Raw genomic sequence first — 288,358 nt, forward strand, 5'->3', positions numbered from 1 at the left:
ACAACTAAGCGACTTGCGATAGCGATCTAAAGGCCGACCCGATGGATTTTAGCGCAGAGTTAATGATATTTCAAGTCCGGAGAAAGGCGTTTTGGTAGATTTTCCCGTGTTTCTATGTATTTCTCTATGTAAACAAAGAACGACTATTTTGGGGATTTCAAAGGTGCCAATGGTCCCTTCCGTTGCAAAACAGGTGGCCACCATCCCTGAAGACGTTTAATAATGATTGTTTAACGCTCAGAGGGTATTTGAGCAGATAGAGGCCGGAAGCCAGAGAGCCCGAAAGGGAAAACGAACAGACCAGCGCCGATTGGCTTAAAAGCCACAGAATGACAGAGATAGGGGCAAGCAGTGCTGAGACAGAGTGAACACAGAGACAGAGAGTGAGAGGGAGAGTCTGCGTACTCAAAGAGACTTGAGGGATTCAAGTAAACTCCTGCTGTTTTGTATCTGTTGTGTTGAGACTCAATTTGAGCTCACATTTTGTAAAACTCTGCTCTTGAAGACATAATAGAGAGGTCACCACTGAAGGCTGGACCAGGAGACGTAGCCCAGGAGTTTTGGGTGAACTCCTTGATTATTTGGTTGTGTTATGTGTGTATGTCTATTATGTTTCTTTAATTGCTCATTTTCTATATTATTCGCAATCTTTTTGATTCGTTGCACTAAGTGATATAGGCAAATCCATGCACATGAGTCTGTAATACCTTAAAAGTAATCTAAGATCTCATTTTCAGATCAAGTGGTATCAGAGCTTTAGGTTTGCTAAGGTTAGAAAAGCTTGTGCTGGATTCTTGAATGCTAACTAGGTCAAAGCTCAAACTAGGAGAAGGAGAACTTGTTGAGACTAATCCAGAGATTGGAAGAGTCTATTCTCAGAGGAGAATGGCCAGAGAAGTTCCATTGGAATCAAAATCTCAATTCATGGACAGTTTTATGGCCATGCGAGCCATGGTGGAAGAGATGTATCGAGAATTCAAGAATGGTCGAGGTGAAAGTATTTCGATACCCAAACAAGACAAAGGAGCAGAGGAACCTTCCCTGGATGCCCATCCAGAGGGCAAAGGGAAAGGGGAAAAGCTTCCTCCATCATCTCCTCCACCATCACCTCCATCATCCTCATCTCCTAGCCCTAAAAAGAAAAAGAAGAAAACATATTTGATTAAATTAGATGTAAAGTTTGATTTGCCAATCTATGATGGAGAATTAAATGCAGAAAAGCTAGATAACTGGATTAGACAGATTGATGTATATTGCAGGGTGTAGAACATTGATTCAGAGAGGAGAAAAATTCAGCTGGCTAGCCTTTGCCTTGGAGGAACTGCACTAGTGTCGTGGGAAGGCAAGACACAAGCTGATTTGAAGAAGCATGGTAAAATTGTTTCTACCTGGAATGAATTTGTTTCTACCATTAAAAAACAATTCTATCCACTAGCTTATATGCAACAAGCAATGATGAGTTGGCAAAAGCTTCGCCAATTAAAGGGCTAAAGTGTACAAAGTTATACCCAGGAATTTAGAAAAAGAGCTTTAACTCTAGGCATTTCCCTAGACTCACATGAAACTTTGTTGAAGTATATAGGTGGTCTGCATAGCTATTTGAAGCACACCATTCTCATGTTTAATCCCACTAGCCTAGATGATGTATCAGTTCAGGCTACACATCTAGAGGCTAGAGGCAAGAATGTGAACCTAGAGATTGGGGGATCATCAAAACCCTCTGCAAGCAAGAACAAGGAAAAGAAGAAGCAGAAATGGAAGGAGAGGAAGAAAAACGTTGTACAGAAAGACAAACCTTCATGCACTCACTGCAAGAAGGATGGACACGATGATGAACATTGCTGGTCTTTGCATCCGAAGTTGAAACCTAAGAAGTTTGGTGGTAAGAAGAAGAAGACTGCTGCTGCTATTCAGAAAGACTTAGGGTCAGACTCAGGTGATGAAACAACAGTCACAGCCACAGGTATAAAAGGTAAAAATTCTAAAGCATCTACAAGTAATTCTGCACAATCTATTAATAATGAAGATAATGAGAGGAAAAGACTTGAGATTTTTCATATTAGATTTATTTCCAGGCAACCAAAGGTTGATACTTTATTTGATAGTGGATCACAAGTAAACATGATTTCTGAAACAATTGTAAAGAAGTTGGGTTTACTAACAACACCTCACAAGAAGCCATATCCATTAGGTTGGGTATGTGATAAAGCAAAGCTACAAGTGACTAGACAATGTAAACTTAGGTTTGCTACTGGGTCAACATTTGTAGATGAGGTTGAGTTAGATATAGTTCCCTTGGATATATGTGGTATTGTTTTAGAAAGTCCTTAGTTGTATGATAGAAAAACCATTTTCTATAGAGCTGAAAATAAGTATCAACTCACTAAATATGGAATGGAATATATTGTAAGAGATCATAAACTCAAAAATAACTACTCTCTCATAAACTAAGGGCAGATGAAAAGAATTGTAGATTCATGCAAGCAATTCTTAATAATGGTTGTAAAGGAAAAGAACCCTAATAAAACCAATGTATTTGAAGGCTGTGATGCTAAACAGAAAGCTGATTTAGATAAAGTTGTTTTAGAATATGATATCCTATTTCAAGAACCTAAAGGTCTGCCACCCAAAAGGGAAATAGTACATGATATTCATTTGCAGCAAGATGCTCCATTGCCTAACATCGGAATGTACAGGTTATCCGCTTTAGAGAATGCAGAGATCAAGAAGCAGGTACAGGCGCTGCTCGATAAAGGGTTCATAAGACCAAGCACATCACCATGTGGATCTACAATTGTGTTGGTGAGAAAGAAAGATGGTTTGTGGAGGATGTGCATTGATTACAGAGCACTGAATAAAATAACGATCAAGAATCATTATCCTCTTCCTCGCATTAATGATCTATTAGATCAATGGAAAGAAGTAGTTTACTTTTCCAAGTTGGATTTGCGTAGTGGCTATCATCAGGGCAGAGTTGCAGAACAAGATGCATGGAAGATTGCTTTCAAGACAAAACAAGGGCTGTATGAATGGTTGGTTATGCCTTTTGGCTTAACTAATGCTCCTGCCACTTTCATGAGAGTTATGAATGATGTACTTCAACCTTTTATTGATGATTTTGTAATTGTATATTTAGATGACATTCTTGTTTTCAGTAAAACATGGGAAGAACGTTTGAAGCATGTAAAGCAGACTTTAGGTGTTTTGAAAAGATAAAATCTCTATGTGAAGTTATCAAAATGTGAATTTGGCAAAACATCTTTAAATTATTTGGGTCATATTGTAGGGGATGGTGAATTGAAGATAGATCCCACTAAGGTCGAAGTCATTGTGAACTGGCCTAAACCCAAATCTGCTATAGATGTTAGGAGTTTCCTAGGAGCAGCACAATATTGGAGAAAGTTTATTGCTAACTTTTCCTTGATTGCAGCTCCCTTACATGCTTTGACAAGATTGAACAAGGTGTTTCAGTGGGGAGGCAAACAACAGAAAGCCTCAACACCTTGAAAGAAAAAATTAGTACAACACCGGTACTAGCACTGCCAGATCTTCAACGACCATTTGAGATTGAAACAGATGCCAATGACTATGCCATGGGAGCAGTGTTGATGCAACATGGTAAACCCATATGCTATCATCCTGAGACATATAATTTTGCAATAGTTAATTATCCCACATATGATAAAGAATTGTATGCATTAGTGCAGAGTGTGAAAAAGTGGAAACATTACCTAATGGGCAAAGAAACAATTATACATACAGATCATCAACCACTTCAATATTTGCACTCACAAATTATATTTCAACAATCAAGACATTATAGGTGGATGGGTTTCCTACAACAATTTCATCTTGTCATCAGATATAAGAAAGACATACACAATAAGGTTGCAGATATGTTATCCAGACCAATCATAAATGCATCTACTATACTTAAGCATAACTCAGTAATGCATGAAAGCTACATTGAACAATATGCTCAAGATGTAGATTTTAAAGATGTATATGCAACCTTAAGTCAGGGCAAACAAGTAGAAGAATTGGATTATTATGTTAAGGACCAACTCTTGTATCATTTGGGGAAGTTATGTATTTCACAAACTGAAAGAGTTAACATAATCCGAGAAGCACATACTTCTCTTATATCAGGTCATTTTGGTGTAAGTAAAACAGTTGCACAGCTGCAAAGGTTCTGTTATTGGCCAAGAATGCATGAAACAATTTCTATATATATTAAAGGGTGTACTATGTGTGCTAAAAGCAAGCCCAGTGATAGAAAACTAGGCTTGTACACTCCACTTCTAGTTCCTTCTCGTCCTTGGGAAAGTGTTTCTATGGACTTTGTTGGGGGATTGCCAAAATCTAGAAAAGGTCATGATCATTTATATGTTATTGTGGACAGGTTCAACTAAATGTGTATTTTAATACCTTGTAACAAGCAGATTACAGTTGAACAAACAACGAAGTTGTTCTTTCAGCATGTATGGGTTCATTTTGGGTTACCCACTTCCATTGTATCTGATCGAGATTTTCGATTTGTTGGGAAGTTTTGGTCAAGTCTGTGGGAATTGATGGACACCAGATTGAAAAAGAGCACACCATTTCATCCACAAACAGATGGCCAAACAAAAGTGGTCAACAGGACAATGATCCAGTTGCTCAGGGGCTATTGCAGCAAGCATCCCAAGCTTTGGGATGAACATTTGTGTTATGTGCAACATGCTTACAACCGTGCCAAACACTCTTCTACACAGAGGTCTCTTTTTGAGACTTGTTTTGGTTTTACACCAAAGTCTCCCTTGGATTTTATCTTTAGTAAAGACATAGTAGTTGATGGACATAGTGATATGGACAAAGCAACCAAGTTCATTGAACAGATCCAAGAAATTCACCAGGCAATGCAGGAACAGCTAGAAAGAAGCCAGGCCAAGTATAAGGCAAGGCATGACAAACATCGAATTGAGCATAGCTTCCAAGTTGGTGATCAAGTCTGGCTGTACATCAGCAAAGACAGAATGCAAGGTGAAGGTAAGAAGTTGAAACCAATAAGGTATGGGCCTTTCAAGATACTTGAGAAAATTGGTGAAAACGCTTTTCACCTTGATTTGCCAGCTTATATGCATATCTATTCAGTCGTTAATGCAGAGAACTTGAGACTATATGAACCTTCATTGATTGAAGATCCCGAAGAGCAAAGTCAGTTGCCTTCTATTGATGATCTGTTGCCTGAATATCTCAATGAGTTGTAGGAAGACACAGTTCTGGACAGGAAGGTGAGAACTACGCGTAGAGGGGATGTTGAGTACCTGAGAATTGGACTCAAAGGTTCAAAACCAAGTAGTGCACAATGGATAGAGATTGGACAAGTGAGGAAGTTGTATCCTCACTTGATCGATGCTTAAAAACCAACTTTTGGTGGTCCAAAATCTTTTTCAGTGGGAAGGCGTGATCCAAAATGGATCCTAAAAACCCTCTAAGTCTTTAAAAATCAAAACTATCGCATGAGAAAAACCTTTACAAAAGGCGGATTACACTATCGCAAAGGAAAAGACATGAAAAATGGCCAAAAAAAGAGTTTATCGGAGGCTTGAACAACCTTGCACAGGAGTTGTCGGATCTGGCCGATCAACGATACAAATCTGATCGGCATATCGCAATCGGTGGTGGTAGGCAGAGTCTATCAGAGGCGGCTTTATGGGAAGCGCGATTAAATGAGGACAGTCGATCAAGCGCGCAGATCAATGGTCCAAATTCAACCGCGCTATCGCATCGCCAGTATATATATATATATATATATATATATATATATATATATATATATATATATATATATCTGTGTGTGTGTGTGTGTGTGTGTGTGTAAGGACTTAACCGCAACCTGAAGGATCAGTGATATGCGATTGCAATATCGTAATATCGCATCGCAGCATTATAAGGGGTGATGCCAAAGAGGCCAGCGACCATGCGATGCATCGATAGCCGATAAGGCCGATCGATGCAATCGGCGATTGGAGGTCCAAAAGGGTATGTGATAACGATATATAGCCGGACCCGATAAGGTTATGAATGCGATATTATGACATTTCAAGTATGATATGGAGCGTTTTTGCGAGTTTTCTTTGTATTTGGGATTTTTCATAACAAACCCAAATACAAAGGAACCCATGACTAAGCGACTTGTGATAGCGATCTAAAGGCGGACCTGATGGATTTTAGGGCAGAGTTAATGATATTTCAAGTCCGGAGAAAGGCGTTTTGGCGGATTTTCCCGTGTTTCTATGTATTTCTCTGTGTAAACAGAGAACGACTATTTTGGGGATTTCAAAGGCATCGATGGTCCCTTCCGTTGCAAAACAGGTGGCTACCATTCCTGAAGACGTTTAACAATGATTGTTTAACGCTCAGAGGGGATTTGAGCGGACAGAGGTCAGAAGCCAGAGAGCTTGAAAGGGAAAACGAACAGACCAGCACCGATTGGCTTAAAAGCCACAAAATGACAGAGACAGGGGCAAGCAGTGCTGAGACAGAGTGAACACAGAGACAAAGAGCGAGAGGGAGAGTCTGCGTACTCAAAGAGACTTGAGGGATTCAAGTAAACTCCTGTTGTTTTGTATCTGTTGTGTTGAGACTCAATTTGAGCTCACATTTGTAAAACTCTGCTCTTGAAGACATAATAGAGAGGTCACCGCTGAAGGCTGGACCAGGAGACGTAGCCCAGGAGTTTTGGGTGAACTCCTTGATTATTTGGCTGTGTTATGTGTGTATGTCTATTATGTTTCTTTAACTGCTCATTTTCTATATTATTCACAATCTTTCGATCCGTTGCACTAAGTGATATAGGTAAATCCATGCACATGAGTCTGTAATACCTTAAAAGTAATCTAAGATCTCAATTTTAGATCACAAAGCCTGACCTTCGAAACCATCAAAAAAGGCTCACAAACGTTGTACGACAGTCAAACATGCCAAAAGACAACAATTAACCCAACATGCAAAAGGTACCAAAGAATTGCGAGAAAGCTCATAAAATGAGCTCAAGTGTATGCAACAACAATGGAAAAGACTAAGGAAGGCTCCAAATTTGAGTGTAAGCCAAAATTTTGGAGGGTGTTGCAGAAGTTACACTTTGCGACATAATGGTTGAACTCCAGCTTCTCTGTCTTGGTTAACTTCTTTTGTGTAGGGCCTTGGTTCTTCAGGGAGTATTGATTCATCGTGCAGATTACCTTGGCCTCCCCACTTATCCAATGAACAAACATGGACCCCTCTATACCTTCTCAGTGGAACACAACATAATATTCAACATAATCACAATGTTTCGAGTTGGGAAGGGTAGTGTAGCTCGTGTTGCGCAGTTGCCAGCAGGCCTGGACAGTAACCCTACAGAGTCACGTAGGAACACAAGCAATGCTCTGCTGCCAGCGAGCCTGGATAGTACCCAGACAAAGTTGCTTAATTCACCTCTCTGTGCAAGAAGCCTTTCTCTTCTTTCACCTTTATTTATTTATTTAAATAGGATTGTGCATTGGCACTTATTTATTTTGGGGCAGAAGAGGGATCCCGACTTATTGAGAGTAGAAGAGGTTGTTCTTTCAGAGAAGCATATAAAGACCTCTGATTTAGGTTTACTCGCTTAAATTTTCCCCTTCTTTGTTTCTACTAGTTGGATAAGTTTGAGAACATCAAAGTAGAAAAAACCAAGTATACGCATGAGGTTTCTAGACTAGAAGTGGGTTCAAGGTTGGACCAAAACTCTCCTTACAAACAGATCTTATTTTTCGTCGGAACTTCATCAACCAAAAGATGTAACCAACATAAGGAAGACGGACATAAGGTTAGCCAAATGCTGAAGTGTCACAAGACTCTTTATAGTTCGGCCACACACATACTAAGAAGCCAAAACAGGTCTAGGCACAACACTTATTCGCATGATAAAAACAAGAGGAAAAACTCAACAAGAAATAAAAAAAGACGTAAAGAGAGAAAACACACAATAAGGAAACAAAACTAGAAGAAAAGAGAACAAAATGGTTAAAGCAAACATGATGTAGAATCAGAATAAGAAAACAAGGAAAAACTATAGGGAATGAGTGCAGAATGAGTGCAAGAGAGGGAAAACTAGGATGCAACTAATCCTACTCCTAACCTAACAACTAGAAGGTCAGGGTCATGTATAATGAAATTTCCAGTGAAGCCACTGTAGTTGTTCCCGACCTACATTCACACAGATATGAACAGTTAAAATAGATATAAAGAAATGTGCAACATAAAAGATAAGAACTTGAATAACTTGCACAAGAAAAGGAAGGTCTTGCCTGTGGGTAGAAAGATGTGTCACAACCACTACTTTCATCCAATTTGCATTCTTACCTTTCCGATGAATACCATCTTTCAACAAACCTTGGAAGCTTCTCGCTGATGTGTCTCCATCTACACTAAACCCTTTAGCAAGTGCGAGGGAAGATCGAAACTTGTTGTTCGCGACAAAGCTTGCTAGGTAAGATTGTTCCAACCATTCAACGATTGGATCGTACAATTCATGACAACCCTCTTGAAATATTTGAAAATATGAGTTTTCAATTAGAAGCATGGGATTATGATGAGAATCTTGTAGGGGAAAATAGATCTAATCATTTTCAACAGTCATGTCAAGACAGTGAGGACCCAACATAACTATCAACGAAGGTTGAAGTGTTTCAACTACTCGGCACAAATCTGAACAATGAGATATTGAACGATGAAGGTCAAGAGATGTAAAACCACTGTCCTTGGATGTGTTGATGGGAAAATGATAAGCTGAATGACAATCATCAAGGACAAAAGAATGATCAGATGAGTTGATTGAAGCATCAGATTCCCAGTTTGTGATCAACAAAGATAAATCAATTTGAACAGTTTCACGAATGTTTTGAATAATAGAATCATCTTCTTCATGTGATGAATGTGACAATCCATTTATTTGTAACTGGTGACACACTGTACTAGCATCATAATCATCGAGAGAAGTGGGAAGGGAGGCTAGTACAACAGACACATGACACTAGTTAGGATGGAATGAACAGAAAGGAGATTGATTCACATAATAACTTTTGCATACATTCACACTTAAGAGGGTTTAAGGTGCAACGAAGGACAAGATTCAAGATATGATATTCACAAGGAAATATAGGAGCTTCTCATCATGAAATACATATGATAGATATGATTCCTTTGACCAAAGATGGTCTTTGGAATTTTTAACTTCATAATTCCATGGCTCCATGAGAGATACACATCCCAAACCCGAGTTTGATGCAAGAGATTTGCATGAAGATGAATGAACCGAACAAGATTCTTGAATCCAGTTAGACGTAAAATCTCGAAAGTTTAAAATATTACATCTGAAATACCAATTATCTGTGAGAAAGAGACTTACATCGACTGAGACCATGCAAAGAGAAGGATTGTGCGTGAGAAACCATATCTAACTTAGTCCAGGGTGCTTACGATAGTCGCGAGATCCTGACATAACTATCAATGGAAATTGAAGTGCCTCGATTCCCTAGGAGGTCCCGAAACTTCCCAGGATTGTAGAATCACAATTTGAAGCTTGAACTAGATCATGCATGGTTTGAGGATAACTATTGTTGTTGGTTTCAATACTTCTCACTTGGCAGCCATCTCTGTCACAGGTTTCACCAGATTTTCCAACTTCAATAATAAAATTACTCAAGTAGAAAGGCTCTTCTGATAACAAATTCAAAGATAAAAGAATCAGTGATATTTCATGAGCAAGATGGTTTGAAGAGTTGCCTTCATGCAAGAAAAAGAGATGATGAGGGTTGGGAAGAGTACTAAAAAAATTGATTGTTTTCATTTGTGTCATGGATAATCTCACCAACTTGTGCCAATTGGGAGGTTAACTCATCGAATGATGGACTTGAAGAACATGGAGTACCTCCGTCGTAAGTAGATGTATCGTGGATGGTAGAGCACAAGGGATAGTGAGATGAAGAGGAAGTTTCGATAAACACACCTTCTTTAACCGAATCAGATTTTGGATCAAAGGTAAGATCTTCATGAGAAACCGAAAGATCAGATGATGCACTTGGGCATTTGTTACTGCGTACACCAACAAAATTATCTTCATCAGAATGATTGTTGCCCAAGGCTACAGATTGATCGAAATAATTGATTACATTTGATTCACTATCAGGATTGGAAGATTGACAATCATCCAAGAATGGAAGCGCATCATATTGACATGAAGGATCTTGAAAAACATAAGAAAGATTGAAAGCACCTTCACCTTCCTGCTCCTCTACCTATGTAGAGTGGCTACCTTGTACCTGATCACAATTTGAACCAGCAACGCAAAAATCAAGATAGTGTGGAAGACTAGCTGGTGGAACCAATTGCTCAAGTGGATCATGGTACAAAGAGTCATGTCCTGTAGATGATAGAGGATAGCATAAATCCAGATCAGATTCGAGACTAGAGTTACGAATAGTGACATCATCTTGCGGAATGGAGGAGTTAGTCCTCGCCATAGGTCTCATAAGCCATTTTGGAATTTCCTCCATTGAATCTGAATCATGAAAAGTATAAGAAGAATGAGAAGATGGATTGGGAATTTGATTTGCAGACTTTTCAACATTGTTACCATTGCACGAAGGCACCCACATCGGGATTGGAAAAGGAGGAGGACAAGGCACAAAAGAAGTAGTAGGTTCCTCCTTTGAAATTAGAGGTGTCCCATGATTCACAAGAGTTCGGGAAGAAGAAAAACCAGGGGTTTAGGTTCACCGCGTGAAACGATAAGAACAAAGCGCTCAAACTCTTGTTTCAAGAATTCCCAAATAAAATATTATGTCAGAATTTCATAACAAATGTGAAGGAATCAATCGGAAAAATTTTTCGACTCATTCATTAGGCTCCATTCTTAAGAGATTGATTCTTTTACAAACATTTCGGTAACTATACCCACGAAGGCTTGATGAAGCTCCCTAAGAAAGTAACGAAGGGAATGAATGGAAGTGGGTGGCAAGGTATGGCACCACCAATTAACACGACCTTCAAGGGTGAGGAAGAAAAGCACATAAGCCAACTCTTCATCATCGATTTCATAATATTCACAAAATTTAAGAAAACCGGAAATGTGCTCGGTAATGGATGTTCCATTCTCACCATCAAACTTTAACTGGGACAAGTGATTGAGAGACTCATTTGGGACTGAAAATTGATAAAGGGAAAAATTAGAAAACACCCCGGGAGAAGGATTTGTGAATGAGCCATTTTAGATAAGAGATTCAAACCAGATGCAATGGGCTCAACTTGTCATATGACCCTCCTTCTAGTGCCATTTTGTTGACGGTGTTGGAAATCTGTCAACCAAGGGGTTCTCCCCGATGTGAAGTCCCAATTAGACCTCAAACCGTTTTTTGTAGGAGCCCCATCCATAATATCAGCCCGGTTGCCATATATCTCAAAGATATGCCTTGGATCTAACTGTCAGCATGAGAGAGGGATGGAATGGTATCTTTGAAAAGTAAGGGAGGTGTTCCTGGTGAGTGTGCAGTTGCGACTGTGTCAAGGTTCTTCTACTGCAAAGGGGGGAGAAAAGTGAGACTCTAAGTGAGAAGTAATAGTACCACCCAGGAAGAGACACACATGAACCAAAAGGATCCGTCTAACATCCAACAAAATAGTCCAAAATGGGTGCAACAATCATTACAACCAACAAACAAGGAAAGATCTGTCTAGTATCCCGCAGAATAGTCCACAAGGACGGGACATCAATATCAACCATTACAACACATTCTCAATAAGATAAGCACTAAAACAACTGAAATAATTCAACGATCTTAGTACATGTGAAAACAAATATGAAATACAAACGTCCACATAATAGTCTTACAAACATTCATAGTCCATGCGTGAAGAACGTGCTAGTATTAAAAGGCTTTTGTTATAAAGTAAAATTTCTAAGACACATGTTTACAATGTACATCACTAGCCCCAATAGTGGGACATTGGAGCCACTCCTTGCTCCTCAAAGAACTAGCTGATCTCTCTAATGCCTCGCGGGAGGAGCCAAGGTGAAAAAGCCCTTTTATCATACAATGAGAGGGTATATATAACCAAGGGGTGATGCTCCCCCTTTGTCACGCTTTGACTACCCTCATGACTATTCAACTAACTATGACTTTTCAACTTACATGACTCTCCATATTCATCTGTGTCCTTTGGACTTCCACTTTACAATATATTTGAATATAATGTACATGGTCCACAATAGTGATGTGGCATATGACCGCTCATGACATGACACTGCGGACATGCACTGCTTGGTGATGTGGCAATGTCAAGCCACTTCGACTGTTGAGTGTTGGATGTCTTCTTTGATATGCTTTGTTTTCTCCTCCACATGGCTTGGTGATGGATAGTCTTCAATGATCTTGTCTTGGATGGTAGTTGCAAACTTGTGTCCCTTTGCTTTGTTTTGATAGATAAGCTTGCATGTTTTAGCTGCAAATATGTCTTTCTGCATGCTCCTATTTTGCATCTCATTCTTCATCATCCTGTCATGGTGTAAGAGAGTACCTGCATTTGCAACTCACTCGTGGCGAGACGACATCAGTCTGAAAACCCCTAGCCTAAGATAAAGAATTTGGATTCATGAATTGGGTCGGGACTATGTGACAGGTCAGGAGAGAAGGCCTAGTGACTACAAACTTGCACAGTTCAAGTAGCCAAGGGTCAAACTTGATCGCTGAGATTGTGTAGTGTGCAACTTAGTCCAGACTATGGGAATTTTTTGCATAGTCCTCACAGAGGGAAAAATTTGCGCAGTGGGCACTGAGGGGAAAATTTGCGTAGTGACCATTGAGAGAAAAAATTGCACAGTGCCCACTGAGGGAAAAATTTGCGTAGTGCCCATAATTTGCGCAGTGCCGAATGAGGGAAAAATTTACGCAGTGTGCACTGAGGGAAATTTTTTGCGCAATGCTCACAGAGGGAAAAACTTGTGCAGTGCCCACTGAGGGAAAAATTGCGCAGTTCAAGCAAGTAGTGGACGCTGTGAGATGGGGCCCTGGGAGGAAAAATTGCGCATTTTCAAGAGGCAAGGGGGACTGGGCAACTGAGACTGCGCAATGCGTAGCTTAGGGAGGCTTGAAGGACATAACTGCGCAGTTTCTGGAGTCAGTGAGGTTTGACTGAGGGAAAGGACATTGGGAGAAGCATCTGCATTGTTTTCGGTGCCAAGGGAGGCTAGGCTTATGTGCATTGCGCAGTTCCAACAAACAAGTGAAAATCTTGACAGTTGAAGATGCGAAGTGTGTAGTTCAAGGCAGAATGGGAGACACAACTACGCAATTCTGGAGGTCAAGATTAGGAGTTGGGCTCAGGAATTGTGTAGAGCAACAGCCTTGGAGGACAGGGACTATGCATTGCGCAGTTCCAAGCAGCAAGGTCACAACTTAGAGGGCTAAGACTATGCAGTGCGCAGTTCAGTCGGGGCTTGGCGAAGCTAAGTTGCTTGGTCAGGAAGATTATCTGAAAATGGCTAAGTGTGGGATGGGTGATGAACTGTGATGAACCTTGACTGTGATCACACACTTAACATACTTTGATGACACGACAACATATATCATCGGAACATGTAAACAAAGCATTTCCCTCTGTGCGACTACCTCATGACAAAATACAACAAGTGCGACACTTAAGATAGGCTTTAGGATGACCGTGGCGACACTTGTGCGACAGTTCTCAAGAATTTGTGTATGGATGTGACAAATGTTTACATGGTTAGGACAACTCATATACACAAAGACTGACCTTTGAAACCATCAGAGAAGGCTCGCAAATGTTGTACGACAGTTAATCCAACATGCAAAAGGGGCCAAAGAATTGCGAGAAAGCTCATGAAATGAGCTCTAGTGTTTGCAACAACAATGGAAAGACTAATGAAGGCTCCGAAATTTGAGTGTAAGCCAAAATTTTGGAGGGTGTTGCAGCAATTACAAAAATATGGAACCAAACTTACATAATATACAATAAAACCCCTTTTAGATTGGAAAAGCACAATATTCTTGTTTGCATGTAAGAAATATGAAGTTTTCGTACCAAGATAGAAATACTCAAAAGGGTAGCAGGTTCTCAAAGCCTGGTTATGCAATTGACAAACGAGGTTAGGTTTGAGATCTCCAGGGTGCCAGGTTATGCTCTTGCTGTTTCTTTAAAATTTTCTAACTTATAAAATTACTTTTTCTTATTTATTAAAGGGAACCTTCATTCCTATAACAAAAGTTTAATTTATAAATTTATTTCTACAAGGTTCCAAATTCTACTTTCTTGTTTCTCAACATTCATATTTTTTCTTTAACTTCAAATTCAATCTAATTGAGTTTTGTTTTAAACTTCAAAATATCAACACCTGCAAAGTTGAGGCCCCTATATATAGGTTTATGTGCACTAGAGGAAAGATGAACATGTTCGAACACATATTTGAATGACATTGAACCTACAAATACTTGGAAGCAAGTGCATATCAATATGGTCCATAAGGCAATAAGATTTTGAGCCAAACCAATTGTTTCCTGTCTCTAGATATTGCTAGGATAGCAGAATGCCAAGCACCAAATGGGAGTAAAATGTAGAGAGCATAGAAATCATGAAAAAGTGTATGGTGCACAAGAAATTAATAGTACCATTAAATTTATAAAGCATTAATAACTCACTAGATAATTTAATATGTTAACAAGTGAGTATCTCCTTATTTTATTCATGATAAAATGAAAGTTGACCATAATCAATTTAATGTTGGGTACTTTATACTTGTGCTTTTGAAAATACATTGGTACACGACAATTATATCTTACTCCACGATAAAATGAAAGTCAACCATAATCAATTTAATGTTTGGTACTTTATACATGTGCTTTTGAAAAGTCATTGGTAGTGGACAAATATATCTTACTAAAAAAGGGTTAAATTCTTAAGATCTGCATAAGCTATGAAAGTTGAGAGGCAATCATGCAATTGTCCAAATAGGGAATATAATCACATTTTAATTTTAAATTAAAGGAACTTCTAATTCCAAGATTTAAACAATAAATTAAATTGATATTATACTTTTAGGAAATATGATAAATCTTAAGATAAATGTGAAATTATGAAGAACAAATGTAAATTATTTTTCAAAATTAAGAAGGAACTATAGTTTCAATTTTGCAAAAAAAGATCATTACGCTATTCATGCAATAAATTAAAAATTAATAAACATATTATCAAATCATCCGATTCAACCATGTTAAAAAAGCATAGTAACTAATTATTTTAATACATAGCACATAGTTTTACTATTCTTTTACTAAGCGTCAAGGACAAGCTACCATGTAGAACTTGTTATGTCATTGCCTTTAGGCATATGACATATAGTAATCGTGTTCCATCGTACAAAAAATGTAGGCTAAAATTTTATGGTTTTTATAATGTTGACTTTAGGTTTAAAAGCTTTCGTACCAAATTTTTGGTCTTACATATGGCCGTCGCTACCACCAGGGCTACGGTGGCCAAGGCCATACGTCGGCTGTCCTTGCATGCCTTTTCCAACCGTCCTCGCACGCGTGTTCTGTCCTTCGATTACTTTCGAGATGACTGTTCTGGTATAGTGCCTTCTCACAACTTACTTCCAATCATCATTTTGGCATAAGTAGACATGAATGGACACTTTAGTAAACGCCCACGTCAGAGAGGGGAAAACAAAAACCTTCAAGTGCAGTGATCGGTTGGATACTCTCAAGACCTCTAAGGAGAGTTTCAGGTTCCCTTCCCAAGTTCTTGAAAAATCCACAATTAATTAAATAATATATCTAAACTAATTCCCAATTAAATATATTTTATTAACAAATAAAATATTTAATTTCAATTATTTCATAATTGAATAATACTTCAATTCATAACTTACACATATCAATCGCTTAATCTAATCTCATGTTGTGTTTACGTACAATAATATAATTTTTATGTATATATTATTCTTTTTGTATGGTGAATTGGACTTTTAATGACCCATACATAGTACATCCTCCCATTGCCATCAACTGAGTGAAGTTATGCCATCATTTGTTAAGGCAAGCAGGCTACAATTACTTTCGACCAAATGTCCAAAAGACTAGACTTTATATCATTATTTTTTTTTTCCTTTTTAAAGCAGAGCTACTACGCACTGAACAAATATTATATTTCATGTCTATTATTATCAGCATGAAATGATGCTTCCGTAATACTCTTCAAATTTTCTACAATTACTTTCGACCAAATGTCCAAAATAATGTTTACTGTCTTGGGCATTGTTCCTTACCAAAAGACTAGACTTTATATCATTATTATTTTTTTTCCTTTTTAAAGCAGAGCTACTACGCACTGAACAAATATTATATTTCATGTCTATTATTATCAGCATGAAATGATGCTTCCGTAATACTCTTCAAATTTTCCATCGAAAAGACAATAAATTCATAATAAGAGCATTTGACTAATTATTTTTTTATATTATAAGTTAACGCCACTTGTGTCTATGTTTGTGAGGTGTGATATTTATTAAAATAGTAATAAAATATAATAGTTAAAAACAAACATTTTACAAAATTTAAAGTTATATAACTTCTTAATTTTTATTTTTGAAACATATTCTTTTTATTTTTGAAACATTATTTAATTTAAGAATAGCTTTTAAAAAGAGGAATGGTCCAAGTTCACTTTTTCTAGGGTGTTTTGTTATATATATTACATAATCATCTTATCTTATTTAGTTTAATTTTATATTGGTTAATTGTTTAAAAAAATAAACATGTCATTGTAAATTTTTATATTTGATTTTTCTTTTAAAATACATTTTTAGTATTTTGTTTTTTATATATATAATTTTCACTTTTGTTAATTGTTTTAGAAAAAATTCGGAAAGATGTGTTGTTTATTTTTATATTTCTCTAAAAGAGAGGCTTGTAATTTTGGAAAAATAATATTTTTGAATATACGGTGTTTTGTTTAATAACCATGTTAATAATTAAAAAATACTTTTTATAATATAACTTTTAAATTGATTTAAAATTTTATGTTTTAATAATATTTTATTTACAAAGCATTTATTAAAAGAAATATTACACAAATTGAAGCATATATGAACCAAAGAAGGAATTAAACTTATGTCTTAATTTAGTTGTTAGTTATCACTATTGGTGGCAATGAATCAATTTGATCAATATTGAAATTTTTGCTTCTAACATATTTTATTATATATTTTTTTCATATTTTTTATTAAACATATTATAACAAGAGCCAACTGGTAGCAATGTGTAAAAAAGCAAGAGTAGTGACATTGCCACCATATAGCTCTCATTACATATAAATATCAAACTTAAATGATAAACACAAAAATAATATACACCTATGACAATACATAATGTTTTATATGTAATGATATATATATGCTACCATATATATGTATATATGTTTTTTGTTCCTCCGGAAAAGTGGAAAAAAAAAAAAAATCATTTTAGAATGTGAGGTCTTCAAAGGCAATAAGGAAAGTTATGCAGATATGCACATTTCATTTTAGAATGTGAGACCTTCAAAAACAACAATAAAAGTTATGCAGACAACTAGCTCTTGGGATAATCTATTTAGCGAGAGATTTGTTGAGAAGCTGTGAGCATTTATTGTGAAGCTTCACATAAAAATGGGTAAATACTTCAAGGAGATGAAAAAGCAATCTGTCCCATAAACTATCTTTAACCAAAAAAATTAAAATATTTTCTTTCCTTTTTCTATCTAAACATTAAAAATTAAAAATAGAACCTAGTCAGCTTGCTCGCCAGCCCCATCGTTTAAGTTGGTGGCTAACCATATATTATAATAACATAATAATAAAATAAAAAAGTCAAACACCAAGGATGCATGATGAGTTCGTAGGATTGCCAAAACCCATTCCATCTCAAAGCCTTATAGTTCCGCAGCGTGCATACAAGCTCATGTTGGGTTTCTCTCGTCCTCGATGTTTGCCGTAGCAGACCTCCGACTCTGAGTGTTAATGCGTGAGAATCCACAACCCTCGACGCGCCCTTGAGTGGTTTCTTGTCAGCACATAAACACAAGAAACGAAAAGAAACCTCGTATACAAAACCAGTGAAATAGGAAGAAATGGGGTCAGTCAAATTGCCATTGGAGCTCTTCGACGCCCATTGCCACCTGCAAGACGGAAGAATAGGTCGGGTGGCCTCTCAATTGATCCAAACCGCCGCCAATGTTGGGGTTCGCCGGTTTGTTGTCAATGGGACCAGCGAGGTATGCATCTCATTTCTTCTGCCATTTCAATTCATTTCAGTTCAAGATAAACATTTCGTGTGCCAATTCAGTTCATTCAGTTCAAGATAAACGGGTCACCTGCCAATTCAATTCATTCAGTTCAAGATAAACAGGGTATACAGTGAAATAGCATAGCAAGAAACAATACAGATGTCTTTTGGTTTGTTTTTTCAATTGGCCTCAGTATGGCACACCTTGTGAAGGATTGGGGGTACTCCGAGAGCCCGTCTAGGTGTAATGGCATAACAATGCAGCTTGTATTTAAGTGTAGCCGACAACAAACATTTTGCAATTGTTTGCTTGTTACATCATACTACTATTAAGCAGAAGCAGACATAAGATTTAACAGCGATGGAGTCATAACAGGATTACTAGACATTTCACAAGCAATCTTAGAACCCGTGTGATTTGTGAGTCCAAGGCAATTGAACTCGTTTCCTGAGGTCAGTTTGACCGAGTTCTCTGAGGCTTTGACTGAATCTGTTATGGGCAGTTTGACTAAGTTGCTGACCAAGGTTTGACTTATGGAATCTTGCAGTCTGTTTGACCTAATTTGACTTATGAATATCAGATTGTAAATTTGCTGAACTGAAGAATTTCTCCTAGAAAAGTTTGCTGGGTTTTCTCCCGAGTTTGGGTTTCCCAGGTGAAAATTTGTGTCTCTTTGTGTGCTTGGCTGTCTCTTCATGATCCTACTATTATTATTGTTTTACTTTTGAGATTTTTGATGTATAATTGCTTAACGATGCATGTGACACAAGAAGGATTAATTAAGTAATCATTGGAAAGTAATTATCAGATCATGGAAAATCAACATGGTATCATAGCCTAGGTTAAAGAGCAGCCATGAAAGAGATTTGAAGAAGCCAAGTTTGGGAAAGTGTCTTCATAATGTAAAATGACTTGTTGACATTAGCATTTGTATAGAAGCCAAGTGTAGTAGCTCATATGTTGGTAGAGGCTGAGTTTAGAAGAGTTTTGTTGAAAGAAACCTAAAAGTCTGTGAGTTTTGGCCTGATGTGAGGCTGAATAAGAGTAAAAAGACCTGAACGAGTTCACTATAAGATAGGCTGAAGCTATCAGAAGAAGGTTGAGGGTATGTTTATATGAGAAGGTGCTGACCGCAGTAATTTAGGGCTATTATGAGGTTTGGTCGTAGCCCTAGGAGAGGGTCGAGGGCCTCAGTGACCAGCCTAGGCAGGGCGAAAGGCCTCAGGAATAAAATAGATCAGGCCAAGGAAGGTTAAAGACTGCAATGTGACTGCAATAAGGCCGAGAAACCTCAGAAGGTGGCCAGAAGGGGTCTGAAGTGCCTCAGATAGTGGGAAGGCCAGCAAGATCATCTTGAGGCCAATCCTAAGTTATTTAAGGCCTGTTTGGAGGATGAATTCAAACTTGTCTAGACTTGGTTGAAGACTTGTTTTGGCTACAGTTTTGAAGGACTGATTAAAGGTTAGTTTCATGACATGAACATGGTGCCATGTGTCACTCGACAAAGTGCCACTTGGACATCCGAAAGTGTCAAATCTGCATGCCACATGTCACCTTCCTTGTTATGCCATCTATCACCTATCATGTCATGTGTCCTTGGCCATGTCACTGCGCTGACCTGTCCTGCCAATTGGTTGCCACATCATCTGTATCCTCCAATCATCTTTTGCCACCTGTCACTATGCCACTTCATCTTGTATGGAGAAAAAGTCAGAGGTTTGGTTGTTTTGCAACATTTTCCTTTGTTAATTTTTAATGGCCTAGAAGTTGAATTCACAACACTTGCAGCAACATATTCTTTCTTTGTCCTATGCCTCCTTTAACTGCACCAATGCACCCATCACCAAAACTTAGTAATTGCTTAACTTAAACTTGGCACAGTGTGACGTCCATCAATTAACAAGAGATTCCCTGTCTTGTGGAATTTGTTAATTGCGGCTCCCATCTTGCACCTCCATAGACTTCTCCGACCAAAACCTCCGTACGACATCAAATTGTAAGTCAGATAACGGGAAAATACCAGTCTCGCACCTTATGTCAGCCTATGGAACCATGCAACTCTGGAACCATGCCAAAATTTGAATGAGGATAACTTTTGATCTCTTAGGAGTTTTTCAAAGTGCCATACACCGTTGAAAATGTTTTTGAGAGGACTACACAATGAAATACTTAGTTTTCTCATTTTTAGCTAGGGCATTAAGGCAAAAATGCCTTCAAAGATTCAAAGCAATAATCTCCATTCTTGACTCACCAAGCTCCCTTTGAATTTAACACAACCAACTGCAATTGCCACCTTTGACATCAATGACAATGCTTCGCTCAATAGGGACAAATCACTTGCCCATCCCACACACTTTTATATCATTTATTGCCCAAAAATGGCATGATGTCATGCTCTTGGAGGATATTGACCCACATGTGTGGGATTTTATGGCATTATTTTGTTGCTTTGAGGTATGGGATTGGGTTGTAACCCCTTGTCTTGTCAAACACTCAAAATTAAACTTGTTTGAGGGCTTGTAGGCTAATATTATTTTGTAAAAGTGAGGGATAGACCTCATATAAATAGAGGATCCCTCACTTGCTATCATTCATCATCACACTTGAGATTTCGGCCCTCTCTTCTAGTGCATGGATTACCCTTGTCTTTTTTGCTACTTGTGGAGATGTGATTTTTATAGAAAATTTGTATTGGAGATGTCTTTTTGGGATTGAAAGGAGGTCTTTTCTTGGAAGAAATTGTAAGTTGTCGCTGATTTTTATTTCATTTTGCATGTAAATGAAATAATGCTAGGGTTTCTTTATGATCCATGACTAAAAGCATATTATTTGTTGGAAATCTTGGTTAAATTGTGCATGTTAAAAATATTTTCTTCCACAAAATCAATAGAAGAATTCCTAGTGTGCATCTTCTTTTTAATTTCTCCTTGTTAGTTTTTGGTAGCATCGAAAGTGCTCTAGCCTTGAAAATTGGTGGAGAGGCTAAGGCACATGAGGTCTAAAGAATCCAAAAACCGTTTGGTGAAATTCCACCCAGATTGTATTTTATTAAAATAATTAATATTTTTAATGGGATCCCTAAGTCTAAACTTAGGGAAATTAAAATATTAATGGGTATTAATCAAAATATGGGTGAGAATGATCTAGAAGGCGGATCAAATCATGTTTTAATCTTAGTCGTTGATCTCGGCCGTTGAAGACTCAACAGGAAAAATATAAAATGGAGGCTTGGGGTTCATTTGGAAACACACACGGAGAGAACGAATTGATCTAGAGTTTGATTTCTGGGGCTATGAAGCTGAGAAAGTCGAACGAAGTGATCATTCAGCAACAGAGGGGCAGTGAGAATCTGGGAGAAGGACTTTTCGGAGAATACTGACAGAGAGAGATTGCAGAGAGGCAGCGCAATAGCCGAGAGAGCTGACACTGGGCTAGTCTTGGCCCACGCAGCCTTGAGGCAGGGCCAGAAGGGCCAACGTAGAGTAGAAAAACACAGAAGCCGGAACTGCCAGGAACAGCCGGAACAACCGAGATAGCTGACGCAGTAGGCAGAAGAGGTGACGGAGGGTTGATGCAGAGCCTGAAAGGTTGACGTAGGGCCTACGCAGGGCCAACGCAGAAATAACCGGGGTTAGCCAGTCTTGTGTTGGATTAGCCGGAATTCTGTCGGGTGAAGTGAGGTAAAACTCACTCGGATTTTCTGCCAGTATTTTCTCTGTAAAGGATTGCTAGCTAAGCATCTTGGATTTGGATTCAGATATTTCTCCTGCATAATAATAAAACCCTCAGAATTGCTGCATCGGTTTTCCCGCGTTGGGTTTTTTCGGGGACTATTGTGTCAAAAAATAAGTGTGTCTTATGTATCTTGTTCTTTGCTCTGTTTTTTGTTTCATGAGATCAAATATTTAATTAGTGTAGGCTGCAGAAGTAATTTGCTTCAATATTCAGAAGAATAACTTGATGAATGTAATTTAAAAAATCAAGTAGGTGAAGTAGATTCAGATTTGCTGTAGTAGGGGTTCCTTCAGAGTGTAGGAATTTTCACATGGTATCGAAGCGTTGATTTTGAAACAGGAAGAGCAAATCAGGTGTTGAGCAGTGAGGCCGAAAGCTGCACTTGGCAGTGATTCGAATCCCCTTGAAGGGATTGTGCAATCCTTGCTGGGTAGCTGATCCAAGGAAATCTCTCTCTGATTGAGACGACAAAGAGGTACAATTTCCAATTCTTGAGTTTGCAGAGGCAAAGGGAGTGACGCAAAGCCTCAGCGCAGTGCTTGAAGGGCGCAGTTTCTGCTGGGGTTGAAATCCGCTAAAAAAGAATGAAGACACGTAGAAGGGGATTTTTATCCTCAGAGAAGTTCCGCTAGAAAGTTCGAATTTCTCACTTGTTGAGTAGCTGAGCAGTGCTAAGCAGTGACTAGAGGAGTCAGTTCGACAGTTGGGTGAGATGGCATCGCATGGGCTCAAAGATCAGGACAGGTTGGAAGGAGCTTTGAACTATGTCATATGGAAAACCAGAATCTTAGCTGTTATGGAGGAATATGATCTCGAGGCCTACATCAAAAGTGTTGTAGCTGTTCCTGCTGACAACGATCAAAAGAAGAAGTACAAGTCCGAGCAGGGGAAGGCAAAGAGGCTCATTCTCGATGGAGTTCGAGATCATGTGGTCTCCCACTTACAGGGCAAGGATACAGCCCGAGAGATGTGGGAAGCCTTGTCTTCTCTGTATGAAGTCTCTTTCGAACAACGAAAGATATATTTGGAGCATAAGTTGCAGCGAAATTTGATGCAGAAAGGAGAAGGGGTTAACCTCTATCTTCAACGTCTTCAAGACACTAGAGACCAGCTTGTTGCAGTGGGGTCCACTCCTCAGCCAACCGCGATGGTGAGGATAGCCCTGAATGGAGTCTCGGATGAATGGCAAGTTTTCGTCCAAAGCGTATTGGGCAGAGAAAGACTACCTTCATGGGAGGAGATGTGGGCAACTCTTCAACAGGGGGAGTTAAGGAGGGACCTAGTGAAGGTCAACCTCAGTGGCAGCAGTGGGAGTGGCACAAAGACGAAGGAGGAGGAGGAGAATGTAGTTCTGGCATCGAAGGGACAACAGAAGCAAAAGCGGAAGGACATTTCGAAGGTGAAATGTTTCAGTTGTGGCGAGATGGGCCATTATGCATCCCAGTGTCCTTTGAAGAAAAGGGACAATGATGAGAAACATGATCCTAAGGCTGCTTCAACAAAGATTGATGAGGATGAGTTTGCCATGAGTGCCCACGCATCTCTAGGTAGGAGATGGGGCGATATTGAGCTATATTCGGGAGGACTACATCTGGGCAGGATCCTTGAGGACTCCACCTCTTGGATCAATTCCTTGCTACGGGAGCCCAAGATTCAGCAGTAGCGAGATGGACTTAGTGTGAGATGATGCAGTGGCTTGGGACCAGAGACTGATCAGCATAGAGCAAGGTTGGCAGCAGTGTAGGAGTCAGCAGCAACGCAAAAGATTCAGAGGGTCAGAATCAACAACAATCAGATTCCAACATTCATTGTATTATGTTGAACACAGTTAAGTTCAACTAATTTTGGATGTTTTTCAGTTGCTTCTCTTAGCAACTGAGTTGCAATACGGATGCAGTGTTAGCAGTGGCAGTGCTGGCAGCATAGCAAATGTAACGTTTGAGAGGGAGTTGTAGTACAAATGCAACAATGGCAGTGGTAGTGTCATGGGCAACAGTACAATAGTAGCAACAACACATTGTTGGTGGCAGCAATAGTGCAGAAAGGAGGTGCTTCAGAAACAGAGCAACGTGCAGGTGGACATTGTTGCTAGAACACTTTCCTCGCTAAGAGGGAGTGTTAGTTTTTGGTAGCATTGGAAGTGCTCTAGGCTTGAAAATTGGTGGGAGAGGCTAAGGCACATGAGTTCTAAAGAACCCAGAAACCATTTGGTGAAATTCCACTCAGATTGTATTTTATTAAAATAATTACTATTTTTAATGGGGTCATTAAGTCTAAACTTAGGGAAATTAAAATATTAATGGGTATTAATCAAATATGGGTGAGAATGATCTAGAAGGCGGATCAAGTTATGTTTTAATATTAGCAGTTGATCTCGGCCGTTAAAGACTCAATAGGAAAAGTATAAAATGGAGGCTTGGGGTTCATTTGGAAACACACACGGAGAGAAGAATTGATCTAGAGTTCGATTTCTGGGGCTAGGAAGCTGAGAAATTCGAATTAAGTGATTATTCAGTAGTAGAGGGGCAATGAGAATCCGAGAGAAGGACTTTCCGGAGAATACTGACAAAGAGGCGGAGAGAGCTTGCAGAGAGGCAGCGCAGTAGCCGGGAGAGCTGACGCTGGGCCAGTCTGGGCCCACACAGCCTTGACGCAGAGCCAGAAGGGCTAGCGCAGAAAAGTTGCCTGTCACGCAGAAGCTGGAACTGCCGAGAACAGTCGAAACAGCCGGGATAGCTGACACAGTGGGCAGAAGAGGTGATGGAGGGCCAACGTAGAAATAGCCAGGGTTAGCTAGTCTTGTGCTGGATCAACCGGAGTTCTGCTCGGTGAAGTGAGGTAAAACTCACTCAGATTTTCCGTTAGTATTTTCTCTATAAAGGATTGCTAGCTGAGCATCCTAGATTTGTATTCAGATATTTCTCCTGCATAATAATAAAACCCTCAGAATTGCTGCACCGATTTTCCCGCATTGGGTTTTTTTGGGGACTATTGTGTCCAAAAATAAGTGTGTCCTATGTATCTTGTTCTTTGCTCTGTTTTCTGTTTCATGAGATCAAATATTTAATTAGTGTAGGTTGCAAAAGTAATTTGCTTTTGTATTCAGAGGAATAACTTGATGAATGTAATTTAAAAAATCAAGTAGGTGAAGTAGATTCATATTTGCTGTAGTAGGGGTTCCTTCAGAGTGTAGGAATCTTCACACTCCCCTCACAAAAAGATAGTGTTTACAAAGTGGAAAGTTTCTTTATGATTCATGACTAAAATCATATTATTTGTTGGAAATCTTGGTTAAATTTTGCATAAATATTTTCTTCCATGAAATCGATAGAAGAACTCCTAGTGCGCATCTTCTTTTTAATTTCTTCCCTCACAAAAAATATAGTTAGTGTTTACAAAATGGAAACATATTCCCCCCCGCACCCTCCTTACTCCAAGCAATTGTCCCTTTCTTCAAAAATTTGCCTAAGAATCCATCACTCAAGTAGGATTAGGCACTAGTAAAATTTGTGTTAGTTAAAAATCTTAAAAAAAAAACATTTTCTCTGTTTTCATATCTCCTAGGTTTTTTATGGCAAGCTGCTAGGGTTTTTTCTAACGCTGAATTGTCTATTGTGTTGTGGTGGATGCACGCTTGTGGATGGGAACCTAGGGCTTACCAATGCAAAATCTAGCTTTCGTTGTGGTGAACCTTCCCTTAAGAGGGCTGACGTCATCCTTGATCAATTTGTGCCTTGGAATTGTAAAACCTAGCCAAGCTCCAACTTGAAGCCTATTTGAGGGTTTACATCATTGTTTTGTTGATCCCCACTCTCTTTGTAAACTCTTTCCTTGAATTCTATGTGTCTAGGCATTCCATTATCGTTGCATATTGAGAAACTCTAGAATTCTTTATCTAGTCTAGGTATATGATACATTTCTTCGTCATCAAGAAGAGTTGAGCCTTGTCCAACATAGGTTATTTTTGCCTTTTCTAATTCCCTCTCCTGGAGCCTTGTAACCAATGTTATCAAAATTGGATCAGAACCAGTGGAACTAGCTAGTCCGATAGTTTTTGGCCCAAAACCTGTCCTGCAATATCCCCAATTTTGTGAGCATGGGAATTTTGCCCAATTTTGGTAATATTAATTCAAAGGGGCTTCTAATATTTTGGAGAAAGGTGGCAAGTATTATTTTATTGCAGATTGGCGCCAAATTATTATTTTATTAAAATGGTGGAAAAAGTAACTAAGTGGAGAATGGCCCCCACGAATAAAATAATATTAAAAGGAGTTTAGAAGGATGGAGAGAAAATATAAAAGGAGGAGGCACTCATTTTGTGGATCATCTTTTGTCTATTACACTTAACACTTCATCTTTCCTTGGAGTTGTTTAGCGTAAGGGTAGAGTGTTGTTTAGCACAGGAATTCCAGGCGGGATTCCACCCCATTTTCGGAGGGCTTCGAGTGCCTCCCTAGTTGGGAATTCAGAGAGTCCATTGCTGGGCTTTCATAGAGCTTCATTGACAACAATATTCCCAGCTCTGCGTATTTCCTAGGCGTAGAGGCAATTCGAGTTATTCATTGTGGTCCAACATACAGCGAGTTGGAGTTTGGGTTATTTGCAGGAGGATTTTCCTAGTTGGAGCCGAGAATTTTGTGGTGATTTTGCAAGGATAGAGAGCAACAAATCTATGGGACGAAATTCTCTTCATTTGGAAGTGCATAGGGGTTTTTGGCTTAGCCTGCGCAAGGGAAGAAGGGAGAAGAATTGTGGAGAGATAAGGGCTGGAGATTGGAGGTAAACCTCAAGGGAGAATTTAGCCAGTGGTAGATTTGGGCATAATTTCGTAATATCAAACTGTGGGGCGTTTTCTGGCCAAATTGGGTGATTTGCACTTGTTGGGGGTCACTGGGGGTCGGTGGATTCAACCCAAACCCTTTCTGGGTTTTTGTGGGTTTGGTGAAAGGAGCATGGTATTAATTTTGAAAAATTTTCCGGGCAATATTTCTAGCCGAAATCAATGTTCTAGTCAGGTGACAGTAGCAGAAATCACTAGAGGAGGGCGCAATTCACTTCGGGAACATTGCCACCACTTGGGTCCTTGCGAATTTTCCGGGTTATTCTGGGTTCCTTATGAGGAGGCTCCGATTAATTTCCTGGAATTTTCTGAGCAGTTTAGAAGCCCAAAACACTAACTCCTTTCTAGCCAACAATAACAGAATTTATTAGGCCAGCGCAGAGATTTGGGGAGAGCAGTTTTTGACACTAGGGTAACTCCATTTTCACCTAGGACTTGACTAGCTTGTTGTAGCAAGCCCAGGATCCTCTTCTTCATTGATATGTACCTTGTTTTCTCAGTTAATAAAATGGCTCAGCTCTTGGTACAATTTCTGGTGCAATTGTCATTATGCAGGTGTGTTAGTTTTATGGTTACATGTTTATGCTTTATTTGCTGTTATCACTTAATATTTCCTGTTAGGAATATTACAGTGGTATCAAAGCCATGATCTTGTTCAGCTGTGGGCCTTAAGCCAAGTGATGACAAGACCAAAATAAAAACCTAAGAAATCATGGGATCCAAAGAAGTGCTAAAATCAAACAACATGGCAATAACATTGAATGAGGTGATTAGGATGAAACAAATGATGATTGATGTGGGGGAGAAGCTGATTCATACCACAATTGGGAATCAAGACCATTCTCAATTATACAACAAATCCATTGTGCCCAAAGTTATGGATAATGCATCAAGATGGCAAGACATGATTTCAACTGATGTGGAGTTATTGGCAGCAAATTGGAGGGCATACTAATCATTGGGACATGACATTTAGATGTCCCTCTCCTTTTGGGAGTTCGGTGAACTAAGAGACATGCACAAATCAGTGGAAATTTAGTGGAATTATGCGGGATGATGAGGAGGATCAAGGCAGAAGATGAAAAAGTAGTTGAAGGGGCCATGGTTGGCAAGGAGACAGTTGAGCATACACCTGTTGATGAGATGCCGACAGTTGATGAGGTACCCAGTGTTGTGACCGAGTTTTTAGGTGATAGCAGCGCACCACAGGTTGATGAGGTGCTAGGAGACATCTCCACCATTGATGAGGAGCCGATAGGTACAAAGGCATCTAGATCTATGACAGAGTTGTCGGACGACAGTCACCTACAACTGACCGATGAGGATGTTTTATATGATGGGTTGTCGGTGGAGGAGCAGTTGGAGGCTCAAGTTGAGGCCGTGATGGAGGAGGATGCCAGCCGTCCTTGGGGCTAGACATTGACGAGGGGCAATGCGAAGAGAACACATTGGGATTTCAACACAGTTCGCTTTAGAGGCACGTTGACGGGGTCCACAATGTTATTATCTCACCCTTATGCATTGGATTGAGAGAGGCAGAGTTGTTGAGACAGATCATAGGGGATGACCGGGTCAGCAGGGGCCAACAACTTGAGTTGAGTATGGCACAGTGTTAGCATGGAGGGCTTGTCCCGTACACAGGAGATTGTACATTCAATCCCTCCTTTGGGATTGGATGGCAAGAGGTACTGAGTTGGTACTCGATGGAGCAGGCTAGGCAGTTGGGTATGTTGACCACTGGAGTGGCACCTGAAGATTATCTGAAGACTCCATGCCCAAGGATGTATCAAAGGATGCTTGTACCATCAAAGATCATCATACTACTAGAGTTTTTCAACTCTTCTTCTTCTTCTTATCATTTTCTGTTATACCCAGATTCCACAAGCCCTACGGGGATGATGTAAAGTGATGCTAGTATGATGAGTTTGAGTCATGTAACAGACTTAGGTAGCTTGGAACCTTGTCATCAAGTGAGTATTACTTTGGGAGGTTTTTTTCACTTGGTTAATTATCATCTACCTACCAGGACTTAATAATTAATTGAGTTTTTTCCTCCAAATATACCCTAAGCCGGAGTACAGCTTGATGGTGAGTCCTAGTGTTTAGAGTCATTTTATATTACCATACTAAATCACTCATAAAGTTTCGTGGAATTTAGTTAGATCTAGGGGGTCATTTTTTATTTTTTTAAAATTTCCCTCGGGGCGGAAATTGGAATAAAATTGTATATGAAATGTAATAAGTGATGTCTAGGGAAGTTGTATGGGGTATGAGTAATAAAATTTGCACCTCTCACCCTCAACTTTCTACCAATACACACTTTGAGGGGTTAAAAATGTGTTTTGGACCTTCTAAGTTTAGTGGAAAAAATGGCAATAAATTAAGCCAATAGTAAAATAAATGGAGAAAAATAAATATCCACAGATGCTAAATGATGTGGAAATGAGGTGGAAAATCATGGAGGAGTGAAAGTGAAGTCCCAAGGTGATGTGGACTCCTCAAATCAAGGAAAAAAATGTGCTCCAAGAAAATCAATATTTTTGGAGGGAACCACATAGGAAAAACACATTTAATGAAGGAAATTCGATTTGCCTTGGGGAGTCAACTTTTTGGTGGGCTTTGGCTTGGATTTTGATTGGAAATGAGTGGAGAGTGGTCTCCTACCACTCCACTCCCATTTACACTTGTTCCTCCTCAACAACGAGTTAACTCTTCTCATGAACTACGTGGGCCTCTATGGGGAATTCGAATTGCATGGTTGAGCTTTGGGATTGTCATCATCACACTTGGCATTTGGTTCTTCATTGGGATCTCCACCCATTCTCCTATATAATTGAGCTTTGGGCTCTCATATTGTATCCTTGCAATGAGCTATTGTGCTTGGGGTAGCTCTGCTTCTATGTACTTGTGTTCTTCATATGAATAAAAAGACTTTGGGGTTCATTCATGATTGTTATTCCATTGGAGCATTGCTTGGATCATTGATGGTATATCTCTACTTGTGCCTTTGATTTATATTTCATTTTGCTCATATGCTTTGTTGAATTGTAGATGTATAACTATCTTACATTTGCAATTGGTTATTTGATATGCTCTAGGCTAGACAACTCTATCTATTTTCATACAAATTCTAGAGTTCTCTTGCCATTGTTTATTGATTTAATCCATATGAGCTAATGTTTGTTGGAAATTTTGTAGAGGACCATTGTTGAACTAAATAGCAAGCGTGAGGGGACGTCTTCAAGAGACCAACCCACTCTTGGCATTGTTTTCAAGGAGTTGTCATTGTTATTTGGATTTCATAGATCTAATTTTTTTTGAAAGTACTTGTTCTTGCAAGGTTCTCTTTCACATAGTTTATGCATAAGACAAAATATTAAAGAAATCATTTACATCTTTGAATTTGTGTTTTCATTTCATTATCTAGCTATTCAAGAGCTTCTCATAAGCTAGACAAGTTATGGGGTTTTTTCCCATCACTTGATTTAGTTTTGTATATTATTTGTAGCATTATCACATATTTACATGCTCTCTTTTTCACACTAACTTTGGTTTTAGTTTTGCAGCCCTAACATTTTTGTTGTAGGTTCTCTCAAGCTCCAAGTTCCATTTTCAAGGAAGGCTGTGGGCATTAGGAGGGCTTGCGAAAGAGGCTAGGCCGTGTATCACTTTGGGAGCTTGTGTTTTCTAATTGTAGCACCTTCTTCATCTCTCTTGAGGCTCCATACTTGAAGGAATTTCCTTGTGGTTTCAAAACCTCATATTGTACTTCCATCAGTTCCTTGGGTAGCTCTCAAAGAGCCATTAACTTCATTGTAACATCATAATAATAAAATTTCTGTTTTTGTTGTGGGAGCGTGGGCCTATCCATTGGCATCCCTATCTCTCCATTTTAGGGAGAAAATCTTGGGTGGATTGACTTGTTGGTTTTAACTTTTCCATTTTGCTCTCACATCACATATGCATGCTTTAATTGGAAAGTAACATAAATCGCATTTCTCTATTTTCAAGTTTGCTAAAGTTCTTTAAAATTGCACCATTTACAATTACAATTGTTGCTACAAGTCTCAAATTTACATTTTACTTTGCAAAGCATTTTCGTTATTTTAGCAAACTTTGACATACTTGGCTTGGTTATTGTCTAAATCAATGTTGCACGACTCGTACTCATATAAAACTTGTCACGCTATTGACTCGTCGACTCGTATAAGACTCGGGAACTAAATTTTAAGCACAAAAAAGAAACTAATGACAATTCCAATCCTTATATGTTATAAAAACCACAATATATGCAATAATTCATCACATCATCTCATATCTATAAAAGTACAACATAAAATATTCGATTTTTGTAAGCAAAACATTTAGATACTAAATAAGAAAAGGACTCATGATTCCATAATTAAAATAAAAAATGTCAGCAAGTTCAAAATTCAAATACATATGTCATAAATGATAAATGATTGTCTCATAACAATCTTGAGTCTCATCACTCATGGATGACTACGCCTACAATAAGCCCTTGTGGAGCTAGTGCTAACATCAGAAGGCTGAAGCCATTGTGAGGCAGGTGTATTTGGAGTCTCCATTTGAGATGGCAAACTAGAGAGATTCTCAGGCTCTTCATCAAGCCAACTCAAATCAGGGGACTCCTCCTCCACAACCCAATCAAACTCTAAATCAATATTATCCACTAAAATTGGATATGTATCCTTTGGTTGCACTTGTTTTGTGAGCATTCGAAGGTTGTAGTAGATGAAAACCAACTTCTCCAACCTCTCATGCTCCAACCTGTTTCTCTTTTTGCTGTGGATGTGCTCAAACACTGACCAATTGCACTCACAAGAAGAAGCACTGCAGGGTTGACTCAGAACTCTGATGGCGAATTCTTGTAATTGTGGCGCCTCAGTGCCACAATCTATCCACCAATGAGCTGTAAAAAATAACAACAAAGATCATCAGTTTGCAATGCCAAACATATGAAAGAGAACTAACAAAATTACAAGCTAAGTTCTAACAATTTGTACTTACAAGGCATTTTCTTGTCTTGAGATGTTGGCTTGAGCTGAATCCAAACATGCTAGATGCTTCCTTGTACATATCTCGTTGTATGTTGATTTTGTCTTGAATATCTTGATTTGGGAACATCTTCTCAATGCATATCATGACACCTCTCATCACCTCGGGATCTCTTTGAATGCTAGACCCCTCATTATAGAATAAGCTCGGATTGAGATAAACTCCTGCTGCATGCAATGGTGAATGTAGTTGCCTGTTCCACCTGGAATCAATAATTTGCCATATAGGGAGATTTTTAGATTCATTTCCCTTATAGAAAGTCTTGATGGCCTCTTTGGCCCTGTCCATGCCCTCATAAATATATCTCATTGCAGGTTTCTCTCCATCCATCAATCTCAAGACTTTCACAAGGGGCTCTGTGAAGCTGACAATCGCAGTGACTTTGTCCTAGAAACTATTACCAAAGACAGATGCTTTCATAGACAATGCTTATGGTTTTGTGCTATCTTTCGAAAATACCTATTGCTGGCTACAAAACGTTTTTTCAAAGCTTGGTACTCATACAAAAGGCTTTGGAGGGAAAAAAAGTTTGTAGCAAACAATGTGAAACCTGGGCAATTAAGCTCACCCTGTGTGAATTCCCTCATAAGGTTCAACACCCAAGCATTATTATAAATATACTTGGTAATTTGCTTGCATTCTTGCACAACATATTGCACCCACTCCAACTTCCCAATGTCCTCTAGCATCAAGTCTATGCAATGGGCAGCGCATGGAGTCCAAAAAATGGTGGGATATTTGGTACAAAGCAACTTTCCAGCTGCCACATAATTTGCTGCATTCTCTGTGATTACTTGGACAACATTTGCAACCCCAACTTCCTCCACCACATCAACCAACAATGTAAAAATAAAATGTGCATCTTTTACATTTGCAGATGCATCAATCGATTAGGAACATGGTTTCTTTAGGGCAAGCTATAACAAAATTTATTATTGTCCTACCCCTCTGATTTGTCCACTCATCAGACATAATTGTACAACTTGTAAATTTCCATGAGCTTTTAATTCTCTCCAATTGTTCCTTGACACACTCAAGCTCCTCATCTAGCTCTTCCCCCCTAAGTGCATTATAAGATGGGACTTTGTATCTAGAGCCAACACTTGTAATGGCATCCACCATGGGCTGATAAAAATAAGACTTTGCATAGTTGAATGAAATACTGTTATGGTACCAAAACCTCCTCATTGCCATATCTGCCTCCTTCCTCTTATTTTCATTAAAACTATCCAAGGTTGGTTGAGACCTTGGAGTTGTACAAGGACTGAAGAAAGAAGAGGTTATACTCATGTTTGCCACCACACTTGAAGAGTAGTTACCAATACCTAGACTTTGAATCTGTGTTTCACTCTGAGATGAAGATCTACCTATCACAACAATCTCATCCTTCCTTTTTGCCCTCTTAGAACTTTCTTCTTTAATGGCTTCCAAAGTAGCTGCCATTTCAGTAGTGACTTCATTAGGGCAATTTTGACAACATCCCACACCATTCCCAGGAATTCTAGCTAGGTGGTATTTTAGCCTGTTTATGCCTGCATGCATTGTGGCATTGCAATAATTGCACTTGACATGGTGGTCATTACCAACAATGATTCGTTGACCATGTGCCCATGCCGGATCATGAGACTTTCTAGAACCCTTTGGTGGCATGGTGACAAAATCTGGAAGAAAAAAAATATTTAAAATTTAATTGATATTTTTTTGGTTTTGAATTTTTTTTAGTTGGCAAATTTTTTTGGGCCTATGGCTGAGTTTCTCAGCCACACAACGGCTCTATGTGGCTGAGAAACAACGGCTCTATGTGGTTGAGAAACTCAACCACAGGGCCAAAAAAATTTGCAAACTTAAAAAAAATTTGAAAACAAAAAAAAACTAAATTGAATACAAAAAATTAAAAAAAAATTACATGGAAAACATTCAAACAAGGTTCATGAAGCCTACCTAAAGCTGGGTCTGATTTGATGAAGCCTCCTTTAGCCTCCTCCAAGAGCTCCTTCACTGTGCAATGGAGTCACTCAACACTCATATAAATTAGTCAAACACTCAAATGACAAGTGGATGACAAATGGAAGGGAGTGCTTATAAAGCATTTTCTTCCCTCCAATTTCCCTTTCCCTCCACCTCATTTCTAAAAAAGAAAAGAAAAATAAAAGACAATTTAAAAAAAAAATTGTCTTTTGAGGGTCGACGGATTTTATAAGGGTCTGATGCGGGTCTTATGGCAAACCCGCAGGTCTTATATGGGTAGCCGGGTTTAATAAAATACCTGCCAAGTCCGGGTCTTAAGCGTGGGTTCTATGCGAGTGACCCGACTCACTATAGAACCCGCCAAGACCCGCAGGTACTCGCGGGTCTTATACGGGTAGTGCTTCACTAGTCTAAATCATTCATGCTTTTTTGTGTCCATTTTGAATATATTTGGAGCATTTTGTAATGGGAAAATTGATCTTTCAAAACAATCATTTATTTTCATGTCAAGCAAGTTGTCTTTCATTTTCTCAAGTTAAGAGTTTCTTTTGCAAAGCTATCGTGGGCATAAATCTTATTTTATTTTCAAAGTATTTGCAATTTACATTGAGAAAGTTTACAAGCTTCATTTGCTTTAGTTTGTTCATCATCTATCTTTAGCAACTCACAATTCTTATGAAGCTTATGCATCTTGTGTTTACTTGAGCAATAATCTTGTGGAGCATACTTAATTGAAGCAATCTTTTACATAGCACTTACAATCTCACTTGCATATCACAGTAGGCATTTTAATTTAGTTGCATTTTAAAATTAATCTCCAAGCATAAGCTTGGTTGATAGAAATCATAGGAAAAAGACTTTTTTGGAAAGTTCTTCCAATTGGTACGAAGTAAGGTAAATGCATGTGACCTTGCAATTATGAAGGTGGCTTGCCCCCTTGTAGGAACGAAGGCACATGCCGATTGGTAAGCCTCAGGGGACGAGTATCGTTAATGACACCACTATGTCCTTGCCCCCTCTTTCTTACGGTCACCCCAATTTTTACCTTTTGGTAAGAGCTCAAAAGGAGGATCTCTCACCTAGATTAGGCATTTAAATTAAAAGCAACCAAAATAATTGCATCCAATTTTAGTTTAGGTGCATTTCATATTAACTCATCTTATTGTTTTACTTGCAAATAACCATTATACTTGTCATTTATGAATATGTTTTGAATTGAATACTTTGTTTTGGAAAATATCATCTCATTCTATATTTTGCAAGTAGAATTCTAATTGGTTTCCTTTGCAAGATATTCTTTCCTTGTATGCTTTGGATTAACATGTGATCATATATCTTGAAAGCATCTTTATATCTTGTATTGATTATTTTATTGTGCTAACATCTTTTGTTTCATTTTCAGGATTGCTTGTGCTTCCATTTGAAAGCATTTCATTTATTTTGAGCAAGTATCTTTCATTTTTGAGCAATATTTTGAAGGCACTGGTTTTACATATGCTTATTGCTATCTCATGTGTTGATGGTTATTAAAGTTGATTTTGGTTCACATTGCTCATATTATATTTTCTTGTAATCTCAAAAGTAATCCATTTCACTTTAACATCTCCTAGAAACCTCACATCTTTTAACTTAGTTTTCCATTTAGGGACCACCCCCCTTAGCTAACCTAGGAGATAGCTTAAACGGAGAGAGTAGGGAACATAATTTTAAAAACCAGGCAGCTTGAACTGGAAACCGGTCAAACCAGGCGGTTCATTGGCCGACTGGGTCAAACCGGCGCAAAAACTCAGTTCATTCCTCCTCTTCACTCAAAAACCAGAAAAACCGGGCTTAACCGATTGGTTTAGGACGGAATCGACTGGTTTATGGTCAAACTGGCCGGTTCATTGCCAAGGCCGCGGTGGACCCACATGACGCGGTTTATGAAGGTTCCAAGGTGTTTTGGAGGGAAAATAAGGTTGTTTCCCTCCAAAAACACCATCTCCAAGCCTTTAAAAGGAGCTTACCCCTCTCATTTGTCTCACACATCTCATTTGGAGTTTTTGTGAGTTTGATTGGGAGCTTGGAGAGTGTTGAGTTTTGCTAGAGTAGTCATCTTGGAGGCTTGGAGTTGGAGTTGGAGCTATTTTGGAGATAGTTTGGAGCTGTCAGTAGAGTTGGCATCTTCAAGAGGAGGCTAAGGAAGCTAGTTTGCATTTCCAGGTAAGGATTTTCACTTGAAAAATTCCTCATTTCACTGTTGTCCATGTATTAATTTTTTTTATGTGTTCTATGCTATCAAATCTCTAGTTCTATGCTATCAAATTTTGTAGGCTACAATGTGCATTTTTTTTCCCTAAATTTAGCTTTGGTTTTCCATTTTTCTTAGCTGCAATTTTTTTTTTAAATGGCAGATTTCTTTGCAAATTTTAATTATTTCAAGCCAACATGGCTCCAAAATCCAAGGATAATGCATGGGCTCATTGTGATTTGATTGATGGAAAAATGATATGCAAATTTTGCCATAAATCTATTGGAGGTGGGGGTATTCTCAGATTGAAACAACACTTGGCTGGGATAAGAGGCCAAGTAAAGCCATGTGAAGCACCAAATGAAGTGTTAGGTCCTGTTAGGGCAAAATACCTTTCCAAGTTTGAAAAGTTTGAGGAGAATAAGGCTAGGGAGAAGGCCATCCAAGATGAAATTGCAAGGAAGAGGGAATTATTAGAAGCCATGAAAGAGAGTGGGTATGATGATTATGAGATTCAAGACTCCTCTTCTATCCCTTCCACCAATGACCCCTTTCACTATGTTCCTCCTCTTGGCCAACAATCAAAAGGAACAAAGAGAACAAACATCCAAAGTTATTTCTCATCCTCTGCCACCATTGCCTCTGCTAATCCCACTTCCTCCCAGCCAAGTCGTCAACCCACTTTGGATCAACATTGGAAAAAACAATGCAAAGAAACTTCTTATCAATACATTGCTAGATGGTGGTATGATGCAGATATCCCATTTAATGTTGCTCGCTCACCTTATTACCAAGCTATGTGGGACTCTATTATAGCTACAGGAAAGGGCTCGCTGAAGAGCTTTCGCAACCAGACTGCCTCACACGAGGTTATGCTAGCAACAAAATATCCTGCTTCGGCGGTGCTCAAAGCTACCGACTTCTGCTTCCTGCTTATCTAGGATATCGAAGAAGATCCCAAGGTGAAACAGTACCCGGAAGTGCTCTTACGGTCCACCACACTGCCTGCCCAATCAACATCAGTATATCCAAGTAGTCTCACATCTTCGGTAGTGTATCTTAATCCATGAGAGATTGTGTCCTGAAGACATCTCAGAAGATTCCTGGCATCAATCCAGTGAGGCTCAACCAAATATGAGCTCACAATGTTAACTGCAAAACATATGTTCGGACGGAGGTTCACGAAGAACATCAATGCGAATGAGTTTTTGAAACTCAGAGGCATTTCCCAAGACTGGTCCGACATCACTACCATATAACTTCTAAAAATTAAGATTCTCGAGGTAGTCACAGGCTTGCAGTCCATCATACCAAATCTTTCCAATATATTTACCACATATTTTCCTTGAGATAGGAAAATTTCCCTTGGCTTTTGCCACACTTCAAGTCCTTGGTCCTTCATTTCAAATTCAAAAGCCATCTCCCTCTAACATTTGTGAATGAGAGGGTTTGCACCTGTTAGAAATAGGTCATCCTCATACAACACCAGTATGAGAGGCTTGTCATCTTCAACCTTAAAGTAAAGGTTAGGATCGGCTTCACTCCTAGTGAATCCCAACTTCATCAAGTAGCTATCGATCCTCTCATACCATGCTCGGGGTGCTTGCTTCAGCCCATAGAGAGCTTTCTTCAACCTGCATACATGAGATTTTCGATCATAAATCTCAAATCCTTCGGGTTGCTCCACGTAGACCTCTTTTTTGATCGAGCCATGCAAGAACGTAGTCTTGACATCCATCTGATGTAGGTTCCATCCTTGTGAAGCGGCAAGGGCTATGATCGAGCGGATGGTCGTATATCTGGCAACAGGTGCAAATATCTCATCATAGTCTATACCTTCCTTTTGGGAGAAACCTCGAGCAACAAAACGAGCCTTATACTTTTCTGTGCTTCCATCTGCTGCATATCTTGTAAAGCCATTTGGAAGTAACAACAGTCTTGTCCTGGGGTCTGGGAACTACTTCCCAAACATCATTCTTTATGATAGACTCATATTCTTCGGTCATAGCATCCTTCCATAGGTAATGCTTGATGACATCTGAGAATGATGAAAGTTCATTTTGTATGATCGTGCTCATGATGGTCAGGTATCCTTGATACCTATTAAGTTTCTTTTTTTGATGGAAGGTTCCTCAGGGTGCAGCATGTCCTTCAGCATCATCAAGTAACCCCTTAAGCCATGAAGGCCTCTTCCTAGAAGAGGAAGGCTCATATGGAGGAGGATCAATCGGATCCATGGGTTCTTCTACATCAGGCATTGATTCATCATCCTTTTCTTTCGGTTCCCTGGTGTCGGCTTCTTGAGAGCTCCTCAAAGTCGGAAGATTGATCACCTTGCTGAGAGCCATATCTTCGTCAAAGGTAACATCATGACTAATTATGACTTCCCTTTGACCGGCTACATAGATTCTATAGCCTTTAGTATTTTCACCATAGCCCATGAAAATTCCCTTCTTTCCAGATGCTCCCAATTTATTTCTTTTCTCTTTCGGCACATGAAAGTATTCAGGGCTTCCAAAAATTTTAAAATGAGAAACATCAGGTTTCTTACCGGTGAATTTTTCTTCAGGAGTCTTGGAACCCAATGCTTGATGAGGGCATCGATTTTGTACATATACGACAGTGTTTGCAGCTTCAGCCCATAGAAACTTTGGAAGTCTTTGATCATGTAGCATGGCCCGGACAACTTACATCATCGTGTGGTTCTTCCTTCCCACCACACCATTCTGCTCAGGAGTATGTGGTGTAGTAGTCTCCCTCTTAATGCTAGCCTCAGATGTGCCTAAGTGAACCAACTGTAATATATCAGAGGTCTTGCTTTGGCTTGAGGGGAATGGTCCCCTTTTGAGCTTTCCTTCAGCACATCCTGGACATACACCTTCTTTCTCTACTTGGAATTCGGGCATCCCTGTTACCATTTGTCTTACATCGAGTATAGCTTTATAATGAAGGTGGGCAAACCTCCGATGCCAAAGTTCGGACTGAAGAGTTGTGTCACAAGACATGACACCTAGCGGACTTCCATCGACCTAATATAATGAATCAACACTAAACCCAAGAGTAAAGGCATCTTTAACATTATTTTTCCATATACATACCTTGCCATTGCTGAAGGTTACCTTGTAGCCTCTGTCTTCCATTGCCAAGATGGACACTAGGTTCCTTTTGAGGTCAGGTGCATTTAATACATCCTAGAATTTCTAGCCTTCTTGAATGCTTGTTCTCTTCCTTGATTCCCAGCTCTCCTCTTACCTTTGCTGTTGAATTTGTCATTCCTTTGATTGTCATTAGAGGGATTTCGAGTTGCACCACTGCATACTATACCATGCTTCTCTAATCATGATTATCATCATGCTGCCCATGTCCATGATTTTATCCATCATAATGCTGCTCAAACTAGTGTGCATCATCATCATGCTATCCTATATGTCCATGATCTCATGTTGCCCTTTATGTCCATGATCTCATGTTGCCCTTTATGTCCATGATCTCATCCATAGTTTTCCCATTGTGAGTGCCATTTCTCTGTCAGTAATAGTTTCCCCAATAGATAGGAGATCGTTCTTGATCTCGGTGATTCTTAAGAAGTATGCTTGCATACTTTCATCTTTACCTTTCTTGATTTACCTTAACTTATTTCTAAGAAACAAAACTTGATTTGCATCATTAACTTTAAATAAACTCACGAGTCTGTCGTAGATTTCCTTGGAGGTGTCTAGATTAGAGATGTAGGCCACCAAGCGCTTGTTGATAGAGTCCCTAATGATCTTCTATTGTTTTGACTTCTCCATCTTTTCATTTGTTCCAGGCAGCAGCGGATGCATTTGATGGAGGCTCAACAATATTGCCTCTCACATGATCCAACACTCCTTGATTCTCAAGGGTTAGATCGATAGACATCTTCCATCCGTGATAGTTAGCTTTCTCACGGAGCTTGTCTTCAGCAGGAAAGAGTGTTGAGGACCCCATAGTTCTTTTAGGATAGCCTTGCCAATATTCTCTTCGATGATTGCTCTTGCTCTTGCTCGGGCTTTGTCTTCACCTCAGCTCCGATACCATGTTAAGTTATGGTATGTTCTATGCTTATAACAGTTTACTTCTTTTTCTTATTATATTTCACCGATTAGCAATCACATGTACATAAAGTAAAGTGCAGATAGAACATTAAACGATCGACATAAAACAAGCCAAGACAAGAGACACAAGATGTGGCGGCTAGCCAGGGACAAACCCCACAATGTGTGGGGAAACCCTTTGATCAAATCTTCTTTTATCTTCAATAATTCAGCAGAGAGAAATAGTACAATAAATCTGATTCATATCAGCAGTAGCAAACCCTAGATCAACAGCATCAGCATTAGCGGCTTCATTATCAAACTAGGGCAGACGATATCTCACAAACCGACCGTCGGATTGACTTCATTCCACCACCAAAAGTTTCGGCTTCTAGAGGAGGTTCAGATGAACCTACAACGCAGTTCAGATGAGGAGATCTTCTAGGCCACGCAAGTCAATCTTTACTTCTGCAGTTGCAGCTTCAGTTTCAGCAGTTTCCGGCTTCAAACTAGGGCAGTCGATATCTTGCAAACCGTTCGTCGGATTGACTTCATTCCACCACCAAAAGTTGCGGCTTTCAAAGGAGGTTCAGATGAACCTACAGCGCAGTTCCAAAGAGGAGATCTTCTAGGCCACGCAAGTCAATCTTTACTTCTGCAGTTGCAGCTTCAGTTTTAGCAGTTTCCGGCTTCAAACTAGGGCAGTCGATATCTTGCAAACTGTTCGTCGGATCGACTTCATTCCACCACCAAAAGTTGCGGCTTTCAAAGGAGGTTCAGATGAACCTACAGCGCAGTTCCAAAGAGGAGATCTTCTAGGCCATGCAAGTCAATCTTTACTTCTACAGTTGCAGCTTCAAATTCAACAGCTTCCGGCTTCACGTGTGAGAGAGAGAGACCCATTTCAGCGCAGTAGAGAAGAGACTCATATCTGCGCAGTAGAGAGAGAGAGATGTGATGAGATGAGTGAGTCCAAATGAGGAAAAGTCCTCTTATATTTATACACAACGTTGGTGGGTGAATAGATGCGACTGTTGGGCTTCTGAGCCTACATGAGTTGTAGGTCGGCTTGATAATAATTCCATAATCAAAATAAATTCATATCTCCATGAATACTTATCGGAATCGGATGATCTTTATATCAATCCTACACCTCTCGACGAGAGGAATGTAATAAAAATATTATCAGCCATGAATAAGATGACCCACATGAAGTTTTGCCCTGGTTGCCAATTTTAACAATATATGGCGGCGAGCACAGCTTCGTGTGAGGCCATATGGCTCAGAAAACTATTTGTGAACCTATTCCGAAGAAAAATGGAGGCGATCAGGATCATGTGCGATAATCAGAGTTGCATCAAGCTCTCTGAGAATCCAGTGTTTCATGATCGTTCAAAGCATATTGATATCTGATGTCACTTTGTCATACAATGTGTCCAACGAAGAGCTATATAGTTGAGCTACACTCCTATAGGAGAACAAGTGGCAAACATCCTCACCAAGGCCCTTGGAAGAACAAAGTTTGATTATTTCAGGGAAAAGATGGGGATGATAACGAATCCATTTCAGTAGCAGAAATGAGGGTGATGTTGCAGTGCAATAGCAGTAGCACGGTGCAACGTGGCAGAGGCAGAGGGAGTTGCAGTGCAGATTTAGTGTTGGAAGAAAGGACCAGCAGCAGCATGGATGCAAAGGGAGCTGCCGTATAGATGCAGCAGTGGCAGTGGTAGGACCATGGGCAACAATATAGGATGCAATAGTGCAGAGGATGTTGGGCAGGGAGGCCTAGCATCAGCACAGGGACCGGTGTTGGATGATCAGGGTGATACTCAGTGAGGAGCATTACTAGAGCATAGTCCTCTCTAAGAGGGAGTGTTGATTTGGTGTAGCATCGAATGTGCTCTAGCCATGAAAATTGGTGGAGAGGCTAAAGCACATGAGATCTCCAAGACCCAGAAATGGTTTGTGCAGATTCTAACCAGTTTGGGAGATATTAAAATAATTAATATTTTTAATGGAGTTTCTAAGTCTAAATTTAGGAAAAATAAAATATTAATGAGTATTAATATAAAACTGGGTTAGAAGGGTCCAAAAGTCATGGATCAAGCCAAATCTAATCTTAACCGTTGATTAAAGATTTAATCTCAACCGTTGATGGACCAACGAGAAAAGTATAAGAAGAGGCTTGAGGGTTAGTTGGAGGACACACTGAGGGAGACCAGTCAGTTTGATTTTTGGAGCGGGGTTAGTTGAGAAATTCGAACTAGTGGTCTGGAGAGCAGTAGGAGGCAGCAAGTACGGAACAGAGAGTCGGGAGCAGCACCAGAAGATCAACGCAGAGGTTGGAGAGGCAGACGCAGAGGCAGCAACAGACTGCGCAGTCACTGGAGGGCCTGCGTGGGTGATACAGAGAGGCCAGTGCTGACGCAGAGAGGCAGGGGCTGACGCAGAGTGTTTGGGAGCTACGCAGAGGTCAGCTAGGCTGACGCTGAGACTGGGAGAAGTTTTGGAGAATTTTTCTCTCTGTTGGGTAAGCCAGGTTGGCACCTCGTTGTACTGAAGATTTGTTGAATAATAAAATGCTCCCTTGCTGCATCGGTTTTCCGACATTAGGTTTTTCCGGGGACTGTTGTCCAAAATATCGATGTCCATGTGTTGATTCTTGTGCATGTGTTTGTTTCTGTATTATGGTGTGATATCTGCAGCATAAATTATTTCAATGTTTATTTAAGGAATTTCATAAATAACTTATTGGAAAATAAGTAGGTAAAGTAAATCAGTGGTTGCAGTGATAGAATTTTCACACCTTCTATTTGAGCTTTTGGATGACATTATTCAGGAAGTGGGGGAGCATACTGTTGTGTACGTCGTCACAGATAATGCCTCAAACTATGTTCTTGCTGGAAAGATGCTTGAGTCCAAATATATGACCATATTTTGGACTCCATATGCTGCACATTGCATGGACCTCATGCTTGAGGACATAGGCAAAGTGGAGTGGGTAAAAAAAACTGTAGAGCATGCCAAGTGCATTACAAAATACATTTACAACCACTCATGGGTATGAAGCCCAATGAGGAAAAACACTGGGAGCAAAGAGCTTGTTAGGCCTACAATTACGAGATTTGCAATTCACTTCCTCACGTTGCAATGTCTCAATTCTCAACAGAAAAACCTGTAGAAAAGTATTTCTTCTGATGATTGGACTGAATCTTGGTGGGCTCGTAGACAAGATGGCAAAGACACCAAAAAGAAAGTTTTTGACAATTATTTTTGGAAAAGGTCTGCAGAGCTTGTGAAAATTACCAAGCCCCTTGTTAAGGTGCTAAGGATGGTGGATGGGGAAAAATTGGCCATGGGCTACATTTATGAGGCTATGGATCAGGCAAAGGAGCAGATACGGGCAACTTACAAGGATAGGTTAGCTAAATATGGTCGTATATGGGAGATCATTGATAACAGATGGAACAATCAACTCCATCGTCCTATACATGCAACTGGGTATTTTTTGAACCCAAAGTATCATTATAATGCTTGACTAGGAGATCTACAGGATGGGGAGGTTAAAGATAGATTGATTGATTGCTTGGAGTGCATGGTCCCTATCCATGCAGACCAGTTGGAAATACATAAACAACTTACTCTTTTCAGTATGGTAGCTGGTACCTTTGGAAAAAACTTGGCAAAGATGGCAAGAGATGTGGATCTACCAGGTAAGCGATTCCCATTTGTTTTTCTTTTCAAGTTAAATTGTTTACAAATTTACAATTCAAATTATCTATAAATACTTGTAGTCTGTAAATAAGTAATGAAATGAACTAAGTTACAATTAATGTCTTTTTCTTTGCAGCACATTGTTCGGAGTCATTTTTGCGGCCAATGTCCTCAATTGCAAAAGTTTGCAATTAGAGTCGCCAGCCAAACTTGCTGTGCTTCAGGTTGTGAGCGCAATTGGTCTGTTTTTGAGCGCATACACACGAAGAAGAGAAATCGTTTGGAATAAAAACGGTTAAATGATCTTGCCTTCGTGCAATACAACCTTTGACTAAGGCAAAACCAAATTATGAACAAAACCCCTAATCTAGATCTCATTGTGTTGCACGATATTGATCCAACATCAAAATGGGTGGAGGAGACTGAAGATCTTGTGTTTGATGCTGATTTTGATATTGACATGGCATTAGCGGGGGATGCAGCAGATTTGCGGGCGCCATCAAAACCAGTGTTAGTAGCCGCATCAAGGAAAGGCAAACAACCAATGGAAGGCACTAGTCATGCAACTCGACCAACTCGTGCTTCCATTAGGTCCACTTCTATTGTTATTGGTGGCAGTGCTACTGAGGTTGCAGATGAGGCTGAGGCATCCTCAGACTCTGAACCAGATGATGTCTATGTAGCTCCTGATGATGATCCTGTGTCTAGTAGTGGTGATGAATTTGATGATTGATCATGTGTAGATTCTAGACTTGTAGTCTTGTAGTAGGCCAATGGCCTCATAGGTTGTAGCATTGTTTTTGGATTTTATAGGTCATTTAGAGCCTCATTGCTTATGTATTTTGTCGATGATATGTATTGCACTCGGTGCCATTTTAATATATTCACCTTTACATGGTATATAAATGAGCAAACTTTGCATATTTTTTCTCTATTGGCTTGGAATCATGGTTTTAAATCTTAAAAATGTTGGAAAATCAAAGATATTATATTAGGGTTTGATTCTGCTTTCTTGATAATGACTTGTGAGTGTATTGGCTTATTTTACTTCTTTATTATCTTATCTTTCATCAAGCAACTATACATACATGAAGATCACAAAACAAGAGACACAAGATATAGGCACATGCCAGGGCAAAACCCCCCTCGAGGGGAAAACCCAGTCAAAGTAATTCTTCCTTTCAATAGTATTCTTTGAGACTCTTCACCCTAGACTAAGACCAAACTTTCCCTCCACACCATGTCAGCCTCCAAGATCTTCGACCCCTTCCAGCAACTTCAACTAGGCAGCATTTTCCAGCAACATGCAGCTTACGACATCAACAAAACCCTAGGAGACTTCGATCTCCTAAACCAGGCCACATAACAGAGAGAGAGGCACCAAAAGTTTGATTTTCATCTTCTCTAGAGACTCCCCCAAACTCGCACTTCGTTCCTCCTTCCGGCAGTAGACTTTGCACTTCCCAACTCTTCTAGAGTTATCGAATTGCTTGAGGAAGTGAGTGCTTCAAATGACTTCAACCTCCTTCAATATATAGGCTTCTTGTGGGTCGAATGGGGGTCTTTAGGCCGACTTGATCTTCCTTAGGCCGACATGATGTGGAGGACACATAATTCATATTTGACTTGATACAAAACCTTTTTACATGATCCAAAAGCCCAAGAAGGGTCTCTTTGAATGTACAATGACTCTATAAACTCAATATTAATCCTAAGAGTCCACAATGGGGACTTTGACTAATATAATGATGACCCAAGCATGAAACCCATGCTTTAATAAGTCATTGTTACAATAATAAAAATTCTTTTCTTTATTCTTTTGACAAGTACATTACATAATGACTCAAGTACATTATTGAAGACCGAACATAGTTACTTTTTCCAACACTCCCTCTTAACTAGGGAGGTATTCATAATGTACAAATATAATGGAAGATCTCAAACTATATGAAAACATGAAGAACCTTTAGGCACCGCAATGCCATGGACTAGATTCCTGACTAGGGCAATCTATTCAACCAGTCACTCAACAATCCAAGCACCGCAATGCCATGGACTAGATTCCTGACTAGGGAAATCGATCCAATCAGTCACTCAACAATTTAAGCACCACAATGCCATGGACTAGATTCTTGGCCAGGGCAATCTATCTAGGTGGGACTAAGGTGGACTCAAGCTTTTAGCCCCTCTAGGTACCATCAGGGTTACTTGCTAACCACCAACCCAAACATATAGGTGTGTATCCAAAACTGAGCTCAATAAACAACACCACCTTTTCAATTCTGGGATTCCTGACATCAACACATAGTGCCGACCTGATGTCTCCCCAGGCAATGCTTCACTCACAAAGCCTCAACAAATCTCTTCCATTCCTTTATCATCAATACAATCACCAATATCTACCAAACCCAACAGGTTCCTTAGATATTCGAACTTCTTATTAGGAAGAGCCTTTGTTAGAATGTTTGCTACCTGTTCATTTGTCAGAACATATTCTAGCTTCACGATCCCATCCTGCACCAAGTTCCTAATAAAGTGGAACTTATTATTTATATGTTTCGTCCTCGAATTAAAGACGGGATCTTCAAACATCTTGATGCAACTTTGATTATCACAATTAATCACAGTAAGACCTAGAGACCTTTCAAACAAATCTGTCAGAAGCTTCCTTAACCAAACAACCTCTTTTCCTACTTCACATGCAACCACACATTCTGCCTCGACACTACTCAATGCAACCGGATCTTGCGTCTTACTCATCCATGAGATCATAGCAGCTTCGAGATTAAAGCATCCTTCGATAGTGCTCCTTCCATCGGTCTCACTGCCACCCCAATCAGAGTCTGTGAAGCCAATTAGCTTGACTTCCTTACTATCATACTTTAGGCAGTGATGTATAGTGCCACGAAGATACCTCAATATATGTTTGGCAGCTATCCAGTGATCATGACGAGGCTCGAATTGAAATTGACTAAGAATGTTCACCGCAAAACATATATATGGCCTAGTATTTACCAGATATATCAAGGAATCCCCCAACTGACGATATGAGGTAGGATCCACGAGACTCGAGTTGGAGCTTCTCAACTTCTTGAGGTTGGTGATCATAGGAGTAACCATCGGCTTGGATTCCATCATCCCAAATTTTTGCAATAACTTGATGATGTACTTTCCTTGCCCCAAATATATCTCCCTAGGTCTTTGCCATACTTCTAGACCTAGGTAATAATGCATCAGTCCTAGATCCTTCATCTCAAATTCAGCTGCCAACATTTTCTTGCATTCTTGAATCCTTTGTTCTACACCGGTGATGAATAGATCATCCACATATAGTAGAATAATGACTGGCTCATTATTCACGACCTTGATATATAGATTTAGATCAACAGTACTCTTCACGAACCCAATCCTGAGAAGGTATGCATCCATTCTTGCATACCATGCCCTTGGTGCTTGCTTCAAGCCATATAGAGCCTTCTTGAGTCTGCAAACATGAGAGTCCCTACTATTCACTTCAAATCCTTCAGGTTGTTCGATGTACACTTTTTCATCAATGGTCCCATTCAGAAATACGGTCTTAACATCCATTTGATGGATATTCCACCCCATTGTAGCAGCCAGTGAAACCAATGATCTAATGGTAGTGTACCTTGCAGTAGGTGCAAATGTTTCTTCATAGTCAATGCCTTCCTTTTGAGAGAAACCCCTTGCAACGAACCTTGCTTTGTACTTGTCTATACTTCCATCAACAACATGTTTGATCTTATAGATCCACTTCGATGTGACAACTGATTTGTCACTAGGTCTAGGAACGATTTCCCAAACCCCATTCTTCATGATGGATTGATATTCTTCCTGCATAGCTTTCTTCCAAACCTCTTCATTCTCAGCTTCCTGGAATGTAGATGGCTCGACTTCAATCAACTTTGTCATATATGCAGCGTAACCAGAATACCTTTTTGGTTTCTTACTTTCCCTGGAGGACCCTTTCACAACTTCATGTCCTTCAACATCTTCTAATGTAGCTCTCAACCAATATGGCCTCTTCCTTGTGGTTGGGATAACCACTGATTGAATAGGCTCACTTGGTCCTTCTTCTTCATCATTTGCAGTAGAGTTGTCATGAACTTCATCTTCTTCAAATACAGGAACTTCTTTATCATCAGAATCAATAGGAATATCCTTGGATTTCTTGTAAGCTTGATTCTCGTCAATTATGACATCCCTGCTTAGTTTAATGTATCTTCCCTCCTTTATGTAGATTCTATAAGCTTTTGAGGAAAGGCTATAACCAACAAATATTCCCTTGATGCTTTTCGAGTCTAACTTCTTTCGCTTGTCCTTCGGAACATGGACATATGCTGGACTTTCAAATATGGGGAAATGATCCACACTCGGTTTCTTTCTTGTGAATACTTCTTCGTGTGTAGTATTATCAAGACTCTTATGAGGACTTCTATTTTGAATGTACACGACAGTCATCGCTGTTTCAGCCCATAAGAACTTCAGTAGATCTTGGTCAAGGAGCATAGTTCTAATGCCTTCTTCAATTGACCTATTCTTTCTTTCGGCCAATCCATTTTGTTCGGGATAGTAGGGAACAATGAGCACCCTCAATACTTGCATCCTTACAATATGCAATTAACTCTTTAGAGGTGTATTCCCCACCATTGTCAGACCTTAGAGGCTTTATCTTCTTTTCTGGTCGGGTTTCCACCTCAGCCCTAAACTCCTTGAACTTATCAAATACTTCATCTTTAGTTTTGTGTAGTTAGAGCCATGTCTTCCTTGAATGGTCATCAATGAATGTTACATAGTAAAGACGACCTCCAAGTGTCTTGTCAGACATGGGCCCACACACATCGAAATGGATGAGATCTAATATTTGTTTAGATCTAGATTTGCTATGATGAAATGGCTTTCTAGTATTTTTCCCCAAAGAACATCCCTTGCACACACCTTCATGGTCTAGCTTCATATCAGGAATACCATTAACCAATTGACTAAGAGTAAGGATGACCCTATAATGAAGATGACCATACCTTCAATGCCATAGTTCAATGGGACTTATTTCCATATGAACAAGAGCTTGAGGAGATGGAGTGATAACCTGGTAAAGACTTCCTTCACGAACTCCAATAACCCTAGCTTTGTCAACACTAGAGTTCTTTCCCCAAACCAATACTTTTCCATCAACAAAAGCAATCCTTCCGTCTTTATCTTCTAAACAAGAAATAGAAAATAATTTTTTTTTGAAACCTGGAACATAGAGAATGTTGTTGAGATGCAGCTTCGATCCATTGTCCAAATTTAATGATGTAGATCCCAGGCCTCTAACAGTGTAGGTTTTGTTGTCACCCAATTCCATTGCATGGGAGGATGGCTCCTTTGATAGTATGCGTTGTTGTCTACTTTCACCTTTCATATGTCTCGATGCTCCACTATCAATGATCCATGCATTATCATCAGTAAGAGATCCTGTAAAGGTAACCAAGAATCCATGACTCTTGACATTGTTGAATAGGTAGTAGATGATCTTCTTGATCCATCTTCCAGCTGAGTTGAAACCCAATCTTATGTAGTTCACTATAGAGGGAGAATCCATGCCAACAAAGTGATCTTCGACTTCTCTTGACCTTAGCTTTGATACCATGTTGGAAAATCAAAGGTATTATATTAGGGTTTGATTCTCCTTTCTTGATAATTACTTGTGAGTGTGTTGGCTTCTTTTACTTCTTTATTATATTATCTTTCATCAAGCAATTATACATACATGAAGATCACAAAACAAGAGACACAAGATATAGGCACATGCCAGGGAAAAACCCCCCTTGAGGGGAAAACCCAGTCAAAGTAATTCTTCCTTTCAATAGTATTCTTTGAGACTCTTCACCCTAGACCAAGACCAAACTTTCCCTCCACACCATGTCAGCCTCCAAGATCTTCGACCCCTTCCAGCAACTTCGACTAGGCAGCAGTTCCCAGCAACATGCAGCTTCTGACAACAACAAAACCCTAGGAGACTTCGATCTCCTAAACCAGACCACGAAACAGAGAGAGAGAGAGGCACCAAAAGTTTGATTTTCCTCTTCTCTAGAGACTCCCCCAAACTCGCACTTCTTTCCTCCTTCCGGCAGCAGACTTCGCACTTCCCAGCTCTTCTAGAGATATCAAATTGCTTGAGAGAGTGAGTGCTTCAAATGACTTCGACCTCCTTCAATATATAGGCTTCTTGTGGGTCGAATGGGGGTCTTTAGGCCGACTTGATATTCCTTAGGCTGACATGATGTGGAGGACACATAATTCATATTTGAATTGATACAAAACCTTTTTACATGATCCGAAAGCCCAAGAAGGGTCTCTTCGAATGTACAATGACTCTATAAACTCAATATTAATCCTAGGAGTCCACAATGGGGACTTTGACTAATATAATGATGATCCAAGCATGAAACCCATGCTTTAATAAGTCATTGTTACAATAATAAAAATTCTTTTCTTTACTCTTTTGACAAGTACATTACATAATGACTCAAGTACATTATTGAAGACTGAACATAGTTACTTTTTCCAGCACTCCCTCTTAACTAGGGAGGTATTCATGATGTACAAATATAATGGAAGATCTCAAACTATATGAAAACATGAATAACCTTTAGGCATCACAATGCCATGGACTAGATTCCTGACCAAGGCAATCTATCCAACTAGTCACTCAACAATTTAGGCATCGCAATGCCATGGACTAGATTCTTGACCAAGGAAATCTATCCAATCAGTGACTCAACAATTTAGGCACCGCAATGCCATGGACTAGATCCCTGACCAGGGCAATCTATCCAGGTGGGACTAAGGTGGACTCAAGCTTTCAGCCCCTCTAGGTACCATCAGGGTTACTTGCTAACCACCAACCCAAACATACAGGTGTGTATCCAAAACTGAGCTCAATAAACAACACCACCTTTTCAATTCTGGGATTCCTGACATCAACACATAGTGGGAACCTGATGTCTCCCCAGGCAATGCTTCACTCGCAAAGCCTCAACAAATCTCTTCCATTCCTTTATCATCAATACAATCACCAATATCTACCAAACCCAACAGGTTCCTTAGATATTTGAACTTCTTATTAGGAAGAGCCTTTGTTAGAATGTCTGCTACTTGTTTGTCTGTCGGAACATATTCTAGCTTCACGATCCCATCCTGCACCAAGTTCCTAATAAAGTGGAACTTATTATTTATATGTTTCGTCCTCGAATTAAAGACGGGATCTCCAAACATCTTGATACAACTTTGATTATCACAGTTAATCACAGTAGGACCCAGAGATCTTTCGAACAAATATATCAGAAGCTTCCTTAACCAAACAACTTCTTTTCTTACTTCACATGCATCCACATATTCTGCCTCGACGCTACTCAATGCAACGGGATCTTGCTTCCTACTCATCCATGAGATCATAGTAGCTCCGAGACTAAAGCATCCTCTGGTAGTAAATTCTTCTAAACAAGAAATAGAAAGTAAATTCTTTTTCAAACCTAGAACATAGAGAATGTTGTTGAGATGTAGCTTCAATCCATTGTCCAACTTTAATGATGTAGATCCCAAGCCTCTAACAACATAGCTTTTGTTGTCACCCAATTCCACTGCATGGGAGGATGACTCCTTTGATAGTGTGTGTAGTTGCCTACTTTCACCTATCATATGTCTCGATGCTCCATTATCAATGATCCATGCATTATCATCAGTAAGAGATCCTGTAAAGGCAACCAAGAATACATGACTGTTGACTTTGTTGAATGGGTAGTAGATGATCTTCTTGATCCATCTTCCAGCAGAGTTGAAACCCAATCTTATGTAGTTCACTATAAAGGGAGAATCCATGCCAACAAAGTGATCTTCGACTTCTCTTGACCTTAGCTCTAATACCATGTTGGAAAATCAAAGATATTATATTAGGGTTTGATTCTCTTTTCTTGATAATTACTTGTGAGTGTGTTGGCTTCTTTTATTTCTTTATTATATTATATTTCATCAAGCAATTATATATACATGAAGATCACAAAACAAGAGACACAAGATATAGGCACATGCCAGGGCAAAAACCCCCCTCGAGGGGAAAACCCAGTCAAAGTAATTCTTCCTTTCAATAGTATTCTTTTAGACTCTTCACCCTAGACGAAGACCAAACCTTCCCTCCACACCATGTCAGACTCCAAGATCTTTGACCCCTTCCAACAACTTCGACTAGGCAACAGTTCCCAGCAACATGCAACTTCCAGCAGCAACAAAACCCTAGGAGACTTCGATCTCCTAAACCAGACCACGAAACAGAGAGAGAGAGGCACCAAAAGTTTGATTGTCCTCTTCTCAAGAGACTCCCCCAAAATCGCACTTCTTTCCTCCTTCCGGCAGCAGACTTCACACTTCCCAACTCTTCTAGAGATATCAAATTGCTTGAGAGAGCGAGTGCTTCAAATGACTTCGACCTCCTTCAATATATAGGCTTCTTGTGGGTCGAATGGGGGTCTTTAGGCCGAATTGATATTCCTTAGGCCGACATGAGGTGGAGGACACATAATTCATATTTGACTTGATACAAAACCTTTTTACATGATCCAAAATCCCAAGAAGGGTCTCTTTGAATGTACAATGACTCTATAAACTCACTATTAATCTTAGGAGTCCACAATGGGGACTTTGACTAATATAATGATGACCCAAGCATGAAACCCATGCTTTAATAAGTCATTGTTGCAATAATAAAAATTCTTTTCTTTATTCTTTTGACATGTACATTACATAATGACTCAAGTACATTATTGAAGACCGAACATAGTTACTTTTTCCAACAAAAAATAGTTTTTTTTCAATAAAAATTAATTATTTAATGTATTTTTTAAAAAACCGGTTCATTGAGATCTGATGAGTCCCGTTTTGATCAGTTTCGGTTTGAAACCCGGTTTATTAGGTGCATCGGTCCGGTCACCGGTTTCAGTTTCTAAAACTATGGTAGGGAATAGGTGACAACCCCTTCTCTTTAATTTTCCACCAACCACACCTTGTGGGGTTAAGGGCTTTTCTCACTAACTGGTAGGTGTGTGTGATGGGCGGCAACAGGGTACATCCATGGCCGCATTTCAACAGAGGCCATGGATTACTAGAGGAGTACGAGGGCCAAATTGTTGTTGGGATCCAGGTGGGATTCCTCGTCACAACATGGGCTTGGTTAGTGATGGTATTAGCAGTGTGATGGATCCGGTGACCGAGCACCCACACACTTTCAACTCTCCATCAACACTAGTGTTGGGTTGGATTGATAGGGGGGTAGGCAGACTTCGCGGGTTGTCCGGGGATGTTGGGCGTACATGGGACTGTAGGATGTTCAACATACTCTGGCAGGGGTTGGTTGGAGGAGGTGGCATCAACAGGCTATCAGACAAGGCATTGTATGGAGACAATGCTCTCTTATTGAAATATTGGAAGTAGAAGCTAGTGAGGCTAGACACAGTGGTATCATTCCCATTAGCATGTGATAAGCTAGGCTGCTTAGGTCTACAAGGGCAGATGAGGAGGTGTAACCCACATCATGGTGGATACATTAGCAGAGTAGTGGATGCATTGACGCATGTGGGATGGTTGAGGATGTAGGGTGGTCTGGCCATTGGCGTAGGTGTTCAGTGGTGCACAAAGTCGTGCCACAGAGTTTGGTGTTCTGCAGAGGAGCATATAGATGCATGGAGGAGCATTGTGTTGTGCAGGCTTACATTGTGGAGTAGGAGGAGCGATTCACACGACCTTGAGGTTTCACATGGAGTGACAGATATTTTGTCACAAGAGGGATATCAGATGATTCAGGTAGGATGATATGGCGACTGGTAGTGGTGATCAACAATGCACAAAGGTGTGCAACTGGGTGTAGTCGTGTGCCAAGGGGCACAAAGATACATGTTCTTATGCAGGGGAGCACATGTCTGCTTGGTCGTATGTAGTGATGTGTGATGCTTCCCACTGGGTTTTCTAAGCATTACCACCAGGGAGACTGCCTGATAGAGACGACAGTGATGCCATTGGGTATAGTTCACCTAGGATCAATGAGGACAAAGCTGAGCATCATTTGATGATATCCATGGGGACTTGCGCACCTCTCTCACTTCTACATTATTTGCAGGCACAAAGGAGTTGGATGTTGTCCCTTGATACCTTTATGACAAACAAGAGGACATGAGAGGCTCGCTCGAGACAGTTAGTTGGGACACAGAGTATCCAGGGAGAGGCTTCTCGGTGGTGGCATTTAGTCAGGGCACGAGCTGACGGGTGCAGGCTTAGGGAGATGACCGTGAGTGGGCTGCAAGGTGCACTATCGATAGGACAACCGAGGTGTTATGTGAGCACGAGGTATAGGGGATGGTAGTCCTCATTGGCAGGAGGATGCCTAGGCTCTAAGCAGTATCCAGGTACATCATCAGGAGCTGGGATAACAAATTTCGCTATGTGGTTTGGTAGGAGTAGAGTAGTTTGTCATACGCGAGACAAATTCTTGATGCTTGGTGCCCACATATTAGATACATATAGGGGTCAGAGACGAAGCACAAAGGAGTACCAATAGCTAGTTGCATGTCACCGCAACAGTAAGTGAGGATTGGGAATTGTGGACCTCTAGTTTTGCTATGGTATCTAGGGATCTAGTTGATTGGTGGGATACTCCATTTCGTAGTGAGTATGGTCAGGATAACAGGGGATCTAGTTCATTGTTAGGTTGATACATGGGGGATCACGGAGGTCTTCATCATATGGCAAGACAGGTTGTTGCTCAGGATTGGGGCCAACCATGGAGCAATAGGATTTGGCATTGCTGAGTCGCTTGGGTAGGTTGGGCATAATCTCGATCATCACACATATTATGGCCGAGAGTTACAAGATAGGAGGCTCTAGTACGAGCATGTTGGGCAGTCAGTGATGACCAGAATGTCGCATGGTAAGCCAAACAGTTTCTTCCTGTAATGGGCATGGGACCTTGGCATCACAGTACTTGACAGTTCAACTACCCTTAGGGATGAGTTGGTTTCGATAGGGGTAGATCATCTTGATCTTCCGTTGGATTTTAGTGATTCGCTGTTGGCATGGGGGATTTCACCAACATGGAGGGATGATGAACAAGAGGAGATCAAGGGAAGCTCATGCGGGCAAAGATTCATCTCCACCGGGGTTGGATTGTATTTTCAGGAGTCCACCCTTGGAGTGCATGAGATGGATGACTCAGTAGAGCAGCTGCACGATGAGTTGATTAGGACTTTATATTATCATGATGCTCTACTTACTGACAGTATGCAGAGGGCTTCGGGTGCTTGTACCAAGTTGGACAATGAGTGGAGCAAGGGGTGCTTCATGTTGATCAAGATGGCTTGGGACCCTGGTATCGAGGGACTCCTTCATGATAAGATAGTTAATGGCAGAAGTGTCCTCAGACATACAATTTTATTAATCAGAAAAGAAATTACATAATAATTTTGCAAGAGTTTACACACACACTCCAACACTCTTGCAATCAGGGGAATGAACTATATATAAGTTTAATTTCCTAACCTATTCTAGTTATGGACTACTTATTAAATTAACAAGTGTCCATTTACAATAAATGCAATTCTAACCAATCTACTAACTCTACTCCTAAATTGGAGCCTAAGATACGACATTATTCTAGATGTCATATCTTTTACAACAATATTCTATTTCTAAGTGTCTCCAATATTTAATTAAATATTCTAAATAAATAAATATTCTATCCTAACTTTGTGAACTATGAATTTTGTATTTTGGATCATCTAACATTCCCCCCTATGATCCAAAGATACATTACAACAGATACCAAGTTCATCTCTGAACTTAGTAAATTTGATCCTGCCAAGTGGTTTTGTGAAAATATCGGAGACCTGATCTTCTGAAGGACAATAAACTGGCTTGATGACGTCCTTGGCAATGAGCGATCTAATGTGATGATACTTGGTGTCCACATGTTTTGTTTTGGAATGAAAAACTGGATTCTTGGCAAGCTTTATGGCTGACTGGCTGTCGATGAATAATGATGTAGCTTCTGCTTGAGGAATGCCCAAATCCTGCAAAACTCTACGCAACCAAACAATTTCACATGCTGCTTCCCATGTTGATATGTATTCTGCTTCGGCTGAAGAAGTGGCCACTGTAGCTTGTTTCTTGCAACTCCAAGATACTGCAGCTGACCCCATGTTCATTAAATAACCGGAGGTTGATGCTCGATCATCAATACTGCCAGCAAATTCGGCATCTGAAAATCCGCCAAGTACAAAGTTTTTAGTCTTTTTGTAAAGAAGACCAAAATCTTTTGTTCCTTGGATATATCGTAGAACCCTTTTGGTTGCATTCCAGTGGCTGTCTCGTGGTTCCTGCATAAAGCGTGAAAGAATACTAACTGCATAAGATAGATCTGGTCGAGTCGTTGTCAGATAAATCAAGCTGCCAATCAACTGTCTATAAGTAGTGCTGTCTACCTTCCCCCCCTCAAATTTTGAAAGTTTCAAGTTTTGTTCCATGGGGGTAAGAACGGGCTTGCAATCCTGCATTCCAAATCGCTGAAGAACTTCTGCTGCATACTTACTCTGAGAAATGAAAATATGATGTGGACGTTGGAATACTTCAACTCCAAGATAGTAGTGAAGTAGTCCCAAATCTGTCATCTTAAATCCTGCATGTAACTCCTTTTTCACCTGTACAATATGATCATCATTGTTTCTAGTAATGATCAAATCATCTACATACATAACAAGAATCACCAGATTTTTACCCTGTTGACGTACATACAAAGTATCATCAGATTCACTTCGTTGAAAGCCAACTTTCCGAAGGTATTCATCCATTTTGGCATACCAAGCTCGTGGAGCTTGTTTTAACCCATATAAAGCCTTAATCAGTTTATAGACTTTATGTTCTTGCCCTTCAATTTCAAAACCTGGCGGTTGTGTCATATATACATCTTCCTGTAAATCTCTGTTGAGGAAAGCACTCTTTACATCCATCTGATGCACTTTCCATCCTTTTTGTGCTGCTAATGCGAGTGTTAAGCGGATGGTGTTCCATTTTGCTGTAGGAGCAAAAGTTTCCTCATAATCAATGCCTTCCTGTTGTGCAAAACCCTTAGCCACAAGTCTAGCTTTGTACTTGTCGATTTCTCCATTTTGGTTGTACTTAATTCTGTAAACCCATTTGCATCCGATGGGTTTAACACTTTGAGGACAATCAACAAGTTTCCAAGTGTTGTTGTCTTGAACTACCTTATATTCTTCAACCATAGCTTGTTGCCATTCTTTATATTTTACTACCTCTTTGTACGTGGAGGGTTCAGTAAAATCATTCGTGATCAAGGCAAAATTTCCTTCATTCTTGGTTGACCCCCTTGTTCCTGTTTTATTTTTCTCATCGGGCCTTACATCTTTCAAAAGTTGAACAACCCATTTTGGAAATTGATGTTCACTTGTTTGAGATTCTGAAAAGTCACCATCATTATAAAGAGGATTAATGTAAACAGAGGTATGTTGATCAACTGCAGATTTTGTGGGCGGAGAATCATTGTCAGAAGAACCTCTGCTACTAGGAGATTTTGATGAACTGCCAGAAGACCCAGACTGTGTTGGTGAAGTAGATGGATGAATCATCTTCAGAGGAAGGAAAATCAAGTTCATACCAATTTTGTGAATTTGGTTGACTTTGAATATTTCCTTTCCTTTTATCTCCTTTTGTTTCCAATTTTTGAAGAAGATGTTCTATTTCTTCAGCACTCTTATGCTCAGTTTCATAAAAAATTACATCTCTGCTGACAATAAATTTCCCATTACAAAAGCCTATACCCTTTATTCTCATCCGAATATCCAATCATTGTGCATTTGAAACTTCGTGAGTCAAGCTTATTTCGTTTTTCTTTTGGAACTAAGGCATAACACACGAAACCAAAAACTCTAAAGTGTTTAACTTTAGGTGTGAAACCAAACCATGCTTCATAAGGTGTGATTCCATCCAAAGAAGCAGTGGGAGACTTGTTCCTTAAGTAAACAGCTGTATGGATTGCTTCTGCCCAATAAATAGGACTTAACTTTTTAAAAGTTAACATAGATCTTGCCATTCCTAACAAAGTGCGATTCATTCTTTTTACTACTCCATTTTGCTGTGGAGTGTAGACATTTGTAAGATGTCGTTTGATCCCATTGTCTCTGCAATAACTTTGGAATTCATTTGAAGTGAATTCTCCTCCATTGTCAGTTCTAAGAGTGCCAATCTTTTCTTTGACTTCATTTTCAACAAGTTGATGAAAAGTTTTAAACTTTTCAAATGCATTTGACTTATGCTTCAAGAAGTAAACCCATGTCATTTTGCTGAAATCATCAATAAAGAGTAAGAAATATTTGCAACCTCCTAGAGAAGCTTGCAAGGGTCCACAAATGTCACTGTGTACTAATTGCAAATGCCTGTTTGCTCGCCATGAACTTGTTGGGAAAGTCTCTCGACTTTGTTTTCCATAAATGCAAGCTTCACATCTTGCATTTTCTTTCTTGAAGGTAGGAAGTCCCTTAACCATTCCTTGTTTTTGTAGTTGAGAGAGACTGTCAAAGTTTAGATGTCCATATCTCACATGCCATAATCTAATAGGTGAAATGTTTGTGCTTGCTGCCCCTGCAAAGTCAGAATTCCTTGGAATAACTATTCCTTTCATTCGTAACAGTTTTCCATCTTCATATCCTGTCATCACTGTTTTCATGTTCTGTTTGATTGAATTAATTTTAACTAGGCCATCCTCCAAAACCACCTAATGTCCAGCTTGTCGGATCGAGACTAAAGACAACAAATTCTTTTTAAAGGTGGGTACATACCATACATTTGAAATCAATCTTTCTCCAATGTCAGGAAGATAAACTTTAACGACACCTTTTCCATAAGGAGTATGTTTTGTATCATCAGCAAGAAAGATTGAACTAAGGTGGCATGGTTGGAAGTTCCAAAAGAAGTCTTGTCGAAAAGTCATGTGTTGAGTTGCCCCTGTATCTAAAATCCATGCATCTTCATAATCACTTTTAAGAAAAGTGGAAACTAATGCTGCTGATTCTAAGCTTTGACTTGATGTGAAGACATATTCTGAACCATCATTGTCTTGATCAGTGGCAAATTGAGCTGTGTTTTGATGGAACTTTGGAATTTTATCAATGGAAGTTCTACAATCTTCTGCAAAATGGCCCACTCTGTTACATCTTCTGCAGACAATTTGATTCAAGTCTTTGCCTCTTCCTTGATACTGTCCTCTGCCTCTGCTTTGAGTTTGCCCTCTGCCTTGACTTTGACCTCTTCCTTGATTGTTTCCTCTGCCTTGAAAGTTGCCTCTGTTTTGAAAGTTTCCTCTATTTTGGCTTCTTCCACGACCTTGTCCACTATGTGCTGTTGGATGTTGATTGAAATGTCCTCTTCCTCTAGAATTGTCAGTTGATGATTTACTTGTGCTGGCCTCTGTGAAGAAGACATCTTCCCCTTGTTTCTTCTTCCCAAAAGTTTTGTCATGTTGAGCCAACATCTCACTTAGCTCATCAAACTTTAATTTATCTAACTTTCAGTCACTTGTAGAGTTTCCAGAAAATGCGTGTAGGAAGAAGGCAATCCAACAATTAGAATTGTGGTCATGAAACTATCATCTACTGTTGGAAATCCAACTTTTACTATTTCTTGCTTAATATTTTTAAGCCTGGAGATATACTCAAGGACATCTCCTCCTTCAGTTAGTTTTTGTTGAAGCAACTTAAGTTGTAGATCAACCTTTTTTGATTCAGGTTGTGTATCAAATAGATCTTTGAAAGTACGCAAAGAAAACCATGCATCTGAGGCGTTTTCAATATGAATATACATCTCATCATTAACTGAAGACTTTATAAGAGCTAGTGCCTTGACATTTTTAACTTCCCATTTTTCAAGTGAAGTTACATTTGTGGGTTTATTAGGCTTAATGTCTCCATCACATATGTCTTGCCACAATTCATTATATATTAGAGTGTTTTCAATGAGACGCTTCCATGTCTTGTATGATTTCACCCCTTCAAGCTTAACAAAATTAGAGAACAGATTAATTAACTTCGACATTGTAGGTTTGAAGCTTTACACCAAAAATAATCAAGCACAGGAAAGAGATGAGCAACACGTCACACGAAACACGCCACGCAAAAACGATCTATTAGGGCTTGGCCTTGACCCTCGTATAGTCGTTGGAGGAGAAAAATAACTGAGCTTTGCACTTGGCTGTAGTCAATTTCTCTTAAGAATTTTACAATTGAAATCTTTCAAAATTTCACTGATTTACAATCCTTGCAATGTTTTATGCAAAATGTACTCTAACCCCCCCTCAAAGTAAAAAAATTACCTTGAGTTACAATGTCTCACTTATCTCTCCAAATAAAAAATTACAGATAGAATCTCCTTATTACTCCAAAAATTACAAAATTTTTAATTTTCAATACCCTCTGAGTTTCGATTTTTGTTGGACACCTAATCCTAAGTGGGTTAGTGTGGAAGTCAAATGGACAAAGAAGTCCAAGAGACCTTGGGATCTGAAACCCAAGAGTCACATAATGTACTATAAATGTAAATCTCTTGTTAATAAAAAAATGTACTGCATGATTTATCTTTCATATTCTCTTTCGCTGTCCATGTGTGTTTAACATGGTATCAGAGCAGGCGTATTCCTGCCCTGCATAATTAATGTGAGCCATTTGTCTTATGGCCTTTCTGTGCAGTCATTTCTGCCATCAATTCTGCATCTCAGGAATATTTTCTCATGAATATTACTTCAGCTAAATTTTAGCTGCTCCTGACACTGCCAGCGCTGTCCAAGCGGTTCTGAGATGTCTGTCTGCCACACCTGCGCTGCCCTGACATATTCTATTTATAATTCCTGCGCCCTGTTCAGTTAAATACGCTCAGACTTCAAAACCGTTTCATATTCTCTGCAAATTGGGCTCTGTCCATAATTAACGCCTCTGTCCAGAGCGCTACTCTGCCTCTGCCTCTGTCGCTCTCTGAGCAGTCAGACCATGCCATAATTTCTTCCTCGCCCTCTCTGGTTAAGGTGGCACTACCTAACGCTGAGGCCGTTATACCTGTGCGTTGATTTCTCTGCCCACATGAACGGATTCTTGTAGCTCGCCTGCAATACTGAATGTGCTTGAATAAGCCATTAAACTTGACTCCCTCTGTCCTGAGACTGCGCACTGCCTGGTTTGAACGCCTGCGCTATTTGATATTTTTCTTGAATCCCATCTCTTTCAAAAGGTGGCGTTCTGTTCGGTTCAAGTCCATCTTCATCTCTGCATATTTTTTGGAATGAGGTTCTAAAGGTTCAAGAGGCAAATTCTCTCGCCTGCATTCCATTCGATGAAACACATTCAAAACCTGCGGAATCCTCCGAGGGCTTTCTTCAAGCTTCGCCGCAAGCCAAACACAACTTGCCGCAACCCGCTTGACGTTAAAGCGTGCAAATGATTTTTTGAAATAGAATCGATGAAAAAGAACCTGGCCTGTTGCCATAACTGCTTGTGGTGATCTAAGCAGAATTCTGCTTTCTTGAATCAATTCGCAACCGAATAAACGGAGAGTCATCTCCGTCTGTTCGTCGATTCCATCTTTCCGCGAGGGGGAATTGGCAATCTGCTCGTCCGTCACATAGAACGTGTCGATTGCTGTGTAAATCATGGTGACTATGTGTATAGGCCCTTTCTGTTGCAGCAAGATGTTCCTGAGGCTCGTGAGGGTTGTTTACTGAGGACGTCGGGCTAAACTCATCAAAGTGGAGGCAGTGGACCATCTCTGAGGCCTTAACTGAGGCAGCAGTCTATCTCTAAGACATTAAACTACCTCGGAGGAATTAACAATGGCAGTAGCCAATATTTAAGCCAGTTCATTCTAAAGCCTTCTCTGAGCCAGTGAATTGACCTTAGCACATTAATTGTGGCAGTGAGTCCATTCTGAGGCCTTATTTGAGGGTTTGGACGATATTGCTTTGCTTATCCGAGGTGAATATTCTGTTGAGCACTTGTTCGGATTCGAACTCGGATTGTTACCTGGATTGTTTGCCTTGAAGGGGTTTTAGGAATCGCCCTCTGGAGCAGTGGAAGGTTACAGAGCTGAAAGACGAACTCAAGAGGCGAAGCATAACATCTAACGGCATCTCCAACTTCATATCCTTATGCAGTGGGGTATTTTCTGAAGCAGCATTGTGTTCAAATGCTCCATAATTGGACGCTGATGTATCAATAACCATGTCTCCAGGATGAATAGTTCGATTCTGACCAAAGTGCTTTTCCATTGCATAAAATATTTCCTTTGTGAAATTTGCTGGTAATTTCTTATCTATGCGCATTGTGTTCAAATTTGCTGGTACTTTCCAAACTGATCAAATTTGCGCCCCTGAAAGAGCAAGGCATTGAAGTGTTTGTAAGGGTGGCAAATGAGTTCCTGAATATCTCGTGTGGAAAATGTCCATGCTAAGAACGCTTTTCTAGCTACAGGAGGAACATGACCAGAGATATGTGCTCCACAATCTGAGTGTTTCCCTTGAGGGGTTGGTTTCGCTTCAAGTAAGAGAGAATTGAACTTACCAGCATTTCATTCGAATGAAGGCACTAGATATCGAATTTGAACTGTTTTGAAGTGATATATATACGGTGATATATATTGGTAGCATGATATATATTGAATGCGCTGTTTTAATTTTGAATGTGCTTTTTATATATGTAAAGCCGTTGGCTGGGCTATCGATTTGATGTAACAAGAGCGCTATCTGAAGTATGTCCATCAAAACGTTTTGGTTTTGAGCTTGAATCTGTTCTTTTTATATATGTAAAGCCGTTGGTTCAGGACTTGCCTCTCGGGACGACTTGCCTCTGCGTTAAACATTTTTGCTGACAGTATGATGCCTCTGTGTTAAATATTTTTTGAAGACTCTGTTTATAATTGTGGTAGCGTTTTACAATAGGAGCAGAGGTATATTATTTGACATCAGATCTTAATAGGGCGAGAACCATTCATTCTTGATAGGGAAAGAGCCATTCATTCTTGCAGGCCGAAAGCATTTCCTTATTTGAATCCAAGGGCATATATTATGTAGGAGTTCCGGATGCCTGGAAGACCGAATTCTTCATCATTTTAGGAGGCTGAGATTCATTGGGGATCATTTGTACCACTGCTAAAAGATCAAGGGCGCATTGAGTAAGGACAAGTCCAAGCCTTTCATTGATTAAAATAATGGGCACATTGTTTCATTGAATTTTGGTCATATATGAATGATGTTTATTGGGTTGATGAGCATTTGAATGATTTGAGTCAGTGGGTTTAAGAAGTTATGAATTTGCCTGCTGATGAGTAGATATTGGAATTGAGATAATTCCATATATGATGACTTTTAATGAAAGTATGAAATCAATGGTGAATGATTTTGAACCACATGAAAGATAAGCTTCCGCATGCAAATGGTACACTTGTGAAATTGCCAGCTATTGAGGTTTTTGATTTGGGTAAAAAAAAAGGTTGAGATGCATATTACTAGTCCGTTTTAAAGAACCTGGATTCTGGGAACTTTTTGCTGATGCTGATTTGAAAGTGAAGGAGTACTTGAAGGATCCAAGCAAGTTTGCAGTTGCTGCTGCCCCAATTGTGGCATTGTACTTAAAACTCACTATAGTGCATTGTTTCCTTGATTCAACTGCTTCATAAAGAGTTTGATGAGCTGATTGTAATCTTTTATGTTGCACTCTGATCCTTTGCTGACATTTATAAAGGATATTGCAGTGACATTGAATTGTGAATGATTGTTGCTTCTTCTTCACTAGTTGATAGTTGTGATCTGTTTCTTTAACTTATAAGATAATGAAGAAAATGACTAGACTTGATAATGCATTAGAGTTGTTAAATACTCTGATACATTCCACTGTTGATGAGATGGTTAAGATCAACAAAACCTCTCTATTCAATATTAAAATATGTCTACAAAATGCACAGGAGAATATTGAGTTTTTGCAGCTTGAATCACAACTGCAGCAGGAAGAATTACAGCAGTGGAGTCATCATTCTGAACTTGTTTCTGTTCAGAACAATGAAACAGACTCCCATAAACAGCAAAACAATATTGCTGAAGTTCATTCAGATCCAGTGCCCAATGAAGCAGCAATTGTACATGCTGATCCAGAAATTCAGTCTGCACTTCCCAAGCCCATCATTAGACCTTGGGAACAGCTTGTCCACAACAAGCACAGAACTGGTCTTGGATATGACAAGGACTTGTCCTTTCATATTCCAGACTATGCCAAACCCATTCAGTTTCGGAGTGCTGGATTCATTCATGATAGTTCACCTGCTCTTCATGACAGTTCACCTCCAGCTGTTCCAGATTCTGCCCCTCTTCCACAGCAACAACAACAACAACAAAAACAACAGATCGTGAAATGCCAACACTGTGATCGAGTTGGCCATCTGAAAGATCACTGTTTTGATCTTCATCCATGTAAGCACTGTCATAAAACCAGTCATTCTTCAAACAGATGCTTCAAAAACAAACATCCTGCAAGAACAAAGATTCATCTTGGATGGATCGCTTCTTGGCAATGGGCATCAACAGCCAAGAAGATATTCCAAACACATGTCAGAACTTGTTCCAGAGTATTGAACAGTCTTGCAGTTGAGTTTTCTCCATCTTCTCACCTTGTATCTGACAGGGGGGGAAATGATGGTCATCTACAAGCTTCAAAGTCACATCAAGCGAGCCTGAGCCACAACCTGCCACACCAGTTTCAAAGTTGCAGCCAGAGACAAAGATGCCCGTGAATAGATTGAGAACACTTCCTCTACCAGAAGACACCAGCTTCTTGCCAGTTTTGGAAGAGTTCCAGGAATTGCATTAAGCATTCCAGAGTTGTTGGTCATCCTTAAACCATCACAGATTGAGAACACTTCCTCTAGCAGAAGACACCAGCTTCTTGCCAGTTTTGGAAGAGTTCCAGGAATTGTATTAAGCATTCTAGAGTTGTTGGTTATCCTTAAACCATCACAGGTTGAGACTTCCCTTTTCAGGTTGAAGTTTTACCTTTTATGCGGGGTGAGACCTCCCTTTTATGGTTGAAGGTTTCCCTCTTTAAAACAACAGGATCACTTCCTCTAGCAGAAAACTTCAGTTTCTTGCCAGTTTTGGAAGAGTTCCGGGAATTGCACTAAGCGTTCCAGTGTTGGTGGTCATCCTTAAACCACCGCCCTTTATACCAACATTTCAGAGAGCACATTCAGCCTAGTGCTGCCATGCATTTTTTGCACATTTTGTATTACAGCTCTCTTCTTGGACTTATACATAACCCTTCGGATTAAGGGGGGGGAATGTTGGACACCTAATCCTAAGTGGGTTAGTGTGGAAGTCGAATGGACAAAGAAGTCCAAGAGACCTTGGGATCTGAAACCCAAGAGTCACATAATGTACTATAAATGTAAATCTCTTGTTAATAAAAAAATGTACTGCATGATTTATCTTTCATATTCTCTTTCGCTGTCCATGTGTGTTTAACAATTTTTTTTATATATAATTTTTGACAGAATAATATGGTAAACACAATATTTAAAAATAAATCAAGCTTTGACTTTCAACTGAGACTGTTATCGACTTTGTTTACCATAATCATAAACTGGCATCAACATTTGAATGATACCAATCCTTACCACACTATTCTGCAATCACAAGTCAAACTATTTGAAAACTAATCAACCCAGTACGCAATTCTCAGACAATCATCGCTGTAATGGATGCCTTCTTGTGGCAACCTGAGAACATCGATCAACACTTCTGCAACGCCGATGGACGAAACTGTAAAAACAAAATTATGCTAAGATTGTAATTGTTCCACACAATCACTCGTTGTTCGTGGAATCATCTCCGACATACGGAACAAAGGAATCAAATCTCAATAAACTGCACGTTGAATCATGGAGGCATCCCTCAATGCCGAATTGCACTTTGGATCATCAGATTTGAATAGAGCCATCATTGTAATTAAATTTCCAAATGCCAGCAACCACCCCTAAGTTTACTCGATCTTGGATAACGTTACTTCCAAGCATTCTTTTCTCCGTGGCTTTCAAAGCTTGACCTCTGTGAGACAATACTGATTCCGAAGGCATTTTTTTTCTGAATAACACCCATCACTTGCTTTGTATTTATATGTCTGGTCATTGCTCGTTTTGCTACTGAGCACAATTTGGCCCTTCACAAGAACAGAGCCCTTTGCAATTTGAGAATTTTGCAAAGAGCCGAATGAATTGCTGCCTTGGGCGACATTGCCTACAACCTTATTGAAAGCATGAGAAATGTTCTTATCATGGCCAAGCAGCGTGTTGAAGCGGAGCAGATAACAGAAATTCAAGACACAGGAGCAAATTTTGATAATAATAAAAAATTGATTTTCAGATTTAAAAATCTAAAATCAATAAAATAATAAAATTTCTTTTCCTTTTGAACAAAAACTGGACAATTTTCATACCAATCATTTGCTGATCAATTCAATGGAGTTTTCCAAAAACTTGTAGAGCTGGAATCTCCTCCTCACATCAGCTACATTATTGAAGCTCTGATACCACAATAATGGCAGAAGTGTCCTCAGACACACAATTTTATTAATCAGAAAAGAAATTACATAATAATTTTGCAAGAGTTTACACACACACTCCAACACTCTTGCAATCAGGAGAATGAACTATATATAAGCTTAATTTCCTAACCTATTCTAGTTATGGACTACTTATTAAATTAACAAGTGTCCATTTACAATAAATGCAATTCTAACCAATCTACTAACTCTACTCCTAAATTGGAGCCTAAGATACGACATTATTCTAGATGTCATATCTTTTACAACAATATTCTATTTCTAAGTGTCTCCAATATTTAATTAAATATTCTAAATAAATAAATATTCTATCCTAACTTTGTGAACTATGAATTTTGTATTTTGGATCATCTAACAATAGTGTTGGGGATAGGGATGACTCAGTGGCACATTTGGGACCTCGATATCATTTGCAGTAGCCATTTGGGTTAGTTGATAGAGAGAGTGCTTGTTCGGGCATTGCTTGAGGACAAGCAATTTTTGGTGGGGAGGACTGTAATATCCCCAATTTTGTGATCATGGGAATTTTGTCCAATTTTGTTTTCATGGGAATTTTTCCCAATTTGGGTAATATTAATTAAAAGGGGCAAATAGTATTTTGGATAAAGGTGGCAAGTATTATTTTATTGCAGATTGACGACAAATTATTATTTCATTAGAATGGTGGAAAAAGTAACTAAGTGGAAAATGGCCCCCACCAATAAAATAATATTAAAAGGAGTCTAGAAGGATGGAGAGAAAATATAAAAGGAGGAGGGACTCATTTTGTGGATCATCTTTTGACTATTACACTTAACACTTCATCTTCTCTTGGAGTTGTTTAGCGCAAGGGTAGAGTGCTGTTTAACATAGGAATTCTAGGCAGGATTCCACCCCATCTTCGGAGGACTTCGAGTGCCTCCCTAGTTGGGAATTCAAGGAGTCCATTGTTGGGCTTTCATAAAGCTTCATTAACAACAGTATTCTCAGCTCTACGTATTTCCTGGGTGTAAAGGCAATTCAAGTTATTCATCGTGGTCCAGCATACAACGAGTTGGAGTTTGGATTATTTGTAGGAGGATTTTCTTATTTGGAACAGGGATTTGTGTGGTGATTTTGTAGGGATAGAGAGCAACAAATCTGTGGGATGAAATTCTCTTCATTTGGAAGTGCATAGGGGTTTGTGGCTTAGCTTGCACAGGGGAAGAAGGGAGAAGAATTGTGGAGAGATAAGGGTCGGAGATTGGAGGTAAACCTCAAGGGACAATTTAGCGAGTAGTAGATTTGGGCATAATTCCATAATATCAAGCTGTGGTGCATTTTCTAGCCAGATTGGGCGATTTGTAGTTGCACTTGTTGGGGGTCACTGGGGGTCAGTGGATTCAGCGCAAACCCTTTCTGGGTTTTCGTGGGTTTGGTGAAAGGAACCCAAGGTTAATTTCACAGAATTTTCTGGGCAGTGTTTCTGGCCGAAATCAATGTTCCAATCATTAGACAATAGCAGAAATCACTAGAGGAGGGCGTAGTTCAGTTTGGGAACATTTCCACCACTTGGATCCGTGAGATTTTTCTGGGTTGTTCTAGGTTCCTTGTGTTGAAGAATGTAACTAGTGTCGGTCTTCATAATTGTATTTGAGTCATGATGTATTGTATTTGTCAAAAGAAAGGAAAATAAATTTTATTATTAAAGAATTTGACTTATTAAAGCATGGGTTTCATGCTTAGGTCAAAGCCTCCATTGAAGGCTTCTAGGGTTTATGTCAAGTGTCATTGTCCATGTCATAATGTAACAGACCCTTCTTGGGTTTTATTCGTCAAGAAAGTTTTTTGTTTGTTTGTAAAATAGGTAAATTAGGCTTCCTCCACCAAGTCGACCTCAAGTTGGACAAGTTGGCCTAAACAGAGGGGCATAAACTCCTATATAAAGGCAACAATGCGACCTCATTTGTCTCACACACTCGACAAGTTCGATCTGCAACTTCTGGTGCCAAAAAAAGTGCGAATTTCTAAGGAAGAATAGGAAAGGGCTAGTGAAGGAGAACCTTATCAAACAAGAGAAGTCGAGTTTTTCTCTCTCTTATCCCACACATGCGAAGTTCTGGAGTATTGCAGGGGGCCAAAATTTTGCAGTAGATGGGGAGGCCGAAATTCTGAAGCTGGGGCCGAAATTTCTGGGTTGTTGCTGGGCTGAAGCTATTGGACAAGAAGAGGCTAGTGAAAATTGCTAAATCATCTTGAAAGGCTGACTTGGTGGAGGAGGAAGGTCTGTTGGTTTAGGGTCTTGGTCTATCACATTTTGAATCTACTGAAGGAAGAGTTCTTTAACTGGGTTTTCCCCTATATAGGGGTTTTAGCCCTGGCTGAGTGCCTACATCTGGTGTCCATGATTGTCATGTTTTTGCTTTGAGGATTGCTTGATGAAAAGAAGATAAAGAAGCTAATAAGAGCATAATAATATCACAAGTAATTAGCAACATAAGAAAATCTTTCTGCCTTTCCGGTTTTCTAACACTTTTTGAGGAGGCTCCAGCTAATTTCCTAGAATTTTTTGAGCAATTTAGACTTTAGAGGCCCGAAACACCAACTCCTTTCCAGCCGGCAATAGTAGAGTTTACTGGGCCAATGCAGAGATTTGGGGAGAGCAGTTTCCAACACTTGGGCAACTCCATTTTCACCTAGGACTTGACTAGCTTGTTTTAGTAAACCCAAGTTCCTCTTCTTCATTTATATGTACCTTGTTTTCTTAGTTAATAAAATGGCTCAGCTCTTGGTACAATTTTTGGTGCAATTTGTCATTATGTTGGTGTGTTAGTTTTATGGTTACATTTTTATGCTTTATTTGCTGATATCACTTAATATTTCCCATTAGGAACATTGCAAGTACGAACTAGGCCTCCGACCTATTCCACCAAACCGGCTGGTTTAGGACCGGTTTTGTGCAGTTTGTACCTTCCCAGGTCAGTGTAAAAAAATTGCTTTTTTTTTTTCTTTTTTGATATTTTCATTTGGTTGGCCCAGTTCTAATTCTCCCCTAGGCCAACCTAATATTGAAGCCTATGGTTCTCAGCGTAATATTCAAATCTATGGTCCTATTATTGCTATGCATTTCATGGTAATTTCATGGTAATATTTAAGAATAGTGGCATTCTCCTTAATCTTTTATTTCCATCCTTTTACTTAATTTTTTAACATTACCATGAAATGACTTAGGATGTTTGAGAGTGGTTCCAACCTCATTGGATTTCATATGGAGAAAGTAGAATTTTAGATTTCCCTCAAAATCCAACATACTTAACAATTTTTTAGGATATCAGAATTGCGGGGATTGCAACGTTTCCATTGGATTTTGTCATGTACAGGAGTAAGGAGCTAGTATTTAATGAAGACTACCAATCCCTCTATGTACTTTGATGTTAGTGGCAATGGTTGTCGAACTCCTCTATCATGACTCTACTAAAAATGTACCCATCATTCAAACAAAATCTTGACTTGACATTCTACGCTTTTTCTATCTTATTTTAATGCTTAGAGGGTTATATTGATGACAAAGATCCCAATATAGGCAATGATTGCAGACTTGGATGCTACTCATTCTTCAAATGAGGATGAGGAGAATGATGAGGATGATGATTCTGATGATGACATTGACAATTAGCACTTAGCACTTGTAGGTTGTAGCTATAGTCTTGTAGACTGTAGTATCATACTATCATGTTATTTCGAACTATGAGGGCCTGTTAGAGCCTGGTTCTTGATGTTTTTGGTTCAACGATGTTTTGCACTAAGTGTTATTTTGGTTATATGCACACTATTACTTGCTATATAAATGAGAACTTTTTCATATTTGTGTATAAATGGTTTGGATTCATATGGATGCACATGATTATATATGTTTTTCTTTAAAATATGAATATTTGTTTTTGTTAAACCAAATTTTATTTATTTATTTATTTTCCCGGTTTTTTACCGGTTCCCAGTCCACAAGGTTTTTCGGTTCAGTCACCGGTTCGGTTCTGATAACATTGCTTGTAACTAGAGTATCCTCAAAGGTTAGACCTAGGCCTTTAAAACAACCATAGGACCTTTTGAAATCAAATCTGGAAATTACTTATCTAAATCACCACAAAACCTAATTATTAATCCTCTTGAGTAGTGGTGATAGAAGTAGAAGCCTTAGGGGGCTCTTGACTTGGTTTGTCTAGATCATTTTATCCCGTAGATCTATTAGGGAAACCTCATTTGTGTTGGATTGCGTCCATTGCTACATTGAGGGAAGTAGTTTTTTGAGGTGATAGTGCCAACTCTCCCATGTTAGTGATTGTCTTAGTCTTCTTGTGACACTTTGCACTAGGGTGCAACATTTTCCTGTAAGTTGTAACACTTATCAAGGACACCAAATTGTTAGGTTCTGGTGCCTATTCAGATTTTATTTATGTTCTTGTAGCTTTAAGGAAGTGGTTGTAAATATTGTTGTATATATCCTTCCACCTTTTGTTTTCTTTAATGTGAATGTAAGAAGTAATCTACAATAAGTTGGGTGCAGTTCAAGTAGTTTGTGAGAAAAAGATGTTGCCCTCCTCACATAGGTTCAAAACAGGATTTGTGACATTTTATTTTTAGTGAGCCAGTTGTTGGTGAGCTATATATGATCTAGTCATGAATTGTTGACTTGGCCTTGTGCCTTGAAGAATCTTAGGGTTTACCCAGGGTGCCATTCTCAGAAGGAGGGGAAGTACTCGGGTGGTTTCCCATGGGTTATGTTACTTGGAAAAATAAGTATTTTTATAAAAAATGCATGCGTTTATTCTTTATTTGAGGGTGTGGACCATGTTAGCAATGCCACATGGCATTCTTCTGGAAAGGGCTCTCCTCCAAACATTTAGAAAATGCCTTGAACAAAGTACCCTGACCCCAACTACCTCAATAGTGAAATATAGTGTATACCTTCAAATATGTGAAATATGCCTCGAATAATGTGTAATGCCCCAAGGAGCCTTGTAGAATGCCTTAAATCGCTTGTTAAATAGGGTGATCTTCATTAGGACATCTCCCATGGTAGGGCATTCACATTCTAAGTCTCCCCTCAAGCTGACATCATGCTCAGATGATGCATCCATGTGCTCTCAAGACTCTAGGTACAATCCGTGTAATGTGATCACTGAGTAATGCTCAGGCTAAATAGAGCAAGGTGTGTAGCCTCCAAGTTTCTCTGCACAAGCAGTAATTGTCAGTGAACACAAGGATTTTGTGGTGAGCTTGGTGAGTCAAGAAAGCTCATGAAAATGTGAAAGAAGCCATCCATTTTTGTGTGGTGACAGAAAACATTAAGATATTAAAGAGTGATAAACGAGGGAAGTATGAGTCCAAGGGATTTCGTGATTTTGGCTGTCAACATGGTATTAAAAGGCAAAGCTGCAATAAAATGATGTAGCAGAAATCAATAATGGAAATGGCTAAATGTATGATTAAAGGACATAGTCGCAGTGATCAGTTTGGGCTGAAGCAGTCTAGACAACAGCATTTTTGTTGAATCAAAGTTCCAGCACAACTAATCAAAGGGAGATGGAACTCCTAGCCACTTTTCACTCATACTTGAAATATCAATCCAATTGCTGATCTGGATCCGACATCGTAGTTATTTTTTATTTCATGACAGAACACAAATCAAAGTCTCAGGATTTCAAAATTTTGTCCATATCAAACTTTCCTTTCTTCCCATTAATTGTGGTAGTTCTCTGTGCAGTTAGTGGACTATTGTAGCCTGTTGCCACTGGTTATAAATTTCTTGTGGCACATCTTCATCCTCTCAATTTTAGCAAAGATGTAACTGCATTGTGAGTGTTTTATATTTGGATAAGTTCATGACATTTAAATGTATCTGAAATTACCTAAAATGCATGACAATGGATATGGGCAAGGGACCATTTTCTGCTATTCTCTTAGTTATGGACAGCAATGTTAGTTATCTTTGCTCTTTTATAGGAGATCAAATCTTTCGGCAAGGCATTGTTGTAATTGATATACACATCAAGACCACCTTGACACAGCCACCAGATTTGTTACCCTGCGAACACTACTATCATTTCTCCTGCCATATTTTTGTGATCTTGTCCATTGGGAACTGGTCTTGTATCTCACATGGACTAGTGTTTTAATAACCATTGCCACAGTTGCACACTTAGGGTTCTATCTGGTAAACCATTATCTCTTTTTAATCATTGTCTGATTACTGAGGTTAGGCAAGTGCTGTTTTTCTGTACTTCGTTGTATCTCTTATGAGCCGCTCATTATGCTGTTTAAATTGTTATTTATTTTTATCATAAAAATATCTTTAGGCCCTGCATGGCTGATTTTGATGGATGGGCTTTTTTCCTTGCAGGTGTAGCTTGTAAAATGCATGCATATCTTCAATTTTTTATTAGAATATGAAACTTTCTATCAATTTTTTTGTTTGTTTGTTTGTTTGTTTGTTGTTTATTTATTTCTTCTTCGGTTATATTGAGGAATTGTGATTAGCGTTAATGTTCCTAGTCCGAGTCGGAGTTTGCATCACTAGCCATTCAAATTTCATATGTCCTTGCAGAATGTTACCTTTTTTCATTCTAGCTGTCTTGTGAACAGGAAGATTGGGAATTGGTGAAGCAGATGGGTGAAACACATTCATCAGTTATTCCATGCTTTGGTCTCCATCCCTGGTATATTTCTAGTCTTGAGGCAATTGTTGGACCTTTATGTCTTGATTTCATCTGGATTTAACATTTTGATGGCATCTGTGCATGTACACGATCATTAGCTCTCTCATAAGTTTTGTTTAAATATTAAGGTTCCCAAGATGCTGGCCTAATAGACAGCTGAAACTCATTTGTTCAAACATATTGGTTATGATCCGTGTGCACTTGCTGTATATCTCATAGGTTTGTTGGTAAATGCTCCTCCAACTGGTTGACTGTATTGAAGAGCTTTTTCGAGACAGTGCCTTCTGCTGCAGTAGGAGAAGTAAGTACCTTTATCAGTATATGGTACCTTTTACCTTTCCATCTCTGCACCTTTACTCTTGAATTAAAATAATCTGTATGATTGCACATATTATTCTTCTCTATAAAAGGAAATTTTTTTTTCATATATGCATCATCATGAACCTTACTATATTACCCCAATTTTGTCCAGGACAAAATTTTGGGTAATAGTATCCCAGTTCCATGGGGATGCATTTCTAGGGTGGGGGGCACACTCCCCATGTTTCTCATGCTGTGGGATGGGGTGATGCCCGAGGAAACATTTCCCCGTGTCCCCCAAGGGAAAATATTTCTGCAATTTGGGGGATGCATTTCCTCAAAAGGTGTTGAAATATGTAATTAGGTTCAGTCTTCATAATGACATATGTAATCATGATTTTATGTATTTATTGTAAAGAGAAAAATAAATTTATTATTGTCATTCCTGAGGCATGGGTTTCATGTTCAAGGGAAATTTATTTTTAGGTCAAGCACCTGTTGTGTGTTTCTAGGGTTTGTCATTGAGTCTAAAAGTCAATTGAGTCATTGTCATGTATGGAAGACCCTTTTTGGGCATGTTACATATTGTAAAAAAAATTTATTTGAGTCAAAAGTAGAGTCAAAGACCCTCCAAGACCTTGTCAAAGTGCAAGCAACAAATCGGCCTTCACAAGAGACGGGTCAGCCTAAGGATAGTGACAAGTCGACCTACAAGATGCAACAAGAAGACTATATATAGGACTTGACCTCATTTGCAAAAGGACATCAATCAAGTTTGTGGAAGCACAAGAAGGAAAGACTACCTAGCGAAGAGAAGGAGAATCTAAGGAAGAGAAACACAAAGTTTTTAATGATTGTTTTTGGGCTATTCACCTCACACATGCGAGATATTTAGGGCTACCTTCTGCTGCAGAAGTACCGATTCACCGAATTACAGCCATACAAAGAAGCCAAGATTTGTCTGTCAAGAAGTCTCCATTGCAAGTCGAGTTTCCTAGGAGAAGAAGCCATCCCAAGCGAAGGAGAAAAAGAGGGTAAAAGCACCTTATTCTTCCAAACGTGCAAAAACTAGGGTTTCTGCAGTAGCTGAAAATTGCAGTCCCAATTGCAAGTCTGAAGTTGAGGTCAAAGAAGAGAGTTGCAATAGTTGTGAAGCTGGATTGACTTATGTTGACTTTGCTAGAAGAAAGTTCTTCAAAGGAGAAGTTTGACTTGGCCTTGGAGGGGTTTTGGTCAAGGGTCATAGGTCTTGGAATTCGTCAATTGAAGTTCTAAAAGAAGAGAAGAATTCTTGTGGGGTTTTCCTCGCAAGAGGAGAGGTTTTGGCCCTGGCTGATTGTCTATATCTTGTGTCCTCTTGTCTCATTGATCTTTATGATTTGGTAGTTGTTTGATGATAAGAACACTAAATATAATCAAGTGAATGAAGAAGCTAATTAAGTTAAGTAAAATACATCACAAGCAGTTATCAAAGTAAGAGAAATCACTTAACCTAGCTGCCCTAGATTTCTAAACATGGTATTGGAGCTAAGGTGACAAGACAAGGAAAGGCAGCTTGTAGAAGGACTATCAAAAGGAATATCAAGAAAGGTCAAGGCATCAAAGAGGACATCGATCCATCAAGAAGGGATTCATAAGGACAAAAGGAGTATCAAGGAAGGAAGTAATAAATATCATAAAAGACCTCAAAACCCTAGCTCATCCAAAGAAGGGTTCTACACTTGAAGCATTCTTGGGAAGCTCACACATTTTACAATCACCATCTCAAGGAAAGGAAAGACCTCAAGGACCCTACCTCCACTCAAAGAAGTGTTAATTTGGCTGCTTAGTGACAAATTCCAACCATGGGACGAGATTCCTCTTTTCGAGATGACCAATTTGGACTGTTGAAGCGCTCAATTTGGACAAGGGAAAGTGTAATTTTGAATTAAGCCCCACATGTGCATATTTGATCAAGTCAGCCCAAAAGATAAATTGGACACCCATGGATGGCTATAAATACAAGTCAAGTGACCCTCATTTGGACATCATCATGAAGCATTATTCTATTGTTCTTTCTTTGATTTGGCTTGCACAGGTCTGAGATAGTTCATGGAAGTTCGCTTTCACAGGTCCGAGATTGGCGGGTCGGAAGCTCGCACTTGTTTAGGGTTTTTGGATCACAACCGCAGGCTTGTAATTGGCAATTTTCGATTGTAACCACAGGCACGCAGGCTCATGCGTGCGGTTCGAGGGTTTCATCCGCACGCACATCTGATCGTCCGTGCGGTTGGGACCTAGGATTTGGTTTTATCAGTTGACTGCAAATTTCGCTCGTTGACAGTAGGTTTCTGCAGTGGACCGCAGATAGTGACAGTTGATTGCAGGCTTTTGAAGCAGGGTTTTGAGTATTAAAATTGTTGGGTTCATCTCATGGATATTGTTTAGTTGATTTTGCTGGATAGGTTTATGGTTGCTGATATGGATGAATTGTACTCTCTCTTGCCGAATCATTCAATGACAATTTAATAAGAAGAATTTGAAAGGTTTTCCCTGTAGTGGTTTTTTCCTTGGTCTCTCACCAATCCCGATGTCTCTATGTGTGAATGCTTTTCTTCTATTGTTCCTTTATGTTCTGTTGCATTGATGATAATATTGTTCTTTCTATATAGTTGCATATGTTGTTGAATAAAGATGTAAATCTAAATAATGTTGTGGGGTGAATTTAATATGGAAATGATGAAATGTAATTATCAAAGCAAAAAACAATATAGGCCTAAGAAAAATTAACATGGTATCAGTACTGGGCTAAAGAAAAGTCATTGAAGATCACCCCTATGAAGACACTTTTATTGGAAGCAAGACAAGATGGTTGTAATGACCCACCTCGAGTTATAGGGAACATAGAAATATTAGCATGCTTACAAGACATGCATATGATAGCTACATATGCATGTATCACATGTACTGCACTAGTACACATACTGGCTAACATTGGAAAATGTCTAAGTTTAAGGTAATAAAATGATTATCGAAGTAAATTCCTAACTCACCAGAATATAATGAATATATCAAGTAGGGTATTTGATAGGTATGCCACCATTATATATATATAATGCAATGGATTATAAATTAAATGTAATTAATTTATAATTTAACCTAACTAAAGTAAATAAAGTAATTTATTAACTTTTAATTAAAGTGATTTAATTAACACATAAGTAAAGTAATTTAAATCAAAACAAGATAATGATAAATTATAAATTAGATAAATAAATGACTATACCCAAACGAATAATTAAAAGAGTATACCCAAACACTCCATTTAATAAAATTCCATCGTCTCTAAACAAAGGAAGAGACCGATATCAGAGGATGGAAGGCGGTGATTAATTTGGAGGCGATGGACATCGAAGGAATATAAAAGAGACTGAACGGGGGCCATGAAGGGGGATTCAAAATTTCTAGTTTCATGGATGCAGGAGGAATGGTGGAGAGAGTCACAAATAGAGAGTGAATACTGAGTCTTAATTGTTCTTGGGGTTTTGGGCATGGGGGCCAGAGTGCTTCAATTGTGAAGTATTCTGGAACTGGGTACCGAGGTTGTGCTCAGTTTGGTAGGGAGGATTTGGTCATTTTGGTAACGGGGGAAAAATTGGATCTATGACAGCTTAGGATCGACTTCAAACGTGGAAGCTAGGTACTTATCTGTATATTAAACTGGTAAACTCTGCTTTAAATATCATTGTTTGGATTTTGAGCATTGAATTTGTTAAACTTAGTTAATTTTCAAAAATCTGGGCTTCACATCTGTAGAATCAGCAAGATCTAACGCAAGTCAGTGGAACTCTTGAGGAACTACTAATAGAGGAAGAAGTGTGAGAGGAAGTAGCCCAAGATGATGGAGCTCCCTTTCTAGAAATTTGCAATTTGACTCAAAGGGATCACCCTAGGTTAATTGTTGAAGATGTGGAGGACTACATTTGCAACGTGATTGTCCAGAAGCCTCATCAAGTATAATGCATAGAACAAGAAAAGAGCCATCATCAAATACCTAAGGCAATCATAGAATCCATGCAATAGTCAACAACAATCAGGCAAAACATCAGTCCATTGTAGTAGAGTCCTCAGGTACTATTAACGACATAAAACTAAAAATCTTATTTGATACTAGGGCTACTGATAGTTTCATTTCTTCAAATGCATTAGACAAATGTGGGTTGGCAGCCCGCAAGCAAAACGATTTCAGACAAGTAGAAATGGCTCCAGGAGAACTTTAGTCCGTAAATTTAAGTGTTGAGCAATGCAAAGTTGATCTAGGGGTATGTTCGACTAAGTTAAAAGTGTATGTCACAGACTTAGGAACTTATGATCTCGTCATAGGGATGGATTGGTTAGAAGTTCATCAAGCTTGGGTAGATTGTTACAAAAAAGGAATTCTCCGCATAAATGATGGAGGAGAGGCAATCCAAACCCATAGCATTAAGAGAAATATATCTTTACGCTTCGTTTTGGCAATGCAAACGAAACATTGCCTAAGAAAAGGCTATCAGGTATATGCAGTTAAGGAAGTAAGCAAAGAAAAAGGGCCATCCCTAGAACAATATCCGATGTTATCTGACTTTCCGGATGTTCTATTTTTTATTTTTTAAAAGAACTACTAGGATTACCTCCTCAAAGGGAGCTGGATCTCACAATAGAATTAAAACCTGGTACAAAACCAATCTCTAAAATACCCTATAGAATGACGACTTCGAAACTTTAAGAGTTACAAATCCAGCTGAAGAAACTACTGGATATAGGACACATCTGACCCAGTGTTTCACCTTGGGGTGCTCCTGTAAATTTTGTCAAGAAGAAAGATGGTTCCTTGCGGCTATGCATAGATTATCGAGACTTAAACTGATCTACAATAAAGAATAGCTGCCCAATGCCCCGAATTAATGACCTCTTCGACCAATGAAAGGAGCTTTGGCCTTTTAAAAAATCGTTCTAAGGTCAGGTTATTACCAATTAAGAATTAAGGAAAGCGACATCTCCAAGACTGCATTCCGAACACGCTCTGGGCATTATGAGTTTACAGTGGTACCATTTGGGTTGACCAATGCACCAACAATATTCATGAACCTTATGAATAGTGTTTTCCACAAATATCTCTAATTTGTACAAGTCTTCTTTGATGATATTCTCATTTACTCCAAAAATAAAAACAAGCACGAAGAACATTTGTGGATAATATTATCTTGTCTTAGGAAACACCAGTTATATGGAAAGTTATCCATGTGTTCCTTCTTTCAAAAGAAGATTCATTGCTTGGGTCATATTATATCTGGTGAAGGGATCTCAATAGATCTTGAGAAGGTAAAAGCGATCATGGATTGGCTGATACTGAAAAATACTCATGAAGTGCGGAGTTTATGGGTTTAGTCGGATAACATTGAAGGTTTGCAGAAGGGTTCTCAAAAATTTCAAAGCCTATCACAACCCTCCAGCGTAAAGAAGTTAGATATGAATGGATTGAGGAATGTCACACGACATTCTCTGAACTTAAAAGATTGTTGACCAGTGCACCGATCTTGTGAGTAACCTGATATGGACAAAGACTTTACCATATGTACAAATGCATCAAAGAAAGGATTAGGTGCAATATTAATGTAAGGCAACTGAGTAATAGCATATGCCTTAAGGAAATTAAAGACTCGTGAAGAACTCTATGCCTCACACGATTTAGAGTTAGCCGCTATAGTGCTAGCTTTACAGATATGGAGACACTACCTGGTGGGATGAAGCTTTATGCTCAAAAGCGATCATCAAAGTCTACAATATTTGTTTACCTAAAGGGACTTGAATGCTAGACAAAGATGATGGAGTGAATTCCTAAGTGAGTATGACTTTGGAATTTCATACGTTAAAGGGAAAGAGAATGTAGTGGCAGATTCTCTAAGTAGAAGACCAAGGATCTTTTTCTTCACACCTATCAAGGTAGACTTGAGGATAAAGTACTAGAACATCTCTTGAGAGACAGTTGGTATTTAAAAGTGAGATCCGGGATTGATAGTAAAAATCCAAACGAACCTAAATTTGAGGGATATGAACTAGAAGATGATGGAATTTTACGATTCCATGGAAGGATGTACATACCTGATAGTGGGGATCTCCGAAACACCATCCTTAAGGAAGCCCACAGAGCATTGTATTATGCACATCCTGGTGTAAAGGAAATATATTATGATACAAAGAAACTCTTTTTTTAGGCAGGCATGAAGCGCGATATTGTCCAATTCGTTGTAAAATGTATTGAATGTCAGCAAGTGAAGGTTGACCATTGTCACCCAGCAAGTCTCCTGCAAACTCACGACATTCGTATGACTAAATGGGAGGTAATTTCTATGGATTTTATCGTTGGGCTACCTCTTACCCCACAAAGGCATAATGCCATTCTGGTTGTGGTGGATAAAGTAATGGAAAATGCCCATTTTATTCCCGTAAGAGATACTTATGAAGTTGTTGACATAGCTTGAGTATTTACAAACGAAATCATTAGATTTTGGCCCTCCTGCTTTATAATTTCGGTCCTACTGTAGTCCTGCAACTTCGACCCTCTTGCAGCAACCCAAAAACTCGCACATGTGGTAGAGAAAGAGAAAAATTGTCTTCAAATCCTTTGCTAGGGTTCCTACTCCTTTGTTTTAGGGTTTCTCCTTCTTTCCTTGGTATTTCACACTCTTTTCTTGCTCCTGCAACTGCAGATCGAAACTTGCATGATTGAATGTCCATATGATGTCGAGTAGCACTGGTTTTATTGTCATTTTGTGAGGTCAAATTCCTTCAATGAGGTCGACTTTACTGGAGGGTAGGATGACTTGGTGGAGGAGTGACAAATGACTCATTTTACATAAAAATGATTTTCTTCTTTGACAAAATGAGCCCAATAAGGGTCTAGGACAGAATGACATGGACAAGGACTTATGACATAAACCCTAGAAGCTTTCAATGGGTGCTCTGACCTAGAAATTAAAGCATGAAACCCATGCTTATAAATAATTTTTCTTTTACAATAATTTTTCTTTTCTTTCTTTTTCACAAATACATTACATATTGAATCAAATACAATTATGAAGAGTAATACTAGTTACATTTGTCAACACTCCCTCTTAAACAGGGAAGTATTCATAATTGTTCAACCGGTACAAGGTTGACCTCAATTTGAAATGTTCTTAAGAAGAGAATAACAACATATGCAATGCTTGGGATACCCTCACTGCCAAGGTATCCTCTCAACAGATACTAAGGTGTCATCTAGGCAATTGCCACCATAGGTACCATCAAGCTACAACCTTGGTATCCATCCGACAATATATAGATAACATCTAGGCATCCATGCCTTGACACCAACCCTTACATGGATCCAGATATCAACACTATACCAAAGCTCCACAAGATACCCTCCCTCTGGGATCTAGACATCAACTGAGATCTCAATATTAACCAGGACAAGTTGTCCTCCCAAGTACCATCATACAGACAGTTTTATAGTACTTCATTTCTTCCTCTCAACCAAATCAGAGACATTTATCAACACACCAACTTTTTAGGAAGAGATCAACACATCCACCAATCCGAGCATGCTCCTAAAACTAACTTTGGGAAGTGATTTCGTCAATACATCAACTACTTGTTCATTTGTTGCCATGTACTATAGCTTCATGACCCCAACCAATTTTCAAACTTCCAATATGCTAGCACAATCTTCTGTTAAATTGGTAACTATGGCCAAACTTCATGTGGGTCATCTTATTCATGGCTAATAATATTTTTATTAGATTCCTCTTGTCGAGAGGTGTAGGATTGATCGAATGATCATCCAATTCCGATAAGTATTTATGGAGATATGAATTTATTTTGACTATGGAATTATTATCAAGCCGACCTACAACTCATGTAGGCTCAGAAGCCCAACAGTCGCATCTATTCAAACATCATCAGTTGTGTATAAATACAAGAGGACTTTTCATCATTTGCACTCGCTCATCTCATCACATCTCTCTCTCTCTCCTGCGCATAAAAGAGGGTCTTCTCTACTGCGCAGAAAAGAGTCTCTCTCTCACACATGTGGCTGCTGAACCTGACGTTGCAACTGCAGATCCAAACTTTGACCAGCGTGGACCATCAAACCTCCTCTTCTGAACTGCACTGTAGGTTCATCTGAACCTCCTCTGAAGGCTGCAACTTTTGGTGGTGGAATCAAGCCGATTTGACAGTCGGTTTGTGAGATATCGACTGCCCTAGTTTTGATGATGACGCCGCTAATGCTGATGTTGCTGATCTAGGGTTTGCTACTGCTGATATAAATCAGATTTATTGTAGTATTTCTCTTTGTTGAATTATTGAAGATAAAAGAAGATTTGTTCAAAGGGTTTCCCACACATATTGGGGTTTGTCCCCGACTAGCCGCCACATCTTGTGTCTCTTGTCTTGGCTTGTTTTCTGTCGATCGTTTAATGTTCTATCTGCACTTTACTTTATTTACATGTGATTGCTAATCTGTGGAATATAATAAGAAAAAGAAGTAAATTGTTATAAGCATAGAACATACCATAATCTAACATGGTATCAGAGCTGAGGTGAAGACAAAGCCCAAGCAAGAGTGAAAGAGCAATCACCGACAACAGTTGGGACAAGACAAAAGGATCAATGGGTTCAAATTCACCGAGGGTGAAGTGGAAGCAGAGAATATTATCAGAATGGCGCGACGGAAGTTTCTGATGGCCTACTTAAAGATCACTTCATTGGGAAGTTCTGATCTAAGGGTGTAGGGAATCTTACCCCTCAATTGAATGAAGGTAACTTGATTCATTTACATAATCTATTTTATGTACCTGATCGCAAGAAGAACTCGGTGTCCATTTCAGCAATGGAAGTCAAAGGTTACAGGGTGGCACTCATCGATGGAACGGTACATGTTTGAAAATAGATTTTTTCAAAGATGCTTTTGAGTTCAGGGTTGTATTAAGTTGCAGGAAGTCCACTAGGGACCATGTCCATTGACACAACACCGGAGGTCTATGAGTCAGATGGTGACTAGGATGCCTGAATTCAAAAAGAGCATGAAGGTACATGTCTGAGATGTACCGAAGGAAAATCCTACAAGGGGACCATTCCCCTCATTTAGCAGGTCCACAAGTTTGGAACAACCCGTGGAGTTTGAGATTCATGAATGGGAATCTCATGTATATAGGTGGAAGAAAGCCCTCTATGGCTTGAAGCAAAACACCCCGGGCGTAGTATGAGAGGATTGATAGTTGTTTGATGAAGCTGAGATTCACTAGGAGTGAAACCGATCCAAACCATTACCCAAAGGTTGTGGATGATAGACCTCTCATACTGGCACCTCATAAGGATGACCTATTTCTGACAAGTGTAGACCCTCTCATTTGCAGAAGTAAGAGGGAGTTGGATTCCGAATGTGGAATGATAAACTGCAAGCCTATGACTACCTCAAGGATATTAACTTTCAGAAGTTATATGGTAGTGATGTCGGACCAGATTTGGGAAATGCCTCTGAGTTTCATAAACTCAATCACGTTGATGTTCTTGGTGAACTTCCGTCCGGACATATGTTTTGCAGTTAGCATGGTGAGCTCATATTTGGTTGAGCCTCACTGGATTGGTGCCAAGAATCCTCTGAGATATCTTCGGGGCACAATCTCTCATGGATTGAGATACACTGCCAGAAATATGAAAACTGCATGATTATTCGAATGCTGACTAGGCAGGCATTGTGGAGGATCACTAGAGCACTTCTCAATGCTAGTTCTCTTTGGATTCTGCTTCGATATCATGGATGAGCAGGAAGCAGAAATCGGTTGTTATAAGTACCACCGAGACTGGATACATAACTACGAGTATGACCTCGTATGAAGTTGCCTGGTTGTGGAAACTCTTTAGTGAGTACACATGATGAATACCACTGTGATTCTCTGCGACAACCAGAGGTGGGATTCGATTATTGAGGAATCCCGTATTCAATGATTGCTCCAACAGATAGACATCAGATACTGCGTTATCTGGGATATGGTAAGTCGATGAGCAAGGAGGCTCCATCGCACTGAGATGATGTACAGATCAGAGCCCCAGGGAAAGATCAAATTTGTGATTTTCCCGAACGACTTGGAGTCGTCGAGAGGCCCATGTAAAAGGGTCTTGCATGTTGCATACATTGAACTCTGGGAGCTCTGGGGGCTTGCGGTTCTTACTGGAGCAACATACGACCACAGGGTGACTCACCCTCCCCTGGTGGTGCGCACTGTGAACAAGATGATTTGCTCTCTTGTGGAACAAGATGATTCGCTCTCTTGTGGGACAGGATGATTCGCTCTCTTGTGTAGCAAGATGATTAGTTCTCCTGTGAGGTCTGGATTGATGTGTTCTCCATGGCGATTGTAGCAGGATTGATGTGTTCTCCTGTGAGGCCTGGATTGATGTGTTCTCCATGGCGATTGTAGCAAGATTGATTTGTTCTCCTGTGAGGCCTGGATTGATGTGTTCTCCATGGCGATTGTAGCAGGATTGATGTGTTCTCCTGTGAGGCTTGGATTGATGTGTTTTCCATGGTGATTGTAGCAGGATTGATGTGTTCTTCTGCGAGGACAAGATTGATTAAGTTCTCCTGTCGACGCAATCCTACTCATGCAGTCTGGGACTTATGGGAAGTACCTCTCATCTGATCAATGAGCAGGGAAATGAAGTTAGGGACCATAGTAGTACGGATGGACGCATCGCTGTATCTACCGTACTCCCTACGCTAGGATGACCTTCATTAATCTGGGATCAATGATATTGGTCTGAGACCAGTGGTAGGAGTGGTACATTCTATGACACTGACTTCGGGATAGGTTATTACTGGTCTGGGACCAGTGGTACGCACTCTGAGACTGACTTTGAGTTAGTGGAGGATGTTACTGGACTGGGACCAATGGTAGGAGTTGTACATACTATAAGACTGGTCTGGGACCGGTGGTACATACTCTGAGACTAACTTTGAGTCAGTATGATACATCCTCGACCATTTCTTCTTTTTCATAATTCAGACAAAAGTAGAGCAGAGCAGAACAGAGCAGAGCAGTACAGATTAGTACAAGGCAGAACAAGACAAAAGCAAAGCAGAGCAGAATAGAGCAAAGTAGGGCAGGGGTTGGGCTGTACACGACAGTGCATTTGATGGATGAATAGTAGCGACCGACAGACAGATTGCAGATGAAGTTCTCCCTAGTTGAGAGCATTGTTTTAAAAAACGGCCATTTCGATACCGAAACGGCCAAGTTGATCCGAACCGATACCCTCAGCCATGACTCGGCCTTTGAAACAGTACGTTTGGCCGAGTCAGCCATGACTCGGCTAAGTCATTCAATGACTCGGCCGAGTCATGGCTGACTCGGCCAACTCGGCCGTTTCTGTTATGACTCGGCCGAGTCACAAAAAGCCGGCCCAGAACGCGTTAAACAACAATTTAATATTTTTTTAATGGATTTTTAAGGTGATTTCTGATTGGTTTGGACTCCAAGGTGTTATATGAATTTGCTAAATGTCATTTGGGGTCCATTCCCCCTCCCAAACCCTATTTAACACATTCAAATGCTCTCTACTATTGATATGCTATTCAAATTTCATGGTAATGTTAAATTCTTAAAGTAAAAGTGACATTCTCCTTAATCTTCATTTTCATCCTTTTACTTAAATTTTTAACATTACCATGAAATGACTCAGGATGTTTGAGAGTGGTTTCGGCCTCATTGGATTTCATATGGAGAAAGTAGAATTTTAGATTTCATTCAAAATCCAGCAGACTTATCAATTTTTCAGGATTTCAGGATTGGAGGATTGCAATGTTTCCATTGAATTTTGTCATGTATTAGGGTATGGAACTCGTATTTAATCAAGAGCACCAATCCCTCTATGTACCTTGATGTTAGTGACATTGGTTGTCGAACTCCTCTGGGATTCGCTCCCAAACCAAGAGCTTCTGAAAATGTCGCTCCCGCTCCCATTTTCGCTCCTGCTCCCAAGTAACACAAAGAAGAGAAACCGTTTGGATAAAAAACGGTTAAATGATCTAGTTTATGTGCAATACAACCTCCGGCTCAGACGAAACCATTCGCTGAACAAAAGACCTGATTCAGATCCCATTGTGTTGGAAGACATTGATCCAACATCAGATTGGGTAGTGGAAAGTCGTCCAGCAGAGTTTGATCTTGATGAGGATCTTGATTTAGATTTAGATATCGAGACATCAATTGAACTTGAACATGCTGTTCGGTTGAATGCAAATCCCAATCCACCATCCTCAGTCTCACAGCCAGCAAGGACTCCAGTTGTAGGTGCTTCCTCTGCTCAGCCACGACAGAAGCGCAACCGCATATCTACTCTATCTCAGCTTGCATTTGCTGCAGTTGCACAGCCTGCTAGTGGTACCACTTCTACAGCTGCAGTTGGAGATGATGATGATGAGGAGGAGCCATGGACCCCCTGTCTAACTCTGATGATGATCCAGAGATTGATCGACATGATCTTGACTCCTCTGGCAGTAGCTACTAGCCAGTAGCTGTAGTACTAGTACTGGAGTCTGGTCACAGTTTACTTTTGTTGTAGAGGCCATTTCTAGCCTCCTTGGTTATGTGTTTTTTGTTTTGAGTCTTTGATCATGTATGACAGTTGACTATGTTTTGCCATTGGGTACCATTTTGATATAATGGATTGGTTCATGAGCCTACTTTGATCATATGTTGTCTTCCATCTATATTATAATGTTGTGTGTTTGGAAACATGAATGAAAATCTCTAAAATTATGTTTAAAATCTTTAAAATTATGTTTTATTATAAAAAAAATAAATATTTAATGTATTTTTTACAACGACCGAGTCATTGAAATCGAGCCGGCCGAGTCATTACCGTTTCGGAGTTGGAGTCGGAGTCGATCCTCGGCCGAGTCGGAGTCGGAGTTGGAGTTTTAAAACTATGGTTGAGAGGGAGTGTTAAATTGGCAACTAGGGCCAAACTTCATGTGGGTCATCTTATTCATGGCTAATAATATTTTTATTAGATTCCTCTTGTCGAGAGGTGTAGGATTGATCTAAAGATCATCCGATTCCGATAAGTATTTATGGAGATATGAATTTATTTTGATTATGGAATTATTATCAAGCTGACCTACAACTCATGTAGGCTCAGAAGCCCAACAGTCACATCTATTCAAACATCATCAGTTGTGTATAAATACAAGAGGACTTTTCCTCATTTGCACTCACTCATCTCATCACATCTCTCTCTCTCTCCTGTGCAGAAAAGAGGGTCTTCTCTACTGCGCAGAAAAGAGTCTCTCTCTCACACATGTGGAAGGAAGCTGCTGAAACTGAAGCTGCAACTGCAGATCCAAACTTTGACCAGCGTGGACCATCAAACCTCCTCTTCTAAACTGCGCTGTAGGTTCATCTGAACCTCCTCTGAAGGTTGCAACTTTTGGTGGTGGAATCAAGCCGATCCGATGGTCGGTTTGTGAGATATCGACTGCCCTAGTTTTGATGATGAAGCCGCTAATGCTGATGCTGCTGATCTAGGGTTTGCTACTGCTGATATAAATCAGATTTATTGTACTATTTCTCTCTGTTGAATTATTGAAGATAAAAGAAGATTTGTTCAAAGGGTTTCCCAAACATATTGGCGTTTGTCCCTGGCTAGCCGCCACATCTTGTGTCTCTTGTCTTGGCTTGTTTTCTATCAATCGTTTAATGTTCTATCTGCACTTTACTTTATGTACATGTGATTGCTAATCTATGGAAATAATAAGAAAAAGAAGTAAACTGTTATAAGCATAGAACATACCATAAATTAACATCTTCGGGTCTTCAACTACTCTGATGCTGCTTAGGTTATCACAATATCCAAACACATCTTGACGAAAGCTTCCTTCAACTTTTACAGCAACACCAAACTTATCCTCAACGCTTTCCAAAACATCCAATTCTTGTTCACAACTTCATTAATCATGAATAATCATCTGTAGTGCTTTAGCCTTTCTTCGATCTTACTCTTTCTTTAAGATCTTACTCTTTCTTTAAGGTCTTTACTATATGCTCTCCATCTTAACTGGGGAGATATATACTTTCTTTATCCAAGCTTCTTCTTTACTATGGGACAAATCCGTCAATGACATAGCCACACAGGCTCTTTTCTTTCACATTATCATATCATTAGAGAACTTCAATCTTTGAAACATCATTCCTTCTATCTTTACATGGCAACAAGGTCATCTATTAATCTACAATGCCATCAAGATTCTTACATCTCCCTTTCCATCACGCTCAACATCATCATCAAGACATCAACAAGTATGAGGTAAGTATCTTCAACATCTTGAGACTATGTACTTTTAAATTTTTGAGAACAAGTACAACCAAGCACAAATATACAAGATCATGAAGTTAAATTTATCAATATAGGGTTAGCATGTCATCACAATGGGAGAATCTAGGGTTATCAGAAATCTTGAACTCTAAGTATTAATATTCTAAAACTAAATGAGATATCAATTGACTAGGGTTACATTTTTCATGTCTTAGACTTCTCACAACAACCTTTGCTAGGGTTTTTGTTACAAACCCTAGATTTCACATCAAAACTAAACTTTAGATATCGACAATTTATTTCAATCATAGCAAAAACATTATTACACCTAGGGTTTCATTATCATGTCCTAGAAACTTATATCAATCTCTTAGGGTTTTGTTGTAAACTGTTAAAATTGGAAACTAGGGCCAAACTCCACATGGGTCATCTTATTGATGACAACTGATATTTTTCTTGGATTCCTATCTCCGAGAGGTGTAGGATTGATCTAAAGATCATCCGATTCTGACATGTACAAATGAAGTTATGAATTTATTTTGATTATGGTCAAATTATCAAGGTCGGCCAACAAACTTATGTAGGCTCAGAAGCCCAACAGTCACGTCTATTCATCCTCAATGTTGCATATAAATAGAAGGTGACTTAGCCTCATTTGGACACACTCATCTTCACACTTCTCTCTCTCTCCCCTCATTTATTAGGTACGGATTTCTAGGCCTCTCTCTCTCTAGACGTTCGAAATTTCAGGAGGCCGAAATTTCAGGAGACCGAATTTCTGGACAGTTTGACCAAGCGTTGACCAACATGCATTGACCTCCTTTGACTGCATTTTTGTGAGGGCTATCTCTGTTTGGGCAGGCCACATTTTTGGGCATAAAAATCGAGGCTAAACGTTGACTGCAGCTAGGGCTGACCGCAGGTGCGTTGTTTGACCAGACTTTGACTGGGCTGAATTTGATTGTTTTGAGGGTTGTTTTATCTTGCTGTTTGGAGGCCGAAGTTGATTAAAGTTGACCGATTTGCTGAGGGTCAAATCTGCCCTGTTGACCAACGTTGACTTTTCTGGTTAGGGCTCTTTTGCTACTGTTATAAATTATCAGATTTGTAAATTGTACTATCTCTCTCTGCTGAACTATTGAAGACTAAAAGAAGATTTGATCAAGGTTTTCCCCACATTGGGGTTTGTCCTTGGCTGGTGCCACATCTTGTGTCCTCTTGTCTTGGCTTGTCTTTTACCGTTTATGTCTATGTTCTATCTGCATTTTACTATCATGTTGATGTGATTTCTAATCTGAATATTGATACTGGGCTAATAAAGAAATTGAAGTAAAATTTCTCTAAAGCATAGAACATACCATTGTTGCCTAAAATTAACATGGTATTAGAGCTGAGGTGAAGACAAAGCCCAAGCAAGAGTGAAAGAGAAATCACCAAAGACAGTTGGAAAAGGACAAAAGGTTCAATGGGTTCCTCATCTTACTTCCTTGTTGAAGACAAACTCCATGATAAATCTGACTATCATGGATGGAAGATGTCTCTTGGTTTGACCTTGGAAGAAAAAGAAGTGATCGACTATGTGCTGGGTAAATTCCCTGAACCTCCTTCAAATGCACCGGCTGCTGCGAAGACCAAGTACAATAGGGTTGAAGTCAAAGCAAAGAAGATTATTAGGGATTCCATTGACAAGCATTTGGTGGCCTACATCTCCGAATTGAAGACCTCCAAGGAGATCTACGACAGGTCGGTCGGCATGTTCAAGGTTAGTAATGCTAATAAAATTCTATTTCTCAAGAATAAGTTGAAGGATATTAAGAAGGGCAAGGATGAGGATATTCAATCCTATTTCTTGAGGATCACTGAGATCAAGAATGATCTACTCTTGATTGGAGAAGTCATTCATGACAAGGAACTTACTCTCACCACCCTTGGAGGACTCCCACCTGAGTGGTATTTATTTAGAACCACCGTTCTCAATAATGATCGAATTCCAGGGTTTGAAGAATTGGTTTCGAGATGCATTCAAGAAGAAACAAGAATGGTGGAGCAAGAAATGCCTTCTAATAGAAGCAACCCCACTGCATTCTCCGCTCATGCCAAAAGGAGAAATAATGTAGGGTTTAAAGGTCATTTCCACAGAAACCTTGGATCTAAGGGAGGAAGGAAGGGCAGGTGTTTTGTTTGCAATAAGTTTGGCCACTATGCAAGGGAGTGTCCAAATAGAAGGGACACATCGCATGATGATGATCACAATCATTCCAAGGGAAACTTCAAGAACAACGATCAAAAGAATGGTAGGTCCAACGGCAAAGGAAAAAGGAATGCAGGACATCAAGGAAGTTCGACCCTCCAAGAAATAAAGGAACTCCATGTATGAAGAATCAAATGTTGTTAACAATAAGCAAAAAGAGTACTATATTATATCGACCCTCTCCACTGCCTCTCTTCCAGACACTTTGGAAAATTGGCTGATTGATAGTGGTGCCTCAAGGAACTTCACTGGATACAAGGAAGCCCTCTCTAATTTGATAGAAAATGAGACAAACTTGGAGATCATCCTTGGAGATGATGCCACCTATCCCGTGAAGGGAGTAGGGAATGTTACCCTTCAATTGAATCAAGGTAACACTATTCATTCGCAAGAAGTACTATATGTATCTGATCTCAAGAAGAACCCGGTGTCCATTCAGCCATGGAGGACAAAGGATTCAAGGTGGCATTCATCGATGGAAAGGTACGTGTTTGGAAAAGAAATTTTAAAGATGCTTTTACTCTTGGGTTCAAGGTTAACACTTTGTATCAAGTTGGAGGAAGTCCATCGGGAGCCATGTCTTGTGACACATCTCTACAATCTGAACTATGGCACCGGAGGTTTGCCCATCTTCATTATAAGGCCCTACCCAATGTGAGATAGATGGTGACAGGTATGCCCGAGTTCAAAGTAGAGCATGAAGGTGTATGTCCGAGATGTGCTGAAGGAAAAATTATAAGGCGACCATTCCCATAAAGTAATAGCAAGACCACAAATATATTGCAATTGATCCACTCCGACATATCTGGTATGATGCCCGTAAACTCTTTCGTCGGATACTTATATTATCTCACCTTTACGAATGATTATTCTTGCAAGACCTAGATCTACTTCTTGAAGAAGAAGGATGAAGTGTTCACCTGGTTCTGACACTTCAGAGACTTGATCGAAAACCAATCCGAGAAGAAAATCAAGATATTGAGGACTGATAATGGGACCGAGTACGAATCCAATGAATTCCAAGATTATTGCAGAGAAGCTGGCTACAACGCCATACACTCCTGAGCAGAATGGTATCGCTGAAAGGAAGAATTGCTCTATTGTAGAAGCAGTTCGTGCCATGTTTCATGATCAAGGCCTTTCGAAGTTCCTATGGGCTGAAGCTGCAAATACTGCCGTGGATGTTCAGAACCGATGCTCTCATCAAGCATTGGACTCCAAGACTCCCGAAGAAATGTTCACTGGTAAGAAACCTGATGTCTCTCATTTTAGAATTTTTGGAAGTCCTGTATATTTTCATGTGCGGAAAGAGAAAAGAACCAAATTGGGTGCATCTGGGAAGAAAGGAATCATTGTGGGCTATAGTGAAAATTCTAAGGGATATAGAATTTATGTGGGGGTCAAAGGGAAGTTGAGATAAGTCATGATGTCACCTTCGACGAAGATATGGCCCTCAAGAAGATCAACAACCTTCCTATCCTAAGGAAGGACAAAGAAGCTGACATCGGAAATCAGGGTGCAAAAGAAGACGAAACGATGCTTGATGTTGTTAAACCTATGGATCCTATTGATCCCCCTCCTCATGAGCCACCTCCTCCAAAAGGAGACCCTCATGGCTTAGGGAGACTCTCGAAGATGCCGAGAGACACATTGCACCAAGGGGGACTTTCCGTGAAAGCAAGAAGCCGAACATGTATCAAGGATATTTGACCGCCATGAGCACTATCATTCAAAATGAGCCTTCATCATTCGAAGAAGCTGTGAAGCATCAAGTATGAAAGGATGCTATGAATGAAGAATACGAGTCAATTATGAAGAATGATGTCTGGGATGTGGTTCCTAGACCCCAGGACAAATCGGTTGTCACCTTTAAGTGGCTCTACAAAATCAAGCATTGAGCTGATGGAAGTGTAGACCCTCTCATTCATAAATGTAAGAGGGAGTTGGCTTCTTTTGAGATGAAGGACTTAGGACCGATGCACTATTTCCTAGGGTTGGAGGTCTGGCAAAATCTAGGTGAAATTTTCCTCTCAAGGAAAATATGTTGTGAAGATATTGGAAAGATTTGGGATGGTGGATTGCAAGCCTGTGACTACTTCGATGGAACTTAACTTTAAGAAGTTATGTGGTAGTGTCGCTGGACCTGAATTGGGAAATGCTTCTGAGTATCGTCAACTCATAGGAGCACTGATGTTCTTGGTGAACGCCCGTCTGGACATATGTTTTGCAGTTAGCACATTGAGCCAATATATGGTTGAACCTCATCATATACATTGGATTGGTGCCAAGAATCCTCTGAGATATCTTCGGGGCACAATCACTCATGGGCTAAGATACACTGCCAGAGATGTGAGGCTGCATGGTTATTCTGATGCTGATTGGGCTAGCAGTGTCGTGGATCGCAAGAGCACTTATGGATATTGTTTTTCTTTGGGTTCTGCTTCGATATCCTAGTTTTAGCAGGAAGCAGAAATCGGTTGCCTTGAGCACTGCCGACACCGAATACATAGCTGCTAGTATGGCCTCTTGTGAAGCTGTATGGTGTAGGAAGCTCTTCAGTGAGTTGTTTGGACATGTGCTAGATACCACTGTGATCCTCTGCGGCAACCATAGTGGTATCCGATTATGAGAGAATCATGTGTTTCATGATCGCTCCAAGCATATAGATATCAGGTACCACTTTATCCGGGATATGGTACAACGAGGAGCAATAAGGCTCTATCACATTAGGACTGAAGTGCAGGTCGCCGATATTTTGTCAAAGCCCCTGGGGAAGGTCAAGTTCTCAGCCTTCCGAGAACGACTTGGAGTTGTGGAGAGACCCTTTTATGAGGATTCTGTATGAGATGGACATTGAGCTTTGGGAGCTCCGGGGGGCTTGGGGTACTTCTTGGAGCGATGAGCAACCATAGGGTGAGTGGTTCAACCTTCCCCTAGTGGTTTGTTGTGTACAGGGTGAGTGGTTCAGCCTTCCCCTGCGATACCCCTTGGCGACATGTAGGCAGGATGAGTGGTTCATCCTTCTCCTGCTGAGACATCCTACCCATGCAGTCTGGGACTCATGGGAAGTACCTCTCATCTGGCCAATGAGTAGGGAAATGAGGATAGGGACCATAGTACTACCGATGGATGCATTGTGTACTATTGTACTCCCTATGCTAGGATGACCGATATTGATTTGGGATCAATTGGAACTGACTTCGGGTCAATAAGAGTGGTATGAGACACTCTCTTTTGATTGGAATTGACTTCGGGTCAGTAAGAGTGGTATGAGACACTCTCTTTTGATTGGAACTGACTTTGGGTCAGTAAGAGTGGTATGACACACTCTCCTTTGATTGGGACTGACTTCGGGTCAGTAGAGAATGGTATGATACATTCTCGATCACTTCTTCTTCTTCATAGTTCAACAAAGCAAAGCAGTGCATTGATGGCAGAGATAGTACAGATTGGCAGATGGATTAGTAGATGGAGTTCTCCCTAGTTGAGAGGGAGTGTTAAAATTGGCAACTAGGGCCAAACTCCACATGGGTCATCTTATTTATGACAACTGATATTTTTCTTGGATTCCTCTCTCCGAGAGGTGTAGGATTGATCTAAAGATCATCCGATTCTGACATGTACAAATGAAGTTATGAATTTATTTTGATTATGGTCAAATTGTCAAGGTCGGCCAACAAACTTATGTAGGCTTAGAAGCCCAACAGTCACGTTTATTCATCCTCAACGTTGCATATAAATAGAAGGTGACTTAGCCTCATTTGGACACACTCATCTTCACACTTCTCTCTCTCTCTCCTCATTGATTGGGTACGAATTTCTGGGCCTCTCTCTCCACACGTCCGAGATTTTAGGAGGGTGAAATTTCAGGAGAGCAAAATTTCAGAAGGGCAAAATTTCAGGAGGCCAAAATTTCAAGAAATTGAATTCTGGACAGTTTGACCAAGCGTTGACCAGCATGCATTGACCTCCTTTGACCGCGTTTTTGTGAGGGCTTTATCTGTTTGGGCAGACCGCATTTCTAGGCACAAAAATCGAGGCTAAACGTTGATTGTTGACCAGCATTGACTACAACTAGGGCTAACTGCAGTTGGGTTGTTTGACCAGACTTTGACTGGGCTGAATTTCACTGTTTTGAGGGTTGTTTTATCTTGCTGTTTGGAGGTCAAAGTTGACTAAAGTTGACCGATTTGCGGAGGGTCAAATCTACCCTGTTGACCAGCGTTGACTTTTCTGGTTAGGGCTCTTTTGTTGCTGTTATAAATGATCAGATTTGTAAATTGTATTATCTCTCTCTGTTGAACTATTGAAGACTAAAAGAAGATTTGATCAAGGGTTTCCCCACATTGGGGTTTGTCCTTGACTGGTGTCACATCTTGTGTGCTCTTGTCTTCTACTGTTTATGTTTGTGTTCTATCTGCATTTTACTATCATGTTGATGTGATTGCTAATGTGAATATTGATACTGGGCTAATAAAGAAATTGAAGTAAAATTGCTCTAAAGCATAAAGCATACCATTGTTGCCTAAAATTAACATAAACCTTAGACACAAACATTAAAATTTTAATGTTGGATATACAGCAACTCGACCAAGCTAGGGTTTCAATCAAACAAAAGCATATTCACCTAGGGTTTCATTTCTAGGATCTTACATTAACTTTTGCAAGGTTTTTTTCATAAAAATCTAATTCATCAAACCTTAAAAGTCTAAGGTTTCATCATATAAGTTAGACATCAACAACAAACCCTAAAAGGCTAGGATTTCTTCTACAAACCCTAAAAATAAAAAAGGCTAGGGTTTTTACAGTGAACCCTAAAGGTTAGGGTTTGATCAAACTAAACAAAAGATAGATAGTATGATAAGGGTTGATCTATGGCACAAGGTTTGTCGAGCTTCAACCTTGAGGTTCGAATTTTGGCGAACCTTAATTTTTTTTTAAGGTTCGACGAACCTCAGCGAACCCCATAGCCATTGACCAAGTCTCTAGATCAAAACTCATGACGTCTTGTCACAACTCAAGCTTGTAATCTATCCTTGCAGTTTCCCTCTCCATGATAGCACTTTTTACATTTATTGATGTCGATTTCTTACTATTATATCCTATATTTAGTTTTAAAGTAAATATATGCATATATATAAAATGCATATAGGCGAACTTAATGGCGAACCTCATCAAAAAATTTGAACTCGATCCGAACCTAATCATCGCTGAATCCAAACTCCAACCCGAACCATGTGACTTAGGGGTTGATCAATTCAAAGATTAATCACCTTGAATAAGAATCTTGATGATTCAAAACCTTAGACATGAGAGAGTTAGTTATATATTGCAAATTTGAAAATGATTGTACCTTTTTATATGAAAATGATTAGCTAAAGGTCATGTGGTCTTAAACATACCTTGAGTTGCTTCCTTTTTCAAACCTTGTAGGGTTTTTTATTGAAGGACTCCCTCTGCAACAAAGCTTCTTACTTCTTTTAGAGTCTTCCTCTAAATCTAGCCATAATCCTTATTGCAAGCAATTTTTAGAGTATACCTACAAACTTTCCTTTAAAGTAAAACACAAAAGAAATGATTATAAATAAGCACAAATGAAATTGGACAAATAGAGGAAGTCAACAAAGAAAAAGAAATAAAGAACACGATACTTATCTTTTGTGAAAAAGGTGGGGAAGCTCCCTCTTGATCTTACATCAAACTAGACTTGTGAGGGATTCCTTTAATTCATCAAAACAACTCAAGAACAAAACATATTAAATCTATAAACCCTAGAAATCAAAAGATTGATCCTAGAGACAAACATAAGAGAAATTCTACAAGAACTAAAAACAATAGCCTAAACTATAAGTGAAGGATATATGAGACTTAATAGAATAAGTCTTTGACTTTAGGGTCCTCAGATTTAGACTTCTTTTGAGGATTATCATCGGTAGCAATTGTAGCCTGGTCCCTTTCTCTCTTCTTGTTCTTAGGATTATCGGGACATTGATTCTTATAATGTCCCATCTTGTGACAATGATAACATTCTATTTTAGATAGATCAATCTTTCCATGATTTTTCTTTGGCCCCTTAAACTTCTTATTTCCTCCTTTCTTCTTGACATGAGCAGAGTAGGCATTTGGAACATTTTCTTCATTTTCTTGTTTACCTTCTACCAAGGAGAGATGAGCTTCTTCTTGTATACATGCAAACCACATTTCTTCGAATGATGGAGAGTTCTTCCAACTACTAATTCCAGCTACAAAGGAATTCCAGGATTTTGGTAGTCCTAGAAGGGTAGCTAATCACAAGTTCCTTTTCGGGGAATCTCCCATCAATTGCTTGGAGTTCATATATACGAGTAATTCTTACAAAATAGGAAGATACTGTATCATCCTTTGTCATCTTAACAGTTCGAATCTCATTCTTTAGACTTGCCACTTGTCCAATATTCTTGATTGTAAACAACTTCGGGAGAGCATCATACATTTTTATTGAGGAATCTAGAGTGGATATGCAGGGAATCAAGTTGTCTTTGACTCCATGCACAATTAAGTTCATGGCAAGAATATCAGTTTCTTTGTACTTCTCTTTTCTTGCATCATCTGAGGGTTCCTTGACCTTTCCTAGTACAAAATCTAACACCTTATTCTTTGCAAGGATGAGGTCCATCCTTGTCTTCTATGCTCTATAAAAAGAGGCTCCTTAAAGCTTGTTTGCAGATTTCATTGATGAGGCCATAGTTGTACTTACTTGATGAAAACTATATATCTTCAATTACCTTTCAAGACTTCCTTCCTTCTATCAAATGGGATTCTTTTTTCCTTATGATCTTCCTTGATGACTTCCTTTTAAGATTATGAGAGCTTGTTGTTCTACCAGTTGCCTTTTTCCTTTTTCTTCACCTTAGCTCTGATACCATGTTAGAAAATCAGAAAGGCTGAAATATTTTCTTATCTTGATAGTTACTTGTGATTTCTATGAATTCTTATTATTTTCTTTTATATATTATTTTATCTTCTTATCATCAAGTAGCTACCAAAACATAAGTACATGAAGATCAACACAACAAGAACACAAGATATAGGCTCTTAGCCAGGGCTATAATCCCTCTTCTAGGGGAAAACCCAAAAATTCTCTTGTCTTCCTTTAGAACCAAATCAAATGAGATAACCAAGACCTTTGACCAGACCAAAAGATCTCCAATCCACCAAGTCAGCCTCCCAAGATGATTAGTCAAACTTCAATAGTCAACTCTAGCCAAACCGCTTCAATCCTGCAACAAACATAGATTTCGGTCCTCCTACTTCAGTTTCAGCCCTACTATAGTCTTGCAATTTCGGCCCTTTTGTAGTAGCCCAGAAACTCGCACGTGTGGCAGAAAAAAGAGAAAAACTGTCGTCAAATACTTTGCGAGGGTTCCTCCTTTCCTCGGTATTTCACACTCCTTTCTTGCTTGCAACTGCTAATCGAAACTTGCATGATTGAATGTTCAAATGAGGTCGAGTAGCACTGCTTTTATAGTCATTCTGTGAGGTTGAACTCCTTCAATGAGGCAGACTTTCCTGGAGGGCAGGCCGACTTGGTGGAGGAGTGACAAATGACTCTTTTTACATCAAGATAATTTTCTTCTTTGAAATAATGAGCCCAATAAAGGGCAGGCCGACTTGGTGGAGGAGTGACAAATGACTCTTTTTACATAAAAATAATTTTTTCCTTTGACATAATGAGCCCAATAAGGGTCTAGGACACAATGACACGGACAATGGCTTATGACATAGACCCTAGAAGCACTCAATGGGTGCTTTGACCTATAAATAAAATAAATAGAGCATGAAACTTATGCTTATAAATAATTTTTATTTTACAATAAATTTTCTTTTCTTTCTTTTTGACAAATACATTACATTATGACTTAAATACAATTATGAAGACTGATACTAGTTACATTTCTCAACAATCAAATAAGTGCCCTTTTGACCAAGGTGTTGGAAAATGGATAATGACAACATTTAATCTTATTTTCTTTAACCTTGATATTTGCTTTTGAATCTTATTTATCTTTTTTATGTTCTTTAATTAGATCTTTTCATCAAACAATATCAAGAAGAGTAACAATAACAGTAGAGGACACAGATATAGGCTCTCAGCCAGGGGAAAACCTAGAAACGCTTCTTTTCTTAGAATCTACTTCAAATGGGATACAAAGACCCAAACCCTAGACCATGTCCTTCTCCAAGTACCAAGTCGACCCTCTAACAAGTCATTTTCTGATTATGATCTAACCAGCTTCAAACTGCAACTTTGACGTGCCAGCTTCAATACTGCAACTCGTCCAACAACTTCGACCTTTCAACTTCGTCTTTGCAGCTTCTCTGGAAACCTTAATCCAGCCTCCTCCTGAGACCTTCCTAGAGCAAAACAACTCTCCCAAGGTCAACGATGTTAATATAGGGTTTTCTCTCTTCTAGCTACAACATTTTGCACTTCATCCTACTGCAACTCAAACCTGCAATTTTGGCCTCCTTCTGCAACACCAGAAACCCTAGATCTTCGCACGTGTGAGAGAGGTAGAGACCCAAAGCAAGATATTTCGACCTCCCATAACTTGACGTTGACTCCTTTGATTCGAGACAATATATCCTAAGACCTAACAAACCCTAGAAGCATGAAAAACATGCTTTTACCTAGAGGACCATCAATAATGAGCATGAAACCCATGCTTTAATAATAATAATTTTTTCTTTTCATTTTTTGTTTGTTACATAGGATACATATTGAAATAAGTACAACAATTATGTAGACTGAAACTAGTTACATTTTCAACACTCCTTTACTAGGGAGGTTTTCATAATTGTACAACCAGTACAATATCATATCTCAAACTGAAGAGTTCTCACATGAAGATTTAGATTGATAAGCCATACTGTAAGCGTCATCGTTATGACCAACACTGTCTCTGAGGCCTAACTAGACAAGCTCTTCTTTAATCAAGAGAATTATGCTGGGAGGGTTTACGTGTGATTCCGCACTACCTCTACAAGGTACATACCCCATTCAGATGTCTACAAGGTATGTCCTTTTAGGACTATTCTTATCTTGGATCTCCAATCCTGAGTCCTCAAAGAATATTAGTCCTCTTCGACCACTCTTTTCTTGGATACCTGTCACATCTTCAATGAGTGTCGGTACCTTCCCTTTGTTGGATGTTTTATCCTCAAGGAAACTACAAATGCTTATCCAATACTCTATCATTCTCTCTTCATCACCCGAAGAGGAGAATGCACACATGATGTCCAACACCACTCCCTCTCAACCAACGAGGACATCTCTATTCTCCTTTAATCTTGAGAATAGAATCTTGCTCCTATATAAGGAGACTCCTTTACTCCCTTTCAAAATCAGAGATGTAGACTTCCTTTCTATTTGGGAAGTCATCATCACAAGCCTTACAAGTTGTATTCATAAGAGTATCAACTACCAGTTCCTCTTTCCTTTGCATTATCGAGTTTTCATTCTTTCAAGGTATAATGGAGCCATCTTCTCTCTTCAATCTTGTGACAGGTTCCAGGATAATCTTTTTGCTCAACACTTTCTTCTTTGAGATGAAGGCATTACATTACGCCTTCCCAAACTTCAAGCTGATCACAACTTCTTGAAAGTGATCTTCCTTTGACCTCTAGGTTATCTTCTCGCACCACGACCTTTTAATCCCAAGATGTCCATATCTAGACTTCACAATTGCCAGGTACCAGATGTTGAACTTTCCTCAACATTCTTCATACATTCTTATTCTCACAGTTGAACTTGCCTCAACTGTCATCATGTATTCCTGCAACATTCTTCCAGGTAGCAAAATAATATGTTAATCAGATAACCAAATCATAAACAAATTAGACTTACCTCACCATGATGACCTTCTCATCAACATCCTCATCGACCATCTCCACTTGAAACTTCCTTCATGCATTAGAGTGCCCAAAAATCGAACTTGATTACCAAGTTACAACTTACAGCTTTTCTTCCAAAGACTATACTAGATGTTAATCATAACTATATATATTCTAGATAAATTTTTAATCTTTTATACATCTTAAAGTAAGTCAAATCTTATTCTTTTCAAGCATCATATATCTATATACCTAAGCATATTTTATGACCAACTTTCTTTCACAAGATTCGATACACATGAATCTTGTCCAAAGTTTTATATCCAACATGCATTCCTATGCTTTCATCCAATCATCTAGCTATTCATATATCTCCTTTTCTGCGGCTTCCCAGCCTACATCCTGACCCATTGCATTCTTTTATCCCTTTACTAGTATTGATTCCACATTACATGAAATGTCTACTAACCTTCGCTCTCCTTTTCTGCTCCTCCCAGCCTGCATCCTAACCCATTGCATTGTTTCATCCCTTTACTAGTATTGATTCCACATTACATGGAATGTCTACTAACCTTTGTCATAGTGCTTCTTCCAAGAACCTTTCATAATTATGGTTCTTCCAGGATCATGATGATCCACCTAAGCAAGATGACTTCCTCTAACATAATGTTAGATAATGCTTGGATGATCAATATGCAAAATGGTCTATCTATTTATCTATCTAGATGATCTACAAAGCAACTTAATCATGTAAATTCTAGACATGCCACTATCATATGCAAAACATACTATCCTAAAAAAAGGTTTAATCTTCACAGAGAACTTGACAGTTAGTGAATTTTCTTTAGTAGTAAAGATCCTTCACTTCTTCCTTCTTTGCCTTCTTCTCAGATTCTCCCATTGCCTTGATTACATGAGATTCACTCCTTTCCTTTCTCTTGTTCTATAGGCTTGGACAATCCCTCTTAAACTGTCCAAACTCATTCATTGCACTTAAAGCATTGAACCTTGGACATATCTTTCTTCTTGGAATTTCCAAACTTTCCCTTCTTTAGCTTCTTGACTCGGGCTAGAAAGGCTTGAGATTGCTCATCTGATCTAGTATCATCCTTGACCTTGATCCTTGATTCTTCCAATATGCATTGTGCCCATAATTCTTCAAAGGGAGTTGACTCCTTCTTGGAGTAGATGCTTGTTGCAAAGCTGCTCCATTCCAGTGGCAATGCATTTACTACACAAATGGTTACTTCAGAATCAATAATTGGTTCCCCAAGTCCTTGTAGATGGTCTCTTAGTTGAGAGACTCTCATGAGAAAGGATGCCACATACTCATCCTTTGATTTCTTCATCCTATATAACTTGTTCCGCAAAGGAATCTTTTGTCTTGTTGTACTGGCAGAATACAAATTCACTAGCTTTTTGTATATGGCCTTGGAAGTCTTCATGTTTGCAACAAATGGAACAAGAGAATCCTTAATTGATTCAACTATGATCCTTTGAGCCCTCACTTCCCCTTTCTTGTACTTTGCTAGTTCTTGTGTCTTGTCTTTGCTTGGTTCAGTGATTTCCCCAGGAACATATTCCATTACTTCTTGTTTTGTGAGTATCAAGTCAATTCTTTTCTTCCATGGTAGATAGTTTGATGCCCCAATGAGCTTATTGCTCTCCTTGTAGAAAGAAACCATATGACTTGAAGATTTAGACATGATGTAATAATATGATACTTACTTGATGACTAAGATCTTCCTTGATGATTCTTCAACCTTCTTGACGCCTTCAAGATCCTTGAACAGTCTTCAATAATGTCATTGAAACAACTTCCAAGATCCTTGATGCCTTCCTTCAAAGATGCCTTTCATATCGAGCTTCTTCCAGAGAGAGATTAGCACTTTTCTTGAAGTCTTCTTCTCAGATCTTTCTTTGATGCGAGCTTGATGTAGACTCCCTCTTTTTCAATGTAAAAACCCTCCTTCCTTGAGTCTTTTCTCAAGAGCTTCCTTTTTCCTTCCCCTTTACAAGTAACTTCTTCTAGTGTGCTTCCGACTACCTTCCTTTTTCACCTTAGCTCTGAAACCATGTTGGAAAATGGATAATGACAACAATTAATCTTATTTCCTTTAACCTTGATATTTGCTTGTGAATCTTATTTATCTTCTTTATGTTCTTTAGTTAGATATTTTCATCAAACAATATCAAGAACAATAACATTAACAATAGAGGACACAAATATAGGCTCTTAGCTAGGGCAAAACCCCTCCAAGGGGAAAACTCGTAAACTCTTCTTTTCTTAGAATTTGCTTCAAATGAGATACAAAGACCCAAACCCTAGATCAAATCCTCCTCCAAGTACCAAGTCGAACCTCTAACAAGTCCTTTTGCGATTCTGCTCTAACCAGCTTCAAACTGCAACTTCGACTTGCCAGCGTCAATAATGCAACTTGTCCAGCAACTTCGACCCTGTAACTTCGTCGTTACAACGTCCCTGGAAACCCTAATCCAGCATCCTCCTGAGAACTTCCTAGAGCAAGACAACTCTCCCAAGGTTAATGAGGTCAATATGGAGTTTTCTCTCTTCTAGCTATAAGATTCTACACTTCGTCCTACTGCAACTCAGACCTGCAATTTCAGCCTTCTTCTACAGCACCAAAAACCCTATATCTTTGCACGTGTGTGAGAGATAGTGCCCCCAAAAAAGATATTTCGACCTCCCAGCGTCTTCTAGACCTTCGCTCTCATTTTCTGCTCTTCCCAACGACAAATAGAATTCTTTCTTAATAGATCGAACTTGTGTAGTGAGTGTGTCTCAAATGAGGTCGAACTACTCTATATAGGCTTCTCAAGGGGTCGAATTCCCCTCCTTTAGGCCGACATGTACTTTGGAGCTTCCAAGACTTTCTAGACTAAAAAAGTAATTCCTTTTACAAATATATTTTTGCCTGGAAGGGTCTTATAAACATGATGTTGATTCCATTGACTCAAGACAATAAATCCTACGACCTGACAAACCCTAGAAGCATAAAGAACATGCTTTTACCTAGAAGACCATCAATAATGAGCATGAAACCCATGCTTTAATAATAATAACAATTTCGTTTCTTTTCTTGTTTGTTACACATGATACATATTGAAATGTGTACAACAATTATGAAGACCGAAATTAGTAACATTTTCAAGTCAAGGGTCACCTCTAATGGTGGGGCCGACTTAGGCTTCTTGGAGCCTACATAAATTAGTCTAAAAATTGATTTTTCTTCTAATATTTATAATTTCTTTTTGCTGATTTAGATGGCTCCTAGGCATGCAGGAATACCTTCAGGCTTCTGATGCTACAAAAATCAACACTCCCTTTTAGCAAGGGAGGTATTCTCGTGCAATAGATTTTCCTTTTGCTGAGAATTTTTTTCATAAGAAAAGTTACATAAGATAATTATGTTGATGTCTATAGATTCAAATGGAGTAGACAATGGGAGTTATTCGTACGTGCACGATTTATTTAACTCACTCAATGTTAGAACATCTAGTGCTCTTTTGTCAAAGTCCTTTCTGACATTAATGGAAAATTATAGCTGAAGAACAATTTCTCCTTAGTAGAAAAGTTCATGAGCATGCTACATTGATACAGGTTTATAGATAACTCCATCGTGGAGTGGGCAATGTAACTCCTTATATAGCTAGGGTTGGTCAAAGTCCATTATGGCTCCTTAGGAAAATCTATCAATCTCCTCTTGGTCATGACCTAGCCTAAGCATCAAATTTTTCTAGTATCTTGGAGAGCATTTGCCTTTGGACCATTCACCTTTTAGGTCAAATTCCTTTATGACCGAGCGAAGTCCATCTGGCTTTTAAAGGTGAATTACATCTATCTCCTTTGGTTGACATAGGTAATTCCTTCTGGTAGCCATTTCCTTTTGGCTTCTAAGGAGAAGAGTTGCCCTATCTTATAATTTCCCTAGGACATTCATCTTTGGTCAACATAGCCAAGTCCTTTTGGCTTCAAAGGTGAATGCATTCTATAATTTTGCCTAGTAATCTTCTTCGGCCACTTACCTTTGTGGTCAATGGCTACTCTTTCACCTACCTCTGATACCATGTTGAATTTTCAGTACTAGAAATCTTGGCAAAGCATTAGTCATAATTACTTGAGGTATCATATAAATAGTCATAGTCTTCCCAGTCATACACTCAGGATGTGGACTCCCCATTAGCTGGTCCCTTTGCGAAGGGGTTTTGTTACAGCTCTAACCAGCAGGGGTCCTGGGAGGGGATCCTATAGCGCAACTACTAGGTCAAGGGCAACGATGGAGCGATAGCCTACTATCGCCTCAGCTAAGGCTCCTTGCTCTTTGCGGATTTTCACCGATGGGAGGAGACCTGGTATAAGTGGAATCACTAGATGAATAGATCAATAAGAGGATAAGGAGTGATTCCTAAGGCCTATTCACAAGCGAGACTCAATTGTATGGCTTTCTTGCTTTGAAAGCAAGGTGATATGCTCTCTAGGAAGGGATTCTCGAGGCTAGGGTTTAGGAATGTATTTTGTAGAGATGATTCCTTGGCCTAGAAATCCTTATGGAGACTTGGTCTTTATGTTATTTTTGTGGAATTAGAGTTGTAAGGTTGCGGGACCACATAAGACCAAGTGGAACCAAAATTAGGTCAAAGATGTGGAGTTGATCAACCGAGGAGGGGCTTGACCTAATTATGGAAGAGAAGAGGATCAAAGGACAAATTTTCTTTGGAGAAATGAATGCAATGATCCAAATGAGGACACTAGCCAAGGGAAACCTAGGGCAAGAAATGATCCCTAAGCTAGGGCTTGCTATATCTCAGGATCCCACTGCCAGAATTGCTTCAAATTCGGAGTGCCTCTAGACGAAACCCTAGCGCAATTATGGACCAAAAATCAAAGTGATTTAATGATTATAATGAGATTAATTCGATGCCCTAGGTGACCTATGGTGGCTAGGACTAGAAAGAGAGAGGAGGCAAAAAAAAAAGGCGTTTAGGTGACCACCAGTGGATGGATTATTGCGTTGCCTTTGGGAGAGATGGAGTCAAGATGAACTTGTGATTTGGAGAGACTATTCCCAATCAAAGAGACCTCTAGACAACTTCGCATTGCCATTAGGGCATGAGAGCAGTTGCCAGAGGATTTTATAGTTCGATATGCAATAATTAATGACTTATCAAGGTATTTTCAACAAAGATAACCTCTAGGAACATTCACCCTTTCATACGTGGCCCATGCAATGCTATAAAAGATCAAATTTTCCACAATTTTGCATAGGAAAGCAGTAACTTTCAGAGTTGTATAGCGAAAATCCCAACAACATTCATGCGACAAAAGTAAATAACAAAAAGAATCATGAAAATAACACTTACATGTACAATAGAGTATATCCAATCATCATATTATCCCAATAATGAAGCTCCAAGACAAGAAAGAGAACTCCAAACATCAAAATTCATCCATATCATCCAAACTCGTCCTCCAAAAGGGATAGCAAAAATCTCCCAAGAGCTAATAATCCAACCCAAGTGATGATGATGAAAATGAATCATCTCACTTCTATTTATACAATCCTCTGAGGGATTCGAATGGCCTAATTTGGACTAATAATGCCCCTAAAATAAAATAATGTGCATAATAACAATACTTTTGGTGACAAGCCCACCAAAATAGCTCAATAACATAAGAATAAGCCTCTCAAGAGGGAAGAATGATCAATATCGTGAGTCGTTGGGCCTTTGAGGAGACCTAATGAAGTCCAAGGGATGCCATGATGAAGAACTAGACTCCAAACATTGTTTTCCAAGAAAGAACCTGTGGTGCTTCCAAGTGGGTGTGGGGGCACAAGGACATCCTCATGGGTCTCGAAGTGGATTGAAAATGCCTGTAGACCATCTGTAAGGGCTAGGACGATGATATAAGCCCTCTCTTTGCAACAGGAGACATCCTCTAGACCCTGGAATATTTGCTAAGTGTATGGTGCAAGTGTGGAGTCGGTTGGGCATGGTGAACCAAGTGCATCATCCTCATCCAAAAGGTGGAATGTGAACAATCAATGAGCGCTACTGAGGATCCATGAAGTAATCTCTGTTATGGTGGAGGTCCATGATTGTCAACACTCACCTTACAAGCGCCAATGTGGCCCTCTGGAGGGTTAGGACCCTGTATAGGGAGACCAAGCCCCAAATGGAAACCCCCCTGCAATTATGCATAAGATCCAATGCGTCCCCTTGCCCTCCAATACAACAAATCATTAGAATAATCAAGTAAAAGAACTTACAAGTCATGGAACTAATGGGGCACTTCATGGTGGCATGCCCTTCCATAGTGGTCTTTGGCATGTACAAGTGTCTCCAAGCTCAATAAGGGGTTAATCAAGGACCCTATTAGGTGGTTTCAACCTTTAAAGGGGGTGACATGTCCATGGTACATCCTTCAAGTGGTAGGTGGAAAATGATATAGTAATGGAACAGAGTGGGGATTAGGGGAATCATCCAGACCACATGTCATGGTACAAGGGTAGCTATAATAAGGGAAGCCCACACCTGGGTATATGAGTGTAGGAGGGAGCAAATCATGGTACATGAGTTACCCCGACCTTTGTTTTTCCACCCTTCTTCATATGCCTTTTGCCTTTGATTGATTTTTCTTCATAACTGCTTGGGGCTCTAGGGGATGAGAGCATGTTGTGTAATACAATGGATGCCCCCAGTCCATCGCTCATTAGGGGTTGGGACAATCATGGGTTCCATAATGATGGAGGGGGCTCATCTAGGGCCCATAGGAACCAGGGTGATGGCCATGGATAAGGGGTAGTGCTCATGTTTCGCTTTTGCCCATGTGCTAAATTTGTATGTCCCGACCATCTGTTGCATTTTTTGTTACATTTCTTGTTGAGAGTGGCCAAATTATGCTTTTTCTTTTCTTTTTAGCTGCATCAATCTTCGGGCATCGTTCCAGGCTCGACCCAAGGTATGGACAAGGTGAGGGGGAGGATAACCCTATTGGAGCCAGTGGACACATGTGGACTCGACTGGGAAAAGAGATGAATGGGGCTAAAATGAGTGGAAGGGAGTGATGTATATGGTGGCAGGAAGCGGGACTGCGCAACCAAAATCAAGATTTCCCATGTAGTGCCAACCCTAAAGCTAAGGCCAATAAAGGGGATCCCACGGGGCTAGGATATAAGGCTAACGACGAAATCGGGCATTGGAGACAAGAGTACAAACCTAGCTCACTCTTTCTGCTGAATCCCCCCACCAATCCATGCCCTAAAGTGTTCATGACAAGTAAGGGAAATTACTCAATTACACGAATGAAGGCCATACCTTTGGGGTCGGGAGGCCCACCTTCAAACACATAATCATAACAAGTGGGCGAGGGACCACATGGCTGGCTTAGATGGCGGGGATAATGACACATTGAGCTATCTGGTGGCTACAAGGGGCTGCTGGCTGCTGATTGAGGACCATCTAGGAGAAATTTTTTCTCCTATGTGCACTACCCACAGGTGGTGGGTAACATGCTTCATTAATCATAAATTACTTGAGGTATCTGTAACGAACATGTTCATATACGTAGTGGAATATTCAAAATATCTGAGATATGTAGATATCCATTATAGGACAACATATATTTATATATAAAAATATTTGAATACAAGAGATATGAGATGATGAGATTATTACAAATGAGGGCCGACTTACATACCTAGGCAGGTGCCCCTTCATGAATGATCATGTCCCTGGAGACATGCCTCTTTCTATACTAATCATTATTTAATTAATCATTATTATATATATATGTATATATTACATTCATAACATTGCCTTTCTCATTAGAAAAGCTGCCCTCAAAGCTTATTGTTGACATGGTGTGTCATATGTTTCTTTATCTTGTAATTTATTCGTATCTTTTAGAGCTCTTCGAGTTGTCATCTTCGATGATACAATATGATAGGATCCTCCGAGTGGTAAACAAAATTGTTGAACTGAGAAGGGATCTAACCATCCTAAATCAATCTGCGATGTAACTTTGCAATTACTTGATAGATGGGATAAATTGTTATTGTAAGATTGGATTGTGTTGACATCAATATTCCTCGGAACATAAGTATGTTGTTTCTGTTTTGAGTGATACAGATAAGCAAACTAATTGAGATGCTTGCTTTTGTGATTCAGATGTCGATAAGGAGTTCTTGTGATTTGATTTTCCCTTATCATGCGTGTGGCAATTTCCTGATTTACTTCAGGTACTAATATTGTTGAGTTGGTTACATAATCTTCATTTGGATTTTTCATTGTTTGAACTGCAACACCTAAATATGTTTTTACTTCAACTGGCTTGTCATCTTCTTGAGTTTTTATATTGACTGGATCGATATGCGTTCATTTTTCTTCAACTTGGATTGTTACGTTTGAAGACTTCAATACTTCTTTCATGAAAAGTTCTAATTTGTTTTTCAATGATTTCTTATCATTTTTAAGTTTCTTAATTTAAGTGAGTAGACTTTGATTATGACTTCTGAGACGTAAGAATTCATTAGTGTCTGATTTATCAACCTTATTTTCAGTGTTTTGACATTCAAGCTTTTAATTTTTTAAATCTTTGATTTGTTCTAATAACCTTTGTTAAGGGTTTTTAAGCACATATTTTCCTCTTCTTTCCCTAATAGATTCCTTTTGAATATCTTCTTGAGATATTATTTTTCTTCTTGTAATTTTTTTCTTTGTAGCTTTGGACTTATTGACCTTCGCAAGTAATTTTGGACTATGGTCCCTTAGACGCAAAATTTCGTCATCCTTTTCTTTTGACACGTAAAACATATCTTTGAGATCTTTATGTTTCTTTTATGATACCTCGATTTTTTGTTTAAGTTCTGCGAGTCTTGTTGTCGCTTAGATTGTACAGGCATTACGACAACAACTCAAGTCGAGGGCTATCACTGTAATCCCCGACCTCTCTGTTCTAGTTGTCTCCTAACAACAGGCTATAGGGGGTAGTCATTGTGAAAATTCTACCACTGCAGCAACTGATTTATTTTACCTACTTATTTTCCAATAAGTTATTTACGAAATCCCTTCAGTAAATATTAAAATAAATTCTATTGCAGATATCACACCATAATACAAAAACAAATACATGCACAAGAATCAAACACATCAACATATATACTTTAGACAATTGTCCCCCAAAAAACTAGTGTAGTAGAGGAGGATTTTATTATTAAGCTTTTCTCGAGTACAACTAGGGTGCCAAACTGGCTCACCCAACAGAGATAAATCCTCCGATGCCTCCCCTAGGCTCAGCGTCTGTCCAACTAGCCTTTGCGCAGCTCCTAGACCCTCTGCGTCAGCATCTGCCTCACTGCGTCAACACTTGGCCTCTTTGTGTCACCCACGCAGGCCCTCCAGTGACTGTGCAGTCCAGTTGCCTCTACGTCTTCCTGAGTAGCTCTGCGTCTGCCTCTCTGAACTCTGCGCTGGTCCTCCGACACTGTCCCTGCCTCTCTGTTACGTACTCGCTACCTCTTGCTGCAATCTAGACCTCTAGTTCAAATTTCTCAGCAAGCCCTGCTCTAGAAATCGAACTGACTGGTCTCCCTCAGTATATCTCCAACTGACCCTCAAGCCTTCTCTTATACTTTTCCTATTGATGAATCAACGACCGAGATTAAGTCCTTAATCAACGACTAAGATTAAATAGACTTGATCTTCGTCTCTTAGAAGCTTTTCATCCTTATCTTTATTAATACCCATTAATATTTTTATTTTCCTAAGTTTAGACACAGGAACTCATTAAAAATATTAATTATTTTAATAACTCTTCATCTTGATGGAATTTTCCAAAACGATTTCTGGGTCCCTGAGATCTCATGTGCTTTAGCCTCTCCACTAGTTTTCATGGCTAGAGCACATCCGATGCTACCCCAAATCAACACTCCCTCTTAGCGAGAAATGTGCTCTAGTAATACTCCACAACTGAGCATCACTCTGATCATTCGGCACCAGTACCTATGCTGATGTTTAGCCTTCCTACGCAACATCCTCTGCACTGCTGCATCCTGTACTGCTGCCCATGGCTCTACCACTGCCATTGCTACATCTGTACTGCGGCTCCCTCTGCATCCGTGCTGCTGCTGGTCCTTCCTCCCAACACTGCATCTGCACTGCACCTCCCTCTGCATCCATGCTACTGCTGGTCCTTCCTCCCAACACTGCATCTGCATTGCAACATCACACCCATTTCTGCTACTGAAATGGATTCTTTATCATCCCCATCTTCTCCCTGAAATAAGCAAACTTTGTTCTTCCAAGGGCCTTGGTAAGGATGCCTACCACCTGTTCTCCTGTAGGAGTCTAGCTCAACCGTACAGCTCCTCGTTGGACATAGTCTCTAACAAAGTGACACTGAATATCAATGTGCTTTGATCGATCATGAAATACTAGATTCTCAGAGAGCTTGATGCAACTCTGATTATCACACATGATCCTGGTCGCTTCCATCCTTCTTCTGAATAGGTTCACAAGCAATTTTATAAGCCATATGGCTTCACACGATGCTGTGCTAGCGACCATATAGTCTGCTTCAGCTGAGCTCAAAGCTACGGACTTCTGTTTCCTACTGCACCAGGAGGTCATTCCCAATTCAATGTTGAAACAATACCCAGAGGTACTTTTCCGATCCATTGAACTTCCAACCCAATCTGCATCAGTAAACCCACTCAATTTGATATCCTTACTTCTGGTGTACAAGAGTCCATAATCGACTGTTCCCTATAAATATTTGAGAACATGTTTGGCTGCTACCCAATGAGCCCTCTTTGGTTCCACCATGAACTGACTGAGGGTGTTGACAGCGTAACAAATGTCTGGCCTGGTATTGACCAGATACATCAGGGACCCTATGAGCTGCCTGTATAAGGTGGGATCAACATCTTTGTCTTCTGATGCATCAATTTTCTTCCAGTTGGTGATCATTGGAGTAGCCATCGGCCTACAATCCTACATCTTGAATCTCTTCAGGATCTCTGTAGCATATCTCCCTTGTCTAAGGAAGATTTTATCCTTCTGCTGCCAAACTTCCAACCCTAGGAAATAATGCATTTGTCCCAAATCCTTCATGTCAAATTCTGTGGCTAGATTCTTCTTGTAGTCCTCGATGAGCCTGGATGAACTTGTCAGAAAGAGATCATCCACATATAATACTAGTATTAGAGGCTCACCTTCTACAACCAGATAGTAGAGATTGGGATCAACATCACTCTTGACGAACCCCATTTTCTGCAAGTAGCCATCAATTTGACCATACCACGCTCTAGGTGCCTGTTTGAGCCCATACAAGGCTTTCTTCAATCTGCATACATGAGACTTCTTCTCATGTGTCTCAAAGCCTTCTGGCTGTTCAATGTATACTTCCTCTTCTATTACCCCGTTCAAGAATGTCGTTTTGACATCCATCTGATGAATCTCCCATCCCATCTGAGTTGCAAGAGATATCACAGTTCTAATAGATGTATACCTGGCTACTGAGGCGACAGACTCTTCGTAGTCAATTCCTTCCTTCTGAGCATACCCCTTAGCCACAAACGTAGCTTTGTATTTTTCTACACTTCTGTCTGTAGCGTATTTAATCTTGTAGTCCATCTCGAACCTACCACTGATCTGTCTTGAGGCTTAGGCACTACTTTCCAAACGTCCTTCACCATTATAGAGTTGTATTCCTCTACCATCGCATCCATCCAAACTTGATGTTGAGCGGCCTTCTGAAAACTAGAAGGCTCCCCATCCTGAGCTACTAATGCCTGATATCTATCTCGCTGTTTTCACTCCCTTTTATTGTTTCTAGGTGCATTGATGAAATCTTCTGCATCTCGTAGAATTTGTCGAAGTTCTCGGCTCGTTCTTTCTCTCATAGTAGGTGCCTCTGTTAGCTCCTCCTCTACCTGTTTTGAGGAAGAATTCTTGGCTTCCGCTGGTTGAAGTGGCTTGACCAACGGCTCATCTTTTGGCTGCTCCTTGGAAGGCATTTCTCGAGATTTTCTGAAGGCCCTATCTTCCATGAACTTCACATCTCGTTGAACTACTACCTTCCTGCTCCCTATGCCTTAGCGTTCTCGCTATATCCCACTAGATATCCTTTCTCTGTAGTTTGATCTATCTTCTTCCTTTTCTCCTCGTGTATACGACACTATGCTAAACTCCCAAATATCCTGAAATGGCTGATGTCATGAGTCTTCCCGGTGAAGACTTTCTCTGGAGTAATCTTGCCCAGTGCCCTATGAGGAGTTCTATTCTGGACATAGGCTGTCGTGTTGCTTGCTTCTGCCCACAAGAATTTTGGCATATCCTGATCATACATCATGGCCCTAGCTGCTTCCACGATAGTCCTGTTCTTCCTTTCTGCTACTCCATTCTGCTCTTCGAATTGTAAGGAGTCGTGCACTCTCTTTTGATGCCCTCCTTAGCTCAAAAATCAGTGAAGTCCTTATTGACATATTCTCCACCATTATCTGAGTGCAAAAATTTTATTTTCTTCCTTATCAGATTCTCCACCAGAGCCTTGAACTCTTTGAATCGACAGAAAATCTCGTCCTTGGTTTTCAGAAAATAAATCGAAGTTTTCCTGGAGTGGTCATCAATGAAGGTGAAGAAGTATTCGACACCATTAAGTGTTTTAGTGGACATTGGTCCACAGATATCTGAGTGTATTAATCCTTGTACACTCTTGGCCCTGTTTTTACTTCTAGGAAACGCTGCTTTGGCATACTTGCCCAGAGCATATCCTCTCCATACATCATATCGTTCTGTACTGAGATATTGAACTCCTACTACAGTTTTCCTGAGAATTCTCAGAGCCCCATGGTGCAAATGTCCCATTCTTATGTGCCGTAGTTCATTCAAATCCTTGTCTCCATTACTGCCTATTAGTGCCATTGGTGATTCTAGCTGTAACCTGTACAACCTGTTACTTCTGATTCCGATCTGCACTTTCTTTTTCCAGCTTGGGTGTTTGACGTATACTTTCTCCTTAATGAAGAAAACGTCATAGCCCTTGCCTTGAAGTTGCGATATGGAAAGTAAGTTCATCCCCAGTCTTGACACATGTAGCACATTGGTAGCACGGAACCGCTCTCCCGTTTCTGTTTGAAAAACTATGGTACCCTTCCCTACTAGAGTACACTTTGCCTTATTCCCCATGGTGATCTGAAAATTCATCCTTTCCTCCTGATAATTTGAGAAACATTCTCGTATTCCTGTCATATGCCAGGAGGCTCCACTATCTATATACCATACCTCTGATGATGCAGAGCTTGTCACACAAGCAACTTCTTCTTCTAATCTGGAAGCCAACATAGAGAAATTGAAATTACTATCTCTTGTGCAATTTTCTGGAAATCTGCGCGAGTCTCCTGATGTAGATGCCTCTGCATCACTATCTCGACCCATAATTGATTTTCCCTTCCTGTCTCTGATTACTTGCTCTGATACCATGTGAAAATTCTATTACTGTAGCAACTTATTTATTTTACCTACTTCTTTTCAAATAAGTTATTTATGAAATCCCTTTATTAAATATTAAAATAAATTCTACTGCAGATGTCACACGATAATACAGAAACAAATACATGCACAAGAATCAAACACATCAACACAGATATTTTGGACAATTGTCCCCGGAAAAACCTAATGCGGGAAAACCGGTGCAACAGAGGAGGATTTTATTATTAAGCTTTTCTTGAGTATAACTAGGGTGCCAAACTGGCTCACCCAACAGAGATAAATCCTCCGATGCCTCCCCTAGGCTCAGTGCCTGTCCAGTTAGCCTCTGTGCAGCTCCTAGACCCTCTGCGTCAGCATCTGCCTCACTGCATCGGCACTTGGCCTCACTGTCACCCACGCAAGCCCTTTAGTGATTGCGCAGTCCAGTTGCTGCTACGTCTCCCTCAGTAGCTCTGTGGCTGCCTCTCTGAACTCTGCGCTAGTCCTCCGGCACTGTCCCTTCCTCTCTGTTACGTACTCGCTACCTCTTGCTGCAATCCAAACCTCAAGTTCGAATTTCTCAGCAAGTCTTGCTCCAGAAATCGAACTGACTAGTCTCCCTCGGTATATCTCCAACTGACCCTCAAGCCTTCTCTTATACTTTTCCTGTTGATAAATTAATGACCGAGATTAAGTCCCTAATCAACAGCTAAGATTAAAATAGACTTGATCTTCGTCTCTTAGAAGCTTCTCATCCTTATCTTTATTAATACCCATTAATATTTTTATTTTCCTAAGTTTAGACTTAGGAACTCATTAAAAATATTAATTATTTTAATAACTCTTCATTTGGATGGAATTTTCCAAAACGATTTCTTGGTCTTGGAGATCTCATGTGTTTTAGCCTCTCCTCCAATTTTCATGGCTAGAGCACATTCGATGCTACTCCAAATCAACAGTCCCTATGGAAATGTGAAGGCGAAGGACAAGTTGGCAACCAACAAGTCCGGGAGACACGATTGAGTGGCCTAGCTACTTGGTTAATTTTATCAAGATGAAAAGATTAGATTAGATTGTGAGATCAGTGCCTTATGGAGTCAACTTCTTGCTTGTTATCAATTAAATGCCAAGTACCCTGATGGACAGTCACTGCTTGGATGAATGACTATCGTATATGAAGTGCAAATCCTACAAGCTAGGTGAGATGCATAATCTAGGTTGATTTTAAGTTAAATGCCTATTCTAAGTATAACCTCTCTCTTAATTGTTTTGGAATTAGTCTCTAGAGTAGGTTGTGGGATGGAAGCCAACGGGAAGCAAGCAAAGGCTTGGTTAACGATACCTCCCCCTCTGTTCCAACAACCCGATGCCTCCAGTGCTGCAGAGATTGTGGCTCGACGACTACAAGGTCACCGTGTTAACCACTAAAGAGGGTCTAGGTTCCTCAAGTTAAATTGAAAAAGGGTGGCCCTAAATGTCTATCAACCAAGCTTATGCTTGGAGGTAGTTTAATTAATGTAACTAACTTATAATGCTATGCGAGGATTATGAGTGTTTCTTGGGTTAAGATTGCTTAAGGCTTTAAGCACTTTAGTTATGATTAACTTTTATGACAAGAGTACTTAACAATAAATGGAAAGACAATCTTGACAACATGAATGTGCCAAAATATCAAATGCTAACAATAAGCAATAGATGTCTTCAACCCAAGTGCTTAAGAGAAAATTATCTTCCACAAGACGCTGAACCAATGTAAATGATAGCAATTTAGAGCACTTATCCACCCAATGATTTAATATGGAATGACAACTTGGGACAATATGAAATCTTCCAAGATATTTCAACAAAGTAAATGCCAATGATGTTAAAATTGGCAACTAGGGCAAACTCCATGTGGGTCTTCTTATTTATGGCAGCTGATATTTTTCTTGGATTCCTCTCACCAAGAGGTGTAGGATTGATCTAAAGATCATCCAATTCTGACATGTATTTATGGAGATATGAATTTTTTGTGTTACTTTACAATTTGTCAAGGTTGGCCAGCAACCAAATTACCCAACTTATCCTCAACGTTTTATTATAAATAGAAGAGGTCTTCAAGTCATTTTGTACACACACATCTCTTGTGATCTCTCTCCACTTGTTTTGGTTTTGGTGGAAGGAGAGATCTAGAGGAGAATACACTGTCCTAGAGGCTGATCTAGCCATGCCCTAGCTGCAGTCAAAGAAGGCATAGCCGCAGTCTGGTAGGAGCCCAAGTGCCCTAGCCACAGGTCAATCAGCAGCCCTAATCTACGCAGTCAAGGAGGCTTCTATAACGCAGTAAGGAGAGGCTTTAACGCTGTCAAAGAAAACCCTAAAAGAGACCTAGCCGCGGTTCTAAAGGGTGATCTAAGCCGCAGTTGGAGAGGCCTTAACCAGCAGCATGTGAAGGCCTAAATCTGCAGTTCTAAAGAGCCCTTATTTGCTCTTCAAAGAGGCCCTTATACGCTGTACTAAGGTGCCCTAAATCTGCAGTCTATTGAGCCCTAATTCACAGCTAGAGAGTGATCCTATTCTGCAGCAACTTGACTCTAATACGTAGCTACAGGAGGAGACATAATCCGCTGGTCAAAGGCAGTCCTAACAGCAGTCATAAGAAGGCTTAGTTGCAGTCCTGAAGGAGGCCTAATACACAACCTAACTGCAGTCACCTAGCCACTGTCATGATGAATGATAAACCAATATTGCTGTAGGTGACAGTGTGGACTGTGTTGGGCATGTTCAAGCTGTTCTTGATCTCAGTTTGCTGGACAGAAGTATCCGCTGTAAAGAGGAGCCTAAGTCTGGTTGCTTAAGGGATGATTGAGGAGACCTAAGTCTCAGTCCACTGCTGGGCTAGGCTGCAGGCCATAGCCAGCAGTTGGAGGCATTTAAGTGCTGCGTTCAGAAGTATAACAGCCCCTCAAGGCAGTGTGAAGGAGGAACTGTATGAAGGCTAACCGCAGTCAATAGGTGGACTGTTGGATATGTTTAGGGTGCTGTGGCACTCAGAGCTTGTGCCCTAACCAGTGATCAGGTTTGCCAAGATATGCTTCAGTCCTTACAACATATATAAGATGCCAGATGGGCAGCCTTGACATGATCAGTGAAGCAGCAAAGGAAGAAGAGTTTTATGGAAGGAAAGCTTCAGTATTTTGGGTAATTGGTTGAGCTGTTCTATGCCTATCATCTGCTGCATATCTTCAGTCCTTGGTACCAGAATTCCATCCTCATTGTGTCATCTTCATGGTGAAGATCTTTGATGTCTGATCTCCTTTTTGGCAAGTCAACTATTGGCTTCAAATCATTGTACTCTATCTCTCCCTCTGCTGAACTATTGAAGAATATAAGAAGAATTGATCGAGGGTTTCCCCACATTGGGATTTGTCCCTGGTTGGTGCCACATCTTGTGTCCTCTTGTCTTGGCTTCTCTTCTACTGTTTATGTTCTTTCTGCACTTTACTATCATGCTGATGTGAATGCTAATCTGAATATTATTGGGCTAATATGAAAAGTTGAAGTAAATTGCTCTTAGCATAAAACATACCTAAAATTAACAAATGATGATCTTGTGCCAATATTACTCAATGCCAACAATCAAGAGATGCTCAATTAGATTAGAACCAAGAGCACTTAGAATTTTGATGCCAACAAGAAAGATAATATGAGAGCACTTTTCACCAAGTTTCTTATGTCAATTTGAATGATGGGAACAATTATACTTCAAAGATAATAGATGTGACTTAGATCTTTCAACATTCAATGAACTCTTAGATTGTTTTACTCGGGCAGCCAAGATCATTAGATTATGTGCTTTAGGGAGTGAGCTTATTAGATGTGAACTTATGAAAAATCTTAGTCAATCACAACAACAAAATATGTTAGGGCACTTGAAACAATTAGAAACCAACCTGCATAGAAAACCATGAAACAAGACAGTTGTGATCTATAGAGCATGAGCAAGGAAATTTCTTAAGTCACTTATGTCCCAATCACATTTAAATGAACAATTATTAGACCTTTTAGGACAGCAGTAAGTAAAATCACTCTAGATCCAAAAATGACTAGCATGTATGAACCAAATATGAGCAATGCGACACCCAATGCTAAGCCAAATGAAACTATAAGCTAACCAAGCTTCTTATGATGTATTTTACAGTGTTATATCAGCGTTGTTAGGCAGAAAATGACAGAGATGACAGTCAACAAACTAGAAGATTTAAGCCAAATACTTAATGCCCAATTGCTTATAGGATTTGCTAATTATGCTCAAATGGCTTTGTTGTCGCACAGATTGACACGACAACGCTCAGACCGGGGGCTGTCACTCTGATCCCCGATCTCTCCGTTTAAGCCTGTCTCCCGCGGCTAAGGGGGGTAGACCCTATGAGGTGATGAAGACCAACTGTCGACCAGTTGGGTTGGGAGACACGAAGAAACAAGCACTAAATTGATTTTGTTAAGTTTAATAGACCAGTGCCTTGCGGATTTAATGTTTAAACGATTAATTATCAGATGCTGCAGAAATATAAACCATGTAGAGCAACCATTCAAACAAAAATTAATTTTTATCAAATGCGAGAAAATGCTTAAATGATACTCCAGCAATTGAAATTTCGAAAGATAAAGTGCTTTGAACAATCACGTAAAATATTAACCAGAGATCACATTCATGCAGTTAATCCTCAGATGAACATTGAATCATATTAAACACCAATTCCCAGGTCAAAATTTTAGCCTCAGCATAAAAGAATGAAACCTAAGAAATTCCAGAGCCAAGACTGAAATTTTCAAATATATATTTTTTTTAATCAAAATATTTTTTAATTCTTATATTTTTAAATATTTTTATTTTTTTATTTTCTAAGAATAAAAAAAACTAAAATCTTAATAAAAATAAAACTTAAAACTATTCTAAATTAAACTAAACTAAATAAAACTTAAAATTATTAAAATCTACACTAAATCTAAAGTCTAATAAAAAGAGTTTTTATGTCTTTTTATATTTTATATTTTTTTGAATTTTTGTAAAGTTTTAAAATTTTTATAAATTTTAATTTTTTTATTTAATTTTATTTTTTTAATAAAAACTAAACTAAAATCTAACTAAAAAAAGGTTAAAGCAAATAAAAATTAAAATACTTGAATTTAAACTAAACTAATTCTAAAAAATTAAAACAAAACTAAATCTAGTTCTACTAAACGAAACCTTTTTTTATTTTTATTTTTATTGATTTATATATTTCATAAAATTTTTTAAAGGTCAAAATGAAACAAAGAAATGAAATTCTTTTTTATATTTTTATATTTAAATAAATTTAAAACTAAATCATAATTAATTTAATGAAAATAAAACTAAGCCTAAAAAGAATTACGTCTACAATATGAAATCGAACACAAATAAAACAAAAAAAGAAGGATATTGAAATATTTTTTTTAAACGATTTTAATTCTTTGCATACCCAAATCGAATCAAACAGACTTACGTTAATGAAATCGAAAACGAAAATTTTCTTACCGCTCAACGCAAAGGAGGACTTGGCCCGAAAAAAAAATAGACGTGTTTTCTTACAGCGTGTTGCAGGTTTCCTTCGATGGCGGACAGGGGGCTGTTTTGCAGTTTCCAGCAATATTCGATGGCGGATGGATGCACAGCTGCAAGCAAAAATCGATTTCTTGATTTATTTGCACAGGTTTGACGTGAGCAGCACACTGTGGATTTGGATTTTCGCTGTACGGAGCTCGACGGCCAGTCAATGGACAGCGTGGAGATTGGTTGAGCGGAGGAAATGGAGTAATGGTTTGATGCACAGCACAGATTGTTAGAGGGGTAGCGGAGAAGGGAATCACGTGGAAGAGGACGGCAGCAAAGGAAAGCACGCAGGTTATGGAGCTGGCTGCAATGATGTCTGCACAGTTTTGAGGTAGCGTAGAGCTGCCAGAGGAGCTTGCAGGTTGGACATCGTGAGGGATTTTGAGGGACGTGGGCAGCGTTTATGCAGAGATGATATGGCTGTGGAGAACAGAGCTGCGTGAGAGAGATAAAAGCTAGCGAGTGGGCAGCTGCAAGAAAAATTTGTGGATGATAACATGCAAGAAGAAACCTGTGTGGGAAATTGATGGGGAGCTTATTGCAGGCCCAGGGCTGCACATAAAAAAAAATTCGAACAAACTTCCTGCGAATAATGAAACCCCGGACAACAGAAAATGGATCAGAAAATCCTCTTAAGATTCACCAGGGCTCTTAAAATTTTGAATTAGCTGTTTCAGATTTGTCTGAATGAAACCCTGAGATATTTCTCAAAACCTGTACCTGCAACCTGCAATGGAAAAAAGAAACAGAAAACCCAAAAGTAAAATGTGCCAGAAAAAAGCTGAAAACCCTAAATCAGCTAAATAATTACAATATTTACAGATTAACGACTCTTAAGCAGCCAGATTTAACAATAATCACAGTAATATTATCAGAATTTAATTTTAATGTAAAACGCTTCAGAAAACCCTGCATTCATAAAAAATATTTCGAATGATAAGCCCGGGATCAAGAACTCGCTGGGCTCTTTCAGAAAACACAACCCGAGGAGTTGGCTGGTTCAGTCGAGAACTCCCCTAACGCTCGGTAATCTGAAAAAAGGATTTCCTGCACAGCTTAAAATCAACCATTAACATAGAAGGAGAAAACAATAGTGAAACCGCGATCAAATGGAGATATCTGTCACTATATTTCAGAATTTAAACTATTATTCAAACCCCAAAGATCAGACAAGATACCTGTGCCTAGATCAATCTTCATTAAGCTATCATCAATGGCTGAAAATAAAATTATGCAGAAAAAAAATAGAACAATCTTGCAACATTTTCAGAAGAGTAACACTAGCAAGAGTTTTAACCCCAAAGTCTTCTTTATTGCACAAAAAATGACTACAAGAGAGCTTTCTTTAGCACCAAACTCTCAGATCAAATCTAATCTCAAATGACCCCTAGCACCCTATTTAAAGCAAAAATTCCCAACAGCTAGTTCGAGTGATCCATGTCAAAATGATCTCGACCCTCGATGAGGATCAAGACATCTCTTAATCTCATCCGTCGAATTTTTTAATGCATTAAAAATTGAAATTCTGCATTTATTTACTCAAAAATATTATTATTTTATTATTTTTTAGGTTTTTACTTTATTTTATTATTTTTTATTTAAATTTTTATTTATTATTTTTTAATTTATTTTATAAATTTTATTATTTTAATTTTTTAATTTTTTAATTTTTAATTTATTTTTAAATGGATCCTCGAACTTAGCCTTTGGAAAAATCACCTAGGACTTAGGACTTAGGACTTATGAGGGGATTAAAACATTTTCTAACCCTCAAGACACTTTACATCATGACTTTTACAACTTTACATCTCAAGGGGAGAACCCATTTGACATAGACCCTCATAAACCACCCAGTTCTGCGACACAACTATAATCTAGCAGATTAACACACTAGGATTCTCCTAAGATTCTAATGACAAAATCCATTTCGGCTTTGGGGTTAGGCTGAAGGAAAACTCTGCCGATCATGGATCGGTGAGACGAAAAACCTTTCGGAACGTAGATTATCACTAGAAAGTTAGGTCCACCTAGGCAATTTACATACATGACTCATATCTGCTAAGATCATTTACAATTCACACATGCAGACTGGGTTTACAACATAGATTGATCAAGCTGTCGATGACTGTCAAATGGCACGGACATGTCGATCAAGCGCTATCCCTTTTTGCGAAGAAAAGGGGGTGTACTGCTGGGAAGTTGACACGTAGTGGTCAATATCTGGCTCCACTTGGGGACACGTTGTTGCACTGTAGGAATGTGAGAATCCAGAATCTGCACCCATGCAACACACAACAAAACATAAGTAGCGTCCATCCAAAAATCATCATATAACATTAGGCACAGGAAAGATATAAGCTCTTCATTTATTAACTAATCTAGAAAAGCAAATGTAATCCTAAAACAGAAATGAAAATGCTGAAATGACAAGGAGTATGGTTAGAAATACAATACAAAGGTTGCCCCATGGCATCAAATGTGTTCAATATAGTGTATACTGAGCATTTGCCTGCTTTCAGGAAAATCTGTCAGCTGCTTGTCGGATGTGCCATGTCCAATTCTGCATATGGTAGGACTTTTCCTATCCGAAAATCAAGCTGCTCGCGGCCGTCTGATGCATCAAATCTTCTTTTCGTTTTCTTTCTCTTGTGTCTTTTCTTTGTGGCAGGCTGTATTAATGACGACGTGGAACTTTCTATTTCATAGCTCTTAGATGAAGTATGTAAGATATGTGTGACATGTCTTTCCTCATCTTGCATCTGATCTTTATCGTTTTTAATTTTATCTGGATCACCTTCAATTAACCACCTTTCAATCGAACCAATGACCTCCTCATAGTAAGATGGAGCTTGTTGCAGCGGATGAGAAGGCTCTTGATCTATTGATTTTTCCTGGTTTCCTTCATCTTCCGACTGCTGTTGAAATTTCTGAAACTGTATTTTAATGGCGTCTATCTGACTAGAGTGTTCAACCTTTATAGCACTGATTTCCCTGGCATGGTCTTCTTCCATGGTCATCAAGCAATGCTGCATAGAGTTTATCTCTTTCTTATGATTTGCTTGCATGGTCGTCATATTTTCCTCTAAGCTTGACATCTTGCTTTGCATAAAACTAATTTCTGTGTCATGATTAATCTTCATGGCTTCAATTTCCTTACTATGTTGATTTTGCATGATCTCCATCTCCCTATTACGCTTTTCCAGGTGGGTGCATAAAATTCTTACATCATTGGCACAATTAGTTTGATTGATCTCCATATTTTTTACCAGCAGCATTAGATCTTGTATAATTTGCTTATGATCTTCCTTTTCATTGTTAACACTGTTTTTACAATTTGTTTCTACTTTTCCACTACAAGTGGATGGCAAATTCTGATATGAAGCATTGTCTTGAAATCTTTCTTCGACAGCTGAACCTTTTATAAGATTACTTTCATTCTGTTGCACGATTTTAGGGGCACAAGGTGAGCTATCTGGATCACCATATCTATCTTTAAAAGCATCGACAATGTCTTGCAAATAAATGAAGGAATTTTCAGGACAACTATTAAACCAGTTCAAAGCATCACCCTTTAAAGAATGGACAAATAGACACATCTTGACATCTTCATGATTATATTGAGGAAGTCTACAATATATGATCATCACACAAGTAAACCTGTTTAAATGCTGTCTAACAGCGACCGAATCACCACCTGAGAACAAAAATAATTTAGAAATGGCCTCTTTCGGAAAATCATGGAGATTACCAGTAAAATGACATGGTTTAAATGAATAATCCATGATGAATAATAAGGGATCAAATGGATGATAGAAAGAGATTTTCGCGCAAGAAAATTAAGAGATGAAAGAAATGGAGTCGCCACTTGAACAATGAATCTAATTCTAGGATCCAAAAAAATCAACCAACAAGTAGATATGAGGAAGGCTTCTTGCCTGGGAAAAAATAAAAGAAATGGAATGGAGTCGCCATCCAAACAAGAAATGAATCGAAGAGAAGTTGCTGATATGACGAAAGATAAGGTGATGAAAAGATCAAAACACGCTAAAGAATGCTGGCCGTTTGACAGGCTAATGAATGGCGTAAAAGATGAGATGACGCCAAAAAAATGTTGAATTTGCCAACTCAAACGTGAGATGAGAAAGATGAGAGAATGATGAGAAAAGAGAAGATGAATGTCGAATAAACCAAGGACAGAAAAAATTCTTTCCCCGGCAACGACGCCAAAAAATGTTGTCGCACAGATTGACACGACAACGCTCAGACCGGGGGCTGTCACTCTGATCCCCGATCTCTTCGTTTAAGCCTGTCTCCCGCGGCTAAGGGGGGTAGACCCTATGAGGTGATGAAGACCAACTGTCGACCAGTTGGGTTGGGAGACACGAAGAAACAAGCACTAAATTGATCTTGTTAAGTTTAATAGACCAGCGCCTTGCGGATTTAATGTTTAAACGATTAATTATCAGATGCTGCAGAAATATAAACCATGTAGAGCAACCATTCAAACAAAAATAAATTTTTATCAAATGCGAGAAAATGCTTAAATGATACTCCAGCGATTGAAATTTCGAAAGATAAAGTGCTTTGAACAATCACGTAAAATATTAACCAGAGATCACATTCATGCAGTTAATCCTCAGATGAACATTGAATCATATTAAACACCAATTCCCGGGTCAAAATTTTAGCCTTAGCATAAAAGAATGAAACCTAAGAAATTCCAGAGCCAACACTGAAATTTTCAAATATTTTATTTTATTTTATTTTTAATTTTTTTTTTCTAAGAATAAAACAAACTAAAATCTTAATAAAAATAAAACTTAAAACTATTCTAAATTAAACTAAACTAAATAAAACTTAAAATTATTAAAATCTACACTAAATCTAAAGTCTAATAAAAGGAGTTTTTATGTCTTTTAATATTTTATATTTTTTTGGATTTTGTAAAGTTTTAAAATTTTTATAATTTTTTTTTTTTTTTTTAATAAAAACTAAACTAAAATCTAACTAAAAAAAGGTTAAAGCAAATAAAAATTAAAATACTTGAATTTAAACTAAACTAATTCTAAAAAATTAAAACAAAACTAAATCTAGTTCTACTAAACGAAACCTTTTTTTCTTTTTTATTGATTTATATATTTCATAAAAATTTTTAAAGGTCAAAATGAAACAAAGAAATGAAATTCTTTTTTATATTTTTATATTTAAATAAATTAAAAACTAAATCATAATTAATTTAATGAAAATAAAACTAAGCCTAAAAAAAATTACGTCTACAATATGAAATCGAACACAAATAAAATAAAAAAACGAAATTGAATTTTTTTTTTAAACGATTTTAATTCTTTGCATGCCCAAATCGAATCAAACAGACTTACGTTAATGAAATCGAAAACGAAAATTTTCTTACCGCTCAACGCAAAGGAGGACTTGGCCCGAAAAAAAAAATAGACGTGTTTTCTTACAGCGTGTTGCAGGTTTCCTTCGATGGCGGACAGGGGGTTGTTTTACAGTTTCCAGCAATATTCGATGGCGGATGGATGCACAGCTGCAAGCAAAAATCGATTTCTTGATTTATTTGCACAGGTTTGACGTGAGCAGCACACTGTGGATTTGGATTTTCGCTGTACGGAGCTCGACGAGTCAATGGACAGCGTGGAGATTGGTTGAGTGGAGGAAGTGGAGTAATGGTTTGATGCACAGCGCAGATTGTTAGAGGGGTAGCGGAGAAGGGAATCACGTGGAAGAGGACGGCAGCAAAGGAAAGCACGCAGGTTATGGAGCTGGCTGCAATGATGTCTGCACAGTTTTGAGGTAGCGTAGAGCTGCCAGAGGAGCTTGCAGGTTGGACAGCGTGAGGGATTTTGAGGGACGTGGGCAGTGTTTATGCAGAGATGATATGGCTGTGGAGAACAGAGCTGCGTGAGAGAGATAAAAGCCAGCGAGTGGGCAGCTGCAAGAAAAATTTGTGGATGATAACGTGCAAGAAGAAACCTGTGTGGGAAATTGATGGGGAGCTTATTGCAGGCCCAGGGCTGCACATAAAAAAAATTCGAACAAACTTCCTGCGAATAATGAAACCGCGGACAACAGAAAATGGATCGGAAAATCCTCTTAAGATTCACCAGGGCTCTTAAAATTTTGAATCAGCTGTTTCAGATTTGTCTGAATGAAACCTTGAGATATTTCTCAAAACCTGTACCTGCAACCTGCAATGGAAAAAAGAAACAAAAAACGCAAAAGTAAAATGTGCCAGAAAAAAAAATGAAAACCCTAAATCAGCTAAATGTTTACAATATTTACAGATTAACGACTCTTAAGCAGCCAGATTTATCAATAATCACAGTAATATTATCAGAATTTAATTTTAATGTAAAACGCTTCAGAAAACCCTGCATGCATTCATAAAAAATATTTCGAATGATAAGCCCGGGATCAAGAACTCGCTGGGCTCTTTCAGAAAACACGACCCGGGAGTTGGCTGGTTCAGCCAAGAACTTCTCCTAACGCCCGGTAATCTTAAAAAAGGATTTCCTGCACAGCTTAAAATCAACCATTAACATAGAAGGAGAAAACAATAGTGAAACCGCGATCAAATGGAGATACCTGCCACTATATTTCAGAATCTAAACTATTATTCAAACCCCAAAGATCAGACAAGATACCTGTGCCTAGATCAATCTTCATTAAGCTATCATCAATGGTTGAAAATAAAATTATGCAGAAAAAAAATAGAACAATCTTACAAGATTTTCAGAAGAGTAACACCAACAAGATTTTTAACCCCAAAGTCTTCTTTATTGCACAAAAAATGACTACAAGAGAGCTTTCTTTAGCACCAGACTCTCAGATCAAATCTGATCTCAAATGACCCCTAGCACCCTATTTAAAGCAAAAATTCCCAACAGCTAGTTCGAGTGATCCATGTCAAAATGATCTCGACCGTCGATGAGGATCAAGACATCTCTTAATCTCATCCGTCGAATTTTTTAATGCATTAAAAATTGAAATTCTGCATTTATTTACTCAAAAATATTATTATTTTATTATTTTTAGGTTTTTACTTTATTTTATTATTTATTATTTTTTTAATTTTTTTTTATAAATTTTATTATTTATTATTTTAATTTTTAATTTATTTTTAAATGGATCCTCGAACTTAGCCTTTGGAAAAATCACCTAGGACCTAGGACTTAGGACTTATGAGGGGATTAAAACATTTTCTAACCCTCAAGACACTTTACATCATGACTTTTACAACTTTACATCTCAAGGGGGAGAACCCATTTGACATAGGCCCTCATAAACCACCCAGTTCTGCGACACAACTATAATCTAGCAGATTAACACACTAGGATTCTCCTAAGATTCTAATGACAAAATCTATTCCGGCTTTGGGGTTAGGCTGAAGTAAAACTCTGCCGATCATAGATCGGTGAGACGAAAAACCTTCCGGAACGTAGATTATCACTAGAAAGTTAGGTCCACCCAGGCAATTTACATACATGACTCATATCTGCTAAGATCATTTACAATTCACACATGCAGACTGGGTTTACAACATAGATTGATCAAGCTGTCGATGACTGTCAATGGCACGGACATGTCGATCAAGCGCTATCCCTTTTTGCGAAGAGAAGGGGGTGTACTGCTGGGAAGTTGACACGTAGTGGTCAATAGGCTTATCAATTGATTTTAGAGAATTTAAATGTGTTTGTTATCAGTTATCACCGTTATGAATGAGTATGTTGATTTGGGGTAACATCGGATGTGCTCTAGCCACGAAATTTGGTGGAGAGGTTGGGGCACATGAGATCTCCAATACCCAGAAAGGGTTTGGGCAGATTCTAAACAGATTAAGAGAGATTAAAATAATTAATTTTTTTTAATAGAGTCCCTAAGTCTAAACTCAGGGAAAATAAAATATTAATGTGTATTAATATGAATCTGTGTTAGAGTGGTCCAAAAGACATGGATCAAGCCAGATCTAGTCTTAGCCGTTGATTAGGGACTTAATCTCGGCCGTTGAGATGTCAACAGGAAAAGTATATGAGGAGGCTTGAGGCTCACGTGGAGAGCACACCAGATAATCAATCATTTTATTATCTAGAGCAGGGTTTGCTAAGAGAGATAGAATTAGTGATCGGGAGAGCAGCTGAGGGGCATTGAGTACAGAGAAACAGAGAAGGCAGAGATTGTGCTAGGAGAGCAGTGCAATAGCTAAGGAGGGTGATGCAGAGCCAGCAAGGGCTCACGCAAGGCCACGCAGAGGTAGCCAAGTGCTACGCAGAGCACCAGAGGGGCCAGCGCAGTTGACGTAGAGGCTCCCAGAGCTGACGCAGGGCCTCCTGGGGCTGACGCAGGCCTAGAAAGGCTGACGCAGGGCCAACATGAGACAGAGAGGGGCTGACGCAGTCCAGTTTGGGCAGACGCTGGGGTTGTAGAGCAGTTTTGTGCTGAGGAGCTGCCGGAAGGGTTTTCCGGGGTTTCAGCCAAGAGATTTCTCTCAAACTGTGAGGTATAGCTGCTAAGGAAATTCTCTGTTGGGTAGGCCAGTTTCGACACCCAGATTGTACTCTGATATTGCTTAATAAGAAAACCCTCAGATCGTTGCACTGACTTTTCTGCAATGGGTTTTTCTGGGGACATTGGTCCAAAAATAATGGTGTCATGTGGTGTGTTTGTTCTTGTTTCTTTTAGTTGCTGATCTGTAATATGTTGAGCATGCACTGGTGTTTATTTTTCAGTGTTTAATTTGTAAATAACTTGTTAAAGAAAAATAACAAGTAGGTAGGAATAACTTAGAAAAAGTGCATGAAGGGTTTCTAAACTAAGTAAACTTAGAAACTTCAACATGGTATAAGAGGGTGTTTCTAGCCCAACAGGGAGGTCAGTTGGAAGATCAGTGATTTACTTCTCAGTAACTGAGTTGCAGTGCAGTAGTGGGTAGCACGATGCAACATGATGAGAGGAGCGTGATTGCAGATCACAGGAGGACTAAGAGACATCAACCGAGCGGAGCAATAGCAGCATAAAACATCTGTCCTGAGGTGACAGAAGCTGTTTCTAGCAGCGCAGAGGCCAAGAAATGTGACGCAAAGCCAGCCAGAGCCACGCAGAAGAAGCCGGGAGCTGCGCAGAGCCTCAGAGAGGCCAGCGTTGCTGATGCAGAGGGACAGAGGGCTGACGTAGGGCATCCCAGGGTTGATGCAGACCCATTTGGGGTGACACAGAGCCAGCATGAGGCAGAGAGGGGCTGACGCAGTTCACAGAGAGGTAGTTGCTGGAGTCTAGAAGGCTGTAGAAATATTGCCGAGTGGAGTTGGTGAGGTGCTGTAGTCAGAACAGTGCCTGACAAAGCAGGGCCAGAGGAGTTGTTACTGAGGGTTTCTATCCAAGGAACCTGGATCAACAGTGCAGTTGCACAAGACGATCAGAGTAGGGGACATCTCGACAAGTGACAGAAGGATTTCCAGGAGGGAAATAAGGACTTAGAGGGAGTCCAGAAGAGAACTTCCAGACGGGAAGCAAAGACTCAGAGGAGTCGAATAGAGAACTTCCAGGAGGGAAGTAGAGGAGCATCATGGCACTACACGGGGTAAGAGACCAGGATAGACTGGACGGAATATCGAACTTCGCAGTCTGGAAGGCCAGAATCTTATCAGTGCTTGACAGGAATCGTGTCAAGAACTTCGCCTTGAAGACAATAGCTATCCTAGTCGACCCAAATGATAATGACAAGTACAAAGAGGCGATGGCGAGGGCCAAGTGCATTATCCTTGACGGGGTCAAGGATCATGTGGTACCACATATAGTCGAGAAGGAAACGACAGTTGAGATGTGGGAGGCTCTCAAGAACCTGTACCAGCATACTTCTGTGCAGAGAAGAATGCTGCTCGAGAACCAGATGAGGTCGTATCAGATGAAGAAGGGTCAAATGATTGACTCCTTCCTCGGAGGACTGAATGAGATCCGAGATCAGTTGACTGCTATAGGAGTGACACCGGATCAGGAACTTATGGTGAGGACAACCCTGAATGCTGTCTCAGAAGAGTGGGAAGTGTTTGTCCAGAGCATCCTGGGCAGAGGGACTCTCCTACCTTGGGACGAGATGTGGGTAGCTCTTCGCCAGGAAGAGATCAGACGACAGTCGAAGACAGGTAGCAGCAGCAAAGGGATCAAGGTCAAGCAGGAGGAGGAGGATGTGGCCCTAGCATCTGAGGGAAAGCAGGAGAAGCGGAAGAAGAAAGATCTCTCCAAGATCAAGTACTTTCACTGTGGGGAGATGGGTCAATATGCGACCCAGTGCCCAAGGAAGAAGAGTAAGGGAGAGTCTTCCGAGACTAAGGCAGCGCCAACACGGGTAGAGAAGGAAGTTTTGACAGACGATGACTGTGCCGTGAGTGCACACACACCACTTGAGCTGAAGTGGGGAGACATCGAGCTGTAGTCAAACGGAATACAGGCGATGAGGGGCAGGATCCTTGAGGTACCCAGCCTCTTGGATTAGATCTTGCTACGGGAGCCTCGACGAGGCGTAGTAGGACTGGCTGAGTGGGTAGATATGGATGCGGATGGAGCGGCAGAGAGAGCTACAGTGCAGGAGTCCTGAGACAGCGCAAAGCTAGCATGCTGAAGCAGTGCGAGAGGCACAGGAGTGTTGCACCAGTGCAAGAAGGCACAGAGAGGTGTGCAACGGTGCGAGATGCAGGGAGTTGATGCAATAGTGCAGAGGTCAGAGAGGGAGCACTTGTCAGCGATAGAAGGAGCTTCAGTATCAGAGGGTGTTTCTAGCCCAACAGGGAGGTCAGTTGGGAGATCAGTTACTTACTTCTCAGTAACTGAGTTGCAGTGCAACAGTGGGTAGCACGATGCAACATGATGAGAGGAGGTGCAGTGCAGATGTAGTGCTGGGAGGAAGGACCAGCAACAACACGGATGTAGAGGGAGCTGTCGTACAGATGCAACAGTGGCAGTGGCAGAACCATGGGCAGCAGTACAGGAGGCAACAATGCAGAGGATGTTGGGCAGGAAGGCCTAACATCAGCATAGTTACCGATGCCGGATGGTCATAGTAATACTCAGTGAGGAGTATTGCTAGAGCACAGTCCTTGATAAGAAGGAGTGTTGATTTGGGGGAGCATCGGATGTGCTCTAGCCATGAAATTTGGTGGAGAGATTGGGGCACATAAGATCTCCAATACTCAGAAAGGGTTTGGGCAGATTTTAAACAAATCAGGAGATATTAAAATAATTAATATTTTTTCAATGGAGTCCCTAAGTCTAAACTTAGGGAAAATAAAATATTAATGTGTATTAACATGAATTTGTGTTAGAGTGGTCCAAAAGACATGGATCAAGCCAGATCTAATCTTAGCCGTTGATTAGAGACTTAATCTCGGTCGTTGAGATGTCAACAGGGAAAGTATAAGAGGAGGCTTGAGGGTCACTTGGAGAGCACACCAGATGATCAGTCATTCTATTCTCTAGAGCGGGTTTGCTAAGAGAGATAGAATTAGTGATCAAGAGAACAGCTGAGGGGCATTGAGTACAGAGAAACAGAGAAGGCAAAGATTGTGCTGGGAAAGCAGCGCAACAGCCAAGGAGGGTGACGCAGAGCCAGCAAGGGCTCACGCAAGGCCACGCAGAGGTAGCCAAGTGCTGCGCAGAGCACTAGAGGGGCCAGCGCAGCTGATGTAGAGGCTCTCATAGTTGACGCAGGGCCTCCTGGGGCTGACGTAGGCCTAGAAAGGCTAACGCAGGGCCAGCGTGAGACAGAGAGGGGCTGACGTAGTCCAGTTTGGGTAGACGCTGGGGTTGCAGAGCAATTTTGTGCTGAGGAGTTGCTGGAAGGGTTTTCCGGGGTTTCAGCCAGGAGATTTCTCTCAAACTGTGAGGTATAGTTGCTAAGGAAATTCTCTGTTGGGTAGGCCAGTTTCGGCACCCAGATTGTACTATGATATTGCTTAATAAGAAAACCCTCAGATAGCTGCACCGATTTTCCCGCATTAGGTTTTTCTGGGGACATTGGTCCAAAAATAATGGTGTCATGTGGTGTGTTTGTTCTTGTTTCTTTTAGTTGTTGATCTGTAATATGTTGAGCATGCACTGGTGTTTATTTTTCAGTATTTACTTTGTAAATAACTTGTTAAAGAAAAATAACAAGTAGGTAGGGATACATAGAAAAAGTGCATGAAGGGTTTCTAAACTAAGTAAACTTAGAAACTTCAACAACCTAGAAAGAGCTTGCCAAACTTGCCCAAATTTCTCCAAAGGTTGGAACACCTGCAAACTGTTGAAGAAAGTGTAACTAGGTTAGGTCTTCATAAATGTACTTTTGATATTTGTATTTATTCCAGAAATGAAATATTATTTTTGTTATATTTATCAATGAGTTTCTTGCTCATTGAAGTAGGTCAAGCACATATTTAAGTGCTTCTAGGAAGTCAAAGAGGCAACGTATTTATTGAAGACCCTTAAGGGCATGTTACACTATTTATAAACTTGTATGAGAGTGAAAGAAAATATCTCCAAGCAAAGTCAAGTTCTCTCCATGCAACAATATCCTCCTAGCAACAAAAATGATGAAGAAGCACCAAGTCGGCCTACAGTTAACAAGTCAGCCTCAAGTCGGCCTAAAGGAGGGGCAGTCCTCTATAGATAGAGGCTGTCCACTCCCTCATAACGACCAATACTCACCTTTGAAATCAGCGAGCAAGAGAAGTCAAGGAAAAATGAAGAAGGATGAAGTTTAAGGGGTCTTGAAGTACAACTAAGAATGAAGGAAGAAAAATGAAGTTTTGGGACTGTTTCTGGGGCAAGGTACAGTCACATGTGCGAGAAAAGGGAGGGCAGTCCGCGATTATATTAGCAGCAAAATCACAATCATATATTCATCTTGGTTTGGTCTTGAAACTTAGGCCTACAAGACCTCCCACTAGAGCGAAAAAGAGACTCTCATACGAAGGAGAAAGGAACCAAATACACCACTAAACCTTCCACACGTGCGAGAATGTAGGGCTGCAGAACTGTCATATCAAGTCTGTACTTACATATTGAAGAAGGAGCTCGATTGGTCAAGAAGAAGGAGCTTGGTTGGTCAAGAAGAAGGAAGAAATCATCATTAGTGAAGGGCTTCACTAGAGACCAAGGATAAGTGTCTCTTTTAGGGCAAGTACAACAAGGACTACCAACAATTGTAAGAAGAGAAAAGTACTGGAAGGAGGCCTAAGTGCCGGGGAACAAAGTGCAGGAAGGAGGAAGGACTTGACTTTTTCTTGGAGGATATTCTAGTCAAGGGTCTAGGGTTGTGCATTGATCAATAAGAAGCTTCAACAAGAGAAATTTATGAAAGGGTTTTCCTCTCTAAGAGAGAGAGGTTTTGGCCCTCGCAGAGAGCCAATATCTTGTGTTCTTGTTTCTTATGTTTTTGGTAGCAGTTTGATGAAGTAAACACACATGCATTAATAATAAGAAGAAGAAGATTAAGCTAACAAGATAAATTGTAAAAGAGCTTCACAAATTGTTATCAAGTCTAGAAGAATCCTACAATACCCCATTGCCCTAAAATTCTTCGACATAAACACCCAAAAATTGGGCCAATTTCGTTGCAAAATCCACCAATATTCAGTCCTAAAAATCATATGCTCAAATCGGAGATGGAATAGGGCAAAATAGGGAAGAGATGAAGTGCTAAGGGAAGGGCAAAGGCCAAATAGGCCTGCGGCACAAGGGGAGGAGCCCTACGCGGCTCACGACAAGCCCAAAAGGGCTGTTGCTTGGCTGGAGGGAGGGCCGAGAGGCTAAAGGAGGCAGCAGAGGGCTTAGGGAAGGAGGCCGAGGGGATAGGAAAGGCCGAGGAGGAGGAGGGAGCTCGAGGAGGAGGAGGGAGCCCGAGGCAGGGAGGAGGTCTGGAAAGGCCTGCGGCCAGGCCTTAGAGGCCTAAACAGGCCCATGGCAAGCCTTAAAGGCTGTCGTCTAGGTGCAAGAGGGGAGACTGCAGCCATAGAGACTTACGACTAGTCGTAAATGTTGATTTTGGGTAGCATCGGATGTGCTCAAGCTCCGAAATTTTGTGGAGGGGCTAGAACACACGAGATCTCCAAAACCGATATTTCGTTTGGAAAAAATCCACCGAAATGAGGAGTTGTTAAAATAATTAATATTTTTAATGGGTTTCTAAGTCTAAACTTAGGAAAGTAAAAATATTAATGTGTATTAATAAGAATATGGGTGAGAAGGTTCTAAGTGACGAGGATCAAGTTGTTTTAATCTTAGCCGTTGATTAGAGATTAGATCACAACCGTTGATTCATCAACATGAAAAGTATAAGAGGAGGCTTGAGGGTAAGTTGGAGATACACCGAAGAAAGATCAGTTAGTTCGATTTTCTGGGGTGAGGTCTGCTGAGGAAATCGAGCAAGTGATCAGTTGTAGTGAGGGGCAGTTCGGCAAGGGATTTTAATCCGAGATCGAAGAATACATCGCAGAGAGGCAGCGTAGTGTCGGGAGAGACAACGCAAGCCCTAGAAGGGTTTACGCAGAGGACGGAGAGGGTTGACACAGGCAGCACAAAAGTCGTAGAAACTGACACTGGGCTTCAAAGGCATCGCTGGGGAGATTCTATGGTGCAGACTGGGAGCAGATCAACAGAATCGAATTTCTGAGCAAGGGAGGCTCATAGTCGGGGTGACGCAGCTCCTGGAGGAGTGACGCAGTTCCATCGCAGTGCTTGGAGCAACCATCGCTGTCCAACACAGGGAACAACCAGAATCGCTGTGGGGTTTGATCATCCGTTTGCTGAATTTGCCGAAATATCTCTCCCGATAGAGGTACCACTGCCAAGAATATTCTTTTTTGGATGAGCCATTTCTGGCACCCTAGTTGTATTCACAAATCTGCTTAATAAAACAAACCCTTTATATGCTGCACCGGTTTTCCTGAATTGGGTTTTTTCGGGGACGATTGTCGAAAAATAACGGTGTCCCTTGTGTTATTGTCTTAGTTCATGATCTATATATTTGTGTAGGCTGTAATAGTGTTTACATCGATGTTTATGAAATTAAATAACTTGTTAATGAAAAGAACAAGTAGGAGATTGTAAACCAGTAATTGCAATAGGGGTTTTTGATGTGTTAGATTCAGAAATTTCCACATGTTATCAGAGCCAAGTTGCAGATCACAGGAGGACTGAAGACACCAACAGAAATATGAAATTTGCAGCAGTAGCAGCTGTCCTGAAAGACAATGTTGTTCCAGAGAAGAAGCAGCAAAAGAAGAGGTGAGGTAGAGCCTGCATCAGTAGTACGAGGCAAGGGAAGGGCCAATGCAGAGGCAGAGTGAGGTAGAAGAGTCTCACAAAGAGCCATGTCATCTTGCTCAGCCAGGTAGGATTGACGCAGTTGGCCGGAGGAGTAGATTCAGCTTTTGCGGGGATTGCGCAAAGCTTGAAAGGCTCAGTCTCTTCAGTTGCCGGGCCTTGGGGAACTGTGGGCAGATTGTGATTTGAGGAGCTGGTGGGACGCTGTTTCTGTCGATATAAAACAATATCTAAGGAGACGGAACCAAGGTAGAGGGAATCACTACCTCGACGGATTTCTAGCCAAGGAATCTAGATCCGAGTTGCAGTTGCAAGGAGGATTGGAGAGGAGCAGTTTGACAGCTGGCTAGAGGATTTCCAGGAGGGAAATCAGGACTCAGAGGGAGATTTCTAGGAGGGGATTCGAGACTCAGAGGGAGTCCAAAAGAGGAGCTGAAATGGCAGTGAACGGATTGAGGGATCATGACAGGTTGGACGGGGCTTCCAACTTTGTCATCTGGAAGGCCAGGATCCTGGTAGTCCTGGATCGACATCGCATCAAGGACTTTGCCTTGAAAGTAGTGGCTATCCCAGTTGACCCAGTTGAGAATGAGAAGTATGAGGAGGCGATGGCGAGGGCGAAGTGCATGATCCTAGACGGGGTCAAAGATCATGTCATACCACATATTGCTGAGAAGAACACAACAAAGGAGATGTGGGACACCCTGACCACCTTATACCAGGGCTCTTCCATGCAGCGGAAGATGCTATTAGAGAATCAACTGAGGTCATATCAGATGCATAAGGGAGAGCAAATATATCTATTCCCTCTCAGGTTGCAGGAGATTCACGACCAACTTACGTCGGTGGGGTCTACACCGGATCCAGAGTTCATGGTCAAGATTGCCCTGAATGAAGAGATCGAGGACTGGGAGACGTTTGTTCAAAGCATCTTGGGTAGAGCGACTCTCCCCAGTTGGGAGTAGATGTGGGCAACTCTTCGACAAGAAGAGCTCAGGAGGTTTGACCAAGGCGGGGAGTAGTGGTAAGGGAGTCTGAATCAAAAAGGAGGAGGAGGAGTATGTAGCTCTCGCATCAGTGAGACAACAGGGACTATAAAAGAGGAAGAAGAAGGACATCTCCCAGGTCAAGTGCTTCAATTGTGGGGAATTGGGACATTATGCCTCTTAGTTCCCCAGGAAGAAAGGCAAGGGAGAGGCTTCCGACTCAAAGGGTGCTCCAAAAAAGGCGGAGAAGGATGTCTAGGATGATGGCGATTGTGCCATGCCTCTAGAGAATAGGTGTGGGGACATCGAGTTGTAGTCTAGAGGACTACATGGAGAACGGGTAGGATCCTTGAGGTGCCCAAACTCTTGGATCACATACGGCTACGGGAGCCCTTAATGATAGTAGCATAATGACGGGTGTCGGTTGGTGCAAGGTGTGATGGAGCAACAATGGCAGAGCTAGAGCGCCAAAGTTTGAGGCAGCATAGTGGATGTTGTAGCAGTGTGAGAGGCACAGAGCAGTTTGCAGCAGCGTAGTGGCAACAGAGGGTCAGCATAGATTAGCAGCAGAGGTAGCTTCAACATCACTAGGCATCCATACTGACCAGGATGTCAGTGTTTGGGTGAGTTTTCAGTTGCTTACTTCTTAGCCACTGAGTTGCAATGCAACAATTAGCAGTGGCAGTGCTATGGGCAACATGATGCAACATTTTTGAGAGGGAGATGCAATATAGATGTAGCAGTGGCAGTGGCAGTGTCATGGGCAGCAGTATAGGAAGCAATAGTGCAGTGGATGAAGGGCAGTAGGTCAAGCATCAACAACACAGAGGACCGATGCAGTGGATCAGTGTAATGCTTCTATGGTGAAGTGTTGCTAGAGCACATTCCTTGCTAAGAGGGAGTGTTGATCTTGGGTAGCATCAGATGTGCTCAAGCTCCGAAATTTTGTGGAGGGGCTAGAACACATGAGATCTCCAGAACCCAGAAATCATTTGGAAAAATTCCACCCGGATGAGGAGTTATTAAAATAATTAATATTTTTAATGGGTTCCTAAGTCTAAACTTAGGAAAATAAAAATATTAATGTGCATTAATAAGAATATGGGTGAGAAGGTTCTAAGTGACGAGGATCAAGTTGTTTTAATCTTAGCCGTTGATTAGAGATTAGATCACGGCGGTTGATTCATCAACAAGAAAAGTATACGAGGAGGCTTGAGGGTCAGTTGGAGAGACACCGAAGAAAGATCAGTGAGTTCGATTTTCTAGGGCGAGGTCTGCTGAGGAAATCGAGCAAGTGATTAGTTGCAGTGAGGGGCAGTTCGGCAAGGGATTTTCATCTGAAGTCGAAGAATACACAGCGAAGAGGCAACGCAGTTCCGGGAGAGACAACGTAGGCGCTAGAAGGGATGACACAGAGACTAAAGAGCTGATGCAGAGGGCTGACGTAGGCAACACAGAAGCCATAGAAGTTGACATTGGGCTTCAGAGGCAGTGCTGGGGAGATTCTGTGAGGAAGATTGGGAGCAGATCAGCAGAATCGAATTTCTGAGCAAGGGAGGCTCACAATCGGGGTGACGCAGCTCTTGGAGGAGTGATGCAGTTCTAGAACAGTGCTTGGAGCAGCCATCACTGTCGCACAGGGAACAGCCGGAGTCGCTGTGGGGTTTGATCATCTGTTTGCTAAATTTGCCAGAATATCTATCTCTGGATAGAGGTACTACTGCCAAGAATATTCTCTGTTGGGTGAGCCATTTCTGACACCCTAGTTGTATTCACGAATCTGCTTAATAAAACAAACCCTCTATATGCTGCACTGATATTTTTTTGAATTTGGTTTTTCAGGGACGATTGATTAAAAATAACGGTGTCCCTTGTGTTATTGTCTCAGTTTATTTCAGTTCATGATCTGTATATTTGTGTAGGTTGTAATAGTGTTTACATCGATGTTTATGAAATTAAATAACTTGTTAATGCAAAGAACAAGTAGGAGATTGTAAACCAGTAATTGCAGTAGGGGTTTCTGATGTGTTATATTAAAAAATTTTCACACTAAAAAGGCCTTAAATGAGCACGACTAGGGGAAAAAGGGCAGGTTGAGGCCTAATTTAGCCTGCGGCTAGCCTTGGGGGCTAGAAAATGGTTAACACTAGGGCTCAAAGACTGGACGTCTGGGGTTTAAGGGCCACACTAGTCTTATAAACCTAAAAAGTTTTCAAAACCCTCGCCAGAAATTAAATTTGCTTAAGAGCTTCAATTTTACTGCAAAAGCTTCAGTAGCTGGCCTTGCAAAAATTGTAGAGACTAGATCTTACCCTCAAGGGCCTAGGTCTAGCTCTGATCCACCAAATCTTCTTGAGAATTACCTGAACTAATAAATTTACTAAGTGCCTAAAACCCCAACATATACAAATTTCAAAAAATCCCAAAAACCCAAAAAAACCCCAGTTGCAAAACAAGGGTTAGAAAATGAAAAAATTTACAGAATTTTATTCTACAAATATATTCACAAAATATACAAGTGTATGATGCTCGAAAGATTTTAGAGGAATAATTTTTTTTAAATAAAATTTTGATGACGACTAGATGTATTTCGAAATATAAATGCTCAACCACAACCTTAGGGAAGTTAGAAAACCATATAAAATATTTAGGAACCAAACATCGTCAGCCTGTGCCCACAGTTTGTGAACTTGGAGCCCAAGGGCCAGGGAACTTGAAAACTGTATATATTAACTCAAGCGAAAACTCTTTGAACAAACAATGAATCGGATCACTTAAGATAAGCCCAAAGCTTACCAATGGAATGTTCCTATCATCTACAATGAAATAACGATTAATTATTATCTCACGCACAACATAGGAATGCACATACTCAGCTCGTACCACAAATGAGTGAGACAAAGACACCATGAACTGCACCCCAAAGGCTTTTATTATGATGATAAAAAACTCCCAGCAGAACAGTGGCTTTGCACCAACGTTTACAAATTACATTAGGCTCAGTTCATCAAAATATGATAAAATAGAAGCAAAAGACCTTCTATTTATAGAGAAATTCCTCCATGTGGAAAATAACGGCTAGTTGGCTTGATTCTCGTCAAAATAATCTCGACCGTCGATAATTACTTGATCAACTTGTAATCTTTGCTGTTGAAAATAATTATTTTTGAGGAATTTTGGAATTTATCTTTAAAACCATTTTTTATTATCTCAAAAATAATTATTTTGAGGTAATTTCCTAAAAAAATTGACTTTGACTTAACCACCAAGGTCCAAAGGTCCAATTTTTTTTGAAATTTCCAATATTCCCTTGGTGGGGGAGCTCCAAAAATTAATTTCTTTTAGACCCATGAATTTTTCCACTTGGAGAATTTAATTTCTCTAACATTTTAATTGACCTTAATTAATTAATTTTCTGGCTTAGGATTTTATTTTATTTTTCCAGAAAAATTAATTAATTGACTTATGAGGGGATTAATTAATTTTTCCACCCTCTATTGTTTTAGCCATGGTGTCTAAGTATGAGGGACCATGCACTAAAATATTTTTTACATAAGATATTACAAAATCAATCTTCAAAGGGGGAACACCTGTTCGTTATAGACCCTCAAATAATTTACCCAATTTTGCGACACAATATAATCTAGTAGACCAAGTGATCTGTAATAAAATAATTTAGCCAATTAGCTGAAATTATTCCCAAATCACTTTTACAAAAGATTCGACTAAAACAATAGAACTCATGTAATGTTCCTAAGTAGGAATATGAGTAATATTAAGCAAATAAATAGTGTAGCAACAAATAAAATAAAAACATGCATTAGACACCCATGAAAACGTTGCAAATATGGAACTGCTGAGCCATATATTATAAAATTAGAGAGCTAGTACTATAAAAATGGAATGGTGCACGTGGGCTTCTCTCAAGGACAAGCTTGACAAAACCTAGGTGAGAAATAGCTGAGTTGAACGCTGCCTAGCGGCTGCACCACTTTGCACTGTGCTGTCCCCCTCCTCAAAGTGCCTCTCTGTCCTGTGCTGTTCTACATACAATTTTTGCTGATTTTGGGTTGTTGCTAAATTATCCTTGAGAGCCTTGAGGATATCTTGGCTCTCTTGGACCCAGTCTTTGGCCTTTGGGACCCAGCTGTCTCTAAAAACAATATCAGCAAAAGTCAGTGCATCATATCCATAGAGGGCATGGAAAGGAGTCATGCCTATGGACATGTGGTGCGTGGTGTTGTAGTAGTACTCGCCCAGGTGCAACCACTGAATCCACGTCCTCTGCTGACCTCTCACATAGTTTCTCAGGTACCCCTCCAACCACTGATGGACTCTCTTTGTCTGGCCGTCTATCTGAGGGTGATAACTGGTGCTAGGAGTGAGCTCCGTCCCAACCAACTTGAAGAGCTCCTGCCAAAAGTCACCCATGAATCTGTTGTCCCTGTCGCTCACTATGTTCTTGGGGAGCCCATGTAGCCTGAAAACCTCTCGGAAGAACAACACGACAAACTGTGTAGCCATGTACCTAGTGGGGATGGCGAAGAAGTGGGCAAATTTGGTCAACCTATCGACCACTACGTATATGCAATCTTTCCCTTGTACTGTGGGGAGCCCAGTGATGAAGTCCATTGAGATACTTTCCCATTTCCCCTCTGGAATGGGAAGTGGTTGTAGTAGTTCTGCAGGGTGAGTCAACTCCCCCTTGTTTCGCTGGCAAGCGTCACAGTCCCTTAGGTGCTGCAGCACGTCCTCCTTGAGACCCTTCCATGTGAACCTCTCCCGAACAGCCATGTAAGTCTTCCGGAACCCCTGGTGTCTGGACAGTGGTGAATTGTGAGCTGCCTGGAGTATCCTCTCCCTCATTTGCGAGTTGGGCACCAAGTAAATGTGCCCCTTGTAATAGATGACCTCATCCATCACACGGTAATGCTCATTTGCATGTGTCTCCTCCAGTACCTTGCGTGCTCTCCTGTCCTTGGAGTACTCCACCAACAACTGAGCCTTCCAATCCAAGTAGATGCTCATGAGAGATAACCCAACTGGTCTCCTAGATAGAGCATCGGCACCACATTGTGCTTCCCTCGCACATACTCAATGTCAAAATCATAGGCCTGCACCTTCCTGACCCATCTCTGTTGCCTGTCGTTGAGGTCCTGCTGCCCCATGAAATGTCGAAGACTATTGTGATCAGTCTTCACTCGAAATCGATTGCCCACCAAGTACTGGCGGAACTTGGCCAATGCATGCATAATGGCCAGCATCTCCTTGCCATATATGGAATATGACAACTCATGCGGTAGGATCTTCCGACTCTCGAAAGCTATGGGATGCCCCTCCTGTGACAATACGGCTCCAACTCCTAACCCGGATGCATCACACTCCACCGTGAATGGCTGGGAAAAGTCCGAGAGTGCTAAAACAGGGCAACTACTCATCATCTCCTTGAGGCGATCAAAGGCGACCTGTGCTACATCAGTCCATGCGAAGGCCCCCTTCTTGGTCAAGTAGGTCAAACGCGCTGCTCGCTGTGAGAATCCTTTGAAAAACTTCCTGTAATAAGTGCAAATACCCAAGAAGCCTCTCAGCATAGTCACATGTCGGGGTACTGGCCAATCGCGGATGGCCCGAATCTTCTCCTCATGAACTTTCACCCCATTTGCTCCAATGATATGCTCGAGATAAAGCATCTCTGTCAATCCAAACTCGCACTTGGAGAGCTTGGCATAAAACTGCTGCTCCTCCAGAATGTGCAATACTTCCTCCAACTGTTGGAGGTGCTCCTCCCACGTCTGACTATAGATCATGATGTCATCGAAGAACACTAGCACGAACCTCCTCAGCTGTCCCCAAAAGATATGGTTCATGCAAGACTGAAATGTGGCTGTAGTATTGGTCAGCCCAAATGGCATGACTAGAAAGTCAAAGTGCCCATAGTGGCATCGGAAAGCTGTCTTCGGGATGTCCTAATCCCACACTCTGATCTGGTGGTACCCTGAACACAGATCAATCTTAGAGAAGTACTTAGCTCCTCTAAGCTCATCCATCAACTCATCAATGCAGGGGATAGGGTACCGGTTCTTAAGAGTCTTCCGATTGATGGTTCAATAGTTGATACACATCCAGAGGGTTTCATCCTTCCTCTTGACCAACACTAATGAAGAAGCAAAAGTACTAGAACTTGGCCTGATATGGCCCAACGAAAGCAACTCTTGGATGGCATTCTCTATCTCTTCCTTATAAGCTTTGGGGTGCCTGTAAGGAGTAGTGATAACTACTTGTATACCCGGCTCTAGCTCAATGGTGTGCTCAAATCCTCTATCTGGTGGCTGCCCTGGTGGAATGTCCTCGAACACAACCGCATACCTGTACAATAGAGCCTGTATGTCTGCTGGTGTGGTTGTCCTTTTCCCCCAACCTCTAAGATCCTCAACTCGACTGCCCATGCAATGTCCCCATGCCAGAGATCTGCCTCCATCCTATGGGCCGAAACTGTCTGAGGCGGATAAGACTGCATGCCTCTCAAGACCACCAGTTTGCCATCTGGCCCTATGAACTCCATCTCAAGTTTCCTTTAATCCGTTGTGACTCGCCCAAGGGAATACAACCACTGGACACCCATCACCACGTTGGTGTCTGGCACATCGACCACTAAGAAGTGGTCCGTCATCGAGTAGTGCCCCATAACTATTGTCAAGAAGGGCACATATTTGGTACACTGGATAGTACAGTCAGCTGGCACTAGGACTGAGAACCCCTCAAACTCTGTTGTGGTGAGGCCCCACCTCTATACCAGCTGTGCATTTATGAAATTGTGGGTAGCCCCACTGCCCACCAGGATCGACACCCTTTGTCCCTGTACAGTGCCTTTGATCCTGAGTGTCAAAAGCATAGGAATCCCGTATAAAGAAGCAAGGACTCCTCCTGATGGGGCAAGAGATGCCCCTCCCTATGGAGGTGGTGGCGTTGGCCCTCTGTCTGCTGGAATCTCTCCATCTGTCCCACCTTAATCCTGCTCCACCTCATCCTCCTGTCATTGTCAGAAAAGACCTCAATGTAATGTGCTCTAGCTGCAGTGCACTTATGGCCAGGTGCCCAGGGCTCTTTGCATGTGAAGCACAACTTCCTCCTCCAGAGGTCCTTCCGTGTTTCCTCATCTAACTGCCCCCTCCCTTGTGTGGTCCTCGGTGGTGGGGGTCTAGTCTCATGCCCCTTCTGTGGGAAAGGGGTCCATGTAGTAGATGGTGCTCTGGTCTTGGGGATGGCCCCTGTAAATCTCTGGCATACACAACTGCTTCCTGTAGCGTGGAGGGTCTGTGTGACTTCACTAGTCCACGCAGGTCTCAAGCAAGCCCTCAATGAAGGTGTACACCCTCCTTGCCTCGGACAGATCCGGGACCATCACTGACACTCACAGAAAATTTAAGAAGTACTGCTCTGAGTTCTCTATATGGCGCAGTTGTGTCAGCTCCCTGAAAGAAGCCTCCGAATCCCTCCGATCAAATCGCTCCACCACCCTCCGGGTGAAGTCCTCATTGGAAACTATCTGGGCATGCCCCAAAGTGGTCAGAGTGTGAAACCACCAATCATGGGCTTCCCCCTCCAGGTGTAGCACTGCCATCTTAATGGCTTATTGCTCATCATCCGGTTGAGTTGAAAGCTAAGTTGCAGGAAACGTTGGAGAAGGGTTTGTTTCTAGCCGGAAATGAAACGGAAACGAGGAAACTCGTATTGTACGACCTGGAAACTTGTTTCCGGCCATATTGGCCCATTTCTCGAGGAGGAAACGTGGCCAATGCGGCCGAAAACGAGTTTCCAGGCCATACAGTTGAGTTTCCTCTTCTAACTTGAATTTTCTTGTATTTGTTTTGATTTTTTCGCTTCTAATTTTTTATTGGGTGACTAAAATATCTTATGGATGCTTCTAGATGCCTCTCAAGTTATAAACAAGAGGATTTTTTGAGTGGGGCAACCTAATGTTCAAAGCCTATGGCCCTAGTGTTGATATGCAGTTCATGGTAATGTTAAATTCTTAAAGTAAAAGTAACATTCTCCTTTATTTTTCATTTTCATCCTTTTACTTAAATTTTTAACATTACCATGAAATGACTCAGGATGTTTGAGAGTGGTTTCACCCTCATTGGATTTCATATGTAGAAACTAGAATTTTAGATCTCACTCAAAATCCAACAGACTTATCTGTTTTTCAGGATTTCAGGATTGGGGGATTGCAATGTTTCCATTGGATTTTGTCAAGTACTAGGGTATGGAACTTGTATTTAATCAAGAGAACCAACCGCTCTATGCAGGGGAGACTCCCAATAATCAAGAGCATGTAGGGTTTAGGGTATGGAACTTGTATTTAATCAAGAGCACTAAGGTCGTTTGACTATGTAGGAGGAGACTCCCAATGAAGCACGAGACAAGAAATTAGAAATTTCTCGTGGCTGATTTTGGATATTGTTATTTTCATTATGTGATCATTCATGAGTAAATGTGATGTAAATTTAGAGACTTATAGTTTATGCATTGACAATTTAATCATAATATAATAAATTAGAATGTATCATATATGCTTTATGATTGCACATTATTTCTTAAATGTCCTAATATATATATATATATATATATATATGCATTTCCCTGTTTCCAAAATTTGGGGGGGTCACATTTCGTACTCGTGCCCATTTTGGAAACTCGTACCTGTTTCCCTATTTCATGCAACTTAGGTTGAAAGAAAGTATGTGTCCATTTTTTCAACCCAAGCCTTGGCTGTGCACTTGGCAGTGCCATCAAATGCAGGGAAATACATCCTCCCTATAGTTCTCTGCTGCTCATATTTTTGGGTCCCTTCTCCTCCGTAGCTCTTGTTCCTCTCACTCTGCTTGAGCTTGCAGTAATCTCTGAAGGAGAGGGCTTCTTTGAAGTCTTTGTCCATAGCCTGCCACTCTCTAAAGTAATCCCCCATCTGAGGAGTGTCTTCCTCCCTTGCTGGCTCGATTTGTGCCATTGGCACGAAAGAAGGTAGTGTAGCCCGAGTCGGCACACTAACTGAAGGGCGCTGCGCTGCTGGTGAGGGGTGATCAAAAGGCTGAGAGGCCCCAGAAGTTTCTCCACATAGAAACCCTCTAGGCATGGCCCTGTCTCTGTTCTGTGACTTGATCTCCTCCAACATGTCTTTCTGCCCCTTGGCCAAGTCACTCAAGGCCCTTAGGAGGCTATCGAAAGCCATCTCCTCCCTGCTCTTGGGCTCTGTCATTTCCTCCTCTCCGGCCACTGCTCTCCCTCTTTCCTTCGTATTTGGTGTAATTTCTAATTTCCTTTCTTTGCTCCTATACCTTTGCTTATGGTAGGTGATGTTCGTCCCCTTCTCTCATAGGAAACAAATCCCACAGCTGAGCCAAGGACTAGGCTTTGATACCACTGTAATGTTCCTAAGTAGGAATATGAGTGATATTAAGCAAATAAATAGTGCAACAACAAATAAAATAAAAACATGCGTTAGACACCCATGAAAACACTGCAAATTTGGAACTGTTGAGCCATATATTATAAAATCAGAGAGCTAGATACAATAAAAATGGAAAGGTGACCCTGGGCTTGTCTTAAGCATAACCTTGACAAAACCCAGGTGAGAAATAGCTGAGCTAAAGGTTGCCTAGTGCTGCACCACTTTGCACTGCGCTATCCCAGTAAACTGCTGCCTTGCTGAACTTCAACTTACTGGAATGTGCCCAAAAACTGCCCAGAAAATGATATCCTTTCAGCCCCGGACTCCTTGGACAAAACCCAGAAATACCCAGAAGGGAATTTATCTAGTTTTGAATTTGGATTTTCAGCTTCCTTGGAGCCTCTCCCCAGCTGCTGCTGCCAAATTCGACTTGTAGGAAACAACCTGCAAATCCCTCTGAAAACACCAATGGAACGCTGGATTCACCTGTGCTAACTAACTCCTTGCTCCCTGGATGGCTCTTGGCCAAGATGACTGCTCTCCCAAGGCCCACGAAATTGTTGCCAAAGGCCTCTGTGCAATCCTTTGCCCAGAAATTCATACAGCTGTTACACCGGTCTAGCTGGCTGCAAATCCCAACGAAAATGCCCTCAACGCACAACCTCCTCAGCTCCCGGAACTCCTAGCAAGCAATGGACATCCGTGCTGGCTCTAACTTCTCCTCTGCGTTGCTGGCTGAAGTATGTGACTGTGCTGAACTCTCTGAAATCCCTGTGGAACAACCTCCCTAGGGCAGGTAAGGATGGTCCCCCGAAGAAGAGGTTGAATCTCTCGCTTGAGAGATTCGTGGCTAAACAGTCGGTAGACTTGCTAAGCAGTTGAGCGTATTAAGTGTGTTTGTTTGCAAATGTTCAAAATGGTCGAAAATGCGAGCTCCTCTTTCTTTTATCACCTTGGACCCCCTTAGCCTCATGTGGGCCCTTCCATCCACCCATTCGATTCCCTCCAAGCTCATTGAATGGCCAAGTTCGAATTACACATGTGGGTGGCCCCCGCATTCCACTAGATACAAAAATAAAGTCGAATTCTCCTATAGTTCCTAAGTCTAAGTGTGGGGTCCTCGTAAGCCAAAAATGATGCCAAAAATGTGCAGCTGCACTTTGTGACTAATGTGTTTGAGAAGGGACATGACAACTCACCTAAGGCTTTAATAATAAATTCCATCCTATCTTTGGGGTGAGGCTGGAGGGAAAAACTTTGCCGATCATCTGTGTCTAGAAACACAGATGAATCAGTGAACAAAAAACCTCCTACGATGAAATTCGTCGCCAAAATCACAAGCTTACCTTGGTTGTTACATAATAAAATGGTCGTACTAGCATTATTTACATTATAATTTTTGCTGAATGGGTTTACAATGACACAATAAATAGTTGGCTGATGACTGTAATATCCCTAAGCGAACATTAACAGCAAATATGCAAAGCAAAATAGACAAACACACCGTGAAATCAAAACAAACAATCAGACCATGAAATTGGCATCCAAATTGCACTGTGTACTCATTTTATTAATGGAAAGAGGTGTACAACAAGGTGTTGGAATGTGTGCACCTGGGCTTGCTCTAGGAAAGCTAGCAAAAATCCCAAAATGAACAACGTAATACCTCCTCCAATCTGTTGGTAATGCGGCCTAAGTGCTGCACTGTAGATGCCGAGAAAGGTGCTGTTGCTTGAAATGATCTGCTTTTAGATCCCTCTCCGCTGCTCAAAAAATTCCGGGAAATTAATCTTGGCCTCTACTCAAGAAACCCAGAATAACCCACGAAGGGTTTGGCCAAAGCTTGACCCCGGAATTTCAACCCTCTTGGGCTTGACTGGCTCTCCTGCTGGGTAAATTGACCCACTTGAAGATTCTGCTGTTGAATGCCCCAAAAATGTCTGCAAACCCTGTTAGAAGGCTCCCCAAGCCTTCCCTCCGAATTTCCTCCACAAACTCCCCTATCTCCAAAACTTCCCGGAGTGCCTCTAGCTATGACTGCGTAGTCCCTGCACTGCTGTAACTCATCTCACTGCTGTTGGTACAAATTGGGATGAAGTAGAACTCCCTCTTTGGGCTGGCACTCGAAGTCCACCAAAGGAAGGGTTGGGGTTTACGCTCAGAAACACCCGGTGTGCTTAACAATGCTCAATGCTCAAGCATGCTCTTCTCAAAAGACAAATTCTAAAAATGATAGATGATGAGCAAATTGAGAGCCGCTCCTTCCTTTTGTCGATTTGCCTCTAAAGTTTCCCATGTGGGCCCACATCAAATTTCCCTCACCAATTTCGCTCCAATGAGAGTGTATTCTCCATGTGGGCCGAAATTCTTTTGTGGTGGCCCCCACACTCCACCAAAGCCGCAATCTTTCCATCGAACTCTAATGTTGGGGTGCTTCCCATGCCAAAATTCGAATGTGGGTCCCTAAGCGCACTTCTCATAGTGAAACAATGTATGATCCAGGTGGATGTTGGTGGCCACCCACCTATCCCACTTGGACCCCCACAACTGTCTCTTTCAGTTTTTCTGTTTCTGTAATTGTAGCACAATTTACTATTTTTAGTAGTTTTTTGGGTCCTGAACTTCAGGAGCCGTTTTGAGGCCCTAAACGACGTTTTTTGGGAAAACTGGGAGCAACATGGGTCGGTGACCGATGTTGCTCTTTTCAAAGTTATAGTCCTCGGATAGATCTTTTTAACAAGCTATTGTACGCATCAAACAGAGATCAGATGCCAAAGTTACGACCCTGGGAAGTTGATGTACCAATTTACCCAAACGGGGCCCACAGTTTGGTGTTTCATCTTCTAGGGTTAGGTTTTTGGATGTTTAGGGTTTTCCATTGTTTCTCAACAATAAATAGGCTTTCGAACCTCATTGTAACAGAGTTCAGAGGGATGTAGCCGCCACATCTCTTCTCAGAGATAAGCTACCATCGCCCTAGCTGGTTTATTTCCATTTCTGTTTGTAAGCATATTTGAGTATTTTACATTAATTAAATGAAGTATTATTTCCGCTGCATCTCTGTGTTTTTGGTTATCTCTATAATTTGTTGCGTTCCTGTTTAAATCCGGATCAGTGGTATTAGAGGGGTCTGCTCTTTCTTTGTTTTTCTTTGCATGTCCCCAACGAGGTTAGGATATAAGGAGTTAGGGCTTGAACTGGTCAAACCTTTGCAAGACCAGCCTCGCAAATCTCGACGACCTCCCATGGTGGATGAGAAGAAAGACGAGGGGGCAGGAGATCCTATCAAAATCTTGCTCGGAGAAGCCCTCGAGCGACAAAGGAACGCGATGATGGACAACTTTGCGTAGATCCTTCAGCGACTACCCAGAGGCGATGCATCGGCTTCCAACAACTACTCTGGAAACACACACCCTTTAAGGTACAAGTTAATTTTGAAATCCCCATCTTCGAGGGTCAGATAGACGCAGATGCCGTAGATAAATGGTTAAATCTGCTAGAAGGGTATTTTTTTGTTCATGAATTTTCGAGGCGGGAAAAGATTGTTTTCGCTCTTCTTAAAGTAGCCCCCCACGTCAAGGATTGGTGGGAAACCTACTGCGAGCAGAAGGATGAAAGTATGGGCTCACTATTTTCAGCCGCACCCACTTGGAATTCATTCTGGGATGCCATCAAGGAGTAGTACTACCTTGTCAAAAGCTATGAGGACAAATACATAAAGTAGACCACGCTGCGGCAGGGAAGGGACCAAGATGTGTCAGAGTTCACAAACATTTTTCATACCCTTCGCACACAGTTGGGTATCAAGGATTTTGAGTTACATTTGGTACTCAAATATCGCGACTGCCTACATAGATACATCCAGGAAGAGATGGAGTTCTTGAACATCTCCTCGCTCGGCACGACGTACCGATACGCTGTCAAAATCGAGTAGAAGTTTAAACAAAAGAAGCGAGACTTTGGATCTGCAAATCCGAAGACCAAAGGACAAAGCCAAGGCAGGGTGACCCAAGACAACCCGTTGAAGCCACAGGAAAAGAGCAACACCACGAAGTCGAAGAAGGACACAGGAAAGTGGTGTGAGTTCCACAAGAGTCCCACTCATAACACAAGTGAGTGTCGGACCAAGCAGTCGCTGGTGGCCGAGTTGAAGGCTTCCGAACTAGATGCATGTTCCTACCTTGAGTCAGAACTCGACAAGGGGAATGGCAAAGGGAAGCAGATCATTGATGCGGAGCCCAGTGTCACTGTTGCCACCACCAAGATCTAGAAGAATGAGCCCGAAGATCCAGAGGAGGGGGAGCGTCTTTTCCACTCATAAATGTGGGTGAAGGGTTCGCCGCTACAATTCATTGTTGACAGTGGCAGCCAAATGAACCTCATTTCAGCAGAGGTCGTAAAGCAGTTGGGCCTACCAACTACACCACACCCGTAGCCGTACAATATTGGGTGGCTTCACCAAGGACGAGATCTCCGAGTCCGCCAACAGTGTTGCCTTCCCTACAACATCAAGCCCTTCACAGATGAGGTATTGTGTGATGTTGCACCTCTGGATGTTTGTGATGTACTATTAGGCCAACCATACTTATGGAGGCGACATGCTGTGTATGAGTCAAGGCCTAGCGCTGTTATTATTACTTTGGGTAATTCATTATACAGGATACCGGAGGTAGCCCCATCTACCACCACCTCTTTGATCACTGCTAAGAAGGACAACAAGCTCATCTCCTAGACTAGGAAATTCATTTTCTGTCTGGTTCGCTCCCAAAGTAAGGGGAAAATCGTCGCCACATCCATGACCCCCACAAAGGGTTCCTCCACGCAGCAACAGCAACAGAGGGATATAGTCATGAAAGAACACAGGAACAACTTCTCCTCACCCACAGGGGTACCACACAAGTTTCAAATGGGCGACAAAGTTTGGTTACATCGGCAGAAAAAACCCCTTACCAGAACCCATCAGAAGCTCAGACCACTCTGACATGGTCCTTACACCATTCCCAAGGCTGTGGGAAACAAAGCTTTGGAGCATAGAATTCCCTCATTCCTTTGCCTGCACCAAGTGTTCAATGTGTACCGCCCTTGACCATGCTTCCCACCATTACTGGACACATTAGAGATTGTAGAACAGCTCACCAGGGACCAAGTTCAGCGTATGGAGGAACTCAACGCAATGGGGACCATTGCTTCCTAAGGGGGGAGGAACGATCCAGGTGGATGTTGGTGGCCACCCACCTATCCCACTTGGACCCCCACAATTGTCTCTTTCAGTTTTTCTGTTTTCATAATTGTAGCACAATTTACTATTTTTAGCAGTTTTTCGGGTCCTGAACTTCAGGAGTCGTTTTGAGGCCCTAAACGATGTTTTTTGGGAAAACCGGTTGCAACATGGGTCGCAGACCGATGTTCCTCTTCCCAAAGTTATACTCCTCGGATAGATATTTCTAACGAGCTATTGTACGCGTCAAACAGAGATCGGATGCCAAAGTTACGACCCCGGGGAGTTGATGTACCAATTTACCCAAACGGGGTCCATAGTTTGGTGTTTCATCTTCTAGGGTTAGGTTTTTGGATGTTTAGGGTTTTCCATTGTTTCTCAACAATAAATAGGCCTTCGAGCCTCATTGTAATAGAGTTCAGAGGGATGTCGCCGCCACATCTCTTCTCAGAGATAAGCTACCATCGCCCTAGCTGTTTTATTTCCATTTCTGTTTGTAAGCATATTTGAGTATTTTACATTAATTAAATGAAGTATTATTTCCGCTGCATCTCTGTGTTTTTGGTTATCTTTTTAATTTGTTGCGTTCCTGTTTAAATCCGGATCAATGTAATACACAAAAATTGAGCAAAATTCGATATGCACTTAGTGAAACACTAAGTAGGAATATCACAATGACTCTGACTTTGAAAAATTTCCTTCAAGCTTCTGAATCCTGCTTCCTTGGAATGTTGAAAAAATGAGTGCAACAAGTCCTTCCTCTAATGTTTTCATTTGCACCTTCTCATTACCTTGATATTCTTTCATAATAATTATATTTCCACATGTTTTGCAACATGTTTTATAATTTTTAAAAAATGACCGATGCTCAAATTTCATTTCACAAATTGGACATTTATTAAAAAATGTCGAGTTATTTACAAAACTCATAGTTCACAATTTCACTTATCCCCACCTTAGCTCTTTTATTATTAATAGAAAATGATCTTTTAAAATTCACTTAGCTTAGTACTTTAAAAATGTTGGTGTTATTTATAATATCTTCCCTTTCTTTAATATTTTAAGGTAGTTCCTTAATATTTTGCTATACTAAAGGATTTTTGTTTTAATATAATTTTCTTTATTGAATTAGGAATAAAATAAAGAAGTGGCCCCCCTATAAATTTTGAATTGTGACTGTTGATAAATCTAGGGCATAGCAGTTAGGTGATTTCTCTTCTTTTGTTACTGCTCGTGAATGCTTTTTACATCATTAGATTATGATCTTCTCTTTAGTTAGATTATTATAGTGTTCTTTTTCATCAAACAACGACCAATGCATAAACAACAAAGACACAAGAGACATAGAATATAGGTGATTAGCCAGGGCCAAAACCTCTCCCACTTGAGAGGAAAACCCAAACGAATTCTTCTTCTTATAGAGACTTTGTTAAAATTAGCAACTAGGGCCAAACTCCATGTGGGCCATCTTATTTATGGCAGCTGATATTTTTCTTGAATTCCTCTCTTCGAGAGGTGTATGGTTGATCTAAAGATCATCCGATTCCGACATGTATTTATGGAGATATGAATTTATTTATATTATTTGACAATCTGTCAAGGTCGGCCAACAACCAAATAACCTCCAGCTCAACCTCAACGTTGCATTTAAATAGAGGAGTCTATAGTCATTTCACACACCTCTCACGATCTCTCTCCACTCGTTTGGGTTTGGTGGAAGGAGAGGTCAAGAGGGAGTCATAGTCGCAGTCAAGGAGGAAGCCTAGCCGCTGTCCAAAAAGGGAGATCTAGCGGTAGTGAAGGAGGCCTTATAAGCAATTGAAGGAGAAGCCCTAGCTGCAGTCCTAAAGGTGCCCTAGTTGCAGGTCAAGAGGAGCCTTAATCCACTAAAAGAAGATCTCTAATCCACACTTAAGGGAGGCCCTAATCCGCTGTCAAAAGAGCCCTAAATCCATGGTCATAAAGGAGACTAAGATGCAGTCAAGGGAGGTGCTATCCGCTGTCAAGAAGAAGCTCCAATACGCAGCAAACAGGGAGCCCTAATCTGCTGTCAAAAGGAGCCCTTAACTCACAGTTAAGTGGACCTACTCGCTGTCAAAAGGGAAGCCCTCATCCGCAATAAAGAGAGGCTCGTATCCACAACTTGTAGGAGTCCTAATCTACAACAAAGAGGAGTCCTAGCCACTGTCTAATATGAGCCCTAGGCCGCAGCAAAAAGGAGTCTTAACATAACATTTAGAAGCCTGGAAAGACAACGTGTTTGCTGTAGGTGACAGTGTGATAAAGGAGGCTGTTCTAGGCATGCCTTAAGGACTGTTTGCTAGGTTGATAAGCCACAGTCATAAAGTGAAGGAATGCGTTAAAGAGATCTGCTCCATAGATCAGCATATGTACACAGTTAGATGCTTGAAAGTGCTGACAACAGAGACAAGTTCTTATAGGATAAGATACTGCCGCGTTGATGATGTTTTGAGGACATTTTCTACGGGAGTTGCTATGTGCTAGGCCACAGGCCATAGCACCATATCAAGGGCTACTTAGGGCTGCATATTGTGCGCTAACCAAAATTACAGGAGCAACTAGAAAACAGAGGAATGTAGCAACAATATTATGTGGAGGGCCATTAGTTTGATGGTCTCCTCAAAGGATATGCTACAACACTCTTAGTGATTGGTTGAACACTATCATGAGAATTCAGGGCTGCATCTTTGAACTGTCATCATTAGCAGAATGATGGACTTTCTACTGCTGTCATAAATATCAATTTTGTATATTTGTACTATCTCTCTTTCTGCTGAACTATTAAAGATTATAAGAAGAATCGATCAAGGGTTTCCCCACATTGGGGTTTTGTCCCTGGCTAGTACCACATCTTATATCACGGATAGAAGATGTCTCTTGATCTGACATTGGAAGAACAAGAATTGCTGGATTATGTGAAGGGTAAAATCCCTGAGCCTCCATCAAATGCACTGAATGCTACAAAGAACAAGTACACCAAGGGGGAAGTCAAGGCGAGGAAGATTATCATAGATTTCATTGACAAACGTCTGGTGGTCTACATCTCCGATCTAAACACTTCCAAGGAGATCTACAACAGATTGGTAAGCATGTTCAAGGTTAGTGATGCAAATCAAATTTTGTTTCTCAAAAATAAGTTGAAGGATATTAAGAAAGGCAAGGACGAGGATATTCAATTCTACTTCTTAAGGATCACCGAGATCAAGAATGATCTTCTATCGATTGGAGAAATCATATCTAACAGGGAACTCACCATCACTACCCTTGGAGGACTCCCACCTGAGTGGTATATATTTAGAACCACTATTCTCAATACTGATCGAATTCCGGGATTTGAAGAACTGATGTCAAGATCATTCAAGAGGAAACAAGAATGGTGGAACAAGAAATGCTGTCTAATAAAGGCAACCCCACTGCTTTCTCAGCTCATGCCAAAAGGAAAATAATGCAGGGTCTAAAGGTCACTTCAATGGAAAGCCCAAATCTAAGGGTGGAAGGAAGGGCAAATGCTTTGCTTGTAATAAGTTTGGCCACTATGCGAGGGAGTGTCCAAATAGAAGGGACACTTCACATGATGATGATCACAATCATTTTAGGGGCAACTTCAACAACAATGATCGAAGGAATGATAGGTACAATGGCAAAGGAAAAAGGAATGCGGGACATCAAGGAAATGGTCGACCCTCCAAGAAAGCTAGGAACTCCAGGTATGGAGAATCAAATGTTGTTAACAATAAGCAAAAGGAGTATTATCTTATATCGACCCTCTCCACTACCTCTCCTTCGAACTCTTTGGGTAATTGGCTTATCAATAGTGGTTCTTCAAGGCAGTTCACTGGATTCAAGGAAGCTCTCTCTAATCTGATAGAGAAGGAAACAAACTTGGAGATTGTTCTTGGAGACGATGCCACCTATCCTGTAAAGGGTGTAGGGCATGTTACCCTTCAATTGAATCAGGGTAACACGATTCATTTACAAGAAGTTCTATATGTACCTGATCTCAAGAAGAATCTGGTGTCCATTTCGACAATGGAAGACAAAGGTTACAAGGTGGCATTCATCGATGGAAAGGTACGTGTTTGGAAAAGGAATATTAAAGATGCTTTTACTCTTGGGTTCAGGGTTGGCACTTTGTATCAAGTTGCAGGAAGTCCATTGAGGGCCATGTCTTGCGACACGTCTCTTCAATCTGAACTATGGCACCGAAGGTTTGCCCATCTTCATTGTAAGGCCCTATCCGATGTGAGACAAATGGTGACAGGGATGCCCGAGTTCAAAGAAGAGCATGAAGGTATATGTCCGATATGTACCGAGGGAAATCTTACAAGTAATAGCAAGACCATAGATGTGTAACAACCCGAGGGGCTTGAGGTTCAGGATCATAAATCTCATATAAGCATGATGAAGAAAGCTCTCTATAGTTTGAAGCAAGCACCCCGAACTTGGCATGAGAGAATCAATAGGTATCTGATGAGGCTGGGATTCACTAGGAGTGAAGCCGATCTGAACCTTTACTTTAAGGTTGAAGATGATAAATCTCTCATACTGGTGCTTTATATGGATGACCTCTTTCTGACAGGTGCATACCCTCTCATTTACAAACGTAAGAAGGAGTTGGATTCCGAATTTGGAATTGTGGACTGCAAGCAAGTGACTACCCTGATGGAACTTAACTTTAAGAAGTTATGCGGTAGTGCTACCGGACCTGAATTGGGAAATGCTTCTGAGTATCGTCAACTCATAGGCGCACTAATGTTCTTGGTGAACTCTCGTCCGGATATATGTTTTGCAGTTAACACGTTGAGCCAACAAATGGCTGAGCCTCATCACTCACATTGGAATAGTGGACTGCAAGCCAGTGACTACCCCGATGGAGCTTAACTTTAAGAAGTTATGCAGTAGTGCTGCCAGACCTGAATTGGGAAATGCTTCTGAGTATCGTCAACTCATAGGAGCACTGATGTTCTTGGTGAACTCTTGTTCGGATATGTTTTGCAGTTAACACGTTGAGACAACATATGGCTGAGCCTCATCACTCACATTGGATTGGTGCCAAGAATCTTTTGAGATATCTTTGGGGCACAATCACTCATGTACTGAGATACACTGTCGGAGTTGTGAGGATGCATGATTATTCTGATACTGATTGAGTAGGTAGTATGGTGGATCGCAAAAGCACTTCTGAGTGCTGTTTCTCTTTGGGTTCTGCTTCGATATCCTGGATGAACAGGAAGCAGAAGTCGGTTGCTTTGAGCACTACTGAGGCCAGATACATAGTTCCGAGTATGGCCTCGTGTGAAGCTGTCTGGTTAGAGAAGCCCTTTAGTGAGCTGTTTGGACACGTGCTGGATACCACTGTGATCCTCTGTGACAACCAGAGTGGGATCCGATTATCAGAGAATCCCGTATTTCATGATTGCTCCTAGCACATAGACATCAGGTACCACTTTATCCGGGATATGGTACAACGAGGAGCAATAAGGCTCCATCACATTGTGACTGATGAGAAGTCACTGATATTCGGACGAAGCCCCAGGGAAAGGTCAAATTCTTGACTTTTCGAGAACGACTAGGAGTCGTGGAGAGACCCTCTCCTGAGGGTCTTGTATGATATGGATATTGAGCTCTGGGAGCTCCGGGGGACTTGGGGTACTTCTTGGAGCGATGAGCAACCATAGGGTGAGTGGTTCAACCTTCCCCTAGTGGTTTGCTATGTAGGCAAGATGAGTGGTTCATCCTTCTCCCGCTGAGACACAATCATAGCGTGAGTGCTCCAACCTTCCCCTAGTGCTTTGTTGTGTACAGGGTGAGTGGTTCAGCCTTCCCCTAGGATACCCCATGGCAATATGTAGGCAGGATGAGTGGTTCTTCCTTCTCCTGCTGAGACATCTTATCCATGTAGTCTGGGACTCATGGGAAGTACATCTCATCTGGCCAATGAGTAGGGAAATGAGGATAAGGACCATAGTACTACCGATGGACGCATCGTGTAATACCATACTCCCTATGCTAGGATGATATTGATCTGGGATCAATTGGAATTGACTTCGGGTCAGTAAGAGTGGTATGAGACACTCTCTTTATTTGGAACTGATTTCGGATCAGTAAGAGTGGTATGAGACACTCTCTTTATTTGGAACTGACTTCGGGTTAGTAAGAGTGGTATGAGACACTCTCTTTTATCTGGGACTGACTTCGGGTCAGTAGAGAATGGTATGATACATTCTCGATCACTTCTTCTTCTTCATAGTTCAGCAGAGCAGTGCATTGATGGCAGAGATAGTACAATCTGGCAGATGGATTAGCAGATGGTGTTCTCCCTAGTTGAGAGGGAGTGTTAAAATTGGCAACTAGGGCCAAACTCCATGTGGGTCATCTTATTTATGGCAGCTGGTATTGGCCAGCAACCAAATAACCCCAGCTCAACCTCAATGTTGCATTTAAATAGAGGAGGTCTCTAGTCATTTCACACACATCTTTCATTATCGCTCTCCACTCGTTTGGGTTTGGTGCAAGGAGAGGTCAAGAGGGAGTCATAGCCGCAGTCAAGGAGGAAGCCTAGCTGCTGTCCAAAAAGGGAGATCTAGCCGTAGTGAAGGAGGCCTTATACGCAGCAGAAAATTAAGCCCTAGCCGCAGTCCTAAAGGTGCCCGCAGGTCAAGAGGAGCCTTAATCTGCACTTAAGGAAGGCCCTAATCCGCTGAAAGAAGAGCTCTAATCCACACTTAAGGGAGGCCCTAATCCGCTGTCAAGAGAGCCCTAAATCGATAGTCATAAAGGAGACTAAGATGCAGTCAAGGGAGGTCCTATCCACTGTCAAGAAGAAGCTCCAATACGCAGCAAACAGGGAGCCCTAATCTGTTGTTAAAAGGAGCCCTTAACTCACAGTCAAGTGGACCTATCTGTTGTCAAAAGGGAAGCCCTCATCCGCAGTAAAGAGAGGCTCGTATCTGCAGCTTGTAGGAGTCCTAATCTACAACAAAGAGGAGTCCTAGCCACTGTCTAAGATGAACCCTAGGCCGCAGCGAAAAGGAGTCTTAACATAACATTTAGAAGCCTGGAAAGACAACATGTTTGCTGTAGGTGACATTGTGATAAAGGAAGCTGTTCTAGGCATGCCTTAAGGACTGTTTGCTAGGTTGATATGCCACAGTTATAAAGTGAAGGAATTCGTTGAAGAGATCTGCTCCATAGATCAGCATATGTACACAGTTAGATGCTTGAAAGTGCTGACAACAGAGACAAGTTCTTATAGGATAAGATACTGTTGCGTTGATGATGTTTTGAGGACATTTGCTACAGGAGTTGCTATGTGCTAGGCCACTGGCCATAGCACCATAGCAAGGGCTACTTAGGGCTGCATATTGTGCCCTAACCAGAATTGCAGGAGCAACTAGCAAACAGAGGAATGTTGCAACAGTATTATGTGGAGGGCCATTAGTTTGATGATCTCCTCAAAGGATATGCTACAACACTCTTAGTGATTGGTTGAAGATTGTCATGAAAATTCAGGGCTGCATCTTTGAATTGTCATCATTAGCAGAATGATGGACTTTCTACTGCTGTCATAAATATCAGTTTTGTATATTTGTACTATCTCTCTCTCTGCTGAACTATTGAAGATTATAAGAAGAATTGATCAAGGGTTTCCCCACATTGGGGTTTGTCCTTAGCTGGTGCCACATCTTGTGTCCTGTTGTCTTGGCTTGTCTTCTACTGTTTATGTTTATGTTCTATCTGTATTTTACTATCATGCTAATGTGATTCCTAAACTGAACATTGATATTGGGTTAACTAGGAAATTGAAGTAAACTGCTCTTAAGCATAGAATATACCAAAAATTAACAGACTTCAATTGACGAATACGAAGACCAAGAGCCCTCCAAGACCAAATCAACTTTGCCTCACCTTCAACTTCAATTCTTCCTTGACTCTCCTTCGACCCTTTCACTGCACTTCACTTCTGCAATTCTGAAATTTTCAGATCTGCAATTTGTACTGCAGAAACCCTAGATTAGTTTGATCATGGACAAAACTTCCTCCTTTCTTCCTTGCTTGGATGTAGGTTGCTTGTTCTTCAATTCGGCTTCCAATAATGATCTTTTCTTGCTTGATTTTGGCCTTCTAGGACAACTGTAGTATCTCGGTCTAGACTGTAGTAAGGAGATAACTTAACCCTTAGCACATGTGAGAGATTTTATCCAAAGCAGGCCGAAACAATTCGGTTTCTCCTTCGCTTGTGCTTCTACCTTCGCTAGGCTATAAGACTTCTTTTTATCCCTTGATCGAACTTCTCTTGTGCTTGAGTGTGTCTCTTTCAAATGAGGTCGATGGCTCTATATATAGGCTTCTTGACACATCCTTTGAGGCCGACTTGATGTGTCCTTAGGCCAACTTGCTACTTCATGAGGCCGACTTGTTTGTAGCACTTGGATTTGGTCTTGGAGGGTCTTTTGACTCTTACAATGACTCCAATAAATATGTAACATGCCCAAAAAAGGTCTTCCATATATGACATTGACTCAATAGACTTTTATGACATGATGACTCATCCTATAGGCTCACAATGGGAGCCCTAACTAAACATAAAATTTCTTGCTCATGAAACCCATGAGACAAGCATTACAAAGATAATTTTATTTTCTTCTTTACGTCAATTACATAAAATCATATACACACATGTCATTATGAAGGCCAAACCTAGTTACACTTTTCAATAGGGACTTAGGAATTAACTTGAAATTTTTTAAGTACCCTCTCAAAATTTATTTCTCTTACATAATATAATATATGACCATTATATCGAATGATGTTTCCTTATGCAATTAAACTTGATCTTTTTTCTTTTAAATTTGGATTTTAAATAATTAATATGTATTTGTATAAAATTATATAACCCGTGATAGTTTTTAAAGTTGCACTTGGATAAAACGTTTAATTTTTCCACTTACTTACCCATTCACCCATTTTGTTTTACTAATTGGCAAGGATGGGATGCGTCATATGGATTTAAAATACTTTAATTATTTTGCCTCTCACCTTCCAGGATGGCACGATGCTTGCGGTTGTACGAATGACCTGTAGGGGTTATACAATCACGGTCATATGGACTATACAATGCGAGGGGGTGGATCAATGGTTGGAAATACATGTATGAGGCACAATGAATAAAAGTCGGACAATGCCAACTAAACAAATTGGGAATCATGATAAAAAGGTGGTGGTGGAAAATGATTTGGTCACAGCTACGGTTATAAGGAGACCAATGATGGAGAAAGGAAATAGTACAATTGTTGTTGGATGATGTGGTAGAGAAAACATGACAAAGGCATGTAGTAGCAATGTTGGTTGGTGGCGGAAGCATTCGCTTGTCAGTGGGGGTGCACTGTGTGGGTAACAATGGAAACTTAATGTAGCGACGCCATTGGTGGTCCGTGCATTTTATTTTGAATTTATTTTTATTTTTTAACTATTTTTTAAATTTTTTATTCTTTTTTTAAAAGATTTTTTATTTTATTTTATTTCTTATTATTATTATTTTTATTTTTAATAAATTATATGTATATATACTTTTTTTATATTTTGACTTTTTTTTTTTTAATATTTTTAATATTTTTTGTTTTGTAATGACCAAAAGTCAATTTCAATTTTTGGTGGCAAAAGGACGAAGTAGGATTGTTGAGTTGTAGGAGAAACTCCAAAATCTCTGAGTATGTGGTAAATGTTGAAATGTGTAACTAGGTCCAGTCTTCATAATATCTCATGTACTATTGATTTTTTATATTCGATGTAAAAGAGAAAGAAAATTATTATTATCATTTTATAATGCATGGGGTTTCATGCTCAAGTTCAATTTATTTTTAGGTCAAAGCACCCATTGTGTGCTTCTAGGATTTTTCATCATTGTATAGAGTCAAAAGAGTCATTCTCATATTGGAAAGACCCCATTGGGCATCTTGTAACAAGTCAAAGAAATTATTTTAGAGTTAAATGTGTCAAGATCTCCCTCCAAGACCAAGTTGGCCTTGTTTAGGGCTATTCGAGCTCCAAGGAAAGGTATAAATATAAAGCATTCGACCTCTTTTAGGAGTACCATCAAGGAATTTCATTGAAGCACATCTAGAAGACCAAAAGGTAAGTGAAAAAGGAAGAAATATCTAAGGAAGAAGTCTAAACTCCAAAAATTGTCTTTATTCTCTCACACGTGTGAAAAAGAAGCTAAGGTTTCTGTAGCTACAAGGACACAATTTCAGATCTCCAAAGAAGGCCAAAATTTTGATGAAAAGAAGTAGTCATATAGTCCATTTGTCTAAGAAAAAGAAGCAAGCCAAGCAAAGAAGAATGCAGGCCTAAAATAGCCTCTCTATCTCACACATGCGAAGTTGCGACAGTTATTGGAAGGTCGAAGTTGCCGCAGTTACTGGAGGGTCGAAGTTGTAGTAGTTGCTGGAGGGCTGTAGTTTGTTACTGGAAGTTGTTGAAGAAGGTTTGACTTGCTTTGACTTTGAGAAGGAAAGCTCATCTAGAAGGAAGGTTGACTTTTTCTTGGAGGGATCTTGGTATTGAGTCTAAAGGGTCTTGGAATTCATCATTTGAAGTTTCTATAAGAAGAGAAGAATTTCTTTGGGTTTTCCTCTCTAGGAGAGGTTTTGGCCTTGGCTAGAAACTTACATCTTGTGTCCATTTGTTCTATTGATCTTCATGTTTTTGGTAGCTGTTTGATGATAAGAACACCATAATAATCAAGATAAGAAGAAGCAAATTACAAGTACATCAAGTTAAAGTAAAAGAACATCGCAAGCAATTATCAAAGTAAAGAGAAATCACACCTAATCTAGCTTCCCTAGATTTCAAACAGTAAAAACTTGGCCAATGGCTGGGATCAGAGAACGAGGCTCTAATACCAATGTAACAAACAAGGTTTGTATATGTAGTGGAATATTCAGAATATCTGAAATATGTAGCTATACATTATAGAACAACAAATATTTATATATAAGAATGTTTGAATTCAAGAGATATGAGATGATGGGTTTGTTATAAATGAGGGCCCGCTTATATACCTAGGCAGGTGCCCCTTAATGAATGGTCATGTCCTTAGAGATATGCCTCTTTCTATACTAATCATTATTTAGTTAATCATTATTATGATTATGAATATTATTTATATTTATGTTATTTATATATATTATATTCATAATAGTATCATATAAATAAAGGTCACCTCATTTTCATTTTCATCAGCACTTGTGGATCAAGTCGACCTCTCTTAGAGGTTTCAACCTAGCTAAAATAGACTTGTTTCTTGTGGAGTATTTGCTTATGGAGATATTCTCTTGCTATGGAGACATCATTTTGGAATAATAAAGGATTGGTTGATGTATTTTCTTGTAAGTATTCTATTTTGTTGAATATCTTTACGGCTATTATATGGAATGATTATTGTTAGGGATTTTATGTGCTGGTTTTTATTGAATATATTTCTATGAAATCTTGGCAAATCATTGTATGCATTACCCTTTAAGATTTGTGTGACAATCCCTTGAATGATCCTTCATGTTAAGCTCTTCTCAATGACTTTATTCCCTCATAAAATGATAGATAGGGTATGGAAACTAGGGTTTCTCATTATTCCTTACTTCATTCTAGGGTTTGATTTTTCATAGTAGATCTCCTCTAGATTTGATCAAGCATTGGCCTTTCCACATAGGTGATAACACCATAAAATTTTCCCAAAATCTAAAGGTCTCTCTCTCCAAATTTTCGGCCCTTTAAGGCAAGCTGCTAGGCTTGGGTTAAGGGCGAAATTCAACTAGGGTAGGTGCGTTGGCTTGTGGAGGGATTTTACACGTTGTTAGTAACTCATTGCCTCAAAATTGTTGGAAAATCAGAAAGGTAGAAAGATTTGCTTTATGTTGATAATTACTTGTGAGATTCTTATGTTCTTATTAACTTTCTTGTGTTCTTCTTTTATCTTAGTTCATCAAGCAATTACCAAAACCATAACACGAAGATCAAAGACACCAGATGTAGGCGGACAACTAGGGCAAAACCCCTATCTAGGGGAAAACCTAGTCAACAATTCTTGCTTCAATAGTTTCACGAGATAATCCAAGACTTTTTTACCTAAACACGGACTTCCTCCAATCACCAAGTCAACCCTTCCCTTCTTCTGCAGATGATAACCTTCCAACAACAACTTCGACCTAGAACTTCGATCTTGTAACAACAAAACTTTGAACTAATAGCAGTAGTAGATAGCAACACTTCAACCTAGAAGCAACAACAAAATTTCGACCTAGATGCAACAAAAACCTTGACCTTGATGCAGCAGTAGAGACTTTGACCTTCCAGCAGTAGTGCAGTGAATTCACACGTGTGAGAGGGAGATGACCTAGAAACTTCGATTTTCTTCTCAAGCAAATCTCCTACTTCTGTAATTTCGTATCCTTTTGCTTCCCTTTCTTGAATATCGAACTTGTGTGTGTTGATCTTCAAATGAATTGAACTGCTCTTCATTTATAGCCTCTTTCGTGGGTCGAATTACCCTAACGTAGGCCGACATGATCAGGTAAGGGCCGACTTGGTGTGGAGGTGACAAATGATTTATTTGACTCAATAAAAATACTTTTTACACGATTCAAAAGCCTAAGAAGGGTCTCATAAAATGGACAATAACTCTAATGACTCGATATAAAAGCTGGAAGTCCTCAATGGGGACTTGACCTATAAAATGATGACCCAAGCATGAAATCCATGCTTTAATAAGTCATAATAATAATAATAATAAATTCTTTTTCTTTCTTTTGATAAATATATTTCATTATGACTCAAATACAATTATGAAGATCAAACCTAGTTACATTCTTCAACACTGCCTCTTAACTAGGGAGGTATTCATAATTACACACATATATACGAGTACATGGAAGATATCAAAACACATGAACTATGAAGAGTTTAGGTGCACATGGTGCCATGGACTAGATTCATGACCAGGGAAATCTATATGGGTGGGACTAAGATGGACTAAAGCTTTCAGCCACTCTAGGTACCATCATACTTACTTACTAACCTTCAACCCAGGGAACTAGGTGCGTAATGCAAGGTCAAAGCTCTATGACCAACGCCACCCTTCCTACTTTGGGAACTAGACATCAACACACAGGCCGGCTAGATGTCCTCCCGGGCATACACAATGCCTCAACAGTCCCGATTATTCAAATCGGTAACAAATCTCTCTTGACCAAACAAATTGGTAACATCAAGCATGCAAAACATGTTTCCAAAACTCCGAGAGATTTACCTGTACAAACATAACCCTAGTCAATAACAAGCTTTCAAATATACAAAAGTAAACACAAACCTTCTGGGTATTTAGATATCTTGATGCTGCCTTGATTGACTCAATTAATCACAGTAGGACTTAGAGGCTTTCCAAACAAATCTTGACAAAAGATTTCTTAACCATACAACTTCCTCAACTTGCAACAACATATTCTACAACCTGATCCTGCTTTCTTTCTTTCAGCAACACCTCAATATGCATTCTCCAATTTCTTCTTCAAGGTATCCATCATGAGTATAATTTGCCCTCCCTCTCAACTTGGGAGATATACTCTTTCCTTTATCCAGGCTCCCTCTTGACTTACAGAGATCAACTACTTTCTATGAAATCGGAGAACCTTTCATGGCTTCAATCCTTTTTATCAGAGTTAGCTTGTTCATGATCATTCATATAGCTTCCATCATCATGCTTATCAATCAAATTAACAAATATCTTCAACATCTTGAAGATTATGTATCTGCACAACTTAAACAACAAGTACAACCAAATCCATATATAGAAGCATGAATTTAACTATATAAGAATCATGGAAGCATTAGACTTTAGACATCAAATACCTAAACTTAGTTAGGTTCATAATCAACAAGAGACACATACTTTTAAACTTCAACTTCTTGCTCGCGTTTGGTTATAACCCTAGATCACATCAGTAACTCATCAAGATATCGGTCTCATTATATCTAGGGCCTCAATATTACTTTTAGAGATATGACAAACTCCACTATGATATATTGCAAACCCTAGAAGCAATTCAATCTAGTACAATTCTACGATGCATCTAACAATTTTCAGAATTGATATGTTAGACTTCTACTAGGATTTAATGCAAACCCTAGATTCCACACTAAGCCTTAGATATCAACAATCAAAACCAATCATAACACAATCTAAGGTTTCAACAATATGACCAACCTTTTGTAAACACTTGACTTTATCATTACATTTTGAAACAATAGCACCATATCCTAGAATATCAAACTTCTACTAGGGCTTAGTTACAAACCCTAGAATTTACACACTATGAGCATCAACAATTAGGTTAGCACATATACATATCTAGGATTTCTTAATCATGTACAAGCATATCAATATCCATTAGGTAAGCCCAAGACACAAATATCAATACATTTAAAGTCAGACATATAACAATCTTGATTAGGCTAGGGTTTTGATCAGACGGACAAACATACACCTAGGGTTTCATTCCTAGGAGCTTACTCTAGATATTATAAGGGTTTTGCTCATAAACCCTAATTTACCAAAGCCTCAAGGTCTAGGAATTCAATACATAGTCATTACCATCCAAGGACTAGGGTTTCCATAACAATACTAAAATTCCAAACATGATATTTCCATCAAAACCCCAAACATCAAAAGAATAGTATTTTCTAGATTTCATCAGTAACCCTAAATAGACTAGGGTTTTTCACATTGACATACCCTTAGGTTAGGGTTGTACAGAGAACCTTTTAGGGTTCCACAAACATGATGATTTTAATGAGGGTAGATTCAATCTAATGATTAATTGTAATATTCCTAATGGAAATATACAATGATAAACCAAGTAAACATAGCCAAAAACACACAAAAAAATACTCAAGCATTAGAACACCATTTTAAATCCAAAAACTACGCCGCTGAGCCATTTTATTATAATATGAAGAGGGCACAATGAGGTGTTGGAAAGAGTGCACCTGGGCTTGCTCAAGGCAAGCTAGCTAAGCCCAAATGAATAATAATAAATCCCTCTCAAATATGCTACTGCTCTATCTCCTGGCTCTGCGTTGAACTGCCCAGAAATACATTGCTGGGTGTGAATATTTGCTGCTAGGGCCTCCTTCGGTGCTCAGAAAGCTCCTGGAAATTAATCCCGGCCCCTCCACCAATAACCCACAAAAACCCACGAAGGAATTGGCCAAATGTTGACCTCAAAATTTCAGCCCAAATTTCCCCTAGCTCCTTTGGCGCCTGGATTTGGACCCCTGTTTGACCCCTCAAATCTGCCTAGAAAATTCTGCCAAATTATTTCTAAGGTCCTTGTCAAAACCCAAAAAAACCCAGAAAGGGTTTGTCCTAGTTTTAACGCTCCAAAACTGACCCCAAATGCTTGCCCTCCTCCACAAGCAAAAGATGTAGCCTGTAGCAAATGCTGCATGTGCTGCTTCGCCAAAATGCTGGAAAAACCCCCACAACACTTCCCCATATTCCACCTCAAGTTTTAGGCCCAAACTCCCTTCCCTCCACTCCCAAGTGTGGCTCGTCCAAGCACTGCACAGTCCCTGCGTTGCTGCTAGTATCTCCTCCACACAAATTCACACTCCCACTGCTGGAACAACCAGAAAGGGATGGAACTCCCTCCTTGGGCTAGCACTTGAAGTCCACCGAAGAAAGGGTTGAGATCTCCGCTCAGAGACACTCGTGTGTTAAACAACACTTGCAGACTTGGCTTCCGCTCAAGCATGCTATGTCAAAGAGAAGTTTCTGAATAAATGAATGAATGACCAAAATGAGTGCCTCTTGCTCTATTTATAATTCATGGCTGCTTCTCTCCTTGTGGTCCCCACACTCTCTCTCTCCCCTAATTCACACTCCCTTCTCTTTCCTCTCTCTTCCAAGTGTGCGAGTTCCCTCCTTGGGTTGAATTTCATTTTCTTGTGGCCCCCACTTTCCACTAGAGGTGCAATATTCTCTTTTCCTCCTAAGTCCCGGTGCTGGAATTGCGTCCTCTCCCCAAACTCATCTCTAATGCTGAAAATCAAAATTGGGGATATTACATTAATCACCCAAATAAGAATCTTTATGATTCAAAGGTCCTAGACATAACACTTGTTAATAATGTAAAACAGATTTACTAGAATGAATGAATATACCTTTATTCCGAAGAGAACAAACCTTATGGTCTAAGACATACCTTTGCGTTATTTTCTAGACAAACCTTATAGGACATCAATTCCAATAGAACTTCTATCATGATTTGTCTTGTGAGGTCTTCTTCATAGCCCTTGAGCATTTAGCAAGCCTTTCCTAAATAAGAAAAATATGAAAAGAAATGTTACTAGTATCTAGTACAAACTCATCTAGATAAGAGAAGGAAACCAAATATAAAAGGATAATACAAGGAATAAGATACTTATCCTTGAAAAATGACGAGGGCTCCCTTTCAATCCAATCTCGAGGCATACCTATCACTTTATCAAAACAATTCAAAAATGTTTTTCTAAATCATGTTAAACCTACAAGTACTATAAATCAAAGCACAAAGGAAAATAATTGAAAACATTGGAGTAGAGGACTTAGTAGTGTAAGTCCTCCTTTATTTCCGATTCTTTGGTCTTGTTTTTCTTTGGAGATCCTTCTTCGACAACATTTGCTTGATCCCTGTTTCTCATTTTATTCCTAGGATTATCATGAAAATCCCATCTTGTGACAATTGTAGCATTCAATCTTGGATAGGTCTATCTTCTTTCTTGCCCTTTGGACTTCTTGAAGGTTCCTTTATTCTTGTGATGTGCGGAATAGGCATTTGAAATTTTCTCCTCTTCATTCTCTTTGTTGCTTACTAATGAAATACTGACTTCTTCTTGACTACATGCATTCCATAATTGTTCAAATGTAGGAGTGTCCTTTCAACTCTTGATCATTGATGCAAAGACACTCCAAGATGTTGGTAATCCTAAAAGTGTAGTAATTCCAAACTCTTTTTAAGGTCTGACTCATTTATTGCTTGGAAATCATCTCTGATTCTAGCTATCCTTGCAAAGAAGGATACCACAGTCTCATCTTTTGTCATCTTCATTGTCCTTAGTTCATTCTTAAGACTTGCAATTTGACCAAGATTCTTGGTTGTGAACAATTTGGATAAGGCCTCATACATCTCTTGAGCAGAATCTATGTTGGATTTATATGGGATGAGGTTATCCTTTATTCCATCCACCATTAGGGTCATGGCCAATATCTCTGTTTCTTTGAACTTTGCCTTTTCTACATCACTTGATTCATTTGTGGGCTTCTTTACTTTTCCTTTGACTATATCCAAGACTTTATTCTTCTCAAGGATGAGATCTATCCTCTTTTTCCATGCCCTGTAGTTGGAGGCTCCTTCTAGTTTGTTTTCTCCCTTCAATGAGTTAGACATGGTTCTTGAAGATAGTAGGCTTGTCTCCTTATATGATCTTGATGACCCTTATTCAACTTCTTAAAACTTCTTATTTTCCTTTCAATAGATCTTCAGGCTGCCTTTTTCCTTCTTCTTCACCTTAGCTCTGAAACCATGTTGGAAAATCAGAAAGGCAGAAATATTTTCTTTATGTTGATAATTACTTGTGATATTCTTATGTTCCTATTAACTTTATTGTGTTATTCTTTTATCTTAGTTCATCAAGCAATTACCAAAACCATAACGCGAAGATCAAAGACACCAAATGGAGGCGGACAACCAGGGCAAAACCCATATCTGGGGGAAAACCCAGTCAACAATTCTTCCTTCAATAGTTTCACGAGGTAATCCAATACTCTTTTACCTAGACACAAACTTTCTCCAATCACCAAGGCAACCCTTCCCTTCTTCTGCAAATGATAACCTTCCAGCAACAACTTCGACCTAGAACTTCGATCTTGCAGTAACAGAGCTTTGAACTAATAGCAGTAGCAAATCTTTGACCTAGAAGCAACAACACTTAGACCTAGATGCAACAGAAACTTCGACCTAGATGCAACAAAAACTTCGACCTTGATGTAGCAACAGAGACTTCGACCTTCTAGCAGTAGCCCAATAAATTCACACGTGTGAGAGAGAGATGACCTAGAAACTTCAATTTTCTTCTCCAACAAATCTCCTTCTACTTCTTCTGCAATTTCGTATTCTTCTGCTTCCCTTTCTTGAATATCGAACTTGTGTGTGATGATCTTCAAATGAATCAAAATGCTCTTCATTTATAGCCTCTTCTGTGGGTTGAATTACCCTAATGTAGGTCGACTTGATCAGGTAAGGGCCAACTTGGTGTGGAGGTGACAAATGACTTATTTGACTCAATAAAAATTCTTTTTACATGATTCAAAAGCCCAAGAAGGGTCTCATAAAATGGACAATGACTCTAATGACTCAATATAAAACCTAGAAGTCCTCAATGGGAAAATTGACCTATAAAATGATGACCCAAGCATGAAACCCATGCTTTAATAAGTCATAATAATAATAATAATAAAGATTTCTTTTTCTTTCTTTTGATAAATACATTTCATTATGACTGAAATATAAATATGAAGACCGAACCTAGTTACATTCTTCAACAAAAATCACCCCATTTTTGTAGTAGAATCTTCCATTCTAGTGCTGACATCACAAGCCCTAGGCAATATTTCTCTAGGCAACCCTAATCTAGCCCTAGGGTTCAACTTTGGGCTTCTTGAAGGCTTGTTGCTCCAAAAATTGATCATATTCATCTAAACAAGCCTTTTCTTGGCCTTGTGTACCTTGGTCAACTTGTTTTCGTTGCTTATTCACTAAACCCCAGGTCACTTGTGCCCTAGATAGGTGTTTGGAGGGTACACTTTGCCTTGTCCTTTGATAGTTTGAGCCTTGTTTTTTATGTTGTGTGTCTCTCCTTAACCTATCCTTGTCGCCTCCGAGCCTTAGACTTGAGTATTTATTAGGTGACCTATATAGGGAAGCCTTCCTTGTGGTGAAAATCCACTAAAGAGCAGTGGTGGTGGCTGTGGTAACAGTGGGCCAGACCTCGCAGTGTTGCCACTTGGTTCAGCTCTAGTCTTGTGAGCTCCCCTCAAAAGGCCTGCTAGATTTTGAGCAACAATGCCCATAGTTAAGTAGGGGATGGTTTCATGATTAAGGGCATCATTTTTACCATAAGATCCCTCTCGTTTAATGATGATGTGTGATTTACCCACCAATTTGCTTCACTATTGTTCTCCCACCTAATGTGATGCATTTGATTTTGTTGAAGGTGCTCACCTCTTGTTTCTTCATACAATTATTGATGATAAGGGGTTGTCTACAAGCAGTGAGCTATAAGCCATATGATTTATGATTGTTTTAGAATCTCTGATCACAATCAACAATCAAGCACCAGTGTCTATAGCTATTTTTAATCTTTGCAAAAGCACATATGCTTTTGCTTGATTGTTGGACACAATACTAAGACCAATGTAAAGGAAGCTTTTGTTGTTCCACCTGGGCCCAAGATGACCACCTTCTCCCACACCTGCATCTGCAACCCCCAAAAAACGGTTTCAAGTCATAACATTTGGATTGTTGGTCTGGTCTGTTTGGCAGCTGGTTGAATCTGAAATATATGAGAAAAGGCATTCCAGATATAGAGCATGAGACTTGAGATGGTCTCCAGTCATCATCAGTGTTTGGTTGTGACTCAAGAGAAACAATGCTTAGATGTTATGTGCTGTAAATGAATAAATGATACTCTGGAGTCTGTGCATCTTGTCATCATTGCTGTATACTTTCTGTGAGTGTGCTTGAGTAATGAATGCTGAATGATACTTAAGAGAAGACATTGGGAACCTTTAATCTGTATAGGAAAACATTTTGAATCTAAGTGGATTGATGTTTAAAAGTATGCAATTTGTAGATTAACTAGTTTTATGATAGATAGATTTACTAAGAATTTTTTTTATTGCATTGTCAGATTGGACTGGACAAAGGCTGTCCCCAGGGAAAGGCAGTTGATTTTGTAACACAGGTTTTCCTATGATGCCCAAGCTTAATGAGAGTGTAATTCTCTCTTTTCATTTCAAAGTTTCTGAATAGTATTTGCATTTGGAAAGTTGAAATATTTCTAGTTAGTGCAATGACTGTCTTCTTTGGAAGCTCTCATATTCCAGATTTTTTAATATATAAGGTTGTAATGTTCCCCAAGTTGTGAAAGCAAGATTTAGTCATCTTCTGTGTTTGTAACATTCTGTCAATACGAATTTATTTTTGTCAAAATCCTTTGTCGTATCTAAGTGGAACAAGACTGAAATTTCAGTAATGTCTGTGTGAACTGTCAGGTGTTGTACTCGAATATTTCAAGCATCGCTTGCCACATTCTCATTTATTGATTGTGCAGTAGTGATTATATGTTTCAGACACAAGTTTTCAAACAGCAGCTGGAACTCGCTAGACAGTTGCAGAGGCCTGCTTCTGTTCACTGTGTATCTGCCTTTGGTGATCTTCAAGAAATTTTGCAGTATGTTCCTTGCTCATTTTATGTAAGACTTACCATTTATGATTGTGTTGATGTATTGTATTTAAAGCTAAGTTGCACAAAACGGGGAAACGGGTACGAGTTTCTGAAACGGGCATGGGTACGAAACGTGACCCCCCCAAATTTTGGAAACGAGGAAACACAATATATATATATATATATTAGGACATTTAAGAAATATGTGCAATCATAAAGCATATATGATACATTCTAATTTATTACATTATGATTAAATTGTCAATTGTCAATGCATATAAGTCTCTAAATTTACATCACATTTACTCATGAATGATCACATAATGAAAATAGTAATATCCAAAATCAGCCACGAAAAATTTCTAATTTCTTGTCTCATGCTTGATTGGGAGTCTCCTCCTACATAGTCAAACGACCTTAGAGCTCTTGATTAAATACAAGTTCCATACCCTAGTACCCTACGTGCTCTTGATTATTGGGAGTCTCCCCTGCATAGAGGGCTTGGTTCTCTTGATTAAATACAAGTTCCATACCCTAATACATGACAAAATCCATTGGAAACATTGCAATCTCCCCAATCCTGAAATGCTGAAAAATAGATAAGTCTGCTGGATTTTGAGTGAGATATAAAATTCTACTTTCTCCATATGAAATCCAATGAGGGTGAAACCACTCTCAAGCATCCTGAGTCATTTCATGGTAATGTTAAAAATTTAAGTAAAAGGATGAAAATGAAAAATAAGGAGATTGTCACTTTTACTAATGAAAAATGAGAATGTCACTTTTACTTTTACTTTTACTTTAAGAATTTAACATTACCATGAATTGCATATGAACACTAGGGCCATAGGCTTGAACATTAGGCTGCCCCACTCAAAAAATCCTCTTTTTTATAACTTGAGAGGCATCTAGAAGCATTCAGAAGATATTTTTGTCGCCCAATAAAAAATTAGAAGCGAAAAAATAAAAAAAAAAATATAAGAAAAAGTCAAGTTAGAAAAGAAAACTCTGCCGTACGGCTTGGAAACTCGTTTCTGGCCGTACTGGCCACGTTTCCTCCTCGAGAAATGGGCCAGTACGACCGGAAACACGTTTCCAGGCCGTACAATACAAGTTTCCTTGTTTCCATTTCGTTTCCGGTCGGAAACGGACCCTTACCCAACGTTTCCTGCAACTTAGATTTAAAGAAATCTATGCTGGCAACGTAAATCGAAACAGAAAACATTTTTTCACATGATTGGCTGTCTTTCCTTTGGGGATGAAACAAAGGAAATGAAAGGCAAAAGACAGGAAGGTATTGTAAACATGCGTCAATGCTATTTGTAATTATCAGATTTGAGATGATCCATAATAAATATAACTTGAAAATCAGTTCTATTGAGAATTACCTCCCAGATGACACTTTCAATAGATACATTTTGAGCTTAAATCCCATTGAGAGTTGCCTCCTAGATGCTGTTAGAGACGAGTTACAAGTTTTCCTTCCCTTTGAAAGCACACTGGCAGAGGAAATTATTACAGATGGTATGATAGCACAGCTAGTAAAAACAATGAATTTTTGATTAGAAAGCATTACCTAGATATGAAAACATTTAATACCAAATCAGAGTGCCATTCAAGGAGAAGGAAAAATCTTACATTCTATATGTTAAGAAGAGAAAACTCCATCATCCATGAAGTACCCAAAAGGCAAAGAGTTCATGACTTTAACCTTTCTCAAACTTCATTGAAAAGGGAGTAGAGCAACTTCCCAGAAACGGCTAAAACCAATAGAGCACACTATCTTCAATTATGTGACACCCCTACAGATGACAATTTATAGTGACTCTACACCTTAAAGTTTTAGCAAAAGAATGGAGGTGTGTGTTGATCATTGGGATGACACCTGATGATTATATGAAAGACTCCATGCCCAAGGATGATCCAGAGGACACTTGTACCATCAGATATCATCAGTGAATAGAGTTTTTTAACTCTACTTCTATCTTCTCATCATCTTTCTTGTACCCAAATTCCACACCCTGTGGGGAATTGTAATAAGTGATACTAGTAATGATGAGTTTTGAGTCTGTAACAGGCCTTGGATGTTGGGACTCAATCAGCGAATGAGTACACCTTGGAGTGTTTTTTTTATTTGGTTAATTATCCATTTTTTCAGAGGCGGATAATTTTCTGGGTTTTTTCACTCACTTTTTACCCCAAATCTGGGGTGACGGTTTGAATGTTGAGCCCTTAACACATCTTAGTGTTTAGAGTCGATGTATATTACCATGCTAGATCACACAAAAAATTTCGTGGAATTTGGTCAGGTCTAGGTAGTCATTTTTTAATTTTTTAGATTTCTCGCAGGTCAAAAATTGCAAATAAAATTGTATTTAAATTGTAATAAGTGTAATCTAGAGAAGTTGTATGGGGTATGAGTAATAAAAATTATACCTCCCACCCTCAACTTTCTACTATGACACACTTTGAGGGATTAATAATGTGTTTTGGACCTTCAAAACCCACTTTTTCTAAGTTTAGTAGAAATTGTGGCTTTTAATTAGGCTAGAATTAATAAAATAGAGAGAAATAAATTATTCCATGTGACAACATTACGTGGACTTGGAAATTATCCTAAGTCAAAGAGTTGAGTCAACAGACATGTGGAAGATGATTGAGCACACTGCATCATAAATATACCATTATTTCATAAAATCAAATTTCCCAGAGATAAAGCAGCGGTTGCACATGTGGAAAATCGAATTTATTAGAGGAACTCATGTACTGAAGGAATATTTAGACTGAGGATTTTGTGGGGCCTTATCTCACTGTTAGCTCGAGTTGCTTCTACACTTGGCACTTCACATGGAGGATTACGAGTTTCACTTGAGGAAATCACGCAGTTCCTAGCGATTTGTGCAGAGCATCTTTGGGATCATCATTTGAAGTGGCGACATTTGGTTCGAGTTTGATTTGGTTTGACTGGAGTTATCTCATTGCTTTGGTTCACTCATGGATATGTTTATTATGCCATATATGGAATTCGATTTCCCTTGAGGTGCACATATGGAATCAGATTTTGCTTTGATGTCTCTATCTTCTTCACATCGAACTTGACTTATCTTTCCTTGGGATTTGCTCCAAGTTCAGTTCTTACATGCATTCTTCCTTGAGATTTGCTCTCAACTCTCTATATAATGAGGCTATATGCTTTCATATTGTATCATGTAATATGAGCTATTGTGCTTGAGGAAACTCTACGAGATTGTATTCACTACTTGCAATATAATACAACAACCTTTGGGGTAAAGCGTAATGATGTTCCTCTCCTTGCATATGTGGTAAATTCTTGACTTGTTGTTATGCATCTATTTATTTCCTCATGTCATTGTTTCTTTCATATTTGTTTCAAGTTATGTTAGTATGCAACTATCTCATATTAGCATAAGAATTAATTATTTGCTTTAGGGAAAGAAATCTTCTAGTGGATAATAGATGTATCTCTAGGAATTCTTTCCACTGCACTTATTTAATTTCATGTTGATTTAATGATTTGTGGTGAAGTTTTGTATATGAGTCATTATTTGGTCAAGCTTCTTTTCAAGCGTGAGGGGAAATTCTCAGAGGAATCAACCCATTCTTGAAAAATATTCAAGTCGAATCCGCATTTTTTGAACTCCAAAGTCTCATCTATATCTTATTTGTGTCTTGCAGGGATTCTTTCAAGTTTCTTAAAGCTTTTGTTTCTTGCATCAAAATATCAAACTTGGATTTTTTTTTTTTTTTTGGGTTACATATTGTACTTCATTTATCAATATCTGCCTATTTCAAAAAGCTAAGTCATGGCTAGTCAAAGAAGAGAGCTTGCTCATACTCTTTGGCCTAGCCTCTTGTAGATTATTTTTGTAACATACTTTGTAGTTATCTTGAGCTAACATTTGTTGTTGTATATTGTTTCTAATTTGTTCTCTTGCAGCTACTTGCAGGATTCATCATCGGAAAATTACTTACAAGTTTGCATACAGGACCTGTTGAAGGAAATGTAACTAGGTTCGGTCTTCATAAATGTACTTTTGATATTTGCATTTAATCAAGAAAAGAAATATTATTTTTATAATATATGTTAATGAGTTTCTTGCTCATTGAAATAGGCACTAGTTTAATTGCTATAGGTGAGTCAAATAGTCAAAAGGAAATGTTGAAGGCATGTTACACCATGTATGAATATGTAAGGAAAACCTCCAAGCAAAGTCAAGTCTTCTCCCATGCAAAGGCACTATCAAGAAGCCCCTTCAAGCATGCTACACCACCATAGAAGCCATCCAAAGACTACTCTTCAAGTCGGCCTACAAGCAGTCAATGAAGTCGGCCTACAAGTTGGCCTAAGAGGAGGGACAATCCTCTATTTATAGAGGCTTTCCACTCCAATTCAACGTACTCACTTCACTCTGAAATCAACGCAGAAAAGAAACCAACAAAAGGATGAAAAGCAGTCTTCTAGGGCAGCGAAGGAAGGGAGAAAGAAGCCAAAGATTAAGGATTGTCTCTAGGGTAAACTGTTAAATTTAGGTATGTTCTATGCTAGAGAAATTTATTTCAATTTTCACAGTTAGCTCAATATCTTTTCCAGATTAGCAATCACATCAACATTAAAGTAAATTGCAGATAGAACATAAATATAAATTGCAGAAGAGAAGCCAAGACAAGAGGACATAAGATGTGGCGCTAGCCAGGGACAAACCCCAATGTGGGGAAACCCTTCGTCAATTCTTCTTATATGATCTTCAATAGTTCAACAGAGAGAGAGAGAGAGAGAGAGAGAGAGAGAGATAGTACATTTACAACAGAAGTCAACACTTTGACTTATCTAGATAAGAGCATAGATCATCTCCTAGGATGATGATACATGAGATCAGTTGAAGACATGCTGCTTCAACTGATTCTCCAAGGTGACTCCTTCACCTATCATAGTGTTGCATCTCGTCATCATGCTGCACCTCACTGTGCTGCACCATGCTGCACCCATCATCACAATGTTGGACCTCATGCTGCTGCTGTCCCAGTGTTTAGCACTGTTGTACATAGTGCCACTGCTGCACCATGCTTACTGCTGTCCCAATGTACTTGCTGCACTGTACTTGCTGCTGTCCATGCTTTACCATGTTGCTGCTGTCCATGATTCTTCATGCTTGCAGCTGTCCCATGTGTCACCAAGCTTGCAACTGTCCCACTTGCAGCTGTCCCATGTATAAGCTTGTTGTATTTAACTGCTGCATGAAGACATGTAGCATCCAACCATGTAGCTGCATCATACATAGTGCTGTACTATGCATCATACCATGTTGCACCCTTTTTACATTATGCTGCATTGCTACCCATCACTGTATGTTGATAGCACTATGCTGTACTATGTATACAATTGTCATATACTATGTTGTCTATGTCACAACATTCATCACATCAGGCTGCACTCCTTTTGGGTATACAACACTCCATGTTGACCCAACATGTGGCTCCCACAGGCTGTTCCAAGTCTGATCCAAATCTGGTCAATATCCTTGACCCAATGCACCTCTAACACTGCTTCAAATCTGCTTGACACTTTGCTGTTCCTGACTGTTCTGTTTAGGGCACTTGGGCATACTGCTGCAACCTTAAGTTCCTCTCAACAATCCTCGAACAACCCTTCAAAAACTGCGGACTAGGCAAGGAGAGATGCTCCTCCTCCACGCTGAAGGTAAGGGCTCAAGACAGCCCTCAAATCTGCCCATGCTAGGTTTGCTGTAGTGGTATGGCATGTGGCCTACCACACAACACTACTGCTGCTCACGACACCCTCCAACAATGATACAAACCATCCGTTAGCCTTTAAACAAGCTAGCGTTCAGCTCCCAAGGCCTCGGCCTAGCACAACAAGCATCACAGCTTCCTACAACAGACTTCAGACTTTGTTCAACCCATGAAACAGTCCTCCAACCCATGCTGCCCTAGCCTCCCATGCTGTGGCCTCAAAACAGAGATCTCCCTTTAGACCTGCGGCTAGGGCTAGGGCTTGAACGCATAGCAGTTTAGGGCATATAGTAAACCCTTATAGGACAGCGAGGGAGCCTACTTCAATCTCCTTCATGACAGCGGTGAGGGTCTCCCTTTGACTGCGTAGAGCCTTCTTTGATTAACTACGTTAGGGCTTCTTCATTAGGGCAGCGTAGATCCTTTCTCCATTAGGACAACGTTATCCCTTAGGATCTCTTCTGCTACTAAAACCCAAAGACAAGTAGAGAGGAAGAGATCCCAAGTGTGTGTAGAAATGACTTGAAGGCCATCTTTATTTATACTAAAACATTGAGCACAAGTGGGGTTTATTTGGTTGCTGGCCGACCTTGACGAATTGTCCCATAACACTAAAAAATTCATATCTCCATGAATACTTATCGGAATCGGATGATCTTTAGATCAATCCTACACCTCTCGATGAGAGGGATCTAAGAAAAATATCAGTTGCCATTAATAAGATGACCCACATGGAGTTTGGCCCTAGTTGCCAATTTTAACATGAACTCACAGCCACACGTGCGAAAGGGGAAGGGTCTGCCTGTGGCCATAATAACAGAAAATTACATTTCACCATATCTCATTGTTTTGGGTGCAAACTAGGCCTACAAGGCCTCTCTCTCAAGCGTGGAAGAAGGGTATGCAAGTAAAGGGTAGAAGACAAGTCTAACATGGTTTAGTGAAGAGAATCCTCCACACGTGCGAAGAATTAGGGCTGCATTGTTGCTGCCCTAAGTCTGCAATAATTGTCAAGAGAAAAAGGTTCAGTTGGAAGGCTAGAAGGTCATCATCCTAAGGTAGAAAGACTCCATCTCAAGCGAAGGAAGAAGAGGTCAAGGATCATCCTAGAACACACAATCTAAGGTCTCTACAGTTGCCGGAAGAAGTGCCGAAAAGAGGAAGACAAAGTGCTGGAAGGAAGAGGACGAAGTGCTGCAAGAGGAAGTGATCTTGAAAGGACTTGACTTGTGCTTGGAGGATCTTCTAGTCAAGGGTCTAGGGTTTGGCATTGATCAATAGAAGCTTCAATAAGAGAAATTCACTAAAGGGTTTTCCTCTCAAGAGAAGAGAGGTTTTGGCCCTGGCAGAGAGCCAACATCTTGTGTTCTTGTTTTTATGTTTTGGTAGTAGTTTGATGAAGTAAATGCACTAATAATGAGAAGAAGAAGAATAAGCTAATAAGGAAAAGTAAAAATACTCCACAAATTATTATCAAAGTAACGAAGAATCACACTACACTACTTTGCCCTAGATTCTTCAACAGGACCTTGGGGTTCAGATTTAATGATTACTTCCACCTTTAGGCCGAATTCATCTTGGATAAGGCCGTGTTCTCCTTGAGGGAGGCTGAGTTCTTTTTGGTCATCTATTTCTCTCTCTTGGCCGTGGTCATAGAGGAGGCTTATCTTCTCTTCTTCTTCAAAAAAAAAGTTTGCATTTTGTTGAGCCTTTGTGGGCCTCAAATTGCATAAATTTTCAGCGAGGAAAGGTCTATGGTTTGATGCCAATTTATCAAGACTTTCCTTTGGATGTTTGAAAAGACTTCATTGTCTTTTCCTTCTTGTAACAACTAATAAAATTTCTGATTTTGGGAGCGTGGGTTTTACCCATTGGTATCCCTATCTCTCTACCTTTTGGAGAGGCTTGGCGTTTGACTTTGTTGGTTTATTTCATTTTGCATGCATATCATCTAATTGAGAAATTAACACAACATGCATCACACTCATTTTGCATGCACTTTAATTTAATTTACTACATGTTTTAAATCCATAACAAGTTCAGATTTTTTGCATACAAACACTTTTTACTTGATCTTATTTGGCTTGAACATAGTTGCAAGTTTACTTATGCTTCACCATTAAACACATTTTACATGCATAAAGTATTTGGACAAATTTTTTCCATAAGGTAGCATTTTATTTCATGTCAAGCAAGTACATTTCAAGTAGAAGTTAATTCTCATTGTTTGGTTAATTTATTTACATGCCCCAAACGTCACTAAAACTTACCTCCAACTTAAGTTGGTAGAATAAACTTTTTAAGTGCCCTCTACTTCTATCGACTCCTCATTGTGAGATCCAAATATCTGGGCGAGGATGAGGTCTGAGGACTAGAATTCAATTGTAACTTTTCATTAGCACTAATTAATGAAATAAACCAAGAACAACATTCCATCACATTTGCTTTGTTTGCAAAGTTCTTAAATTTCTTGATATCTTGATGGTTTAAAGTCTAACATGCAAATCTTATTTTAAGAGACACTTTGGATGAAAACATTGTAATCTCTTTTAATTTTGCAACAAGTTTAGTTTTCTTGTACTTGGAAATTGGCTTATCTTTTGGTTTAATTGCATATTGTCATGAATGGTTGATTTCACTTTCAAGTACTATTAGTTTAGGGCTGCAAACTTAAATGCATGTTGTCATCTTGGTCTAACATTTGAGTTCTTTTTATCATCTCATTCTCACAAGTAGATTTCTAATTGTATCTTTTTGAGCAAGATAGCTTTCCATGCTTTGATTTGTAGACTTATTCATCTTAAAAGCATTTATAATATCGAGTGCTAACCATTTATTGTTTCACTTTTTAGGGTTACTTTGACTTTCCATTTTAAAGCATTTCACTTCATTTTAAGCAAATACAATTTAAATTCTTAAAGAGCAATACTTTGAGGCACTGGTTGTTTATGTATTTCATGCTTATCTTATATATTGATGGTTATTGCTCATATCAGTTTTTTCTTATAAATCTGTTGACAGTGCTGGACCTACCAACATGTTAGGGGATCTCCCTAGTAAGAAGTCCCAACTAGACCTCAGACCGTTTGGTGTAAGAGTCCCAGCAGTGGGTTGTATGGTATCGCCTGGATTGCGGTTGCGCGTAGAGGCAAGTAAGATGTCCTTGTTGGTAGCAAGGGTGTGACCAGCAGCAAGTCAAGGAAGGTGCATGGAGGGCTCTAACACACGGAAAGGGGAATGAGTGCACCCCTTAGAAACCTGTGGAAACACGCAACTTGGAAGGGAACACATGATCAAAGATACATCACCAGTTGGAAAACAGGGAAACCAATGATCCAAAGTGATTATTAAACCAACATTACATCTCAGTATCATACATACATATATAGAAAGAGTCCATACATACATGCGTAAGAAAACAACTACATATATCATTAGAGTAACCAAAACAACTGAAATACAATAACAACATATGCATGAAATGTGTTGGCTCTGTTATATTAAGAGTGAAAGATCCAATCATACAATACAACCATGACCAACCACTAGTTCCAACAGCGGAACGTTACAGTCACTGCCGCCTGCTCCTCCAAAGAGATGTACTAGCTCTGCATTGTGGAGAAGCCAAGGCTCGTTACAATACACTCCAAGATTTCTCTAAGATACTCCTATAGGAAGCTTGGCTACCAAAAGCCTGTACAATGAGTTATGAGGTTCTATAAATAGAAAAGGGTGGGGTGACCCTTGACATTCCCCTTTGTGACTCTTCACCTACCCTCATGACTCTTCAACTACTACATGATTGTTACATTCGACCATCGACACTTGGTCTTTCACTTTTACAAGATGTTACATTACAATCTGCACATGTACCCATGTGAGACAAAATAGGCTTGAGCAAGCCATGCAAGCTATCACTAAGACTCGGACAACTGTGGGAAGACCAACTCTTTGACGTCCTCGTGATGATTATCAGTGGCGAACTGATGCCAAGTTTGGTAGTCCGTGATGGTGTCCGCATGCTCAATGGTGACATCCTGCTAAAAGCGAACCCTTGCTTCCGTTGCATCCGGGTACATTGATTTGGCTCCTCTGTCCAACTCGTCTGATAACATGTGCATCATAGTCTTGAGTGCAGTTGGACCAACAACATACTGATGCATAGTGTCTGCGCTGATCTCCAAGTGTGTGCTAGTGGCTATGTGCACCAACTCGTCGAAGTACATGTCCAGCTCTAGTCGGACTTGGTTCTTTGTCTTCGCCTCGGTGAGTGTGCCAACGGACGGGATCGCATGCGTGTGCACAATGACATCCATGCTCCTGAACACCTGTGCATGTGATTGACAACACTGCTCACCTTGTCTGCTTTGTGCCAGCTGCTGGGATGGGTCTATATCTTTTATGAGTGCAGTTTCGTCAGTCTGCGGATGTTGCGCCTCCTGTTGTACCTGTTCCTGCTGCGCTTCTTTCTCTCGTCTGTGCAGCTCCTGTTCTTCTCTGAGTTGCCGCTTCAGCTCCTGCAACTCCTCTGTTTCTCTCTCCGCCTTGCGCGATCCTCTTGTCGCGTTGTCGCCTCATAGCATCAATCTCCAAAGCTGCTTTCATCACGAATGGATATGCTTTGAACTTGCAGCTTTGCTCCGCCTCTACGTTGTCAACAACCTTCCTCTTGCATTTTTCGCGGGCAGCCCTGCTACCCTCTGCTGCTGATGATGGTGCTGCTTGCTGCAATGCTGCTTCCATTTCATCTTGATAACCTTGTCTACGAACGACTTGGTGCCTTCATATATAAGCAAGCTCATAGACACTTGCTCAATTGTATCTCCAGTTGCGCTGTCAATGGTGTCCTTTGCCTCTGCTATCCTGGAGGCCATTGTACCTATACTGTTGAGAGGCAGATGGACACCTATGAATACTTGGAGACATATCAACACTCATGGTGAGTAATTTGTCAGTTGAAAACCAAAACAAATTGGAGAGCTGCCATGCAACATACTTGTGTGATTGACTGTGAAGATTGCGTAATTTTCACCGGGAGGCTGGGAGATTGACTGCCAAAACTGCGCAAGGCACAATCCAGGTTGACTAACTGCTGGAACTACGCAATGCACAGTCCAACCTGGCTTATTGAGGACTGAAACTATGTAATGCGCAGTTTCAGTCAGCAAGGGCATGCAAATCTAGTAAACTGCATTGCGCAGTTTCTGGGGCCAGCTGGGCATTGCCTCCCAGAATTTGCAATGCAAGCCTGGAGGTCAGTGCTAGCCAGGTTTGTGCAGTTTTTTGAGGGAAGGCAGAGCCTTCACTTCCAGAAATGCGCATTGTTGTCTGGGCAAGGCAAGGTCCGGGCCAAGGCAGCTCAGACCCGCCAACGAGTGTCTGAAAACATGAAAAGGCTTGGATGCGTTGCGAGACTAAGTGTAAGCAAGAGTGAATGATCATGCATGCAAACAATGAATGCAAGATTCAAAAAGCGCGAACGCATGCATGTGTGTGAAGCGAGTCGCCGCAACGGTGACTGTTAGTGCAAAATAATGTCATGCATGCGACAACAGTGAGATGCAAACAAAAACTGTCAGGCCAGGGTAACTCCAGAATGAGCGGGAGAGAAATGATAATATTATTCATTAGCTAACTCATATTTATATACATAAATAAAACGGATCAGTTCATCTTCTAGATGACTGTCCAGTTCACCCATCCGTTTCGGATTAGGTGTCAACAAAAACTGAAACAATGCTTCTACAAGCTAACATACATCAAAATGAAAGCAGATGTTCAACAAAACCAAGCAAACAACATTCATACAAAGCAAAATACAAAAAGCTACAAAAACACAACTCAAGACATGAAAAGCAGACTTACCCTGAAATCGTTGAGTTGAATGTGCCGAAGACTTCTAGATGCGATGTGGGATGTCAGAGCTGCAAGATCGATGTGAGGGATGAGCTCTGTAGCGTCCGACAAATGAGTTTCGATAAGATCGAGATTATGATGCGCATGCCACAAATAGAGGAAAAAGTGACACTTGGCGGGAGGTTTCTAAAACGAGCTTTCCATGTAACGTCCAACTGCTAAAAATAGATCCCTAAAATCTAGGGATGCTTTGCCTTTTGCTTTTTCGAGAACAATAGGTCATGCATGCAAATCAGGCTTGCTCAGTCCTGGAGGGAACCGGTCAACCTGACAACACATGCAACAACCTGCAAGCCTGGGGATGAAATTTGCGCAGTTTTTGGGCTGAGCAAGGTTGGCTGTCCCTCAGGCATTGCACAATTTTTGGGGTCAGCAGGTCACTGCCTCCCAGAATTGCGCAATTTCTGAGCTGAAGCCCAGTGTTGGGTTAGATTGCGCAATTTCCTGAGGGAGGGCTGCCTGGTTGGATTGCGCAATTCTGGAGTCCAGTAGGCAGCCCAACAGGATTGCGCAATTTCTGGAGGGAAGGCTAGTTCCCCTCTAGAATTGCACAATTTTCAGAGGGAACATCTCAGCCAAAAAATTGACTAAGTTCGGAATGACAGCCTGCGGGTGGGAGACAAACAAGTTGACATGCATAAGCTGTTGAGCCATTGAAACTCAACTGAAGCCTATGTACTTGACAGTGCAAGACATGCTGCTAAGGATGGTTGGTAGGGAGGCTCCAAAACGAAGCTAAGGCAAAATTTTGGAGGGTGGTTGTAGCCGCTACAACACTTGGTGACACACTGGTAGAACTCTAGCTCTCTGAATGGACTTTTTTTCGTGAAAAACAAGTCTAACTCCTCCGGAAGTATTGTTCAGTTCTCTGATCATCTTGATTTCCACACTAGCTTGATTGAAAGATGTAGCATCTGCCATGCTCTTGTTTGGTCAACACACATTCCAAGCCAAGTCAACACAGTTGTTTCAATTGGGATGAGGGGTATATTGGTGCACAAGCAATATGATAGTTAGAGTTTTAAGTTTCATCTCTAGTGTTGCTCCGCTGCCAACAGGCCTGGACAGTACCTCGATGGAGTCACGCAGGAACACAAGCATCACTCCGCTGCCAGTGAGCCTGGTCAGTACCCCGGCGGAGTTACTTGCATCACCTCTCTGCGCAGGAAGCCTTTCTCTTCTTTCGCCTTATTCATTTTTCATTTTTTTCAAAATTTTTCATATTTTCATTTTCATAACTGTGCATAACACTTATTCATTTCAGAGGCAAAAGAGGGATCCCGACTTATTGAGAGTAGAAGAGGTTGTTCCTTTAGAGAAGTATTTTGTGTATACCTCTGACGTGCTTGTTAAGGTTTCCCCCTCACCTTACTCTACTTGATTGAGCTGACAAGGGTTAACCCAAAACAACCGACTAGAGTAGGTGATACTAGTTAGCGCGCAAGCGTTGTGTTTTCATCAAGCTTTACTTCGAACAGAACGTATTTTCCATTGGTGTATCATGGACTAAAGATGACAAGTTCATCATACAGAGACAGGACGATAGATAACCAAGTATTGATAACTGCACAAGTCCTCTTATGCTTTACCCTACTTGTTTCAAGAGTCGCACACGGTTTCATGCGAAACTAACTTACGAACGTAAACAAGCAAACAAACAACAAAACAAAGCAAAAGCAGAAGTAAATGCGCAAGCAGAGCGAGTAAGCAAAGCAAGCAAGCAAGCAAACAAACACACAAAGTAAGAAGCAAACATGCATGCAAGCAAACAAGACAAGAAGCAAACACTACTCCTACTCCTAAGCTAACGGTGCATGGGTCTACTCACGTGAAGTGATACTTCCAATGCAACCACCGACGCATTGGTCGATCCATGTTGGTGAAGGCGTGGTTCGCGAATAGCGCAGTCACACAAACCAGCAAACATGAAAGATATAACGATGAAGACAAACACACTCCGGGGTTAAGTGTGTCCATAGAAAAGAAATGAGTGAAAGCGCATGACATGCACTCTGTGGACTTGCCATGGTGCTGTGCTACACTGTGTGCAGATGTTAAGCATACGCATTCTCTTGACTGTGACATGCAAGCAAACATGAGAAAGGTAGACCACTTACGTCGCGCAAGTGTGCTTGCTGTGTAAGATTCCTCCAATGCAAGAGCGATGGGATCATGTAATTCGAGTGGAGGAAGCGAAATATGGGTGTTTGGTTGATCTTCAATGCAAAGCAGAGAGTGATGAGGACTCTTGCGTGTTTAATCAATTTCCTGACCGGAAGTGAAACCAACCTCAGGACAACGAGGGCTAGATATAACCATCAGCTCGGGCTGAAGTGCCTCAACATCCTGCGGGGTTTGGACTTTGTCAACAAGTAGATCATCAGGGACCAGTGGCTTATACATATAAACAATGGATGAATCAACATCGTGATCGAATGAAGAAGTACAGAGATCATGACCGCCGCGATTGTAAAATTCGGGATGTTTGTTGGCATCCTCATCATTTGATGAATCGTGCAGAGGGGTAGATGAGAAGCAAGGATGTTCACCCTTTGTGTTTTCAGAAATGATAGATGACAGATTGGACGGATTTTCAGCAGAAGATGTGTCCTCTCCGCAATGTAATGACAGACTGACATCTGATGTGTCTTGTGAATGATCGGAAGTAGAAACATCCAGAAATGAGTTTTCACAAGGGAAATTGACAGTGGCGGAATCACAAGGAATGTCAGGATAAAGCGGATGAGGCACGGATGGAAGGGAGTCATCCTTCATCGTGGGTTCTTCTTTAGATTCCTGCACACACTCATCATGAATGATAGTGCAGATTGGCTGCATAACACCAACTCTGTCAACAACTTGATCCTTGTTCACAACAAGTGTGGAGTTCGGAATGGAAGAACACAAGACAGTACAATCCAGAGGATCAACAGAACGCGGGGACGGAGGTTGAGGTAACAAGTCCATATGACAAGCAGCAGGCTTGCAAGCCAAATCTGTGCAAATGTCAGGAGCAGGTGGGGTGGGAGGATGTGATAGTTCAACAAATGTGTGTGCATGTGTGGTGGTGGAGCTGTTTGATGAGGTGAAGGAGGATAGTCACTTGTGACAACAACTGTGCCTGCCTGTGATTGCGCAACTCCATCACCGAAGTATGCCAAGCGGGATTTGAGTGATTTCAAGAATTGTGGATTTTCAGATATGTAAAGAAGATACTCAAATCTTCCATCGGGAAATTCCCAATCAATTTCATCTTCGGGAAATCGATATGCAAGATTACAAAACCGTGTGTGAAACTATTCAACGGATTGATCGGGTGCTTTTCGTAATTTCAAAATTTCTTTGTTGAGTGCTTTACGATCAAAGTGATTGAAAGCACGATCTATCTCTGCGACCATATGAGAAAGAGAATGAATAAATTTTCCGGGTAGCGTGGCACACCAATGCATTGGTTGCCCTCGAAGCGTGTAGGTGAATAACGCGCAGGTCATGTAATCTTCAAAGGTCTCTTGCCTTTCACATGAGCCTACAACGTCGACCGCGTGCCTAACCAACGCTATGTAGCCTCCACCATCGTATGTTTTATGTGACAAGTTATCCCAAAGCTCTTCCGAGATTTCAAAGTTGTTTCTAGAAGACATACACTCCAGAAGTGAAACTTTGTAGTTAGTCATGATAGGTATTCAGAGATTCAAAACAGATGCGAGGACTCAACTTGTCATCTAGCCCTCCTTCTAGCGCCAAAATGTTTACGGTGCTGGACCTGCCAACATGTCAGGGGATCTCCCTGGTAAGAATTCCCAACTAAAACTCAGACCATTTGGTGCAGGAGTCCCAACAGTGGGTCGTACGGTATCGCCTTGACCGCGGTTGCGCGCAGAGGCAAGCAAGATGTCCTTGTTGGTAGCAAGGGTGTCACCAACGTAGCAAGCTAAGGAAGATGCATGAAGGGTTCTAACACATGAAAAGGGGAATGAGTGCGCCCCTTAGAAACCTGTGGAAACACACAACTTAGAAGGGAACACACGAGCAAAGATACATCACCAGCTGGAAAGCAAGGAAACCAACGATCCAAAGTGATGGTTAAACCAACAACACATCTCAATAAGATTCATACATACATATATAGAAAGAGTCCATACATACATCCGTAAGCAAACAACTACATATATCATTAGAGTAACCAAAACAACTGAAATACAATAACAACATATGCATGAAATGTGTTGGCTCTGTTATATTAAGAGTGAAAGATCCAATCATACAATACAACCATGACCAACCACTAGTTTCAACAGCGGAACATTACAATCACTGCCGCCTGCTCCTCCAAAGAGATGTACTAGCTTTGCACTGTGGAGAAGCCAAGGCTCGTTACAATACACTCCAAGATTTCTCTAAGATACTCCTATTGGAAGCTTGGGTCCCAAAAGTCTGTACAATGAGTTATGAGGTTCTATAAATAGCAAAGGGTGGGGTGACCCTTGACAGTCCCCTTTGTGATTCTTCACCTACCCTCATGACTCTTCAACTACTACATGAAAACATTTGACCATCGACACTTGGTCTTTCACTTTTACAAGATGTTACATTACAATATGCACATGTACCAATGTGAGACAAAGTAGGCTTGAGCAAGCCATGCAAGCTATCACTAAGACTTAGACTGCTGTGGGAAGACCAACTTTTCGACATCCTCGCATGATCGTCGGTGACGAATTGATGCCAAGCTTGGTAGTCCGTGATGGTGTCCGTGTGTTCAATGGTGACATCCTGCTAAAAGCGAACCTTTGCTTCCGTTACATCGGGGTACATTGATTTGTCTCCTCTGTTCAACTCGTCTGATAACATGTGCATCATAGTCTTGAGTGCAGCTGGACCAGCAAGATACTGATGCATAGTGTCTGCGATGATCTCCAAGTGTGTGCTGGTGGCTATGTGCACCAACTCTTCGAAGTACATGTCCAACTCTAGTCGGACTTAGTTCTTTGTCTTTGCCTCGGTGAGTGTGCCAATGGACAGGATCGCATGCGTGCGCACAATGACATCCATGCTTCTGAACACCCACGCATGTGATCGACATAACTGCTCACCTTGTCTGCTCTGTGCCAGCTGCTGGGATGGGTCTATATCTTGTATGGGCGCAGTTTCATCAGTCTGCAGATGTTGTGCTTCCTGATGTACCTGTTCCTACTGCACTTCCTTCTGTTGTCTGTGCAGCTCTTGTTCTTCTCTGAGTTGCCGCTTCAGCTCTTGCAACTCCTTTTCTGTTTCTCTCTTCGCCTTGCGCCATCCTCTTGTCACACTGTTGCCTCATAGCCTCAATCTCCAAAGTTTCTTTCATCACGAATGGATATGCTTTGAACTTGCAGCGTTGCTCTGCCTCTGTGCTGTCAACAATCTTCCTCTTGCATTTGTCGTGCGGAGAGGACCGCCACCACCACCTCCTCAGGGAGGAGCATCTGTCGCACCAGCCCGGGGAGTCCTAGCTTCTTTGTGCGGGAGTCCCAAATTTTTGACTATGAGGATCAGAGGTACGGTGCAGGGACAACATGTCTCAGTTTTGGTAGACAGTGGGGCCACCCACAATTTTATTGTTGCTCAGATGGTCCAGAGGAGGGGCATCACCACTACAGAGTTTGAGGGGTTTTTAGTCCTAATACTAGGAGATAGGAGTATGTAGTGCACTCGATATGTTTCCGCTCTAACAGTGACTATGGGGAACTATTAGATGACAGAGCACTTTTTCGTGGTGGATGTACCATACACCAATGTGGTGCTGGGTGTCCAATGGTTGTATTCCCTTAGCCGGGTTAGAGTTTGCTGGACCGGATTGCAAGCTAGTGGTTCTTAGGGGCATGCATTCTTAGCCCCCTCAAACAGTTTCAGTCCACCGGATGGAGTCCGATTTGAGGCATGGAGACATAGCATGGGCAGTAGAGCTGAGGATTTCAGAGGCTCGAGTAAAGACTATACCACCACATCCAAACATATAGGCAGTACTAGATAGATATGCGGTAGTCTTTGGAGATATACGCTGGGACAACCACCTAACAGGGGATTCGAGCACACTATAGAGTTGAAGCCTGGTGCGCAGGGAGTCATCACTACACCCTATAGGCATCCCAAGGCCTATAAGGACGAGATCGAGAGAGCCATCAAGGAGTTATTGGCATTGGGTCACATCAGACCAAGTTCTAGTCCGTTTGCTTCTTCGGTTGTGTTGGTGAAGAAGAAGGACGAGACTCTTCGCATGTGTATTGACTACAGGCTATCAACAAGAAGACGCTAAAGAACAAGTATCCCATTCTGCACATTGATGAGTTGATGGACGAGCTTTGAGGAGCCAAGTACTTCTCTAAGAGCGATTTATGGTCAGGGTATCATCAGATCCATGTGAGAGAGTAGGACATTTCCAAGACAACCTTCAAGTGTCATTATGGGCATTTCAAGTTCATGGTCATGCCTTTTGGGTTGACCAATGCACCGACTACTTTTCAGTCATGCATGAACCATGTGTTTCGAGGCCAGTTGAGGAGGTTTGTACTGGTATTCTTTAATGCCATCTTAATCTACAACAGGACATGGGAGGAGCACCTGCAACACTTAGAGACAATCTTATGTATATTGGAGGAGAAATGTTCTACGCCAAGATGTCCAAGTGCGAGTTCGGGCTGACAAAGATGCTTTACTTGGGACACATCATAGGTGCGGATGGGGTCAAGGTGCACGAGGAGAAGATTCGGGGCATTCGAGATTGGCCAGAGCCCCGAGATGTGATAGCATTGAGAGGATTTTTGGGCATCTGTACCTATTATCGGAAGTTCATGATGGGCTTCTCACAGTTGGCAACACTCCCTACTGATTTGATTAAGAAGGGGGCGTTTGCATGGTCAGAGGGAGCTCAGGCAACATTTGATCACCTCAAGGAGGTGATGAGTTGTTGTTTGGTATTGGCACTCCCAAATTTTACTCAGCCTTTCACATTGGAGTGCGTTGCATCACGTGTAGGGATTGAGGTAGCCTTGTCCCAAGGAGGGCACCCCATTGCTTTCGAGAGCCTAAAGCTTCTACCTCATGAGTTATCATATTCCATTTATGACAAGGAGATGCTGGCCATAATGCATGCATTAGCCAAATTTAGACAGTACTTGGTGGGGAATCGATATCGGGTGAAGACAGATCACAATAGTCTTGGCCATTTCATGGGGCAGCAGGGCCTCAATAACAAACAACAAAGATGGGTCAGCAAAGTGCAGGCCTACAATTTTGATATTGAGTATGTGGGGGGGAAGCACAACATAATGGTGGATGCACTGTCCAAGGGACCATCCAGACTTTCACTAATGAGAATTTGTCATGATTGGAAGGCTCAGTTTTGGTAGAGTACTCGAATGATTGTCGGGCGGGCGAGATCTTGCAGGTCATCTATGCAAATTACAACTACAGGGTGTGGATTAGGTTATTTATTATAAGGGGTGCATATTTTTGGTTTTGGGATCACAGTTGAGAGAGTGCGTCCTTCGAGCAACTCATGATTCTCCTTTGTCTGGGCACCAGGGGTTTAGGAAGACTTATATGGCAGTGAGAGAGCACTTCACTTGAAAGGGCCTCAAGGGAGATGCGTTGAGGCATGTGCAAGAGTGTGAAGCTTGCCAAAGGAACAAAGGAGAGTTGACCCATCTAGCAGGATTGTTGCAGTCCCTTCCCATCCTGAGGGGAAATGGGAGAGCATCTCTACGGATTTCATCACTGGACTTCCCTTAGTGCAAGGGAAGGATTGTATTTTTGTGGTGGTCGACTAGTTGACCAAGTTTGCACACTTCTTTGCCATACCGACACGATATTTAGCCTCACAGGTGGCAGAGTTGTTCTCTAGGGAGTTCTTTCGTTTGCACGGACTCCCTAAGACCATAGTCAGTGATAGGGATAGCCGATTCATGGGAGGATTTTGGCAGGAGCTCTTCAGACTAATTGGCACTGAGCTCACCCCGAGCACCAGCTATCATTCGCAGAGCGATGGTCAGACAGAGAGGGTGAACTAGTGGTTAGAGGGCTATCTCAGGAATTATGTGACAGGGCAGTCGAGGGCTTGGATTCAATGGTTAAATCTGGGAGAGTATTGTTGCAACACCACCCATCATATGTCCATTGATATGACTCCTTTCCGTGCCTTATATAGTTATGATGCTTTGTCTTTTGCTGATATTGTTTTTGGAGACAACAAGGCCCCAAAGGCCAAGGATTGGATCCTAGAGAGCCAAGATATCCTGAAGGCTCTTAAGGATAACTTACAAACAACCCAAAACCAACAGAAGATGTATGCTGAACGGCATCGAGTAGAGAGGCATTTTGAGGAAGGGGACTTGGTCTACCTTTGATTGCCGTTGTACCGACAGTCCACATTGAAGTAGAAGGGGGCCGAAAAGCTGCAGCCGAGATTTTTTGGGCCATACAGAGTGATTAGCAGGGTTGGAGAGGTGGCTTACGAGTTGGAGCTACCACCAGGGAGCATGATTCATAACATCTTTCAAGAGGGGGTTGGGGCAGCAGGTTACAACAGTCATGGATTTGCCTTCACTTGATGATGAGGGGCATTTGATCCTAGAGGCAGAGGCCATCTTAGAGACCAGGGAGAGGAAACTCAAAAGAAGGATCATCAAAGAGTCTTTGGTGTGTTGGAAGAGTTTACCAGATGAGGATGCCACTTGGGAAGGAGAGCACATTTTTGAGCATCCGACATTGAAGTTGCTTGGGGACAAGCAACATTTGGGAGGGGAGGACTGTTATTTCCCTTCCTAAATTATTTTGGAACAAGATTAATTTTTGTATTGTGGAGCCAATTTTGGAGCTAGTGGACCTCATTCAATTTTATTAGGAGATGAGACCTAGGAAAAGTTATTTCTGTTGTAGTTAAGTTACACATGGGGGCCACCCTCACTAGGGAAATACGCACTCCCTAGTTCGATTTGCATGGAGGTGGTTAAGTTTTGCATGATGGTGGTTAAGTGAGGGCCCACGATTGAGGATGAATTGGATGGAAAAGTGCTCCGTAAAATCTATATGAGGGCAGCTCTCCTCATCTCAATCATCTTCTTGGTATATCGATTTCTCTTTGGTTGCTCGAGCTGCTTAGCCGAGTCAATGGCTGTTTAGGGCGAGTTCTTCAGGCAAAGAGCTCACCCTTTCTTTGGGGGACTTCAAGTGCCACCCTAGGAAGGTTTTCTTCATTTCTTCAAGAGGAGGATCACATTGTGATTTCCAGCAGTGGCATTCACTTCCAGGTGGTGCGTATTACTGGAGGACGCAGTGGAGAGGAGGCCGAGTTTATTGGTGGTGTTTTGAAGGGGAGTTTGGGTATGAGATTTTTCGGAGAGGAGGTTAGGGAGGATTGCCAGTATTTGGGAGAGTTTGGGAGCTAGTTGAGCTTATTGCTGTGCAGTGTGACTTTCGCACTACCTGGGCCAGCGCAGAGGCAGCATTAGGAGCTCACTTGGTGGGTAGAGTATTAGTCCTTGAGGCTAAGCTTTGCCATGGAGGTTAGAGGAGATACTTGGAGTGGTGTTTGCTTCCCTTTTAGAGCTTGGAGGAGGATTTCGTGGCCATTTCTTGCAAGTCGTATTCTTGGAGCAGTTTGGAGGGCGTAGGCCATAGAGGAGGTCGAATTTGGGAGGTTGGATTCAGGCCAAACCCTTTCTGGGTTTTTGTGGGTTTTGGCCAAGGAGCTTGGGGCTGAAGTTTCATCATTTTCTGAGCAGCTTGGGGCTGAAGTTTCATCATTTTCTGAGCACTAGAGACAGGGTTTCTTGCAGTTACTTTCTAGCCAACAGTGTTGTTACGAGGAGACAACACAGAGCATTAGAGGAGCAGTTATTTTCCAGCATTGAGATTATTGTTTGACACTTGGATTCTGTCAACCTTGCCCTTGGGCAAGCCCAGGTACATTTTCCACACTATTGTACTTGCTCCATTCCATTAATAAAATGGCTCAATTGGTTCTCATTTATGATGTGTATTGAGTATTTGCTGATTGTTTAATTTTTCTGTGTATGAATCATATTTGCTTTTGTATATCACTGTTTATTTAAGATTGGAACATTACATGGCATGTAATGAAGAAGAGTTGATGAGATGATAGGTAAGGCGGTGGAGAAGTGGAGATGGTGGGAGAAAGAGTTTATAAGGAAGTAGAAAGGGAGTTTTGAGGGAGGATTTTCTTTTGGGAGCATGGAGAAAACAAAGAAGGAATTTACAACAGAGAGTCATAAACTGAGCAAAGATTATTGAGCCTTGATTGTTTTTGATTATTTTGGGCACGGGGGCCAGGGTATTGAATCTATGAAGTATTTTGGAGCTGGGTACCGAGGTTGTGCTTAGTTTCGCAGGGAGGTTTTGGTCGTTTTGGTAACGGGAGTGGGAGTGGGAGCAAATCAAAAGCATCTTCAACCACAGGAATCCAGGTAGGTACTCAACATCAATTCTGATATTCTGAATTGTTATACTCTGTTAAAAAGTTTAAATTTAAGGCCTTACAAAATTGCCTTGCATGACTTCTGGACTTGAAAATTTTTGAAAGGTACCTTGTCCAACTTCAATCTTCTTCCTCATTTATTTGCTAGGTACATCTAGTAGGTAACATTTGGCTCCACATGGGGACATGTGCTTGATCTTTAGGAAAGCATGCGAGAACTCCAAAATGTGTAGTGATCATAAGAATCTTGCAACAAGGAATATTAGCGACACTGCCAACACATGCACCATATATAAAATCACCAGTGTCCTACTAGCTAAAAATAAATAACATTGCTAAAATGAAAAATTCTGAAATTAATAGCAAGGAACAAAGAAGGAAGAAAGGTTAGAAATACATTACAGAGGATGCCCCTTAGACATCAGATGTTTTTAGTAGAAAGTAGTTTGAGCAATTGCCCATTTGCAGGCAAATTCATTGGCTCTCCATCCAATTGGTTGCGATAATAGGAATTTGGTCGAGCCACATCTCGGATGATATATGGTCCTGCCCACAAGCTATCAAATTTTCCATGTTTTCTTGGTTTTTCCCTTCTCTTGTCCCAAAGCAATACCATATAGTCATTTTGGAAAGGTCTATCCTAGAAGACTTGTCGAAATTTCTTTTGATCTTTTTCTGACTTCTGTAGCTCGTGAAGAAGAAAAAAATTTGGTACCCTATATCCTTATTTGCGCATTAAGGCACCGAGTATGTTACATAGACAATGAGTCTCTCCCTCAACTTCAAGAAGTGCTTTGCATTGAAGGCCATCTTTGGGTTTAAGTCGTCTCATCTTAAGGGTTTATCCAAGTGATCTCTATAAATTGCATTTAAATTTATCTTAGATCTTGTTCAACTCCTACCTGGAAGGTACGAGGTGGCCAGGTGCATCCAGGGAAAGAGAATGTAATATTCCTAATTAGCCATGGCTAATTGGAATATTCGATTTTGCTCAATTTTTGCCTTCTATAGTTATTTATAAATAAAAGGTGAGGAAGGAGGACATAACTCACTTTTAAAATAAAAAGTCAGTTCCTAGTAACACAACGTTGTGACTTAAAGGGGAGCCAAGGGAGCCAAAAGGGGACACAGAGATGGAGCCCATGCAGACACTTGGAGGGACTGCACAGAAGGGAAGAAACACGTGGCAAGAGGGGTATTACGTTGGAGGAGGTGAGCCTTGGGATTGAGAGAGGCGAAGGCTATAAAAGAGAGAGAAGCCCCTTCATTTTGATCATTCAGTTATGAGCATTTGTGATAGTCATTTCGACTTAGAGCACGTTGGCTGTTTAGCTAGTCTGCAGCACTGTTTAGTGCATTGAGTGTCTCCGTTCGGAGATCTCACCCTTAGCCCCGGGGGACTTCGAGTGCCTGCTCGGGCAAGGTATTTCCATTGGCATTTCAGCAGTAGTTTCATTAGCATTTCAGCAACAGTTTCATCAGCGTTTTGGAGGACTGCGCAACACTGAGAGAGGGACGCAGTTCTTTCTGGCAGGTGTCTGGGTTGAGGGGTTTGCAGTAGGATTTGTGCTGAAAGATAGAGCAGGGGATCAACCCTTGCATATTGGAGAGTTTTGGCAGGGGTTTTAGGCAGATTTCTAGAGGGTTTCATTCAGTGGCAGCACAGAGCATTGGGGATTACGCAGAACCCCAAGGGGGTGATTTTCAGGGGTCGGCCATTTCAGAAAAGCTTTCTGGGCTATTATGGGTTTCTTGAGTAGAGTCTGATTCCAGAGTTTCAGCGTTTTATAAGGAGGGGAGCAGCCCCAAATCCTCATTTGATTTCTAACAGCAGCTGCAGCACAACAGTTCCCCAGCAGCTTGGACGCAGTTCAGAGAGGGGCCATTCCTTTGCTATTCTGAGTGTATTTCTTCACTTGCCTTGTGCAAGTCGAGGTGCCATCTTGCTGATCACCTCCTGTACTCATTCTATTACTCAGTATAATAAAATGGCTTAGCATTTCTCTCTACATTTCTTGAGTATCTGCTTATGGTTATATTGTTATATGTTGCACCATTGTTACTTGTATCTCTTACAGGATGTCTTACCCAGGACCCGGACACCTTATCCCAGAGACAGACTTTTCAGTCTAAGGGGAAGGATGTGAGGATTCCATCTCCAAAGAGGAATCTAGGGCGAGTACAGCTTGACGATGATGCCAGGAGGGAGCTGAAGAAGAAGCGGTTGTGCTTCACTTGTCAGGAGCCATGGACACCAGGACATAGATATGCTGCTGGCAAAGCACACTTTATTGAGGTCTTCTCCGAGAGCAGTGGAGAAGAAGATGATGAGGATGATGTGGAGGCAGGAGATAGCCATGTCGTACAGGGACCTTTGCCACCTCCACCGCCAGCAGCAGGTGGGGCATCTTTTGCACCCACCGGAGGGGCCCTTGCAACATTGCGAGGAGTTCCCAAGTATCTGACGCTACACGTACGGGGGACAGTACGTAGCCAGCGAGTATCAGTTTTGGTTGACAGTGGGGCAACCCACAACTTCATCGATGCACAGATGGTTGAGCAGAGAGGTATACAGATAGAGAGCTTCGATGGGTTTTCAGTCTTGGTCCCAGGAGATTAGACCATGACGTGTGCTTGTTATGTCCTAGAGCTTTCAGTGACGATGGGCACCTACACATTGACTGACCACATTTTTGTGGTCGATATTCTGGACACCAACATGATACTAGGTGTTCAGTGGCTTATCACTCTAGGGAAGGTCACGACGGATTGGAAGACCCTAGAGATGGAGTGGGATGATGAGAAGACAGGGAGGCATGAGAAGATATGGGGGCAACACACATATCCACCTCAGACTATTTTGGCTCATTGGATGGAGGCAGTCTTCCGGAAGGGAAACATAGAGTGGGCAGTGGAGCTGTGTGCATCAGAGGCAAGGACTACAGGGCAGACGATACATCCAGAGATATAGTCCATCCTTGATCGGTATGCCATAGTGTTTAGGGAGATTCCACTAGGACAACCACTAGATCGGGGGTTTGAGCACACCATCAAGCTTGAGCAGGGCATACAGGCAGTGATTACCACCCCCTATAGGCACCCCTAGGCCTATCGGGATGAGATTGAGTGGGCTATCCAGGAGTTGTTGGCTCTTGGGCACATTCGACCGAGCACGAGTCCTTTTGCTTCTTTCGTGGTGTTGGTGAAGAAGAAGGATGATACATTGAGGATGTGCATTGACTAGAGGGCCCTAAACAAGAAGACCCTGAAGAACAGGTACTCCATACCTAGGATCGATGAGTTGATGGACGAGTTGAGAGGAGCACGGTTCTTCTCAAAGATTGATTTGAGATCTGGGTACCATCATATTCGTGCGAGGGAGCAGGACATTCCCAAGACTGCCTTTAGGTGTCATTATGGGCACTTTGAGTTTTTGGTGATGCCCTTTGGGCTAACGAACGCCCCCGCTACATTTCAGTCCTGCATGAATCACATCTTCCACAGTCACTTGAAGAAGTTTGTGTTGGTATTCTTTGATGATATTCTCATTTATAGCAGGACTTGGGAGGAGCATCTCCAACACATTGAGACAGTACTGCATATTTTACAGGAGCAACAGTTCTATGCCAAACTCTCCAAGTGTGAGTTTGGGTTGACGGAGATGTTGTATCTGGGACACATCATAGGGGTGGACAGAGTGGGAGTCCACGAGGAGAAGATTAGGGCCATCAGAGAATGGCCGGAGCCGAGAAACGTGACAGAACTCCGAGGATTCATTGGCATTTGTACTTACTACCGGAAGTTTGTCAAGGGTTTCTCCCAGCTTGCTGCACCCCTCACAGATTTGATGAGGAAGGGGGCTTTCAGTTGGTCGGATACAGCGCAGCGAGCCTTTGACAGGCTCAAGGAGGTTATGAGCAGCTGCCCAGTGCTTGCATTGCCAGATTTCACGCAGCCATTCGTTTTGGAGTGTGATGCGTCGGGAGAGGGGATCGACACAATATTGATGCAGGGAGGTCACCCCATAGCCTATGAGAGCCAGAAGCTCCTTCCGCACGAGAGGTTGTATCCCATATATGACAAGGAGATGTTGGCCAAGTTCCGGCAGTATTTGGTAGGTAATAGGTTCAGGGTGAGGACTGATCGCAACAGCCTCAAATTCTTTTTGGAGCAGAAGCAGCTACAGGAGAGGCAGCAGAAGTGGATCAGTAAGATCCAAGCATATGACTTTGACATTGAGTATGTCAAGGGTAAGAACAACGTGGTAGTAGATGCCCTTTCGCGTAGACCAGACATGTTGTCTCTTATGAGCTTGGATACAGACTTGAGGGCTCGACTCTTAATAGAGTACTCCAAGGACAAGTTTGCATGTGAGGTTTTGGATGGGCAGGTGGCAGATGACAGGTACAGGGTGGTCGATGAGATTATCTATTACAGGGACCGGATCTTCTTGACTGAGGGGTCTCAGCTCAAGAAGAAGATACTACAGGCATCACATGATTCACCATTGGCAGGCCATCAGGGGTTTACCAAAACCTACAGGGCCATCAGAGAGAGGTTCTCATGGAAGGGCCTCAAGGAGGACATACTCCAGCATATTCGGGAGTGCGATGTTTGCCAAAGGAACAAGGGAGAGATGAGCCATCTCGTGGGATTATTGTAGCCTCTTCCCATTCCGAAGGGGAAGTGGGAGAGTATTTCGATGGACTTCATCACAGGGTTGCCCGTGATACAGGGCGAGGATTGTATCTTTGTCGTCGTTGATCGATTGACGAAGTACGCACATATTTTTGCCATATCCGCACACTATACAGCAACACAGGTGACCGAGCTATTCTTCAGAGAGATCTTCAGGCTACATGGTCTTCCTAAGACCATCGTCAGTGATAGGGACAACCGTTTCATGGGCGGGTTTTGGCAGGAGCTTTTCCGATTGGTGGGGACGGAGTTGACACCGAGTACCAGTTATCACCCACAGACGGATGGGCAGACAGAGATAGTTAACAAGTGGCTGGAGGGCTACTTGCGTAACTATGTCAGTGGGCAGCAGCGAGCATGGCTGAAGTGGCTGCATCTGGGGGAGTACTGCTACAACACTTTACATCACATGTCCATTGGTATGTCACCATTCTATGCCTTATATGGATATCATCCTTTATCTTTTGCTGACGTGATGTTTGATGATAGCAAGGCTGCTAGAGCCAAGATTTGGATCCAAGAGAGTCAGGATATCCTCCGAGTTCTCAAGGATAACATGGCTACAATGCAAAACCAACAGAAGCTGTATGCCGACAGAGGTCGGGTGGAGAGACATTTTGAGGTTGGGGACATGGTCTACCTATGATTACAGCCATACCAACAGTCGTCACTGACGCTAAGGGGGCTGAGAAGCTCAATCCCCGCTTTTATGGGCCATACAGGGTGATACGCAGGATTGGACAGGTTGCATATGAGTTGGAGTTGCCCCAAGGCAGTAAGATTCATAACGTTTTTCATGTATCATGCCTGAAGAAGGCATTAGGGTAGCAAGTGACAGTGACAGATGAGCTACCACCCATGGATGATGAGGGGCATTTGGTGTTGCAGCCAAAAGCTATCCTTGATATCAGGGAGAGGCAGCTGCGGAGCAGGACGGTCCGGGAATTCTTGGTGAGGTGAAAGAATTTGCCGGATGAGGATGCCACTTGGGAGAGTGAGAAAATCTTGCAGCATCCATCACTTCAGTTGCTTGAGGACAAGCAACATTTTGCTGGGGGAGACTGTAATATTCTTAATTAGCCATGGCTAATTGGAATATTCGATTTTGCTCAATTTTTGCCTTATATAGTTATTTATAAATAATAGGTGAGGAAGGAGGACATAACTCGCTTCTAGAATAAAAAGTCACTTCCTAGTAACACAACGTTGTGACTTAAAGGGGAGCCAAGGAGGCCAAAAGGGGACGCAGAAATGGAGCCCACGTAGACACTTAGAGGGACTGCACAAAAGGAAGAAACACGTGGCAAGAGGGGAATTACGTTGGAGGAGGTGACCCTTGGGATTGAGAGAGGCGAAGGCTATAAAAGAGAGAGAAGCCCCGTCATTTTGATCATTCAGTTATGAGCATTTGTGATAGTCATTTCAACTTAGAGCATGCTGGCTGTTTAGCTAGTCTGCAGCACTGTTTAGTGCATTGAGTGTCTCCGTTCGGAGATCTCACCCTTAGCCTCGGGGGACTTCGAGTGCCTGCTCGGGCAAGGTATTTCCATTGGCATTTCAATAGTAGTTTCATCAGCATTTCAGCAGCAGTTTCATCAGCGTTTTGGAGGACTGTGCAGCACTGAGAGAGGGACGAAGTTCTTTCTGGCAGGAGTCTGGGTTGAGGGGTTTGCAGTAGGATTTGTGCTGAAAGATAGAGCAGGGGATCAGCCCTTGCATATTGGAGAGTTTTGGTAGGGGTTTCAGGTAGATTTCTGGAGGGTTTCATTCAGTGGTAGCGCAGAGCATTGGGGATTGTGCAGAACTCCAAGGGGGTGATTTTCGGGGTTTGGCCATTTTCTGGGTTTCTTGAGTAGAGTCTGATTCCAGAGTTTCAGCCTTTTCTAAGGAGGGGAGCAACCCCAAATCCTCATTTGATTTCTAGCAGCAACAGCAGCACAACAGTTCCCTAGCAGCATGGACGCAGTTCAGAGAGGGGCCATTCCTTTGCTATCTGAGTGTACTTCTTCACTTGCCTTGTGCAAGTCGAGGTGCCATCTTTCTAATCACCTCCTGTACTCATTCTATTACTCAGTATAATAAAATGGCTTAGCATTTCTCTCTGCATTTCTTGAGTATCTGTTTATGGTTATATTGTTATATGTTGCACCATTGTTATTTGTATCTCTTGAGTATTCTCGGTGATTATACCACTTGTGTGTTTCTCCTATACTCTTAGACAGAGTCTCGAAAGGGCCAGGTAGCCTCCGGATCTCATCCTCTTTTCAGAGGCGACATATCTGGTAAATGCCTTCCCAGTCCATCTCTGGTTGGAGTTTGCTTGTGTTAGAGGAATATTCCTGATAGGGGATATTACAGAGAAATAGGGACAAAATTGATAAATTAATAGAAGATACAAAAAAATATTGGAGAAAGATTTGACTAGCTAATAGAAGATTCCTAAAATGATGGCTAGATCTAATAAGAATATGAAACGATGAGAAGGACAAAGCATCAAAGACACTTAGTGATCATAGATAAGATAATAAAAGATAATTTTATTAATATCCAAAAAATGACCATTGAAGCAGGTTAATGGGATTGCGAAATACAATGATGTCAATACAAAGTGGGGGTGCAAAGAAGACTTGTAAAAAACAAGAGGCAGAAAGTAAGGTGTTGATATAAACTAAGGCCTGAAATCCAAAATCTGGAAGCGAAGAGCACATCCTGAAGAAGGATGTACAATGGGCCTGGATCTGAAATTTGGAGTGCAAATAATGTCATTGTATCAGGGTTGGCTAAAGCTAGCTCCCCTTACATCCGAGTCCAAGTGGGGAAAACTCAGGATAGAATACCTGTTCAGAAGACGACCTAGAGGAGGATCTGGACTGCATACTGTGCTGTTGCAGCATAGGGAAATGATTGACCAGCCAACAGGGTAGATGCGTTATTGAGTCTCCCATCACTTACCAAGGATTGCCAAAAAACCCAAATAATAAATAATAATAAAAATTAGATTAATGAAATGTCAAAGGCCACACAACCTTTCACGTTCTGACCATTGAATGTATATTTAGACACTGACAAAGCTCATTTTAGTGATCATTCATATTATTCAATATTTTATTATATAATTGCGTAAAATATTCTGTCAATATTGTAATAAACAGGGACTATTTATCCGATTTTCATCCACTTTTTCAGAAAGCTTACCCAATGTTATTGGTTTCTCATCTTCATGGAAATACATATAGATACTTCACTGCTTATATGCTGTTGAACTTAGAAAATTGTAGTTTCTGCTGCTAGATTGTGATTGTCTCTTTTTAGGTAGACTTTATCGACAGTTTGACTGACCATTTTGGTTTTCTGGGCCTCTGAGAACTTATGAAATGTAATACTGATAGTTCTTGAAATAAGAATATCATCAATTTTCTCCTTGGAAAAGAAGGATACTTCACTGCCTACTTATGACAAGTGTATTTATTTCGTACTCTTAGACTCATGTCCTGGAGGGGGTGTAATGTATTTGTCAAATTTTATAATGTATTGATGTTAGTTGTTTGAAGAAATAGTGAACCTATTTACAGAATTGGAAACTAGTATTGCATTCTTGATTGTTATGTATATTTTTGTTTAATTTGGAGCAAACATTTTTCGAATTCCACTAGGGGCCAAGGGGGAACAATTATGTTTGGTGAACTTGAAAACTAGTTCTCTTTGTTCAAGTTATTGCAAAAATCAGAGCTGATTTGTGTGCATGTAAACTTTTTCCATGCGTCATGATGACGAATGCAATTGCTAGGAAATCTTAAATTAGTGGTATAGGTTTAAATTCTTTACTTGATACAACATTGAGTATTGAGAATTGGTATTGGATTCATATTCTCTATCTTGCCATATTTCAATGATTGACACCATGTTATATGATCACACAAGTCCTATTTTGGTTAAATGCAGAGAGATGGGTCCATTCCCAGCTGGTATTATTCTCCATTCATATGCAGGATCTGCAGAGATGGTTCAAACCCTGGCCAAGTTTGGAGCATATTTTTCATTTTCTGGGTTTCTAACATCTGTGAAATCACAGAAGGCAAAGAGAATTCTTGAGGCGGTCAGTACATTCAGTCCTCAACTGACACTCTTATTGAATGTTAAGAACGATTAATTCTATGGAATATAATACATCAACTAGAAAATCTTTTCCTCAGGTACCCACAGACAGGATTTTGCTAGAGACTGATGCACCGGACGCACTTCCACGTGTCAACCCAGGGTCCCTTGTCTGGGTTCCAGGGGATCCTGCTGTTCCAGAAGAGTTGCAAACACAATTAGAGGGCCAATTGACATTGGATAGGGTATCAGCTGAACCTTCAAGTTCCATTCATGAGGGTATAACGAAAAAAGGCGATGATTTTTCATTTCCAAAGAAGGCTCTAAACCATCCAGCTAATTTATATAGTGTGAGTGAATCTATTGTTCTTTCGAGTTTGCATTTTACAACTTTTCTGGAAATTTTCTGCTTGACAACTGGATACAAAATACTTTATTGGAATGTTTTCGACGGATTGCTTAATTTGTCCTTAAAGGTCTCTTCATCTTCTTTCTCTTTGCACCTTTTTAAGAGTAGGGACATGATGACATAATTAATAGTATATATGAGAGCAACTGCAGCCCATCTTAGGACTGCATGCAGAATAACATAACTCCAATCTGGAATTACACCTTTTGGGAAATAATTTGGAAATTTTGACTCTATTTCTGGGATGTATTTGGCTTGATTTGTTCCCCAGGGAGTCCAATTTTTTTCCTTAATTTTTGGTATCTAGAAACAATATGCAGAATCATCATCTCATCTTGGCATTCGATTTTATTTGAGCCCAGTTGATTTTGATTCTATTTGATCTTGAATTGTAGTTTTTGATTGCTAAGTTGCCAGAACTGAGAAATGCCCATGGGACAAGAAACATGAGGTATTTGAATTTTGGGATTGCTACAAAAATATGTAGCACCCTATGTGTTGTATAGTCATGTTATACTTCATTTCAGACAGAGTACCTATAGCAATTTTTCTTTCTGGGCAACACAATTGTAATTCCAGAGAATTCAAGTCAAAGCCTTGTAGGCCATGTGATGTTATATATTATGGTATTCTAGGCCTATTGTGGTTGGCCATGCCTAGTCCTTTCTTGTGTTGATTTGGGGTAGCATCGGATGTGCTTTAGCCATGAAAATTGGTGGAGAGGCTAAAGCACATGAGATCTCCAAGACCCAGAAATGGTTTGGGTAGATTTTAACCGGTTTTTGACATATTAAAATAATTAATATTTTTAATGGAGTTCCTAAGTCTAAACTTAGGAAAAATAAAATATTAATGGGTATTAATATAAAACTAGGTTAGAAGGTTCCAAAAGTCATGGATCAAACCAAATCTAATCTTAGCCATTGATTAGAGATTTAATCTTGGCCGTTGAAGGACCAACGAGAAAAGTATAAGAGGAGGCTTGAGGGTCAGTTGGAGAATACACCAGAGTGATCAGTCATTCATTTTGCTAGAGTGGGGTTGCTAAGCAAAGTTGAATCAATGATCAACAACGAGAGACAATGAGTTTGAGGCAGAGAGGCAGGGACAATACTGGGAGACCAGCACAGAAGCGGAGATAGCAGGAGCAATAGCCAGTCCAGGCTACGCAGAGCCCAGCAGAGGCAGCACAAAGCCCAGAGAGACTGCGTCATCCACGCAGAGGGCAGAGGGAGTGACGCAGAGGCTCCCAGAGGCTGCGCAGTGGCTTAGAGGGCTGACGCAGAGAGTACTGGGGTTGACGCAGTGGCCAGAAGGGCCAGTGCTGAGCTTCAGTTGTGTCGAAGAGGGTTTCGTGGGACATGTTTTCTGAATACCTGTTTCCGGATATGGAGGTATTGCTGCCATATATTTTTTTCTGTTGGGTGAGCCAGTTTAGGCACCCAGTTGTACTCAAATAAACTGCATAATAATATAACCCTCTGAATAGTTGCATCGGTTTCCCCGCATTGGGTTTTTCCGGGGACATTGGTCCAAAATAACGGTGTCACTTGTGTGCTTGTTTTCTTTCAGTTGATGATCTATAGATATTGACACTGTACTTGTGTTTATTTTCAGTATTTATGTGGTAAATAACTTGTTAAGTAATTAAAACAAGTAGGCGAAATAAACCAAATAGTACAAGAAGAATTTCTAATGGGATAGACTTAGAAATTCCAACATGGTATCCGAGCATGGTTGCAGATCACAGAAGAACTAAAGGCATCAACCGAGCAGAGCATTTGCAGTAGATTCAGTTGTCCCGAGTGACAAAGCTAATCCTTGTAGAAGGCGACAGAGGAAGGAGTGACGCAGAGGGACTGCGTCATCATTCTAGGCCAGAGAAAGACAACATAGAGGCTAAGGGAGGCAAAATTAGGCTCACGTAGAGGCCAGGAGGGTTGACGCAGTTGGCTAGGGGAGTTGATTTGCCGGTGCCGGGATTGCGCAGAGTCAAGTGGCTCAATCCTTTAGTTGCTGGGGTATAGGAGGCTGTGGGTAATTTGTGGAGCGAAGCTAGTGGGGTACTGTGGTCAGAACAGTACCTAACAGGGCAAGACCAAGGTGGAGGGAGTTGCTACCGAGGCAGATTTCTAGCCAAGGAATCCAGATCAGTGCTGCAGTTGCACAAACGATCGGAGTGGGGCAACTTGACGTTGGCAGAGGGATTTCCAAAAGGGAAGTAGAGAGACTTAGGAGGAGTCGAATCGAGAACTTCCAGACGGGAAGTTGAGAGACTCAACAAGAGTCAAACAGAGGACTTCCAAGAGGGAAGTAGAGAGACTCGGAGGAGTCGAAAGAAGAGCAGCGAGATGGCCGTGAATGGGCTGAGAGATCAGGATAGGTTGGACGGAGCGTCCAACTTTGTGGTCTGGAAGGCTAGGATCTTGTCCATTCTAGACAGACATCGCCTCAAGGACTTCGTCACGAGAGTGATAGCTTTCCTAGTTGACCCGGTAGCTAATGAAAGGTACAAGGAGGCAATGGTGAAGGTTAAGTGCATCATCCTTGATGGGGTCAAGGATCATGTGGTACCACATATTTCCAAGAAGGAAACAACAAAGGAGATGTGGGATGCCTTGACATTGTACCAGCATACCTCCGTGTAGAGGAAGATGCTCCTGGAGAATCAGCTAAGGGCATACTAGATGCAGAAGGGAGAGCAGATAGATGTCTTCTGCGATCGCTTGAAGGAGATCCGTGACCAGCTAACTTCCATAGGGGCCATGCCAGATGAGGAATTGATGGTGAGGACCGCACCGAACGCAGTTTCTGAGGATTGGGAGGTATTTGTCTAGAGCATATTGGGCAAGACGAGTCTTCCAGATTGGGAAGAACTGTGGGCGGCTCTTCATCAAGAAGGGATCAGACGGCTGACCAAGGTGGGGGAGTAGTGGCAAAGGGGTCAGAATCAAGGAGGAGGAAGAAGAGGATGCGACTCTAGCATCTGCGGGAAAGCAGGAGAAGAGGAAGAAGAAGGACCTCTCCACGGTCAAGTGCTTCCATTTTGGGGAACTGGGTCGTTTTGCGAACCAGTGTCCTAGGAAGAAGAGCAAGGGAGAGGCTTCGGACTCGAAGGCAGCGCTTGTAAAGGCGGAGAAAGAAGTCGTGGATGAGGACGATTGTGCCATGAGTACTCATGTGCCACTTGAGCAGAAGTGGGGAGGTTGTTGAAGTTTCTAAGTTTACTTAGTTTAAAAACCCTTCATGCACTTTTTCTGATTTATTCCTACCTACTTGTTATTTTTCTTTAACAAGTTATTTTCAAAGTAAATACTGAAAATAAACACCAGTGCATGCTCAACATATTACAGATCAACAATTAAAAGAAACAAGAACAAACACACCACATGACACCATTATTTTTGGATCAATGTCCCCGGAAAAACCCAATGCGGGAAAACTGGTGCAACTATTTGAGGGTTTTCTTATTAAGCAATATCAGAGTACAATCTACGTGCCGAAACTGACCTACCCAACAGAGAATTTCCTTATTAGCTATACCTCACAGTTTGAGAAAAATCTCCTCGCCAAAACCCCAGAAAAACCTTCCGGCATCTCCTCAACACAAAACTGCTTTGCAACCCCAGCGTCTGCCCAATCTAAACTGCGTCAGCCTCTCTCTTTCCCACGCTGGCCTTGCGTCAGCCCTAGGAGGCCCTGCGTCAGCTCTGGAAGCCTTTGCGTCAGCTACGTTGGCCCCTTTGGTGCTCTGCGCAGCACTTGGCTGCCTTTGCGTGGCCTTGCGTGAGCGCTTGCTGGCTCTGCATCACCCTCCTTGGCTGTTGCGTTGCTCTCCCGACACAATCTCCGCCTTCTCTATTTCTTTGTACTCAATGCCCCTCAGTTGCTCTGCTGATCACTGATTCTATCTCTCTTAGCAAACCCCGCTCTAGAGAATAGAATGACTGATCATTTGGTGTACTCTCCAAGTGACCCCCAATTCTCCTCTTATACTTTTCTTGTTGACATCTCAACGACTGAGATTAAGTCCCTAATCAACAACTAAGATTAGATTTGGCTTGATCCATATCTTTTGGACCATTGTAACACAGATTCATATTAATACACATTAATATTTTATTTTCCCTAAGTTTAGACTTAGGGACTCCATTAAAAATATTAATTATTTTAATATCTCCTGATCTGTTTAGAATCTGCCCAAACCCTTTTTGGGTATTGGAGATCTCATGTGCCCAACCTCTCCACCAAATTTCGTGGCTAGAGCACGTTCGATGCTACCCCAAATCAACAGAGGCATCGAGTTGTACTCAGGAAGACTACAGGCGATGAGGGGCAAGATCCTTGAGGTACCCAAACTCTTGGATTATACCTTGCTACGGGAGCCCCGAAGAGGAGTAGCAAGACTGGTGGATGTCGGTAGAGACAGATGTGGATGGAGCAGCAGAGAGTGCTACAGTGCAGGAGTCTCGGGACAACGCGAGGCTAGCAAGCTGCAACAATGCGAGAGACACGAGAGTGTTGCGCCAGTGCAGGATGGCACAAAAAGGCGTGCAACGGTGTGAAATGCAAGGAGTTGTTGTAGCAATGCAGAGGTCAGTAGAGGAAGCACTAGTTAGCGACAGAGGGAGCTTCAGCATCGGGAGTGTTTCTAGCCTGACATGGATGTCAGAAGTTGGGTGGATCAGTTACTTATTTTTCAGTAATTGAGTTGTAGTGCAGTAGCGGTTATTAGTAGCACGATGCAACATGATGAGAGGGGGGGTTGCAGTGCAGAAGCAGTGTTGGAGTATGGACCAACAACAACACGGATGCAGAGGGACTTGCCGTATAGATGTAGCAGTGGCAGTAGGAGGGCCATGGGCAATAGTACAGGATGCAACAATGCAAAGGATGTTGGGCGGGGAGGCCTAGCATCAACATAGGGATTGGTGCCGGATAATCAGGGTGATGCTCAGTGTGGAGTATTACTAGAGCATAGTCCTCGCTAAGAGGGAGTGTTGATTTGGGGTAGCATCAGATGTGCTCTAGCCATGAAAATTGGTGGAGAGGCTAAAGCACATGAAATCTCCAAGACCCAGAAATGGTTTGGGCAGATTCTAACTGGTTTGGGAGATTTTAAAATAATTAATATTTTTAATGGAGTTCTTAAGTCTAAACTTAGGAAAAATAAAATATTAATGGGTATTAATATATAACTGGGTTAGAAGGTTCCAAAAGTCATGGATCAAGCCAAATCTAATCTTAGCTGTTGATTAGAGATTTAATCTCGGCCGTTGAAGGGCCAACGAGAAAAGTATAAGAGAAAGCTTGAGGGTCAGTTGGAGAATACACCAAAGTGATCAATCATTCATTTTGCTAGAGCGGGGTTGCTAAGCAAAGTTGAATCAGTGATCAACAACGAGGGGCAGTGAGTACGAGGCAGAGAGGCAGGGACAATACTGGGAGACCAGCACAAAAGCGGAGAGAGCCAGAGCAACGGTCAGTCCAGGCTATGCAAAGCCCAATAGAGGCTGCTTAGAGCCCAGAGAGACTGCGTCATCCACGTAGAGGGCAGAGGGAGTGACGCAGAGGCTCCCAGAGGCCGTGTAGTTTGTTAGAGGGCTGACGCAGAGAGTCCTGGGGCTGATGCAGGTTAGCAGGAGGCTGACGCAGTGGCCAGAAGGGCTAGCGCTGAGATTTAGTTGTGCTGGAGAGGGTTTCGTGGGACAGGTTTTTTGAATACCTGTCTCCGGATATAGAGGTATTGCTGCCGTATATTTTTCTCTGTCGGGTGAGTCGGTTTAGGCACCCAATTGTACTTAGATAAACTGCATAATAATATAACCCTCTGAATAGCTGCATCGATTTTCCTGCATTGGGTTTTCCAGGGGACATTGGTCCAAACTAACGGTGTCACTTGTGTGCTTGTTTTCTTTCAATTGATGATCTGTAGATGTTGATACTGTACTTGTGTTTATTATTATTTACATGGTAAATAACTTGTTAAGTAATTAAAGAAGTAGGCGAAATAAACTAGATAGTACATGAAGAATTTCTAACGGGATAGACTTAGAAATTCCAACATCTCGTTTTGGATAGGATTGGAAGGCTTAAGATGGACCTACTTGGACACATGGTTTAGAGGAGCTATTGGTTTTGTATAGGTGATCACACCATGTAGAGCATGCCCAACACATTTCTTGAGCACACCTTTCTTTTATCCACATGGTCATGTGTCATAGAGTTTGTATGCATTCTTTGGCCTTGGTATACTATTCATTATACAATTGTCAACATGTTAGTCTAATAGTTCATAGTGTTTCATCTTTCTTGAGGGAGTTCACTGATCCCAATGTACAGAGTCCCAGGGTCAAAGAGTCAACAAAGGCTCAAAATGCTTAAAATAATGTGTAATGGACATGCCTTGCAATGTTGCACGAAGCGGGAGCGAAGGGGAAGCATTTTTTGGAAGCGGGGACGCGGAAGCGTCATTTTCCAAAAATCTAGGAAGTGAAACGTCCGGGGAAGCATCTGCTATATATATATATATATATATTTATATTTTTTTGCATTTATACTCAAAACAAACATCCAAATAGCAAATTAATTGTAGAAGACATGAATACATGCATCTTTTTGCATAAATCAAGATAGATATGGCATCCATGATTCCATTGTAGTTACTAGTATGTACAACAATCATCTATATTCTAGCTATTACAAACATACATCAAATTTTTAAGCATATTATAAAACATAAAACATAGAGCATATTATGATTTATCTAGCAAGTGAGCAACTGTCAACATTTGTCATGTCCAAAATTCAAATAATAATGTTTACAAAATGTGTCACTTGGTCACCGCCAAGACAAAAAAGGTTCAAAATTCAAATTCACAAGCCTACAAGTCAAATGCGTAATCTATGACAAAAAGTAGTAGACTGTGAATATATGTACTAATCTCTCCTCCTTCCAGCACGAACAGAATGTGTCGGCGGGCGGGGGCCTCCACATGGTGGCAATGAAGAAGATGGTGCCAGTGGAAGTTGTGGAAGTGGCACTGAAACTGATGAAGAAGAACCCCCTGCTATTGGTGTTGAACCATGGAACCTAGGAACCAAGGGACCAGATGGGGGTGGGGGTGGCATATCAACACGATCATCATCATCCTGGAATCGCTCAAAAAATTCATGCAAAAAAAAACTCTAGTTAACAAAAAAATTAAAAACATGAATTAAAGAAATGCTTTATAAGGAAAAATTGGAAAATTCATACCACAATGGACATACCTGGATAAGAGCATCCTCTAATTGCTCTAATTGCAACACTCCATCCTCCAAATTGGGCTCCTCTGGATTCTTGTCCCAAATCAACAACTCTTTATTAGACTTTGCATCATCACAGTAATGGGACAACAATCGTAAGTTGTAATGAACATAAACCAAGCTCTCTGCCCGGTCTAAACTCAACCTGTTCCTTTTAACACTATGGATGAAAGAATAAGAGCTCCAACACCTCTCTGCAGAAGAAGTGTTTACCACCTGTGATAGCACCCGCAATGCCAAAGCCTGTAGAAGTGGAGTACCCCCTCCATGCATGTTCCACCACTCAAGAGAAGAAAAAGTCTCTCGATCTTTAATTTCATGCATGCTCCCAAATGGACCAGTGTTAAGCGTATAGTTGCTCACTTGTCTCCGTACTAATGCAGCCTCCTCCTCATCAGGGATTAATTTACTCAATGCAGCCATATATTTTCTGTGAACCTCTTGATCTTGGTGTGGTTTTCTCCTGCTTCCCCCCCAGTTGCTGGTGTTGAAAGCCATGATGGATGATAGTATTTAGGTGTCAAAACATATGCTAATGCATGCAATGGAACATTTAGCATTTCCCATCGGTTTTTCACCTCTACACGAATATAATTGTACAAGGTGGTATCTCTAGGCTCAACAATGTCTTTAATCTGCCCCAACATGCTATCCATTTGCTCATACACCTCCCCAATCACTGGTCGATCTGAATTTGCAAACTTGATCATGTAATAAATTGGTTTGGTGAATTGCAAAACATATTTAACCTGTGACCAAAAGTAACTGTCAAGAACAGTGTCCTTGACTGCATTAGCACCATCTATGTCAGTGTTAATTTCATCCCATGTTTCAGCACACACCAGATTAGTTAAAGCTTGTCTCACCTTCACTAGCCGCCTAAAGGTGAGGTAATAACTAGCAATCTTGTCTTTGCAATTTTAAGTAACTGCAACTTGGAGTAAGTGCCATAGAAGTAGTTTACCGTTGTATGCCCTGTGATGAATTTAATGAGCTGCTTCCCTCTCCTGTAAAGCTCAGTAATCCACCCACATTCTTTGTGCTTCACAATATCATGCATCAAAAGGTTCAATGTGTGAACCAGGCACCCAGACCAAAAGATGTGTGGATGAGTACGCTCAATAATGTTTCCTGCTGCCTTACAATTTGCTGCATTATCTGTGATCACTTGAACCACATTATTCGGATCAACATCTTTGATTGATTTCAATAGGAGATCTGCAATGTTTTGTGCAGATGCAGTGATGGAGGAGGAGTCATGACATGTAATAAATACTGCACCACTAGAAGAAACACCAAGAACATTTATCAAATGTTGGTTTCTAATATTTGTCCACCCATCTGATACAATGGATGCCCCAGAATCTACCCACTCATTTGTAAAACGTGTCAAAGCTCTTTGAACCTTAGCTTTTCTCTTTCTAATAACACTGTTCTAGCTTTCTCATAGTTGGGGGCCTTGTATCCTTTTGGGGCTTCATTGATGGCCTTTACCATTTCATGCCAATAGGGAGAGCGAAGCACATTGAATGGTACACCGCAAGCACAAAGAAAACAGATTATCTTTCCATCCACATCATCCCTCCCAGCAACATTAAGGAAATCCCCTATTGTTCTTCTACCTCTAGAGCTTGCAGAAGTACCATGAGGAGATGAGCAGCTACGAAATTTAGAGGTTGCACTTGATTCAGAATGAGTTCTTTGTTTCTTGTTTTTTTGTTGTGTAGCCATCTCTATTTGGATGTATTTTCTTCTTTCTTTAGTTGAAATGTTTGGGCAAATTTGTACCCCCACGGGACCCTTTTTTTCATCACTGTCCAGCACCCCACAAAGATGCCTCCTCAAACGGTTATATGAACCACAATATGGTTTTCCTTCATGACAACCATGAGGGCATACAAATTTGTAAGATCCACCACCCTTTCCCCCATCAAGTTTGGTCACATAGTTCCACAAGGGTGTTGATGTAGCTTTCCCATCTTGTGTTTCAGTGTCCTCTTCAGGTTCATCCCCTTCCTCTTCAAACCCTTCCTCCTCATCATACATTGGGTCACTCATATTGGGACCACTGTCTTCTTGTGTTTCTTCCCTTCTATTCCTATTCCCCTTTGCCATCATTAAAACCAAGAGTGGAATGATACATAGAAGCCAAAAGAACACCATCTTGGAATATGGATATAGCAGTGGACAACGTGTAAGTAAAGGAGCAAGTAGAAACAATGGGAAAGAGTAGGAGAGGGAGGAGAAAAATACAAAAAAATTGTCAAAAAAATAAGGGAGTTTGGGGTTTGAACTTACCTCTTTAGCTCTTGTAGATGAAGTCTTCCAAGCTCTTGCTCCAAGCTCCTCCTCCTTCACTCCTCCAAGCTCTCCTCTCTTCTCCTCTCCTTTCCTCTCTTCTCTTCTCCTCTCCTCTCTTCTCTTCTCCAACTCTCTCCTCTCTTCTCTTCTCCAACTCTCATAAACTCAAAGTGAGAAAATGAGGAATGGATGGGGGCTTTATTCTTTTCATTCCTCACCTTAATCTCACTCTAACCTCACCCTAACCCACCCCCTTTATGTTAAGTTAACATAAATTAAAAAAAAATTAAAAAAAATTGTTTTTTTGCCTTGCGCGCGGCCTCCTTTCGGAAGCGTACGCTTCCTCCTCCGAAGCGCCACGCTTCTGAGGCCCGAAGTGCGCTTCGGAGGCTTGGAAGCGGTGCTTCCGTACTGCGCTTCCAAATTTCCAGGAAGCGGCTAAAAAAAGGAAGTGCGCTTCGGGCCACGCTTCCTAGGCGCTTTTGTACGAGACGCGCTTCGGGGCTTGGAACCGCCCCGGGGGGGGGGGGCGCTTCGTGCAACATTGATGCCTTGTATAAATTTTGTCAAAAAGTGAATGTATCTAATATATTTTCCGAGTTAGGTGGTAATACCCTCTTTTGTGGCACATGTGGGTTAAATTGGAAAAATTGAGGTCCATACTTGACATAAAGGGACATAATTTAATGTCAAAAATTACGTAGAAATCATTTTGAACAAAACCCATGTGCTTGATTCATCAAATTATGCAAGGAGTTGCAGATCTAACAAATGGATCATCTAAAAAAGGGTTTTCCCCACATGTGAGAGACCTATCTAGCTGTTGGGAGGGAAAAATCCAACCATTGGGGCTAAGTAAACATTGAAAAAGGTCAATCACTCAAAGAAAGTCAAGTTTGCAAGAGAAAAAGGTGAAGGCCATTGCAAGTCAAGTCTTATGAACCAAGTTGACCTCCATTTAATAGTTTTTGGTCTTCTCCAAGTGGCTGTTGAGGGTGTAAAGGTAAAGCAAATGAATGTTGGACTTAAAGTGGACTCTAAAAAGCCATTGGGGATGGAGTGAGCCCTGAAGTAAAGCAAATTGAGCCTCCTTCAAGCAAATAAACTCAAAACAAATCAAATTGACACAATTGTGCGAGCTATTATGTTCATTGAGTCAAGTCGAACACCTCACGTGGGCTTTCTTTCATGTAAAAAAATATTTCATTGTAATGACTTAGTATTTAGGTTGTGGATGACAAGTCAAATCATTATTTTTGTGAGAGGGTTTCAAATTAGTCGTTAAAAGAAAATTTACATTAGTCAAGTCCCTCCCATTTTGTTGCTGTGGAACTGTAAGATCATTGTGCCATAGTAAGAACTTTTTTTGGCATAAACAATTGTCTTGTGGATTGATTCTTCTATTGTTCTTCTTATAAGCGTTTGTAGATATTGTGCTCCATAAGATTTTTTAGGTATTCTAAATCGCATAAAGCTCTTGGGTCGATCCATTGAGGAGCTACATGGTCACTTGGAAGAGCAAGCAAGGGTGCTAGTCCTAACTTTCGCTTTGTTGGATTGGGGTTATCAAAATCTAATTGCTAGACTAACCCTTCTTGGAGGTTTCTTCATCAAAGACAATATCTCTCTCAATGCCATAGTTGATCCATTGGCCATAGGTATTTGAAGAGGAGATTACCCCTAGTTGGATTTGGGCACGAGTACATTTTCTTAGACTAGGGTGAGGATGGCTAGTTGTTTTACTCGAAACTCATCTCATAGTCCAAAATCTCAAGGCTGATCTAGAAGGGGTTGTGATCACAATTTAACACTAAGAAATATAAAAATCCAATTTAAAAAAAAAAATTTGCTTTATAAAATATAAAAATACAAAAATATTTCACTAGCTTCAGATTTAATTTTCATTTTGAGCATAAATGTTATTTGTTTGGCCCAAGGAATGTACAATTCTCTTGTGTTGTGTAGGAAAATTGATCTAAAGTGAATTTCAAAAAAATGTCCAAGTGTTTTCAAATCTGCTACATAATTTACAATAGCAAATATCAAGTGGTAAAAAAACCCTAATACAAGGGTTTGATACTAAAGGTATATACTTGTGAACCCTTATCATATTTCTACTGATGGGTAACTCATTCTTCATGATTGGAAGTGATAGAAATATTTCTAGATTGAATTATTTTCCAATTTAGTGCCTTATTTTTAATGTTGTGTTGGTTTTATTGATATTCATTCATTTCCCTAACATTTCCACCCTTAGATCGAACTCTTAAGAGGATTTATATGCTTGTGGGTGGCCTTGCTACCCTTCATTTTAGCGAGAGTACATAGACATATTTCATTTTGCCCATACCATTGTAAGTCCAAAAAATTACATGTCAAACTCCTTGTAGGCCGTCCATTGATTTATGTATTATGGTATCCCAGGCGATTGCTAGCTGGCCATGCCAAGTTTGCTTAGATCTCATTCAAAGGTTCTTTCATCCTCAATAGGATTGGAGAGCTTATGATGGATTTACTTGGATGCATGGCTTTGAGGAGCCATCTATGTTTATGTAGGGTTGATCATTGTTGTTGGGGCTAGTCTACCCATATTGAGTACATCTATGTCTATTTTCATTGCCATGTGTCATACGGTTTGTACATATCTTTTTGACCATGGTATATTATCATTTTCACGTTTCTCAACATGGTAGTCTCACGGAGTCAATTTTTCACATTTGCTGAGGTAGTTCATGTTTTCCCAGAAGTTAGAAGGTCAACTTGGTCCTAATATTTTCAATTTGATGAGAGGATGATATGTCATGTTGAATTTTTTGAAATAATGACGACATTGTCAAGTTATAGCTGGTCAACAGGTACTATAGGTTTCCAGGTGGTAGGACTAGGGCAACATTAGACCAGTGTTGCAGGGACCGTCCCCACCCCCCCAAAAGGATCTGGAGGCAGAAACATGTCCCGTACGAATCTGCCACCGATCTTTTGGCGGAACCGCAGATCCGAAAATCAGATCCGCAGTGCCACCTTTTTTTGGCAATTCCTGGAAAAATGGATCCGTGGGGTCCTGATCTGCAGTTCCTGTTGCTCGATCCACAGATCCAGAAAGGATCGGGTGTGGATATGTGGAGGTTCAGGCGTGTATCCACCGTGGATTGCAAGCGGATCCGAGAGAAGGTGGACGGTTCACACGGTTCCTTAGGGCTTTTCTTGTTTTTTTTGGAAATTTCGAACTGTTGTGAGGGACTACACTTTCCGAATACTCCCATGGTGCCCCTTGATGCTCCCTAGACGCTTCCTAGATGCTCCTTAATGGTAATGTTAAATCCAACCTCATCAGACTTCATATGCAGAAAATAGAATTTCATATCCCATTCAAAATTCAACAGACTTAACAATTTTCAGGATCAATGGGATTGTGGTGTTTCATTGGATTATATCATGTATGAGGGCATGTGATTGGCATTTAATCAAGAGCACCAAGCCCTATATGTACCCCAATGTTGGTGTTGTTGATTTTTGAACTCCTTTGTCATGGTCTTAGCAATTATGTACTATTCACTTAAGTAAAAATCATTGATTAGGCATGTTAAGCTTTGTCTACCATATTATAAGGCTTGGATTAAGCTGTTTGATCAAAATTAGGCAATGTTGACTAATATCCCTATATAATTGAAGTATAGGCAAAGGTTAGACAAGAGAAGAGGAATCTAGATTCTAGATGGTTGATGTTGGAATAACTAATCATTGATGTACAATGGATGCCATATCTATCTTCATTTATGTACAAATATGCATATTTTCATGTCTTCTACAACTAATTTGGTATTTTGGATGTTTTCTTTAATATATATATATATATATATATATATCTATGTGACGCTTTCGAGATGCTTCGCTTCCTAGATTTTTGGAAATGATGTTTCTGCGTCCCCGCTTCCAAAAAATGTCCCCACTTCGTGCAACGTTGCATTGGATATTTTTTGATGTGGATTGAATCAAAAGTGGTCTATCGAAATAGAGGAACAAAACCCATATCTTAGATTCTTCAAATATCTCAGGGCATTAGAGATCTACCATTTGGGTGTGATGATGTGGCATTGACTGGGGTGACATGGCAATGCATTACACTTTGGGAACCAATGTGGCTCGTCATAGGTTTGATCAAGGCAAATAACAACTAAAACAAGTGTAATGCTTGGCCAATTCATCATAGTATTAAAGATGAGGAAAAGGGTGGTGAATTCGACTTTACTATCCATTAAAAGTCAAGTCAACTAGCCATTGGATAAGATAGCCGTTGGAAAGTCAAATGTGTATTGTTAGGCATCTTGGACCAATGAGTTTGCATGTGGATATTTTTCTTGTTGTTGCAAGTCAAAGGGAGATCATCTTCAACCAATTCAAATTCCAAGAGGACCAAGTCGAACTTTAAGCTAATTGTTGGGGTTGACCATTAGGCTTCCAAAGGTTACTATTCTTCATTTCTTGGTCTTCTAGGGACATTGTAAGTGAAGTGTTGAAGTTCTTAGGGATTCTGAGTCAAGTTAAACCCTTAAGTGGGTAAACTCAATGTAATAATTTTTTTATCAAAGGTTTGTCTTAGTCTCTAACATGTAGTTGACAAGTAAATTATATTTCTAGAGAGAGGTCAAACTGGTCGTTAACTAGTTGTTAAAGAAAAAGCTATAAAGGTTAGCCTCTCCTCTACATGAGGTTTTTGAACCATGGATCATTTTTTCCATAGTAAAGAAACCATTTTGCAAAAATGCTTTTGCTATTGGGTTGATTATTCTATTCTTTTTCTTCTTAGTTTTCGCCTTTAAATTGTACTTCAAAGAATAATTTGCAAGTATTATTTGGTTACCACAATGTTGCTATAGTGATCCATTGAGGGATAGATGGTCCTATGGAAGGGGAGATCTAGGCCTAAAGCCTTCACCTCGCCCTTAACTAGCATAAAAAATATATTCCATAAAAAACTCTCTAAGGGGTGTCTTAAACAAGAGTGGGATATTGATGCTAGTGCCGATATATTAGTTGGAAAATCTGGAATGAGTAGATCCTCCTAGTGGGATCAAATTTTTTTGCATGTGTTGTAGATTGGCTTGAGTGTGATAGTTGGATCCCGACTCCTCATTCAATCCTAGTCCTCAAGGAAAAGCTGACAAAGAGAGGGTGTAATGATCCTAAACAGGAATGTAAGTGATTTTTAAAGCATGCAAACAATCCAGCAATCAGAAAACGAAATATACATTAAGCACCCATGGAAACACTGGAAATAGAGAACTGCTGAGCCATTTTATTACTTCTTCAAGAGCAAAATACAATAGTGGAATATAATGGTGCACTTGGGTTTGTCTCAATGGACAAGCTTGACAAAACCCAGGTGAGAAAATGTTGAACTGAAGGTTGCTACAACCGCTGCACCAAACTGAACTGCGCTGCCCCAGAAAACTGCCCTGTCTGCTGACTTCGAAGGGCTGGAATCACTGCTTCCCATGCTCAAAAAATTATGATATTTCTGCTCCTTGCTCCTTAGCCTAAACCCAGAAAAACCCACGAAATAATTGGCCGAATGTTGACCTCAGAATTTTGGCCCAAACTCCCCTTTAATCCTCTAGCTGCTGGCTGAGTTGTGACCCTTGTTTGACCCCTTAGATCTGCCTAGAAAATTCTATAAACTCAGGAGTGTGATCCTTGCCCAAAACCCAGGAAAACCCAAAAAGGGTTTCCCTTGGTTCCAACCTTCAAAAATTGATCTTTCACAGCTTGGCCCTCCAATTTCCAATTTTGTTGCTGTGACTAATCCTGTCAATCTCTGCTCTCCCAACTCCAACAATCATCCTCAAATGTCCCTGCAAGTGTTCTCCTACTTCTCCCGGCCAGCTCCAACTCTACAATTCCTTCCTCGAACTCCCATGTGAGCCTAGTGGTGGCTCTCTGCGCAGGCCCCGGGTAACTGTAAATCGAGCTGCTGGAATCTTGGCTCTGTTGGCTTCAAAGCTCACAAGAAAGGCTGACCCTTTGTTGCTCTCCCAATCCACTAACTCTCCCGGCAAATGCTTGATCACTAATAGCTCCAAACTCCCCCTGCGTATTCTCCAGCTAGCCATAAATACGCACTCCCTGTTGTGGCTGAATTGTAGCGCTGTACACACTCTTGGAACCCCTGAAATACTTGTGGAACTGCCTCTCTAGGGCGAGCACAGATGGTCCCTTTAAGTAGAGGTTGAATCTCTCGCTTGAGAGATTCGTGGCTAGACAACCGGCTGACTCAGCTAAACAACAGAGCGAACAATCAAGTAATTTTGATTGCAAGGTGTAAGAATGAATCCAAATGAGAGCTCTCTCTTCCTTTTATCTTTGTGGGCCTTCCTTGCCTCATGTGGGCCCCTCCATCCAACACTTTGAATACCCTCCAAACCATTCAAATGGCCTAGCTCGAATTCTCACGTGGGTGACCTCGACCTTCCACTAGCAACCATATTAAGTCAAATTTCCTCCTATCCCCCTAAGTCGAAAATGTTGGGTTCTCTCCCTTAGCCAAAATTGTGCAAAAAAGTGTGGAAACACCCTGTTACAAATGTGTTTGAGAAGGGACATGACAATCCTCCCCTCCCAAATGTTGTTTTCCCTCAAGCAACCTCAAAGCTAGGTGCTCCAAAATGTGCTCACCCTCCCAGGTGGCATCCTCATCTAGCAAGCTCCTCCAATGCACCAAAAATCACATGTCCTCAAGCAATGCCTAAGCAAGCATCTTCTCTAACTGTTGCTCCCCACTGTCACTACAAAATGTGCCAAGGTCCCAGATGTGCCACTGGATCGTGCCTGACCTTTACACTGTCCTGATATAAAAGAATCCTTCAATACCAGGATCCTAGGCAATCCTGTCCAACATGAAGCTCCCCTCGCTCCATTCACTATCCTGCCCAATGAACGTACCAGAAGTCCCCTGCTCCATCAGTGACTCGCTAAAACCTAATGGAAGTTTTGTATGATCTCCCCCTGTAGTAGCTGACGCATCCCTAAAGGTTATTGAGCTATGAAGAGCTGTGATGCCCCAATTCCCTGCTTGTCCCAGAGTGGTGCTACCATGCTGATGCTGTGCTACTGTGATTATGTCATGCTCCCCATCGTGCACAGTCAGTATCCTCCTCTCCTTGAACTCGATGTTGGAGTAATGAAAGAGGCGAGGCACATCATGCCTAGGCATCTCCATGGCACCAAGACCTACCCATCCAAATTTAACTCCGAACTTGTGTAACAACAGAGAATGTTTGCCTCCCCATATGATGAAACCCTTTGTGAACCCCCATGTGTCATCCCCTGAGCGAACTATATCACCTTCTGCCACGACTCCTCTCATCACGAGTGGTCTATCGATCAACTGAATCCCTGCATCCCATAGCCAGACCTGTTGCGGCATAGCCCTGCCAATAGATGGAATCCTTCTGGCCCTCTTCTCTAGTCCTTGTAGGTGATCACTGTATAGGCTCCATATATCGCGAGCTAATTTGATGCATGCTAATCTGCCCTGTGCCTGCCACTGTGTAGTACCGATGATCGTTGGGAGCTACATATGCCAAAGAGCTACCCCCTGAATGCAACGAAAAGATGGGTATCCGATAATCGTAATTGACTCAGGGTATGTGGACCCCTCCTGTCCCTGCCAACCATATCCCCTGGGTTTGCCATCCGCCCTCTCGATAAGGTGCCAATACAATGTTTGGAGATTAGACACATACTAGAAAGCTGCCTCAATCGTACACTATATCCTCTGCTCATGCATGGTCCTGACATGCCCTGTGGAAAGAGTGACACATGTCTCCCTCGTGACCTGCTCCCCACACTTAGGCTCACTGATGAACAATATGCCACCCTTGTAAATGATTAGCTCGTCCCCCATCCTATGGTTGTCAACTCGTGCACTGACCCAATGCCACCATTGAGAAGTCTCTCCCCTAGTGCGTTGAGTGTCATCCCAATATCTCGGGTGAGCTCCATGTCCCCAATTGCTCGTGCCCAGAGTGTCAAAGGACAATAGCGAAGTCATCTGTGCCTGTAAGTGATGTATAAGAGGGACAAGCATGTGAGTCCCCATGGATACCATCGAGTATCGCTCATCTGCGTCCCCGTCGATGCGCCCACTATAGTTATTATTGTGCCCTTACATTATTATTGTTACATCGGCTCTGATTATATTATGACTCCTTAGACTCCTATATATAGAAAGGAGGTCTTGTCATTTGCATCATCTAAGAATTGTTCATTTGTGTAATGTAAAGGAGGTTGCCCCCTCGAAGAGGCTTATTTCCAAGGCGTTGATCTATCTTTTCTATATTTTTGTGATCTGGTTTCATAACATTTGGTATCAGAGCTTTGGATTCTAGGGTTTCGCTACTCGAAACAGGTCATTGTGGCATTTTCGCTATAACTTTCTTTTTTGTGATGTTTCAGAAGCTAATAGAAAAACCCATTTGAGATGAAATATCTCTGAACCTTGGGTCTGAATTTTAGATCTTGTCTCGCGCTATTTTAGAGATATGGTCTGAAGAAGTTAGGGTTTTGGCAAACTCCAGAATTTCATCGAAAACAGGTCATCGTGGAATTTTCGCTATCACTCTTTCACTATGAAGTTTCAGAAGCTTAGAAAAAAACCCATTTGAGAAGCGATCGGTTTGAAACTCGGCTCCGAATGTCAGATCCTGTCTAGCTATATTTTCGGAGATATAATCTGAGGAAGTTAGAGTTTTTGTAGACTACTGAATTACATTCCAAACAGGTCACCTTGGGAAAATTGTCATTACTTTTTTTTTTTTATTTTTTTATCTTCTGAGCATCAGATTGAAATTTCGTAAGAAGTTTCAAAAATAGGACTTCCTGTAGTTTTTTGTATATCAATTTCAGGTACTAAGGTTGAAACAGTGACATGTGGAACTTTGCACAAGTTCGCTCTACTAAACCAGTCTGTAATCAGGTCATCGTGGGAGATTTGACATAACACTTCTTTGCAGAATCCAATCTTGATCAGACTTGCGGGATTAGAAAGAGAACACAGAGAGCTACCGCAGGAACAAATTTCAGAACTTGGAGATCTGAAATTACAGAGTTATAGTCGTTTCAAAATCGAGCTCCAAAAATAAGAAAAGGGGGTATGAGGAAGTTTGATGGCAAGGATCCGGTGAATTGGATACTACAGATGGAGCAATATTTTGATCTACATGGTGTACCACTATTACAAAAGGTATGTATTGCATCTTCATATTTAGATCCGGATCAATTTTTATGGTATAAAGGGTTTTGTTCTCATAAACAACTTGTTACGTGGTCAAATTCATGGAGGAAATGATAGCACATTATGAGGATACAAAGAGCAACACTTTCTTTAGAGCAACACCACAACAATTGGAAGAAAAAAGAGCAAAAGGGCTTTGTTACAAAGTGGAAAGCAAAATTATGGCAACAAGGAGTCTAACCCTCACAACTATAAAGATGGAAGTGTTGTTTCTCCTAGCCTTCCACAACCTACAAGGGTTACACCACAACAATTGGAAGAAAAAAGAGAAAAAGGGCTTTGTTACAATTTTGATAACAAATACATTAAAGGTCATAAGTGTGCTGAGAAGAAATTATTTTACATTGATTGTGGAGAGGAGGAAGAAAAGGATTAAGAAAAGTCAAAAGAAGAGTATATACACTAGGAACCAACCCTAGAGAAAGAAGAAATGAATCCGACCATATCTTTTAAAGCATTGGAAAGAATTACTACTCCTCAAACTCTTAAGATAGAAGGACATATCAAAAAGAAAAAGGTTCAATAAGTGAAAGACCACATCAAGAAAGAAGAAATGAATCCGACCATATCTTGTAATGCAATGGCCGGAATTACCACTCCTCAAACTATCAATATAGAAGGACATATCAAGAAGAAAAATGTTCAAGAAATGAAAAATCACAGAGTATAAAGAAATGAATCCGACCATATCTTGTAATGCATTGGAAGAAATTACCACTCCTCAAACTCTCAATATAGAAGGACATCTCAAGGAGAAAAAGATTCAAGCAGTGAAATATCACATCGAGCATCAACAACAAGTTCTCCAACTTTTAAAGGAAAACGCCAATTTGGTGCAGAATTGAATGAAACAACAGGCATGTCAACATCGCAATGAAAGAAGTTTTGATGTAGGCGATTGGGTATTTTTATGGTTACATACATACAAACAAATGTCCCTCAAGAAAGCTATTTATGAGAAGGAAATGTTGGCAATACTACACGCACTTAAGAAATGGCGACCTTACCTAATGGGAAGACACTTCAACGTAAAAACGGATCATGATAGTATTAAATACTTTTTAGAACTAAGATTATCCTCTGAAGAGAAACAAAAATGGGTCACAAAGATGTTGGATTATGACTTTGAAATCATCTACAAAAAAGGGAAGCAAAATGTTGTGGTGGATGCACTCTCAAGAAAGGATGAGGATGTGGAAGCATTGTTGTGTGCCATTTCTATTATCCAACCAGATTGGATAAATGAAGCAAGGTATGAATGGAAAAAGAACGAAGAAGTGTGGCTGCTCATTCAAAAGTTGCAAAAGATCCCAGTTCAAACAATATGGCCAGAACTTGACGAGGAAGGAAAAGTCATATTGGAGCCTGGAGCAGTCAGAGAAACTCGATAGCTATGAATTCGATCAATTTTAGAGTATCTCATCAAGTGGAAGAACTTACCCGCTAAAGATTCGACATGGGAGGACAAGAATTTTATACAGAAGTAGCAAGAACTACTCAAGTGTTGAGGACAACACTTTTTGAAGGAGGGGCATGTTAGGTCACTATACTACTAGTTTAACCCCTTATTGTTATTAGTACAACCCCCTTATTATATTGTTGTGCCCATGTAGTTCCCATATTGTTATTATTGTGCCCCATAAAAGCCCACTATTGTTATTATTGTGCCCTTACATTATTATTGCTATGTCGGCTCTGATTATATTATGACCCCTTAGACTCCTATATATAGAAAGGAGGTCTTGTCATTTGTATCATCTAAGAATTGTTCATTTGTGTAATGTAAAGGAGGTTTCCCCCTCAAAGAGGCTTATTTCCAAGGCAGTGATCTATCTTTTCTATCTTTTTGTGAGCTGGTTTCATAACAGAATGGGCTAGTGAAATGGCAATGGCAACAAGGGCAAGGGAGTCCAAGGGGATTTCCACTATGGAGAAGGATCTAGCACTTAACAGCACCATGCATCTCTCCATGCCAACATGCCATTGATTTTGAACACACACCCTAGATCCACCATTCCTACATTCCTACAATCTGGAGTTGGTGGGCAACGGAGCAGGAGGAGGCACCTTATGGGGATTATTTCTTGGAGTATCAGCCTCATGGGCCTGATTTTGGGAGGGCCATTACTTTCAAGGATTTTTGTCAGTTGAAGGGCAATAATAGGCCCAAGGGACAAAGTGGAGGAGGTTACATGCAGGGGACAAACTTGCAGTGCACTGTGGGGAGGATATTTCTCCCAACCTTCGATGGGTCCTCCAAGAGCTTGGCCAAGGCATGGGTCGAAAAGCTGGATGTTTATTTCCAGCTGAACCAAATGACAGAAGGAGAGGCAATCAAGATTGCCACGTTGCATTTGGAAGGGGAAGCCCACGACTGGTGGTTCCATGGATTGACCACGTTGGGACATGCAGGAGTAACTGCCTATGATGATTTCACCAGAAGGGTGTTGGAGCAGTTTGAGAGGAAGGATCCAGAGTATTACTTCAGGGAGCTGACAAGGCTCAAGCATACCGGGGGTGCAGAAGCCTACATTTCAGAGTTTCTGTGATTGTCTATGATGGTGCTTGATTTGTCAATCTAGGAGGATCTACATGTTTGTGGATGGGCTAGCAGAGCCATTGCGTGGGTTAGTGAGGTCCAACAGGCCCAGTACATTACAGGATGCGGTAGGGAGAGCTCGAGATTTACAAGATGCCCTACCTAGGGCTCGGGCACCATTCCCCCCTTGACAGGGTTTCCAGTAGAGGGGGAAGACACAAGGGCTCCACCACTGAGGGTCAATCAGGGGCATGGGCAGTTGGATGAGGAGACTCGGAGAGACCTCAAGAGGAGGAAACCGTGCTTCACTTGTCAGAAGCCCTGGGCACCACACTATAGGTGTGCAGCGGGCAAGGCCCACTATATCGAGGTATTCTCTCATAGTGATGCAGAGGATGAGACCTATTTTGAGATGAGTGGAGAGGACATCGCAACACCTTAGGAGGGAGGGCCACCACCACCACCACCACCAGGCGTAGTTTCCTTTGCACCTTTTGGAGGGGTCCTTGTATCACTACGTGGGGTACTCAAATTTTTGACTTTGAGGATTAGAGGCACTGTTCAGGGATAGCATGTATTAGTTCTGGTGGACAGTGGGGCTACCCAATATTTCATTGATGCTTAGTTGGTTTAGAGGAGGGGCATCACAACTGAGGAGTTTGAGGGATTCTCAGTTCTTGTGCCTGGGGATAGAACCATGCAGTGCACTCGCTATGTGCCAGCCTTGACTATTACCATGGGGAACTATTCCATGACAGATCAGTTCTTTGTTATAGATGTACCAGACACCACGTGGTGTTGGGAGTCTAGTGGCCCTATGCGCTTGGCAGAGTCACAGCAGACTAGATGAAGCTGGAGATGGAGTTTGTAGGGCCAGATGGCAAGACTCTGTTGCTTCGAGGGATGCACTCATACCCACCACAGACTGTTTCAGTCCACAGGATGGAGGCTAACTTGAGACATGGAGACATTGAGTGGGCTGTGGAGTTGAGGATTCCAGAGGCTGGGGGCAAGCCCGAGTCACCACATCTAGAGATACAGACTATTTTTGACAGGTATCCAGTTGTATTTGGGGACATACCACCGAGTCAACCCCCTGACCGGGTGTTTGAGCACACTATCGAGTTGGAGCCGGGAGTGCAGGCTGTCATCACCACTCCTTATTGATACCCCAAGGCATATCGGGATGAGATAGAGAGGGTCATCCATGAGCTATGGGCACTTGGGCATATCAAGTCCATCTCTAGCCTTTTTGCCTCATCAGTTGTGTTGGTGAAGAAGAAGGATGGGTCCCTACGAATGTGCATCGATTGCCGGGCCCTCGACAAGAAGACATTGAAGAACTGCTAACCCATCCCATGTATAGATGAGTTGATGGATGAGTTGAGGGGAGCTAAGTTCTTCTCGAAGATTTATCTGTGGTCGAGGTACCATCAGATCTGGGCGAGGGACCAAGATGTCTGAAGACATCATTTCGGTGTCATTATGGGCACTTCGAGTTCCTGGTTATGCCCTTCGGGTTGACCAACAGACCAGCTACATTCCAGTCATGCATGAACCACGTGTTTCGTGGGCAGTTGAGGAAGTTTGTACTAGTGTTCTTTGATGACATACTGATTTACAACCAGACTTGGGAGGAGCATTTGCAAAACCTTGAGACAGTACTGCACATTCTGGAGGAGTAACAGTTCTATGCTAAACTGTCCAAGTGCGAGTTTGGGCTGACTGAGATGCTCTACCTAGGGCACATCATTGGGGTGGATGGTGTTAGAGTACATGAGGAGAAGATCAGGGCTATCTGGGATTGGCCAGAGCCCTGAAATGTGACCGAGCTGAGGGGTTTCGTAGGCATTTGCACTTATTACAGGGAGTTCATCAAGGGCTTCTCCCAGTTAGCAACACCCCTCAAGACTTGATGAAGAAAGAGGCCTTCGAGTGGACCACTACAATGCAGGAGGAATTTGATCGCCTCAAGGAGGTCATGAGTAGCTGTCCAGTGTTGGCATTTCCTAACCACACTCAGCCTTTTGTGTTGGAGTGTGATGCATCAAGAGTGGGTGTGGGGGCTGTGTTGATCCAAGGAGGGCACCCCATAACTTTTGAGAGCCGAAAGTTACTACCCCATGAGCTACTGTACTCCATCTACGATAAGGAGATGTTGGCCATCATGCATGCGTTGGCCAAGTTCAGGCAGTATTTGGTGGGGAACAAGTTTAAACTTTAAAGTCAAGACCGATCACAACAACCTCAGGTTCTTTTTGGAGCAGAAACAATTGAAGGAGAGGCAGCAGAAGTGGGTGAGAAAGCTCCAAGCATATGACTTTGACATTAAGTATGTTAAAGGGAAGCACAATGTAGTGGCTGATGCATTGTTTAGGAGGCCAACCACTCTTTCCTTGATGAGCATCACCCCGGTTTGGAGGGCGCAGTGATTAGTGGAGTACTCCAAGGACAGGTTTGTGTGTAAGGTCCTTGATGGGTTGGTGACAGATGACCGATATCGGGTGATGAACAAGGTGATCTACTATTGAGACTGAATCTACTTGGTACCCAACTCCCCACTAAGGGAGAAGATTCTACAAGCTGCTCAAAATTTAATATTAGCAGGGCACCAAGGTTCCACAAAGACATATCGAGCCATCAGGGAACGCTTTGCATGGAAGGGCCTCAAGGATGATGTTATGAGACATATCCAGGAGTGTGACACATGCCAGCGAAACAAGGGAGAGCAGACACACCCCGCAGGCCTATTGCATCCGATTCCCATTCTGGAGGGGAAATGGGAGAGCATGTCGATGGATTTCATTACTGGGCTGACCATAGTAGAGGGCAAAGATTGCATCTACGTGGTGGTGGACCGCTTGATGAAGTACGCTCACTTCTTCGCCATTCAAACTTGGTACTCGACCTCACAGGTGGCCGTATTGTTTTTTAGGGAGGTTTTTCAGCGACGACCATTGTCAGTGACTGAGACAGCCGATTCATGGCTGGATTTTGGCAGGAGCTATTCCGGTTGGTGGGTATTGAGCTCACCCCGAGTACTAGTTACCACCCTTAGACAGACGGGCAAACAGAGATAGTTAACAAGTGGGTGGAGGGCTACTTGTGTAACTATGTGATAGGGCAGTAGAGATAATGGATACAGTGGCTACACTTGGGTGAATACTGCTACAACACTACACACCACATATCTATAGTTATGTCGCCATTCCGAGCTCTGTATGGTTATGATGCGTTATCTTTTGTTGACATTATGTTTGGAAATAGCAGAGCCCCAAGGGCTAAGGACTAGATACAAGAGAGAAAAGATATCTTGAGGGCTCTGAAAGACAACATGCAAATGGCCCCAAATCAGCAGAAGCTTTATGCAAACAGGGGAAAAGTTGAGAGGCAGTTCGAAGTAGGGCACTTGGTGTTGTTGAGGCTCCAACCATACTGACAATCTATCCTCAAACAAAAGGGGGCCAAGAAGCTCAAATTGGGCCTTATCGTATCACTCGAAGGGCAAGGGAGGTAGCATATGAACTGGAGCTACCCCTTGGGAACCAGGTGCACAACATTTTTCATGTGACTTGCCTGAAAAAGGCACCGGGGTAACAGGCTACAAAGCTACCCCCCTGGATGATGAGGGGCATTTGGTGTTGGAACCAAAGGCCATTTTGGATACCAGGGAGAGACATTTGCGTAATAGGGTCATCAGGGAGTTTTTGATCTGCTGGAGGAATCTACCGGATGAGGATGCCACCTGGGAGGGGGAGCAGATACTACAACATCCTTCATTGCAGTTGCTTGAGGAGAAGCAACGTTTTGGTGGGGAGGATTGTGATATTCCTACTTAGTATTTTAGTAAGTAAATATCAATTTTGCTCATTTTTGGCTTATTACATGGTTACACTTAGGAGAAGTGGGCTTAGGGGACCCACATTCGATTTTTGGCATGAGAGGCACCCCAACATTAGAGTTCGATGGAAAGATTGCGGCTTTGGTGGAGCGTGGGGGCCACCACAAGGGAATTTCGGCCCACATGGAGAGTACGCTCTCATTGGAGGGGAATTGGTGAGAGGAATTTGATGTGGGCCCACATGGGCAATCTTGGAGGCAACTTAACAAAAGGAAGGAGGGGCTCTCATATTGTTGATCAGATATTATTTCGAGAATTTGTCTTTTGACATAGCACACTTGAGCAGTGAGCCAAATCTGCATGTGTTGTTCAGCACACCGGGTGTTTCCGAGCAGAAAACCCAACCCTTGTTTCAGTGGACTTCGAGTGCCAGCCCAAGGAGGGAGTTTACCTAGACCCGAATCATACCAACAACAGTGAGGCCATACCATAGCAGGGATCACACTACAGCAGTGTAGGGATTGCACAGTCTTGGGTAGAGACACGCGAGGGAGTGAGTGGAGTTTGTGGAGGAAACTTGGAGGGAAGGCCTGGGGAGCCTTCTAACAGGGATTGTAGGCATTTTTGGAGCATTTAGCAGCAGAATCTTCAGGTGGGTTGAATTGCCCAGTAGTAGAACCACTCAAGCCAAAGAGGGTCGAATTTTCGGGGTCAAGCTTTGGCCAAACTCTTCGTGGGTTATTCTAGGTTTCTTGAGTATAAGATGAGATTAATTTCCTGGAATTTTTTGAGCAGTGGAGAGGGCCCTAGCAACAGATCCTTTCAAGCAACAACACATTTTTGGGCATCTACAGTGCAACACTTGGGCAACTTAGCAGCAGATTGGAGGAGGGTGTTTTACTTATGATTTTGGGGCTTTGCTAGCTTGCCTAGAGCAAGCCCAGGTGCACTCATTCCAACACCTTATTGTACACCTATTACCATTAATAAAATGAGTACACAACACAATTTTGGATGCAAATTCGTGGTCTGATTGCTTGCTTTTGTTTCATGGTGTTTTTGTCTATTTTGCTTTGCATATTTATTATTAATTTTCCCATAGGGATATTAATAATTAGAGCAGAGCCATAGATGGGACAACTACGCAACAGTTGGGGCACTTGTATCCATCACTTGGGCTTTGCTACCTTGCGTTGGGCAAGCCTAGGTGCACACTTTCCAAACATCTATTGTAACTCCATACTTTGCTAATGAAATGGCTCAGAGCAGTGCAATTTTTGGCTTATTTCATGGTGTCTGATTTGTGTGTATTTTTGTGGGTGTTTTTACTACGCATGCGTTGTTTATCATTGTAAAATTTTCCTAGGGATATTACAAACTTCGTATGCTTCCACAAATGTGATATGCCTCAGAGATACTTCGTATTGTTTCCATACCTCAGAGAAACTTCACACTATTTTAGATGTTCTCTTCTTCGTGTTGATGTCTTTTTGGAGGAGACAAATGATCTATCTATAGCCTTCATCAAGGGCGAATGGGTGTCTTCATAGGCAGGCTGACATGACCTCTTGGATGGTTGACTTAGGCGTTGAGAGAGACATAAACATACTATAAAATTCAATTTTCATTTTCTTTTAAATTTTCGAATGGGATAAGAGAAAAATAATTTTTCTTTTGACTTTTTACATAATATTATGAAGACCAAACCTAGTTGCAAAATTCAACAATCTGAAGCCGAGTTGCAGGATGAATTTCGACACTCTTGCAAACCTGAAGCAAACCTTGTTGCAGAGATTCTGTGGATAGAATTGAGGAAACTTGTCTTGGATTTTGTCTAGAAACTCACACGAATCGACTCCAATATGATCCTAATCAGATTATTAGTTGATTTTTAAATATTTCCTAATTTTAAACTTAGGGAATATGGTTAATTGATCAGAATTAATTAAGTCAAGGTGAGAATTCTCTAGAAACTCACACGGATCGACTCTGATATGATCCTAGCCCTTGATTAAGTTTTAATCTTGGTCCTTGGTGCTCCAATTGAGGATTATAAGAAGAAGTTGATGGGCACTTGGAGGATACACCAAAGACAGTTGGGGAATTCGATTTTTCAAAGTAGCAACAGTTAGTTGCCGAAGAGTTCGAGCTTCAGCGAGGAAGCAGAGAGAGTGAGAGGTAGGGACAGTGAGCCGGAGGAAGTTTCCCAAATCTAGCGAGTACATTGTAGAGAGGCAACAATAGCCACAATGAGGCTGATGTAGGGGTTGTGCAGAAGCCTCTAAGAAGCAGTTTGATTTGCAGATTCAGGAAGTCGTTTAAGAGTTCCGGTGGCAAAAGAATTTCGCAGAGGCCAAGAGAAGCATTTCCAGAGTCAGTGGCAAGCAGAAGAGGCAGCTTAGTGTGAGATCTAGGCCATACGGATTTATGCCTGCGCAGAGCCTGACATAGGGCAAGACGTAGAGGGGTTTCAAAGGGCAATCTTCAGTGTCAGATTGCCTGTGGGGTGAGAAAAATTCCTCACTAGATTTTTGCCAATATTTTTCTCTGTTTGGATTGCCAGTTGGACATCCATAGATTGTACTTAGATTTCATTGCTGCATATTAATAAAACCCTCAGCTGCTGCATTGGTTTTCCCATGTTGGATTTTCCGGGGACATTTGTCCAAAAATAAACAGTGTCATTTTTATGTGTGTGCTAGATTTTCTCAATTTCTAGCGCTATTTTTCATCTGCAGTTTATTTATGAGAATCACAGTGAGAATTATTTGGTATTTGCAAATAAATTGTTAAATAAATAAACTGCAAAATAAATTGTTAAATAAATTAACCATTAGGAGAATAATTTCCAGTTGCTGTAATAGATGAAAATTTCATAGGCACTTCTTCAAACTATGCATTTTGACCCTTTGACCAAGCCCTCTTCGTCATATAACTAAATGGTGGAGGAATCCTAAGCGGATCACTGCATATTTCATGCCTCCATCCTCTAAATCAAAACCTTTAATAATGCATCATAACCTTTGAAATATTTTGGTCTTTTGTGGAATTAATACAAAATCTAGTTTTCATTTTGTTTCATATGTTTCTCTCGCAATGGAATTCAAGACTTACATTCAATAATCAATATCAGCAAGTTAGCTTTGATACAGTAAATCATAACTCCAGCTAAAAAGCGAAAAATACATCATGCGACAGTTCTAGCTACAATGAAGACCATCTTCTCTCCTGCAACCTTCAAGGAATTACCTCCCTTGGGCTTGACAATTTGTTTGTTAATATCTGTATATACTGTGTCTATACATTCCTACGTGATGTATCGTCGGTCATGTCATGCCCGATGCATTATGTTGTAGGTGCTTCACAGAGAAGCAGTATAAATTATTCAAATGATGGACAGTAACATTAATCAAATAAATTACCCAAGATAACTTCCTGTAGAACCTGAGTTGATTAGGATAAGTTAGCTGAGGAAGGCAGGTCCAGAGTGTGATTGACAGCACAACCATTAAGTGTAGGAGTTATATGGAAAAATGGTATAAAGAATAAATTTATGGAGTAATGGATCAAATTAGTGAAGAATTTTGAGTCTTTGCTGCATTTTTATTATAAGGTTTTAGAGGAAACAAGTGGAGATAATCCTTTCTGAAAAGGAATGAAACTAATTGGCTGCACAACAATAAGATGTTTCTGGTCAATTTTGTTTATTTCAGGTGGTTGGGAGGAATGATTGTTATCCTCCCCACCGAGGCTCGGTTCCTGCCAGTGACATGATGAGCTTTGTTGTAATGGCTTCGAGCCTTGTCGCTGAGTCTGACTAGACCCTCAGGGACTGGAACATGTATATTCCTCAAATGAGATATAAATATTTATGTTATGAGAAAAATAAACTATAAGATGTTTTTCTATAATAAGGAATTTTGAATAGTGAGTGGAGAATTCATGGTTCAAAACTGAAAAACGTTTCAATCTTCATGCAGGTCCTCCAGTATGTGTCCTCTCTCCTTGAGATCTCAGAAGAAGAACTAGCTCAGATCAGCTGTAAAAATACCATCCGATTATTCTCTTATCCAGGTTCAAAATTGTTCTAATGCCTCAAACGTGCCTTTTATTATTTCTACATGTTGTTATTGTCACTTTTGGCAAAATTACTTAGATTGCCATTGTCGATAATTTTATCCTTTAAAACCAATGCGTTTGATTTCAAGTTTCGCTCATGTTCTCTACAAAAATAAACTTCATATTTAATGTTTATTAAATTTAATTCAATCCTCTATTGCTGCAATTTAATCAACTTGCTGTTATATTATATTAATAAAACATTGTTGCTCTAGTCAGTTAATTACCTGAGAAATTTGGTTTAAGTGATCTATGTTTGGTATTTAACTTGGATATTCTGAGAATGCAAAACATTGAAAAAGGAGCATTCAGAATTAAATCTAGAGTTAATGTATGCAGTAAGTGCATTAACTGTACATGTGTGTCTACAAAATTAGCTGGTGAGATCTTGTACATTGTCGTGAGCATATGAAAAAATAGTATCATACAGCTTCGAATGGAAATTACAATGGCTTTAGCTGGAAAATTGCTTATTGTGGTATATGTTCTAGTATTACGACTTCCTTGCCATACATTTTTACTGAATTCTAACTCCCCTATATTAAGCTAATATTATGAACTCAATGATGTGCTTGTTAGTACTTCGGAAGTTTTGGTAATTTGAGGCTAAGATTTCACATGAATTTAGTTTGAGGCTTATGGTTTTATTGGTACTCTGATTGCATTTATGGATGTAAAAATATACCAGCTGAGATCTATCTTAATTCTGGATCTATCAAGTGCTAAGAAGACAAATCTCGAGGTGCAAACCTCTTTTTAAGTGCAAAATTAGAAGAAATGTTTGCACCTCGAAAGATTTGATACATCTCAAAGCTTGGTAGATGTAGAGTTAAGATGGATCTAGGTTGGTTTATTAATTAATAATTTTATTGTATTAGTTTTATTTTTATTTTTATGTAAATTGATTTGAGTCAAAATGTTTAGATAATATAACATAATAGGACATTACAACATCTCTTCCATACTGGCTGGAAGATGTCTTTTGGTGCAAAAATGTAATAAAAATAAATAAATAAAACAATATTTATAAAATATTTTGATTGTGAAAAAAGATGATTTTTGGCATGTGGTATTGATGAGCCATGGTATTGGCCCATGGTATTGTAAAAAACTCTATTTACAAGTTAATAATATCCATAGTAAAGTGGGGGTGAATATCCGTGGTTAAAAATCTCATTATATTGTAAGTATAATGTTTTTGTGTGCTTATTAATAAAATTTAAATATGGTTACTATTGACTACTCCGTACCAACTACCCTATAGCAGTACACTTTTTTGCAAAGAGATTCCATCATGTTCGAGCATTTAGATCATCTTGAATTCATCATCATCAGTGATCAATCTATCAAAGTTGTAAACCCATTCAGGAAATTTTGAATGTAAATGATGCTAGTAGGACCATATATGTATGTAACAATGTAGGTAAGTCTATTATCTTGGTGATGGATTTCATCCTAAGAGGTTTTCGTCTCACTAATTCCCCTGTGTTTCTAAACATGGATGATCGACATAGTATTTCCCTCCAGCGTCACCTCAAAGTTAGGGTAGAATTTATCGTTAATGGCTTAGGTGAGTCTTAGTGTTTTAGTAGAGTGTTTTGTAAAAATGGTTTGAGAATAATTTAAGCTAATTGACTAAATTATTTTATTACAAATCACTTGGTCTACTATATCGTATTGTGTCGCAGAATTGAGTAAATTATTATGGGTCTATGTCTGAAGGTGTTTTCCCCTTTCAAGGGTTGAATTATTATAATATCTTGATGTAAAAAATATTTTGGTGCATGGTCCCTCATATTTAGACACTATGGCTAAAATATTTAAGGGTGAAAAAATATTAATACTTTTAGTGTCAATTAATTATTTTTTCTTGCCAAAATAAATTAAAATCTTAAGCCAGAAAATCAATTAGTTTGAGTCAAAAAATATTTACTTTTTATTTTTTGGTTTTCTTGCAAAAAAAATATTAGCCAGAATATAGTTAGAAAATAAAAATGACAAATTTTTTTTTTTTTTCCAAGGGAAAAATACTAAAAAAAGGAATGTGCACTTTCCAAAAAAAGAATCTCCACAAATCAAGCAAACAAAAATCCAAGAATTTTTTAGTCAAAATATTTACTTTTTATTTTTTGGTTTTCTCGCAAAAAGTGGGAAAAATATTAGCCATAGTTAGAAAATAAAGATGAGAGAAAAATAAATTTTCTCAGAGTGAAAAAGTTAAAAAAGGGAATGCACACTTTCCAAAAAGGGAATCTCCACAAATCAAACAAGCAAAAACCTAAGAAAATATTTTTGGTCTAGAAAATCGAAATTAATTCCCAGAAAAATCGTATGGTCCAAGTTGGTTAAATAATTAGGGATTTTCAAGAAGAAAAAGTCGGAAAAAAACATTTTTTGGACCAAGAAAAAATGCATCATCAAGGAATTCGAATTTCGACATTTTTTGAAGCAATCAACAATGGAGATTCTTTCGACATGGATCAAACATTTAATCAACCAAGATCAAGTCAAATTTGTGCACCTTCATGGATCTAGCCATTTTTCACTTGGAAGAGTATCTAGAGCTCTCATTTTTTCTCTATAAGGAAGCATCTGCTCCTCATTATAAGACATTTGATCTTTGGACATTGCATTGGGTTTGAAGCTCTGTAATTTTTCTTGTGCAATAAAACAAAGACTTTGGGGTTATACTACGGTGTCTTCTTAGTTTGTTATGTTAACGTGTATCATCATGTGCTTATAATTTCTACCTAGTGTTAAATACTTGTTGAATTCATTAACTATTTTGATCTATAGCTGCTTGTTTGCATCTATATTTGGATTTGAGCATTGTTGATTAGTTAGACTTGGTAAGTTCTTGTTTGGTGAGTTCTTGTTTGAATCTCTAGGGTTATTTGGGAATTTGAGTATTGTTGATTAGTTAGGCTTGATGAGTTCTTGTTTGAATCTCTAGGATTTTCCATCACTATGTGAATTATTTCTTTTGAGTTTTAACAAGATCTGTTGAAGTTGTTTTGGTAGAAATATTTTTCTGAGTAAATATCGATGACTTGGGAAAATTATTGCTTGAATCAACCAAGTAATCGAGTTGGCCATTTGTGGAAGTTCTTGTTTGAACCATCACCCATTTACTTAGCACGTAATCACTGTTTCCACGTGGTGGATATCTTGAAGGGTTGATCATTTGTAAATTTTTAAACAGAGTTTTCTTTGCCATTTATTTTAAATAAAACAATCATATTTCAATTTTTTTACTTATATAGCTTTAATTGATAAATATGCTATTTAGCGAACTTATTATAGATATATTTTTTAATTTCTTGTTTCAAAACATATTTAAATAAAAAAAAGAGTTTGTAAATAATATATTTGTAAATGTTCTATTTTTAAACTTTCCTTTTAATATTTGTAAATATTTTAAACTTTGTCAACATATTTAATTAATCTTTATGCCTATTGGTTTATTATATATTCGTGGTCTTCATAGGAGCAACGTAGCTTTTGTTTTAGCTTTTGGTTTTTTTTTGGTTTAATTTTAAGGTGTATCTTGTCACATTCATTGAAGGGAGTGAAAGGAACCGAGCAAGGAAGGAGGGCTCAGCCCACACGCAAGCTTCAAGGCTAGGGCTTGAACTGTATAGCAGAAACTTTTGAAAATTGTGTGACAAAAATTCTTTGAGAAAGCCGGCTAGGGTTTGAAAATAAAGGGGAAAAAATTATGGAGGGTTTCATACAATACATTTTGGCAAACAATTTAACAAGTAGATCTGGAAAGGCCTTAAGCGCTTTATGGTTTGAATTTTACTGTTTATTTTCCATCAAATTTGTCATAGCCGCGGGGTTTTGAAGATTTTTTTTTGGGTAGGGGCACATTAATTTGGTGTTACAGAAAATAAACCCGAATTCATTTAAAGATTTCTTGAAATATTTTTTTGTTGTTGTTGAGGCTTTGGGACCACCGCTTTGAAGAAGCCATGCGCCTTTTTGATTTCCAAACCCTCGCTGTATTTTCTGATCTCTTTGAAATTATCTTCTGGATATTAAAGCTTCGCAAATATTTTATCTAAGATTTCTATCTAATTGATTTATTTTGCAGACCTTGAAAGAATCCACTTAGGTTCTCAAGTGAGGGCCTAAAATTTATTTACAGACTTCATATATTGCACAAGGGTTGTCTCATAATTTTGAATCAATTAGATGTAGGGAAATTATTTGAAGAGTCTGCAGGCCTGTCTTCACTGTAATTTAAATCCCGTGTTAATCGTTAATCATTAATATTTACAAGTGTTAGGGAAATTTCTTTTTCTTGGCAATATTTTTTCTTATATGTTCTAACCTTTGTCTTGTAGCGAAATCACTCGGAGTTTGAATTGGAAATAATTTTTCTTATATGTTCTAATCTTTGTCTTATAGTGAAATCACTCGGAGTTTGAATTGTCATTTGCACCAAATCAAAATCAAAATTATAAATATAAATATAAAGCTTTTCTTTTTCTAAGACTTAAAACACACATATATATATATATATAAAGCTTTTCTTCCTCTAGGCCGAGAGCATCACAATTTTCCAAGAGCATAAATATCATTAGCTAATCCCTTGACAAATTGCAGAGGTTTCAAATTGATCTTGATAACATCTCATAATAAAAGCTATTTTTCTTTTTTGCTTGAGGGAACGAGGGATTTTGATCTCCCTGTATCCCTTTTTAAGGTTTCAAAGTGATCTTGATAACATCTCATAATAAAATCTATTTTTCTTTTTGCTTGAGGGAACGTGGGATTTTGATCTCCTATATCCCTTTACTCCTTATTTAAAAGGGAAACCTTACTCTACTAACTCGCTAATTTTCTCACTAATCTAAATTTAGTCACTAATCTACTGTAATTACATTACATCCAAACTTGCATTTTCTTGCGTTGCTACTTTGATCCAAGTACCATTGGATATATTTTGTCTCATTTTTAACTACATCACTGAGATCTAAGTAGTTGTTTTCATTTTATTACCAAGCAATTTCATTTGTTGTCTGAGAAATGTGATTTCATTGAATAACTTTTTAAGTGTTGCAATTGTCTAAAATAAGTTAAGATCATATTAAAGAAAACTTCATCTAAGGTACTTGAAACATTTCGCTAATTGCAATTTTAATTGCTCAAGTAAATCACACTTGATTTTCTTTGTTGGTCTATATTCCAAACCAATTACCTTGTGCTTCAAATGCTATTACATATATTTCGGCTTTAAGCATTCTCAACATTGAAGCATATTTTCCTAATAGAAGCAATTGCACTGCATCTTGCATCTTCAGAGTTGATTTGCATCTTAGTTTAGTTGTGCATTTCATCTATCTAACAAACATCTTTTCTTGTAGCATTGTTATATTGTAACTTGAGTATCTATTTCTTGGCAAATATTTTCATTTCTCTTGAGCATTATTGAAGGCACTGGTCTATTATTTATACATCTTGAATATGCCTTGTGGATCTTAAATATATTTATCTGAAAGCTTATTGCTCATAAATTCTCACACTTGCTTTAATTAATAATCAAGTTACTCTAATAATAATTTCCTTGCCATTAATCTCTTAGACTTCTTGTTACAACAAGTTTTCCTTATTATCATCCTTAGGGATTGCCCCCTTAACTTAGCTAGGAGAGCGTCTAAACATAGTGAATAGGGATTTAGAGTGACAACCCCTGTTTTGAGCGTTGCACCTTAGGTGTACACTTTACGCAACAACATTTTTTGGCATCGTTGCCGAGGAACAATTTATTGGACCTTCGCTTTACGATATCCATCTTAACCACAACCATCTTCTCATCTCTCATCTTTCATTTTATAACGTTTTTGACCAGGATAAGTTCCTTGCCTTTTGTTCCCTTTACTAATTTCCTTCCTTACATCTTGGTTATTTGAAGTTAGGTTTTTGTTCGAGTGACGACTCCATTTCCTTCATATTCTACAGGGGTGTGTACTAGAAGGAACCCAAGTAGCTTGATTAATCCTATTCCGGATTGTGAGAAGGTTCTCAGAGTTCGATTACATAATCTCTCTTCCCATACAGTTCTTGTTAATCTTGAGTAGGAAGCTCTCTTTGATATCTGTTCGATTTTTCTTGATCCCATTTAGCAAGACATCATGGATGACTTATATCTTCCTTGTAACTTCTCTAACATTCAAGGTTATCTGCATGACCTTCTTGATAAAGGTTTGTATAAATTGACTTCTTTCCAAGGAAAAATGATATAATTGTTAAAGCTCATCTTAATAGTTTTAGGCATTTCATTAATAAATGGGGTGGTGCTAACGCTAGTCATGAGGATGTAAAGATGAAACTTTTTGTGCTTTCCTTAGAAGAAGATGCTTTGGAATGGTTCACTGAGAAACTTGATCACTCTTTTGATTCATTGCAGTTGATTGTTAAGGATAAGTTTGGAGATAAGAGAGAGGAAAGGCATCTGGTTAAAGCTATTAGCATCATAAAGAAAAATGAAATTGAGACTGTGGAGGAATTTAGTAAAAGGTTTAATGGTATTGCAAAAGAGATACCTCAAGATTATAAACCTCCTAACAAGTCTCTTTTGGATTTCTATATTGATGCCTTTAATGTTGATACTTCTTACGAGTTGAGACGTGCTAAAACCAATGATTATAAGGTTTCCCAGGCTCTAGCTGAAGAGATTGAAAAGGATAAGAAAGCATATGGGAAGTCTGAAATTCCAGGTTTTGATAGGGGTTCAACTAAATTGAAAGAATCTAAGGGAAAAGAAGTTAAAGAATCTGATGATGACCCTATGAAGAAATTGTTGTAGAAACTTGAAAGCATGGAGCTTAATCAAACAAAGTTAATAGCTAACCATGCCAAGGAAATGAGTGCTATGCAAGCTAGGTTGGTCCAAATGGAAAGATCTCAAGCGGAAAATTTCCAACCTAGAAATAATAATAATCGAAATAATAATGCTTGGTAGAAGAAGGGCCAATTTAGTGAGTAGAGACCGCTAAATCCACTTGATTTTGCTAATCTTGTAGATGAAACTCTGCCTTATTGTAGGGCGTTTGATGTTCTTCATGAAGAGGCTACTTGTGACACTTAAAGAGGATCATGGATAGTGGGATGCTTGGGGCAAGTAATCAAATAAATGTTGTTGTCAAGGAGTACAATTTATCTATGGAAGATTGGATGGAAGTTAAAGAAAGTAATCGTGATGTTAGACCTTTTACATATTCCTATAGTATCAATAACTTTGGTCATGAAAAGGATTTAATGGTTAAACTATTTGGTGAAAAGCCTTCACCAGAGCAAGTCTTGGAGATTGCAAGAGATAAAGGGTTAACTTATCAAAGAAGGAATAAGGAGAAAAGCAATAATCAAATTGCCCTGCGAAGTTTTAACCCTAGTTCAAGCTCTAGAATCGATATTGATTTGGGAGGTTGGTTAAAGAATGCAAAAATTTGGGTTCTTGTTACTGAGATATTGAAGATTCTCTTCAAGAAGGCTAAGTTACTAAATGCCATTGAAGCTCCTCGTGTTAATGTTTCTCAAGAGAAGGCTCCTAAAACTGTCTATCAGGATGCCCCCATATATGTGCAAAGTATGAATTCAAATAACAAAGAGCATCAACCATTTTTATTACTTTGCTGGTTAATAGTTATAGATTGTATAACTGCATGGTGGATTTTGGTGCCTTGACCTGTGTTATGACTAAGAGGGTCATGGAGCAGCTCAATTTGAGAATTTCTAGGCCTTACTACACCATATGTGCCATGGATTCTAAGAAGATTGAAGTTCATGGGTTAATCAAGGATTTACAAGTTCATTTATTAGTTTATCTTGACATAATGCTTGTAATGAACATAGTTGTAGTTGATGTACCAGATGCTCGGGGAATGTTATTGTCTAGGAAGTGGGCCTCTAATCTAAGACGAAATATTCAAATGAATTAGTCATATGCTACAATTCCTTCTCCTATAGGTTCTAAATTCCTCACACTTAATAGAGAGCCTGGAAGAAGATTCCATGTTGAAGATCCCAAGAGCCCCCATAATGAGATAATAAAGGAACAACCTAATCTTAGGAATTATGCCATTTTGTCTAACTCTATAGTTCCCTTTGATGTTAAGGTTGATGAAAAAGTGGGTGATTTAAAAAGTAATGGTATATGTATTTTGATGGTGCATCTTCTAGGCACGGTAAAGGCACTGGAATAGTATTAAAGTCTCCCCTTGGTCACATTTTCAAATTTGCCTATAGATTGGAATTTGAAGCATCCAGCAATGTGGCCGAGTACGAAGCTTCATTTGTAGAAAATCCTTTAGATTCACAAGCTCATACAATGTACTAAATCGCAGGACAAGAATCTACTTCTACTTTCAACCAACGGAAGCCAATAGATCGATGAAAACAATATGAACAAGAAGAAGACAAATAAATGGCACATAATGCAAGATGTATCTGGGGAAAGCTACTGCTCAAAACCCCGCTATCTGTATTGCATATATAAGAAATATGAGTGAAGATATAAAGCTTGTTCTCACTATAACAATTCCGCACAAGTATGCTCAACTCTCAGCTCACAAGCTAGCTCAAGCTAAATCGTTAGCCTATTTAGCAGCTCTCCAAGCCCCTAATCTATTGCATCATTCCTAGGACAAATAACCTGTATTTAAAGGGAATTCATGCTTCCAAAACTGCGCAATCCAAACATAGGATCAATCTCTGATGCATGCATGATATTTACACTCTAGTAAATAATACAACTGATAGTACACTGTCCCTGCACTCTAGTCTCAACAAGGTTTTTCTCTGAACTGACATGCATGAGTTTATCATGAAGAATCTTCAGTTAACTGGAGCAGCACTAGTGGATGCATTAGTGCATCGACTATTAGTCCTCTATTAGTTCCAAAAACAATTTAGAACTAATTTAACTGAACTTAACTCAGTAAACTGAGTGATCTAATTTCCAAACCAATTTAAACTCACACTGGACCCCTAAAACTTAGGGAGAACATATACATGACTACAGAAAGACTTCCAACTCGAAATTTCTAAGATAATTAAGTTAATTAAACTTAATCAACTATTTACAAGTTGCTATGAGAATAGAATTCGATTTCAATCCTCATTTTAATTCAAGGACAAATTAAATTGGAATTTCTTGTTGCCATTTCTCAACACTCCCTCTCAACAAGAAAGGGATTATCAGCGACCCCGTTCCTGTCTCTGTGAAACTCGAATTTACATCTTGACAATGCCTTTCTCAAAATGTCAGCTTCTTGCTCCTCTGTGCGAATGTACTCTAACAACATAATCCACCTCAATACACAATCTTTGAGGTGATGATATCAAATATCAATATGCTTGGACCGATCATAAAAAATTGGATTTTCAGAGAGTTTGACACAACTCTGATTATCGCAGTAAATCACAGTTGGATCCATCTGTTGAACAAACAAACCAACCAGGATCTTCCTCATCGAGATGGCCTCACATGCTTCCTGAATCGCAACCATGTACTCTGCCTCTGCCGAACTGAGTGTAACCGGTCTCTATTTCCTGTTGTACCAAGAAACTGTTATTGACCCTGTACTGAAGATCCCTCCTAATGTGCTCTTCTTGTCGAATGGACTCCCTGCCCAATCTGCATCGGTGAAGTCTTGAAGCTTTATTCCCTATGTCTGTCTGTACCATAATCCATACTAAGAAGTGCCCCTGAGGTATCCCAACACATGCTTTGTTGCCTTCCAATACAACTTGGTAGGTCTAACCATCACTTTACTAAGCTGGTTAATTGCATAGCACATATCTAGTCATGTGTTCACCAAGTACATGAGTGAACCCACAAGCTGCCTGTAAACAATAACTTCCACTACTTCCCCTGAAGTAGCATCCTCCTTTCTCCAATTAGCTGCTCTCCATGTAGAATCTCCTGAGTATCTCGTTGGCATACTTTCCCTGAGACACAAAGAACTCCCCATCTCCCTACCATACCTCCATGCCAAGAAAGTAATGCATGAGCCCCATGTCCTTCATCTCAAACTCTCTTGCAAGGTCCTCCTTGCAAGACTTGATTAGCTGATCATCACCTGTCAGTATGAGATCATCAACATAAAGTACAATGATCAACAATTTACCTTCCACCACTATGTGGTACAGATTCGCATCCGCTTCACTCTTCGTGAAACCCAACCCGGTGAAGTAGCTGTCTATCTTGGTGTACCAAGCACGGGGTGCTTGCTTAAGCCCATACAACGCTCTCTTGAGCCGGAACACATGTGACTCACGGTCAAAGGTCTCAAAACCTTCAGGCTGCTCTATGTACACCTCTTCCTCAATCATGCCATTAAGGAAGGCTATCTTCACATCCATCTGATGTATCTTCCAACCCATCTATTCTGATAGTGCCGATATAGATCTGATTGATGGGTACCTTGCAACAGGGGCAAATGTCTCATCATAGTTAATCCCTTGTACCTGTGAAAAGCCACGGGCGACAAATCTAGCCTTATGCTTCTCCACACTACCATTTGCAGCTTGCTTTACTTTGTAAAGCCAACGGGAGCTCACCATGACTTGTCCTTCAGTCTCAGGACCACATCCCAAACATCGTTACGAACTATGGAGTCATACTCCTCCATCATGGCATCAACCCAAACTGGCTGCTGCACTACTTCCTTAATGGAAGATGGCTATGTTACAACACATTCGCCCATAAGAGCCATGTATCCAATGTACCTCTCAGGTGACCTCCTCTACCTGCGCTGAGAAGTGGGTGCTCCCACATTCTCCTGTGCATCATCCAACAATCTGTCAGCCTCTTTGGTGCACTTTCTTCCCTCTCTAGAAGACTCTGCCTGAGTGGATGTGTCCACTCCCGTCTCTCTGCATGTGGCTGCTCCACATCAATCTGAGGCTCCTAAACCTTAAGAGCTAAAATCTCCTCATCTGCATGTAGCTCAAGCTCCCTCTCAAGGGAAACTCGCATGGCCTTCTCCTCATCGAATCTGACATCCCTGCGAACCACTGTCATCCTGCTGATCGACAAGTACACCTGATAGTTGTGAGGTGTATCAATGTACCCCAAAAATATCCCCAACTCTGCTGTCGGCTCAAGCTTTTTCCATGTATCTTTGGTCACATGGAAATATATCGATGACCCAAATATCCTGAAGTGACCAACATTTGGCCTCTTATCAGAATAAGCCTCCTCTAGTGTCTTCATCTCAAGTATCCGATGTGGGCTACGATTCTGAACATAAACTGCTATGTTACATGCCTTAGCCCACAAGTGTAGTGGTAGGCCATGATCATGCAACATTGCCCTTGCTGCCCCTATTATGCTTTTGTTCTTCCTCTCGGCCACCCCATTCTAGGGTGCTGTCGACTCCCGTTTAATCCCTTCCGCTGCACAAAAGTTCTTAAACTCGTTTAAGACTTACTCACCACCGTTATCACTCCGTAGAGCTTTAACCTTTTTGCCCGACTCTTTCTCCACCAATGCTTTAAACTCACAAAACTTTGTGAAAGTTTGATTCTTTTTCTGTATGAAAAATATCCAGCATTTACGAGAATAGTCATCAACAAATATAACATAATACCTGTGTTTGGCCATGGATGTTGTCGAGAATGGTCCACGCACATTTGAATGGACTCGCTCTAGAATAGCCTTTGCTCGATTGTCTCTGTCGTGAAAGGAAGACTCGGTGTATTTTCCTGAAGTACATCCCTTGCATGTATTAACTTGCTTGAGCGTACCTTTGGGAAGACCAGTAGACATCTGCTATAATATCTTCAAAGCCCCATGATGCAAGTGGCCCAATCACTTGTGCCATAACTTGCCAACATCTCGACTCTGCACCCTTTTTGCTTTTGTGCTCAAACCAACACACTCCTCTACCTCCAGCTTATAGAGATTCTTCACCCGAATCTCCATCTTCTTTACTTGACCCGTGGCTATGTGTTGAAGGACTGCCTTTCCTTTCGAGAAGATCACATCATAGCCTCTATCCTTAAGCATGGCAATAGATACCAAGTTCTTCTTCAACCTGGGCACATACATAACATTCTTCAAGGTGAGTGGAGCCCCATGCTCCCTCTGAAAAGTAATCGTGCCCAATCCAGTAACACTATACTTCCCGTCGTCACCCATCTTGATATGCATCTGGAGATCTTTCTCCTCCAGGTCACTAAATAAATCTTTGTTACCAGTCATGTGGAATAAAGCTCCACTGTCTAAGCACCATACACTTCCCATCATTGATGACACCATGCATGCAATGAGGGAAAAGTCCAATTCAAATTGAGAGGCCAAAGCCTCAACCGCCGCTCCTCTCGAGGACTTGTTCTTGGACTTCTTGAGTGGACAATTTGTAGCAAAATGGCCCAGCTCATGACAATGAAAACACTTTAACTTTCATCATGTCTTTCTTCTTACCTCCATGATAAGAATTCGATTTGGAATGGGAAGCTTTCCCTTTCCCCTTCTTCGCCTTAATTGCTAAGGCACAGTTCTCTTCATCATCAGTCTTTGATGAAAAAACCATCCCTGGTGTTGATCCTAATTTCCTCCTGCATCAAATCAGACCATAGTCGTTCGCAATCCGGCAGCTTCTCCTGACCATTGACAAAGTCCTGATAACTTTGCCAATTCTTTGGGAATCCTAGAAGAGAAAGACTCACCATATCATCCTCGGCAACTGTGATTCCAACACTTCCAAGTTCATCACGACACTGAGTGAACTTGGTTAATTATTTTGGAATCGTCTTGTCTTTCTCCATTTTGATTTTTCAAAGTTTGTCCTTCAGTGCCAATTTCCTTTGGTCACTGCTATTTTGATATGAGTCTGTCAATGTTTTCCACATAGCATACGAAGTTTCCTTGCCATGGACACTCAAGACAATGTGGTCTCGAACTCCCTCAAGGATTATCCGCCTCACCTTCGCCACACATTTCTTCCATTTGGCTAGATTTTGTGAATCCGATGCTGCAAGCTTAGGAATGTCTCGGTCAATGAATTCCTTCAAGCCATTATCCTCCAGCACAACCTCCATTCTGTCCCTCCAGGCTATATAATTCGAGCTGCCTTCCAAGGCATACTCGAGCCGCAAATCGGAGAACGCCATATGCCGATCTTGAAGTATGTATTTCAAATTCGAATTTCACCTATAACCCAAAACTCAAAACTTCGAAATCTTGTCTAGTACACTGTTCTCAACTCAGATACCATGTAGAAAATCCTATAGATTCACAAGCTCATGCAATGTACTAAAGCACAAGACAAGAATATACTTCTACTTTCAACCAACGGAAGCCAATAGATCGATGAAAACAATATGAACAAGAAAAAGACAAATCAATGGCACATAACAAAAGATGTATTTGGGGAAAGCCACTGCTCAAAACCCTGCTATCTGTATTGCATATATAAGAAATATGAGTAAAGATACAAAGTTTGTTCTCACTAGAACAATTCCACACAAGTATGCTCAACTCTCTAAGCTCACAAGTTAGCTCAAGCTAAATCCTTAGCCTATTCAACAACTCTCCAAGCCCCTGATCTCTTACATCATTCCTAGGATGAATAACCCGTATTTAAAGGGAACTCATGCTTCTAAAACTGCGCAATCCAAACATAGGATCAATCTCTGATGCATGCATGATATTTACACTCCAGGAAGTAATATAACTAATAGTGTATTGTCCCTGCACTCTAGTCTCAACTGGGTTTTTCTCTAAACTGACATGCATGAGTTTCTCATGAGGGAATCTTCAATTAACTGGAGTAGCACTAGTGGATGGATTAGTGCACCAACTGACTATCAGTCCTTTATTAGTTCCAAAAACAATTTAGAACTAATTTCACTAAACTTGACTCAGTAAACTGAGTGATTTAATTTCCAACTCAATTTAAACTCATATTAGACCCCTAAAACTTAGGGAGAACATATACATGACTACATAAATATTTCCAACTCGAAATTCCTAAGCTAATTAAGTTAATTAAACTTAATTAACTATTTACAACTTGCTATGAGAATATAATTCGATTTTAATTCAAGGACAAATTAAACTGGAATTTCTTGTTTCCATTTCTTAACATTATTGTTGGGTCTTGAATTAGCAAGGAGTTGAAGGTTAGATCTCTTAATATCAAGGGAGATTCAGATTTAGGCATTATGCAAGTCAAGAATAGATTCACATGTAAGAATGACCTACTTAAAAGATATCGAAATGTTGTTTGGGACACTATAGAACTTTTATGATGCCATTGATCTTTAGATTGTCCCTCGAGAAGAGAATAGTCAGGCTTATGAGCATGCTGTTGTAACATCTACTTTACAACTATCAGATGAGTTGATAAAGGATAAAATTAAGATGGAAGTCATTTTTAGGCCTTCAATTTCAGATAATGTTGAGCGTTGGCAGGTATTCAATGATGATAGTCAAGTTATTCGATTTCTTAATAAGTTAGAAGAATTTGAGGATTTTGAATTTGGCTATGATGGTAATATGAATGATGATGTAGCAAATCCCTACTCCCAAGAGTCAAGTTTCTTTGGAGCGCCTCTTTGATAGGCATGATGCCACAAAGAAGAAAGAAGAAAATAAGATGGATACAGGGGAATTCATTGAAGTAAATATTGGTACCTCTAATGACCTAAAATTGTGAAAATTGGTAAGGGTATTAGTGATGAAGAGCGGAAAAAGCTGACTAATTTACTGCATGAATATCGAGCTGTTTTAGCATTTTCTTATGATGAGTTAAAAGGTTATAGGGAAGATGTCATGAAACACACTATCCCTTTGAAAGATGAAAATGCTAAACCCTTTCGTTAAAAGCTTAGCCAAATAAATCCTTAGTTGGTCCCCTTAGTTCAGAAGGAGCTTTCAAAGATGTTTGCAGTTGGTATTATTGCTCAGCCTAGGTATTCAACATGGTGTTCTACCTTGGTGATTGTTAGAAAGAAGAATGGAACAATCAGACTTTGTGTCGATTTTAGAAACCTTAATCTAGCATGCAAAAAACATAACTACCCTTTTCCAAACATGGAGACTGTTGCAAAGAGTAATGGGTTCAAGAATGATGTCATTGCTGGATGGATTTTCTGGATATAATCATGGGTTAAGAAGGAGGATCAAAACAAAACTACTTTCACTACACCATTGGGAACATTCGAATACACTATAATGCCTTTTGGATTAACTAATGCCAGGGCTACTTTTCAAAGGGCTATGGACTACGCTTTTAAGGTTTAATTGGTAAAATCATTGAAATATATCAAGATGATCTTACGGTTTTTTCCAAAGATGGTATCAGTCATATAGGTCATCTCAGACAAGTTTTTGACAAATGTAGAGAATTCGGAATCTCCTTGAACCCTACTAGATCTGTATTTGGAGTAACTGAAGGGAAGTTGCTTGGTCACATCATCTCCAAAGATGGGATCAAGATAGACCCTGAAAGGGTTGAAGCAATCCAAAAGATTCGTCTCCCTCATAATCTCAAATCCCTTCAATCTTTCCTAGGAAAGACAAACTTTCTTAGGAGATTTATTCCAAACTATGCAGAAATAGGTAAGCCTATTCAAAGTCTTTCGAAGAAAGATGTTAAATTTTTATGGAAAGAAGATGGTAAAAAGGCTTTTCAGGAAATTTAGGGTGCTATTGTGAAAACTCCCGTTCTAGCTAGCCTAAATTATGCAAGAGATTTCTTGGTTTTTTATTTTGCTTCAGAGGATACAATTGCTGGTGTCTTGTTACAAAAGAATAAGGAAGGTCACAAGCAACCTATTGCTTTTATGAGTAGAGCGCTTCAAACTTTTGTTTTAAATTATACTACCATGAAAAAACAAGCATATTCCTTGGTCAAGTGTCTTACGCTTTTTAGGACTTATGTGGTTTATTCTAAAATCATTGCTTTTGTCCCACATTTTGTTGTTAAATATATATTAACTCAAACTGATTGCTTAGGAACTCTTGCTAGGTGGGTTACTAAGATCCAAGAGTATGACTTGGAGACTAGACCCACTAAGTTGGTCAAAGGTCAAGGATTTTCTGAAGGTAATGAAAAAGTTCTTGGTTTAGTTTTTTTAATTATTCATCTTCACTTGAGTTGCAAGATTAGAAGAGCATGATTGGTACAAGGACATCATTTATTATTTGTTAAATCTTACATGCCCTGACCATTTAGTCACTCATAAGGGAATGACTCTTAGATTGAAAGAAGCTAAGTATTGCCTTATGAAGGATGGCCTCGGATGGAAAGATCCTAAAGGTATTGTACTTAGGTGTGTTGATGAAATTGAGTCCAAAAAGCTAATTTCCGAGTTTCATACAGGATTTTGTGGTGGTCATTATGTTGCAAGAACGATTTCCCACAAAATTCTTAGTGTTTGTTATTACTAGCGTTCAATCTTTTCTGATGTGCATAAGTTTGTTAGGAGTTGCGAAGCTTGTCAACTATTCATTGGGAAACAAAATCTAGTTGCCCTGCCCTTACAACTTGTGGTTGTTGAGGCACCTTTTCAGCGTTGGGGTTTGGATTTCATTGAGAAATTTCATGAAAATTATAGCAATGACTACTCATGGATTTTAACTGGTACTGATTATTTCACTAAATGGGTAGAAGCCATTCTTGCTAAGAATACCACTGAAAATGTTATTATGGATTTCATTGAAAATCAAATCATTATTAGATTTGGTGTCCTAGCGAATATTACCACTGACAATGCCAAAGCTTTTAGTTCTGCAGAGTTTTCATCTTTTTGCTTTAAGTATGGCATTGTTTTATCTCATTTATCAAATTACTACCCTCAAGGTAATGGCCTTGCGGAATCAAGTAATAAAAATATTATAACCATTATCAAGTATGCATTATGGGCAGATAGGATTACAAAGAAAAAAGCTACTGGTAAAAGTCCCTTTGAATTGGTTTATGGTTTGCATGTAACTCTACCAGTGCACCTTAAATTGTCAGCTTATCAACTCCTCCAACATTTTTCCACTGATAAAGACGCTGCCCAAAATAGAATTGATCAAATTGTGGAGTGAGATGAAACTCAAAGAAAAGCTTTTGATAATGTGTAAAAATCAATCTAATGTTAAGAAAAGTTTTGATAAATCTTCTCGAGCTAGATCTTTACAGGTTGGAGATATGGTGCTGCTTTGGGATCGCAGGAATGAGAAACCAAGAAATCACAAGAAATTTGACAGTTTGTGGCTAAGACCTTACATTATCATAAAAATATATATAATGTTTGATTTGTTCTTTAAAGTATTAATAAAATAGACATAATATTAATTTAGATTGACATTTTATTTTAACATAAAATCAAATGACTTAAATACATTTTTTTTGAATTTTTATAACTATATTATAAGTGGGTTTCTTTCATTAAAAAAACATTGAAAATAATAATCTATATATTTTTTTTCAACCATTTTTATTACTCTACACTCTCCTACATTGCATGGTAAGTATGTTGTAATATAATGTATTATTCACCATTTTGATTTGGTCCAAAAAAAATAAAAATAAAAATTAATAATATATTATAATTATAATTAATAATTAAACAAGCCTAGATCCATCTTAATTGAGATGCAAAGTTCTTGGTAGATCCAAAGTTAAGATGGATCCAAGCATATTTATTGTTTGATAATATGATATTATGTATGTGATAAAATACTTTATGGATTAGTCAATTTCTAACTCCATTTCGTGTCATTTGGAAGAAAGAGACAATTTAATAGTTAAATTTAAGATACTAATCCTAAAATAATTTGTATCAAGGAAATGTGGCTTTAATGTTACAATTAAAAATATATAACCTATTTCTACCTAACTTGCTACTTCAAATTGACATATAATATTTTTGCTAGAATAAATAATTTTCAACCTACTTTATAAGTAGAGGAACAATAAATTCAATCAAACCTAGGTGTGCATACAACCGTTTCTACTCAATAACATCATGAGCTCCTTTATTATGGATAGGTTCACTTCACTAAGGAGGTTTAAATCTTTGTTTGTTGCATCTTCATAATTTGGGGTGTTATCAATAGAGAGACTTTGTTTTCTATCTTCAAGTTGAATATCACAACCAATTAGATACACTTCCAAGAGAATAAGTACCAATTAGATACACTTCAAAGAGAATCAGTAATGGAATAACAAATTCTATGATTGTTGGAATCACTTTGTGTAACATTTTGTAACATACAATGTGATGAAAGTTGAGAGGAATTTTCGTACTAGATAATCTTCCATTTCCATGGTGGCTATTCTATTGAAACTCCAATGACAAGTTCAATACTAAGGATGGTTACTATAAAGCTCCAAAATGACAAGAAGAAATACAAAAATTGCAAAAAAAGTCTCTCTGTAACATGCAATCTAAGTTGAGAGGAATTTTTCTTACAATGGAAAATTTTCATTGTAAGAAAATTCCTCTCAATTTCCACTACATTATTACAAACAAACTTTTTTTGCGATTTTTATATTTGTTATTGTCTTTTTGCAGCTTTATAATAACTATCCTTAGTCTTGAACTTGTCTTTAGAGTTTGAATAGAGTGGCCACCATGGAAATGGAAGATTACCTTGTTTGGAAAATCCCCTCAACTTCAATTGTAGTGTTACAAAAAGTTTTTTTTTTTTTTTACTTTTACTTTTTGTATGAACTATAAATGATTACTTATCTTCAATTTATTGATGAACATGCTTATTATAGTCAACCGTTGCAATTATCCATACCTTACAAAACAAAATCCTAATTCAAACTATTACAAAAGATCTATCTTTTACCTATTCATTGATCTTTTGGAAAATTTTGCATAAACAACAAACAAATTTTACATAATTAATGAATTAATAATAATATTTATTAACATATTATTTTAATAGTTACTTATTATTTGGAAATTAAAATGAATTAAGTTAATAAGTACTAATATAAAATCCATTATAATATAATCTTACGCTTAGTTTCAAATGAATTTTTTAAAAAGGTTTTTTTTTTTCATAAGAATTTTTTTTTTAAATTTTGTTTTTATTTGTTGTTGTTGTTGTTTTTTAAATTTAGTGGGCACTCAATCCGTCATGAGTAATGATGGGTGAATTATCCACCCAAAAGTTTAACAATCTAAATTAAAAATCACATTATTTTTTACAAAAAATCATTTTATGATATCATAATACCTTTTTGTTTTGTATATGGTCTACTGTACAAGGAGATTTTGGTATGTCCCAAAAGTAGTTGTACAAGGCAACACTTCTTGTAAATTTCAACCATAGACTCTAGATTCCAAAGAATTTAACCTATGACCTCTCCACAATATAGGGTTTTAATGAGAGGGATCCCTTGGTATTATATTATAATATAGTTTAACAAGAATATATTATAATAATAATTAATGTATAATTAAGTTATTATTATAATATTAATTATAGGATAATTAATATGAAAATTATAAAGTATAGTTATATGTATATTTTTCTAAACATTATATCTCACTTTAAGTGTGGACACTCATCATTGGTTGTTATCTAGGAATGTAGGCTAATTTGTCAGTGTTATTCAAGAAAAATCACTCCATGTGGAATTACATGCTATTGGTCCCTACTCTCTCTTAGTTTTTTGTGTAGTTGACCTATTTGCTTAACTCTAAGTAAGATGAGGTATTAGCCAAGAAAAACTACTACTTCTTGGCTAAGGGCTCTTCTTCCTCTGTAAGGGCACAAAACCCATCCACATCCCTTAGGAGTGAAAGCCTCCCTCATTAAGGACCACCAACCATAATTCCATGTGGCCTAGGAGCCTACATTCATAGAGAGCTACCATTGATAGGCTTCCCCATTAACTATTTGACAACTAAATTATTATTATAGCTTTTCTCATTAATTGATGTTACAATTAAATATGTCAATTAATTTTATGAAATAATTAAAATATATATATAAAAGCTTGGCAGGACTACATCTTCATCATGTCCAATATATAACCCCTATAGATGTTGGGAATTAAACTGGTGACTTCACATTAAGAAGTGCCTTAAAAAAACACTATATTTTTATTCAAAACTGATAAACAAAAATTGACTTTATATTTTAAATAAAGATATAATTATAAATATTTAGATTAATATTTTTGAGAATAATAAAAAACTAATTCAAAACAAGGTTTTCCTTCCATCTCGAATAAATAATATAGTAATATTGTTTTATACTTATTATATTATTATTAGCTATAAATAACTATTGTTTTTTAACATTAATATACATATAAATATATACTATAACGACAATTATAATAAGAAATTATATTAATTAACAGTAACATAAAATATATTATTAAATAATAAATTATATTAATCAACAGGAATATAAAATATTTTATTAAATATTTACCGTTTGAATTTATAATTCAATACTATGATATTATTATAATGTATAAATTATTCATTCCAATTTCTTATTAAAAATTCTAAACAATGAGGCAGGAAAAAAAATTATTATTTTCAAAACTTGCATTAACAATTCATATGTGTATGCAGCATCATGGGTTCAACTTTATATTATATCTTAACCGCATGCAAGCTAACTATAATCATTTCACGAATATAATACCAAATTATCTGTTCACAACTTTCAAGCATTAATTAGCCATATAAAAGTCAGAGCACCCTTAAGGACCCTTGAAATTAGAGTGAAGAAAGAAACGCCCCATATTTCAAGAATTTCAATGTTGGGCTCGTTCCTCTTAGGTTCATCCTAAGAACTTACAGCATAGGTCATTTTCCCTTTATTTGGCTAAGTATAACATATTTCCTTTTCCTAACAATAAATAAGTATTTTTGAACCAAACAGAAAATAAGTTGAGTAGGTTTTAAAAAGTGAAAATGCTTAGTTCCTGTTACAAAGAAAATTGGAAAATAAAATATTTTTTTCTATCTTAACCAAATACATATATTACATATTAGGTTTAATAATATATGTTTCTTAGGTAACTATGAGAAAAATGCATAAAATGTGTTTTTATTCAATAAAAGAATTTAACTTTAAAGCAATACTTTGAATCAATGAGAAATAGATGAAACCCAATCAAATAGTTGAATAAAAAAACCTCAAATAAGAACTAGAATAAGGAACCAACACAATTTTTAACCCAAATAAAAATCAAAATTTAATCAGAGAAAATACGAAGTATAGAAACTATTTTTAGCTAAATTGCAACTCCTGTCTAGAGGGATCAATTTTTCTCCCCTCCACCCTGGAAAATACATGGTTAAATCGATGTAGGCTGGTCTTTATATAGGCCATATTAGAGAAGAATACCATGGGTTAAGAATACCATGGGAAAAAAACTATGGGTGACGGAATTTTATGTATTTTATTTTATTTTGACCTAGTCATTAAACATTACAATGAGCCTATGTGGCAATCATTTGTACATTACAACATTAATTGTAGGGGCAAACATTTATGCTAAATAACATCATTTATTGTATTTTATTTTGACTAAGTCAAAATGTTAAACATTACAACGGTCTCTGTGCCAACCATTTGTACATTACAACATTAATTGTAGGGGAAAACATTTATGCTAAATAACATCATGACCTTGCTTAGGTAAGGCGTATTAAACATTTGTTTGTGGCATCTTCATATTTTGTTGTATGTTGTCAATGTAAAGACTTCATTTTCTACTTTTAAGTTGAATATCACAATCAATTTTATTGAGTTAGAGGCTTGTTGGTACCAATTAGATACACTTTCAAGAGAATATGTAATGGAATATCAAATTCTATGGTTGTGTGGATCCTTTTGTGTAAGATACTCTATGATACAAAGAAGTTGATCACTCCAATATCCCTAAAAAGGTATCACAAGATTACAAAATCTAAGAATATTGAAGGGAAGAACAAGACTTTCCATGCTTCATATTCTATTCTAGTTTCAATCATTATAAAGTTAAAGATGGATTCACTAATCTCTCATATTCACTGTTCTCAAACATTGCTTAAGAGGTGTAAATGACTTACATTTTCTCTAACCTAGGACTGATTACTTATCTTCAATTCGTTAGTTAACATGTCTATATTGAGGCAATCCTTGCAATTATCCTTATCTTGCAAAATGAAATCCCAATTCAAACTATTATCAAAGGGCTATTTCTTTCCTATTCCATGTTGTTTTTCACTAACAACATATAGAACCAGAAAGGAATTTTACATAATTAATAAATTAAAAATATTTTAAGCACATTATTTTATATAAATAAAAAATAATTGTTAAAAAGTTATAATAATGAGTTATGATAGTTGATATTAATATAAAATATTATGATTTTTCAATGATGGCTACCTTCCCTGTTATCAAAGATGTGCCACCTAGAGGTAGTTTTCCTCAAAGGTGCAACTGCCTCTCGTGCCCCAAAGCCCCTCCTTCATATGTTCTTCTTCCATTGCTCTTTCCTCTCTAAGTCCCTGCGTAGGCTTGGACTAGAGATGATAAGTAAGTCTTTGTAGTTCAAGGGGCTCTTTGGAGGCCTCTAAGTTTTTTGAAAGAGATAGTAATATAGAATATCAAGAGGATGTTCTTGTAGGGAAACAACTTATAGGCCACAAACCACCCCATTAGACAATCTGCCAGAGTTGTTTCTAAATCTTAGTTAAAATGTTGTCTTGATACTCTTTGCTTTTTTGGGTGAGATCCACACATCTAATAAGGGACCTAACTCTCATTTGAGCTCAAATGAGGGATTCCATGCACTATTCAAATCCTCTTTTTTGAAGGTAAGAAATTAGAAGATCCTCCTCCCATGTCTCATTATAATATTTGTAAGGATGCCACTATGTTGTTGAGTCTTAGCCTATGAGGGGTTTCCTTGGGGAAACCCTCCTCCTTCCGGGATTTCTCATGCAAAGACGTAGTTCATAAAGAGGCTCTCGATGGTGTTGTTCCTCAAACTCATGCTCAACCTTTAAGCAAAGCGACCCCTTCCCATGTTATTCTCACTTTATTTATAGTGGACAAATATGCAGATATTACCTCTATTGAACTTTCCCATCCAGATATCGAAGATGTTCATTAGGTAATGGTATGGAAAGGCCTGATCTGCCACTTCAATGGGTTATGGCCTCGCATGATAGATCTTTATCAATAGATCCACTCTAAATGAACCAAATACTCAAGGTTTCTCTTATGTTCTAAAGGGTTCTTCATAGTTGTGTTTCCCCTTTAGTGTTGAAGAATCTAGGGAAGATTCTATGTGGTGTGATTCTTCTTGACTTGATAACAATTGTGGAGTCTTTTCATTTTTCCTTGTTAGCTTAATCTTCTTCTTATTATTAATGCACGTGTGTGTATTTCATCAAAATGATACCAAAAACATAAGAACAAGAACACAAGATTTTGGCTCTCTGTCAGGGCTAAAACCTCTATTCTCTTGAGAGGAGAACCCTTTAGTAAGTTTCTCTTATTGAAGCTTCTTATTGATCAATTGCCAAACCCTAGACCCTTAACTAGGATGTACTCCAAGCACAAGTCAAGTCCTTCCTCTTTGCTGCACTATGTTCCCCGACACGTGGACTTCCTCCTTTTGACACTTTGCTCTCCAGCACTTCGTCCTCTTTCTTCGATCTTTGTCTAGAGATAGACCTTTCTTATGTGAGCTTCTTGATAAAATATTCTTCTTCTCCCTTTAGAGATGTTCTTGGCTTGTGGAGTCACCCTTTTATGGATTCAACAAGATTCTACTTGAGATATGTCTGCAAACTGATGTGACTGAACAAAAACCCTAATTTTCCGATGTGTGGAAGGTACCCTTAGAGAGTTAGGTTCGTTCTTATCTTTGCTAGAGAGAGGGACTTCTTCGCTAGATTTGGGAGGCCTTGTAGGCCTAATATTTAGCCCAAACACTAATGAATTTTGAACTGTGATATCACTGTTTTTATGCCTGCAAACTATCCTCTTTAACTTCACACATGTGACTTTTTCTTTCCCTAGAAACAGTCCCCGAACTTCGCTTTTTCTTCTCCTTCCTTCGCTGCACTAGGAGACCCTTAAACTTGTCCCTTTTCTGCTTCTTCTTTGCTTATATACTTCGTTGATTTCATATGAGAGTTGCTTGACGTTATAGTGGAGTGGAAAACCTCTATATATAGAGGGTTGTCCCTCCTTTTATGTTGACTAGAAGGCCAATATGATATCTTTAGGATGACATGAATTTATTCCATCGTTTTGCTTCATTTGGTGGACGTTGCTGCATGGAGAGGACTTGGACTTTGCTTGGAGGTATTCCTTTGACCTTTATACTATTTTATACGTAGTGTAACATGCCCTAAAAGGGTCTTATATAAATACATTAACTCTTTGAATTCCTAGAAGCACTTAAACATGTGCCTAACCTACTTCAGTGAGCAAGAAACTCATTGACAAATATCATAAAAATAATTCCTCTTTTCTTGAATAAATACAAATATCAAAGATACATTTATGAAGACCTAACCTAGTTACACTTTCTTCAACATGCCCTCTTAACTAGGGAGGTATTCATAAATCATTAGAAGGTGTTTGGCTATGTTTTAATCTTGAAGAATTCGCATAAGAGAAACTAGATTTGCAATCCATCTGTTATAACATCATATCGATTAGCATTGTCCTAGTGCAAGGCCTTGACTAACAACTCCATCTCTCCATGAGACCATGAGCTACAATGCCGATGAGACCAATGATTTATAGACACCTTTATCATTGCCTCTCAAGGTACATACCCACCTGGGTGTTCACTTTGTATGACCTTCTAGGACAATTCTTGTCTTGGGTTCTCAGCCCTCAAAGAATATTGATCCTCTTGCCTACTCTTGTCTTGAATTCCCTACACATCGTCAAATAGTATTGAATGCGAGGTGATTACCCAATCCTCCCATTCTTTCTTCCGTAGTGAAGACAAGAATGTTGTGTCTATCACTTCCTCTCAATTGAGGAAGACATGCCCAAGTATCCTTTGACAAGGTAATTGTCCAAGTTCCTTTGTAATTGGTAACATCTTGTAACTCCCTCTTAGCTAGGGACTTGTCCATTCATCAGCAACTTCTTCTTCGTGGGTCCTTCAACTGCTTGATCTTCTTCTTTCCTTTGATGTCATGAAGTCTTGGTTCAAACTTCATTTTGGTAGGGCACCGTCCATCGATCACTTTCCTCCTGGTTTGTCATGTTATTGCTTCCTTTGTGGAAAGTGGTCTTCTTGTCATATATTAGGATCTCTTGTCATCTGGCTACTCTTTTGTCATCTTGTCCATGCTTCAGAATACTCTTCTCATGGATGCTTCGTTGAACTTGCTTGTTCCCATGCTTTGGTCGAGTAGCCCTTTATGACTTCATCTTGTTATTGCTTCAACATTAAGTTTCGCTAGATGGCTTTCTTCATCATGACATCTTCGTAGAGTAGAATCAATTATTTGCGCCTTTCATATCTCCAAGGCCTTCATAGGTGTCAAGGGTCCTTTGATCTTTTTCTTCCTTTATCAGAGTTATCATGCCTTCTTTCGGGAGATGTCTTCAATGTATCTTGTCAGATAGTGATTCTTGGTGATCAAGGTGTTCCTCACATGCTTGATCTCTTTGTTCATTTGCTTCTTCTTGGATAGATTGGTCAACCACCTTATGCTCCTTGTGAGAGCACTTCTTTATTGCTTGCTTCTAGGACTAGTCAACATTCCTTCGTCACTTGCTTCTTAGTGGGAAATCTTGTACTCCTTATATGAGTATTTATTTTGTTGACCTTCATTGCATTGCAGTACATGCCTTCGAGCATGTAATTGGTGAAAGAGATTCTTTCCTACTTGATCATGTCATAGAACTATTCCCATGACTCAATAATATACATATGATAACATGAATAAACTTTGATGCATACATAACTCATCTTGATTCTCCTTTTATCATCTTAGCTTCATTTGGTTGTCCTTGGTGTGTCCCTTCTTACTTCATCTTAGCTTGCCTGCATATCATCCTTTTCTTGAATCCCATGAATGATATTCCCAATGAGACATCTGCTTTTGTTTATGAATCTTCTTTTGAAGATTCCCTCATAGGATCTTAAAGACCCTTACCCTGCAAATGTTTCTTTCCTTTTGATGATGGATGTATTCTAAGATTCTTAATCATGGTCAATTTTATTTCATTGTGGATGAGGTCCTATACTAGGTATGTTCCTTCTACATGAATATCTTGAGCTATATCTATTATGCTCCTATATTCTAGAAGATATTTCTAACCATGAATTTTATTTGATTATAAATGCTCCTTCTACATGAGTATTTTGAACTCGATGTACATCATGCTTCTAGGTTCTAGAAGATGTTTCTATCCATGCAATTTTATTTTATTCCTACATGCTCATATCCCACTCAAAACTTTGAAAGAAGACTTTAAGTAAAAAGTTTGACTTAGTCACAATAGATATTCGGAGGATCTTCCTTCTTTTGCTTCTTCTCTTCTTCTTTCACCTCTTGATTCATGTGAGCTTTTTCCCTCTTTTTTTTCTTTTGTTGTTGTCCTTCTTAAGCTTAGGACAATTCCTTTTGTAGTATCCATATTCTTGGCATCCATAGCATTGGATTTTGGACATATCTTTGTTGATTGTTCTTCGTGGACCAAATTTTCCAATTTTTCCATTTCTCTTGGCCTTGGTAGCAAATTCTTGCTCCTTTGATCCCACATCTTCCTTGGATTTGATTCTGGTTTCCTCTGTCTTGCATAGAGACCACAATTCACTTAGTGTGGTAACTTCCTTCTTGGAATATATGCTTTATGTGAAGTTTCCCCAATCCTCAGGTAGAGCATTGAGTACTACAGTCATCAGTTCTTTGTCGGACATGACTTCCCCTGGCTCTTGAAGTTGACCCCTCATCTCAGAGATCTTCATGAAGTAGGGAGTTATTCCTTCCTTTGATATATTCAACTTCTACAATTAATTTCTTAGAGATATCACTTCTCCAGCTGTAGTTACTGAGAATAGATCTACTAGTTTACCATAGATTTCTTTTAATGTTTCAAATTTGGAGACATAGTGAATGAGATAGTCCTTGATAGATTCTATTAGAATCCTTTAAGCTCTTGTCTCATCCTTATTATACTTGGTTAAGGCTTGAGTTTGTTCCATAGCAAGAATAGTAACATTCCCTTTGATGTGTTCTAGGAGTTCATTCTCCTTCAGAAGTAAATCAATCCTCTTCTTCCATGCAAGAAAGTTATTGGTATCTACCAATTTGTTGCTCTCCTTGGAAAAAGACATTGATGTATATTCAAAAGGGGACATATACTTACTTGATATATTTTTAGACGTAGTGGATTTTATTTCTCCTCGAAGACTTGATGGCTTACCTTCCTAGGATATTGATGTTCTTCAAGTTGCCTTCTCCAAGTGGACTTGCTTGTTGATGAGATTTGCTTGATGACTTGTAGATGATGTAGGTCCCTCTTTGATATGCTCTTCTTCGTAGTTTCCATTATGTAAGGCTCTTCTTCTTGCTTTGTAGTCTTCCTTGATGAATGATAGATTGTGGGCCTTCTTGTCCTTGAAGTGATTGAGACTTCTTGGCTTGATACTTCAACTTTATAGATTTCCTTCCTTGATGAGTCACCTTATGAGTTTTCTTGAGATGTCGTTTCCTTGTTGTGTCACCTTACCTCTAATACCATGTTGAAGAATCTAGGGAAAATTCTATGTGGTTTGATTCTTATTGACTTGATAATAATTTGTGGAGTCTTTTCACTTTTCCTTGTTAGCTTAATCTTCTTATTCTTATTAATGCATGTGTGTGTACTTCATCAAACTGTTACCAAAAACATGAGAATAAGAACACCAGATGTTGGCTCTCTGTCAGGGCCAAAACGTCTCTTCTATTGAGAGGAAAACCCTTTAGTAAGTTTCTCTTATTGAAGCTTCTTATTGATCAATTGCCAAAGACTAGACCCTTAACTAGGATGTCCTCCAAGCACAAGTCAAGTCCTTCCTCTTTTCTGCACTATGTTCCCCGACACGTGGACTTTCTCCTTCCAACACTTTGCTCTCCATCACTTTGTCCTCTTTCTTCGATATTTGTCTAGAGATAGACCTTGCTTATGTGAGCTTCTTGACAAGATATTATTCTTCTCCCTTTAGAGATGTTCTTTGCTTGTGAAGTTACCCTTCTCTGGATTCAACGAGATTCTACTTGAGATATGTTTGCATACTGATGTGATTGAACAATAGCCCTAATTTTCCCATGTGTGGAAGGTACCCTTTGAGAGTTAGGGTCCTTCTTATCTTCGCTAGAGAGAGGGACTTCTTTGATAGACTTGGGAGGCCTTGTAGGCCTAATATTTAGACCAAAAACTAACGAATTTTGAATTGTGATATTATTGTTGTTATACTTGCAAACTTTCCTCTTTAACTTCGCACGTGTGACTGTTTCTTGCCCTAGAAACAGTCCCAGAACTTCACTTTTTCTTCTCCTTCCTTTGTTGCACTAGGAGATCCTTAAACTTGTCCTTTTGTCTATTCATCTCAGCTTAAATACTTTGTTGATTTCAGATGAGAGTTGATTGACATTATAGTGGAGTGGACAACCTCTATATATAGAGTATTTTCCCTCCTTTTAGGCCTGCTAGAAGGCCGACATGAATTTATTCCATCGTTTTGCTTCATTTGGTGGACGTTGTTGCATGGAGAGGACTTGGACTTTGCTTGGAGGTATTCCTTTTACCTTTGTACCATTTTGTACATAGTGTAACATGCTCTCAAAGGGTCTTACATAAATGCATTGACTCTTTGACTTCCTAGAAGCACTTAAACATGTGCTTGAACTACTTCAATGAGAAAAAAACTCATTGAAAAATATCATAAAAATAATTTCTCTTTTCTTGAATAAATACAAATATCAAAGATACATTTATGAAGACTGAACTTAGTTACACTTTCTTCAACATTTAGGAGGACTCGTAGTGCTCTATCCAAGGGACCATGGTTCTAGGGAGAAACTGGGTGTTTCATGATCGCTTGGTCCCCACACTTTGACCCCTCCAAGGGAGTAATCACAAAGCTTCCCATTTGGGTCTGGATTCTAAACTTTTAGGTTCATCTATGACACTATTCAATGTTTACGAGCATAGAAAGCAGCTTCGTTCACTTTATTTCCAATATCCTACACGAGGCCAATATGGAGTATAAACTTATGGTAACATTTGTGTATAATTGGACATGATCAAAGATGTAACCACACCATCCCACATTTACCCACTTTTACAAGATCTGTAAGGTAAGCATGAGTTGAGTGTTACTATGACATGACCCAACCTCCAAGTTCAAGTTATGGAAGTGGGGTCTAGTAACCGAAAACATACTTCCACTACTCAAGGACACCAGATAACCCAGGTGTCTGACAACAACCCCTCGTGATCAATCCTTAAGCTCGAACTTTATCTTTTCAAGCTTTACAACCCAACCACAGGCTTGCAACACTATGGGTGTGGTTCAGATGCTCCAACCACATGCATGATCCTTCTTCCACGTAGTTGCAACTCAAGTTTTCTAGTTCAGAGGGTGTGGTTGTGAGATCATTGCCACTTTTTTCAGGGCCAACCTATAGGCCACTACCCATAATTTCCTAGAACGTTTCAGAATAAGGTCTAAGATAATCACAAGTCTAAACAATCAAAACTAAAGTTATATATTTCCCAAGACATGCCAAACACATGATAAACATTTCGTCAAACATATAGTAAACATAGAAGCTACAGGGAATGAATGCATATCTGGTCATGATCTTCTTACCTTCATTAGAGAATTGTCAACAAGGCTTAATGCCCTCTCAAGCTAGCTGCAACATCGCTTGTTAGCCTATGCATACATTAACCATTCAACAACTTATCAAATCCTTAACAAGATCCAAAACAAGAGCACATCATTCAACCATGCCTTTAACGAGCATATGACCAACTATGCACATTTCCTAGGTGCATAAGGATTTCATCTAGCATTATTTGTAGCAACAACTGTGGGTTAAAGGATTTGTGTTTCTGCAGAGATATTTTTGCTCATTAGAGTTGGGGTTTGGTGGAATTTTGTAGGGAAGAGTTTTAGGAGATATATGGGTGAAGTTTATCTATTTTTGGCTATGCAAAGAGCTCATTGGTTGAAGCTTGCTTAGGAGAGAGGAGCAACAAATTTCGAGAGAGATTGGGGTTGGAGAAAATTCATATTTTTAGAGGATAACTTGCGTGGAGTTTGGGTGGCTATTCAACAGTTGTTTGGAGAAGATTTGAGCAAAGCATTTATATAAGTGGTAAAGTCTACCTATAGATCCATTCATGCTTTTTGGGGTCACCTGTGTCAGCCTAAATGGGGGCAAACCTTTTTTGACTTTGGTTGGGATTGGCGTGTAGAGGTCGAGGTTAATGTTTTAGAATTTTTTGAGCGATATAAAGGGAAAAAACTTAGTAGCGAGTATATCCATCTAGAGATCCATTTGCACCATTTTGGAGGGGTTCTTCATCATTTGTATTCAACCCAAACCATTTCTAGGTTTTTCTAGGTTTTGGGAGGATTTGAGAACTAAATTTTCAGAGCATTTTGAAATGTTTTCAACCCTAAGATCAACACTCGAGCCAATAGGCAACAATATATTATTTCTAGGTAGTGCATAGATCACTCCGAGACCATTTCTACCACTTGGATCAGGGTCATTTTTATGGGTTCTTATTAGTTTTCATAACAATCCAAGGTTCAAAAATTCCATCTCATTTTATGCACTCTTTTATCATAAAATTAATAAATTGGCTCAGATTGTGTTGTTGGACATTTTGGTGTTTTAATTGTTGTGTATGAGTTCCAGATTATTTATTGTTCCTAGTCCATTGCTTGGTATTAGCTATTAAATTCCAATTACAAATATTACACATGCCCACAAGAGTTGAAAACAATGGTCAATCCCACAATCAGATGTCGAATGAGGCAATCTACAACATTACTCGTGTTTCCTTTCTTGTAATTAATGTTCAAATAAAATTGTTGCAGATGTGATGACCATTTCTAATGGTAATCGTTCTGCAACTTTCCCTGTGTCTACATAAAATGAAGAGGTCAGTGATAAGTGGATTATCATCTCCTTCCTCAGAATGTAATGTTTCCATTTTCAGCAAGCCTCCACAATAAAATATATCCCCTTATCATGGGTGGGATATTTTTGAATAGTATTAGAGAGTTTCTCGCTCTAATAGGCTGTTAGATGCCCTTGTTGGGTGAGAACTACACCAATAACATAGTTAGAGGAATCCGTATCAATTTCAAATGGTTGTTTCACGTATGGAAATGTGAGGACTAGAGTAGAGAAAATATAGTGTTTTAGCTAAATGAATTCCTTTTGTTGTGTTAGAACAAATAAACTTTAATTTTTCTCTGGTCTTGGTAACTTGAATTAAAGACGAAGTGATATGAGAGAACCCCAACGTGAATCTTCAATAGAAATCAGCAAGGGCTAGGAAGCTACAAAGCTCTGTTAGAGTCTTCGAGGCTAGCCAATCCAAAATAACTTGGATCTTAGCTGGATCACATGCATGCCTTTATCATCAATTATGTAGCCCAGATATTGGACTTAGTCCATGCCAAAGGAGCAGGCACATAATTTATGTTATTGCAAGGTTTGAAGGACTTGCTGAATATGCTGTAAGTTCTCTACCCAAATCTTTCTAAATATGAGGATATCATATAGATACGCAACCATGAATGAGCTGGTGAAAGGTCGTAAGTGTCATCCATCAACCTCTTAAAAGTTGCAAGGGAATTTTTCATCTCGAAGGGCATGACTAACCACTCAAAGAGACCCTCAGATTTAAAATTAGACTTCCATACATCTATAGGTTATGTTGGAACTTGGTGATAACAGACGCAAGTGCATGTGGAAGTGCATGTTCCTAATGCTCAGAGGGAGCCAAGCTTTGTTGGAAATAATACTGAGAGGGGGGGTGAATCAGTATTATCAAGCAATTTGCCAAATCTTCCTTATTTGATCTTTTGAATTATTCTTGCATATCAGTACCATAAATAATGAGCATGAATAAAGAAAATAGACAGTCACACCAAAGAACACAAGATGTAAGGTGGAAACCCAATGCGGGAGAAAACCACCTGTTGCAATATGTCTCTATCTTCTTTCAAGAAATTCTTTTTACAATGATTTTGTACTGGTGCAGTCCTTTACCAGCACGCAGGCTGCAACCTGCAGAGAGCTACAACTCTCTCTCGATTTCCAGTCTCTCTTGGAAGGGAGCTACAACCCCCTACTTCTTTTCATGAAGAATCAAATGATCAACAAGTATACAACAGATACAGACCACTACAGATATCAGATCAGTAATTACAGAAATAACCCAGAACACCTTATGAACAGAAATATACAGTCAACAGATCATCTTAAGACAGGGACGCATATTTTCTTTCTGTGACCTGCGACTGGACGCAGTCTACCTTCCACTGTTCTGCGTGCCGACGCACTGTTCCTCTATGCTTTGCTGCGACCGGCGCACCCAGAAACACTATCGCGCCGCGTCTTTTGCTTCAGAGACGCACCCAATAACACAGTCGCGCCGCGTCCTTTGCTTCAGAGACGCACCTGAGCCTTTACTGTACTGCGTCCCGGCGCACTTTCCCTTCACTGAACCTGCGTCCCTTCAGATATAAAAGATATGAGGACTTCAGAACCAACCCAAACACTCAGATCCACAGATCTGATCATGCGCCATAGAGATCACAGTCCATTAGAAGATTCGCCTTCATAGATCTGGACTAGATCTCACCAAAAGATATTCAACCAAGATGATACATAATCCAAATGAACTCCTTTGCTTTATATAGGCAAGCTTCTCCCCAAAACATGGAACAAAACCACGAGCCGACACCATAGAAACACAAAACCGTCGGCTAGATACCACACAAGAAACCCCCACGTGCTTTTCTCTGCCTTGAAATGTGTGCACTGGGCGGACGCACCTCCTGAACGTCTGGACTGCGTCTCTGGACGCGGGTTCTGTATGGTATACCTGCGGGGACGCACTTGCTGAACATATTTCCTGCGTCCTTCTTGATTTATCACCTGAATGGGTTTGCCATCAAGGACAACACCTGAATCATAATGCCAACAATCTCCCCCTTTGGACTTGATGGCAACCACATAATCTTCAGCTTCATTCTCCCCCTTTGACATCAAGGGCAAAGGGTATGCTCCCCCTATGCTCATGCATCTCCAGATCTGTAACCAGAAATCCATCATGAAGGAGATAGAGACATATTGCAGCTATTTCCAAGATCTCCTTTTCCATAATGCCAACAATGCATTATGTGCTCCCCCTGAGCCTATACCACCAATAGGAAGATGATCAACAGTAAGATGATGCATCAACAACCCCCAGCTTTTGCCTGAGGTATTCAAAAGTGTCCCTGGGCAACGGTTTGGTGAAAATATCAGCAACTTGTTCCTTAGAAGGAACATACTCCAACTTGACCTTCTGTTCAAGTACTTGTTCCCGGAGAAAATGGTACTTGATTGGTATGTGCTTGGTTTTTGAATGCATAACCGGATTCTTTGAGATGCTGATTGCACTTGTGTTGTCACATAAGATAGGAATAGGAGGTGTACAAGTGATGTGATAATCCTGCAAAGTCTGCATCATCCAAAGAAGTTGGGTGCAACAAGATGCAGCAGCAACATATTCCGCTTCAGCTGTAGACAAGGCAATTGAACTCTGTTTCTTGCTGAACCAAGAGACCAGTCTGGGACCCATAAAGAACGCACCACCACTTGTGCTTTTCCTGTCATCCACGCTTCCGGCCCAATCTGCATCTGTATAGGCATGAAGAGTAAGATCTGTATCTCTAGGATACCATAAGCCATAATTTTGAGTCCCTTGAAGATATTTGAAAATTCTCTTTACTGCTTGAAGATGAGTCTCCTTCGGATTTGCCTGAAATCTTCAACCTATTCCAACTGCATGCATGATGTCTGGTCGGGTACCTGTCAAATATAGTAAACTTCCAATCATAGATCTGTAGGTTGGTTGATGTACTGCTGCAGATTCATCATTTGCACTGAGACTACATCCTGTGACCATGGGTGTACATACTGGTTTTGCATCTTCCATGCCATATTTCTTTAAAATCTGCTTGAGATACTTGGTTTGAGATAAAAAGATTCCTCCTTCCTTCTGTTGGATTTGCAAACCAAGGAAATATGTCAGTTCTCCTAGCAAGGACATTTCAAATTCTTTCTGCATGACTGAGGCAAAGCTTTGACTCATAGCTTCTTCATTACTGCCAAAAATAATGTCATCAACATACACAACAAGTATTAGCAATTTGTCATTTTCAACTTTTATATACAGATTGCTATCTGCTGAACCTTTTAAGAAACCTTGTTGATGAAGATATTTGTCCAACCGGTAGTACCAAGCCCTTGGAGCTTGTTTGAGACCATAGAGAGCCTTTTTCAATCGGCATACAAGATTTGGATCATTTCCAAGAATGAACCCATCTGGCTGTTCAATGTACACTTCTTCTTCCAAGTCTCCATTCAAAAAGGCTGATTTCACATCCATTTGAAATACTTTGAAGTTCTGAAAACTTGAGAGAGCAAGGAACATTCGGATGGCCTCAAGTCTTGCAACAGGAGCAAAAGTTTCTTCAAAGTCTATTCCTTCTTGCTGCGCATACCCTTTACAAACGAGTCTGGCTTTGTTTCTAATTACTTCTCCATTTTCATTCAATTTATTTTTGAAGACCCATTTTGTTCCAATAACATTCTTATCTTTTGGTCTAGGAACCAGCTCCCAAGTGTTGTTCTTTTCGATTTGCTCAAGTTCTTCATCCATTGCTTTCACCCAACATTCATCTTTGCATGCCTCTTTCACATTTTGTGGTTCGGTGGAGGAAAGTAATGCCAAATAGCTTGAAGCTTCTGCAACTGTTCTTCTAGTTTGTATACCTGCTTCTTTTTGTCCCATGATCTGAGATTCTGGATGGTTCTTCTGAACATATCTGGATGGAGTCTTTTCTTCTATTCTTGTCCGTTCTTCTGCTTCTTCGTGAGGTTCTTCTTGAGATTCTTCTTGAGGTTCTTCTTCTTCATCATTCTGTCTTTGAGGGTAGCTCTCATCTTCTTCGATGTCTTCACGATGTATTTGCCTAGGAATATATCCCTTTTCATCAACCACTACATCAATGCTGTCAACAATTCTGCCAAGTCTTTTATTGTAGCATTTGTATGCTTTGCTATGTGGAGAATAGCCAAGAAGAATGCCTTCATCTGCTCTAGGATCAAGTTTGCCAAGCTGCTCCTCAGTATTCTTGATATAGCATTTGCTCCCAAATATTTTGAAGTGCTTTACCGAAGGAGTTTTACCACTCCAGAGCTCATGAGGGGTTTGAGTGCTGTTCACCCGGACATTTGTCTTGTTGAGAATAATAACCGCAGTATGTGCAGCCTCACCCCAGAAGGTTGCGGGGGTTCCTGATTCATCAAGCATAGCACGAGCCATTTGTTGGATTGTTCTGTTCATTCTTTCAACAACTCCATTTTGCTGAGGCGTTCTAGCTGTAGAGAATTCTCTCCTTATCCCATGTTCATCACAGAAATCGAAAAATTCATTTGAAGTAAATTCCCCACCTCTGTCAGATCTGAGGCACTTAATTTTGTGACCTGATTCATTTTCAGCCAAGGCTTTGAAGGTTTTGAATTTTTCGAATGCTTCATCTTTGTGCTTCATAAGTCCTAACCAAACAAACCTGGAGAAATCGTCAATAAATAATATCAAGTATTCTTCTCCTCTAGGTGTTCTTTTTCTGAATGGTCCACATACATCTGTATGTACTAGCTCAAGAGGCATGCTGGCTGATCCTTCTTTCTCTGGAAAGTTAGTTCTGGTTTGTTTTCCAAACTGACATGATCTGCATATGGTGTTGTCAGGAATTTTGATATCTGGAAGATCGCGAACTGCCTGATATTTGCAAGCTTTCCTTATTTGTGAGAAGCTTAGATGTCCCAACCTTCGATGCCATAACCAGTGCTCTTCATTCTTGCTTAGATAGCATTGTTGTTGTCCTTCATCAAATATGTATAGATTATTTGGAGTTCTCTTTCCTTTGAGAACTGTTTTACCTGTATCAAGATCACGAACAAGGCATCCATTTGATCTGAATATAACCTCGGTTCTTTGATCACACATCTGGCTGACACTTAGTAGATTATGCTTCAATCCATCAACAAACAAAACATTTCCAGCCTTAACATCTTCTTTTAAAGGAGCAATACCTTTTCCTTTTATAGTTGCAGGAGTATCATTTCCAAAAGAGACTTTCTTTCCCTTTTCTAAATTAGAATAAGACTCAAGTTTTTCTTTATCACCTGTCATATGCTTCGAACATCCACTGTCAATGTACCATAGATTTTCTTGTCCTTCTGCATAAAATGCTATCCCACATCTTTCTGTTTGAGGTTCCTTTATTCTCCATGTTTTGGCGCCTGAGGCTTGTTCCTTTTTCTGCTCTTGTACCTTTCTTTCCGGAAACCTGCTTCTGCATTCAAAGTCTTTATGTCCAAAATTATTGCAAATAGAACATTCAACTTCATTTTCAAGAGCTGAAAAGTTGTTATAGGTCCTTTTTGTAATCCCTGTCATACTTCTTTGTTTTTGAGCTTCCCTAGTCATGATTGTTTTATACGCAACACATTGAGCTGCTTTGTGACCAAAGTTATGGCAAGAAAAGCATTGTCCATTGAAGAAGCTTCTGCGATTATTGGATCTACCAGCCAACTGATTGTAATTTCTATTTTCATCTATTCTTGAACCAAATTGAGAAGATTTTACCTGTGGCTGGTTGTGGCTTTTGTTCACCCTTAAGCTGGATTGCCCCTGATAGTTTCTGCTTGACATTTGTCCCTGCTTTACCTGATGATCTTCCTTGTGCTCTTGCTCATTTCTTCTTGCTGCATCAAGATAACTTTTTGAAGTGGATGCTTGAGAAGTTTCTCCATTATAGCCCAAACCTGTCTTATTTAGTGGAGACCGCTGCACACTGATAATCTCATCCAAAGTTTCAGATCCTTTGACAAACTTGAGATTAATAGTTTTTGTTTTCTCAATTTCTTTTCTAAGACCAACAATTTCACCTTCTAATTTTTCAAGATGTTTTTCCTTTTCATCAATTTGGAATTGTAGAGTATCAATAATCATGTTCTTTTCTTCTATGCATCTCTTGAGTCTAGTAATTTCATCATAAAGGTTATCCACATCTACAGCATCCTCATAATCATCATCTTCAAATGCCATTAACAACCTATATTTATTACCTTGTTCATCTTCATCACTGTTTGATAAGCCATCACTATCTTCATGGGTGTAGTAGCTTTTCTTATTTGCGCTTTGTTTCTTGTTCCATCTAACTGGTTCCTTTCCTTTATCCTTATAAGAGCATTTTGCAGCATAATGACCTACTCTTCCACAAGCAAAGCATTTGAAAGGTAGCTTACCTCTGAACCTTCCAGAACCTCTTTGAAGATTTCTGACAAAATTTGATTCTTCTTCCTCTTCTTCTGGATCATGGCTTGCTTCATAGTAATCTTCTTTGCCTGATGCTTTAAAAGCAGCCTCCCTTCTGTCTGATGGTCCTCCCTTTCTCATTTCATAAGCAGTTAGAATTCCATGTAGCTGAGACATAGTAAGAACACGGAGATTTTCTTTTTCTTCTATTGCAGATACTTTGGATTCAAACTTGGGGGATAATGATCTTAGAATCTTTTGAACTACTAGAGGCTCCTTTACTTCTTCACCCAAATTTTTCATACAATTTACAATCTCATCTACCCGAAGAAAATAATTAGCCACACTTTCATCATTATACATCTTGAGAGTCTCATATTGAATTCTGAGAGTTTGAAGTTTGGCTTGTTTTACCTGTTCATCTCCTTCATAGCTTGTGATCATTTTGTCCCATATTTCTTTTGCTGATTTGAAGTGCATTACCTTCATGAATTCTGTTTGGGATATACTTCCTAATAGAGTACTGACTGCTTTTGCATTTGTTTCATACTTCTTTTTCTCAGCTGGATCTGTAGGAGTAGCTGAAGGAAAAGCATAGCCTGTTTCTACAATGTCCCAAACTTCAGTACCAAGAGATTGAAGATATGCAGTAACTCTTACCTTCCAATAATTGAAGTTTGTCCCATCAAAAACTGGTGGCCTGATTGATGCTTCTCTCTCGTAGTTGCTCATGATGAACGATCTACCTTCAAGCGATCAAGCTTTTCTGAAGGACCTGCTCTGATACCAATTGTTGGAAATAATACTGAGAGGGGGGGTGAATCAGTATTATCAAGCAATTTGCCAAATCTTCCTTATTTGATCTTTTGAATTATTCTTGCATATCAGTACCATAAATAATGAGCATGAATAAAGAAAATAGACAGTCACACCAAAGAACACAAGATGTAAGGTGGAAACCCAATGCGGGAGAAAACCACCTGCTGCAATATGTCTCTATCTTCTTTCAAGAAATTCTTTTTACAATGATTTTGTACTGGTGCAGTCCTTTACCAGCACGCAGACTGCAACCTGCAGAGAGCTACAACTCTCTCTCGATTTCCAGTCTCTCCTGGAAGGGAGCTACAACCCCCTACTTCTTTTCATGAAGAATCAAATGATCAACAAGTATACAACAGATACAGACCACTACAGATATCAGATCAGTAATTACAGAAATAACCCAGAACACCTTATGAACAGAAATATACAGTCAACAGATCATCTTAAGACAGGGACGCATATTTTCTTTCTGTGACCTGCGACTGGACGCAGTCTACCTTCCACTGTTCTGCGTGCCGACGCACTGTTCCTCTATGCTTTGCTGTGACCGGCGCACCCAGAAACACTATCGCGCCGCGTCTTTTGCTTCAGAGACGCACCCAATAACACAGTCGCGCCGCGTCCTTTGCTTCAGAGACGCACCTGAGCCTTTACTGTACTGCGTCCCGGCGCACTTTCCCTTCACTGAACCTGCGTCCCTTCAGATATAAAAGATATGAGGACTTCAGAACCAACCCAAACACTCAGATCCACAGATCTGATCATGCGCCATAGAGATCACAGTCCATTAGAAGATTCGCCTTCATAGATCTGGACTAGATCTCACCAAAAGATATTCAACCAAGATGATACATAATCCAAATGAACTCCTTTGCTTTATATAGGCAAGCTTCTCCCCAAAACATGGAACAAAACCACGAGCCGTCACCATAGAAACACAAAACCGTCGGCTAGATACCACACAAGAAACCCCCACGTGCTTTTCTCTGCCTTGAAATGTGTGCACTGGGCGGACGCACCTCCTGAACGTCTGGACTGCGTCTCTGGACGCGGGTTCTGTATGGTATACCTGCGGGGACGCACTTGCTGAACATATTTCCTGCGTCCTTCTTGATTTATCACCTGAATGGGTTTGCCATCAAGGACAACACCTGAATCATAATGCCAACAAGCTTTAGTAAGATTTTGTAGGTTTAGAGGGAGAAATTGTAGCCCAATAACAACAGGAAGTCAGTAGGGAGTAAGGGTACTTCTACAACTGGAAAGAAGGAACCATGGGATGGCTTGAAATAATTTTAGGAGAAGAATAAATAGGAGGATTCTTGTGGCAAAGACACTTTTGAGGTGATCATGGTTCATTCTATAGGCTACACTGGAGTTGTGAAAGCCAAGTGTTGGGATGGTGTCACCATCAGTGATGATGATGATGATATACTTCAATGTGGTGGAAATACATCCATCGCTATGAGGGAGTGTTGATTTATGTAGCTTGGGAGGTAGTCCACAATCCTGGGTATTGGGTTTCTGTGAGTTGGTAGTAGAAAATCACTTTGTGGGAAAAGTGCCAAAGCAATGGGTTTTGCACCCAAAGTTTTGGGTCTGAAACCAAGAGCTACTTAGATGATTGGACCATCATGGCATGTGTGGCACCCTTAATGGAGCAAAGGGCAACTAAGGAAAACCATGGGAGTGTTAGGATCCTACAAATATAGTAGTCCTATATGATTAATTAGTCATTCATCCCACTGGGATATTGTAAAAAGTTATTTTTCATTTTGAATTGTTTAGCTCATAAAAGAAAAATAGAAAAATAATCAAAAAAGAAAAGAAAAATAAAATGGGGTAGATAAAAAAATATATGAGAAAAAAAATCCCAAAGAAAAAGGCACGCTTGTTTAAATGCCACCATAGTTATGTTTATATTATTGTTAATTATTTTTTTTAGTTACTTGTAGATTAATCAATCTTTTGTAAATAAAAGGGCTTGATGTGAAATTTCGATGGCTTGTAATAAAAATCAGGCAAAAATCAAAGGTCGAGATCACCCCCACCTGGATCAATGATGGGGGGTGAATTTCGGACCCCCCCCGCACTATTGACACTTAACAATAGGGGGGGATCAGTTTCAATAAATACCACCCAGACTACGTGTCGGCCATTTGTCGTTTCCGAGGGGTCCCTTCCATACACCGTTTACCACCTAAACCCCCCAAGAAAAACTGCCAGTCTGTTCCTCTCTTCGTTGTTTCACCCTCACACGATTCCCTCGCGCCCATCTACCATCCCTCCCGCCAATGGATCTGTTCCAAATTAATGTCCCGCTCCCAAAACGGTCATAATTCCGTTGAAATTCATATTAATCCAGTTATAAAATCCCCTAGAAACCTCCATATTTTCCTTTTTCTACACTTATTTGAATTCTGCAGGTTAAGCTCGAAGCATTGAGAAGTTACCAACGCCTTTTGCAAGTCAAATTTCTCTGCAAATCCAATTAAATAAGCAGTCTAGTAACTTGGTTCCTCAAAGAATCCTGTGTATTTCTTTATTCCTCCATTTCCCCTGTTGAATTCCCTATTCCTCCATTGTTCCTCTATAATTCAAAATGTTGTCACATAAAGGAAAAGCAAAGATACCCGAGGAGGATCCCATGGTACCCTCTGTCCCTGATCTAGATAAAACTCCCTTGATTGACATCCAATATAAAATAGTTGAAACTTAGTGCGGATTTGACCTATATGAGCTCCATAATTGGGAAAAACAAAAATACTTAGATCAGAGTGATGATTTAAGTATTTGGGAGTCTTTTCTTCCTCAGTTTACCTTTCCTCAAGCTCACTTTTTCCCTGAATTCTCTACCTAGTGCCATCTCAGATACCTCCCTAGCCAAAAAGTAGTGATTGCCCAAAACAATGAGGTCCTTTTTTCCATTTCTCCAAAGAGCATTTGCCAAGCCTTACAGATAAATCTATAGGCTTCTAGGCACCCTTTTTCCACCAATGCGTTAACATAAATTTATAAGTAACTTACCTTCCCCTAGAGAACCCACATTTTTTAGTGTTTTCTACATGAGAATGATGAGTTTTTGTTGTAGTGGTTGCAACACCCTCCAAAATTTTGTCTTGCACTCAAATTTCGGAACCTTCCTTGGTTTTTCCTTTGATGGTTGCAAACAATCGAGCTCATTCCTTGAGCTCCTTCAAAGTCTTTTCACGCTTTTGCTTTCTTATTCAACTGTCATCTTTTGGCATGTTGATTGATTTTTCATGCTTGTGATCTTGTTCTGGTGATTTTGAAGGTTTGTCTTTGTGTGTTTGGGTTGTCTTAGCTATGTGAACACCCATCACACTCACACACAAAGTTGTAAGCACTGTCGCACAAGTGTCGTCACGGTCGTCCAAAGGTCTATCCCAAGTATTGCACTTATCGTTTTTAGCTTTAGACAGTCCCATAGAGGGTCAATGTTGTCATGTTGTCGAAGTATGCTAAGTGGGTGATCACAATGTCGAGTCCTCACAAGTTCACTTGCCCCTCACACTTAGCCATTTTCCTGAAAATCTCTCGACGGAACAACTTCACTTCACTGGAGCCTGATTGAGCTACACTGTGCAGTCTCAACTCTAAAATGTGTTGCTATGCTGTTTGGAGTTGCGTAGTGGTTGAGACTATCTTCTGGGTCAGCTGCAATGCGAAATCCTAGAGGTGAGTAACCTGTCTTCCTTCCAAAAACTGCGTAGAAACTGCCTCACTGCCTATCTAAATTGCGCACTCCACAAGAACAATCATCAAGCCTCCTTCCTTCTTGTTGGAACCCCACATTGCGTAGAGATCTGAGCCTGTACTACTCCCAAAAATTGCGTAGAGATGTCCTCCCAGTGACTTCCCTCAGCCGAGACTCAATGCTCTCAAAAACTGTGCAAAATTGTCGTAAGGTCCCTCTGTTGTCTTGCCTTGTCTTCCCTCTAGAAACTATGCAGAGGTGTCCCTCAGGGTCCCACCTTGCAACTGCCACTGGTGTCCTTAATTGCGCAATTCTATCGCCCAGTGGCCTTTGCGCAGTTTTCCCTGACAGTGAAGACTGTGCCTCAGAGTTCCTTGTCTAAGACTGAGATGAGCTCGACATAGTCTCAGTGACCAGTCCTCCCTCCCTGTCACCTAGAACTACAAAGTGTGCAGTTACTGGGCCCTCTCCTAGTCTGTCATCTGTCTCGGGCCCGGAACACAGAAAACAATGCATCATGCTATACTAGGAGGTTTTGGATTTGATGGCGTCCTGTCATGGGTGAATTGCAAGAACATATATAATGATATATCATGGCGAGATGATAAACGATATGAAGAAAGAGCACACATGCTACAAGAATTAGTTGCAGCTGGATGGGAAAAAGAAGTAGCAAGCGAAAGGAACCCATGCCCAGAACAATCTTGCAAGACCAAGATCATTGAAGACCCCGCAACATCAAGCCGTGCAGAGGAGAAGACCAAGCACACCTGAGAGTACATCCATCACTTATCAGTGCAACAAATTGACATGGATACCACATCCAGCCAGTACATGTCAGTAGTATCATGTCAAGTTGATGAGTTGTCAAGGCCACATCACCACCATGTGCCATATCTGTTGTAGCTGAATGTAATGAAAAGTGAAATTCCATTGGACGCACACAAGAAATTGAAGAGTCATGTCAGTTGAAAATTCATAGAAAGTTGAACGGTCATGAGGGTAGTCCAAGAGTCACAAGGGTTAAGCATTACCCTTGGCTATATAAACCCCTGCTATTGTATGAGCAAGGACTTTTCACCTTCGCTCCTCCCACTTAGCCTTGAGAGTAGACAACCGGTTATTTGAGGAGCGAGGAGTGGCTCTAATGTCCCACTACTAGGACTGGTGATGTATGATGTACAAATGTTTCTTGGGACTTTTGTTTAAGTCAAAAGCGTGTTAAGGCCAGAAAATTTTCATGCATGTTTTGTAGATGTTTGTAAGACTATTCTTTTGGCATTTTTAATGCATGTTTGTTTCACCTGTACTAAGATAGTTGAACCACTTCGGTTGTTTTAGTACTTAAATTGTTGGGAATGTGTTGTATTGGTTATCATCGATGTCTCATCCCTGTGGACTACTCCGTGGGATACTAGACATACCGCCTTTGTGTATTGGTTGTCATTGTTGTCACATCCTTTTGGACTACTTTGTGGGATACTCGACAAACCGTCTTTGTTTTTTAGCTGTAACGACTGTCACATCCGCGTGGACTACTCTGTTGGGTGGTATAAATTTTGTTACCTTCACTTTGATTTTAACGACTGCTACATCTGTTGTGGACTATTCCATTGGGTGCTGGACAGACCTTTCTGGTTCGCATGTGTCTCTTCCTGGGTGGTACTATTACCTCTCACTTAGAGGCTCAATTTAATCTACCCCTTTTCAGTAAGAGAACTGAGACACTAGTTACATTATGCACTCACTAGGCACACTCACCTCGCTTTTTGAAGACACCAACATAACACTCTCATGTGTTGAACAACAACAACTAAGGCAAATCTCTAATTAAATGGAAACCGGGCCATCGTACCAGATGGGAATCCTACACCAAATGATGTGAAGTATAGTTGGGACTTCATACCAGGGAGATCCCCTAAATGTTGGCAGGTCCAACACCATCAACAGTTGTCCATAACAAATCCACCATAGTCAGTTTCTATTTTTCCTGAAATGTCAAGACAAGTGATATCTATGGTTACTTGGCTTTTAGGTTATCATACAGACCAGTGGGTTGATGGGGTAGTTTTAGGATTTCTGTCAGTGTTTGCAGTTGGTCAGAAGCCTTAGGTTTTGTTCAATTACAGTCAATTTTTATCATATATCATACATGGGAAATTTCTAAAGTTTAAAGTTGAAGGTGTATTCAAACACCAAATTTTAGTTTTGGTTTATCTATTATTATTTTACCAGGAAGACATATTCAAGTTTCAATTGTAGAAGATGGACGAGGAGGGTACTCCTTTATCAATTATTCATTGGACTTCTCTAGTAAGAAGGAACTCAGAAGAGTATACATATACTGATTTTGTAGATAAGTTCCTTCACACATCTTTATGTCTACTATGCAGTGATATTATACCAAGAATTTCTCTAGAAATAAAGAATTTTTTTCACCTCTCAGAACAATCAAAGGTTGGAGACTAGTATTTATACCAGAACTACATAGAAATCAAAATCTATGGGTGTGAGCTTCCTCCCTATAGATTACTAGTGTTTGTGCTAGTGAGAATTTTTTCTTTAGAGTATGCTAGAAAAATGTTGAACATGGATGAATTACACTTTGTATCCAATAAGAAGAAGGCACAATTCAAACTAAAGGAAAATATAGGTCCATATATTGTGAATACCAGAGCAACAACACAAGAAGTAGAGACAATTTTAAAGTAGATGAAGTTCAAACCAAGTTTCACATGGTCTTATGATCCTTTAGGGATTATTTCGAAGCTGAGGGTTGACCATATCCACATACACCGAGGCCAGAGATAGAGCAGTATGCTAACCAAGAGGAGTAGGCAAAAAACACATTACAGGAGGCTGAAGAGAAGTTAGTAAGCCAATCTTCTTTGCAAACTCCTATTCCTAAAGACAAAGAGATCAAGAGGTTAAGGGAAAGCATGTCCTCTACATATTCAGAGACTGAGGCTGCAAATTTATTTGTGCTCAAGAGAAGGAAAAAGGATCCACATAACACTAAAAATATTGATAGTAAGACTGATCCTCAAGTGATCACTATTAAAGAAGAATCTTCGGAAGAAAGGGATGTAGAAGAGAAAACTAATTTGGTTTTGACAGGCACTCCTACCACCTCTCTCCCATATGTAGAAGAGACAACTGAGTCTCCTATCTCTTCTACCTCTCAAGTTCCACCAAAGCAGAGCATTTTTACAAGGTACAGGGAGATCAAATTGAAGAATGAAGCTCTCAAAGCTTCAACATACTCAGAATTATGGAACAAACTACCACCACTCAACACAGGTTGTTGTCTGCATTTGACTCAAAAAAGGGGCAGTTTCAAATGGCCTTTTTGGAACCCATAGTGCCAGCCCCCAGAAGTGTTGAAGATTATAAGGCCTCCATATTTTCAGTTGATACTAAACAGGTTCATGCAATTGATCAGATCGATTTGCATAAGCAGGTAGGTGAGATGATCTACTCAACTCTAACCAGCTCAACCATGACTGCTTCTAAATTGCAGGTTTCTTTAAATAATATGCACTCATAGTTAAAGATTGAGATAATGTCTTCTCTAGCCAAAGACACTAGGATTAAGACTTTAGAATATTTAGTTATTAAACTAGGATATGATCCTAGTAATGTCAAGGTAGTTGAGGAGGTAATCAAGAACAAGAATGCAAACATTCAAGCTCTCAAGAAATAGCTTAAGCTTCCAACTACAGAACACCCTTAGGCTAAGGAAGTCACCAGCCTGGAGATGGAGAAAGAAAAGCTGTTCACAATAGTAGTGGAACAAAATGCGCAAATCTAGAAAATGGAACAAGACATGGAAGCACTATTGAGGAAAAAGAGAAATGGGAAGTAGCAGGAATATCAGTAGTAGGAACATCAAAAATAGGTACTTAAAAACAACAAACAACACAAGAATTAACTTCAAAATCCTTAGAAACGCTAGCTCAAGATTTAGGGGAATTATAACTGCCAAATAAGGAAGTGGAGAAATTAATAGAAGCAATCACCAAGATGGAAGAAAATTATATCAAAGCAGACAACACATACTTGGCAGAAGTGCAAAGGATTTTCAAATTAATTCAGTAGATTCAAAAGTATGAAGATCAATCCCTCATTATTCAGATGTTAGCAGAAGCCAAATGCAACATTTGGCACAATATCAATGCAAATTTCACTGAGTTGTGGCCATCCATTCAAATTGTTTTTGAGCAAGAAGAAATGGTACAAAGAGTGAAAGCAACAGTGGAGAAAACCAAAATTGGTATTGAACATAGACTAGAAGAAGCACATAAAACTATAAGAATACTAAACTCCAAAACCAGAGATGAGATTGAAGAGTTGAACGTTCAGGATAGGACAACGACAATGATGGAAGTCAAAAGAGTTATGTCTAAGAAGAATCTTATGGTGCAGTTGGAGAATAAGAGTAAAGAGTTGGAGCTACAGGCCAGGAGATTTAACTAGAAGTTTGCTTTGTTGCAGGAGAAAGGAATTCCAACTCTTAGAAATTCTAATGGAAAATTGATTCCATTAGAAAATTACTAGGAGAAATTATGCGACATAGCTGCAAATACATCTAAATTTGCAAAGGCAAAGGGGAAAATCAGTGGAGAAGCATTCTTGGAAGGCTTGCAATTTGATTTAAATATTCAGCATGAGATTCATCACTTGTTTTTGAACAAGCCAACTTTCCAAACTTACACAGAGGTAGATGAAAGATTCAGAAACATGGTAAATTTTTCTATCCCAGGTGATGAGAGGTGGGACCAATTACTGGAGTTGGTCAAATGAGCACAAAAAGAATACCTACAATTTTGTCACAAGACAAAAAAAGGGAGTTGAAAAAATAGCTACATTCAACAACAGATTTCCTTTAAAGATTCAACAAAACATCCAAATTTGTCTAGAATTCCTATTTTCTAGTTCTGTTTCATAAATATCTATATCTTAGTTAGATATTATTTTGTAATCAATTCCTTTTTGGAATCCAAAGTTAGTTTAATTGAAAGTCTATAAATATTTTGTAATAAGACTTAGTAAGGGTTGGATTATGTATGAAGAAAAGAGCTCTACATTAATGTAGGCCATGGATTGTACTGAAAGTGATCAATTTACGGAAATGCAAAGAAATTTTTGTTCCAGGATTCCCGTGTCAAGTAATTGGTGATGTGTTATTCCATGTAAAATTGTTTCTTTTTCTTAGTTTCCATATGGTTTTCCCTCATTGTTGCAACAAGATTAAGGGTCGAATTTGCTTAAGTGTACTCTGCTGTGGCTTATTAACAATATCAATGTTTTCTTTCTGATAGTAAGTATAGAATTCATCCGTGTATGCTCTATATTTAATTGAACTTAAATATCATTCATCTTATTCACACCACAAACACTCTATAAGATCCAGAAGTTTTCCTACCTTGCCCTATTGTAGCTACTTTGTCAATTTGTAATTGATTACCCAAAAGTTCATGACTCCATGCCCAATGGACTTTTCCAACATCTTTCAACCAAAATTTTGAAAAACCAACCTCAAATCCTAATAACTAAACTAAGATCTTAAAACATAAATCTAAATCCTATAGAGAGAGCCCTCTCTGAAGCTGGAAGGGCTAGATCCCAACTTTAAAACCGGTTTGTGGTTACCTTTGTAGTTTATTCCTCAACCTAGGAAAATTAGAGAGTGATAACAAGGAGCATTGTTCAAATGAGATAATATTTTATTTATTTATATGGGTGGGGAAAATTGGCAAGATGACAAGTAAGCTAAGTTTGTAGAGGTGCCCTTTGAGGGAAATTTGTGGCACCTTGAGAAGCATATAGGAGATCTCATTTGAATAAATAACAAGTGTGATACATAAAAAGGAGAAGGTTGTATGATTTGAGGATCTACATCCTATAAGAGATTTTACATGAAGAGAAGGATGAGATAGAATTTATCTTTCTGTGTTTATAACATGCCAAGATAGGAAAAGTGGTGCCTGAGTGGATGAGGAGGAGTTCTAGGTAGATTTTTTCATGTTTTGGAGGTGTTATTCTATGCTAAACAAGTAGCAGGTTTCTGTTTCTCTTGGGAAAGAGGGCCAAGCTCTTATATCTTAGATTTAGAGGGTAATAAGAGCTAACAAGTCCCTCGAAGCAAGGGCCAAGTAGTCCCAAAGGACAACATAGGACGAGGGCTTGTTAGAATAGGAAGAGTATAGTTTTGAGGATAGATTGGAGGTCAAGTTGGAGGGATGATACATCATTGTACAGGGGCCATAACTAGGGATGAGGAACCTCAGAGAAAAACCATAGAACATTGAAATTGAAGTGTAGAAGGATTTTCTATTGAGTTATGTTGTGTGTCCTTATGTGTTGATGTTATTACTAGATTGATGATGTCTAGATTGTTGAGAAATCTAGGGTAGCTTAGTTAAGGAATTTAAATTTGATTTCTCTTTAATGTTGATATATTATTGTGATATTCTTATTAGATTCTTGTTGTTGTTGTTATTATTATTATCTCTTTGGTCATAAAACAACTACGAAAACATGAAAAACAAATTGACACTAGATTTAGGCACTCAACCAAGGAAAAAAACCATTCAAAGGGGAAAACCTAGTCAAACTCTTCCACTATTATATTCATATCATGTTGAGACAACCAAACCAAAAAAAAAATGACCTCCTTTTCTCCACCATGTCAACCTCTCAAGTCCCAATTCTGTTCTTCAACAAAAGTCTTGGTATGTCCTGCAACTTCGTGGATCTATGCCTTGCAACCTCGTGGTTCCATGTCTTTCAACATCGTGGGTCTATAAAAAATATTCTTAGCCCTGCAACTTCATTTAGAATATTCCTTTATGATTAAATTTCCTTCAATATATTAAACTCACATTCCTTTTACTCTTTAATAACTTTAGATCTTGACTTTCTTTTCTTCTTGACATGGATAAGATCTTCTTCTAATATTTCACACTTTATTTATATTTCGTAGCTTCAGATTGAATCACATGTCTATCACCTTTAATTTACTAAGTGCATGTGTATATATATATATATATATAGTAGTTCGAGTCTACAATATGATGCTGACTTGTTAACTTGTTTTAAGGAACACTTGGAGGAGTAGGGCAGGACAAGATGTAGGAGAGAGAGCTAACTTGGTGGAGGATTCTTTTTGACACAAAACATTTTTTATTATTTAACTTAAGGTTCCCATGGAAGGTCTTTTACATTATGACTTTTACTTTGACACAATAGAAAAAAACTAGAGCACACAGTGGGTGCTTTGACCTATTTCCCATTGACCCAAGAATGAAAGCCATGCTTTAATTAGTCAATTTATTTTATAATAAAAGTTCCTTTTTCTTTATTTAGGCAAATACAATTATGAAGACTGACATTGGTTACATTCTTCAACACTCCATCTTAACTAGGGAGGTATTCATAATTACATATTTACCTAGGTACATTGAATATCTCAAAATGATATGCTCTACGAAGAGTCACAACACACATAATGCTACATAATAGATACTTGACAAAGGTCTCTAACCGGGTGGGATTAAGGTGTGTTCCAAGCTTCATCTACTCTAGGTACCATCAGGCTTCCACTCTACACCAACGCAAGGATCTAGGTGTGTATCCAAGGTCAGAGCTCTAACACCAACACCACCCGCCCTACTTCAGGATCGAAAGATCATCACAGGCTGACCATATGTCCTTCCAAGCATCTTGTCACCCCAAGATGCTTCATCTCTCCTTATTAAGTAAACTAGATATATCCACCAATCCAAGCATGCTTCAAACTTTCAACCTTCTTATGGAGAGATCCTACACAATCACAAACCCAATCAATAATAAACTTTCAATACACACACACATATATATGTTTAGTAAAAACCTTTGGGGTCTATAGTTATTGTGATGCTACTAAAATCTTCATCATATTATCCAAATACAATTTGTTGGAAGCTTCCTTGTTCAATTTTCCAGGAACACCAAACTCGACCTCAACACTTTTCACTGTAACCAAGTTTTGTTTGCAACTTCATCAATCATGAATAACATGTTTGGAGTGATTTAGCTATTCTCCGATCTCAATCATCCTTATGTAATTTATATCAATTTATCAACTCAAATATATTATCTTATCAGCCAAGCTCCCTCTCAACTAGGGAGATATACACCTTTCCTTTATCCAAGTTTCTTCTTAACTAAGGAATAAGCCCATAAACAAATTTTATTCTTTCAACCACATAAACTGTTTTTTTTTCATCATCATTGCATCAACGAACTTCAATCTTTCAATGCTTTGTTCCTTTAGAAAATCATCCTTTCTGTGGAAACAAGATCATCTAGTCATTTTTAATGTCATCAACTCCCTCTTTCCATCATGCTCATTATTATTATCAAGTCATATTTAATTATGAACATCTTCAACATCTTGAAGACTATGTACCTGCAAATCTTTAACAACAAATACAACCAACTACAAATATACAAAAGAATGAAGTCAATTATATCAAAATCATGTCGTTACAATGGAGGCATAAAAATAGTCAATCTTTAGATATCAAATACCTAAACCTAGTTAGGTTCATAGTCAACAAAGCTTACATCTTTTATATTATGGACTTTAAAAACTTGGTAGGGTTTTTGTCATAAACCCTAGATTCCATCATCGAGACTCAAAGCCTTATATATCAGCAACTAAATCAACTTAGAAATCCAATCATAGCACCTTATATTTTCAATATTATGTTTCTTTAGGTTTCACCACAAACTCGAGATATCAACAATCAATTTAGCAGATTAGCATTTCATAACTATGGATTCATTCTTATATCAATCTCTTACTAGGTTTTTATTGTAAACCATAAATACACACATCTAACTTCAAAAATTAGATATACAATAATTTGATTAGACTAGGGTTTCAATTATGTAGAAGCTCATACACCCAAGTTTTCATTCCTAGGACTGACTATTGCAAGGGTTGTGACATAAACCCAAATTCACCAAACCCTAAAATCTAGAGTTTCATAAACCATAAACATCAAGAGTAGAATTTTATTTCTAGACTTTATCAACAACCCTAAGTAGACTAAGGGTTTCATTGTCAACATACCCTAAGCATCAGGAGGCTAGGGATATATAATGAACCCTAAAGGTTAGGATTTCACCAAAAATGATCAAACACGAGATAATGTGATAAGGTTATATTCAATCTAATGATTAATCACCCTAACAAGAATCGTTATGATTCAAAACCCTAAACATAAGAAAGTAATACTAGGAAAATTTCAAAATAACTGTATCTTTTAGTGAAGAAGTTTTGCTACAAAATCTTATGGTTTTTAGACATACCTTGAGTTTCTCCTTTTAAAAAACCTTGCATGATTTTCTCGAATTTCTCCCTCTAAATTTAGCCATAATATTTATACCTGCAATACTTATTAGCAAATATAACCAAGCAAAATATGTGATACCAAAAGCATGGTGTCAATTCAACAATCTAGGGTTTCCATGGAACAATGGAGGATGGAATCCTAGGGTTTCCAAGTACAAACCCTAGATCTAGTAAGAATCAAATTATCATCCTCATCAATCATCACTAGGGTTTACTATACACCCTAGACTACCTACACATCCTATAAATCAATGGTAAGGGTTTCTATGAGGGAACACACAAGTTAGGGTTAGGGTTTCCATATAGCTAGGGTTTCTCATGTACTATCTAGATTTTACAATCCTATATATTAAAATAGTGGAAACTACAAACCATAGAACCAATTGAACCCTAAAAATATGTTAGATTCTTAAAAAAATAATTTTCATACTTTAAAATTATGTACCTTTTTCCTTCATAACTGTGAAGGTTACTTCAAGGCTTGCTACTGCAAGACATGATATTATTATCATATTCAAGACTGCCAAATGCTTTTTTCTTACATTGGACAAACATTCCTTTGACATTTATGAGTGATAACTATAGGACTTCAAGGTGATTCTATTACTACTTTCAGGGATACTATTCCTTCTCAAATATATTCTTCAATTAAAGTCAGGAACTTGATGTCCATTATATCACTGCTACAAGAATGTAGTTTCTTCCAGTGTTAGATACATGTAGCATTTCCTTGTGTAGACTAGACCCTAGGTCTAGAACTTCTCACTACTATGTAAGAGAAATAAAATTCTTAAATGTTGCTAACTGTACTCGAGATAACCCTTTGCATATGACCTTGTTAGAGATACTGATATATGATTTCTAAGGTTGACCTTCAACTACTGATGATATATTTATTGTATCCTTTCAAACACTATGATATTTCGGTTATAACTACGCTCTTAGTGATACTTCTTATGATGTAAAAGAAATGATATATACTCCTTTAAGAAGTTGGATTCCTTTTACTATTTAGGGTAGGCTTTTTCACAAGACCATTGTACAGGTCTAATATTTTATATTTAGGTGACCATAGGTACTTTAAAGACTTCTTAATGTCTTGGTATTTGTTCTCCAAGATGCTTTGGACTGCAATATGGGTATTGACCCTTTCCCAATAAGTCTATGGTTTAACTAATGATCAGAACTCCTCGTAAGGCCTTCCAATGTATATACATATTCCCAGAACTTAGTACTAAGAGACTCAATTCCTCTTTGGTCTTTGATTCATTTAAGTGGAGATATTTCGCTAGTCTATAAAGAGTATACATGATAAATTCGATCTTTGAATTTTTATATTCATAGAGGTGACACAAGAGATTTTGTATTTCTAAGGATACACATAATTTCATACCCTTATAGAGTGATTTCAGATTATAGGAATGATTCTCAGGACTTCAATCTCTAGCTCAAGGAGCTTGGCCTTGAGAGAGTTGTCTCCTCACCTATTCGAACCTTTGAAACAATTCTTCTAACCACTTGAAACTTCTTTTCATTCCTTGTGGCCTAATGAATGTGTATAGGGCTTAATGATGTTCCCAAAATTTGATTTTTTTTCCTCTAGAAGCTTAGTCTTGGGAGACTTGGTTCCTCTTCTTGTCTTGAAGCCTCAGTGACCTTCTTACTTTCTTTATGCAAATGAGCCTTGCTTTGAAACCATGTTGAGAAATCTAGGGTATCTTAGTTAGGGCATTTGAATTTGATTCTCTTTAACTTTGATAGATGTTTGTGATTTATTAAATTCCTCTTCTTGTTTTTGTTATTATTATCTCTTTGATCATCAAACAACTACCAAAAAATGAAAAATAAAAAGACACTAGATATAGGAACTCAGCCAGGGAAAAACCCCTATGAAGGGGAAAACCCAGTCAAACTCTTCCACTAGTAGATTCAGATCAAATTGAGATAACCATACCAAAAAAATATTGACGTCCTTTTATCCATCAATCCAACCTCTCAAGTCCCAATTTTGTTCTTCAACAAAAATACCAGTATGTCCTGCAACTTCATGGATTTATGTGTTGCAACCTCATGGTTCCATGTCCTGTAACACCGTGGATATATCACAAATATTATTGGCCCTGCAACTTCACGTAGAATATTCCTTTATGATGAAATTTCCTTCAAGATATGAAACTCACATTCCTTTTACTCTTTAATAACTTTAGATATCGACTTCCTTTTCTTTTGGATATAGGATATGATCTTCTTCCAATATTTCACACTTTATTTCTACTTCATAGCTTCAGATCGAATCACATGTCTATCACCCTTAATTGGTCAAGTGAACTTGTATATATATAGTAGTTTGAGTCTACAATATGAGGTCGACTTACCAACTTGTTCTGAGGCCAATTTGATGGAGTAGGGAAGGCCGACATGTAGAAGAGAGAGATGACTTGGTGCAGGGGTCCTTTTGACACAATTTTTTTTTTCTTCTTTGATGTAAGGTTCCCATGAAAGGTCTTTTGCATCATGACTTTTACTTTGACACAATACAAAAATCCTAGAGCACTCAATGGGTTCTTTGACCTATTGACCATTGATCCAATCATGAAACACATTCTTTTATAAGTCAATTTATTTTATAATAAAAATTGTTTTTTCTTTTTTTATACAAATACAATAATGAAGGCTGACACTAGTTACATTCTTCAACATAGATTGGGATAGAAGTTGGAGAAACTTATGTATAAGTGGAGGGTTGTTAGAGAGTTGTTGTTGTAGCCATAGTACAATGGAGAAACAAGAAAATATGTCACTATTAGAAAGGCAGATTGTTCGAAGCTCTAATGGTTGTTCTTTGATGGAAGAAAGGGAAACTAAGAGGGATAGTGATCAACCCTAGTTGATTGGGTTGCGATGGTCATCTTAAGTGGAAATAGGGAAACATCCAAAGCCCTAATATATTTCATGTTTGGAGCAACAATGAGACAAAAGTGGGCAACAATGTGAAGACCCTTTGTGTTAGATTCCTTGAACAAAGAAGGAGTAGCTAGAGGGAAGATTGATCACGCAAAAGTTCAATGACTTAAAGGAGTAGTTCTCATTGATAGAGGAATATTGAGTAGCAGTAGAGGGGAAGACAAAGGATCACCAGATGTGTTCAAGTTAGATGGACCGAAAGGATCTCTGAAGCACAATACATTAGCACGTAGGTCATTTTTATTTTCTTCAAGGTGGGTTTGTCATCATAGTTTTTGTTGATACCAAGCCTTATTTGTCTTGTATTAGGGCTGATTGTAAGGGCCATGATCCCTAGTACGAGAGGTGTAAGATTGCTGTATTAAAGTTTCTAATATAGCAAAGTTGGGTTACAAATTGTGTCTTGTGTACTAGTTAAATCACTCGTATGTTTATTCCAATGTGCAAAGTAGAAGTGTTGTGGCATTTGAGTGTGTTTGCATTGGAGAGTTTAAGACTCAAACAAAATTCATGATTTCCATGAAAATATCAACAATTATGTCAATATGGTATCATTGCATCAATATTAGTTTCATTGCAATGTAAATCATATATAGTCACTAATATTATAAATGCTTGAGTGGATTTCTCTATTAAATAAATTATTCAAATTGTCAATGGATGTATGTAAAATATGATTCATGATCTCCATCCATATAAACATAAAATTACACTATTTTTTGAGTTATTAAAGGAATTTTTTTATTAATAATAATTTTTTTTCTAATGCCATTAAAAAATTTGGTCTATTCCCATAAAAAAATAAAATGGTAGATCATTTCATGTCCTTAGTTGTGAATTTTCATCTTATATTTCAAAAGCATTCTCTTAATATTCATTATTGAGGAGCTAAGCAAATAAATGTAGGATTCCTGGTGTCCAATGTGTGATGTATTTATCTCTGAAACTATAATCACAAATCTTAAATATTATTTACAAAAATGGCAACACGTAATGATGTTTTTCTTATGTAATGAAATTATGTTAGAGGATATGTATAGTCTTGTAACAAAATATGTTTTTTCATCATTATTAAATTTTAATCAAATAACTATAAGGTAAAGGAGAAAAGTTTCATATGTTCACATTAAAGAAAATAATAGTAAATAAACCAATGAACTTGGAAATATTGGAAGGCTATGCTAGAGAAAAATATGTGACTAGAACCAAAATTTGTCTTCATAACCTCTCAAACCCATCTAAGAAAACTTAGAGAGGTGCAACCACAAATAAAATCTTAGTTTGGTAATGAAGTTATCAGTTGGATTTTTGTGTGGTATATATGTTAGGTCAATGATGCAACATTTAATTGTCAATCCTAGGTCCGTGGACTTGAAGGCACAACACTAGAAATGCTAGAGAAGGACTTTAGAAACATGCAAAACAAAACCCTAGACTACATGCAAACACCATGGAAAATTTTAGGGGCGAATGTTCGCCCTTTGGCGAAATTAAGTGGTTTTAAATTTTTAGTGGGCGAATATTTTGTATCGTAGTACATTTTTACAAATCACCTCAAATAGCTCACCTTATTTTAAGGGAGAGCGTAAAAAAGGTAAATTTAGCCCTTGAAATTAGGAGTTACAACCTTCCATTTGCCCTAATTTTCAAGAATATGTTTTATTTAAGTGAATCCTATGGGCCAAATACCATATTTATAAAAGAGGTATGGTAAATTAATAAAAATATAAATAAATGAGAGGTATGGTAAATAAATAAAACATTTTTTATATTTACTCCATAAGTCACCTTATATACATGCAAGGGTGTAAACAAATAAAAATATAAGTAAAGTGGAGGTATGGTAAATAAATAAAACGTCTTTTTATACTTACTCAAAAGGTATGGTAAATAAATAAAAATATAAATAAACTAGACGTATCGTAAATAAATAAAACCTCTTTTTATATTTAGTCCATAACCCTCGTTAAATTTATGAAGGCTCAAAAAAGAGGTTTTATTTAAGTGAATCATACGGGCCAAATACCATATTTGTAAAAGAGGTATGGTAAATTAATAAAAATATAAATAAACAAGAGGTATGGTAAACAAATAAAACATTTTTTATATTTACTCCATAAGTCACCTTATATTTACGAACACTCAAAAAATGTGTTATATTTAGGTGAAACCTATGGGCAAAATACTATGGGACAAATACCATGGGCTAGATTATTATTAATACCATGCAAAAAAACATTATTAACCCTAATATTAGTATTAATAAAAAAAATGGCACATGGTATTGACCCATGGTATTCACCTGGAATGTAGCCTATTTAAATGGGGGAATTA

General features: G+C 39.8%; 1 protein-coding gene and 1 pseudogene across 1 annotated transcript; one reads left to right on the top strand and one right to left on the bottom strand.

The window, feature by feature from the left end:
- Positions 1–17,942: 17,942 nt before the first annotated feature.
- LOC149191427 (TatD related DNase) lies at positions 17,943–231,776 on the top strand. The gene is made up of 8 exons (XM_089404270.1): positions 17,943–18,327; positions 73,264–73,337; positions 73,557–73,638; positions 170,244–170,297; positions 170,686–170,786; positions 201,580–201,733; positions 201,831–202,082; positions 231,403–231,776. Exons 1-8 carry the CDS (start codon positions 18,184–18,186, stop codon positions 231,511–231,513), a joined length of 972 nt encoding a protein of 323 aa, XP_089260396.1. The 5' UTR covers positions 17,943–18,183; the 3' UTR covers positions 231,514–231,776.
- On the bottom strand, positions 61,256–61,740 carry LOC149191428 (cyclin-L1-1 pseudogene; annotated as a pseudogene).
- Positions 231,777–288,358: the final 56,582 nt, after the last annotated feature.

Source organism: Pinus tabuliformis, chromosome 2_2 (genome assembly GCF_031772625.1).
Source record: "Pinus tabuliformis cultivar Carrire ecotype Pingquan chromosome 2_2, CPIR1, whole genome shotgun sequence".
In the NCBI taxonomy this organism is placed as follows: domain Eukaryota; kingdom Viridiplantae; phylum Streptophyta; class Pinopsida; order Pinales; family Pinaceae; genus Pinus; species Pinus tabuliformis.

Bases quoted from the DNA above. Each gene is read 5' to 3' on its own strand.
- LOC149191427 (XM_089404270.1), top strand. From the start codon at position 18,184: ATGGGGTCAGTCAAATTGCCATTGGAGCTCTTCGACGCCCATTGCCAC. The intron at 73,639-170,243 runs GTAAGTACCTTT...TTGCATTGTCAG, and splicing joins CTTCTGCTGCAGTAGGAGAA to ATTGGACTGGACAAAGGCTG. The intron at 201,734-201,830 runs GTCAGTACATTC...TCTTTTCCTCAG, and splicing joins CAAAGAGAATTCTTGAGGCG to GTACCCACAGACAGGATTTT.